The sequence below is a fragment of the Hyperoodon ampullatus genome, assembly GCF_949752795.1.
Source record: "Hyperoodon ampullatus genome assembly, chromosome: 5".
Classification (NCBI taxonomy): Eukaryota; Metazoa; Chordata; class Mammalia; order Artiodactyla; family Ziphiidae; genus Hyperoodon; species Hyperoodon ampullatus.
In genome coordinates, this window is record NC_136918.1 from 132704201 (window position 1) to 132992558 (window position 288358).

General features: G+C 41.8%; 1 protein-coding gene across 5 annotated transcripts; it reads right to left on the minus strand.

Moving 5' to 3' along the window:
* Positions 1 to 81134: 81134 nt before the first annotated feature.
* On the minus strand, positions 81135 to 219165 carry TIAM1 (TIAM Rac1 associated GEF 1; the record flags this gene model as incomplete). Of its 5 annotated transcripts, none has more annotated exons than XM_079705044.1 (25): positions 81135 to 81604; positions 85194 to 85366; positions 87576 to 87663; positions 90119 to 90221; positions 91123 to 91181; positions 95616 to 95724; positions 102336 to 102454; positions 102551 to 102730; positions 106622 to 106730; positions 112169 to 112294; positions 112607 to 112675; positions 114011 to 114115; positions 123726 to 123829; positions 138364 to 138588; positions 147018 to 147104; positions 152661 to 152742; positions 159908 to 160012; positions 166062 to 166232; positions 168909 to 168983; positions 171153 to 171299; positions 177014 to 177199; positions 179099 to 179323; positions 194896 to 195068; positions 201598 to 202045; positions 218200 to 219165. In XM_079705044.1, 25 exons carry the CDS (start codon positions 219163 to 219165, stop codon positions 81135 to 81137), a joined length of 4704 nt encoding a protein of 1567 aa, XP_079561170.1. The 5 variants fall into 5 exon arrangements, with proteins under 5 accessions (XP_079561170.1, XP_079561169.1, XP_079561171.1 ...); XM_079705043.1 differs by having other exon boundaries at positions 114011 to 114190; XM_079705045.1 differs by lacking the exon at positions 168909 to 168983 and having other exon boundaries at positions 114011 to 114190.
* Between the last annotated feature and the right edge of the window lie 69193 nt (positions 219166 to 288358).

Below are 288358 nucleotides of genomic sequence, written 5' to 3' on the forward strand. Positions count from 1 at the left end.
TCACTGTCTTAATATCTATAAATCCCCAGTAGCAGTCTGCTTATAAGCCTTCCAAAACCTGGATATAATTTGATGAGCTTCTAAATTTTATTTACTCTAAGCATGAGGACTGGCTTCATAACTTGGAGCACCTAGTAGAAAATGAACATATGGGGCTCCTTTTTAAAAAAATTATTATGACTTTCAAGATGGGGACAGCAGAGCACTAAACAAGTACAGGGCCTGGTGCTACTAGGCAGCTGGTAAGCCTATGAACCCAGCTTTTCTCAGCATCTATTAGCTGGTGGTGATTATAGGGGACAGGAAGGCTGGGATTAACAAGGTTTGATCAGTAGGGAATTTGGAAGTAAAGATGATTTATCCATGGGTCCTTCCTCAGAAAATAACTCCCTGCGTGAGACAGGAAAATGGTTGGCCAAATCAGGCTGCCATGTAGAGCTGGGTAGGTCTGCTCTGCATAGGTTGAGAGAGCTTTATTTAGTCTGTGTGATGTCACCCCCTTGTGTATGCAGTGCACGACCTGCACAACTACATGCAGTGAACCTGAGTAAAGATAAATGCCAATCAGAAACTTGTGGAACATGGCTGGGAAAAAATGCATGCACATCTCTGGTCAAGTTCTAGATCTATTGATTATTTAAACGAGTCCTTATTTATTTTTCACTGTACTAGATAATTAACTTAAGACTTCATTGAAAATGATTACTTCCCCTTTGAACTTGCTATTTTAAAATCTGACTAGATGTCTAACAGAAGCCTGGAAATTATGGGAATAGAGACATTAAGATGGAGACAAGATCTCCAAGTTCTTTAGGAAATTTTTGGAATCTAAGGAAGAGTCAGCCTAATGCTCAAGGTGTTTTGGAAAAGGTTTCTCTGCGAATAATAACAATTAACCTTCACAGGATACTTTCAGGGTGTTTTTCTCAGACACCAGTTTATTTAATTTTATCTGTATACCACTTTGTCATTATTTCCTTTTGGTAGATGAACAAATTGAGGCTCAAAGAGGTCAGAGTTTTTGTGTTTTTAATCTTATTGAAGTATAGTTGATTTACAATATTGTGTTAATTTCTGCTGTACAGCAAAGTGACTCAGTTATACACATATTTTTTTTCATATCCTTTTCCATTATGGTTTATCAGAGGATATTGAATATAGTTCCATGTGCTATACAGTAGGACCTTGTTGTTTATCCATCCTATGTATAATAGTTTGCATCTGCTAATCCTAAACTCCAGTACTTCCCTCTCCTACCCCTTCTCCCCCTTGGCAACCACAAGACTATTCTCTGTGAGTCTGTTTCTGTTTCATATATATGTTCATTTGTGTCACCGTTTAGATTTCACATATAGGGGATACCACATGGTATTTGTCTTTCTCTTTCTGACTTCCTTTACTTAGTATGAGAATCTCTAGGTCCATCCATATTGCTGAAAATGGCATTATTTCATTCTTTTTAATGGCTGAGTAATATTCCATTGTATATTACCATATCTTTTTTATCCAGTCATCTTTTGATGGACATTTAGGTCATTTCCATGTCTTGGCTATTGTAAGTAGTGCTGCTGTGAACATAGGGGTGGGTGTATCTTTTCAAATTATAGTTTTGTCTGGGTATATGCCCAGTAGTAAAGAGGTCAGAGTTTAAGCAGAGTTGGGATAGGACCTGAGACCCTCTGATACCAGATCCCACATTTCTTCAGAGATTCTAGGTTTCTCCTCAGCAAGGGCAGTTATCCAGTCCACCTTAAAGTATCAGATGAATCATAAGGAAATAGGACAGGACCTCAGGAGAAAATTTCTTGCCATAAAAAGAGTTTATTTAGATCCTATCCAGAATGGTAGATCTCAATGTTTACCAACTAATTTATCCTTATTTATGAGCTTCCTGGCATAATTCTCTCAGACTATATACAATTGTATCAGGGTCTTAGTCCATGTAGGCTGCTATAACAAAATACCATAGACCATGTGACTTAAACAACAGACACTTATTTCTAACAGTTCTGAAGGCTAGAAGTCCAAGATCAAGGTGCTGGCAGATATGGTGTCTAGTGAGAGATGTTTTCCTGGTTTGCAGATGACCATTTTCTCATTGTGTGCTCACATGGCCTTTGCTCAGTGTATATGTTCAAAGAGAGAGATTTCTCTGTCCTCTTCTGCTTATAAGGGCATTAATCCCATCATGAAGGCCCCACCCTCATGACATCATCTAAACCTAATTACCTCCCAATGACCCCACCTTCAAATACATCATATCAAGAGTTAGGGCTTCAACATATGAATTTTGGGGGGATACAAAACATTCAACCCATAACACTCAATTCATTTCTCTAATTCCAAAATTGCCTTATCTGCACCATTTTTGCTTACATTTACCAAGTCTAACTCTATACCAGATGTTTTTCTTAAGTACTTCATACACACAAGTCATTTACTCTCCATGACGATGCTATGAAGTACTTACCATTATTATCCCTTTTGTATGGATGAGAACACTGAGGCAAACAGATTAAGTGACTTGCCCAAAGTCATACAGCTTGTAAGGGGTTGAACCAAGATTGATACGGAGGCAGCTAAGTTTTAAAAACATATATTAAGTAAAGGAATCCAAAAAAGAATGGATCTATGTATATGTATAACTGATTCACTTTGCTGTACACCTGAAACTAACACAACATTGTAAAGCAACTATACTCCAATAAAATGTTTTTTAATTTAAAAAATAAATAAAAGCATATATATTAATACTATTTCTGGAATCATAGCTGATAAAGACAGTCTTTCAGCAGTTCAGATTTTAATTTTAAAGGACAGAAAGTGGTGATTTTCAACATCGGCTGCTCAAAATTATCTTGGTAGTTTTAAAAAATGCCTATGCTTGGGTCTTGCCTCAGATTAAATCAGAATCTCTAGTGTCTTAACCCTCATTTTTTAAAGTATGACATTTAAATAATTAGAATAGCTATTGGATTAATTGGATGTCTGCACACCTGACATTTCATGTCGCACCTCATCCCCTTTAATTGTACTTGGCCTGGTCACACAGTCATACGTAAGAAGAATATAAAAATCATCTGGAGGTACGTGCACTTCATTTCCTGGATCCTTCTAAGCTAGTGCATCTCTAACCTGAATATATATACATATATATATACAGATCACCTGGGTATTTCATTAAAATTCAGATTCTGATTAAGGAGATGTGGGATGGGACCTGGGATTCTACATTTCCTAGATGATTCTAATACTGTTGGAATCCATGGCAAACTTCTAACCAATTTTTGCTTTTCTACTCCTAGTTCTTGATTTCTGTGTTTCATCAGTTCTCCTGTTTCCCCCTTAGTTCGAATCCACACATTAACTTCCATTCTCCATCTATATTCTGTTTTTTGTTGAATATATTTAGATTTGCTATCCACACAATATTTTCATAGCACATACATTATAGTATAATACTCTGTTTCTAACACCTCACCAGGCATATTAGTCACCTCACCATATGGGCATCTTAGACACTGTTTAACTCCCAGCCAAGCCTGCTTTCAATCAAACCTCTCTAGTATGGGAGAAGGATGGCCCAGCCATAGCAAATGAACATACAGATATACTTCTTCAGGCTGGTGATAAGATTTTTGTATCTTAATCTTCATCAGTGTTATCGACGCTGGCTGCACATTTGAAAATCAACTGAGGAGCTTTTAAAAGTGACTGATGCCCAAGAACCACCACTAGAGATTCTGAAACAACTGGTCTGAAGTGAGGGCCTGGGTATTGGTTATTTTTAACAAGCTGTCCAGGCAATTCTACTGTACACTTAGAGTTGATAATCACTGATCTATGCAAAGGCTTAAGAAATTACTGAATGTTTTGGCTTATTGACAATGTATCAGTCAGCTATTGCTGTGTAACAGACAACCACAAAAATCCCTCAATAATAAGCCTTGTCTATTCATGCATCTCTGAGGGAGACTGGGCAGCCCTGATGATTCCAACATGATTGGCTGGGTGTGGCTTCAGACCATGGGTTTGGCTTATCTTGGGTTCATGTGACTCTCATTCTTTTGGGACCATCAGGCTACCTGGGGCATGTTCTTTTCATGGCAATGACAGAAGGAAAGTGAGTGGAAACATGGGATGTATCTTAAGGCCTAGGCTTGGTACATCACACTTTCACTTCTTCCCATGTTCCACAAGCCAAGTAAGTCACAGGGCCAAGCCCAACATCAACAAGTCTACAATTTAATGGTACTTTTAGGCTGCTTTCCTTGGCCTTGGCTCTCACTGGGGATATTTTGAGCAGAGGTACAACTGAGAATTACTATCTCATGCTACAATTCCCTCCCAGACTTAAAAGACTCCAGGAAGGTAATTATTATTTCCTCCATCTAGTGACCCTTGTAATTTAAAAATAATCCCCCACATCACCATCTTTCTACAGCCATGTATTTACCCTCCTTTTTTTTTTTTTTTTTTTTTTTTTTTTTTTTTGCGGTACATGGGCCTCTCAACTGCTGTGGTCTCTCCCGTTGCACAGGCTCCGGATGCGCAGGCTCAGCGGCCATGGCTCATGGGCCCAGCCGCTCCGCGGCATGTGGGATCCTCCCGGACCGGGACACGAACCCGCGTCCCCCGCATCTGCAGGCGGACTCCCAACCACTGTGCCACCAGGGAAGCCCCACCCTCCTTTTTTAAAGGAACACTTATGTTAACTCTCTGTTGGTGTTGTGCAAAGCCACAGTGAATCCTGAAGCAAAAGGAAAAAACAGTAACACTAATCCTGTTTTTATTTAACTTATGATATTTCATTTATCATGAACTTTTTGTATTAATTTTCATTTTTTAAAGTATTGCATTAAAATGTTATTTATTTTGATTCTGGAGTTTTGGGCTCCCTCTTAGTTCTGGCCCTGCTCTTCCTAAATATATGTCTAGATGAACTGTGACCTCCAGGGATCTGACCTTGATCCCCCCTCCAAAGGATGTCACTGGGTGTACCCAAGAGCTTTCTTTCTATCCCAGGTCTTTCTGTAAACTGCTTTTTTAGAACAAGACTCTGAGGTTTTTTCATTTGCCAAGTCAATATGCCCATGTGAGGCAGCCTCTATATCTGTGTTGAAATTAGACAGAATACCCCCCCTCATTCATTGCCAGGCTGACCTCCAGAAGTTCTGGTGTGAGCCTGCCCCTGTCTCCCCGCAGTGTTTGAACTCCGGGATCTAGAGAACTCAGCAGTCAGCTGAAAGGTTTCTTCATATGTTCCCTCCACAGGGCACTGTGGCGTATGGTAGGTACAAATTAAACACAGTAGCAACCTGGATATCTAATTATTCCCTGAGACAAATATGTAAATCAAGTGTGCTTATAACTGTGTTATATACTTCAACACTTTATTATTAATTTTAGGAAATATACATGGAGAAAAAGGCTTCATTTTAGTAACCCTTAGAAAGGTGACTCGGATAAATAAAGCCATGTGGTATAATGACACAACGTGGATTTTGGAGTCAGAAAGTCAAGGGTTTGTATCTTGGATCAATCAGATAGCAGATGTGTGACTTTGAGAAAATTTCTTAACCTCTCTGAATCTCAATTTAGTAAGGATAACGGTCTTTCTCTTTGAGGTAGAGGGATATATATATATAGCTCATGGCATATAACAGAGCTTAAGAAATGACAGGTAAGAGGTACCTGAGTTTCTGACCTAGAAAAAATGTCATTGATTTAAGCATCAGAGCTTTAAAAAAGTGCAACCCTTGGGCTTCCCTGGTGGCGCAGTGGTTGAGAGTCCGCCTGCCAATGCAGTGGACGCGGGTTCGTGCCCCAGTCCGGGAGGGTCCCAGGTGCCGCAGAGCGGCTGGGCCCGTGAGCCATGGCCGCTGAACCTGCACGTCCGGAGCCTGTGCTCCGCAACGGGAGAGGCCACAATAGTGAAAGGCCCGTGTACCACAAAAAAAAAAAAAAAAGTGTAACCCTTTATATAGAAATTCTTAAAAATTTACTGCACATTCACTTTTCTTCTTACCTAGAATAGACTGAGTTGACTTTATCTCAATGCACCAAGGCCAGTAATAGGCGCAGCTGTTCCTGGGCTCTGATGAAATGCAGAAGTGCCTCCGGACCTATTGATTCATGAAGGCCAGTTTGTCCTTGGGTACATCGTTTAAGGTTTCAGTGTGTTTATCTGCTTTTTTTAGGCTCTTTGGTTTTTTTCCATTGCTGTCACGAGTTTGCTGTCACTTGTCCTTGCTACCCTCCTTGCCTCTTTTTATCTGTGAGTCCTGACTTGTGGTAGGTTTATAAACCAGATGGCTTGCTTAATAAACATTGTGGGCACATAAAAAGTATTCCTAGTCTGTGAGTAAGGACCAAGGGAATCCTGTGTGTGTAGTGAATGCACTTTGTGGCATCTGTTTTATAATGAGTTTGCTTCTTGGCTAAGTCCTCAACAGACAAAGTTGTCAGGTATCTGGATTTTGGAGGCGTTAGGTGGACAACATTTTGTAATTTTTTGAATGAAGTGAAGGGCTTAAATATTTCCTCAGTGAGGAGAATGTTTGCTTCATGAGAGCTAGGACTCTGTTTTGTGTGACTTGATGTCTTTCACAACACCCAGCATATTTAGTATTCATAATAGTTGCTAAATAAATAGTTGCTGCATTTAATTGGATTCCATATAATATCCTTGGTTAGAAAAAAGTAAATGCCCCCAAATCACATTAACAGAGGGTTAATAAAAAAAATGTAAATGTTTGAAGGGGACTTGCTTCTCCTTCTGAAAAATTTCAAAATGGTTTAAGAGAAACTCTGTTTATGAAATGGCATTTAAGGATGCAGAGATGCCGTCTCTTAACCAAGGGGCTCAGTTTGCCACTGACTGTATTATTGATGTGGAAATGCCCCAGGCCCAGGAAATTTTAAGAGACAGCATCAGGTAGATCAAATATCCTGGCATTAAATTTCCTCCTATCTATATAGGTAAGTGTGAGTAAAAGTGAAGTGAACTGTTGAGTTACCTTGGAGTTCAGGTGAAGTTCTATGACTACGTATACATCTAGTATACTCTTACTCCTAGAAAAGATACATGGCTATGAATGTTCCCAAATGGAGACTACTTAAATGTCCACCAATGGTGGAATGAATAATGATGCTATATTCATGCAATGGAATGCTATTTAGTTATGAATATTGTCTATGACATGACTGACTTTCAAAATAAAATACTGAATAATCGCAGTAGTGGATATTCATCATGCTTACGTTTATAACAGACAGGCATATGGAATCCCTTTATATGCTCTAACGTAGAAGTTACTCAAGGCACGTAGTAGTACTAAAGAGTTTCTTGCTTTCTGTAAGTCATTTTCAAGCTTTCTGGTCAACCTCCTACCTCCTTACATTAAAGAGTAATTTAGAGTTGACCATGCAGCTATCATAAAACACTGCCTACATTTTTTAATTGTATTTTTTAAAATAAATTTATTTATTTTTGGCTGCATTGGGTCTTCGTTCCTGCGCATGGGTTTTCTCTAGTTGTGGCGAGGGGGCCCTACTCTTCGTTGCAGTGCACAGGCTTCCTATTGCAGTGGCTTCTCTTGTTACAGAGCATGGGCTCTAGGCGTGTGGGCTTCAGTAGCTGTGGCACGTGGGCTCAGTAGTTGTGGCTCACGGGCTCTAGAGCACAGGCTCAGTAGTTGTGGCAGACAGGCCCAGTTGCTCCGCGGCATGTGGGATCTTCCCAGACCACAGCTCAAACCCATGTCCCCTGCATTGGCAGGTGGATTCCTAACCACTGTACCACCAGGGAAGCCTTTTATACAAATAAAAATTGTACTTTATCTTTGATATCTACTCAGAAGATATGGAAAATGTCCTTTAAATTAATTTTTCCAGCCTGTGGGTCATGAGCAACGTGATTACATTGCAATCATTTTCTACTCATTGCCATTAATTATTTTTCCTTTTTTGATAGCTGTCGTAGCTCTGCTGCTCTTTTTCCTCTCCAGGCAGTGGAGTTGTACTGAAATATATGTATTAGTTGTCACACATATATCTTGCAGGTTGCTTAATCCTGTTTCCACTTCCATCCTGATTAAATTCAACATGAACTTCAGCCTTGGGTATAAAGAGAAGAAAATTTAGCAGTGTTCCTTGAATTTATGAGACTGAGACATAATTTATTGTGATTAGAGATAGGACACCACTCTGGAGAGCAGGACTGATGAAGGAAGACCTTTGCCTCTGATGTTGGCAATCACATGGGATTCACAGCCAGGAGTTGGCCGGGCTTCCTCTAAAGAGGCTGCATAATGTTCCTTGGACTCTGGAGGTTCTACTAATGTAGCATCTGTTCTTGGAGCTTTGAGACAAGAAGAAGAGAACCTACATTGCTTATCATCTATCACCAGTCTAGTCACCAAACTAATTGCTGGACAGTTTACCTCATTCAAACTGAACACAGTGAAGAGCTTTTATTAAGCCTGTTTTAGAGCTAAGGAAGCAGAAGCTCAGGGAAGCTAAATAGCATGGCCAAGACCACACAGCTGTAAGTAAAGAAGAACAGTGGGGTTTGGAACCCACAACTGTGATTTCAAAACACGGGTTATTTCTCTGCATATACCAAGAAGCCTAAAGAAGAGAAATGTGTTAATGAATTCGAGTTTGGAAAAAGGGCAGTGGTCCAGCTGGCAAAGATGTATCAGCAGTGAGGGGGTTCTCACAGCCAACCAGCAAGGTTATGAGATTTTCTTCAGTGTGTCTCAGAAACTACAGTCAGGACAGAGAAAGCAGATGATCCAATTGCTCAAGATTTGGGGTCTGCATCATAGGTGTGGCTGAAGTTTGCAAGGTGAGAAATCTGAGACAGAAATGAGGACATGATGTGTGCACACTGAGTCCCAAGCTGTGTGCAGAAGGGAGAGGGGACAGACTGGGACAGTGGGGAAGGGTCTGCAGTCTGAGGAATTGTCACTTGGGGGGAGTGAGGAGACAGGGAAAAGAATATCAGAAATACTCAAGGGAAAAAATAGATGATATTGTTAAAGAGGCCAGTTTCAGAGTTGGATATGGTTCAGACAGGGCCCAAAACAAATATTATTCCCCAACAAACTGCTCCACTCCTGTGGATAGGTCTAATGAGATAAGCTGCCATGGTTATCTGTACTTAAACAGGTCTTTCCAAAGCAAAGGTATTTGAAAGATAAAGATGCTTTAGTGATAGAATGGCAGGCTCTATAAATAGATGCTAAGGATTGTGAAAGCTAGATTTCCGGTTTAGGACAGCCCTCAGTACTTCCTTCAAATCTTACTACACGAGCAAGGCCTGATCTGCACCAGCTCTGCCTGAAGCTCATCCCTTGAATGGGTTTCATAAAAGGGTAATAGTCCCCAGTTTGGGGTACTCTTACACAGCCAACAGTTTGTGAGCACTCTCTCCTGCTTTTCTCTCCAACATCACTCTGTGCTACCAACCTGGGCTCAGTCGGTTCCTAGAACATTTCTTTCTTGCTGAAAGACCTCGCACTTGCCAAGAAGTTTCCTCTGTCTGGAAACCTCTTCCATCAACTTTTCAGGAGGCAGCTCCTTTTCATGGTTCAGGTCTCTGCCTAAACATCACCACCTTAAGAAACCATACCCAACCACCGACCTCAAACACATCCTGCACCGGCCCAGCTACAGTGCTTATCCCAGTGTGGAATTACTGTGTTTGTTACCTTCTGTTTCCCCTACAGGAAGGGAAGCCCCATGCAAACAAGGGTAATGCTGGTGCCTCCTCAAGATCTAGCATGCTGCCTCAGTACAGAATCGGGACCAGGTAAATGATGTTTGAATAAACGAATGAGTGATCAATAAGTAAGCATCTCAGAGGGGCAGCAGAGGGATGGAGGAGAAGAGGAAGTGGCTTCATCAGCTGCCATTTATTTCTTTCACAATGTACTTTTCAACTCTTCCCCCTTTGTCAATTCTAATCAAATTTCCCACTCTGAAAAGCTTGTATGGAAAGAGACAGAGGAAATTTATGATTTTCTTTGGGGTTCTCTGCATCCCAAGGATGGTCCTTGGTCCTACACAGCCCACAGCCCAACTCTGGCAGTATGAATATGGTTATATGCTGAATTGCAGTCCCCCAAATTCATAAGTTGAAGCCCTAATACACAGTATCTCAGAATGTGACTATATTTGGAGACAGGGCCTTAAAAAAAGTATTCAAAAATTATGTTCACTGCGGCTGTTAAGGTGGGCCCTAATCCAATCTGCCTAGTGCCCTTATAAGAGAGCAAATTTGGACACACAGAGAGACATCAGGGATGTCTGCACACAGAGGAAAGACCACATGAGGACACAGTGAGAGGAGGGCCCCCTGCAAACCAAAGAGAGAGAACTCAGAAGAAGCCAAATCTGCCGACACCTTGATCTTGGGCTTCCAGCTTCTAGAACAGTGCAAGAACAAATTTTTGCCATTTAAGCCACACAGTCTGTGGAGTTCTGTTATGGCAGCCTGAGAAGACTAATACAAACATAAATATAATAGTTTTATCACATCATGAATAACTTCAATAGACTACAGCAAGTTGCACTGAGCTGACCTCATGGTACAGGGAAACACTGTGCTGAGTGGAAAATACACAGGCTGTGCAATCACATCCCAACTGCACCACTTGTCACTTCAGGACATTTGCCTAACCTCTCTCTGAGTCCATATCCTCTTCTACAAAATGGCACTAGTGGAAGGATTACATGGGTTAAGGTTTATGAAATTACTTGTCATAGATCGTTTTTTTTTTAATTGAGGGGGTGACATGCAATTTTATTTTTTTAATTTATTTTTATTTTATATTGGAGTATAGTTGATTTACAACATTGTGTTAGTTTCAGGTGTACAGCAGAGTCATTCAGTTACACGTATACATATATCCATTTCTCAGATTATTTTGCCATATAGGTTATTACAGAGTATTGCATAGGGTTCCCTGTGCTATACAGTAGGTCCTTGCTGTTTATCTATTCTATATGTGGTAGCGTGTGAATGTTAATCCTAAGCTCCTATTTTATCCTTCCCCCCCAACTTTTCCCCATTGGTAGCTAAAAGTTTGTTTTTGAAGTCCATGAGTCTGTTTCTTTTTTTTTTTCTTTGGCTGCATTGGGTCTTCATTGCTGTGTGCAGGCTTTCTCTATTCGTGGCGAGTGGGAGCTACTCTTCGTTGCAGTGCATGGGCTTCTCCTTGCGGTGGCTTCCCTTGCTGTGGAGCATGGGCTGTAGGCACGTGGGCTTCAGTAGTTGTGGCACGCAGGCTCAGTAGTTGTGGCTTGCGGGCTCTAGAGCGCAGGCTCAGTAGTTGTGGCACATGGCTTAGTTGCTCTGCAGCATGTGGGATCTTCCTGGACCAGGAATCGAACCTGTGTCCCCTGTATTGACAGGCAGATTCTTATCCACTGTGCCACTGGGGAAAGTCCCATGAGTCTGTTTCTGTTTGTAAATAAGTTCATTTGTATCATTATTTTAGATTCCACATGTAAGTGATATCATATGATATTTGTCATTCTGTCTGACTTATGTCACTTAGTATGATAATCTCTTAGTCCATCCATCTTGCTGCAAATGGCATTATTTTGTTCTTTTTATGGCTGAGTAATATTCCATTGTATATATATGTACCACATTCTCTTTATCCATTCTTCAGTTGATGGACTTTGAAGTTGCTTTCATGTCTTGGCTATTGTAAATAGTGCTCCAATGAACATTTGGGGTGCATGTATCTTTTCGAATTATGGTTTTCTCTGGATATATGCCCAAGAATGAGATTGCTAGATCATATGGTAGTTCTATTTTTAGTTTTATAAGGAACCTCCATACTGTTCTCCATAGTGGCTTACACTTTACATGTGGCTTTACATTCCCACCAACAGTGCAAGAGGGTTCCCTTTTCCCTACACCCTGTCTAGCATTTGTTGTTTCTAGACTTTTTGATGAGGTCCATTCTAACCAGTGTGTGGGGATACTTCATTGTAGTTTTGATTTGCATTTCTCTAATAATTAGTGACATTGAGCATTTTTCATGTGATTTTTGGCCTCCTGTATGTCTTCTTTGGAGAAATGTCTATTTAGATCTTCTGCCCATTTTTTTGATTGGATTGTTTGCATATTTTGGAGAGTAATCCCTTGTCAGTGTCTTCTATTGTAAATATTTTCTGTTTCTATTTCAAATATTTTCTCATTCTGTAGGTTGTCTTTTTGTTTTGTTTTTGGTTTCCTTTTCTGTGCAAAAGCTTTTAAGCTTAACTAGGTCCCATTTGTATATTTTTGTTTTTATTATCATTACCCTAGGAGGTGGATCCAAAAAGATATTGCAGCAATTTATGTCAAAGAGTGTTCTGCCTATGTTTTCCTCTAAGAGTTTATAGCATCTGGTCTTACATTTAGGTCTTTAATCCATTTTGAGTTTATTTTTTGTACGGTTTTAGAGAATGTTCTAATTACATTCTTTTACATGTGGCTGTCCAGTTTTTCCAGAATCACTTATTGAAGAGACTGTATTTTCTCCATTGTATATTATTGCCTCCTTTGTTGTAGATTAATTGACCATGGGTGTGTGGGTTTATTTCTGGGCTTTCTATCCTGTTCCATTAAGATATGTTTCTGTTTTTGTGCCAATAGCATACTGGGTTTTTTTGTGTGTGCATTGTTTGTTTGTTTTGGCCACACCACGCAGCTTGCAGGATCTTAATTCCCCAACCAGGGATTGAACCCAGGCCCTGTCAGTGACAGTGCCAAGTCCTAATAGCTGGATCACCAGGGAATTCCCATTACCATACTGTTTTGATGACTCTAGATTTGTAGTATAGTCTTCAGTCAGGGAGCCTAATTCCTCCAGCAACATTTTTCTTTCTCATGATTGCTTTGGCTATTTGGGGGTCTTTTGTGTTTCCATACAAATTGTTCCTGATCTTAGAGGAAATGCTTTCAGCTTTTCACCATTGAGTATGATGTTAGCTGTTGGTTTGTCATATATTGACTTTATTATGTTGAGGTAGGTTCCCTCTATGCCACTTTCTGGAGAGTTTTTATCATAAACAGGTGTTGAATTTTTGAGAAAAGCATTTTCTGCATTAATTGAGATGATCACATGGTTTTTATTCAATTTGTTAATGTGGTTTATCACACTGATTGATTTGAAGATATTGAAAAATCCTTGCATCCTGTGATAAATCCCATTTGACCATGGTGTGTGATCTTTTAATGTATTGTTGGATTCAGTTTGCTAGTATTTTGTTGAGGGTTTTTGCATCTATGTTCATCAGTGATATTGGTCTATGATTTTCTTTTTTTATGGTATCTTTGGTTTTGGTATCAGGGTGTTGGTGGCCTCATAGTGTTGTGGTCAGAAAAGATGCTTGATATGATTTCAATTTCCTTAAATTTACCGAGGCTTGCTCTGTGGCCAAGCATGTAATCTATATCCTGGAGAATGTTCCTTGTGCACTTGAGAAGAATGTATATTTTTCCTTGTGCACTTGAGAAGAATGTGTATTCTGCTTCTTTTGGAATGTTCTACAAATATCAATTAAATTCATCTGGTCTAATATGTCATTTAAGGCCTGTGTTTCCTTATTGATTTTCTGTCTGGATGATCTGTCCATTGATGTAAATGGGGTGTTAAAGTCCCCCACTATTATTCTGTTACTGTCGGTTTCTCCTTTTATGGCTGTTAGTGTTTGCCTTATATATTGAGGTGTTCCTATGCTGGGTGCATATATGTTTACAATGTTTATAATATCTTCTTTGGATTGATCCCTTGATCAGTATGTAGTGTCCTTCTTTGTCTCTTGTAACAGTCTTTATTTTAAAATCTGTTTTGTCTGACATTAGTATTGCTACACCAGCTTTCTTTGATTTCCATTTGCATGGAATATCTTTTTCCATACCCTTACTTTCAGTCTCTATGTGTCCCTAGATCTGAAGTGGGTCTTTTGTAGACAGCATATATGTGGGTCATGTTTTTTTATCCATTCGGCCAGTCTATGTTTTTGGGTTGGAGCATTTAATCCATTTACATATAAGGTCATTATCAATATGTATGTTCTTATTGCCATTTTAATTGTTTTGGATTTCTTTTTGTAGTTCTTTTTTCTTCCCTTCCTCTTTTGTTCTCTTCTCTTGTGATTTGATGACTGTCTTTAGTGTTTTGTTTGGATTGCTTTTTCTTTTTTGTGTGTGTATCTATTATAGAGTTTCAGTTCACAATTACCATGAGGTTTTGATATATGTACAATATTAAGTCTGTATATGTACAATATTAAGTTGCTGGTCTCTTAATTTCAAATGTATTTCCAATATCCTGCATTTGTGCTCTCCTCTTCTCATGATTGCTAGTTTTGATATCATATTTTTTTGTGGATGATTTCCTACCTTTACCATATATTTGCCTTTACTGATGAACTTTCCCATTCATAATTTTCTTCTTTAGTTGCGGCCTTTTCTTTTCCACCTAGAGAAGTTCCTTTAGGATTTATTGTAAAGCTGGTCTGGTGGTGCTAAATTCTCTTGGCTTTTGCTTGTCTGTAAAGCTTTTGATTTCTCTGTCAAATCTGAATGAGAGCCTTGCTGGGTAGAGTACTCTTGGTTTTAGATTTTTCCCTTTCATCACTTTAAACATATAGTGACACTCCCTTCTGGCCTGCAGGGTTTCTGCTCAAAAATCAGCTGATAGCCTTATAGGGATTCCCTTTTATGTTATTTGTTGCTTTTCCCTTGTTGCTTTCAATATTTTCTTTTGTCTTTAATTTTTGTCAATGTGATTAATATATGTCTCAGCGTATTCCTCTTTGGGTTTATCCTATATGGGACTCTGCACTTCCTTGACTTGAGTGAGTGTTTCCTTTCTCATGTTAGGGAATTTTTCAGCTATTATCTCTTCAAATATTTTCTCAGGGCCTTTCTCTGTCTCTTCTCCTTCTGGGACCCCTATAATGTGAATGTTCATGCATTTAATGTTGCCTCAGAGGTCTCTTAAATTGTCCTCATTTCTTTCATTCTTCTTTATTCTGTTCCATGGCATGATTTCCACCAATCTGTCTTCCAGCTCACTTATTCATTCTTGTCTCATTTATTCTATTAATTCATTCTAGTGTGTTTTTTCATTTCAGTTATTGTATTGTTCATATCTGTTTGTTTTTTCTTTAAATCTAGCTCTTTGTTAAACATATCTTGTATCTTCTCAGTCTGTGCATCCATTCTTTTTCCAAGATCTATCATTACTCTGGATTCTTTTTCAGGCAGATTGCCTATCTCTATTTTATTTAGTTGTGCTTCTGGAGTTTGAAACATATTTGTCTTCCATCTCATTTTGTCTTTCTGTGTTTGTTTGTGGTGACCATTCTGCAGGATCATATTTCCACTTGCTTCTGGTGCCTGCCTCCTGGTGGGTGAGGTTGGTCCTGGGGCTTGTGCAGGTTTCCTGGGGGGAGGGACTGATGCCTGCCCACTGGTGGGTGGAGCTGGTTCTTGTCCCTCTGGTGGGCAGGGCCGTGTCAAGGGTGTGTTTAGAGGCAGCTGTGGGCTCAGGATGACTTTAGGCAGCCTGTGTGCTGGTGGGTGGTGCTGTGTTCTCACCCTGTTGGTTGTTTGGCCTGAGATGTCCCAGCACCGGAGCCTATGGGCTGTTGGGTGGGGTCCAATCTTCGTACCAAAACTGTGACTTCCAGGAGAGCTCACACCAATGAATAGTTCCTGGGGCCTCTGCCACCAGTATCCTTGCCCCAACAGTGAGCCACATCTGACCCCCACCTCCCCAGGAGACCCTCCAAAACCCTCAGGTAGGTCTGGCCCAGGCTCTTATGGAGTCACTGCTTTGCCCTGGGTCCCAGCACAGGTGAAATTTTGTGTGCACCCTCCAAGAGTGGAGTCTTTGTTTCCCCCAGTCCTGTGAAGCTTCTCCACTGGCCTTCAAAACCAAATGCTCTGGGTGCTCCTCCTCCCAATGCCAGACCCTCAGGCTAGGGAGCCTGATGTGGGGCTCAGAACCCTCACTCCTGTGGAAGAACCTCTGCCATATAATTACTTTCTAGTTTGTGGGTCACCCACCTAGTGAGCATGGGATTTGATTATATCATGAAAGCACCCCTCCTACCATCTCATTGTGGCTTCTTCTTTGTCTTTGGATGTAGAATGTCTTTTTTGGTAGGTTCCAGTCTTTTATTTATTTATTTTTTTACAATGGTTGTTCTGCAGGTAGTTGTTACTTTAATGTTTTCATGAGAGGAGGTGAACTCAAGTCCTTATACTCCTCTATCTTGTCTCCTCCCCACTTGTCATAGATCTCGAAGCTTGCTGCTCAATGAAAAGGTAAATTCTCCCCCTCCTCTTCCCATCCAACTCAGTTACACTGGAGCAGTAAGGCCTTTGTTCCAAGATACTGAAAACACAAAACAGGTCAGTAAACACTGTTGAGTGAAATAAATTCACATAAGTCTCAGTGTGTGCATAAATGCATCAGTGAGTGTCCCTAAGGATGGCACAGCAAGGCTGTTCTTCGGGCTGAGCCTACTCTTATTATTGGCACCCATTCTGATGACCAGGTTTCTGCTATAATAGTAGTTTGATTGTCTGAGTAACACTCCAGGCCATGGGTGACCATGGTGGCAGGAATATTTGGCCAAGAAAGCCAGAATTTGATGAGGTGTGTTCACCAGTTTCCCAATTGCTGAATAGAACCAAAATCAGATTATTGGCCATGTGAGGAGTCTACCTGAACTCTTGAGGAGAAGGGTCATTTAGGGCTCCCTGGTTTTCACCAGGTCTGTAAGAGACCTCCATCTAAAGAAGATATCCATGTTTTCCATGCAGATGTCTCCTAAATGGTTACTTCTAGGGAATGTGAAATTCTGAAGAAGAGACCTCATGAAGCCCCTTGGTTTGTGTCAAGCTGCCAGTTGTCAAAGTGGTAAGTTAAGACAATGAACCACATTAAAAATAACAACCAGACCCTTATTCACTTACTGCACAAGTAAAGCTAAGAGGCAAAGAAAAAGAACGGTGCTGGCTCCTGTTTGTTCCATTTTTCCCCTCAGGGGAGGGAAGAGGCTAAGTGCTAGGAGTTGAAAAGTAGAGTCAGAGTGTGAAGTGGAGAAGATCCTTTTAGTCAAGGCCCCCCCCCAGTGAGGAAAGTCTTGGTGGAGGTGCCTGGAAAAATGTCTCAGTTATGTCTCCAGAAAAGGAGACCCCCCCCCCAACTGGAGGTGTCTGGGCTGGGAATGCAGATAAATACAGATATATGAATGAGCTCGACCAGTGGGATGGAGATGGAGGAGTCAGAGAGGCCTGAGTCCTTGACTGGAACTCCCTTCAGGGACTTCAGTGCACTGACTATGCACTGAGGCTGGCATGGACACAGCAGCCTCCCTTGTAGAACCTGCCAGGAAAAGCTTTGCAATTGCCTGTGGTTAGACTTGAAGGATCACAGGTAGGATTTTGGCCATCATACACTGAGAAAAGAGGCAATAGGCATCCATACTAAAAACCACCCTCTCACCAAAAAAATATTAAACCATGCAGGCTACACAGAGACACTCCTATATAAAAATAGCCCTCCAAGACCACAGTAGATAATTGTTTCTCCTAAATACATAGAGGAAGAGAAATATAAGTAAAATGAAGAAGCAGAAAAACCACTCCCAATTAAAATATCAAGAGAATTCCCCTGAAAGAACAAACAAGGAAACAGATTTCTTCAGTCTAATAGACACAGAGTTCAAAAAATAGATAATAATAAAATTACTGAAGGAATTAAAAGCTATCAACAAAAATGCAGATAACTATACAAAGGAACTAGAGATTCTAAGGAGGATCCAAGAAAAATAAGAAAACTCATTTGCAGAGATGAAAGCTGGACTAAATGCTATGAATAGCAGGTGAATAATGCAGAAGAGTGAATAAGTGATCTGGAAGATAGAATAATGGAAATCACCCAATTAGAACAGCAGACAGAAACTAAAAAAAAAAAAGAAAGAAAGAAAGAAAGAAATATAAGAGAGCTATGGGATAATACAAAGCATGCCAATCTATGCATAATAGGGTCCCAGAAGGAGAAGAAAGAGAAAAGGGGATTGAAAATGTATTTGAAGAAATTATGGCTGAAAACTTCCCAAACCTAAAGAAGGAAACAGATATCCAGGTACAGGAAGCACAGAGGATCCCAAACAAGATAAATCCAAACCTACACTAAGACATTATAATTAAAATGGCAAAAGTTAAATTGAGGATTCTAAAGGAAGCAAGAGAAAAACAAAGAGTTAATTACAAGGGAACCCCATAAGGCTACCAGCTGATTTCTCCAAAGAAACACTGCAGGCCAGAAGGGAGTGGCCAGGTATATTCAAAGTCCTGAAAGGGAAGAATCTTCAACCTAGGATACTCTACACAGCAAGATTATCATTTATCATTTAATAGAAAGAGAGATAAAGAATTCCTTAGACAAGCAAAAACTAAAAGAATACAGCAATACTAAACCTATCCTAAAGGAATTATTGAAAGGTCTCCTCTAAATAGAAAAGAAGTAAGAAGCTACAGGAAAGAGAAAATCACAATTGGAAAGTAAATCATTTAAATAAGCCAGTACACAGATTTTAAAAATAATAATAAAAAATTCTGTGAAAGTGATGATAGTAACAATGAACAGCAAATTCATGAACATGAAGATGTAAAAGAGGACATCAAAATCATAAGGTGGGGGAGGAGAGTAAGAAAATGTACACTTTTTTTTCTAGAATGTGTTTGAATCTATATGACTACCAATCTAAAGCAAGTAGATACAGAAAGAGATTAACATACTTGAAAAACAGGGCAACCACAAATCAAAAACATACAGTACATTCACAAAAATCAAAAAGAAGAGAACGTAAACATAATACAAAAGAAAATTATCAAACCACAAAAGGGAAAAGAAAAGGGGGCATAGAAGAAATACAAAATCAATGGGAAAACAAAGTTTAAAATGGCAATAAATATATATCTATCAGTGGACTAAATGCTCCAATCAAAAGACACAGAATGGCAGATTGGATTTAAATATATATATATATATATATATATATATATATATATATATATATACACACACACACACACACACACACAAGAGCCTACAATAAGCTGCCTACAAGAGACATACTTTAGGTCAAAGGACACACATAGATTGAAAGTGAGGGGATGAAAACATGACAAGAAAGCAGGGTTTGAATACTCATATTGGGCAAAATAGACTTTAAAACAAATGCTATAGAAAGATAAAGGAGAACACTATATAATGATAAAAAGATCAATACAAAGAGAGGATTTTACACTCATCAACATATATGCACCCAATATAAGAGCACCCAAACACATAAAATGAACACTAACAGACCTAAAGGGAGAAATTGACAAGAATACAATAATAATAGATGACTTTAACACCCCACTCATATCAACACATAGATCTTTGAGACAGAAAAATCAATAAGGCAACGGAGATCCTAAATGATACAATAGAACAGTTAGATTTAATTGATATTTTCAGGACATTACATCCAAAAAAACAATCAGAATACACATTCTTTTCAAGTGCATGTGGAACATTCCCTAGGACTGACCACATACTAGGGCACAAAACAAACCTCAACAAATTTAAGAATATACAAATTATTTCAAGCAACTCTTCTGACCACAACAGCATGAAACTAGAAATCAACCACAGAAAAAGAAGAAAACAATTACACAGAGACTAAACAACATGCTACTAAAAAAACAATGAGTCAAGGAGGAAATCGAAGAAGAAATATTCAAATTCCTTGAGGCAAATGACAATGAAAACACAACCATACAAAATCTATGGGATGCAGTAAAAGCAGTTATTAGAAGCTCATAGCAATACAGGACTTCTTTATGAAACAAGAAAAATCTCAAACAACCTAATCCACCACCTAAAAGAGTTAGAAAAAGAACAAACAAAACCTAAAATCAGCAGAAGGAAGGAGATAATAAAGATTAGAGAGGAAATAGAGATTTTAAAAAACAAAACAATAGAAAAATCAATAAAACCAAGAGCTGATTGAAAGGGTAAACAAAATTGACAAATCTCTGGCCAGGCTCACCAAGAAGAAGAGAGAAGACCCAACTAAATGAAGTAAGAAACAAAAAAGGAGAAATCATAACTGATACCACAGAAATACAAAAAACCATAAGAGAAAACTATGAACAATTATATGCCAACAAATTTGACAACCTAGAAGAAAAGGACCACTTCCTGGAAACATACAGCCAACAAAAACTGAATCAAGAAGAAATAGATAACTTGAACAGGTTGATCACTAGAAGTGAAATAGAATCTGTAATAAAAAAATTTTTTTTTTTATCTCCCTGCAAACAAAAGTCCAGGACCAGATGGCATCAAACGTGAATTCTACCAAACATATAAAGAAGAACTTATACCAATCCTTCTCAAACTCATTCAAAAGACTGAAGAAGGAACACTCCCAAAGACATTCTATGAAGTCATCATCACCCTGATACCAAAACCAGACAAAGGCACTACCAACAAAGAAAATTAAAGGGCACTACCTTTGATAAATATAGATGTAAAAATTCTCAACAAAGTATTAGCAAACCGAATCCAACAACACATAAAAAAGGTCATATACAACAGGAGGACCTTCAAGATGGTGGAGAAGTAAGACGCAGAGATCACCTTCCTCTCCACAAATACAACAAAAATACCTCTACGTGTGGAACAACTCCTCCAGAACACCTACTGTCTTCCCAAAAGGTAAGAAACTCCCCACATAACTCGGTAGGGCAAAAGAAAAAAGAAGAAACAGAGACAAAAGAATAGGGACGGGACCTGCACCTCTGGGAAGGAGCTGTGAAGCAGGAAATGTTTTGACACACTAGGAAGCCCATTCACTTGCAGAGATGGTGGGGGGGAGTGGTGGGGGGAAGCTTTGGAGCCAGGGAGGAGAGCACAGCAACAGGGGTGCAGAGTACAAAGTGGAGAGATTCCTGCACAGAAGATCAGAGTCAACCAGCACTCACCAGCCTGAGAGGCTTGTCTGTTCACCCACCAGGGTGGGTGGGGACTGGGAGCTGAGGCTCAGGCTTCGGAGGTCAGATCCCAGGGCGAGGACTGGGGTTGGCTGTGTGAACCCAGCCTGAAGGGAGCTAGTGTGCCACAGCTAGCTGGGGGGGAGTCTGGGAAAAAGTCTGGACCTGGCTAAGAGTCAAGAGACCATTGTTTCGGGGTGCACGAGGAGAGGGGATTCAGAACACTGCCTAAACGAGCTTCAGAGACGGGTGTGAGCTGTGGCTATCAGTGCGGACACCAGAGACTGGCATGAAACTCTAAGGCTGCTACTGCAGCCACCAAGAAACCTATGTGCAAGCACAGGTAACTATCCACACCTCCCTTCCCAAGAAACTGTTCAGCCCGCCACTGCCAGGGTCCTGTGATCCAGGGGCAACTTCCCCAGGAGAACACACGGCATGCCTCAGGGTGTTGCAACATCATGCCGGTCTCTGCTGCTGCAGGCTCGGCCCACATAACATGCCCCACCCTCCCCCCAGCCTGAGTGATCCAGAAAATGCCCGAATCAGCAGCTTCTTTAACCGCCTCCTCTCTGGGTGAAGAACAGACACCAGAGGGTGACCTACATGCAGAGGCAAGGCCAAATCCAAAGATGAACCCCAGGAGCTGTGCAAACAAAGAAAAGAAAGGGAGAGTTCTCCATGCAGTCTCAGGAGCAGTGGATTAAATCTCCACAATCAACTTGATGTACCCTGCCTCCATGGAATACCTGAATAGACAATGAATCATCCCAAAATGGAGGCAGTGGACACTGGAAGCAACTGTAGACATGTGGAATGCTGTATGTGACTGACTAGTTTCTGATTTTTATGTTTATCCTAGTATAGTTTTTAGCGCCTGTTATCATTGGTGTATTTGTTTACTGGTTTGGTTGCTGTCTTAATTTTTTTATCACTTTTTTTGTTTTTTATTTTAATAGTTAAGATTTTTTATTTTAATAACTTTATTATATTTTTTCTTTTTTTTTTCTCCCTTTTCTTCTGAGACGTGTGGCTGACAGGGTCTTGGTGCTCCAGCCAGGTGTCAGGTCTGAGCCTCTGAGGTGGGAGACCCGAGTTGAGGACATGGCCCACCAGAGACCTCCCAGCCCCATGTAATATCAATCAGCAAGAGGTCTCCCAGAGATCTCCATCTCAACGCTAAGACCCAGCTCCACTCAATGACCAGCAAGCTCCAGTGCTGGACACCCCATGCCAAACAACTAGCAAGACAGGAACAAAACCCCACCCATTAGCAGAGAGGCTGCCTAAAATCATAGTAAGTTCACAGACACCCCAAAACACACCACTGGGCTCAGTCCTGTCCACCAGAAAGACAAGATACAGCCTCATCCACCAGAACACAGGCACCAGTCCCCTCCACCAGGAAGCCTACACAACCCATTGAACCAACCTTAGCCACTGGGGGAAGACACCAAAAACAATGGGAACTATGAATCTGCAGCCTGAGAAAAGCAGACTTCAAACGCAGTAAGTCAAGCAAAATGAGAAGACAGAGAAATATGCAGCAGATGACAGAGCAAGGTAAAAACCCACCAGACCTAACAAATAAAGAGGAAATAGGCAGTCTACCTGAAAAAGAATTCAGAGTAATGATAGTGAAGATGATCCAAAATCTTGGAAATAGAATGGAGAAAATACAAGAAACTTTAACAAGGACCTAGAAGAACTAAGGAGCAAATAAACAGTGATGAACAACACAATAAATGAAATTAAAAATTCTCTAGAAGGAATCAATAGCAGAATAACTCAGTCAGAAAAACGGATTCATGACCTGGAAGATAAAATCGGGAAAATAACTACTGCAGAGACGAATAGGGAAAAAAGAAAGAAAAGAATTAAAGACGGTCTCAGGACATCTGGGACAACATTAAATGCAACAACATTAGACTTATAAGCGTCCAAGAGGAAGAGAAAAAGAAAGGGACTGAGAAAATATTTCAAGAGATTATAATCGAAAACTTCCCTAATATGGGAAAGGAAATAGTCAATCAAGTCCAGGAAGCACAGAGAGTTCCATACAGGATATATCCAAGGAGAAACACACCAAGACACATATTAATCAAACTATCAAAAATTAAATACAAAGAAAAAATATTAAAAGCAGCAAGGGAAGAGCAACAATTACCATACACAGGAATCCCCATAAGGTTAACAGCTGACCTTTCAGGAGAAACTCTGCAAGCCAGAAGGGAGTAGCAGGACATATTTAAAGTGATGAAAGGGAAAACACTACAACCAAGATTACTCTACCCAGCAAGACCTCATTCAGATTCAATGGAGAAATTAAAACCATTACAAACAAGCAAAAGCTAAGAGAATTCAGCATACCAAACCAGCTTTACAACAAATGCTAAAGGAACTTCTCTAGGCAGGAAACACAAGAGAAGGAAAAGACCTACAATAACAAACCCAAAACAATTAAGAAAATGGTAATAGGAACATACATATCTATAATTGCCTTAAATGTAAATGGATTAAATGCTCCCAACAAAAGACACACACTGGCTGAATCGATACAAAAACAAGACCCATATATATGCTGTCTACAAGAGACCCACTTCAGACCTAGAGACACACACAGACTGAAAGTGAGGGGATAGAAAAAGATATTCCATGCAAATGGAAATCAAAAGGAAGCTGGAGTACCAATTCTCATATCAGACAAAATAGACTTTAAAATAAAAACTATTACAAGAGACAAAGAAGGACACTACATAATAATCGAGATCAATCCAAGAAGAAGATATAACAATTGTAAATATGTATGCACACAACATAGGAGCAACTCAATACATAAGGCAAATGCTAACAACCACAAAAGGGGAAATCAACAGTAACACAACCATAGTAAGGCACTTTAACACCCCATCCCAATAGACAGATCATCCAAAATGAAAATAATAAGAAAACACAAGCTTTAAATTGCACATTAAACATGATGGACTTATTTGACATGTATAGGACATTCCATCCAAAAACAACAGAATACACTTTCTTCTCAAGTGCTCATGGAACATTCTCCAGGATAGATCATATTTTGGGTCACAAATAAAGCCTTGGTAAACTTAAGAAAATTGAAATTGTATCAAGTATCTTTTCCAACCACAATGCTATGAGACTTGATATCAATTACAGGAAAGAAACTGTAGAGGGGGGAAGATGGCAGAAGAGAAAGACACGGAGATAAACTTCCTCCCCACAGATACATCAGAAATACATCTACATGTGGAACAACTCCTACAGAACACCTACTGAACGCTGGCAGAAGAACTCAGACCTCCCAAAAGGCAAGAAACTCCCCACATACTTGGGTAGGGCAAAAGAAAAAAGAAAAAACAGAGACAAAGAATAGGGACGGGACCTGCACCAGTGGAAGGGAGCTGTGAAGGAGGAAATGTTTCCACACACAAGGAGCCCCTTCATGGGCAGAGACTGCGGGTGGCGGCGGGGAAGCTTCGGAGCCACGGAGGAGAGCGCAGCCACAGGGGTGCGGAGGGCAAAGCGGAGAGATTCCCGCACAGAGGATCGGTGCCGACCGGCACTCACCAGCCCGAGAGGCTTGTCTGCTCTCCCGCCGGGGCGGGCGGGGCTGGGAGCTGAGGCTCGGGCTTTGGTCGAGCGCAGGTAGAAGACTGGGGTTGGTGGCGGGAACACAGCCTGCAGGGGATGAGTGCACCACGGCTAGCTGGGAGGGAGTCCGGGGAAAAGTCTGGACCTGCCAAACAGGCAAGAGACTTTTTCTTCCCTCTTTGTTTCCTGGTGAGCCAGGAGAGGGGATTCAGAGCGCTGCTTAAAGGAGCTCCAGAGACGGTCGCGAGCCGCAGCTAACAACGTGGACCCGAGACACGGGCATGAGACGCTAAGGCTGCTGCTGCTGCCGCCACCAAGAAGCCTCTGTGCAAGCACAGGTCACTCTCCACACCTCCCCTCCTGGGAGCCTCTGCAGCCCGCCAATGCCAGGTTCCCGTGATCCAGGGAAAACTTCCCTGGGAAAATGCACGGCCTGACTCAGGCTGGTGTAACGTCATGCCAGCCTCTGCCGCCTCAGGCTCGCCCCGCATCGTGCCCCTCCCTCCCCTTGGCCTGAGTGAGCCAGAGCCCCCGAATCAGCTGCTCCTTTAACCCTGTCCTGTCTGAGCGAAGAACAGATGCCCTCCGGCGACCTATAAGCAGAGGCAGGACCAAATCCAAAGCTGAGCCCCGGGAGCTGTGAGAAAAAGGAGAAGAAGGGAAATCTCTCCCAGCAGCCTCAGGAGCAGCAGATTAAATCTCCACAATCAAACTGATGTACCCTGCATCTGTGGAATACCGGAATAGACAACGAATCATCCCAAATTGAGGAGGTGGACTGTGAGAGCAAGATTTATTATTTTCTCCCCTTTTCCTCTTTTTGTGAGGGTGTATGTGTATGCTTCTGTGAGACATTTTGTCTGTATAGCTTTGCTTTCAACATTTGTCCTAGGGTTCTATCTGTCCGTTTTTTGTTTTGTTTTGTTTTTTACTTTAAAAAAATTTTTTTATCTTAATAATTACTTTTTATTTTAATAACTTTATTTTATCTCACTTTATTTTATCTTACTTTATTTTATTTTATCCCCTTTCTTTCTTTCTTTCTTTCCTTCCTTCCTTCTACTTTTTCTCCCTTTTATTCTGAGCCGTGTGGATGAAAGGCTCTCGGTGTTGCAGCCAGGAGTCAGTGCTGTACCTCTGAGGTGGGAGAGCCAAGTTCAGGACACTAGTCCACAAGAGACCTCCCAGCTCCACGTAACATCAAATGGCGAAAATATCCCAGAGATCTCTATCTCAACACCAACACCCAGGTTCACTCAACGACCAGCAAGCTACAGTGCTGGACACCCCATGCCAAAAAACTAGCAAGACAGGAACACAACCCCACCCATTAGCAGAGAGGCTGCCTAAAATCATAATAAGTCCACAGACACCCCAAAACACACCACCAGACGTGGATCTGCCCCCCAGAAAGACAAGATCCAGGCTCCTCCACCAGAACACAGGGACTACTCCCCGCCACCAGGAAGCCTACACAACCCACTGAACCAACGTTAGCCACTGGGGACAGACACCAAGAACAACAGGAAATATGAACCTGCAGCCTGTAAAAAGGAGACCCCAAACACAGTAAGATAAGCAAAATGAGAAGACAGAAAAACACACAGAAGGTGAAGGAGCAAGATAAAAACCCACTAGACCTAACAAATGAAGAGGAAATAGGCAGTCTACCAGAAAAAGAATTCAGAATAATAATGGTAAAGATGATCCAAAATCTTGGAAATAGAATAGAGAAAATGCAAGAAACATTTAACAAGGACCTAGAAGAACTAAAGAGGAAACAAGCAATAATAAACAACACAATAAATGAAATTAAAAATACTCTAGAAGGGATCTATAGCAGAATAACTGAGGCAGAAGAACGGATAAGTGACCTGGAAGATAAAATAGTGGAAATAACTACTGCAGAGCAGAAGAAAGAAAAAAGAATGAAAAGAACTGAGGACAGTCTCAGAGACTGCTGGGACAACATTAAACACACCAACATTCGAATTATAGGGGTGCAGGAAGAAGAGAAAAAGAAAGGGACTGAGAAAATATTTGAAGAGATTATACTTGAAAACTTCCCTAATATGGGAAAGGAAATAGTTAATCAAGTCCAGGAAGCACAGAGAGTCCCATACAGGATAAATCCAAGGAGAAACATGCCAAGACACATATTAATCAAACTGTCAAAAATTAAATACAAAGAAAACATATTAAAAGCAGCAAGGTAAAAACAACAAATAACACACAAGGGAATCCCCATAAGGTTAATAGCTGATTTTTCAGGAGAAACTCTGCAAGCCAGAAGGGACTGGCAGGACATATTTAAAGTGATGAAGGAGAAAAACCTGCAACCAAGATTATTCTACCCAGCAAGGATCTCATTCAGATTTCATGGAGAAATTAAAACCTTTACAGACAAGCAAAAGCTGAGAGAGTTCAGCACCACCAAACCAGCTTTACAGCAAATGCTAAAGGATCTTCTCTAGGCAAGAAACACAAGAGAAGGAAAAGACCTACAATAACAAACCCAAAACAATTCAGAAAATGGGAATAGGAATATAGATATCAATAATTACCTTAAATATAAATGGATTAAATGCTCCCACCAGAGGACACAAACTGGCTGAATGGATACAAAACGAAGACCCATATATATGCTGTCTACCAGAGACCCACTTCAGGCCTAGAGACACATACAGACTGAAAGTGAGGGGATGGAAAATGATATTCCATGCAAATGGAAACCAAAAGAAAGCTGGAGTAGCAATTCTCATATCAGACAAAATAGACGTTAAAATAAATACTATTACAAGAGACAAAGAAGGACACTACATAATGATCAAGGGATTGATCGAAGAAGATATAACAATTGTAAATATATATGGACCAAATATAGGAGCACCTCAATACCATAAGGCAAATACTAACAGCCATCAAAGGGGAAATCGACAGTAACACATTCATAGTAGGGGACTTTAACACCCCACTTTCACCAATGGACAGATCATAAAAAATGAAAATAAATAAGGAAACACAAGATTTAAATGATACATTAAACAAGATGGACTTAATTGATATTTATAGCACAGTCCATCCAAAAACACAATATACATTTTTCTCAAGTGGTCATGGAACATTCTCCAGGATAGATCATATCTTGGGTCACAAATCAAGCCTTGGTAAACTTAGGAAAACTGAAATTGTATAAAGTATCTTTTACGACCACAACTCTATGAGACTAGATATCAATTACAGGAAAAGATCTGTAAAAAATACAAACACATGGAGTCTAAACAATACACTACATAATAACAAAGTGATCACTGTAGAAATCAAAGAGGAAATCAAAAAATACCTAGAAACAAATGACAATGGAGGCACGACGACCCAAAACCTATGGGATGCAACAAAAGCAGTTCTAAGAGGGAAGTTTATAGCAATACAATCCTACCTTAAGAAACAGGAAACATCTCGAATAATCAACTTAACCTTGCACCTAAAGCAATTAGAGAATGAAGAACAAAAAAAACCCAAAGTTAGCAGAAGGAAAGAAATCATAAAGATCATATCAGAAATAAATGAAAAAGAAATGAAGGAAACAATAGCAGAGATCAATAGAACTAAAAGATGGTTCTTTGAGAAGGTAAACAAAATTGATAAACCATTAGCCAGACTCATCAAGAAAAAAAAGGGAGAAGACTCAAATCAATAGAATTAGAAATGAGAAAGGATAAGTAACAACTGACACTTCAGAAATACAAAAGATCATGACAGATTACTATAAGAAACTCTATGCCAATAAAATGGAAAACCTGGAAGAAATGGACAAATTCTTAGAAAAGCACAACCCTCCGAGACTGAACCAGGAAGAAATAGAAAATATAAACAGACCAATCACAAGCACTGAAATTGAAACTGTGATTAAAAATCTTCCAACAAACAAAAGCCCAGGACCAGATGGCTTCACAGACGAATTCTATCAAATATTTACAGAAGAGCTAACACCTATCCTTCTCAAACTCTTCCAAAATATAGCTGAGGGAGGAACACTCCCTAACACATTCTATGAGGCCACCATCACCCTGATACCAAAACCAGACAAAGATGTCACACAAAAAAAGAAAACTACAGGCCATTATCACTGATGAACATAGATGCAAAAATCCTCAACAAAATACTAGCAAACAGAATCCAACAACACATTAAAAGGATCATACACCATGATCAAGTGGGGTTTATCCCAGGAATGCAAGGATTCTTCAATATATGCAAATCAATCAATGTGACACACCATATTAACAAATTGAAGGAGAAAAACCACATGATCATCTCAATAGGTGCAGAGAAAGCTTTCGAAAAAATTCAACATCCATTTAGGATAAAAACCCTGCAGAAGGTAGGCATAGAGGGAACTTACCTCAACAAATAAAGGCCACATATGACAAACCCACAGCCAACATTGTCCTTAATGGTGGAAAAGTGAAACCGTTTCCACTAAGATCAGGAAGAAGACATGGATGGCCACTCTCACCACTATTATTCAACAGAGTTTTTGAAGTTTTGGCCATAGCAACCAGAGAAGAAAAAGAAATAAAAGGAATCCAAATCAGAAAAGAAGTAAAGCTGTCACTGTTTACAGATGACATGATCCTATATGTAGAGAATCCTAAAAATGTTACCAGAAAACTACTAGAGCTAATCAATGAATTTGGTAAAGTAGAAGGATACAAAATTAATGCACAGAAATCTCTGGCAGTCCTATACACTAATGAGGAAAAATCTGAAAGAGAAATTAAGGAAACATTCCCATTTACCACCGCAACAAGAAGAATAAAATACCGAGGAATAAACCTACCTAAGGAGACAAAAGATCTCTATGCAGAAAACTATAAGACACTTATGAAAGAAATTAATGATGATAAAAATAGATGGAGAGATATACCATGTTCTTGGATTGGAAGAATCAACATTGTGAAAATGACTCTACTACCCAAAGCAATCTACAGATTCAATGCAATCTCTATCAAACTACCACTGGCATTTTTCACAGAACTAGAACAAAAAAATTTCACAATTTGTATGGAAACACAAAGGACCACGAATAGCCAAAGCAATCTTGAGAATGAAAAACGGAGCTGGAGGAACCAGTGTCCCTGACTTCAGACTATACTACGAAGCTATAGTAATCAAGACAGTATGGTACTGGCACAAAAACAGAAAGATAGATCAATGGAAGAGGATAGAAAGTCCAGAGATAAACCCTTGCACATATGGTCACCTTATCTTTGATAAAGGAGGGAGGAATTTACAGTGGAGAAAGGAGAGCCTCTTCAATAAGTGGTGCTGGGAAAGCTGGGCAGGTACATGTAAAAGTATGAGATTAGAACACTCCCTAACACCATACACAAAAATAAGCTCAAAATGGATTAAAGACCTAAATGTATGGCCAGACACTATGAAACTCTTAGAGGAAAACATAGGCAGAACACTCTATTACATAAATTGCAGCAAGATCCTTTTTGACCCACCTCCTAGAGTAATGGAAATAAAAATAAACAAATGGGACTTAATTAAACTTCAAAGCTTTTGCACAGCAAAGGAAACCATAAACAAGACCAAAAGACAACCCTCAGAATGGGAGAAAATATTTGCAAATGAAGCCAGTGACAAAGGATTCATCTCCAAAATATACATCAGCTCATGCAGCTCAATATCAAAACAACAAACAACCAAATCCACAAATGGGCAGAAGACCTAAATAGACATTTCTCCAAAGAAGATACACCGATTGCCAAGAAACCCATGAAAGGATGCTCAACATCACCTATTATTAATGAGGTATCACCTCACACCTGTCAGAATGGCCATAATCAAAAAATCTACAAACAGAAACTGCTGGAGAGGGTGTGGAGAGCAGAGAACCCTCTTGCACTGTTGGTGGGAATGTAAATTGATACAGCCACTATGAAGAACAATATGAAAGTTCCTTAAGAAACTGAAAATAGAACTACCAGCAATCCCACTACTGGGCATATACCCTGAGAAAACCATAATTCAAAGAGTCATGTACCACAGTGTTCAATGCAGCACTATTTACAATAGCCAGGATATGGAAGCAACCTAAGTGTCCATCAAAAGATGAATGGATAAAGAAGATGGGGCACATATATACAATGGAATATTAGCCATAAAACAAAATGAAATTCAGTTATTTGTAGTGAGGTGGATGGACCTAGAGTCTGTCATTCAGAGTGAGGTAAGTCAGAAAGAGGAAAACAAATACTGTATGCTAACACATATATATGGAATCTAAAAAAAAGTTTTAAATGGCTCTGAAGAACCTCGGAACAGGACAGGAATAAAGACACATACGTAGAGAATGGACTTGAGGACACGGGGAGGGGGAAGCATAAGCTGGGATGAAGTGAGAGAATGGCATTGACAAATATACTACCAAATGTAAAATAGATAACTGTGGGAAGCAGCCGTATAGTACAGGGAGGTCAGCTCCCTGCTTTGTGACCACCAAGAGGGGAGGGATAGGGATGGTGGGAGGGTGATGCAAGAGGGAAGGGATATGACGATATATGTATACCTATAGCTGATTCACTTTGTTATACAGCAAAAACTAACACACCATTGTAAAGCAATTATACTCCAATAAAGAAAACCAAAAAAAAGATCATATACCTCACCAAGTTGGATTCATCCCAGGGTCTCAAGGATTGTTCACCATACACAAAATCAATTTGATATACCACATCAACAAAAGAAAAGACAATCACATGATCATCTTAATGATGCAGAAAAAACATTTGATAAAATTCACATCAACTTTATCAATCTGATAAAATTCAACATCCATTCATGATAAAAACCCTGTAAGTGTGTAGAGAGGGAATATCTCAACATAATAAAAGCTATTTATAGAACCCATATCCAATATAATATTCAACCATGAAAAGCTGAAAGCCTTCCCACTAAAAACTTGAACAATGATGCGCACTCTCACCACTTTTCTTCAACATAGTATTGGCAGTCCTAGCTATGGCAATCAGATAAGAAAAAGAAATAAAATGTATTGAAATTGGCAGGGAAGAGGTAAAATTGTCATTATATGCAGATGACATGATATTATACATAGGAAACCCTAAAGATTCCCTAAAAACTACTAGAACTGATAAATTCAGCAAGGTAGTAGGATACAAGATTAACATACAGAAATTGGTTGTGTTTCTTTACACTAACAATAAAATATCAGAAAGGGAATATAAGCAAAAAATCCCTTTTAAAAATTGCATCCAAAAAAAATAAAATACTTAGGAATAAACCTCACCAAGGAGGTGAAAGACTTATATGCTGATAACTACAAAACATTAATAAAGGAAACTGAAGACAATTCAAAGAAATGGAAAGATATCCCATGCTCTTAGATTAGAAGAAATAATATTGGTAAAATGGCCATACTACCCAAAGCAATTTATAGATTTAATGCAATCCCTGTCAAATTACCCATGACATTTTGCATAGAACTAGAACAAATAATCCTAAAATTATATGAACCCATAAAAGACCCAGAATTGCCAAAGCAATCCTGAGGAAAAAGAACAAAGCAGGAGGCATAACCCTCCCAGACTTCGGACAATACTACCAAGCTACAGTAATCAAAACAGCACAGTATTGGCAAAAAAAAAAAAAAACAGACATATGGATCAATGGAACAGAATAGAGAGCCCAGAAATAAACCCACACACCTATGGACAATTAACCTTCAACAAAGGAGGGAAGAATATACATGGGGAAAAGACAGTCTCTTCAGCAAGTGGTGTTGGGAAAGTTAGATAGCCACATGTAAATCAATGAAGTTAGAACACACCCTCACACCATACACAAAAATAAACTCAAAATGACTTAAAGACTTAAATATAAAACACCATAAAACTCCTAGAAGAGAACATAGGCAAAATATTCTCTGACATAAATTGTACCAATGTTTTCTTAGGTCTGTCTCCTAAGGCAATAGATATAAACAAATGGGACCTAATCAAACTTACAAGCTTTTGCACAGCAAAGGAAACCATAAACAAAACAAAAAGACAACTTATGGAGTGGGAGAAAATATTTGCAAATGATGCAACTGACACAGGCTTAATTTCCAAAATATACAAACAGCTCATACAATTCAATAACAAAGAAACAAACAACCCAATCAAAAAATGAGCAGAAGACCTAAGTATTTAGATATTTCTCCAAAGAAGACAAACAGGTGGCCAATAGCCACATGAAAAAACGCTCATCATCACTAATTATTAGAGAAATGCAAATGAAAACTACAGCAAGGTACCATGTCACATCAGTCAGAATGGCCATCATTAAAAAGTCTACAAATAATAAATGCTGGAAAGGGTATGGAGAAAGCAGAACACTCTTACACTGTTGGTGGGAATGTAAATTGATGGACCCACTATGGAAACTGGTATGGAGTTTCCTCAAAAAACTAAAAATAGAATTGCCATATGATCTAGCAATCCCACTCCTGGCATATACCCCAAAAATCTATAATTCAAAAAGGTACATGCGGGACTTCCCTGGGGCACAGTGGTTAAGAATCTGCCTGCCAGTGCACAGGACATGGGTCCGAGCCCTGGTCTGGGAAGATCCCACATGCCATGGAGCAGCTAAGCCCATGCGCCACAACTACTGAGCCTGTGCTCTGCAACAAGAGAAGCCACCACAATGAGAAGCCCGTGCACCACAATGAAGAGTAGCCCCCGCTCGCCACAACTAGAGAAAGCCTGTGCGCAGCAATGAAGACCCAAAGCAGCCAAAAATAATAAATTTATAATAATAAAAAAAGGTAAATGCACTCCTATGTTTGTAGCAGCACTATTTACAATAGTCAAGACATGGAAACATGTCTTGTATGTATATATATATATATATATATATATATATATATATATATATATATATACATACATATATATATATATACATACATATATATATATATAAACATGTATATATATATATACAGTGGAATATTACTCAGTCTTTAAAAAGAATGAAATAATGACATCTGCAGCAACATGGATGGACCTAGAGATTATCATACTAAGCAAAGTAAGTTAGAAAGAGAAAGACAGATACCATATAATATCACTTATATGTGGAATCTAAAATACGACACAAATGAACATGTCTATGAAACAGAAACAGACTCACAGACATAGAGAACAGACTTGTGGTTGCCAAGGGGGATGGGGGTATGGGGGAGGAATGGATTGGGAGTTTGGGGTTAGCAGATGCAAACTATTATATATAGGATGGATAAACAACAAGGTCCTACTGTATAGCACAGGGAACAATATTCAATATCCTCTGATACACCATAATGGAAAAAGTATAATATATATATATAACTGGGTCACTTTGCTGTACAGCAGAAATTAACACAACATTTATAAATCAACTATACTTCAATAAAATTTTTTTTAAAAAAGAAATCTTGGTCTAGAGTGAAATAGGTTGCTTTGCTGGGGACTTGTAGTGTGTATAGACCTGTGTGGTTCCACTGTGAGATGTAACAAGAGGATGAAGCCAGGTAAGGTGGCCAGTGACTGCAAAACCCATTGATGTCACCCAGATCCTCCCTTCACCTGGGATGTGGCTTTACCACTATGCCCACTTCTAAAGGTTATTACTGGTATCATCTGTCTGTGTGTGTGTGTGTGTGTGTGTGTGTGTGTGTGTGATTGCAAAACATCTGATTAAATAAATTTAACAAGGGAGCAAGCATACATAGTTTGTGGGACTCAACAAATGTTAAAGTTGGTCCTCAGTAATGGTATTTGTCTGCTCAGGCTGCCATAATATCATAGACTGGGTGGTTTAAACAACAGAAATTCATTTCTCACAATTTTGGAGGTTGGGAAGTGCAAGATCAAGATGCTGGCAAGGTAGGTTTCATTTGGAGGCCCTCTTCTCTTGGTTTGTAGATGGTTGTCTTTTTGCTGTGTTCTCACATGGCACAGAGAAAAAGAGACAGAGGTATGGTCTCTCTTCCTTTCTTATAAGGACACTAATCCTATCAAATTAGGATCCCATCCTTATAACACACTTAACCTTAATTACCTCCTGAAGACCCTATCTCCAAATACAGTTACATTGGGGGTTAGAGTTTCAACTTATCAATGTGACAGGGGGCACAACTTAGTCCATACAATAATATTTATATCAGCTCCTCTTTCTCAAATCTCAAAATGATTTTTCATGTTTAACTTGAGCACGGCTAACACTAAAATCTCCCTGCTCAGCTGGAGTTGAGCCAACCAAGAAACAACAGCAAACTACTTTCAGAAATACCCTCACATCCTTGGGGTGATTATGCCGAGCCTTAGCCCCTGAAAACTTAGATCTTACCTACTCTAAAAAATGCTTCTTTTTGCAAAGGAAGAATAAAATCTTTCCAGAGTTTTTACGGATTTTCTGGTGGGCTATATAACCACAAAACTACCCCTCACAGTGAGATTCAATTCTCACTCTACTTCATCAAGGATGCAAACCTTATCGAAAGTACAGTGACCATGCAGGGCAGGAACAAATGCCACATATTTCAACAAGCTCTCCTCTCACCCTGAAAGTAACTAATGCAGGGCTTGTAGCCACCATTGACCTTTCTTGCTCAAGGTAAGGTCTTGGTGAATCTGGAAAACTGCCAGGCCACTGCCCTTCTGTACTCAGGGCTTATGTCATCATTCCAAAAGCATTTACTAATTAAAGTATCTGAGCACTTCCATTTAATGAAATATTTACAAACATCAAGCACTCCTGGTTCTTGAACCCAGCTCAATGCAGCAAAGCTTTATCTTCCTTGGGAGTTAGAACAGAGTCAGTGCCTAGGTGTTCCTTGACCATACAGCTTTGTCTACTTTCTGGAAAATTTATGTCCTTCTTGTGCTTAAAATGCCACAGTTTACTGCATTTTTCCTGAAAGGTGACTTAAACATCCATAAGGAACTGTCAGGAGAGAGTAAACTAGTCCCATTTAGAAAAATAATAATGGATTTCATATGAGAAACTCAGGAATGAATGAATTAGGCTGAAAAAAACAATAAAAATAGAAGACCCTACTTTAGCTCGTTGGGTAAAATTTCTCTACTTCTATGTCATTAACTATCATGCTATGAATAATTTTACCTGTTAAATGTAGATCACCTAGCTGGGGCTTTACTATACCCTACATAAAGAGGTGTTTTTTTCATAAGTGAGGACTTGGTGTTGGAAATTCGTTAAATATTACCTAATGAAATTGTTCATTGATGCAAATAACTGAAATTATCAGAAAAATCAAATAAAGTATGTTCAAGTCCACTTTCTTAAACTTATAAAAGATTGCTAACAAAGTAATTTTTAAATTTCTGTCAGTGTTTTTCCAGATGCCATTCATCCTAAAATTAATGGAAAAAATCATCTTTCAGTCTACAAGTACAGGAATTACTTTCCACGGGTAATTTCATATTTCTAAATATCACTTCATATTAATCTTTGGAAACCTATAAATTTGATGTCTGGAGTTCCTCCCTGATACTTCAATTGAGCCCACATTACCACTGGTAGGTGGTATAGGACTTACTTTTACATTTATAGCCTTAAGTTGTTGAAGATTATTTGGCCGATGGAAAGAGAGAGAAAGAGTCTTTTAAATAACCCTGAGGGACTCTCCTGGTGGCACAGTGGATAAGACTCCACGCTCCCAATGCAGGGGACCTGGGTTCAATCCCCGGTCATGGAACTAGATCCCACATGCATGCTGCAACTAAGAGTTCACATGCCACAACAAAGGAGCCCACATGCCACAACTAAGGAGCCTGCCTGCTGCAACTAAGACCTGGTGCAACCAAATAAATAAATTAAATAAATAAATATTTTTAAAATCCCTGGGAAAAACTTAAATAACTAAGATCACCTTAAATCTTCAAGTTTACAAAATATGAAAATCCATGACATTAAAAAAACACTAAAAAAAATGAATGAAATTAAATTAAATAAATAAGTAACCCTGAGCATCTACAGTGGACCAGGTATGAGCAGTCTTTACCCAAGTGTAATGAGTAAACCATTCAGATAAGCAGAAACATGATTTCACTCATTTCTCTTTAACTGAATCATCTAGGCTCCTGAGAGCTCATTTCTCTTTGGCAGTTGAAACACCTAATCTTGCCACTCAAGGTAAACTCCATCACTGCCATTTTTAAATGTAGCAATTTAAGATTTAAAGTCTGTCATCACAAGCCTTTTCCCCAGCCCCTTTCTCCCTGGCAGTGGTTTCGAATAGTGGGTGGTTTACATTGTGCCTGTGTCAGTTGGAAGAGGCAACTATAGACAGCATCCACAGCTGACTTCCTCCGACCCAACTCCAAGTCTCTAGGTCCATTAGTTCTGTCCTAGAATGCCCCAGCCCACCTTGGATAGAGCCAGGGGACAGACACAAAAAGGCATTAGACAACTCTCAGTGGCTTTTTCCTGCTCCACACACACATGGAACTCTAGACTCTGGGGCTCTCTCAGCTCATCCCCTGGGCACCACAGCTGGCTAGCTCAGATGCAACGTTGGACATTCTTGGGATATGAGAAAGAAAATACAGTGAATAAGGCTGGAGAGAGGCATCTCCAACACCTACCAGCATCCAAATCATATATACTTTCTTGCTGAATCTCCACTTCACACCTGCTGGGTGAACTTTTATCTACTCCTTTTATTGAAATATAATTTACATATAGTACAACATAGAGTGTGTACAGTTTGATTAGTTTTAACAAATGCATACACCTGTGTAACGTGTATACTTGTCAACATATAGAATATTCTATCACCCAGAAATTCTTCTTATGCCCTTTGCAGTCAATCCCCACCCCCAGGCAGGCACTCGTGATTTCTATCATCAAAGATTAATTTTGTGTGTTCTAGAATTTCATGTAACTGAAAGCATGCAGTACATACTCTTTGGGGTCTGGCTTCATTTACTCAGCATCATGTTTTTGAGATTCATTCATGTTGTTTTGTCTGTCAGTAGTTTGTTCCATTTTATTGTTTTTTATGAATATTGTGCCATTTGTCAATCCAGCTACCGAATGAACATTTGGGTTATTTTCAGGGTGGGTTTTTTGTTGTTGTTGTTGTTATGAATAAAGCTGCCATGAACTTTCACATACAAGTCTTTTTTGGACATATATTTTCATTTCTCCTGGGGAAATACCCACCTGTAAAATTGCTGGATCATGGGGTAGATGTATGCTTCACTTAATTAGAAACTGCCAAATTAACTCAAAATGGATTAAAAATTAACCCAAAATGGATTAAATACTTAAATGTAAGACCTGAAGTCATAAAACTCCTAGGAAAAAAAGCTTCTTGACATCAGTCTTGGCACTGATTTTTATGGTTCTGACATTCAGAGTACAAGCCACAAAAGCAAAAATAAGCAAGTAGGACTACATCAAACTAAAAAGCTTCTACATAGCAAAAGAAACAATCAAAAAAATGAAAAGGCAACCTACAGAATGGGAGAAAATATACAAACCACATATTTGATAAGATGTTAATATCCAAAATATGTAAGAAATACATACAACTCAATAGAAGAAAAATAAATAATCCAATTAGAAAATGGGCAAAGGACTTGGACAGACATTTTTCCAAAAAATATTAAAATGGCAATGGTACTCAGCAACACTAATCAGGGAAATCAAAACCAGAATGAGATATCACCTCATACCTATTAGAATTGTTATTATCAAAAGTATAAGAAATAACAAGTGCTGGGGAGGATGTGGAGAAAAGAGAACCCTCGTGCACTGTTGGTGGGATTGTATACTGGTATGGGCCACTACAGAAAACAGTACGGAGGGTCCTCAAAAAACTGAAAAATAGAAAAAAAATTTTTATAGAAACACCATACGATCCATCATTTCCACTTCTGGTTATATATCCAAAGGAAATGAAATCACTATCTCAGAGAGATAAATGCACCCTCAATTTATTGCAGCATTATTTACAATAGCCAATTGAAACAACCTAAGTGTCCATCAATGGATGAAAGAATGAAGAAAATTTGATATACATATACAATGGAATATTACTCAGCCATGATAAAAGAAGGAAGTCTTGCCATTTGTGACACTATGGATGAACTTCAAGGGTATTATGCTAAGTGAAATAAGTCAGACAGAGGAAGACAAATAATGTATGATTTCACTCTTATGTGGAATCTAGAAAAACCAAACTCATAGAAACAGAAGAGACTGGTGGTTGCTGGGGGTGGGGGTGGAAATGAGTGAAGGTGGTGGAAGATAAATTCTAGGTTTGTAAAGTTCAGCATGGTGACTATAGTTAACAACACAGCACCGTATATTTGAAAGTTGCTAAGAGAGTAGATTTAAAAGTTCTTATCACACACACAAAAAATTGTAACTATGTGAGGTGATAGATGTGTTAACATTATTATGGTAATCCTTTTGCAATATAGACATATCAACTCATTACACTGTACATCTTAAACTTATACAAAGGTACATGTCAATTATATCTCAGTGACGCTAGGAAGGGAAAGCAACTGCCAAACAATTTTCCAAGTACTTATCCATGTACTTATGCTTTTTGGAGGGAATACTGCTCTTGGTCATCTCACATCTCCCCCTTTTCTATTGTTTATGATATAAACTCTACGTTCTCTGTCCTCCAGGCAATGGCTACTTTAAAGCCTCACATACTTTTCTCTATTAAGATGTCTGGGCATTACAAACTTATAATGCTGTGGCTTTCAGACTATGGACTCTACCAAGAATTTTTAAAGCCTGTGTTAGAACTAAAAGCCAAGAATTTGACTGTTTGTTCACATTGTGTTCTTTTGGGTCCTGCCTTAACGGACAGCCTACAGTTTGTGGATTAGTTTAAATGATAAAAGAACTTCATTGTCAAAAGGAGTAAAAAGAAGAAAAAAGACACGGGATCATATTTTTAAATGTTATCTAGTAATTTGGGGCATTCGACAATGCCCGATAAACCTGCCAAACTAGTTTATTCCAATGGTTTGATAACAGCCAATGGCCAGCAGAGAAAAAATACGTTGACTTTGGCTAGAGACATTTTATTTACCACTCCTGTGGTATCCAAACAAGGACATAAGAGAATGAATTCATCTTTTATTCGAGAGCTATCAATATCAGTGTATTTCTATAGCCTGATGTTAGGAGAAGCCCTGAATATTGTTTATATATATGTATGTTGTTTATATATATATATATATATATATATATATATATATATATATATATGTATGTATGTATATAGCCTCTGTCTATAAATTATAAGTTACAGAGCTATTAGGGTTTTATTTTACTAGGGTTTTATATGAACAATAAAATATTCTTTTAAAACATTTTGGTGGTATATATACTAGTCAGATACAGAAGTTTCCAAAGATGTATGCCTTCCAATATTCATGCCCTTGTGCAGTGCTTGCCCATTGAATTTATGCTGGGCCCAACTTGCTTAATAAGCACTAGAATACAGTGGTGGCAACACTATGCCAGTTCTGGGTCTAAGCTTTAAAAAGGCCTAGAACCTCTGCTTTTTTGCTATTAGAAGCCCTGAGAATTCATGTAAGAAATATAGCTATCCTACTGGAAGGAGATCCAGAGATGACACAAAGAGAGAGGGAGGCCATGGAGAAGAGCCCAGAAGTCTAGTTGACAGAACTGAGGCCCCAGATATATGATGAGAGTCAAGCCAGCCAAGCTGAGCCACCAGACCAGCGAGTGAAGAAGCCATATGGAATGGTCCAGCTCCAGCAGACATCACATGGAGAGAGATGAGCTGTCCCCACAGTGTCCTTTCTAAATTCCTGACTCTCAGAACAGCAAGCAAATAAAATTGTTGTTATTTGAAGCCACGAATCTTAGCAAGTGGTTAGCTATGTATTGATAGATATGATCTCATGGGGAGTTCCTAATAATCAGTTGATTGAGGAAGAAAACTTTTAGGCCTGATTTATACATGGTTCTGCAGGATATTCTGGCATTACCCCAAAATAGACAACTGCAGCACCACAGCCCCACTCTGGAGTGGCCCTAAAGGGCAACAGTGAAGTAAAATCCTCCCAGTAGACAGAATTTCAAGCAAGGACAGATGGCCAGACATAGAGATCTACACTGACTCACGGGCAGTAAGCTTATGGACAAAGACTTAGAAGGAACACAGGATTAGAAAAAAAAAGTAATCATAAAATAGGTCTTGGGAAGAGGTATATGGACTGAGCTCTCTGAATGGGCCCAGTGTGAAGATGTTTGGATTTTATGTGAATGTTCATTAAAGAGCCACCTGAACAGAGGAGGATAATCAGAGATACAAGATGACCTATTCTGTAGATGTCTATGTGGCTCTTTTCCAAGACACCCCAGCCCTTGCCCCAAAGCCTCTTTAACCAAATGGCCATGGTGACAGGGATGGAGATTATACACGGAGTGAGCAACACTGGCCTGACCCAGCCACTGCTGACTGTTCAATCTGCTGGCAGCAGAGCCCAACACTGAATCTCTGATACAGAATCATTCCCTGGGAGAACCATCCAGTCATCCAAAGGCATCATGGAAGGGGCAGTGCTCTTGCTCTACATATGAATTTGCCTTTTCTGCCCACGATGCTTCTGCCAAAAATCAATATTTATAGACCCAGAGAGTGCCTCATTATTTATCATAGTATTCCACAGAGCCTCGTTATCAACTTGGGAATTATATCACATCCAACAAAATGTGACAACAAGCTCATGTATATGGAAGTTACTAGTCACCCCGATCAGTCACTGGTCTGATAGAACAATTGAATGGCCTTTTGATAACTCAGTTATGGCACCAGCTGGAGGAAAAAACTTTATGAGCATGAAGTTATAACTAGCTGTATCATTGTTAAATAACTGTAACAACGAAAGAAAGTTTGGGTCATCCTACCAGGCAAAAACCATGACCAGCCAGAATGGGCAGAGGAAGAAGGAAATTAGAAACCAGGTAGGTCCACCTGAGTAGTTATAGAAGCAAGAACTGCAGTAATTTTGAGCATTGCTCTTCTTACTTTGGTATGAATATTTGTGCATATATTAACCAATTATTTTTCTTTTCTTCCTCCTCTCCCATCACCCTAATATCTATCCTCAGACATTTCAATAGTTGGTTAGCCTTTTATCTCAGTATTTAAGTTACAAGATACCAAAGGAAGAGCATGATGCAGCTTGAAAAGGAATAGCATCCCCTGGCGATGGATTAAGTGACCACTGAGACTTTGCATCTTTTGGGGGAAATAGGGGTAGCGTGTTTTAGGTTCTTTGAGGGATCGTTTCCTCATGTTAGAAAGTTAAATATGGGTTAAGAGGGTGTGTATTGATGCCAAGGTGATAAGGAGTGGAATGTGCTGCCTTTATACTACGTCAACTTGTCTACCGGCTTTAAGAGGCCCTGAATCCCCTCCCAGGAAATGTAAGATTTGGAAGACAAAGTGAACAGTATCCATTAGTCTTTGAAGATCACCATAATTAGATGCAATAAAGGATAGAGGCAGAAGTGCTGGCAGGTTCCAGCTTCTATCCCTGCTCCTCCCTCCTCTGTATCCAACTCTTCTTCTTAACGGCCAGCCCTGATGACTGTGATGGTGAATGTTATGTGTCACCCCAGAGGTTGCTTTTTTTTTGGATGTGATTAACATTTAAATCAGGGTAAAGCAGATTGCCTTCTAGAATGTGGGTGGGCCTCATCCAAACAGTTGAAGGCCTGAACAGAACAAAAAGACTGGCCTTCTGCAGCAAGAGGCAGTTCTCCAGCAGACTGTCTTGGGACCAGGACTGCACTATCAGCTCTCCTGAGTCACAAGCCTGCTGGCACACACTGCAGATTTTTGACTTCCCAGTCTCCAGAATCATGTGAGCCAATTCCTTATAATAAACCTTTCTATATATATACATATACATATATAGGTATACATACATGTGCATATGTAAATATTGTATATATTATATGTGTATATATAATAAATCTATATATAAATAAATACAAATATATATATATATATGTATTTACTCCTGCATTTACAAATATATATATATATATGTATTTACTCCTGCATTGGTTCTATTTCTTTGGAGAACCCTGACTACTACACTGACCCACTGACCAACAGCCATTCCAGACCAACAGCCAGGTGCAGATGTGACAGCCTTCCTTAGACTCCTCCACCAGGCCCCCTTCCCAGGCACCGTCCCTGCCTTCTCATATTCCTTGTGCACTGGTCCACTTGTGCTAGTGCTTCAGAAAGCCTGGTTAATGATGTTTCTCTGATCCTCCAACTCCTCTTTTCAAACCCTTACCTCTCCAGCTTCCTCCATAATTGTGTAAGGCCTTATTCCTATAGAATATTCTTATTCCTATAGAATATTCCTTATTCCTAAGAATAAATCGTATTCTATAAAACACATAATGACTCTACTTTCCTTATTTTACCATGAATGATACAATATAATGCAAAAGAAAATGTGCTAGCATTCTCAGCAGAGACAGTAAAGCATTAATACTGTTAAACAGTTCTCATTCCTTGTCTCATTTGCTCATTCATTCATTCCTTCATTCATTTAGGAAATCTTCAGTACAGGCCAGGTGCTGTTCTATGCGAGCAGACTTGAAATACACAGAGGGCTGAGATGCAGAGCCCCTCAGGATCTAGAACTCTGGCTGTCGAGGGAAAATTGCCAAGAGAAGCTTTCTGTTCAACACAGAGAACTTCCTGACAATTAAAGCTGCCTATAAATGGAACTGCCTCTCCATTCTAAGGTAGTGAGGGTCTAGGTATCACAGAAACTAACTAGCAATTTACTTAGCCAGGGATGCTTCAGAAGATATTAGCACATCAATCAGCAGTGTTTAAACTACATTTTCACCAGATTTACTTTCAAATTTTATATTCTATGATTCCGTTATAATATATTATATACCATTTGTAAGATTCTCTACGCTATCCATATTCTGAGGTGACTATGAGATATAATAGGATCACGATAGGCTCAGAATAATACCACGGGGGGAAAGAACTAGTGTTTATTGCATACTCTATATACTCAGGCAATTTTCATTGGTTATTTCATAATCTTCCCAAAACTCCAAGAGATAAGTTTTTGATCCCCACTGTGTGGATAAATACACTGAGATTCAGCAAGCTATAGTGACTTGCCAAACCTCTCGGTTCCCAAGCAGAAGAGATTGAAATCTGTCTGCTCCCAGAGTCCATATTTTCTCGTTCATGCTGTACAAGGTTCAGCATAAGTATGTGGAAATTAATAACATTATCAATTATAAACAAAGGCATAATTTTCAGGTATATTCTTAATGAATGAAAAATTTTATATCTTAGAACACATATTATTCAATGTATTAAACTAGTAACACGGCATCATTTATCGAATGTTTTGTATGTTCTGATCACTCCAAAGTCCTTTACCTTCTTATTTAATCCTCACAATAACCCTGCAGATGAAGTTATTATTTAGCCTCATTTGACAGATGAGAACAATGAAAATCATAGAGTCTGAGAAACGTGTCCAAAGTCAGTCAGCTACCAGGAAGAGGCAAGGCTGGATTTCAAATTCTATTCTGATGTTGAAGGCCATTCTCCATGTTCTGGGTTCCCTGGGTTAATTTCTCCCATGGGTTGCAGCCAATGGGTAAATTTTGTTTACTGTATTTTCCAAGATGACTTGTTCCTCCTCGTACATGTTCCAAAGTTATTTCCTTCACCCCCAGATGCCTCCCTAAACAGCTTCTTTTTTATTTCTATGCCAATATCTACTTTCAGCCTCATTTAAATATTTGGAAGACTCACCCCATCAAGGCATTTCAATATGAGGAATTGGTTGAACAAATAAAAAGAAATCTTTTACAATACTTAAATTGCAATGAATGACACAACTACAATTCAGTGCAATTTAGGTGTTTTAATACATTTCTTTTGCTTTGCCCAACCAAGCACTCATAACTAGATGATTTTCCTTCTAGGTATGATTCAAATCCACGGAGGATTTTGTTTTGCCTTTAAACTATAGCTGACGATTGCTATCTGAGATGTTTAAGACAACCACGTATATAAATAGCTTCATCTATAGTTAAGGAGAAAATGATTGTATGTTTGTAATACGGACCTTGGGATAGACACAGTCTAATCTGCTATTTGCACCACTTACCAACATCAGCTCCAAAGCAGAAAAATAAAATGGAAGAGAATTGCTTTTCAGCTCATTACAGGGAAAGGAAAACTACATTAGTACATATGATTCATATAAAGAGAAACATACACACAAACACACAGAGAAGGAAGCTAACATTTATTAAGGGCTTAATATATACCAAGAGCCTCACACATCTTACAAAAATCCCTATGAAATATTACTTCCTATTCCTAATTTCCTAATTTCATATTATAAAGAAGTCACCTCCCAAAAAAAAAACAAATAAACAAACTCAACTTGATAAATCCTTCCACCTCAGAAGTCCAGGCTTTTCTCAATAATACATTAACTCTGTGTACAAACTTCTCTTAGAAACTCGGAACTTGTTATACAAGATGTCATTTATCTTTTTGTGCTTCAGAATGAAAATAAGGTCATGAGTCAGAGTCATCACAGCCTCTTCTGAACGTCCCTCTGCTCTAGTGTTTATTACCCAGTTTATAAGCACCCTCATGTTTAAGCCTTGACAAATTTGTTCAGAAACCCTGAAGTCTACGATGAAAGTGTGTAGACAAAACTGTCCTCCCACTTGAAACATTAGAGAACTTCTAGCTGTCTCGAGATGATAGCTGTCATTGCTGGCAACCCAAACCTCATCTCACTGATTTGGAGAACAGTTCCTTGCCTTTCCTCCTCCCTCAGGATAGAGATCATCTAGGGCTGATGGTTTTGACAAAGCCGTTTATCATTCAAGGTGTCCTTCCCTCCTCTGACCAACGGAAGATAAACCAAGGCCAGGTTTTCCCTATTCCTACCCAAGATTCAGATTTTGTGCAGAGAGATTCAAAGAGAGAACACAACTGGAAAACAACTGGATTCATCCCAAAGATGGCCCACCGACACTACCTATCATTTCTCCAACTCTGTCCAGGTTCTTGTCCTGCTTATGGCTTATTTATTCATACTTTCCTTCAGTTCTATGGGCATCTCATATCCTTTCGATACATTTCTCTATTTTCCCTTTATTAGGTACAATGAGTTTCTGTCGCCAGCAACCTAAGTCCCTGGAATGATAAACCATAATATGTCCAAGCCTTGCCATATTATGCGGAGGCACAGTCACACATTCTCATGTCACTGCTAACATTGGGCTCCACGGGTCCTTCTCTCCTGGATGCCTGTGACTCCTTTCACATGTGTTTGCAGGATGTGCTCTTCCCTTATCAATTTGCCATCATCAGCTAATCCCACCTAAAATGGTCATGACTCACAATGGCTCAAATTGTATCATCTACTAGAAGAGATTTTAATTCAGTAGGAAACCCAAGAAAACTAGAAAATGTTGCAGACACAGAAAAGTGAGATTCTAATAGTGGGATCACACATACACTAAGTAAAATATCTACAGTAGATTGTTCCATAAAATTCTGTTCTAGCACAATCTATAACAACTACTGGGACTTCCCTGGTGGTCCAGTGGTAAAGGATCCACCCACCAAAACTAACACACCATTGTAAAGCAATTATACTCCAATAAAGATGTTAAAAAAATAATAAATAAATAAAAAAGAATCCACCTACCAATGCAGGGGACACGGGTTCCATCCCTGCTCGGGGAACTAAGATCTCACATGCCACGGGGCAACTAAGTCCATGCGCCACACCTACTGAGCTCACGCACCTCAGTGAGAGAGCCCGGGTGTCACAAACTACAGAGCCCACGCACCCTGGAGCCTGTGTGCCACAGCTAGAGAGAAGCCCATGCCTCAATGAAGAGCCCATGCACCACAGCGAAAGATCCCACATGCCTCAATGAAGATCTCACATACTGCAATTAAGACCCGACTCAGCCAATTTAATTAATTAATTAATTAATTTAAAAATAGTTTAAAAAACAATTACTGTTCTGTCATCTGAACAGTGTCATCCAGGACCTGTGCTCCAGAATATCTCCAGGGTTTATGAAATCTCGCACTTAGGGAATCTCTCTGTGTAGATTCTTAATTAACCAGTTACTGAATATTGTACCTAAGGCCATGACAATTTATACTCAGTCACTTCCACACTCAGATTTATTGGGGTTTAATTCAAATTTTTCAAAAGAAAAATCTAGGGCTTCCCTGGTGGCGCAGTGGTTGACAGTCTGCCTGCCAATGCAGGGGACACGGGTTAGAGCCCTGGTCTGGGAAGGTCTCACATGACACGGAGCAACTGGGCCCGTGAGCCACAACTACTGAGCCTGCGCTCTAGAGCCTGTGCTCTGCAGCAAAAGAGGCTGCGACAGTGAGAGGCCTGTGCACCGCGATGAAGAGTGGCCCCGCTCGCCACAACTAGAGAAAGCCCACGCACAGAAACGAAGACCCAACACAGCCAAAAATAAATAAATACATTTTAAAAAGAAAAATCTAATATGAAAAATATATACACCATGTACCCTCTCAGCACGAGGAGCAGGTGTTATTGCAGACTATTTATTCAGAGTGGATTCCTGAGATCTGGGTCCACCTGCATTACCTCCTGCTGCTGGTTTTTGTCTTTGCTCGCGAATAGTGAGATCACAGTAAACTACTGCAATCCTCACCACCTTGCAGATGTTTCATTATTCAATTAATATCCGTCCATTTAATCTGCAGGTGAATAAAGGGCCAGAGACAGCTGTATTTCTTCAGGGGCTTCCAATTCAAAAGGATTAAGAGCATATCCATGTCCTAAGCTTCCCCGATTTCTCAGCATAATCATTTTTTTACTCCATCTTAAGTACTTCAGCTATAGAACTATCCTATAAATAGTCATATTTACAGAAAGACTCAAATCAGACAAGAAGACTTGCATTTGCAGAGTCAGGTCAAAATAGTTTAGAATCAGGACCCTAAACACTACAGATTCTCGCTTTTCTGCCTGTGAACACACACATCCTCCTCTCTACTCAGTTATACTTTTCCATCCTTTGAGCACAGGTCATTCCCTTCCTCTGTGAAAAGTTCTGTGACCCACCCACCTCCTGATACATCCCCCTGCTGGGGTCCATTTATCCTCTGTAATTTCAGGAGTCTCTTGAGGCACTTAGCATAGCTGGCCATACACACCCTGACCTCTACGGGGAGCCCAAGTCTCCTCTCCTCCCATTTAGACCCTGGTAAGGTCCAAGGATGTAAGATCCATAACATCTTACAGAAAACCCAAACGAACTTTTTGGCCAACTCATAATAAAGCACTGAGGCACATTTGGGTCACAGAGCTGATTAGGGCACAGGAGGGAGATGTTTTGCTGGAGGAATAAAAATGAGGTGAATGGACTGCTTTTGTGTGTGTGTGTGTGTGGTACGCGGGCCTCTCACTGCTGTGGCCTCTCCCATTGCGGAGCACAGGCTCCAGACGCATAGGCTCAGCAGCCATGGCTCAGGGGCCCAGCCGCTCTGCAGCATGTGGGATCCTCCCGGACTGGGGCATGAACCCATGTCCCCCGCATTGGCAGGCGGACCCCCAACCACTGCACCACCAGGGAAGCCCAATGGACTGCTTTTAAAAGGATTTCCTTCCCGTGTTTGCAGTGGGAGCTAGTAAGCGTTCTGTGCAATCTTGACCTGCCTCTAGTCTTTGTCCACATTTGTAAGATACAGGGAGCTCTTGAGCACGTTCATTCCTGAGGCTCAGGGGGAAATCCTGTTTCCTTGCCTTTCCCAGCTCCTAGAAAGGTGGCCTGCATTTGTTGACTCATGGGCCCTTCTTCCATCTTCAAACCAGCAGAATAGCATCAACAAATCTCTCTGACTCTGATATTCCTGCTTCCCTCTCATAAGGACGTTTGTGATTGCATTTAGGGGCCACCTGAGTAATCCGAGATAATCTTCCCATCACAGGGCCCTCAACGTAATCACATCTACAAAGCCCCTCATGCCATGTAAGGTTACCTAGTCACAGGTTTCAGGGATTCAGACGTAGATATTTCAGGGGACCATTATTCTACTTACCAGCCCCACCCCCGCGCACGCGCGGGCGCGCACACACACACACACACACACACACGAGTGGCTACGTAGCCATGTCAGACATTTGTGAAGGACCCCAGTGCTGAGATGGAGGGTTTTTAGATCGAGTATTTAGCATTTCCCCCACTATAGAGGCAATGAGAGAGCAAAGGAAAGCCAGCACTACCCCCAACTTTCAGGGAAGAATAAGAAGAGTGGATCTGTCTTCATTTCAGAGCAGCAGCTCTCAGCAATGGCCAGCCTCCTCATGGCCTCTTATACTAGGATTACAACCGCAAAGTTCGTTGCCAACTGAAAGTGATGAATCAAATCATTATCTACATGTGATAGCAGTTTATGTGAACTGTTTGGTAAAGAAAATAATGACTCTCCCATTTAATCTTTTGGGCAAATATGAATATGAATGAATGTACATACAAGGGATTACTTAAAACTAAGTGCACCCACGTTTATTTTATTAAGATCAGCATCCTGAATCCCACTCAGAAAGCTACTGCCCCCATGATTCCTTAGGGCATTAGCCCCAAAGATGAAGAAGCATTGGGACTCCTCCCCCGAAAAACTACTCACTATGATCTTATTTGAAACAAAATAAAGGGATAGAGGAGAACAAAGGAGGCAAGAAGAACAGAGGAGAGGAGAGGCCAGGAGAGAAGAGAAAGATAACAGAATAACGTTTTCTTGGCAGGGTGCCCTAGGAAACAAACAGGCAAAATTTGCAGCCTGTTTACTTGGCGAGAGCAATGCGTTGGAAGCCAGAGTGAGGGGGAAAGGATAGTAGAGTAGAAAATATAGCAAATAGAAGGTGGACCCTTAGCCATAAAGTACATTCTGCCCACTCGCATGGACTGTCTCCAGATGCTGCCTGGAAACTGGGACCCAAGAACCAAATGGGGGAGGGAAGGAGAACAATTTATCTGCAGGCTCATTCCTGTCTCCTGCCTCTTGTTGGTCCAAGTTCACCCATTGTGTGACCTGGCCCCTCTGAGCAGCCACTAGGGAGCCAGTTCTCACACCCTAGTTATGGCCCTTCATCTCAGTTCTGAAGTGGTTGACTCAGAACAGAGTAGTGACCTATGAGTCTGGTCTTGGCCAGCTCCAAATCCAAAACCACTGACCCTCTGTCTCTAGAGCCACCTTTGCAGGCCAGACTTGGGTAGGGGCTTGGAACCTCAAACCTTCCTGGACTAACTCTTTAGTGACTGCATTGAGGGCCTCAGCAAATTATTTAAGACAACTCTCCCCCAGGAAAACTAGGCTGTACCTCCATCTTGTCTCTTCTTGGCCACAGGTCGTCTGTGCATCCCTTGAGCCCTGGACCTGCCCTGGCTCTTGCTTCCATGAGCACAATGGCAGTCACAATAGCCATGCTGCAGAGCCGCGGCCGAGGTGAGCCAGGGGTTTCGAGGCCAGCTAGCAGCTACCCAGAGAGCCCTTACCACAGAGGAAGTTGTAGTCTGTGACATATTGAAAAGAAAAAAATAAAGATATAACACAAGGGAATCTGAAGCTCAGCAAATCAGAAAGACATGTAAAATTGGACTCGATACAAACTCTAAATACATGATAATTTTTACATAATACCAAATTATGATGTGGAGACTGAGCACTTTGGGATTTCAGTGGAAGGAAAAATCCCTCAAGACCAAGGACTAGGAAAGGCATCAGAAAAGAAACAGTTCTCAGGCTGAGCCATGAAGGAGAGATTATAATAATAACAACCAGCATTCTGATATCCCATGAATGGGCCAGGCACCATCCTAGCCTCTTTCTATAAAATATTCCATTTAATCTACCACTGTGTCCAGGGGAGATAATCATTGTTACCTTATTACACAAGTAAGGAAGCCGACACACAGTTAGTGAAGGTCATTCAAAGTAGCAGAGGGCTTCCCTGGTGGCACAGTGGTTGAGAGTCCGCCTGCCGATGCAGGGGACACAGGTTCGTGCCCCGGTCCGAGAAGATCCCACATGCAGCAGAGCAGCTGGGCCCGTGAGCCATGGCCGCTGAGCCTGCGCGTCTGGAGCCTGTGCTCCGCAACAGGAGAGGCCCCAACAGTAAGAGACCCGCCTACCGCAAAAAAAAAGTAGCAGAAAGAGCCGAATCATATGAGAGAGGAGAGGGATCACTAAGGAGAAAAGAAAGATTTTTTTAAGAGGTAGGTAACTCCCAGACCTAGGAGGGTGTTCAGAGCCAGGCTGCAGAGTTGGGCTGTTATTTGGTAGCTTTGAGGCGAGCAGGGAGAGAGTTATCCGCTGAGGAATGACATATGTACACATTTCCAGAAGATAATCCTGCGACGGTAATGAGAAGGGAGGTGGAGACGAGAGAGAGACGGATTATGAGACTTCTGTAGTCCCTGTGGAAGGAGCACTGGCGGGTTTGATAACTTGAACTTAGGCAACAAGATGGTGGGAGGAGTGAACCACGACCCTGAGTTTCTTCTGGGAGCCCAGCACAGACGATGCCACTGAAGGGAAACTAATTCCTCATTCACCCGTCTGAGCTGACTGTGCACACACAGGACCATGCAAAGCTTTCACCATGGGACCTCACTCACCCAAATGCTGCAGACAAATGTGAAGCTTTCCATCCACCGTGACGAAGGGGCTGATTCCGAGTGATGGAGGGTGCGTGAGAGATCAGGATCAGCCCCGCCTTGTTATCCACCTTCCTTTCTAGTCGCAGAGTAACATCCCTTGGCGCTTCAATCTTTAAGGACCGCCTAGAGCTTTCCAGGTGCTCTTGCTAATTATCGCAGAACCCCTGGGAGCTGGGAGAAGCAGCGAGGGTGATGATGCCAAAGTCAGTGCAGGTGGGCTAAGCACTAAGTGGCTGAATGAAAATAAAATGCACGTGACCTGCTCCCCAGCAATATGGCCTTACATCCCCTGGTGTAAACACGTGAGCTGTGAATTATCTTTCATTCGGTGAAATGAGCAGTTCTCAGGAAATGGTGACCAGCCAGTGACGGGAGAAAATTAAATTTACTATAAATGAAACATGCAACTCTACATGCAGCAGATTTATGAGCTTTGCGTCCTTACAGGGACCTAAGTTTCCCTGGAGACACTGATGAGGTTATCATACAAGGTTTGTCATTGTCTGCCTGTAAGGGATACTATAAGGCAATTATCTGGCTTTCAATGCAATGCGTGACGGGATGGGGATCCTGAGAGCCATCTTGGGACTACAGAGGGACATGGGGCTGAGATCAACCAGCACAGAAAAGAGATGAGCTGGGATGAGAGAGAACTAGGTCAAGCCCTGAGACAACCGTGCAGCCCCTGAATCCAGCTTATCTACCCTTGAGCTTTCCAGTTAAGTGAGGTAAACATGTCCTTCTTTCATTAGTTTGAGTTCATTAACTTTCTTTCACTTACACCTAAAAAATTCTGGGCTCAAAACAACCTGGAACCCAAGAACATAAATGATAACTGATAAGTTTTCATGAGAACAGTCTGAAAGCCAATATTCATTTGGCTAATAATGCCTATCATTTTGTGGTTTTAAAATTAGACCAAGAAAAAGCGAGAGAACAAATCAAAACCTTCATTTTACTTGTGGTACAGTTTTCTATGACTTCACCCCATTTCTGACTACTAAGGCATTGAGTTATCCCATCTTTCTGGCTCGAAGTCGGTGATTAAATTTGATTCCTATCAGCATCTCTAAACCCTTCTTCTGGCCTTCAGGGAAATGTTGTACAAAATAATCGATTTGTTGACATGAAAGAGAGCAGAATGTACTGAACATGAGGTTAGCTAGGTAAGGACATTGCCTCATGTCCTGCTGGAAACAGTGGCCAATTCACATTCCTCTTCCCTGGAGGCAGCATCTGTAAAGGCTGCAGGCATGGGTACTAATGACGTTTGAGATTTACATAGCACTTTATTGTTTATAAATGCTTTTTCATCTACTTTCTCCATATCCCCAGTAGTAGGCTGGGACACAATGATACCCTGCCTCGTTACAGATGAGGAAACTGAGGCTCAGAAAAGTCAAAAGACCAAACAGCTCTTGTTCCAAATCAGGACTCAGTCCACTAAAACACAGCTGGTGAATCTGACAATTGCCTTTTTTGCCTCAATAGGAGAACAGTGAAGCTTTGCCTCTACTCTGCTAGCTCCCAAGTGGATTGAAAAAGGCCTGGGTAGCCTTCCCCTTTTTGGATGCGGTTGACTACAGGTGTGGATGACAAGGAAAACAGGCTAGGGTATGACTCCGGAGCTGGGAAAGTCCTCTGTCTCCGGCTCCCTCCATCCCAGAAACTGGATCAAGAGAGCTTTTGATTTCATAATTAGAGATTAACTTTTGTAAAAACTGGATAACTGGGTAACACCAGGCAGTAACTCGTGATGACCATGAAAGACCCTCACAGCCTCCTTTCCCCCACCTCCACACAGACTCCCCTGCAGCCCCCTGCCTCACTCCTCCATTCCCTCCTCCCACCTGCCCCCAGTTAAAACCTTCCTACGAGCAGATTTGCATGAGTGAGGAAGGGAATATCAACTGCAGGACCCCGGGGATTTGAAGTGTCTGAGCTATGGGTGAGGGTTGGCGAAAAGAAGGAATGAGCCGGGTACCCCGTACTGCACGGGCCGCCATCTAGCCACCATCTTATTTAATGCTGACTCAGTTTCTTAATGGAAGGCAGCCCTCCCTCACTTTGTAATGGAGGGCATCAAAGCCCTTAGATAAGGTAAAATAAATTACCCAAAGCCACACAACCAGGTTCCAACCCAGGTCTAACTTCAGAGCCCATGTTCAGTCTGCCAGACCATCCCTCACCTTACCGCAGGAACTGGGGAAAGGGTCAAGAGAGTTCCCAAATATAAATATCCCTTCTTCAGATTTGCTTCCTCCAGTCAGAAACTCAGTGATCGATTTGTATCCATTTCCAATCGCCCCAAAGCCAGAATCTCTAAATTATGATCCTTTAAGAAATGAACTCCAGCCGGTCCTTTCTGTTAGGTTGGGAGCCCTGTGAAATCTAACCCAATTCAAAGGAAAAGACAGAATACCTTAAATGTTACACCAGAAAGTAGCATGAAAAGGGTCATCTCTGGAAGAAATTAGTGTGTTTCAGCAACATCTTAGAGCTTTTGCATGTGCCTTGTCAGATGTACTTGACTTTTTAATTGAAGCACCTGTGTTCAGTCGCTTCCTCCAAAGCCTCAGGCTTTCGAGTGGAGTCATAAATCTTACATGGGCAGCATCCATCAGATGGAGGTCAGCCCACGGGCACTGCAGAGCCTCCTAGGTAAGGTGCCAAGAAAGAACACCATTTGCTTTCCAGGCAGGTTTGTGAAGCCTGGCTGAGGAGGAGAGGTTGACACTTTCAAGTTAATGAAAAATATTGTGATAACCAATGTTCTGGAGCTGTCTGAATGATGTCCCAAGTTCAAGTACAGCACCATTGGATAACAGGGATCTCTGAGTGGGACAGGAGGGCACAGAAGCACACTTAGAGATTGAAGAGCCACAAAATGGCATTTCAGCCTCATCCTAGGGGTGAAACTGGCAAAGGGAAAGGGGCTCTGAGCTGAGGGGCAGGTGGGAGTAAGGGTGGAAGGGGAAGGATCTTTCCTGAAGGGCACTGGTGAAAAGGAAGAAAGAACTCAGCATTGCAGAAGCCACTTGCCCAGAGACCACTGAAAACTGATCTGCAGCTCATAATCTTGTTTATGTAGACTTCTTTAATTTGCACTGAAAAATACTTCCATCACACAGAATAGAAAGAACGGCACACTGAATATCTGGGGACCAATCACCAGGTTGGTCAAATCCTAACCGTCTTCCATGCTTGTTCCTCATCTTTTTTTAAGAGACAAGTCATCAGGTTGAAGTCCCCCTCACTCTCTCCCTCCTTTCTCTCCTTCCCCAGAAATAACCAATATTCTGAAGAGTGATGGTCATTCCCATGCATGCTTTCAACTGTTATTACATGTAAATATAGTATTGCTTTGTTTTCAAACTCTATTTACAGCATTGCCATTGCTATTTCCCTAAACTTTAGGTTTCTGAGATTTATCCACTTTTCACTGCTGTATTCTATTGGATAATAGACAAATGTGTATTTATTCACTCATTTCTGGATAGTTAGATTGCTTTTTTACTTTTTTTTTTTTTTTTACAAATGATGTTGCAGTAAACATTCTTATACACTTCTCTTTCCATGTATTCACTGTGTAAAGTTTCTAGGGAATATTCCCAGAAGTAGGGCTGATATTTTGCATGTTTTTAGCAAGAAACATACACCCACTGGGTACAGGAAGCCTCCATTCTGATTGGAGAAGGTGCAAATCCTTACTGGTGGGTGCCTTGCCCTCTGGGATGTTAAGTATGTCAAATATCATCCATGCTTAGAAGTGAAGGGGCTTCCCTGGTGGCACAGTGGTTGAGGGTCCACCTGCCGATGCAAGGACATGGGTTCGTGCCCCGGTCTGGGAAGATCCCACATGCCGTGCAGCGGCTGGGCCCGTGAGCCATGGCCACTGAGCCTGCGCATCCGGAGCCTGTGCTCCGCAACGGGAGAGGCCACAGCAGTAAGAGGTCCGCGTACCACAAAAAAAAAAAAAAAAAAAAAAGTGGAATGGCTGAGTTGAGGACTACAGAAACTTTAAATTTTCTAAATAATGACAAATTTCCCTCTCAAGTTACTAGTGACACAATCCTACCAGTCATGACTGATAACTCCCATTTCTCCAGATCCTTGTCCACACGTGGTATTATCTGTCTTTATTTTTTGCTCAACTGATGGTGCAAAATATTATCTCACTGTGGAATTCACTTGTGTATCCCTCATTCCTAGTGAGGTCGAACATCCTTTCATGTTGACTAGACCTTTAACTTTCACATTTAGTGAATCACCAATTTGAAATGTCCATTTTTTATTTTGAGTTTTTCCTCTTATTGATTTGTAAATCACACATAATAATCCTTCATCAGATACATATAATATATATTATATAGTATAATATATGTATTATAATTATATACAGTATACTCTACATGTATAATTACCTTTTCCATCTTGTTGTGTGGTTTTCAGCCTATAATACCCAGTGCGTTGGTTCACCCCAGCTCTTCTTCACCCCGGCCATGACTGTTCTTGCTCTCTGAAGGGGTATCAGCAAAACAGCCACCATGGGAGACCCAAAAGTGTGACCTGTGACCTCTGAAACATACCTGCAGCAGCCTCCTCTTGGACTATTTGTTTAGAATTTACTAATATGTTGAGCTTACCTTTCAACTTGGTAGTGAATACCATGAGGGCAGGAACCGGGGCCCAGGACAGTGTTCTTCACAGAAAAGAATACCCCTCACTCTTGTTGATGGGTCATAAGTAGGAAGGAGGAAGCTGATCTCCTAAAAAGCATAGTTAAAAGTTGGCCAGAATAATCATTATTGTGGTGATAACGGTCACTTATTAAACACAAACATACACATTTAAATAATTTACTCTTCTCAACAATCCCACGAGGCAGGTGTTCTTTTTATCTGATTTTTTGAGATGAGAAAATGATGACAAAAAGAATTTTTAAAGCTTGACCACCTAGATCGTAAATGGAAGAATTGACACTGAAATCCAGGAAGTTGGGCTCCAAAGGTCTGTTCTTGTTCATTCATTTTATTTGTTCACCTTCCTTTTTCCCACTCCTGTCCAAATAAAGTCAGAGTACGGGCAAAAGGGTTTCCAGAACTAAGAGAAAAATAAACACAGATATTGTAATTACTGCTGGCCTGGGACCCATATCTTCTCACTCCAGCTTTGCTTCTTTATGGTTTTCTCCAAAGTCCCTTTTTCTGGCAGGACAGCAAGCCTGGGGAAGCTGTAGGTTCTAGGCATTGCTGGCCTGGTGCTGTTATCCCTTGGGATTCTATATATACAATTGGGATAGTAAATCAGAGTCAGATCATGGTGCCTCAGAGATTAAGACAGTAGGAATCCTAAAATTGCATTTGGAAAATCTAGCAGATAACATAATTCCACATGTACATTTGTGACTGGGACAGCTGAAACTTGGCAGAGTAAGAGACTGGCTCAAGATCACACAAGCAAAGGAAAATTCGGTTGAGACCCATCTGGTGGGCAGGCTCCCTTTGCTGGTTTAAACAGCCTGCGTGGGAAGGAAAAGCAGGGATAATATTGACGACAACAGGGGAAGATCGTCTCCCTCCTAACCCCTCGTCCCCAGGACATTTCAGGTCCTTAAAAACTATGGAGTCCAAGACACAAGGACCAAGTCCATTGAAGGTCTCACCAACCAAGTTGGGGATGCAGCACCTCTGCAGACAGGCAACATTTCTTTGGAGATCTAGGTCACCTCACACTTAAAGTAAATGATTAATTTTTCTCACGTCAAGGTAATTTAAAATAGAGGACATTTGTATTTGCAACACACCTTTCCCACCTTCCAACATACACACACACTGGCCCCCTTATTTCTTGTGCTCCAAAGTTCTTTTTATTTTAATATTTAATCAAATTTTTCTAATTGATAAAATCTGATTTTGATTGTTAAAACTCCCAACTGAAACCTTAAGTGGATACCTCTCTTGAATAACACAGGTGGAGATATGGAAGAGAAAAGAAGATAAAAACCGGGGTGAAAAAACTAAAAAAGAAATATTTTTTTCTAAAATAATTTACTCATGATCAGTTAAAAAAAAATAACCTAAATTTCCTGTGAATTAAGGTTTAACAAAAGAACTTCTGAAAAGCTAAACTCCAGGCAGAAAATGAGTTTTACCTATCAAGTGTCAGAATCTCAGGTTTCCCTGATTGGAAAATGGATTTTTCTAAACAACTCCCACCGTTGCCCTGTCTGGGGCCAGGACAATGAAAAAAAGGAACACTGAACCTTAGCTACATGGATGTTCAACTGTTTACACACAAAAATGAAAGCTAGTAAAGGGGAAGGTTAAATGTCTTTGCCATTTGGTCCATTTACTCGGGGAGTCTGCCATTAGGCAGTACTGTACTCAGTAGAAAAGAGGTTCAGGGAATGTGATGAGCAGAAACATCACTCTCCTGCTATCACATCTGATGCTGACTGATTAAAACAATGGGAGAGGGATTTTAAAAAGGTGGATGGAGGAAGGGAAGGAGGAAAGAACAGACAAAGAGAGAGAGAAAGAGAATAAAAGAATAATTTTTGGTCAGAGCAATATCCTTGAATTTGCCTTGGACCATAAAAATATTCATAGTGAAAAAGCGACCTCTTCTGGTCACATGAAGGAAATTCAAGAACTTCTCTCAACGAAGTTCAAACTTCAAAGATGCATGAATTACTATTGATACATTGAAAAAGAACTGCATTCACAGTTTAATAAATCTGCCATTGTGCACTGAAATAAACCCCATAAACTCAACTCGGAGTCAGTGCCAGAGGATGATGTTTCAACAAATCCAGTGAGAACGCAGACGTAGATATGATCTTGCTCACAATCTACCCTTCTTCAGAGTGATCTTCCCCCTGTTAAATTATGGAAAGCGAAGTCAAATGTATCCTCTTATGATAAAGGAACTTTTCCAAAATATAATTCAGGAGTAAAGACTACACTTACTGCTCCAAAGTAACAGAAGTGGCGGAACATCTGAGTTCTCCATGAGGCCACGATGGCTCACTTGGGCTCCGTTTGGAGCCAGTTAGGCTTAGATTTGAAAGCTGGGTTTATATAAATAGGTAACTTTGAGCCAAGGCTTAACAGTCTGTTTTCCCAACTGTAAAATGGGCAGAGTAACACCTATTCAGGGTTTGTTCTGATGACTCCATGAGAGAGTTTGTGAAGCACTAGGCAGGTAGGAAAGGCTTGGCAAGGCTGGACCAATTACTGGGTGGGTATCACTGAGTACAATACAGCTATAATTCATTAAATTGTGCAGCCAACATTTGCGTATTAGCTCTTCTGTTTTTACATTTAGTCTTTTAAAACACTGAAGATAAACATTTCTTTTATTGTGGTAAAGTATGGGTAACACAAATCATTTTAACGACTTTGAAGTAGCATTAATTACATTCCCAACTTTGTGTGACCACCACCGCTATCTATTCCCAAAACTTTTTCATCACCCTAAACAGAAACTGTGTACCCAACAAACAGTCACTCCCCATTTCCCTCACAGCTTCCCCCTCCGGCACCCCTGGTAACCTCCAATCTATTTTCTGTCTCTGTGAACTTGCCTATTCTAGATTTTTCATGTAAGTGGACTCATACAATATTTGACCTTTTGTGTCTGGCTTATTTCCCTTAGCATACTGTTTTCAAGGTTCACCCATTGTCATAGCATGTATTAAAACTGTTTTCCTTTACATGGGTGAATTATATTCCAGCCATAAATAATATTCTGGTAGGTACATTCTGTTTATACATTTATCTGTTGATGGACCCTTGGGCTTTTTCCACCTTTTGGCTATCGTGAATAATGCTGCAATGAAGAATGATGTACAAGCATCTGTTTGAGTCCCTGTTTTCAATTATTTCAATTATTATTTCAATTATTCAATACCTAAGGAGAAGAATTGCTGGGTCATGTGGTAATTCTATATTTAACTTTTTGAGAAACTGCCAAACTATTTTTCACAGCATCTGTACCATTTTACATTCTTACCCACAACATACAACTGTTTCAATCTACCCACATCCTTGCTTGTTATTTTCTGCTTTTTGATTATCACCATCGTAGCAGTTGTGAAGTAGTATCTTGTTATGATTCTGACTTGAATTTCCCAGATAACTAAAGATGTTTAGCATCTTTTCATGCACTAATTGGCCATTTGTATATCTTTTTTTTGAAAAATGTCTATTCAAGTCCTTTGTCCAGTTTTTAATTGGGTTGTTTGTCTTTTTGTTGTGAAGTTGTAGGTGTTTTTATATTCTGGATATTAAACACTTATCGTATGTATGATTTGCAAATATTTTCTCCCATTCTGTAGGTTGTCTTTTCACTTTCTTTTTTTTTGCGGTACGCGGGCCTCTCACTGCTGTGGCCTCTCCCATTGCAGAGCACAGGCTCCGATGCGCAGGCTCAGCAGCCATGGCTCACGGGCCCAGCCTCTCCGTGGCATGTGGGACCTTCCCGGACTGGGGCACGAACCCGTGTTCCCCGCATCGGCAGGCGGACTCTCAACCACTGCGCCACCAGGGAAGCCCTCACTTTCTTAATTTGCAAAAACAGTTGCTTTGTGTAGATCAAGCAAAGACTCCCAGTAGAACTGATGAGCTGGGAAGGCCGGCAGAGGAGTTTGGGAGCGTAGGTGCTGCTGACCTGTACAGATTCTGGGTGGAAACAGAGCCCCATATGGAAGACAAGGAAGCCGATGTAGGAAGTGGGAACTAAATAAGTAAACTGGTTATTTTTTCAAAATTCAAGAGACAGACTCAGTAATGGATTGGATGACAGAGACGTGACTAGTTGTCCAGCTTGATCAGTCCAATAGCAGGTGATGCCATCTACTGAGAGGAAACATAATGGAGGGAAACAAAGTGAAGCTGGAAATAATCAATTCAGTTTGAGGAATGGCCTGAGGGACTTGTAAGTCTATAGCTCAAAAAGTTTCCAGATTGTCAGGCTCAGTGAGTGCCACCAGGCATCACCTGGGGTCCTTGTGTGTGGCCCCCAGGAGCTGTCCTAACTCACCATCCCCAGCTGATTCTCATCTCCAAGACTTTTTCCTCAGAAACCTGAGTTGCTGTCTCCCATCCATGAACAATGCACCCCAGCTAAACCCCACTTAACCCAGTTACCATGTTGTGTGAGCCTGGGAAATCCACGTCACCACTCAGGGCCTCAGTTCCTAAGTTAGAAAAGATGACCTCCAAGGGTCCTTCTTAGTCCACTCAGCTCTGGTTCCAAAGAGAAATACACGGCACTTCATTGATCTATCACCAGGGGGAACCAGATGTTACCAAGTCCAAGCTGGTACTGCTTGCCACACAACAGGCCAATAAATCGAGAGAGATGAGTTGCCGGGGCAAGGAATAGAGGCTTAATTCGGAAGGCCAGCTAACTGAGAAGATGGTAGACTAGTGTCCCAAAGAACCATCTTTTTTTTAATTATTATTTATTTATTTATTTTTTGGCTGTGTTGGGTCTTCATTTCTTTGCGAGGGCTTTCTCTAGTTGTGGCAAACGGGGGCCACTCTTCATCGCGGTGTGCGGGCCTCTCACTATCACGGCCTCTCTTGTTGAGAAGCACAGGCTCCAGAAGCGCAGGCTCAGTAGTTGTGGCTCACCGGCCTAGTTGCTCCGCGGCATGTGGGATCTTCCCAGACCAGGGCTCGAACCCGTGTCCCCTGCATTGGCAGGCAGATTCTCAACCACTGCGCCACCAGGGAAGCCCAGAACCATCTTTTCTGAGTTAGAATTCAGACTCTAGTATACTAAAAGGGGAGAAGGTAAAGTCCTGGTTCTGGTCAGCCTCCAGAGGGCATGTGTTAATTATTTCCTGCAGTCATTCACAGGTGGATCTGGTCAGGGTGTTTGCTGTGAGCTAAACAAAGGTATTTTAGCTTAATGCTCATTACCTGGGAGGCAGGGTTCCCAGAGATGGGCCATTATGTATAATTAAAGCTTATAGGCAACATCCCTTTCATGATTAACTTGTAGCAAAAGCAAGCAAATACAAAGGTTAAAGGAACAGACCCAAAATGGAGTTAGGTTCGTTCTTCCCTTTTACACGGAGAGCTGCCCTCACGCAGGGCTGCAGTGGAAGGGCCCTCATCCAGCCAGAGGACCCACAGGATGCTGAGGTAAAATGAGATTTGGAACACAATCCTTCCACACCCTGATTACTCAGTCAAAGCCATAGATCTGAAAAAAAAAGCTCAATAAACAGCACTAGCAGCCGACTTTCTATTATCTTTATACACTTTATCACTTTATTAAGGTGAAAAGCACTGTCCAGCTCTTCACTGCCAGAGTTTGAGTCAGTTAGACATATGAATTTTCAAGATAAATTAGATACAATAATTTTCAATCCAATTATGTAACAGACAAGGAAAAAGGGACTAGGTTTCTTGTCTGAGGTTGACGTAGACCTGTAGCTCAAGGCTCTGCTGATACATCAGAATCACCAGGATGCTTTTAAATTTACTGATGACCAGGTCCCAACCCAGAGCAGCAGCAACCCCTTGCGAGGCCACAGCTCTCCCTTCAGCTGAAAGACGAACTTGGGACAGATCCCAGCTCCCCTGCTCTCCTCCCCCCACCTCACTCCCTCGAACTCACAGTCTCGTTGCTAAATCAAGTTCAGCTCCTCCCTGCGTCAACGGTGCAGAAGAAAAACTTGAGGCCATCTGGTAGGTCTCCAGCAGGGGGCAGTGGTGTACACATGGGACTTTCAAAGCTGCTTTGGTAAAGAGCTTTTAACGTGGCGGTTAATGTGGATTTAGTCCTATTATCATCCTTATTAACCAGATAAACCCATAAAGGAAATACCGTTGGAGGCTTTTAGAGGTCAGAACGTTCCATCTGTTCTTTTTCAAAGAAGGAAGAACAGCGTCCTGCTACCTATAATTCTAGCATTGTTATTACCGCCAATCAATGAATTTCTGGCTGGAATTGCGTGGATTTGCCAGTCTGTCCCTCTTACTGGGGGTCTAATCCTGGTCATTAACACTTAACAGAAAGGATGCTATGGTGCAAGTCACAATTTCTTTGAGACTTCTTTTCTCACCTCTAATTTAGCAACAAAGATATCTGCCCAATCCATCTCACAGGATTTTGTGAGGGTCACACCGAATAACATATAACAAGGTGCTTTGAAATCTATAAAAGGGATGCAAATGCCAGATGAAACTACTTTAGAGGTGAAGGTCACTTCACAATGTTTCATTTACAATTAGCCAAAAACATAAATAATCCAAACATCCAAAATTATCAAATTTGAGACCCTCATTTTTTTTTGAGACCCTCATTTTTGCAGCAAGTATTTGAGGGTGCATATGGTGTATCCACTCAAAAGAAATCTTTATAACCACTAAAAGGGATTGATATATACATACTACTATATATAAAATAGATAACTAATAAGGACCTACTGTATAGTACAGGGAAATCTATTCAATGCTCTGTAATGACCTATATGGGAATAGAACCTAAAAAAGGGTGGATATATGTGTATGTATAATGGACTCACTTTGCTGTACAAAAGAAACTAACACAACATTGTAAATCAACTATACTCCAATTTTAAAAAAAGTATATTAGAAGGAAGCTTAGTGACACTATTAATGATGCACGATAAATGAAAAAAAAAATTAGACCACAGTATAATAAGGTACAATATGACTCCCTTTAAATATGCGTGTATTTATATCTGTATATTAGCTAGATATACATATACATATAAAAATGGCAGTGTGGAGATGGAAGATGATACCCAAAATGGTAGCAATGGTTATGTCTGGGCAACTAGATCCATTGCATGTGCCTTCTTGTGTCATTTTTCAGACTAAAGAATAAGAAGCAGGATAATGGGACAACTAAGTGAGTTTCCCCCCATTTAAATTTATTATTAATTTATAGTAGTATAAGTAAACTGCATAAATTTGAACTTACATTCATTTACTACTTTTAAACATAAACACAAAAAAGAATGATTCAAGTCACTGTACTTCAATAAGTGCAAGGGATTTTATATTTCACACCTTTGAAAATCATCATGTTGCATTTTGCTTCCCCATTCCTACTTCAGATATCGATCTCCTTTGCAGGAAGTGCTGGGGAAGGAAGAGAAAACGGCCTTCCATGAATGAAGTGTCATACAGACATGCGTGTATCAGGGGCATTTATTTCATGCGTTCATTTTGCCAGATTGTGAGCTCCTTGGGGCAGGAATTATGCTTATCCATATTATGTCCCCAATCTCTTGTATATAATAGGTCTCAATAAATGCTAGTTAGATGTATGGTTTTTCAAATTACCAAGGTAAATTAAATCCAATAATTTTCAATCCAATTACAAGATAACAAGAAAAGGATTAGGTTTCTTGCCTGTGGTTGATACAGACCTGTAGTTTGGGGCTCTACTGATGCATTAGAATCACCTGGGTGCTTCTAAATAAACCAAAGTCAGTGCATGTAGCTCTACTCTGTTCTTTTTAACTGCTGGTAAAATTCTTTAGCATGAATCGTTAATTTAACTTCTGTCTCTCTCTTTCTCTGTCTCTCTCTCTATGTCATCTATTTATTTGCTGCTACTATAAATCCTATAATACTTGTACATGCCTCTTTGCTTAAGTGATAATATTAAACATTTATTTTCTAAAGTAAAGGTTAATGTAAAGAAACAAACTAGAAATAGGTTAGGGTCAATTAACTTATGACAAAACAGCCAAGAATATACAATGGGGAAAGGACAGTCTCTTCAATTAATGATGTTGGGAAAACTGGACCACTATATTGTACCATACACAAAAATTAACTCAAGGTGAATTAAAGATTTGAATGTTAGGCCTGAAACCATAAAAATCCTAGAAGAAAACACAGGAGACAATGATTTTTTTAGATTTGACACCAAAAGCAAAGGCAGCAAAAGCAAAAGTAAACAAGTGGGACCACATCAAAGTGAAAAGCTTCTGCACAGCAAAGGGTAACCATCAATAAAATGAAAAGACAGCCTATGGGATGGCAGAAAATATGTGCAAATTATATATCTGATAAGCAGTTAATATCCACAATATGTAAAGAACTCATACAACTCAATAGCAAAAAAAAAAAATCTGATTAAAAAATGGGCAGAGGATCTGAACAGACATTTTTCCAAGGAAGACATACATACAAATGGCCAACAGGTACATGAAAAAGGTGCTCAACATCACTAATCATCAGGGAAATGCAAATCAAAACCACAATGATATATCACCTCACACCTGTTAGACTGGCTATTATCAGAAAGACAAGAAAAAACAAGTGTTGGCAACGATGAAGATAAAAGGGAAACCTTGTGCACTCTCGGTGGTAATGTAAATTAGTACAACCACTATAGAAAACAAAAACAATATAGAGGTTCCTCAAGAAATTAAAAACAGAATTACCATGTGATCCAGCAATCCCCCTTCCGGGTATTTATCTGAAGGACAAATTTTTTTGGATTTGACACCAAAAACAAAGGCTACAAAAGCAAAAATAAACAAGTGGGACCACATCAAAGTGAAAAGCTAACTCGAAAACACATATGCACCCCCCATATTCATTGTAGCATTATTTACAATAGCTAAGATATGGAAGCAACCTAAGTGTCCAACAATAGATGAATGGATAAAGAAGATGTGGTATATACATATACAATGAAATATTACTCAACTTTATAAAAAAGAATGAATTTTGCCATTTGCGCCAACATGGATGGACTTGGAGGGAATTATGCTAAGTCAGAAAGAGAAAGACAAATAGTGTATGACCTCACTTATATGTGGAATCTAAAAAGCAAACAAACAAACAAACTCATGCATCCCAGAAAACAGATTGGTGGTTACCAGAGGAAGAGTGGCGAATTGAACGAAATGGGTGAAGGGGTTAAAAAGTACCAACTCCCATGTATAAAACAAGTAAGTCATGGGGATGTCATGTACAGCATGGGGACTATAGTTAATAATAGTGTATTATACATTTGACAGCTGCTAAGAGAATAAATCTTAAAAGTTTTCATCTCACACATACACACAAATTTGTAACTATGTGCAGTGGATGTTAACTGGACTTACTGTGGTGAGCATTTTACAGTATATACAAATTGGGAATCACTACGTTTTATATCTGAAACTAATATAATACAGCATGTCAATTATATCTAATATTTAAGAGGTCCAAAAGTACTGTACCTTGGAACCAAAGGAATTGAGTTGCTATCAACACAAATGGAAAAAATGCTTTTGTTGTTGTTGTTACAAGCATTTATTAAATGTTTATGAGCCAAGCTCTTGCAAAAGAAAGAGAGAGAGATAGAGAGGGGAAGGAAGGAGGGAAGGAAGGAGGGTAGGGAGGGAGGGAGGGAAGGAGGGAGGGAGAGAGGGAGGGAAGGAGGGAGGGAGAGAGGGAGGGAAGGAGGAACAGAGAGACAGAGAGAGGAAAGAAAGAAAAGAAAGAAAGAAAGAAAGAAAAAAGAAAGGAAGGAAGGAAGGAAGGAAGAAGGAAAAAAAGGGAGGAGGAAGAAAGAGAGGGAGAGAGAAAGAAAGAAAAAAGGAGAGAAAGAAAGAGGTTAGATATTATTACCTCTAGAATTAGTCCATAATAGGTATATAATAGTTAATGTTGGGCTCACTCTTTTATTTTTGCAACTGGATGTGAAATTTAATCTTGGGGTAGTAGGAGTCCAGTGAGTGATACTTTTCAATTCTCTTTGCCTAAAGGTAACTTACCTGGGTTCAACATTTTTTGATCTGGCTTTGAGGGTCTTCCAATTCTGCATGTCTCCTCTGCTCTTTGGCTTTTAGGAAGTTCTCCCTGGGGCTACAAGTGGATCGCCCTTCTTTTTTTTTTTAATAGTAAACACAGAAACAGAATCCCAAAAGTCAGATTCTGAGCTTCTTCATTTACTAATCTATCCCACCTTGCTATGGAGTTTAAATGACCGAACTGCATGGCTCCAGACTTTGCTATCACCAATGCCCTCCCTCCTGGTGTATTTTTTCTAACTGTGGACGCCTCAGAATTTTTTTTTTTTTTTTTTTTTTAAACTGTTTTTTTTTTTTTTTTTTTTTTTTTTTTGCTTTATCACAAATTTAATCAGTTATATGTATACATATGTTCCCATATCCCCTCCCTTTTGCGTCTCCCTCCCACCCTCCCTATCTCACCCCTCCAGGCGGTCACAAAGCACCGAGCTGATCTCCCTGTGCTATGCGGACGCCTCAGAATTTAAAGGATTTCCTTTTGGCTACCAAATCACACTTACTAATCATGCATTTAATTTTATAAGTATTTATCACAGATAGGGAAATATATCCATCATTCTGATCAGCATGAGTGTACAAGGGTGATTGCACTGAGTTTCTATGAGTCCAGTTCAAAGTGAAGAAATGTAATATTTGAGTTCATCTCAGATCCTTTTTGAAGGTTGATGTATCATTTCATTAAGCTTTTCCAAAGACTGAAAAAAAGCTCTGGGACTCTCTACTACTCATATAAAGCGAATAAAAGTGGGGATTTTACATAGCGTAGCATTTTAAAAAAATACACTGATGCACTGATCCCAACCCAGAGATTGTGATTCTCCTGGTCTGAGGTGAGTCCTGGCATCAGTATATTTTCTTTTTTTTTTTTTTTTTTTTGAATTTTTGAATTTTACTTTATTTTTTTATACAGCAGGTTCTTATTAGTTATCCATTTTATACATATTAGTGTATATATGTCAATCCCAATCTCCCAGTATATTTTCAAAGCTGCCTGGGGTTGGGTACCACAGATGGGTAAGATTTCCTGATTACATTTCTCCTGTTGCCACCAGAAGATGTCCGGCGTGCACATTGAGCTAACACGTGCTTCCTCTCTGGAGGAAGGGCTGGCTTCTTCCAGGAGTACAAGAAGCCCAGAGACACAGAGCAGCAGTGGGAGGTAGCCGGGAGGATGGGGGCGGCGCCTTCCACTTGCCTGGTCCCTTCACTGTCTGTCTGTGCATCACTCACTGCTGCTCCTTCGGAAAGACCCAGGGATTCTCCACGTGTCCCTCCTCTTCAGAGCTGCCACATCCCAAGTTCAGTTACCAGATATTAGCAGTGAGGATGCTGAGTCAGTATCGATGGAATGATTCCCCACTTTATTGCTGTCCCAAAAAATAAACCAGTATTTTTTAAATTTCAGTTGAAATTTCATTGAAGAAACAGGAAATAAAAATAACAAATATGGCAAGTTAAAAATCATGTATCACCTATAGGTGGAATTTTAAAAAATGACACAAATGAACTTATTTACAAAACAGAAATAGATTCAAAGACATAGAAGACAAATTTATGGTTACCAAAGGTGATGGGCAGGGAGATAAATTAGGATTATGGGATTAACATATATACACTACTATATATAAGACAGGTAAACAACAAGGACCTACCGTAGAGCACAGAGAACTCTACTCAATATCTTGAAATAACCTATAATGGAAAAGAATCTGAAAAAGAATATATATATATATATATATATATATATATATATATATATATATATATATATATATATATACTGAATCACTTTGCTGTACACCTGAAACTAACACAACATTGTAAATTAACTATAATTCAATTTTAAAAATTGGGTAATGGAAAAAAAATCATGAAACTTCCATTTTAAACCCCTGTCAAGGTTCTGTTTTGACATTTTCATAGATCCTAATCTTTCCCTTAGCCCGTCTGTGACTCCATCTGAAACAATCCTGGGGAATTTCCTCTAGTTCTTGTTCTGGGGAGCTAACCTTAACTGCACTTTATTTATTTATTTTTTTCAAATTGTGTACCATGGTTCCTTATATCAATTTTTAAAAACTTTTTATTAGAGTACAGTTGATTTATAATGTTGTGTTAGTTTCAGGTGTTGACTGCACTTTAAATAGGTCAAACTCTCCACACTTTATGCACCTGCCAGGATTGATGGAAACTCCAGGTCCTTTAGAACTGGGTTCCTAATGTGTAGTCTCCATCTAAGAAAGGATGGTGAAGAAGGTTCTTCAAAATCGGTTCCCTGTGTGGCTTTAGGATGACCTCTCTTGACCTTGGGGAGGTCACTCTCACCTTTCTCCAAAGTCCCCACGGCACTGATCCCTGAAAGCACCAGCCCTTTGCTGGCGCTTGAAACCCTCTCCCAAGTTCTCCATTTGGTTGCTAGGACTGGTCGGGCACACATGCAGCTCAGCATCCGTACCCATCCCTTCCCACTACAGCATCAGCTCCATGAGGTTAAGGATTTGGTTGTGTGCCTCCTTGACTCCTCCAGCACACAGAACAGTGCCTGGGCCTTCACACACAGAGGAGGTGCTCACGTGATCCAGCAATCCCACTCCTGGGCACATATCTGGAAAAGACAAAAACTCTAATTCAAAAAGACACATGCACCCCAGTGTTCATAGCAGCACTATTTACAACAGCCAAGACATGGAACCAACCTAAATGTCCATCGACAGAGGAATAGATAAAGAATATGTGAGATATATATATGGCTGAGTTATACTCCATTATATATATATATAATGGAATATAACTCAGCCATAAAAAGAATGAAATATTGCCATTTGCAGCAACATGGATGGATCTAGAGATTATCATACTAAGTGAAGTAAGTCAGGTAGAGAAAGACAAATGTTATATGATATCACTTATATGTGGAATCTAAAAATTAATACAAATGTATCTTTACAAAACAGAAACAGACTCACAGACTTAGAAAACAAACTATGGTTGCCAAAGGGGAAAGGGAGGAGGGAGGGATAAATTAGGAGTTTGGGATTAGCAGATACACACTCCTATAGATAAAACAGATAAACAACAAGGACCTACTATACAGCACAGGGAATTATATTCAATATCTTGTAATAACTATAATGGAAAATAATCTGAAAAAATATATATATATGTGAAACAAAATCACTTTGTTGTACTCCTGAAACTAACACAATATTTTAAATCCACTATACTTCAATTTCAAAAAAATCAATACATATTTGTTGAATAAATGAATTACTTGTCTGAGGCAAACAGTGGAGTCTGGTTCCATGAGTCACTTTGTAGCCTTGATGGTGGGTGTCATCCCTTCACTTGGGCAGCCTAAGACTCATCAACCAATGGATAGACAAACTTGGAGTTATTCATGCAATAAAATCTAGCAACAAATGTACAGAATGTGCTACTAGGACACACAGACGAATCTTACCAATTTCAGTTGAGTGAAGGAAGCCAGCCATAAGAGAGTGCACGCTATCTGTCCCCATTTATGTGAAGTTCAAAAGCAAGCAGAACTAATCAATTATGATGATCTTAGTAGTTAGTGTTTCTATAACAAAAGACCAGAGATTGGGTGGCTTAAACAATAGAAACTTATTTCTCACAGTTCTTGAGGCTAAGCCCAAGATCAAGGTGCCAGCAGATTCAGCTGGTGAAGGCCCCCTGCCCTGTTTGCAGAATGCTGCATTCTTGCTCTGTCTTCACGTGGTGGAAATGATCTCTTCCATGTCATTTGTAAGGGCACTAATCCCATTCATGAGGGCTCTGCGCTCATGACCTGATCATCTCCAGAGGCCCCACCTATTAATACCATCCAAATGGGGACTGGGACTTCAACATATGATTGGGGCTGGGGGGCAGGGGGACACAAACATTTAGTCCCCAGCAATGATGGAAGTCGTAATAGTGGTGACCCAAGGAAGGGGGCGGGTTTTGACTGGAAGAGATACAGGGAACTTTATGGGGTGCAGGAAATGTTCTATATCTTACTTTGAGTAGTGGTAACATGGGGTAAACATACAAAAGTCAAAGGTATTCATTTATGTTGTACACTTTGTATATCTGTTCTACCTCAAAAATTTTTTTTAAATTATTTATTTATTTACTTTTGGCTGCATTGGCTCTTCGTTGGGTTGCGCAGGCTTCTCATTGCAGTGGCTTCTCTTGTTGTGGAGCACGGGTTCTAGGCTCAAGGGCTTTAGTGGTTGTGGCTCTTGGCCTCTAGAGCACAGGCTCAGTTGTAGTACACGGGCTTAGTTGCTCCCTGGCATGTGGGATCTTCCTGGACCAGGGCTCGAACCCGTGTCCCCCGCATTGGCAGGTGGATTCTTAACCACTGTGCCAACAGAGAAGCCCTACCTCAATTTTAAAATTCACTTTTAAAAACATCCCTCTCCCTCTCAGAAACGCCCTGTAAGTCTGTGTCTCTTATCTAGTTCTCAGTTAATTAATAAAGCAGAACTGTTTGTCATTCTGAAGCCTAACAAAGGACCTGGCCTTTTCCAGCCTGACACACCAGCTTTCTTTCTACCTCCCTAAGGGAATTTTATTTTTATAATGTCAAGATTTCTTACACATAATGTCCACTAAGGTACAGTAGGGACATGTCCTTGAAGAAAGTCATTACCATTTATTTACTTATGAAAACAAGATCCAGGGCAGAGGCTCCCCCTCTTCAGCCCCACCACACAGTAGTGGCAGCCATGTGGTCCACTCCCAGGATTAGAGATATTGCTGGAGGGTGTAGGTCTTCAGAAGACAGCTCTCCATAAATAAAAACCAAACCAACTTCTTCAGGTTATTAAGAAAAATGAGCAGAAGAAAATAAGTCAATTGCAATTTTTAAAACAAATATCAACTAAAAAATAATAATTCCAAGAACCATCAACTGATTGAAGATTTTGAAAAAAAAATGATGGGGAAAGGAAGTATCAGTAAAACTATGGTAGGATTCCCAAATGTGTTCCTTATAAAAATTGAGTCAATGATGTGATTTTAACTGAGAGAAATTGCACGTGCCCTGGATAAGATTTAGTAAGAAAAAGAAGGGGACAAAAAAAGAAAAATAGCTTGTGGAATTCTATGCATATTTATGTTTTAGATTTCTTTATATATTTAGAGTCATCTGAGTAACATAAAAATCAAGCAGAAAAAAAGATTTTAGTAAATTTTTCCTATCCTAGCTAAGACAGATTGTGCAATGGGTTTTCATTCTTTTCTGATGTTAAAATTGGGATGCATCAGACTCAGCCACCCAACTATGAATTATTGAGTACTATGGTAAGTGACATAGGACACATCCACTAATTGCTATTTTGATCAAAGCTTCCAAGTTTGTTTTTAAAACCATGTACATAAATTAAATGCACTTGAAAGGCAGTTTTTCCATTTCTTTTAAGTTCTATATAAAAACTTTCTTATTCTAATCATTTATATCACTGCTCAGTCTAGATTTACTTTTGCATATTTAACGGGGTGATGAATAACTTTACAAGTGAATACAAATCCCTAATAAGACTATTTTCCAGATGTTTCCCAACAAAGACCATTTTTCACTTGAAGGTTCCAAAGCAAACTTGGTACCATGTTATTATCTCATTGATAAATTGAGATGTCTATGAGGTTGACTGAGGTCCTGGGTAGGGGGTAGGAGGAAGTAGAAAGTGACCATTAATTGAGTCACATGATAAAGTAGGTATTGTTAACCCACATCTGAGGAGAGGAAACAGACTCAGAAGGGTTTGATGCCTTGCCCAGGATCACACAGCTGGTAGACAAAATGTCAGGGTTCAGCACACAGGCATCCCGTGCCAAAGCCCATCACTTTCCATCCATTCAGCTTCCCTGATGCCCAATGGAGAGTGGAAAGTGAAAAAGTGTGGACTGCCCTCTAAAATAATCCCAATTTCTCAGGCAATAGTTTTCAATTTTTTCTCAGAAGCTCCCCAAAATACTTTTCTAAAACTGTGTACCCTCTCTCGTTAACATCTAAATGTTTTCCATTATTAATTTAAATCATTTCAAAGGATGTCATTTCTGGCTATGGTAGATTGTTGCAGTAATGGTCCCTAATGAGTCACACCTCCCTGGATCCATGCCTTTAGGTAGTTCTTTCCCAACCTGCCTCTGGGTTTGGTGACATAACTTGCTTTAGCCAATGGGACATAAGCAAACTTGAGTTAGGGAGAGGCTTGAAAATGGCATGTGCATTGGGGCTTGGTCCCCATGCTCTTTGGAACCCTGAGGCCATCATGTGTTACAGATTGAATGTTTGTGTTCCCCTCAGAATTTGTACGTTTAAGTCCTAACACCCAATGTTATGGTATTAGGAGGTGGGGCCTTTGAGAGGAGATAGGGTTTAGATTAGTTCATGAGGGTGGGACACTTATGAGGGGATTAGTGTCCCTTAATAGAAGAGAGAGAGATCTCTCTCCACACATGCTTGGAGGAAAGGCCATGTGAGGACACAGAGAGAAGGTAGCTGTCTACAAGCCAGGGCACGGGCTATCATCAGGAATTCAATCTGCTGGGAACTTGTATTTCCAGACTCAATAACTGTGAGAAATGAATGTCTGTTGTTTAAGCCACCCAGTCTATGATGTTTGTTACAGCAGCCTTAGCTGAATAAGACATTATGTAAAGAAGCCAATGCTAGCCACTGGTGGAAGAGAGGCCACATAGGACAAAAACAAACTATCTCATCTGAGGATCCCTAGACCCAGCAAGCTTCCAACTGACAGACATGAATGAGGCCATAGGATGTGAGACCATCCAGTCCCAGCTGAGCTGAGCCACCAGCTGACCTCAGAGTTCGACCAACCCAGTCAAGACCAGAACTGTCCGCTGACCCACAGAATCATGAACATCAGAAATATTTGCTGTATGAAGCCACTAAACTTTAGGGTGGTTTGTTACATAGCAACTGATTCACTCGGGTACTGTAAAATTTGATGTTTTAAAACAAACTATTATGTCACTTTTAATGTATGTAACATAATCTAAATACTGTGAAAATTTATGCCCATCATCCATTTAAAATATATATTTAAAAACTCAAAAATTTCACATCATTTCTTTTTCCTTTGAATTCAGTTTTTGAATCCCCTATTACCCTAACATACTACTTTACGATAAAAATATCTACATAAGTTTATTTGTTAAAAGTTCTGGCATTTTCCATGACCATAAACCTCCAACTATTAAAAAATCACTTTTGGATTGAGTTATGATTATAATTATTATTGGTACATAATTGATCAATATGAAAATATAAATTAAAAATTATTAAATGTAAAAGGTAAAATTTCACTGAAGATGATATCTTCACGGCACAGAAATGTTTGGGTTTTTTCTCCAATTAGTTCATGTATCCATGAATGGCTCTTACTTTTAGCTAGATACAGATAGAATTTGGCATCGATTGTGTTTCTACGTTTCATTTTTATAGATACGAGCACAGAGAAACCTTGTTGGGGAGTGAAAGGAGTTATATTACGGTGGTGCCGCTTGATTCCTTGACCTCTTGAATTATATACCAAAAATAAGAGATATCATCAATTATTTTTATTGATTTCTCACCTGACAACTTAAGTCCTCTTTCAAAGTGACTGAAAGCAAATTTGAAACCACCTGATTTATAAAAGGATTAGCATCCTGGTCAGTAGTCATTTCCTTTCTCAACATGCTATTTTTCTGTGTCTATTTGTTTGATGTCCCAGAGGTTTTCTCCCCCTATGTGTGATGTGGGAAAGATGAGAAGTCTCTTTCTTTTATAAAGTGGTAGAAATAAGACTGTGAAAGAGGAGGGAGAGAAGTTACACGTCCATCACATGCACATTCCTAGGTGGATAAATTTTAGGAGAGAATATTTGGGTGTGGATTCTCCTTAAACTACTGGCTCCCTTGAACCCCTTGGAAAGTCACATTTTGGTTCAAGGAAATCACTCCTCTGTTGCATCTATTCATCTTTCTCTCTCTAGTGGTGAGAAACTCCCCGAGACTTGAATGGCTTATCGAAAATCTACCAGTCATTGTCCCTTTCCCTGTTCTATAAAAAGCTTTCTTTTCCCATAATGGCTGTTAATAAGACATCATGATTTGTTGCAAGTGAACAAAAATTTCATCCAATCACCCATGCCTACCTTGATTTTCCATTCATTCCCCACACTAAGTAATCCTATTCTTGGAGATGTAACCACTTTCCCATCTGCTAGATTTTATTAATGAGTTGTTAGATTGTGGTCCACTTGAGCCAGAGCTTGATCCTGTGGCATCTCTGTTTCAACAATTAAGTCTTATTTAAATCTAAAAAGAAAGGTCTATAAATACTTATTTCTTTCAAAATGTCATTTCCTTTATTAGTATATGCTGGAAAGAACGGATTGCCCAAGCATGTCTGTGACATAAAATTGATTTTATCTCTACTATAAAAGCTCAACTTTCATTTAAATCTGGAGGCAAAACAAGAAGCAGCGTGAATGGGGTGAAGGATATTTAAAATCCCTGGAGTTTTGAAAGGGAGAATGCTTTGATGTTCAACTCGAATCACCATAAATACCCTATAGACCAACGGCCGAACATTCCAGTAAAACTGAATGTGGACTGAAGGAAGGAGGATGGACCAGAGAGGAGGCCCAGCTCACCAAGCATATCCAGCCCAAGAATCTAAATACAAGCTCAGGTGAAAAAGCTAGTTTCCCTCAGCAAAGCCACAGGCATTTCTGTGACAAAGTAAAGACACTAGATAGGAAATAGGATCTTGACCACTCACCAGAAGCCAAACAGCAGTATGGCAGCCTACAATTTAGAAATGTACATCAAAATCTTTAAAACGCATGTAAATGCACCCAAAGCTATTTCTATGACTGTACTCTAAGGACATAATTGGACCCCTGTACGAAGAGTATGCAACATGGACAGGATGTTCATAGTATTTTTTTATAATGATAAAAACTCGAATTCTTACTGTCCATCAGCAGGGAATTGGATATATAAATTATGGTAAACCACAGTCCATCCATTAACATGGATTACTATGGAGTTATGACTTAGAGTGATATAAGCCTATGTATACTGTCATAGGAAAATGTCCACAACTTGTATCATAAAAGCTAAAAATCAGGTGAATAAAATAGTATGAACTCATTGTGTGTGTTTGCACACATGCATGTATTCAAGAAACCAGTCAGGAGGACACAAACCAAAATGTTAACATCTTGATTGAAAGCAAAGGTGTAATAATTAACCAACCATTATTGTCTAAAGGTCAAGGTAATGACACCAGGCAGAAAACACCAGCACAGAGCACAACAGAATACAGGACATTCTAAGAGGAAGCCACCAAGATCAGAAACGAAGGAGCTTTTGGGAACAGCCCAGGAAACCCCAAATGGCTCTCAGATAAAGAGATTAAGCCCTGAAGCCAAAGAGGGTAGAGCTGGGGCTCAGAAAGGTGACAGCAACTCAGTTAGGGTCCCACTGGCTAAAAAACCCAACTTTGGTTTGGTCTGGGTGTGGAGCATATTGAAACAATAAGGAAAATAAGGGTTATGTTCTTTAGTGGTTCCTGATTTTTAAAATATTAAGGATCCTGCATTTAGGTTTAAAAAAAAATGTGTCATGCCTCCCCTATCTGAGAGTAACTGACTATACAGATAATGCTATGTGAATATGTGGATTATAATCCGAAATCACTGGACAACAGCAGAGGACCTAGAGCCCACCAGTAAGAAAGCACCATCTCACAGTTAAGAGTCTGCTGTTAAAAGCAGTTATGTGAGGACTTGTCTATCCATCACTTTACACTGAGCACATGGTGGAGGTAGTGGCCATGGGTGATGGTGACATTGCCTTACTTCAACAGGGTAATTTATAGGTTAAAATTTGCTTCATACTGTAGAAGCGGTGCAACAGACCAGAATAAACCATTACAGATGAGTGATATTTAGTATATAAGGCGTTCTATTGATATTAGCGGCAGAGGGTTTTAACAGGGAGGACAGTATAAACACAGTGATCCAGGGTTTTGTTTTGGGTTTCTACCTCTGCTTCAGTCAATCGAAGCTGGTAACTTACCAACAGCATCCATACTCATGTGGGGTTTACAGAACTCCACACATTCATGATTTGTGTTTTGAATATTCATTGTTCTTCCTTCAAACACTGGCATCTTTTAGAGAAGGCTGTGGAGAATGTGACACTGCAATTCTGATCTCATAGGCTTTATAAATAAGTGGCTGAATATTTTGAGTATTTAAAAAATTTTTCTCCCTGTATTTTCATTTCTCCCTCTTCCCTACCTGCCCGATACTTACCTCTAAGAAGGGACTGTCACAGGGATTCCCTACTCCGGGATAGGCTTGTAGCAAGATGAAAAGCAGAAATTGCCTGTAAGACTCGGGTAAAAACTTCGTATCAACAAAAAGTCTGAGAGAAAAGTAAGGGCTAGTCTACACTGCTTCCCACACTCTCATCCAACCCACCCACCCACAGAAAGACATATCCACTGCCTGGGGATGCAGGCAGGAGAGGGAGGTCTGAGGGGTGGAAGGGGCAAGATTGGGAAGGGCATCCTGGTAACATACCAGCGGGGGACACAGCATGCAACGGACCTGGTTGCAAAGGTGGGAAACCTGAGCTGGGCAAAAGGAAACACTGGAACGCACACCGGCCAACTTGCCAGAGCCTGTGGACATTGACCAGGACAATGGTCGTGGCTAGAGCTACCTCGGTGGATGAATGGATCCCAAGACTGGAGGGAGGACTCCACCCATATTACCTCCAAATCTTCACAACCAGGGAGAGAAAGGTGAACCGAGGGCATGTTCTGCCAGCCTGGTGGGGATGCGAGCCCAAAAAAGACATTCAGTTCAGGTAAAAAGGAATGGTTATTTCTGTATACTTGATTTCAAGCCCTCAATTTTTCCACACTGACAGACTCAGAAACTGGAAGGCAGCCCAAACTGCCTAATTCTCACTTATACCGAGTGCAAAGTGTTGGAATAATTTCATCAGGTGTCCTTCAGTTATCTTCCCAAAGAAATACAACGGGTACCGGAAGAAATCTTTTTGTATCTTAAAATGTATATATTGGTACAGCGGAGCGTGAATATACTTAAAAAGGTATGTGCTCCAGATCACGGCTCAACATCAAAAGGTTTAGAGACTGCCAAACCAACACTTCTCAAACTTGAACATGCATATGTATCACCTGGGTATCTTGTTAAAATGCAGGTTCCGCTTTAGTAGGTCTGGGTGCATTCTTAACAAGCTCCTAGGATCTGATGCTGATGCTGCTCGTCCAGGAACCGCTCACCTGTGGCTGTGAGAGGAACTCTTTTATTTTAGGGAAGGCAGGAAGAGAAAACCTACTCACCTGGAGGGGAGGGGTGGGTGAGGTCAACTTTGACGGGGAAGGTTCGTAAGGGATCGGGGAGGAGTAAGATCTGGGGCTCTGAAAGGGAAAGGTGAGGCAGCCCAAAACCACGTTTACTTTTTTCAGTGAGCCTGTGGAAGACTCGGGCAGCAAGACCCCCAGGGACAAAATGGAGGCAGATCTTGTGTTCAAGAGCTCACCCGCCCAGGTCAGTCTAAGCTCTGCACTTCACCCCAAGTCTTCCCCTGGCACCCCTCTCCCTGCTCGCACCAGGAGGGGGCAGGATACTGGAAAAGAGTGCTCAGCGTGGGTACAGATCCGTATCTGTGCTATTTCGTATTCTCCATTATCAGTAGACCAAGATGTCGAGGAACTGTAATGTCTTTTTGTCGTTGTGGTTCAAACTTCAAGCTCTACTGACAAATACATCACTCATATGCGGAATCTAATTTTAAAAAAATGATACAAATGAACTTATTTACAAAACAGAAACAGACACAGATTCTGAAAACAAACTTATGGTTACCAAAGGGGAAACGTGGGGGGAGGAATAAATTAGGAGCTTGGGATTAACATACACATGCTACTATATATAAAACAGATAACCAACAAGGACCTGCTGTACGGCACAGGGAACTCTACTCAGTAGTCTGTAATAACCTAGATGGGAAAGGAGTCTGAAAAAGAATGAATATACGTATATGTGTAACTGAATCACTTTGCTGTACACCTGAAACTAACACAACATTGTAAATCAACTATGCTCCAAAAAAAGTTAAAACAAGCTTCAAGCTCTACCGACAGCAAACGATAAACACCATTATCATCTCATTTATATGTGGAATCTAAAAAAGAAACAAAAAAACACAAATAAACCAAGCTCATGGATATAGAGAACAGACCGGTGGTTGCCTGAGGTGGGGTGGGGGGATGGGCAAAAAAGGTGAAGGACATCAAAAGGTACAAACTTCCTGTTACAAAATAAGTCATGGGGATATAATATACAGCATGGGGGCTATAGCGCATAACACTGTATTGCATATTTGAAAGTAGCTTAGGAGAGTGGATCTTGAAGGTTCTCATCACAGAAGAATATTTTTTTTAACTATGGATGATGGTGGATGTTAACTAGACTTTTTGTGGTGATCGTTTTGCAATATATACATTATGTTTAGTATCTGAAACTATCAGTGTTATATATCAATTATACCTCAATTAAAAAAATAAAAAAACTTCAAGCTCCACCAAATCACCTTTCCCTCGATGGTCACGATATTTATTTATCAAAAAGAAAGGCATCCTTAGGTATCTTCTCCCACATATTCTACAGTTCATATCCATCCTCCCACCCAAAAAGGCACAGGACTGTCCAGACACTTTTCAATATTTTTTATTGTTTGACAGGCATTTACAACGTTCCATTCATAGACCTAAAAACATAAAAATAGACCTTCTTTCAGCTTATAAAAGAAATATATAAGAACTTTTGACATAGACACATCATGACCTTATGTACAAGAGACAATGGCACCCTCTCCAAGCACCAGACTTTCCAGCATTTTCAGACAAACCCGTTGCACTGGGACTGGTAAATGGGACTATTAGAAGCCTCTGCTTCAGTTTTCCACCCAGACACAATCGAACTGGAGATGAAATGGAACAATGCAGTGATACGAAGGGTATAGAAATCATTCTAAAGCTCTTTAAGAAAATCAGAAGATATAGCAAAAATTTAATAGAATAAAACTCTCAAAAGATCAAGCTCAAAGCCCTGGAAACCCAAAAGGGGAGGGATACAGGGTGGGAAAGCAGGTAAAGCAAGCAGGGGCACAAGAGCATGATGTTCTGAATTCTCTATTGTCTGGAAATATAAAGTCATAACTGATTTTTATAAAATATAATTCCTAAAGCTACTATAAAATTCAGGTCTTTAAAGTACCTACTGATGTGTCAAACATCAAATAGATATTTTCCCCAAAAAGAAAGTTTTCATATTATTTAAACCTTTCTTAGGAAGTGGACATTGTGAAATGGGAAAAAAAAAAAAGCTATAAACCTTTTTTTAAAAAAAAAGAAAAAATTGAAAGTGCTTTAACTTGTTTTTGTTCTTCCTATTTGGAAATCTGTTTAGAACATTAGTTTGTATTAGCATGTTTACCCTGTTTTGTTGGCATGTAGAAGGTGTTAAACCCAAGACATGTTTTTGAAGAGGTGGTTTTGTTAAACGGTTTGGTTATGGACTGTCGGGGAAGGAGTAGGTAATCTATGGATGAAGATGCAACTATGATGGGAAAACCAATGATCACCATGGCAACCCCATGAGGAGGAGTCTCCCCTCCCCGGCCATGTGCAACAGACACACACATTGCCCATCCCGGTGTCATGTTTAATCCAACCAAGCTCCCATCTCAAGTAGAGATTCAAACATTTAAATTAAAAAACAAAACAAAAAAAAACCAAAGCTGCTTCTTGGGAAAAAAGTTTCTCCTAAGCATCTTGTTGGCCTTTCATATATAAATATAAAATCACCATGCCTCACTCTCTCTGTAAAAGGTAAAATCCTCATTTTTTTAAAACTCAGAGTTACACTAACACTGTGTAAAAGTCTCATCTGTTTGTGCCCCCCTGCATCTCAGGTAAAATACAAAAAATAGTGTTTTTTTTTTTCAAGTGATAAATTTGGATCTCTTTCCAAGGAGTTTGGCATCTTTATAATTCTATGCAAAACTAGAACTTCCGAACACCGACATCGAGTAAGACCAGCCATAGACCTAAACAGAAGAGAAAAAAAAAAAAGAAAAAAAAAGGCTCATGGAAACATAATCTCCACCTTCTCCTCACACATTCTTAAAATACACAGATATTCTCAGACATTTAAGAGGGAAAGGAGTAAGAACACTGCAAGCTGTACAGTTGCTTTGTTTCCCCAACTAGGAGATGGCTCCTGGATTGGTTTCAGATAGAATCTTTTATTATTTTTTCATGTGCTACCCTTTAAACTAATCTGTAGTACATACTTAACTCCTGGGGTAATTTGCTTTCCAGTGCTATAGAATTTTTTTTTTTTTAATCCTTTAGGCCCTGATTAATTGAGAATAAATAAAAGCCCTTGGTAATATAAGACTCTATATACCAAGGGTAATATATTACCCTTGGTAATATATAGAGAGAGGACTCAAGCTGATTTGGGATTCTTGAACAATTCTTTCCGATGTTGTTAGAAACGATAAAGTTGGGTGGCTACATGGCTTCAGAACAAAGTCAGCTGCCAAAACCGTGTGTGCAAGAGTGCGACTTAAAGGGAACATTCTCCCCCTCGCGAGTCCGGGAGGGGCGTGGGGTAGGGGTGGGGCAGGAGACGTATCTACAAGGACTGTCTCTACCGGGGCACGGGGCAGTCAGATCTCAGTGTTCAGCTTCCTGGAGGGGGCAAAGTCTTCACGCCTAACCCAAATGACCTCGTCGCTCGTGCTCTCCGGGCCTCCGTTGACGCCCGACAGGGCGGCTTGCTTCTTGAGCTGCGTCATGCGGGATGCGTGACTATCCAGGGCCTTCTGGCCTCTCTCCCGCTGACTGATGGAGGCGGCCTGAAGCCGCTCCTGCAGGTCTCGGTCCGCCGCGGCGCCCTTCAGGGACTCACAGAACTCATCATCGTCACTGAGGATGTCTGTCTCCTTGACGTCATCCTGCTCTTCGTACTGAGTAAGGTCAAACTGTTCCTCTACCCAGCGGTCAGTGTCCCCGCCCCCGGGGGGCTGCTGGGACTCTTTCTCCGGGCTGCTGGCGGAGATGGCATCAGAATCAATGGTAAACCTGTTTCGGGCCAGTCGCCGCCTCCTCCTCCCAAGAGACTTGCTTGGGGCGGACACTGCGCACACACACAAAAATATAAAAATAAAACGCCCACATGCTTTACGTGCGATGCAAATCCAGAAAGCAAATACAAGAAAAGGAAAGGAAAGCCTACACGATATGCATTCAGGACCTGGATGTCGTTTGGGGCTTAAAGTCCGGATTTCACCGGTCTGTCTCGGGGTCTTTACCTTGCACAGGTGTCTGGACTTGGAGGATGTTACAGCCAACGATGGAAGGGGAAGGGGGGGCCAGCTGGGGGCGGCATATGGGCGGGTTGTAGGTTATGGGGAAAAGGGGATTCAACTCCCTCTGAAATACTTTCTCTACCCTGTGCACCTGGGAGACAGCGAGTGCAGATTCTTGCTGCTGTCGAGGGCACCACTGATGCTGGGATTAATGAGTGCCCTCAGTTCCGACCACGGCCCATGTCACAGTGCTCTGGGAATCTCCCGGGGCTGTCCTAGAGTCATTTAGCTGGCATAAATCTTTAGTAAGGATGGGGGAGGCCTCCAGAGTTTCATTGTCTTTGTAGAAATCACCATGATATATCAAGGAGGGAAAAACACGGGTCCAAGTTATATTGCTTTCTGGAAAACTGAATGTAACAGTTCTCGAGGATCTGCAGGTACCTTAAGGGCACAGCCTTGTTTTTGGAGAAGCTACAGAAAGAGTGGGTCTCAGAGATATTAAGTCCTCTTTCTGACAAAGCCCCATGTGAAGTTGAGGCTAAAGCAAATGTGAGCCTTAGTCTCTCCTGTCTCTGTTTTGTGTATCCCCAATTTCTCTTCTACAAAGCAATTAAACTACCAGTGCCGGAGTGGAAGGAGAAATAAATAATACAACACCCAAGCAGCTGATTAACAAAGTGCTAGATAAAGTGACTAAGAGTTAAGAAAAACAAATCTTTGAATTCATTCTTTCACCCTATTGCCCTCTAGGAAGCCAGTATTTTTTAAAACAAACAAAAGACACCACCCAATCAAGCAAACAATCTCACACACACACACACACACACACACCCCCCAGACACATGGAAATGCTGCCACTTCTCCCTTGATATTGAAATGTACCATGGGCTTTCCAGTGGGAGGCAGGAGCCCAGACACCACTTAGGAGCTACTTTCCTGAAATCTAAGCCTGAAAAACCATTAAACTGCTTCAGTGCTGCTAGAAGGTGACTATTCACAATTACCGCCAAATGCAGCCTTGACTTCAAATACAGCAGGTACAAGGTCAGTGAGCTGGACAGTGGTCTAAACTGGCACCCGCTCTGACCATCCTCTGTCTCAGATCCCTGTGCTTCCATCATCATTCCTGAGTGTTCTATCATCTTAAAGCATGGAGGAAATAGACACCACTCTCACTCAAGGAGGGGAATGAAAATCATTTCCAGGAAAAATGGAAAAAAGAAAGAATTAAAAAAAAAAAACACTACTACTACTACTACTACTACTACTACTCTACTGGAAAGAAGCAGAAATTACTGTTCAATTTTGTCTCAGTACCACCAGAGTGGAGCCTGGCTCTCTCCAATCACTCTCTTAGAATTAACTCAATTCCAAATTGGGATATTGGAAATATTTGTCAAGGATGTGCAGGTTTAAGTATTTAGGAGTAAAGTATGCTAATGTCTATTCTAGAAATGTGTCAAAAGTAAGATGAGCAGATGGATGACAGATGAATAAATATGTGACAATGAAAATATAAAAAATATTACAGACAGTAGGTATGAATGTATACAGTTCTTTCATTTGTTCTATATGCCTGAAAATTTTCGTAAGAAAATGTTGGAAAAACAAAAAAATGTGTAGTTAGGTTACTGGCAGACATAAAGTGCTTTTAGACTAAGGGAGACTGGCTATTTGCCTTTACTGAGCAAAAAGAGAAATAAACTAGCTGGGTATTCAGGACAATGCATAATGAAGCGTAAGAATAACCCAGCCAGCCTTACGGGATTCCAGGAGACAATCTTTGATTTGAGTATTTCCACTGTTCACTATTAAGACTGACTAGCTAGTGCTGGGCTGACCCACTCCCACACCATTTTTAAATCATCGAATTTGAAGATCCTGACGACAGTGAGGCGCTTCAAAAGCAGAGTGATAAATCAAGACTTTCTTAGCCAAAACTGAGCCATCAGGCAAAAAATCTTCCTACTAGCCAAAGCCAACAGGCTCTGACATCAAGGCTCTCTCTCTTGATATTCAAGATGATGGGGTAGGTTGTAGCAACTTTGTTTTCTTCCCAGAGGGATCTCAGCAGGAAAACTTCTGAATGTCCTACAGACTAAAAATGCTTAGTTTCAAAGTGAAGGCAGCTCTGACTTTAGGTTCATCGATTAACAACAGAAACCTGACCAATGACAGGTGGGGTTTCCTGAGGTTGGCACACATATTCCTAATCCTAATTAAATATATGTGGCACAAGTAAAAGGAACAAATGAGACAATGCCAAGGTGAAATTCTCTGCTGTGAGCTCTAAAGGGATGAGAAAGCTTTTTACATGAGGGCTCCATGAGAAATTGTGGATAGAGAAGTATGCAAGACACTGGTGAGCCCAGAAGAGTACTGGGGGTTCACTATACCAGGTTTTCAGTAAACACTTATCAACTGATTGGAGAACAGATATGAGATAACTAGCCCCTTAACATTAGTTAAATTAAGGTACTTAAAGAGTATAATACACTTTGTCAGGGTTATGTCTATGAAAACCTTCAACCATTCACAGTACCATACCTGCCTCTTCAACACAATTGAGAAAAGGCGGAAAATCCTTTAGAAAAGAGATCAGAAGCCTTTCCGGCAAATGCAAAGGAAGCCTCTTTTATTGGAATCTTCCCTGCAAAATTCTGGACTGCCTCTTAAGAAAGGAGTGATAAAAAATGTTAATGTCTTGATGTCATTAATACCTAAGTGTTAGGAAAATATCTTTCTTCCTAGATAGACTTTAATGCCATTTACAGGGAGTCGTATTGATCTTTACTACTTCAAGGTGGTAGAATAAGTCCTAAAAGAATATTTACCCTGGGACCACTTGAACTCCAGATTCCTCTTTTCTAATAGCAGCTCAAGGCTTCCCCAAATGAACATGGAAGCTAAAAATAGTTGCAGGCCCAAGGTGAGGGTAAAAATCTGATGGGTCATCTGGTCTACCAAACATGGCCTCCTTACTGAGAACAGGCATGGCTGTGTTTCTCGAGGAGAAAGCCACCATGTTCTCAGAATGGTGGGCCGTGACTTTGCTGAGACATCACACACTGCTTTTTGCTGGACAAAGCTGGCTGTCATGCAAAGCAGCAACTCTCATTCGGCAAGCGGGCTAAGACAGCCCCTCCAGAAAGAGAATGTGCTCACTTCCCAGCTTGGCAAATGAGAGGGAAGCTCACCAGCCAGAAGGAGGAGGACAGCGAAGGGAAAGCTTGAGGGAGGGCAAGAGGCTTAAACCAAGGGAGGGAGGCAAGGGCCGGGAACCTCACACCAGGGAAGAACGTACTCCAGCGTTAGCCCCCGCAAGGCCACGTCTAAGTCTTGCTCAGTGAGGACGTCAGTTCTACAGTGGAGTGGGGATGACAGGGATCTTGAACGTCTGAATCCCCACAGTACCTGCCCTGCTCATGGCTGGCCTGGCCCCTTTCAGCGCACACAATCGTTTTCCTCCAAAAGGGACATATTGCTGGGAAGAGGGAAGGCTTTCGGTCTTCAGGAGCTGTCTTCTATGCTTATCACGCAGGATGGAATGCACAGCCTTCAAGAAATCCTTTCTGCTCTCTGGGGAGCTATGAAAAGAAGATTTACACCTGTTAGGGAAACAGCACTTAACACAGGATGTTATCAGGGGCAGCCAAACAAATATCCCTGAGGACCAAAGGTTAAAGACTGAGGCCACGACTCCAATTTCACTGCCGAGCAGCAGTGTTGCCGAGCAGCAGTGTTGCCGAGCAGCAGTGTTTTCATCGCTGGAGATAAAGAACACGTATTCCTTTCCCTTTATGTTTTGTGATTCATCTCCTGCAGCCAATTTGGGACCGAGCAGCCCATAAATGAATAGATTGACGGAGAGATGGATTTTGCGCCACAAAGTTGCCAGATTCTGCTCTTGGTACTTAAGGCAGAGCCTTTCATTCTAAAATATTTTACAGACAAAGGAACCACAAGATTCTTGCTGCTCTGCAGCACACTTGGAAACTGATGTCCCAACATCTTTAGTTTCCTCTGAGTTGGATATCAATGCCTGTTAAATATCAACACCTTCCATGACACACTTCAACATGTAAATATTAAAGTTACATTGTTAAGAACTGGAAAATCTTCCCAACTTCCAACTTGCACGATAAAAAAAGTGCTTCTTAGGTTATTTTTCTTGTTAAGTTCTTAATAGTTTTACCCAGGCAAGTTTTAGCTGGCATTCCTTATTAACAATGAATATGGCATCTCTACGGGCAGGCTCATTGGACCCTGTGGATTTATCAACAAAGTCGCAAGCAGGGGCTTCCCTGGTGGCACAGTGGTTGGGAGTCCGCCTGCCGATGCAGGGGACACGGGTTCGTGCCCCGGTCCAGGAAGATCCCACATGCCACGGAGCAGCTGGGCCCGTGAGCCATGGCCGCTGAGCCTGCGTGTCCGGAGCCTGTGCTCCGCAACGGGAGAGGCCACAACAGTGAGAGGCCCACGTACCGCCAAAAAAAAAAAAAAAAAAAAAAAAAAAAAAAAAAAGTCGCAAGCAGATTAGCCTAAATAGACTGTAAAGATGGTGCTAAACCACATGTAGATTATCTGAAAAAAATTTCAATTCTAGTTCCAACAGCTTCCTGGGATCTGCATTTGTTGATCCCTGTCACCCAACACCCAACAAAGAGGCAATGAAGAAACACAAGACATGGGCTTTGAAGTCAAACCCACTGAGTTTGAACTCAGTATTCATTTGCTATAAGGTTTTAGCAAAGTACCCTCTGTGAGCCTTGGCACCCCATTTGTCAAATGGAATAACAGTACCTCAGTCTGACTAAGTGAAATAATGCATGTAAGGTGCTCAGCATAGTTCCTGCTTGGTAAATGTGCCTTCTTACTGTATCAGCAGCCACGTTATAAAATATTACTAACAACCATAAAATATTGATTCCGTTGAGTTTTTATTGTGTCCGTGGGCAACCCATAGTATACTACATACGGTGTGGGGTACTGGGTAAGTACTGAATAAATTACTAAGCATCTATGATAAAATTAAAGCATCATGGAGTACAGATCATATTTAAAGTCAAATGTATCAGAATGCTGGCTGTTGGCACCATCCAGCCTGGTGTCTTTAGGCCAAAAATAAGAGAGAGAGAGAGAATTGGCTGCACTTGAGAAACGTACAGTTCTCAAATTCTTAATGACAGAGCCCAAAAAGGAGGAAGATGAGGAGGAGGAGAGGAGATGGTGACAGGAGGGAAAGAAGAAGTAAGTGGAAGCCCACATCATAAGTTCAGCTTCCCCTCCAGATCCGTAGGTGAACCTGAGTCACTTGAGCCAGCCTCCCTAGGTTGAAGTTTCCCTACACGACGAGGAATCCCAGCAACACTGCACACGCCCTCACCTCCTCCCGGGTGACTCTCCATCTGCTGTACCTCAGAGATGTTACAGTATAAATGATGCACCCAAACACCAAAACAAAACATGAGACAACCATGTCCTTCTAACCCACCAAATGTACGTATAGGAAGAAAGCCCTTGCTGGAATGTCAAATATATACGTGAAAATTCCGATTTCCTTTTAGAAAGATATTAACCAGGTTACTGTCTACATTCTGATAAAATTAGTTTAATTTATCCAATTACTGTTACTTGGTAAGTGTTAAATACTTTCTCAAGTGCACAAGAGAAAGAATGTAGCTTCTAGGGATGCACAGGCTGGTCTGCAGAACCCAGAGGGGTTGGGGACACCAAGCACTGTCACATCCCTTCCCTCTGGGTGGCACCTCCCACACTTCATGGCTCCAGGCTCACCTGCAGCACAGGTGGAAGACCCTCTCTGGCCTCCCTTCAGACTCCGATTTTACGTGGACAATTTCACACACAGCATTTGCTTCTGCATCTAGAGAAATTAAAACAAGGATGAATGAGAGTATGTTTCAAAGAGATTTATTTGCATTTTTACAAAAGCATTTCCCATGCTTTGGTGTAGGATTCAATAGAGCAGAGCCACATATGACCAAAGAAACTTCATTCCTTTCCCGTGATCTCAAGAGACAAAATGATTGAGAACTTAATGGGCATGAAGAAAAAGAATGCTTGGAAAATTACCAGTTGCTAAAATCTCCTTCTGGACGGTCTAAAAGGACAATCAGTCAATCATATTGATGGAAAAACTGACCCTTTTAGCTGCACAGCCCGTTTGGCTGAACTATTTTAATTAACTGATTAGTTGTTTTGGCAAGAGTTGGACTAGACAGAGCCCAAGATTCCAGTGCTGATTTCATCAGGCCAGTGATATAAAGAGGCAAGCCCCTGCCATCTGCAGCACAGCCTTCCCCCTGAGCGACTGGGACTAGTGCCCTGGACAAGCGTGTCCTGGGAACGAATGGGGTTCCTCTTTCTCAGCCTGCCCACAGCACCCAACCTGAAGGAAGCCAGAATGGTACACTGAGAAAGAGAGAAACAGTTATATTTAGAAACAACTTCTAAGTCTTTCAGTGCCTGAATATCGTATTATTTTGCCGGGTTATTCATTATTAGTGTTTATGAGAAAAACAATTCACTGCAGACCTCAAGACTGCACATTGTGAAGTCTCATCCTTACCTAATGGTTCAAAACCCTAGTTACAAACCCTCATCCTGCCCACATTATTTAACCAACCAGGACCCATATGCAGAGAGTTTCACGGGTTTTCCCAAACGAAGACGAAATCTAGAAATTTCCATCTTCTGATTCTCATATCCACTGGAATTTATTTCACAACAAGAGATGTGTTGGCTGGTCTTTGTAAGTCCATTAAAATAAACTTTTCTCTTGATTTTAAACTTGATTTGAATGAAAAACCGAGGGCGGGAACGGAATATCATCTTCACAAAGATGGCTTTGTTTTCCAAACTTAAATTCTTCATGTATTTAGTCCTCAATGAAGGCAAAATTCCTGGCTAAGGAGAGTTTGAGGTTTGTTATAAGCATACGCTTTCCTATTTATAAACCAGGCACAAGGAAACATATGAACTAGATAATTCACAATCTAAGACTGCAAAGTAAGACAGTGCTAGTGTTTAAGTGTCCAAACCTCGAAATATTATTATAGCTGTTTGTAGACCTATGATTTATAGGGGCCTGAAAATTCATGTGTAAATCAATTTTACAAATCAAATCAAAGCTAAAAAGGCACGAGGGTCCTCTGGGCCAGTAGGTTAGACAGAAACCTTCTTAAGGCAAATAATCATCCCCAATACATTTGCCAGACGTGGTTTCTGCATTTGAGTTTTCCTCCTGCAATGCATAACAACTGAGAAGGAAGTGGTATCTAGTTTAACTTGGGTGGATAACTGGAGGTTTCCCAAATACTGCAGGTTTTTCCTGCAGTATTCATGACACTGGACTAGGGAAGAGGTGGTTCTATAAGGATTAGAGCCAATTTTATGGCTCATGGAGGTGACAAGTGAAAATGGGGAGGAAATGAGTGACACCAACCGGACATGAAGAACTTATTGCTCATGCTAGATGCCAGAAACACAAAAGAGAAATACAGATCCACTGTGCACCTGCAGAGGTCCACTTCCATGGCCCCTCTTACAACCAGAAAGCTGTACCTGCTGTCCAAATGGGACGGCAATAGAGGGGTCCCGAGAGTTTCCACTTGACCCCAAAGCTGCTCCTTCTCAGGTGTGCCCGGGAGAACCACTGCTGATTGCTCCTCCATAAAACAGCCTCAAATTAAGCCCTGGATGGGGCCTCTGAGTCATAGCAATATTGCTATTCTTAGTCAATACCGTGCTGACATTCACTTCTCTTCTCATGCGCTAAAGCATCAACTAATCATCTTAGCAAGTACTTTCATCACTACCTAACAACTTGCTTCAAGGCTACTTGGGTCATAGAAAAAGAACTGACATTTCATGCTGATACAAAGATAAAGATATGTAATGCTTCAGGAAGAAAGAATGTATTCAATGGCTTTTTTTGTGCTTTGGGTGGTCTTTTTGGGTCTCCCAGTTAAAAGGCAAGTGAGTTATTTACATGGGTTTTGTCTGCTGATGGTCACAAAGATTCTTCCCAGAAGTACAAGACTCATTGCTACTTAGATGTGAGTCCCTGTAATGTTATTAATATATATAACAGAATGAATAGAATTCCTTGGAACAGTATTAAAGGCACTACCTCCATTCACTTAGCTCATTCATTTAATAAACAGCTGGGTAAATAAGAGGCAATGGAGAGACTGAGGGAAAGGAGACTTAAGCACAGAAGAAAAAAGATGGTAGGGTGGTTAGAACCAAGAGTGTGGATTCAGAAAAACAATTCATACATACACAGAAATATGTACCCAACCTGTTTCAGAGTTTACCTGCACTGGCCAAAGCTCGAACCTGCAACGCTTCGGTAGGAATCATGTGTCGAAATCGGAAGGGGTCCCAGTCCTCGTAAATTGAAAGCCTGTGAGATCCTACCTGCAGGAAGAGAAGGAACTAGGTGCATGAGAAGTCTGTGCTCAGCCCGGACCAGACCCGCACACACTTTCTAAACCAGTGATGCTGCAGACACAGAGAACAGACTTGTGGTTGCCGAGGGGGAGGGGGAGGGAGGAGGGAAGGACTGCGAACCTGGGGTTAGCAGATGTAAACTATTACACAGAGAATGGAGAAACAACAAGGTCCTACTGTAGAGCACAGGGAACTCTATTCAATATCCTGTGATAAACCATAATGGAATAGAATATAACAAAAGGAAAGTCTACATGTGTATAACTGAGTCACTTTGCTGTACAGCAGAGACTGGCACAACACTATAAATCAACTATACTTCAATAAAATAATAAAAGTTTAAAAATATGTCATTAAAACAAATAAATAAATTGTTTTAATTTTCAAAAAAAAAAAAAAACCAACAAGAACAACAAAGCAGTGATGCTGGAACCCCGGGTCACTCCCCCATGTGTACTTTTGTTCACCCAGCAGCAAGCCAGAGGCCATGTGACAAATCTGCTGAGGGTGCGCACATAAGCTTGCTAACCAAAGTCAGGCAAAAGAGAGACAAAGGAAGAAAGAGAAAAGGGATCCCAAAACAAGCACAGAGGGGCAGAAGAACAGGGAATGGATAAAAATAGTATTAGGAAGGTAGTAGGTTCTGGCCACGGTAGGCCCAATAGCTATTTACTTTCATGCTCTAAACGTGAGTCTGCCTGCAGGAAGGCAGGATGGGCAATTTCCTTAAGTCCTCAGCAACACTTAAAAAAAATCATAAAACACTCATGCCTGACAAAGGTGCAGAATTACAATTACGCAGATGCAACTGAGGAACAGATAGTAAGGGAGATACTTTGAAACTATGGGGTGAAATAAGAAGTCTTACAAGTTTCCTCTTCTGTTTGGAACCATCTTTATACACAAGGACCACAGCAGTTTTGAAGACTGGAAAAACATAAAATGAAGGCAGTTACGGCACATAAAGGGTTTGGTTTTCCCCTTCACTTCAACAATAACTTGTGGTAACAAACACTACCGTTATAAAGAGGACAGACAGTCCCCTTGAATGAGCTCCCATTCCACCCTCCACTCACTCAGCACATCTGAGAGACGCAAAAACCTGTTACGACAAAATTTTCCAGGTCCCAGATAAACAGAGAAAGCCTAAAGAGATGGAAATAAACCCTCCTGCCCCACTGGAAACTTTTGGGTAAAATATATTTTCATCATGGTATCAATTCAAGCTTAAAACTTCAGCTTATACACATTTAACAAAAATGTACTAGTTCAGCAGCTGAAGGAACAATACAAACATCAATAATAATAATGTTTCAGGTAATTTCTATTTATGCACATTAAGCTAATATTACACACACGCAGAGTGCTCCTAATTCAGGAAACGTAATTCATCTCTTTTGACCTCCATAAATAAAAATTAGTTTGTGAAGTAGAATGCAATTTTACTTTTTCCAAACAGGATGAATCACAATAAACGATTTAGAAGCAGGGAGTAGGTAGTTTTATTCTTATATTCTTTGGGGGTGGGGGAAGATACAATGGAATTATGCATAATCTTCCATAGAATTCCTTAAACAATGCCAAGCACGTTCAACACTCAGTGATTCTGACTCCCCCCCAGAGAGGAAAGAAGAACTGGTGTCCAGAATGACAAGGAAGGGTGACCCCAGCCCATCCTAGGCTCCCTGGATCAGGGTCTCCATCTCCCTTCACACTCTGACCCCAAGGCATAGCAGGGACCCCATTAGTCACATGGCAGCTGGAGGGGGCACACCCGGTGTACCAGACACACAATTACAGGGAATTCTCAGCGACAGGCTCCCCAGGCTCCCAGGCCCTCTGCAGACTAACCCAACGTGTCTGGTATATTTTTTTATCATTTTTTATCCTACTGACCCATCAGGCTCCCTTTGCGTAAGACTGCAGGAAAAAAAGCTTTCGGGTACAAAGAAGCAGACCCCAGCCACTGGGTCTGAGCTGTCACAGCACCTGACTTCGTAAAAATCCCAGAGGACAGACTGCGAGGTTCCCACTGACCCCAGGAGGCCACACCGGCTCTGCACGGAGGCTGCACAGTAGCACCCGAGGCGGCCCTTTGTCCTTAGCATGAAGCCTTCAGAAATCACAGTGTCCAGGACAGCAGGGCCCTTTAAAACGGAGGGAGCTCCACTGCAGGAGAGGGTGAGGTTGCCAGTGAACTTAGTCTCAGAAGACCCACCATCTCACCGGGACCAGAGCTCAATGAGGTCGTTGCCATGACTCTAAGAAGGCTACTGGTCTGCCTCGGTTCACCTGGACCATCTAGGATCACAGCAGTCGGGCCGGAGTGGACCCCAGTCTGGGCTCTGAGCATTTCCACCCTGATCCCTCCCTGATCCGCAGCCGACTGTCACTCAGGTGACTCCAAGTGTTGCCCATCCCTTCAGACGTGGCCTTGATGTCCAAAATGCCTGGCTGCCCTGACCAGCCTAAATCACTCTCTCGATATCCCAGAGGTGAACATCGAACACCCTTGAAGGCCAAAACCTAAACAAACTATTTCTTTCCTTCTTTTAAAGGTGGTGATCGTCAGCCCTGAGTACAAACTAGCCGTCCTGGGAGCCGTCAAGGTGCTGGGTGGGCAGCCGGTCAACTTTGTTTTCGGAAGAAAGCAGCACTATTTCCTGAGATCAGAGCAACGGAAACAAGACAACCACATTTTAACCCCAAAGCTGCCTGTTCAATGGTAATTAAGTTACTTCCCTCACAGCAACTCTTCCTTGTTTCAAAACACATTTCTAGGGCTTCCCTGGTGGCGCAGTGGCTGGGAGTCCGCCTGCCGATGGAGGGGACACGGGTTCGTGCCCCGGTCCGGGAAGATCCCACATGCCGCGGAGCGGCTGGGTCCGTGAGCCATGGCCGCTGAGCCTGCGCGTCCGGAGCCTGTGCTCCGCAACAGGAGAGGCCACAACAGTGAGAGGCCCGCGTACCGCAAAAAAAAACAAAAAAACCAAAAAACAAACCACATTTCTAAGGCTCTGTTAGTTCTGCTTGCTACTTAAAAATCACACCAAAACTGCCAAACATGTCACCTTTTAAGGACTGGGAATCCGTCAATAAGCTCATTACGATGACGACAGCCTGCCTTGAGCCAAACACACACATTGCCCCCCAAACCTCAAAACTGGCATTTTCCTGAACCCTTTCTATCACAGGTTGGCAAACTAGGGCCTGCCTGTTTCCGCACAACCCGCCAATACTAGTGCCCATTTGTTTACATACTGTCTACAGCTGCGTCTGGCTACTTATAGCCTCTTGGTCTGCGAAGCCTAAAATATTTACTATGTGGCCTTTTACAGAATAAGTTTGCCAACCTCCTACCTTGTCCCAAAGGATTTTCTTTTTCTAAATCTGTTTATTTCTAACAATAGGAAATATTAAAATTCAGGAGACAGGCATGAAAAATCCCTACGTTGAACTCTGAAACAGTTCATCAATAGCCCAGCATCAGAAAGAGGGAGAGAGATGATTTGGATTATTTCCTTCAGAATCCTACACCCCATAAATGACCTACTCAGAAGCATCAGAAAGCTCCCAGACCTCTCCAAGAAGAAACTGCCATGTAAGAAATGCAACTGTTAATGACGGGAAAAACAAAACAAAGCAAAACAAGTAGTATCCCTCCCCCTGCCAAAAAGACCCACTACTATCAAAAACCACCAGCATGTCAAAATACCCCACTACTCCTCTGTATATCATATTTAGTCACATGTTTTTCCTTCACATTTATATGCTCCTTAATTATTATTAATATTATTATTATTTTTTTTTTTTGCGGTACGCGGGCCTCTCACTGCTGTGGCCTCTCCCGCTGCGGAGCACAGGCTCCAGACGCGCAGGCTCAGCGGCCATGGCTCACGGGCCCAGCCACTCCGCAGCATGTGGGATCTTCCTGGACCGGGGCACGAACCCGTGTCCCCTGCATCGGCAGGCAGACTCTCAACCACTGCGCCACCAGGGAAGCCCTCCTTTATTATTTTTAATGAAATGGCATCAACAGCTACAGTGGCTCTTTGGAATCTTTAGGAATATCACTAAGGTTTTCAATGAAGGCTGAGTCATCTAATTAGGAAGTGCAATAAATCTTTGTATTAAATACTCTGATTTTAATATCACTAGGATGTTCCATTTGGGAATGTGCTGTTCACATCGTAAAAGAAAAAAAGAGTTCAGTTAAAGAAGCAGTAAGCAGCAACACCCTCCCTCTTCTGCCCCCAGAAAGATAAGGTAAGGAAGGACAATGGAAATACTAGACTTCCTTTATAATGTGTTCCTGCCCATGAATCTTCTAGTGAGAGGCTAGGAAAAGACACAACCTAAAACAAAAGCATGAACACTGGTCACTGATCACTGATCATGATTGATCGTTTTATACCCAGGAATAACACTGCATGCTGTACAAGCATTTACACACAATAAGTCATATTTCCTGAACATGTACAGTGCCCAGTAGACTACCCCATAGTTTTTCTCACTCAAAAAGCATTATTACGGGGCTTCCCTGGTGGCGCAGTGGTTGAGAGTCCGCCTGCCGATGCAGGGGACACGGGTTCGTGCCCCGGTCCGGGAAGATCCCACATGCCACGGAGCGGCTGGGCCCATGAGCCATGGCCACTAAGCCTGCACGTCCGGAGCCTGTGCTCCACAACGGGAGGGGCCACAACAGTGAGAGGCCCGCGTACCGCAAAAAAAAAAAGGCATTTTACAATACAACCACATGAGATTTCTAATTGCAGCAACTGCATCCATCTGAACTGGCTTATTGGAAAATTAATCATTCACAAACATCACTACTTTCGCTGCTATTAGCCACGATGCGATTGAGAAGCACCTCGTAACTGATCAAGGCATCCAGTGATGCCACAACAGGTGAGGTGAGAATCATGCCCTGAATCCTGGCATCACACAGAGCAACACAGAGTTGGGAAGAGAATAAAAGGACTGGGGAGCTCAGAAACAGAGACAGTTTTGTCTTGATTTTTCACTCGATTTTTCCTTGGTTTATTATTAATTCATTATTTTGAAAAGATATTCAGAGCAGCAGCTTAAAAAAAATCTTTTCCTGCCCATATGTCTATACCTGGGGGGAGACCTGAACAGCCATTCCCTCCCTCTTGGTAGCTGGGTGGCCACATTCGTCATACTTAGCTGGAAGGTTTAATTTAGTATCTGTGACATGTTGGTGGCCATAGCAGGAAGACAATGCAGGTAACTGTAATTAACTATATTTTAATAAATTGTGTCTTGGAAAAGAAATGTTAACTTACTGCGAAAAATAAGCCAGCCTCCCTCTTCCCCTCCAAACCTTCTCGTGACACGTACCAAAAGCTGCCAATTCGGGCTCCTTTTTCCACTTTCCCAGTGAGGCCGGCGGGTTTGGCCAGATCACAGTGGTGTGCAAAAGCAGGTCCCCCATGCTCAGATCTGCAACCTGAAATCCAGGGCAAAACTTACTGGGCGATGTTAAAAACACTCAGATATTCATGACATTTTAAAATACAACAGGCTGGTGTCAATTCAACTTCAAGAAAATAATGTCTCTAAATAATGTCTCTCATTTGGTCAACTTTTTTTCCCTTATCCTGTCTGCCTATCAGAATTTCAAGAATAAGGTGGCCAAAAGGTACAAATCGGGCCTCTGAAATTCACACGCAGTAAACCTGTCAAAATTGATGAGCAAAATTGGAGAGGGTTTGTGTTCAAATGGAGAGTTATCTAAGAAGAACAAATGGCTGTCAACCACAGAGATCCAGCCCAGGAAACGGCAGACATTGCCACCTGTGAGTTTAAATCCCTTTGGAGCCAGGGTCTTCTGGGAAGCAGTGGAATCAATTATTTCTTCTTCTTCCGACTCATTTTAAGGAAGATTTCATTTCACTTTGGAAGAGGGAAAAGAAGCCAACTGAGGAGTTGGGAGATTGTTCTTTAAGCTTGTGCAAATGTGAGCTCTGGAAACCATGAGGTCTAGTGCTGCGTCCTCGAAGGTCAAATGCTAAACCATCTCAGATGGACAAGTTCCTCTTCTCCTTGTAGAGACACGATGATCCTGAGATTCCACTGGTGTCTACACCTCACAATAGTCATGTGTGCCTTTTTCGCTGGAGTCTTTGGCCCACTTCCAAGTCTATCAAAATCCCATCCTCCCACCCACTCAGCATCCTAATCACAGGCGAAAGGATCATCTGGTCTCTCAATGTGCTCCCTGTGCAAACATGTCAGAGCACAAGGCTTTGCAGAAATCAGAGTCCACGGTCCATCCCACTGGGAAACACCATAACTTGTTAGGAGGGTCTCCCTCTAGTTCGCCTCCCTGAAGCACCCGCCCACCAGCCTCTCACTTCTGCTCTGCGTCCACAGAAACCAAGCCTGAGTCCTTCTTCCTCAGAGCAGCAATTTGAATATTGGAAAACTTGATGTTGAGCTTCAAGGACAAATGGCTCTGGGTTTTTTTTTTTTGCTGCTTTTGATCTGACTGGGTTTCTAGATACAACAGCTGCCGAGCAGGACTCCACAGACCATGGTGCCATTTGACACTGCCCTTCTCAAGCCACCAGGTCAGGCTACAGAATACAGTGGTATTGCTGCCACTATAATGATTGGGATCATTATAATAATTAATAATTACTCTAATTATTATTGAGCAATATTATTAGTAGTACTGTCAGTGGTTAAAGACATTAAGCAATTGTAGTACTTTGTACATATTAAGTAACGAGTCAACCAAACACCCAGGAGAGTATCCACTAAGGGAACTATATAGTCTCCACTACCCACGTCCCACACACCACAGTGGAGTGGTATATACATAAGTCAAATTCCTTGGTACCATTCTGGTCCATAGCCTTAGAGGGAATGTTTTTAAAAGTGATTAAATGCCATATGATCCAACAATCCCACTCCTGGGCATATATCCAGACAAAACTATAATTCAAAAAGATACATGCAACCCTATGTTCACTGCAGTGTTATTTATTAATACAATAGCCAGGACATAGAAACAACCTAAGTGTCCATCAACAGATGAATGGATAAAGAAGATGTGGTACATATATACAATGAAATACTACTCAGCCATAAAAAAAGAACAAAACAATGTCATTTGCAGTAGCATGGATGGAACTACAGATTATCATACTAACTAAAATAAGTCAGAAAGAGAAAGACAAATACCATATGATACCACCTATATGTGGAATCTAAAATATGACACAAATTAACTTATCTATGAAACAGAAACAGACTCACAGACATAGAGAACAGACTTGTAGTTGCCAAGGGGCGTGGGGAAATGGAGTGGGAGTTTGGGGTTAGAAGAAGCAAACTAGGATATATAGGATGGGTAAACAGCAAGGTCGTACTGTATAGCACAGGGAACTATATCCAATATCCTGTGATAAACCATAATGGAAAAGAATATTAAAAAAGAATGTATAACTGATTCCCTTTGCTGTATAGCAGAAATGAACACAACATTGTAAATCGACTATACTTCAATTTTTAAAAAGTGATTAAAGATCACTGGGGTAGATCATTGCCCAAACTCTACTTCCTCCCTTTATGTATTTGCACCTTCCACCATGTGATTTTCTAGTACTTCCCACTAGACTAGGCTGAGCCCCGAAGTTTTTGGGCTTGGCCATGAGTTGGGCCGTGGACTTGGTATCAGAAGTTTCCACCAGCCCTCATAAGCTTCTGCCTTCCAGCCATGGAAAGGACATGCTCAAGACAATCACTGCTGCTTCAGCCTGGATCCTGGAATGAAGAGACATGGAACACTCTGAGACCTAAGCTCTGAAGCTCACCAAGACAAGCCAAAGCCCAGGTGACCCACACCCTGGGAGTGAAATACAAGTATTTGCTGTAGTGAACACTAAGATTTTTAGTTCTTTGTTACCTGGTAAAAACAGGCTGATACAGTCCCAATGCACATGGTTCCTCTCTCTTGACACGTTTCCACACTGTAAATGTAATAAGGGGGTCAGGGCTGCTCCCTCTGACCAACAGCCTCTCCCCTGGCCTTCCATTGGTCCCCTTCCGAACATCTTATCAAAACTCTGAGACTGGGCTTCCCTGGTGGCGCAGGTTGAGAGTCCACCTGCCGATGCGGGGGATGCGGGTTCGTGCCCCAGTCTGGGAAGATCCCACATGCCGCGGAGCGGCTGGGCCCGTGAGGCATGGCTGCTGAGCCTGCGCGTCCGGAGCCTGTGCTCCGCAACGGGAGAGGCCACAACAGTGAGAGGCCTGCGTACCGCAAAAAAAAACCCCAAAACTCTGAGACTGAGTTCTGCTAAAAGGCCTCTACCCCAACAAGGACTGGGATGCCTTGCTGAGTCAGGTTTTCTGAGCCCTTCTTTTAAGGGGAAATGCCCTCCTTGGCCTTTTCTTCCTCTGACCTAAGCAAAAGGGATGCTTGCTCTGTGTGGTCCAGCCCAACGCCCTAGAGTTTACCATGGGGTAGGGACTGAAGGTCCAGCTTCATCATAAAATGTTTCTTTGTCCTCTGAGGATATCTGTCTTCAGGGACCTCCTGGGGACAGTTGGCTGGTGACAGCATCAGGTACTCTGTGTCCCTGGAATGTTACCATTTCAGTATACACCTACCATTCCCAGTAGATACTGATAAATATTCCTATTCCTGTTTACCAACTGTTCACAGTACCAGTCTAGGTTTTTTTCTGGTTATTGCCATTAAAAGGTTACTCAATGATCAGGAATCACCTTTGTGAAAACCAGGCCATAACTGGTAAATGTCTGCCTCTATAGGCTGTTTCCATGACTGTTCCAGTATACTGCTTGCTGTAAGTACTGTTGCAGAATTATAACTGATATTGGCACAGAGCATCCTATTTGCCCAGGACCATTCTCCCTGTGGTTTTATTTTTGTGGAATCAAGACCACTCTATCCTTTCCAGTTAGAAGATCATTCTCTTCTATGGAGAAAAAAAGAGATCAAGTAGATTTGAGTCATTTTCTTTGGATAATCAATTTGTCTTTGGCTACGATACCTTTGGCCCCTTTTAGGGGCCTATTTCTTTCTTATTCTTCCTATAGTGCTAAGACATAATCTTTCAGTGCTCTCTCTGGCATCTTCTCCAAGCCTTCATTTTTCTGGTCTTCAGACATCCTAATACTGATATAGGACTTTCCTACCCTGTAATACTGGTATATGGTCAGATGTTCCTCCTTCCATCTTTTGTACATTTTTTTTTTCCTAACAAAATCTCTGCTCACAAGAGACTGCTGTGTAGAACACTGTATCTCTTTGTTCCTCGTTGGAAAGATTTCTTACTTGGTTGACAGAATTTTATTTTAGAGGACAGGCAGTCTCACCAAAGCCATATCCCCTTTTAGAGTCTCTGACTTTTGAATCATATTCATCTTTTTTTCTAAAGTCTTCGCAATCTGCTATCCACATCACCTTCTAGTCTTTAGCATAATGGTCCTTTGCTCTCATTAAAATTCAGAAATCAATTCAGAATATAATGAAAAATATAATGAAATACACTGAAATTGTTCATTTCCACGACCCAAGAAAATTCACTCCTGTCAAAATGAAATAAACTAAAATACAGGATGGAAGAAGCCTATGATCTAAAACGTTTGCAGTATTATTCATAGTCATCAATAAATGAAGCCAAGCGAACTGCCTGACAATAGGAATTAAGTAAACCATTGTTCAATCACACAATAAAATATTCTACAGTAATTTCAAGGATTCTTTTGAGTCATTTAAAATAACATGAAAATTAAATAATTCTTTGTTCACTATAAAAAAATTCAAGGTACAAAATAACTTCCAAAATATTCAAGAATATATACGGAACTATATTTAATTATTCAAATATATAATATACATAATTTTTTAAAAATTAAAATAAACACCAAAACATCAAGAGGTTTTGCATTTTGAGATCATAGATAATTTTTCTCCTTGCCTTTCTCTGAGGTTTGCCCTTTTCTTTAATAAACATAGTATGTTTTTCTTACTATAATAGTTTTACAAGAAAATGGGAACTAAATCAAGAGTAGCAGTGTCCATCCTTTCTACACTCTGATAGATTAAATTATCTGCCTGGTAGACTGAGAACATGCTCATGCTCTGCCTGAAATATCATGTACAAAAAATAAACTGTATTTCAGTGGAAAACTATGCACACCCTCCTGGGCTATCAGAGTCCAACCCTGTATCTATGTGCCTCTGAACTCCTTTGCCACTCTTTGTAAGGTGTAGGTAACAGATAAATGTATAAATTCTCTCCAGTCTGGTAGCGACTTCCTCGTGCTGTAGAGAAACCAATTTGTCTCCATTCACAAATCATCTGGATATTTCTTCACTTCATACATATACCTGTGCTATTTTGACTGTCTGGTTCCCTCACATCGTCTGAGTAAAATAAATTCCTTCATACGTGTTCACTTGTACATTTCCATGAGATATCATGAATTTACCTTTTTCTGAAAAATCTTTCAATAGTCCAAAACCTTGTTTTGTTTCACTGACGACATAAACGTGAACCTAGATAATAACCCTTTATACCTCTGAAGTAAGGCTGTTTTCACATCTAGACTAAACAACCAAGTCTTATCCCCATTCTCTCCCCACCGCCCCACTGCCTTTCCTCCTCTTTCCAATCACAGCAAGAGAGTTTTTCTTCATAGTTCCCTCCCAGCTTGTCTCCTTTTTTGAGGCAGAAAGCAAAACGAGGACAATATTCCAATCAAATCATGAGGTACGGAGGCATTGATGAATATCATTACATATCATATCTGTAATGATATACTGATTCATTTTAGTATTATCAGCATTTTTATTCACATAAGCTCTTCTCAGTAACTCAAGCACAACTTAGAGTTCATGCTATGTTTTTCTCAAGTATATCTGTTCCTGTGACTATTTCTTCTAAGTAGATTTTCAGGCAGACTTAAAAAAAAGATTCATAGCCATTTGAAACTTTCATTCACTCAACAAGTATTTATTGAGTACCTACGACATGCCGGTTATTATTCTAATCTCTGGGGATATAGCCTCTGCCTTCATTGGTGTTTAGAGAAACAGCCCAAGTTACGGTCATGGAAATTCACTCTCACACTTAACACAGAACAAAACCAGAGGTCCTGAGGGTGAAGGGGTGGCATCAGGACATGTTTCCTATATTAAGAAATAATTCAGCTGAGAAAGAAAATTCACCATGTAGCCTTGCATAAAGGACAAAAGTTCCACCAACATGGGAATGTAAACTGGTGCAGCCACTATGGAAAACAGTATGGAGGTTTCTTAAAAAACTAAAAATAGAACTACCATATGATCCAGCAGTCCCACTCCTGGGCATATATCTGAAGAAAACTCTAAGTCGAAAAGATACATGCACCCCAGTGTTCACTGCAGCACTATTTACAATAGCCAAGACATGGAAGTAACCTACATATCCATTGACAGATGAATGGATAAAGAATATGTGGTATATATACACAATGGAATATTACTTAGCCATAAAAAAGAATGAAATAATGCTATTTGCAGCAACATGGATGGACCTAGAGGTTATCACACTAAGTGAAGTAAGTCTGACAGAGAAAGACAAATATCTTATGGTATCACTTATATATGGAATCTAAAAAATGATACAAATGAACTGATTTACAGAACAGAAACAGACTCAAAGACATGGAAAACAAACTTGTGGTTACCAGAGGGAAAGTAGGGGGGAGAGAGATAAATTAGGAGTTTGGGATTAGCAGATACAAACTACTAATATTTAAAATAGATAAATGACTAGGTCTTACTGTATAGCACAGGGAACTATATTCAATGTCCTGTAATAAACGACAATGGAAAAGAATCTGAAAAAGAAGCTGAATTACTTTGCTGTACACCAGAAACGAACACAACACTGTAAAGTAATTATACTTTAATTTAAAAAAAGGTTTCACCAACAAAAACACTATCCTTGTAACTATTTTACTTACAAATAGCACCTTAAAAAGAAACAAACAAACCCAGCTCTGTGGATAGGTGTGCTGGGAAGAAGTGGGGGTCCTTACCTCTTTTTTCTCACCAGTCTGTTCAGCAATCAGCTGGTCAAACACAGCCCCAAATTCTTCATGGATTTTCTGCATTTCATTGATATGACTTGCAACCTTATTCATAGTCTTGATAGCCACTAGAAGAAAACAGGTCATGAAATAAATGAAAAGGCTGTTTAAAGACTCTCATGGAGACATGAGCAAGGAGCAGATCTCAGGGGCCCATGACTCACAATCCAAGTGGTAGTGTTCCTCACTTTCCACGTCCGTCAGAGCAAAAAGCTCCTTCAGCAGAAGTGGGTACTTGAGGATCCTCTGGATGGGCTTGATGAGGTAAGACTCCAGAGTGGACGAGTGTTGCTGCTTTGGGTTCTGGGCATCCAGGAATGCCTTGAAAGCTGCGTCCATCTTGGCTGGAAGAGTTTAAATACAGGTTGTCTGGGCAGGATGTCGAAATGACTCCCTTCTCACGATTTCACTCACTAATTCCAAGGTGCCTTTTTACAGGACTGAGAGTACAGTGAGTTGTCAGAGGGGGGAAAGAAGGCTCAGAGGGACAACTGGAGGGGCCTGTCCGTCAGATTTATTTGTTTATTTGAGGGGCGGCCCAGTGAGTTAAGGGATAGCAGAGTTTGTAAATCTATACACATGGATTTTCAAGGGCTGCTGTTTATCGTCCTTGCATTAAGAATGTCTTCTTATTCTGATACTTTGACATCTGAGGCCTTACAGACCCTGGGGAAACTGCCCATCTCAGAGCTAGCCAATTCCTAGATGGTAAAGGACTCACCTGAAAGCATGCCTTTCACATGCAAGCCAACCAATCCAGAGCCACCTGCCTCCTTCCCTCTTCTATTAGGCTTTTACACTCGAGGCCACTATTTCCCCTGCCCTGATCACCCCAGAGCCTGCTGAGATTATTCAAATTACCCAATCCTAAACCTCTTTACCCTGCCTCACCCATTCCTTCCTGCAGAAACCACAATACAGGGTCTTGCCCATGTCTTCGCCCTCACTCATTCTGTCTCCTGGTGGGCTCTGGTGCTTCCCCTCATGGCCCTGCATGGCGTAACACTCCCCCTTCTCTTGGGAACCATGAGTAAGTAACAAACTATCTTTCTGATGGCAACTGTCTCCTGATCTGTTGGCCTCACCATATCTGAATAATATGAAAGCCTACTTTTTTTTTTTTTTTTTTTTTGCGGTACCTGGGCTTCTCACTGCTGCGGCCTCTCCCGTTGCGGAGCACAGGCTCCGCGGCCGTGGCTCACGGGCCCAGCCGCTCCGCGGCACGTGGGATCTTCCCGGACCGGGGCACGAATCCGTGTCCCCTGCATCGGCAGGCAGACTCTCAACCACTGCGCCACCAGGGAAGCCCAAAAGCCTACGTTTTAAAACACTCCTTACGCCAGCTTTTCTAGTCCTTCAAGCATTTCCTTGCTGCTAGAACCTCTTTTGAGAAAAGGCAGGAAAATAAAAAGCAGCAGCAGCACCTTGCAGCTCTGGTAAGTGGAGCAAGGCTGATACCCTGCAGTGAACGCCTTTTAAGATCTGTTCTATGTTAATTCAGTGCTACCAGCTATTAGGATTTATTTCAGAGGGAAACATACATCTGACCTAAGGTAACTCAGGCAGCACTTTCCTCACCAGCTGGGCTTTTATCTGTGTCCCAGCTGGGCTGAAAAGCAGCCCTGGGGAGTTGTGGGTCCCCAGACAATGACAAAGGTACCTGCCAGTGGATAATTAGGAAGACACGACTTATGCCTTCCAGGTGCAAAGAAATGGCGGAGAGAGAGGCTGAAGTGAGGGCAAAGAATGGGAAGAAGAAAGGACAATGTATCAGAGTGACTAACTGTAGGCATGTATTTTTTAAGCTTCTGATAAAAATATATTTCCATCTCCAGTAATTAGGAATGTGAGCTAAGAACAGAAGATGCTGTAAAAGGACACCATGAAACTGTAAAATGATTCTTCTCACTATCTTTATTCAACTAAGAAAAACAGCAATCATGTGGGGAAGGCCTTGTAAAGACTACAATCTTTTCATTTTGTTTAAGCCCCACTAAGAGGAATCAGACTCCATGGGTCCAGCCACCAAATCCTTGAAGACAAAGAAGACTGGGAATGAGGTGACTGAGGAGAAGCCCATGGCCTCGGAAGGGAGCCCAGGCCCAGAGCTGATGCATGCAGACGCAGCTTCCGTGGACATCCCAAGTCTTGGTCCATGCCCATAAGAGGCCTAGGAATTCCCCCAAAAGTCCTCATGCCCTAAAACACAGCCATGTGCGTTTCACCCATCAAGTGTATTTCACATCAGGGCAAAAGAGGGCACGGTTCTCAGCTCTTTGAGCGGTAAAGAGCATCACTCCCATGCAACCTAGATGGGAGTCTGTTAAGAATCATAGGCTTTTTGTCCTCAAAGAGTTCTCTTCAGGGCTTCCCTGGTGGTGCAGTGGTTGAGAGTCCGCCTGCCGATGCAGGGGACATGGGTTCGTGCCCCGGTCCGGGAAGATCCCACGTGCCACAGAGCGGCTGGGCCAGTGAGCCATGGCCGCTGAGCCTGCGCGTCCGGAGCCTGTGCTCCACAACGGGAGAGGCCACAAGAGTGAGAGGCCCGCATACCGAAAAAAAAAAAAAAAAAAAAAAAAGAGGTCTCTTCATCTTCTTGGCACATTTGGCCATTAGAAAAATGTGGGTCACACCTAATGTTTTAAAGGATGGTTTTGAAGGATTTTCTAATATTTTTCAGGTGCAAAAAATAATGGTTTTGAATTTTAAAAATGTATAGGGGCAGAATTTCATCTAATCAAATGATTAAAAATAACACAATTGCTTTAAGAACTCTCATGAATATGTAATCTTACCATAGAGCGAAGTGCTCTAAAACTGTTATGTTAAAAACTCTCAGAACATAGCATTCAGTTAAAGTTTAAAAAGACGCACACACACAGAACTATATGACCAATTCAGCATATGTAAAACCACAGACTAGGCCATACAGTGGGACAATTTCCTTGTCCTACAGCAGGACAAGGAAATCCCCCGGTTCCCTTTAAATTTCTGTGCTGAAGTAGAACTCTTTTGCCTAGACTATGGCTATCATTAAGTATGTCTCTCTGGGGCAGGATCTTTTGTTGTCCAGAGACCTGTGTTGTATTAATGTTTATTATAATACGTTTTGAGTTAAATCAAGCTAGTTCTCTTTGGCAACAAACATAAATATAAGTAAATTACTTACAAATTCAGCAGCTGTTTACATGGCAGCCACAGTAAAGTGTTAAAGAAGGCTGATTTCCAGAGATTCTTTGAAAGCGAACTTTCTATTGGTTCTACTGTTTACCAAGGACACGTTTCTCTAATCCTTTAACCTATCAACATTCACATGCAGAACTATGGAAGCGAAACAACTCTCTGGAGACTCTCAGAACACCCCATTATCTTCCTAGAACACTTAGGAACAGCAGCTTGCCAATCTAAAAATTCTATTCTTTTCCATGCAACATATAATTACAGCTGGAATGATTTTTGTAAATAATTGAAACAATTTTAGTAGTGATGGTGGTGACTATTATCACACCCCTGAGAACAAAAAGAGGTGAGGGAAAAATGAAATGCCACAAAAAGGTGTATGAAGTGTGGTAGGTTATAACAAAATTAATGAAAAATAGAAATAAAGCAGGGGAATTCTAAACTCCCTACGTTTCTGCATAATTGCAAAATGACTCATCAATTCTGGCCCCAAATAACTGAGTCAAAACGTTGATGGTAAGAAAATGGACAAAACTGTTAATTCAAGATATAATGCATTTCATTTCTCAGTACAGTCGGCCCCCGTATCTACAGGTTCTATCCACAGGTTCTGCATTGTGAATTCAACTCACCATGGATAGGATATAGCTGGAAAAAAAAATTCCAGAAAGTTCCAAAAAGCAAAACTTGAAATCGTTGCACACGGACAGCTATTTACATGGCACTTATATTTTATTAGGTATTATAAGTAATCTAGAGATGATTTAAAGTATACGGGAGGATGTGCATAGGTTATATGCACACACTACGCATTTTATATAACAGACTTGAGCATCCTCGAATTTTGGTATCCATGGGTGGGGGGCAGGGTCCTGGAACCAATCCCCCACAGATACCGAGGAACAACTGTACCCTTATTTGTGGCCTGTTGGAACATCCATCTGGCACAACAGTGACTCAGATTTCTGTCCAAAAGCCCCCAACCACAGTTGGCCACACAGATGTGAACTGACAATGAACAGGCCCACCTGCTACCCAGTCCTCCCAGGCCTTACCTTTCACCAGGACCTTGGGGACCTTCGTGTGGCTGGCACAGAAGGCACTGTAGAGCTTGAAGCGGTCAGCATAATACAGAAAGGATCCCCCCAGAGAGAACAGCACCTTCTGGATTTAACAAGAAACAATGCAGTTAGGTTATGGTCCTCCTCATCTGGAAATATCAGCAGGATATAGCAGGGAGCTCGCATCTGCCTGACTCTCCCCACAAATCAGCATCACTCACACCTGTCACAGCCTGTCTCAGCTCACTGATGGCCTATCGGAAAGTGTGTGGGCTTACATATTTGTGTAATAGATGCTGGATTTGGCTTTCTCAGTAATTACAGTCAAGATGTCACTAGTTTTCCAGGCTTGTGTCTTTCAGTGACCTATCTGGGATGTTTGAATGTTAAGGAGAAAGTAGATACGGCATTTTGGAAAAGACAGAAATCTCTTGAATTCTCTCATTAGTTCCTGTTGGGAGGTAGAAGTGACAAACAAAATAAAGGCAGGAAACGCATAAATCTCCCAAAATAGAAAACACATTTCCCTAATCACTAACTCCACCCTCTCCAATGCCATGCTCTCTTCTAGCAGGAATAGATAAGAACATAAGAAATAGACTCAACTAAGGAATTAGTACTGTCTCCCAGGCCATACCGTCTGCCCCCAACAGGATCAAAACTAGGTGGAGGCTTTCCCTATTAGGAATTTAATATGCCTGAGGTGGGATACTTTTTATCCTACACATTTTATATAAATATATGTAACAAGCCTCAGAAAAGTACCTTCTATGAGGTTTCACAATGATCTAGTCTAGTTCAGAAAGAGGTATTGCTTATTTAAATTTAGAATTTAAAACGTACGTTCAAAGCAAAAAAATAAGCTATACATATACACATATCCCCATATCTCCTCCCTCTTGTGTCTCCCTCCCACCCTCCCTATCCCACCCCTCTAGGTGGACACAAAGCACTGAGCTGATCTCCCTGAGCTATGCGGCTGCTTCCCACTAGCTATCTATTTTACATTTGGTAGTATATATATGTCCATGCCACTCTCTCACTTCGTCCCGGCTTACCCTTCCCCCTCCCCGTGTCCTCAAGTCCATTCTCTAAGTCTGAGTCTTTATTCCTGTCCTGCCCTTAGGTTCTTCAGAACCACTTTTTTTTTAGACTCCATGTATGTGTGTTTTGGATCTGAGTGATAAATTGGGTTCCACAAAGTGCACTTTATTGAATGGACAACGCAGAGAAATCTGATAGACTATTAAAAACAAAAAAGGTTTATTATGAACCACACATAACTGGTAATTAGAGGCCTAAATTCTTTTCCTACATGTTGTACTTTTCCTCCTTTACTTCTCAAGCCCCATCCCTCCCCAAACCTCACCCCCTTGACCGAGAGGGTTTCGGGAGGGGCAGTCTGACTCTGTAGGTACAGTCATCCTTTGAGTCATATTCAACAATCAAATGAGAAAAACTATAGAAGAAAAAGCTCTAATTGTAACGTCTTACTTTAGCCATATCAAGTCATTCATTTGTTTAACTTTATATTTACTAGGCACATACCATACAGCAAACACAGATAGAACATTAAGGTATTCATTTGTTCTTCCAGCCTTCAAAAATGATCTCAGAGCACAAAGTGTGCACAAACATGAGGGGTTTCTACACAAAGACTGCATTTCCCCTGTGTTTCTCTTCTGCAGGACTTCACAGAGCCTCTCACTGGCTGACGGACATTGCAAACTTCCAAGGGGAAATTTTATCAAAACTTATTTCACCTCAGAACCAATTTTTTTTTCTAATACTGTCTTAGGCAACACACTTTGAATATTTTAACAAGTTTTTATATTTTTGACAAATATATAATCAGGATTTAAATGAAGCAGCAATGGCAGAAACCAACAGCAACAGGTTTAAGAGTGAACACTGACTGTCCAGAAGCCAACTCAGAAGTGCCAGAGAGCAGCCCCAGGGCCAAGAATAGTGAACGTGCACCAGTTGTCATGTCTTACAGATGGAATGGAGAGGGTCAGATTAGGCACTAAATTAGTGAAATGAAGGTCGGGGAAGAAAGTTCCACTTAAATGGAATTTACACTGACTGCTTAGAGTGAACTTGCTAAAAGGATCACGCACCAACCCCTCCCTGGAATAACTCTGCTCATAACACAGTTATGTTCATATCACAGTTCTGATAATTAAACTCTCCTGAAGTGATCAACTGACTCTAAACGCAAAGAACTGGACTCACAGCAAAGGCCTGCTACATGAATATAATGAATGTTAGATATTTTAGATTAAAACCAAATGTTTTCGGGTCTGTCCGCATTTTTATTATGTTCCACATTAAGCAACTTTTTGATTAATTGACAAACTACTGGCCCTTATCATGGTGTCCTAATATCCTATCAATAAATTTATCAATGAACCAAACTGTACTTCAAGTGGACAGTATGACCAACTACCCTGAAGGGAAGAAAAATGAACTAACACAAGCAATTTCTGAACACACAAAAAATGAACTATATGCAGTAGTTAGGGTTAAAGGGATATTATGCCTGCAACTTACTCTTAAATGGTTCAGAGAAAACAATTATATTCAATATACAGAGACACACACACAGAGACACACATACACACACACACCCATAAAGGAAATAGGTAGGGAGAGAAAGGATAAAGCAAATGTGTTAACATTTGGAAGAAGGCTGGGAGAAGGCTATCTGGGAATTCTTTATACTATCCTTGCAACCTTTCTGTAAGTCTGAAATTACATTCAAATAAAAATAGAGAACTATACATGAATATATGTCCATATGCTTATGTATATGAATATGTGTGTGCATTCTAAATGACTCCTGTTGCAGAGAGGGACTGTAAGGAGATGACACACAAAAATATATGGAAGGGGTAGTCTTCATCTCATCCTACAAACCTGTATACATACTAACATTACACAGCCAGGTTTCTGCAAGTGTTAGAAGAGAGTCAAAGTGTATGGGGGTCCCCACCTATATGGACAACTGAACCCAAGTTCAACACAAGTGCAAAAGCAATTCAGTGGAAAAGGATTGAAGGATAGTCATTTCAAAAAATAGTGCTAGAAACATTAAATATTCATATGCAAAAAAATTGACTTTGATTCACATCAGATCAGAGACCTAAATATAAATCCCCAAATTATGAAACTTTTAGGAGAAACCATAGGAGAAAATCTTTATGACCCTGGTTTAGGCAAAGAGTTCATAGATAAGACAGCAAAAGTATGACCCAAACGAGAATAAATTAGAAAACTTGGATTTCATTAAAAAATAAAAACTTCTCAGGGGAGGGATAAATTAGGAGGTTGGGATTAACATATACATACTACCATATATAAAATATATAACCAACAAGGACCTAATGTATAGCACAGGGAACTACACTCAATATTTTGTAATAACCTATAAGGGAAAAGACTCTGAAAAAGAATAGACGTATATGTATGTATGTGTGTAACTGAATCACTCCGCTATACACCTGAAACTAACATAACATTGTAAATCAACTATACTCAATTAAAAAAAAAAGAAATCAAGTTAAAAAAAAAAAAACTTCTCTTTGGGAGATACTGTATGACAAGGAGAAAATATTTACAAATCATATATCGGTAAAGGGCTCATACACAAAATTTCCAAAGAACTTTCAAAACTCAATGAGAAGAAAAGAATCCAATATAACAAAGGGGCAAATGATTTGAAAAGACACTTCACCAAAGAGGATCTATTGAAAGCAAATTAGCACATAGAAAGATACTCATCATCATGTCATTAGAGAAACTAAAATTAAAGCCACAATGAAGTGCCACCACCTACCTGCTAAAATGGCTAAAATTACAAAGAGTGACCCGACCTTGTTTTAACAATGAGGAGGAACAGCTAGTGGGACTGTACACTGGAACCGGTTTGGAAAAGAGTTCCACTGTTTCTTAAAAAGTTAAACATACACTTACCATATGACTTAACCATTCCATTCCTAGGTATTTACCCAAGAGAAATGGAAGCATATATTCATACTGAAACTTGTACATGAATGTTCACAGCAGCTTTATGTGTAATCACCAAACACTGGAAAACACCCAAATGCCCAAGAAAGGGGAAAGGGTCACAAAGTGCAGTACATGCACACAATGGAATACTACTCAGCAATGAAAAAGCAATGAGTATGGGTACATGTAACCACAGGGATGGCACTCAATAGAATTATACAGTACAAGATACCACAGAAAAAAGTGTATATGCTATATGTTTCCATTTATATAAAATTCCAGAATGCTAACTAATCTGTAGTAACAGAAAGCAGAAAGCCTCTTGCCTGTGGCTAAGAGGCAGCCATAAGAGGAAGGAGAGAGGAATCACAAAAGAGCAGGAAAAACAACTAGGGGTGATATGATGTTCATTATCCTGATTGAAGTGATGGTTTCACAGGTGTACACGTATGTCAAAATTCATCAAACGGTACACTTTAAACATATGTAGTGTATTGTATATCAATTATACCTCAATTAATCTGTTTTTTAAAAGTACATGAGGGTTGCCACCACCGACACCATTAAGCCAACAAGCCAACAACATTGTGCACAAATCAGTGAACCTTTGTCAATCAGAAACACAGCACAGGAAATTTCTGCAATAAGAGAAAGCCGATCAAGGAGAAGGAGACAAGCTGTCAGCATCCTCACTGAGGTACTAGTCATAAATCCTCATTAAGGCTACAAGGACACGGCTTCCCTGGTGGTGTAGTGGTTAAGAATCCTCCTGCCAATGCAAGGGACACGGGCTCGAGCCCTGGTCTGGGAAGATCCCACATGCCATGGAGCAACTAAGCCCGTGCGCCGCAACTGCTGAGCCTGCGCACTGGAGCCCGGGAGCCACTACTGAGCCAGTACACCACAACTACTGATGCCTGTGCGCCTAGAGCCTGTGCTCCACCACAAGAGAAGCCACTGCAATGAGAAGCCTGTGCACTGCAATGAAGAGTAGCCCCCATTCACCGCAACTAGAGAAAAGCCCGCGCACAGCAACAAAGACCCAACGCAGCCAAAAATAAAATAAATTAAAAAAAAAAAAAAGGCTACAAGGACACTGTGTGCTGGAAGATTGTCTTCCTCCTAGATAACTGATAAGCACTTCCATTAACCAGTTTCCCAGAACAAGATAAGTTAATTTGTTTATTGGAAAACCAAGAGTTCTAGTCTAATTTGTTAATAGCAAGTATTAAAGGCCCCTACATAAACAGAACAAAAGGGAGGCACATCTTCCAAAGCAGAAGTCAGCAGATACACCAGTTTAATGCAAGTCCGTGGCACTGGTTCTACCTCAGCCAGAAAAGCAAGATGCAGTGCGTTCCCCTCTCAGACTCCCTTTAGGAAATGACTCCACTGGCAGTTCAGTGAAGACTCAAGACCACGGCAACAATGCCTCCTGCGATGTGTTATTAGGAGATTCGACTTGACCTACAGGATAGCCCACCCTTGACATTAAGAGGCAGCTTTACACTATTTGAGGATGAGACTTACCTTAAATTGATCAACTTTCTCAAGCTTTTCCAGATCAGGTACCAATCTCACTCCATCTTCTAGAGTTTTAAGGAATTCTACTTGAAACTCTACCATTTCAGTTAAATTTCCAAAGAGCACATCAAGCTGGAAAATGCAAAAGAATTTCATCAACCCCCTATTTCATTAGTGTGCAGAACCTTTATTTGCTTCTGATTTCAAAGTTTTTCTACCCATACTTATAAATTACGGTAATGCTCCCACCACCAGAAGGCGGGGCAGCTCCCTCCTTCCTCTCCAAGTGCACACCAAGAGCTCCGCAGGCAATAATTTGGTCTATTTATTACAATTAAATGAATTCAAAATGCTCTCAGTATTGTGTGTACTTCCCAGGCCTTCCTCTTCACCAAGTCAAGCCATCGTGTGACCCTCACAAAGTTCAGACAATTGCCACCATACCTCATCTTGGGTGAGAAAAGTTTCTTTTTGAAGAGGTTTTAGGTATCGCTCCATGAGGCAGTTTAAGTCCTAAGGGTTGAAAGAATATGTGATTAGCACAACTAAAAGTCTATAAAGAATCTAAAGAAAAAAAAATTATGTCCCAAATGCTAACATTTCAGTCTTTACGTCACTGAGGTCCACTGAGGCAGAAGTGAGCCAACCTTTTCTCAAAATATGTCAGACTTTGCAGGCCATATGGTCTCTGTTGCAACTATTTAACTCTGCTGCTGTACAGGAAAGCGGCATAAATAATACCTAAGTGAATGTGTGTGGCTGTGTTCCAATAAAACTTTATTTGTAAAAACAGGCAGAGAGCTGGATTTGGCCCAAGGACCATAACTTGCTGACCTCTGACTTAAAGACTAAAACAGATCATTAAAAACAGATGATACTATTGTAACATGGAACTGAACATAACTAAATTATACAGTTAGAGGAGTATATCATTATACAATTATCATAATTAGATGAATTATAGAGTTATAGGAATCTATTATAAATTATATAGTGTTGAAATAACTTTCTAGGCCCAAGATGGAGCCATTTCTGCCTGGGGTGTCGTGTCAGCAAACCTAAATTTAGATCATTTTTGTGTGCCTGTCAATACACCACTTGACCAGAATGTAGTATATCCACTCAGCCAATTTCCAAACGCCAGGCCAACTCTGGGCCTTCTCACCCCAACCAAGGTTGACTACGTGGCCCCAGCCAATCAAGTATTATCTATTTGTCTCTTCCTTGTTCTTTATTCTTTACCCTATGAAAGCTTCTTGCCTTCGGTCCCGTTTTGCAGTTCTACAAAAGGAGACTGTCCACTTCATGAATAAAGTTTTAAATAAAGTTTTTATCACTTTTAAATTATCTTCTTTAATCATTTTTAAACAATAGTTCTATGTATTATAAATTATATAGGAACAAATGATATAGTTTCAGGAATATAACTAAATGTCAGAACAAATGATAACACAAAACAGACCTGATATCTTTCTGCCTAGACCCAAAGTAGATTGTGAAGATACTACTTCTTGAATTTGTCAAAAACGAATTCAATTTTAGTATGAGCTCAACAACCTATTTAGAAAGGTCAGAAGGTTCGCTTAACATCCACTATCATCTCCTTTCGGAGTCAATCAATCAGTTATTTATATCAACAAAGTGCTATAAGAATAGATATGCTTCCCTAAAACACAAAAGGAGATCGTAACATTCAGAATCAAGGCCAAATTCCATAGGAGAGACCAAGATACCCTTCAAGACTGTGATGTGGCTTTGCTGTTAGTCAACACCAGTATAAACATAGAGCCTGCATCCTTCCGAAAGACGGGAGGAAGCATGCAGGAGGGAGGGCAGGAGAAGACGTACTTTCACATAGGTGCGCTCCGTCTCCAGGAGCTCACAGATGACCTTGCGCAGCTTATCGGCATCCGTGAGCTGTCTCATGGTGGCCAGCTGAGGCCCGGCAGAGTCCTGGGGGGACGGGCTCGGGTCAGAGGAGTTCATCTCGTGCAGACTGCGGCAAAATGCAGCCACCTGTTCTGTGCTCTTCAGAGCACAGTTGAAAAGGCAAGACAGACGAAGTTATCCCCCACTAGAGAGACTTGTCTGGCATCTGTCCCTCCTAAAGATGTTCTTCCTGGTTAATGAACTGCCACACACGAATCACATCTCTCATTTCCCCAAATTGCTCCACACATCTGAGAGCTCCCTGAATGCTCAAAACAACCATAATAACAACTGCTGACATATACTGAGTGATCACTGCATACCAGGCACGGGTCTGATTCATCTAATCCTCCCACTTGGTAAGTGAGGGCTATTAGCATTCCTATTTTACAGCTGAGACAACAAGAGGCCCAGAGAGGTTAAGTAACTCATCCAAGATTGCACAGCTTGGATCTGAACCAGGCAGCGTGGCTCAAAGCCTGTGTTCTTAATCACTCTGCAAGAAGCTCTCCAATGAGGAGAGGAAGATATGGACAAGTGCATTTCACCCAAAATACAACGGTAATTCATTATCAGACTCTCAGTTCACTGCCCTATACATATTTACCTTGCAAAGCTGGAAGATGATTTTATAAGCAAAGAGTCTTCTGTCTCTATTAAAAATTGACACGGAGGCAACTCTCTAGATAACAACAGATATATATATATATATATATATATATATATATATATATATTTTTTTTTAAGTTTCTGTCTCTCCAGCTTCTCCAAGGCAGAAAGATTCCACCACCACCAGCACCCATCACCTCCCCTCTCCTCCAACTAAAACTAAGGGGCATTGGCCCCTGAAAAAGACCTCAGTAGGAGAGCTCAATCCCCACCCAATCTCTGTCCAGGATGATTCAGGTGGAAGTTTGGGAATCTAGAATTCTAAAATTCCAACTTTTCAAATTATGCAAAACGGTTCTTCAAAGCAAGGGTTGAAGACGGACCACTGAAAATCCTGTGGAATCAGTAATTCCCCACCTTGGCTGCATGTAGGAATTACCTGGGGAGTTTTTAAACCTCCAAATGCCCAGTGCATCATCCAGATCAATTCGATCAGAATCTCTAGGATGGGATGCACAAGTGTTAGTATTTTTTTAAAGCTCTCTATGGTATTACTCCAAAGGCTATTTTGTAGCACAACATCCAGTTTATTAGTTTATTAGTATTTGTTCGAATGTACCACTCTACAAATGTCTCATGCATATCTCCTTGAAAGTAGTGGCTGCCTTCTTGGACTGCTCCTCCCTGTTTCTATTGTCCAATTCACCCCTAGGCACAAAGTATTTCCAATATAGACCTGCGCAGATAAAGAATTACTTTCAGGAGTGAGCAGGTGGGTATTCCACCTGCTCACTCTTGAAAGTGAACATCCTGAGAAGACCATCCTTCCAAAAACAACCATTGGTGCAAAGAGCTGAAGGTCAAGGCTGGCATTCTGTGGTAGGCAGAGGAACCAAACCAAGTGTATCCCATGGGGGCAATTCTTAAACACAGAGGAAGGTAGGTAACATTAGCATGCCTTCTCCTCATTAGCATATTACCTTTCCCTCATTAGCATAGCCCAAAGGGAAGGAAGCCCGGAATAAAGACAGGACAAGGACATGGGAAATCAGAACTTAACAAGGATACATTAGCAGCAATGTCATGACAGGAAAGAGCAGAGCCAGGACCCAAATCCACGTAATTATTGATCCAATTTTCTTATGGTTACACAGCTTATTTATTGCTAGCACAGATCCTGGTCTTGTATGCTGGGATGTATTAGTTACCTGTCAGTGGCACTGTTAAACGTTCCCTACGGAATCAGTGTGTCAGACAATGACAATCCCCACAAAGAATTCTCCCTTTGGTGACTGATGAAAAACTCACCAAAATGGGCTGAACTGTAAAGCATGTGACTTATAACCCAATAAGGCTGTTAAAAAAGAAAAACTACTTTTTTTTAAATCACAGCCTGTTTCAGTAGAAATAAACTAAACAGTTTGATTTAGTTATGTTAGGGTTTTACAAACTCAATGTCATCATTAAATATAAACAGTTAAATATGGCTTTGTCCTAATAATGAAAAAGGAACAAGTATGTCCATTTTAACAAAAATGTCCATACGCCTTTCAGATGATCTCATGATAACTGTAAAAGGCAACTGCAAAAAAAAAAAAAAAAAGGCAACTGCATTATAACATAGACATCATAGAAAGGGGGTTGTGCCTCACCAAATGAAAATCCCATGGAAAGACAGTGATAACAGCTGACAGCTTAAGTGCCCTGCCCTCCAGCTAATCCCAAACTCTCCTCTGTCACGTTGATTTGTCACTCGTCAAAACAACAAATGTATAATTGGCACCTTCGCTTACACAATGCTTTTCTAAATGTCCCAACAATAACCACAGCTGCCTGTTACTTACATGCAAATTAATAACATAGCTATTACTCATGATACGTAAATCCATTCACGTATTCCCATCAGAGACACAGGAGACCTTTCTGCAGTTTTATCATTTAGACAAGTTGCCATGAGAACTCCAATGTCCTCACAGATTACACCAAGGATGTCCCACACTTTAAGAAAAGGCAAGTTAGAACCTTGGGACTCTGACATATCAAAGGCAGGAAATTCAAAAGACATTTCCCTTTGTGCTCCCAATTTGCACCATCCTGACTTGTTGCCATTCTCAGCAATATCTGGCTCAAATAATGAAAGGCATGACATGGAGTTTCTGGGTTTTTGTTCCCTCCGTTTCACCATAAATACTTTAAGGTTTCCATTTTTAAGAGTGTGAGCAGGATTGCTGACTTTGCCTATGTCAAGTCCACCACCTCTAAGGTTCAGTATTCTGAGTTTTAAGCAGGCCCATCGGGAAAGCTCAGGTTAGTGAAACGTGGGCCAAGGCTCTAGTGCTCTAAACCTAGCCATCTCCTACCCAACCTCACGTCCAACAGCCAGGCTCCCCACCTTCTTCCTGGCACACCCCTCCTGAGCCAAGTCCTGGATTATATTAGGAAATACCTTTAGCATCCCAGGGGATACCTAAAAATATCCTTGAGTCCTCTTCTGAGAGTTCAGAGCCTTAGGCATCCCTTCCTTATAAGACAGAGTCTTCCTAAGCTAAGATAGATTTATCGGGGGGTGGGGGGGAAGCAGTTTCTCCACTGGCAAGCCCCTTGTCTGATTCAAGTTATAAACTCTCAGGTTTATCAAGGAACTGGGTCAATATGGACATAATCTTTTTACTGTCAATTCCATGTTATCTAAATAAATAATTAATAAATTTAATAAAATAAATAAAAAGACACAGAATAACAAGTTATATTGTATATATTGTCAAAGGTTGCTATTTATAAGGCTTTTAATGAAATTTTTGCTTGGAAACAACTTCAAAGGATATCATCAAGTTTGAGAATTTTGTTTTACTAAAATATTACCCCCCAAAAAATGAAATGCAGGTCATCTTTAGAATACCTCTAACCTAGAGATTTTACATGTTGTGGCCCAGTTTTTAAGTCCCCCTGCCCCCATACTGTGGCCAAACTTATTTGCATCAAAACCTATTAGGACCTGGGGTGTGGGAGGGATGAACTGGGAGATTGGAATTGACATACATACACTATTGATACTATGTATAAAATAGATAACTAATGAGAACCTAGTGTATAGCTCAGGGAACTCTACTCAATGCTCTGTGGTGACCTAAATGGGAAGGAAATCCAAAAAAGAGGGGATATATGGATTCGTATAGCTGATTCACTTTGCTGTACGGTAGAAACACAATATTGTAAAGCAACTATGCTCCAATAAAAATTAATTTCAAAAAACCTATTAGAACCTTCTCCATGTAGCCTGGCCAGGATATAGGATGTAGAAGGAGTTGAGTGCAGTGCTTTCCTCCCTCTACCACTGAGTGATACATGGCATCCTGGTCATTTACACATCAAGCACTGTAGCCCAGAAAGAGAGCTGCCATGAGAGGTCCTCAACATAACTCCTAAAAGCCAAGTTTCCTGGAATCGGTACAAGTAGCAAAGGATTGCTGGAAAGAAGAAGACAGACACAGTTTCTCCAAGTTCAAACCTCTCCCCGTTTGAGGACTGCCATCAGTCCCCAGGGACACGAAAAACACTTATGGGCATTTCAGAGCTGCCAGTTAAAACTGTTAAAGGGTAGCCGAGCTGTTCTACTGTCAGGATGAAGAGTTACCCACCCAACGTACAGAAATGAACATGACAACTGAAGGAGGAAACGGTCTAGTGTACTGAGGTCTGCGTGAAGTTCAGTGTTTATAATATCACTTTCTTCCTGTGGAAGATGAAAAGAAAGTACAAAAAGAGGGGGGGAGGCTTTCAAGTACACACTACCAACCCAAGCTACCCAGCTGTTAAAGCTCTTCCTGTTATGCAACCACGAAAGGCAATTTCTATCTCGGGATGAGTTCAGAGTTCTAAAACTGTCCTTTGAGTCTGACCGATTTAACACTTCCCACAGATTTAAAAGGGGCCAGAGTGGCCTGAAATCTTATAGCCTTTATTTAAGCTTTTTTGGGAAACAAACACCAAAGTAACATATTCCATAATTTCAGAGACCCTCATATACAATGATAACCCCTACAGTTCTCTGGCATCTTTTTGGTCTCCTTTTGAACAAACTTTGAAGAAGAAACATTCAATAAGCATAAAGGCTTGCTTGAGTAAATCAGGTGTACTCACTGTCCAAGTTCAATTTCATGAAGTGACACGAAATCTAATAGTCAACAGACTCTGATATTAATATTTAACTATTAAAAGGTTTAACGTGATTTTAAATTATTCCTCCCCCTTAACCCACTAAACATTTTTCTTATTAAAGAGGCAACAGTCACCGTAGGAATTGGCATACACAATGTAGGTCAGTTGACATTAAATCATTAATACATTCCCTGGGCCAACACTTGTAAATCCACCTGCTTCTCAAGTAAGCAGAAATGAAGTCAAAAGCACTTAAAACTTTATAGGAGGCAAGTTGAACATCCTTCTTCCAGAAATGCTTGCTGAATACTTAGGCTACCCGACTGGAGGTGGAGATGGGGAGACTTATCACACATATAACACAAACATGTTCAAAATCTCAACACCCAAAAGAAAGACGGAAACATTCAAATGACATTTACTTTTAAAAATAATAATAACAACCCCCCTTTCTGTCATTTAGAAATGAAAAAACAGATACGTGTAAAGATTCTTGGCAAACTCGACTTCACTCCAACTACTGATGTCCCCCACTCCCATGTTAAAATGTATATTCTCTATCAACAAGGGGATCTCAAGGGCAGAAGGCTGCAATATGGGGACATGGGACAAGCATATCACCATCATTTGAACTGGGAAACAAATCAGCTAGAAAGTCGTAACATAAACAAAAGGCTAGCAAGATAGAATTCAAACAGTGCTCACCAGGTGAAGCGTCCGATATACAGAATCACCGGACCTGCCACTGTTTTCAATCCTGGGCTTGCGCTTTATTTTCCACAAAGCAGACATCATCGGGAAGGTATTCTCATGATAATTCTACCTCCTGACACGTTCCACAAAGAAACAGAAGTTTCTTAAAATACTCGGAGAGCACCGAATGCCTTCTGGCTCCTGAGAGAGTATTCTCCCATCCAGACAGCCCATGCCGGCTGTGCCATGAAGACCTACGGCTGCATCTCTCCAGAGCGAGAACAGCGACAGCGCGACCCGACAGCAGCCCCCTCTGCCCGTCAGTGCCCTCTGGGAGGGCGTCAAAGGCTAACCGATAAACCAGAATTTATGCTTTGATTTCACCTGGCTAAACAGCAGAAGTTCCAGAAAGGGAGAGCCAAGAGGCAAGAAAACAATGCAAAAAAAAAAAAAAAACGCCTCCCAGGGATGTGAGCGTCTCTACCCTGCAGACTGAGATGAGCTGATTGGCCTGCATCCTGCACTGCACAGGAATATTAAACCCGCCCGGCTCAAACTTTGAAGACACCCCTCACAGAGTTGAGAGCAGACACTAAAAACTAAAACATTTTTTTAACAGTTCATATTTTCACAATGTCCCCCGAATGCTTTGTTACAAAAACCAAACATTTCCGAGACAACAACAATTTGGATTCAAAAGAAAAAAGAAGGCTTTCCAATTGGAAATGCTCTGAAAATGATTCTCATACACTGGCTAAGTGGAAAACAAAATCACAGCTGCCAGGGGGTCTGGAATGCATGATAGGACTGCCCGGAGCTAATTAGCATTCATTTCCAGAGACAAGAGTTTTCAATTAGAAGCAGGGAAACAAGTGGGTGGGGGGGGGGGGGGTGGTGAGGAGGTCCTTTGAGGTTGTCACCCACAGTCACCAGAGGAAGGAGGCGGCTTACAAAGAGAAAGGCCGCCAGACTGTCCCTGTGGTGTGGAAGTCCCACGCCCCAACCCCGTGGATGTGACAGTCCCGTGTCACCACGGCTCAGCAACAAACTCACAATTACCTACTTGCTCAACCCCAGAAGACCACGTGCCGCAAAAACTGCCATCTAAAAAAAATTTGTAACAACACACAAAACTCCAACACGCCTTCTCTTTATCCTGCCCACTGTTTCACAAAAGGATTCGTTTAGGAAGAGCAGCAAAAATATTAAACAAATAGACAAACAAAATCGACAGCCCTCATGTATTCAGCCAGAATAAAAAATGATTTCCTGTTTCATTTCATTTATTCATTTGTTTGTTTATCTATTTATCTAGTTTTCACATTCTACACCGAGCCTGGTGCATTCAAATTAAGGCTAAATCATCCTTCCACTTTTAGGCAGCTTACAACTTAAATATGAATGTTTGGTTTATCCTCAAGAAAAATGACACACTGATATAGGAGCCGCATCAAAAAATTTTGATCCTTAATCAAGAAACTTAAGATATACACTTGCTCTTACTTGAAATCATGAAAAAAGACACGAAGCTTAAGCGTTAGAAAAATATTTCACGAAGCTTAAGCATTAGAAAAATATTTAAGTGGCTCATGAGTATACAGTTGCCTCTTAAACAACTCGGGGGTTAGAGGTGTCGAATATCCTTGCAGTCAAAAATCCACGTATAACTTATACTCCTCCCCCCACCCCCATATACGTAGTTCTTCCATATCCACGTGGTTCGTCCGCATCCACGGTTCCGTATCCGTAGATTCAACCCACTGCAGGTCAGTAGTACTATTTACTATTGGAAAAAAAATCCACATATAAGTGGACCCTCGCAATTCAACCGCCATGTTGTTCAAGGTTCAACTGTATATCTAAACTGGCTTATACTATCACTAATTAATTACTTCCTTCCTTTTTTGAAACCTGGTATTTAATACCAGACCTTAACAATCTGGCCAGAAGGTCGTTTTAGCAAAGCAGTTAACAACAGAGGGCCTCGTTTTGTCATCTCAGAGCTGTGTGACCTTCAGTAAGTTGCTTAACCTCTCTGTTCCTATATCGTCATCTATAAAATAGGGGGAATAACAGTATCTATCTCTCAGTGGTATTGTGAGAATGAGATAGGTTAATATGGAACAGCACCCAATATATACAAGACACTACCTCAGTATTAGCTTTCATTTATTAGTAATAACAAAATCATTCAAATAAAGAAGATAAAAACTGAATCAAACCAACACCAAGAGTATTTTCAGGTACAGAATCACACAGTGCTCCGTACATCCAATCTATAAAAAAAGGACTGTGAACCTATGGTGTCACTGAGTCCACCTTATGATCTTTAAAAATACTCAGATCATTACCCAAACTTGTCAGTAACTTCAAAGATATTCTCCTTTATGAGAGCCTACCGTGAATTTCTACAGTGAAATCCAGGAACAGCATCGCCTGCTCCTATACTTGACCCTGGCTGTTCCAGGCACGTTTCAGGGTCTTGTTCTCAGGAGAAAGAACCATGAAATCAGAGAGGCACCTGGGATGAGTCAACAAAACCCTGGGGCCTCTTCCTTCCTCTCTGCTGCCAGAACCCAATATTATAGAGGACCCTGTTTGGGACTTCATGACTCACTATATTTAAAATGGAAACAATCTCTCAAAATCCACAGAGGGAGTGGAACACTGGGCTATTACAGTGAGGTAAAAATGATCCAAGTTAAAAAGTATTCAGAAATAAATGTCTTAGATACAGGAAAAATAACTGTACTCCCAAATCAAATTAGAAACTGAGAATTAACATTTTTAGTTTAATAATAGAACAATTTAATAAATAGCCTTCAAAATATCTTACCTCACACGGAAATAGCTGTTTCTCTTGAGGGCCACTCACCCTCCCCCACCTCCCCAAAAAAGTAGGTAAAAGGCCACAAAAATAAAAAGTAACTTTAAACAGCTTTTGTTTGTTTTTTTGGCCTTTAAATGAAACATGCATGTTTCCGTTTACTGGCTTTTTAATTAATAACCAACAACATAAAGCCTTTCAGTCTACAAATATTAAATTTATAAACATTAAAATTACTTTAAAATATTAAATTTTATACTGTGCTCAACTTAGACAGAGAATGATGGTCCTATGATGGCAAAAGAGAAACATATGGATAAAAGCAATGCTGAAGATAGTCTAACATATGCACTCAAGAAAGTCCTACAAAGATATATAAAGACAAAAAGAGACAGAAAAGTATACACAGAGAAATGTAGGTTTTTGAAATAATCATGCGGATTTGAAGGGTATATTTCCATTATCAATATCAGTTATATTTTTGACCCAGCCAATCATCCAATTACTGGACAAAGGCAAGAATCACCTGATATTGTAGATGAGAAAAACAAAGGTATAATTTAAAGTTGCGTGATTTGCTCAGGTTAAGTGACTGGTCAAGGTCAAGCAAAAGAATAGGAGACAGACAGGGGGACCAACATAAATATGTCAACAACATTCTGAAAACAGAAGACGAATAAATACAGACATAATCACATATCACTGTTTTTACTGCGGAGGGGTCTTTCAGATACAGGTAACAGAGTTGTCAAATTGTTATACTCTGGAGACTGTGATGAGAAGAGGTTATGGACACATAGAACTCTTTAGGAAGCGGAATAAAAGCATGATGAAGTATGGAAAACAAATTCACAGTTGCACCTAAGAGTCAGGATAAGAGCTTTGTCACAGTGCTCAACCGGGTGAGAAGCACTGTATTTTGGATTAACAAAGAGATTGTTTCTTCCCCTTTAATGAAAAAAAAGGTGCTCACCTTTCAAAACAGCTAAACAGAGATAATGCAAAGGGAGTTTGTCATAGAAACCATGAGTAGCAAGAAAGTATAACTGACCCAATTGTACACATTTTAGATGCTGTTTCATCATACATATATGGAAGCATAAGAAGGAAACAGGATGAAATGAGACTTTAATTCATTAAGAGTGAGCTCTGCCCTATATTCTCACATATGGGTTTGTTCTCAAGACTGTACTTTGGATTTCATATCCTATTTAGTGACATCTCAGAAGTAAAAACACTTTGGTCCCATGGAGGGGCCTTCTAACCACATACAGCTGCAGAGGTGACGTGTCAGCTGTGATTCTTTGGTGGTTCAAGACATGGGATGTGCAAATGGAAATCTCTCACCTTGCTGCTGTGATCAGTCTCATCGGAGGATTCCAAGTCTGGCCCTTCGGTCTCCTCCGGAGCCGTCTCAGCACTACTGCCCTGCTGGTTGCAGAGGCTGTGCCCTGCAAGGTGAAGTCAGAAGAACACATGGGTCAGCACGTATAGTCATTGCTATAAGCCATGCCAGTGCAAGGGAGTATGGGGTCAAGCTCATGACGTGTACATATATTGTTAGACACTCCCAAGTGTGGGCTCCATGATCTTGGTTCAATAAATGTTCGTTTTTGTTGTTTTTATTGTTACCACTATTATTATTATTCTATAACATAGTATATTTTTATTATTTATAATACATATTTTATAATATACAATAATTGCTGTGGACTGAATATTTATGTCCCCCCTCAATTCCATACGCTGAAGCCCTAATCCCTAATGGGTCTGTATGTGGAGGTGAGGCCTTTGGGAGCTAAGTAGGTCTAGATGAGGCCTTGAGGATGGGCCTCCACCAGAGCTCCCTTCCTCTCATGTAAGGACACAGAGAAAATGCAGCTGTCTGCAAGCCAGAAGAGAGCCCTCAGCAGGAACCCTGATCTTGAACTTGCCAGCCTCCAAAACTGTGAGAAATAAGTATCTGTTGTTGAAGCCACGCAGTCTGTCGTATTCTGTCACTGCAGCCCCAGCTGACTAAGACAATAATTTACTATCCATCTATCTGTGAAATAAAATTTAAATAAAATTATTTGATTGATTTATAATCAAATTAATTGCTGGATCAATGACTTCATTGCTAAAATAACTGAAGAAACCATTCTGAGAAGAACATTAAAACAAAAAATAACTTTCATATAGATTACCTGGCAAACTTCACCCACTCTTCCCACCATATTCTATGCAAAAGTGCAGACAACTTTCTTTCCTATTTTACCACGTCCCTACTACAGTGGTTGGCTATGGTAGCCCCCTGCACTGGGGAAGAGAACATTAAGATCTCTTTCCTCTGGGGGGATTCTCAAATTTAAAGAGCATCTGACTACCTGGGGGTTCATGTTATGCAGATTCAGATTTAATAGGTATATGGTTGGACCTATGACTCTGCATTTCTTACAAGCTCCAAGATGTTATCAGTCAAGAGGTCCATGGACCACACTTGGAATAACAAGTCTCTAGTATATTTACAAACCTCTAGCTAGTCTGATAAGACAGTGGTTTGATGACCATTATCTTAGAATATGCCAGGCACTGGGTCAGGGACTACAGCACCATCACTCTAACCCGATGAGAGAGAAGGGAAGAAAGAGGAGAAGAAAAGAAGGGAAGAAAGAGAAGACAAGAAAGAGAAGGGAAGAAAGAGGAGAAGAAGAGAAGGAGCCACTTTCTGACTCTTTGGATGAAAGCGTCAGTCTGCAAAGAGGCTGCCTTATTCCAATGACACGGTTACAGTCACAAGCTGTTTAGCATGACTTTCTGATCAAACTCTAGGTTGGTTGGGAAACTAAGGAAAGAAGCCAATCCCTGAGCAAACCTCGCTCCAAGGCTGCGTCCTGTGGTCCCCTTCCCCTCCTCTGGAATGAAGCACCAATGAAGCGAACGCCTACCTTCTATGGTTTGCAAGTTTCCCCTCGCCTCCCCGCACCCAGTCGTAGAGTTCTGGCTCTACGATTTTCTTGCACTTCTTTTAATTACTTCCTCACTCAATAACATGGTGGGAGCCATCAAAGAAAGAGGCCCACTTAACTTAGTGGATATCAACAATGTCACACCGTCACCACCAGAGGAAAAAAGAGTGACTGAATACTTTAAATGGGGGCAATGACCTAGATTCTGGGGCTAGAAAGAAGGGGAGGATTTGAACAGCGTTAAGCTCTGAGATGGCAGGAACCACGCTCCCTCAGCACTAAGCAGGGTGGCGAGGCTGTACACAAGGTCACCTTCACGCTGTAATCTGCATAATGGCGACCCCCAGACGGTACAGCCAAATACTGTGACCCTGCCTATCTCCACTGTATATCATAATGTCTGGGCTCTAGAGGTTGCTCCCAAAATAATGGGAAAAGGAATGAAAGGATTTTCATTGTTAACAATACCGTGGGCCAGGTATCCTAAAAAGGAAGCAAAAAACCCCTAATTCTACAAAACACTTAGAAATTCTAAGTATCAATAAAATAGAACAAAATTCTTTTTATATTTTTTTCTTTTCTTTTCTTTTTTTTTGGCTGCGCCGTGCAGCATGCGGATAGTTCTCTGACCAAGGACTGAACCCGTGCCCTCTGCAGTGGAAGCATAGCGTCTTAACCACTGGACCACCAGGGAAGTCTCCCCAAATCCTTTTTAAACATAAAGCTGAGCTCCAAGAAATCCCCAGAGCCCAAAGTGAAGAAGACAAAGGAAGCAGGAGGGGTGGGCCAGTCCCAAAGCCATGGCAGTGCTGAGTAATCCATCAGGCTCCAAACTCCAAACCCTAGAGCAGCGTTTCCCAAAGGGAGCGGGAACCTGTTGGTGTCAGGAGGGGAAAACGTTTAGGAGGAAAACTGTACACATGGCAGGTACACAGGGCACTAGCCCCCCTGGGCTCCTGGGTTCTAAGTACCTTGAGCACTCCCCAGCCACTGTGACAATCAAACACGCACCCCTACAGAGCCCAACAGCAGAACCATCCCAGCTTGGGAACCACAGCCCTGGAGCCTTTGGTGTCAACTGTGAAGCCGTGAGACAGAAAACAACTGTTGGGTCAGTACAAACTGGAGAGTTAGAATCAAATCTCCCACATTCATATGGTTCCTTTGAAGGGCTACACTTTTACCCCAAAAAGACTCAAACAGATTTTTTTTCAGAAGTACTCACTGGCAAAAGAGGAAAAAAAAAAAAGAAGGAAAAAGGAAGCTGATTTAACTCTGCCCATACTCTGGGATGAGTGGGGATGGAGGAAGAAGGGTTTCTTCTTGGAGATGACAACCACAGGCTGGCTGCACGGGTGTTTGAGATTCAAATTTACACTATGTCCTACATTCTGCAGACTCCAATGTCTTAGTCTGCTCAGGCTGCTGTAACTAGGACCGCAGACTGGGTCGCTTAAACAACAGACATTTATTTCTCTCAGTTCTGGAGGCTGGAAGTCAAAGATCAAGGTGCCAGCAGATTCTTTCCTTCGTGAGGCCCTTTCACTGGCTTGCAGATGGCCGCCACCTCACTGGGCACCTACATGACCGCTCTTTGCGGGTGCAAGGAGAGGGGGGTGAACCCTGGTCTCTCTTCCTCTTCCTACAAGGACACTAATCCAGCTCGTAACTTTGTCTAAACTTAATTACCTCCCAACGGCCCCTGACTCCTAATGACCCTCACATCAGGGGTTAGGACTTCAATACAGGAATTCAGTCCGTGATCCTCAAGATGAAAAATTGCCATAAAGTCGTTCTAAATTTGTATTCCAAGGGCATCTGGCAGAAGCCACAACAAGTCTGCTCTAGAGGGATTCATCCTTAATGATGGGATCATATTAATGGTCAGACATAAGCTGGGTCAAACAAGAACCTATAATCCATTATTATAAACACAGGAGAACCAAGTCCCCATGAGGGAGAAGCAACAGCCACAACAAGCAGCAGAATCAGACTCCCAAGAAATAATACCGCAATTATCAGATAGAGATTGTCAAACGAGTACGCTTTTAAAAAAGGGGGGCGGGGGACAAGAAAAGAGAGACTTTCAAAAAAGACCAGGTAAATTAGTAAATTTTTTAGAAATGAGAACTATAATCACTGAACTGAAACACTCAATGGATAAGAATAAGAGTTGAAGAAAGAAGCTAGGAAGGCCTATCTGAAGACATTATCTCACTAGAGCACAGAAATTCTCAAATGCTCAAACTATCAACACAATTGTATTTCAAGCTAAAATAGTATTCAAGAAGAAAAATATAATCAAAATCATTTGACAAAGAGTGAGAAAGTTTACTAATACAGAACCTCGCTAAAAAACAATTCTCTAAAGGATGTACTTCGGCTGGGAAAATATATATACACACACGCACGCATGTATAATCTGGTATACAAGGTTACCAGAGAGATAAATAGAGACCTGATATTCACACAGGCAAGTCGTAGTGTATGAAACAACACTCCACACACATCCAAAAAGGCATTTGGAGGTAAGACATACAAGATGAAACTAAAGCAATGGTGGGTGATTGTATTTAAACCATTTCATGGTCCTTTTATGCTTCAAGTGAGGAGTAAAAAGAATTTGGTCTTGTTTTGTTAGAAATCATGTTAAAATTTTAAGGGCAACCACTAAAAGAAAAGAATTAGACTGTATAAGTTGAAAGGGGAAAGTGGAGTTTAGAAATTCAGCCAAAAGAGAGTACAGGAAAGGGCAGGAAGAACAAACAAGATCAAGACAGCAAAATACGATGATAGAAACGAGACAAAATACATGGATCTTCTAAATAAATGTAACGTAGACTAAACTCAATATTTAAACCTCATGTTTAGATAAAAACCGAAATAATGTCATACAAAGCCCCACCTATATGCTTATACGCAAGAAACAGACCTAAACAAAAAGACACAGAAGACTGAAAGTATAGGGATGGAAAATATATTAGGCGAACGTAAAGAACGCTCTCCAAATGCCACACAAAATAGATTTAGTCAGACTATAGATGTAAACATCAAGAATTATTATGCTTGATCCATGAATTTTAAACCCTACTCACAAGGATTAGCAGTTTATGCAAAGAGCCCACATAGGAGGCCATAACACAAATCTCAACAAATGCCAAAGAATCTGAATTCAGACAGACCACACTGGCAGCATTATTTTTGGAACTAAATTTGTTATGAAAGCGCAAAAGGCTAGTAATACCAAAGACAGTTTTAGAGAAGAAAAATAAGACTGGGATACTTTCCCTACCAGATATCAAAATGTATTTAAAGTTACAATAATATAAGGCTGTGCAGAATTAGCAAGAAGACAGGCTAACAGAACAGAGAGTCCCAGAAACAGCCCCACCCGTGTATGGAAGTGTGATGTACAGCAGATGTGTCACTGCAGATCCAGGGGAAAAGAATGGAACATTTGATAATGTGGCTAGGACAGCAGATTACCCACATGGGAAAATAAAAAGCTGAACCCTAACTCACATCATTCATAAGAATCAGTACCAGGGAGGTATAAACCAGAAAGTGAACAGTCCAAACTATAAATCTTTCAGAAGGAAATATAGAAGAAAATGTTTGTTGCCCAGGGGAGAGAGAAGGATTTCTTAAACAAGATATAAAAAAGCACAAATTCTATGAGATAGAAAATCAGATTTTACTAAAATTAAAGACTTTTCTTTGTCAAAAGGCACCATAAAGGCAACAAGATACATTATAGACGGAGAAAAGTTATCTTCAACACATATAACTGGCAAAAAATATTAATATCTAGAATATAAAAGAAGTCCTATGAATCAATAACTGTGGGTCTATCTGATTCTAAAGCATATATTCTTTTTTTTTTTTTTGTGGTACATGGACCTCTCACTGCTGTGGCCTCTCCTGTTGCGGAGCACAGGCTCCGGACGTGCAGGCCCAGCGACCATGGCTCACGGGCCCAGCTGCTCCGTGGCACGTGGGATCCTCCCGGACCGGGGCACGAACCCGTGTCCCCTGCATCGGCAGGCGGACTCTCAACCACTGCACCACCAGGGAAGCCCTATATTCTTTTTTTACCCTATTAGCTATGCTTCTGCCCTTAACTGAAGATAAAAATTAATAAAATAGGAGAGAAAGAGAAAAGGCAATGCAATTGTGGTAGACAACTGGCAAAGATGACAGTGATGATTCCTCCCATCCCTTTAAGCACGGATCTTTGTGTCAATGACCCCACCCCATGAATTTGGGTTGGCCTTGTTTGTGACTTGTTTGGGCCAACAGAATGTGACATAAGTGGTGATATATGAAGCCTTCTGAGCTAAGGCTACAAGTGGCTTTGCAGGTTCTTGTCTGGTCCTCCAGGAACCCTGGACCCACCATACAATGAAACCCCCAAGCTAGCTTCTTGAGGATGAGAGACCTCAAGGAAAGAGGGGTCCAGCCAACCAATCACCATATATGTGAGTAAGGCCATCTTAAACCAGCCCCAGTCAAGCCCAGATGACAAAGTCACAAGAGTGACTGAGGCAAGGAGAGCAGAACAACCATCCAGCTGAGCCCGGCCCAAACTGCTGAGCACAGTGAGCAAATTAAATGGTTGTTTTGGGTGGTTTGTTACATAGCAGTAGATAGCCAACACATGGGTAGGGGGAACTTAGTCATCCAAGAGAGCCAGAGAGGCAGGAATTGACAGTGCTGCCCTTCAAGAATGCTGAAGAGAGGGCTTCCCTGGTGGCGCAGTGGTTGAGAATCCGCCTGCCGATGCAGGGGACACGGGTTCGGGCCCCGGTCTGGGAAGATCCCACATGCTGTGGAGCAGCTGGGCCCGTGAGCCATGGCCTCTGAGCCTGCGCGTCTGGAGCCTGTGCTCCGCAACGGGAGAGGCCACAACAGTGAGAGGCCCGTGTACCGCAAAAAAAAAAAAAAAAAAAGAATGCTGAAGAGAGACACTGGCATGGCAGGAACAGGGAATCCAAACCAGGAAAAAGTCCTGTTTTTGTTCCCACACTTCAAGGCCTTCTCTGAACACTTCCCGGCTGAAGAGGCTTATAGAACACCATTGTCGAGTTTCTATGCAACCCCATACAAACACAGATTTGCGACTTCCTCTTCCTTTACCACAAGAGACCTTCCTCTAAGAGCAGACCCTGAAGGGATTATTCCCTTTGTCGTGGAGGTAGCTGTCCCCATTTAATTACCAGTACACATGCAGAGGGCTCCAGAAAGCTGAAGACAAGGCTGAGAGCTGGTTGAGGAAGTAATCAAAGCAGGGAACTGCCTGTCCCACTTCACTCTATGCCCAGCACTTAGCACATCACCACCTGGCATAAAAGAAGCGCCAGTTAACACGTGGCAGCACAGAGAGGAAGCAGGGCCAAAACTAAAGAGACAAAGGATGAGCAGGGGTATACAGTGGAGAATTATTCAGCCATAAAAAGGAAGGAAATCGACTCTTTGCAAAAACATGGATGGACCTTGAGGGCATTATGCTTAAGGGAAATAAGTCAGTCAGAGCAAAGCAAATACTGTATGATCTCACTTATGTGTGGAATCTAAAACAAAACAAGCAAAACAAAAACAAAAACAAACAAAAAAACCCTCACAGATACAGAGAACAGATTGGGGGTGGTCAGAGGTAGGGGGCTGGGGGGCAGGTGGGTGAAATGGGTCAAAAGGTATAAATTTACAGCTATAATACATAAGTCATGGGGATGTCATGTACAGCATGACGACTATAGTTAATAATACTATATTATATATTTGAGATTTGCTAAGAAAATAGATCTCAAAAGTTCTCATCACGAGAAAAAAAATTATAACTATGTATCGTGATGGATGTTAACCAGACATTGTGGTGATCATTTTGCAATGTATACAAATATCAAATCATGATGTTGTACACCTGAAACTAATATAATGTTATATGTCAGTTCTACCCCAATTAAAAAAAAAAAAGATGAACAGTGGGTGGGCAGTCTCAGAGAATGAGGAAGCACAGGGCAGGGCTGAGGCCCAGCAGGACAGGATCTATAGGCTATCTCAAAAGCTGCCATAAATAACATTCATTGTTGTGAACAGGTGTGATCATTTCTCTGCTTCTTCAAATTATTTTCACATCATAATGTGATTGTTTTGTGACTGAGGAAACCTTTGCTGCTAGCACGTCCCACTCACCGTTAGCCGGATAGACAACAATGAGGTCAGAAGCAGTACAAACACATGAATGTAAGCTTACATTTTGATTTATCTTTGATTTACTTGGATGAGATGCATTCACTAAGGCTCCATTTAAGCCCATTAGGGACTTAAACTTAATGGAGGAAGGAAAAGAATCTTTGCCTTATGAGATATATGAACAATGTAAGTTAAACTAGTAGATTCTCCAACTCAAACATTTCCAAAGGCGAACCAATCATAACTGGTTATTGAGTGAAAGAAACGACTGAGGGGAAGGGAGCAAGAAAAGGTTAGACACGGCCAATAAAGACATTTAGCTGGAATCTAGTCTTTAAGCGATGATTTTATTTTGCTTTTCAGCCATTTTACTGTCATATAAGAATAAGAATTCCATAGACACACTCATAATATATAAGATCAGCATAAACACTTGACCCTCCCCCAAGCTAAGAAAACAAAACCAAAACAATTATAAAGGAAAAAAAAAAAAAACTGGGGAGAGCTAAATATACACTATGAAAAAAAAAGGAAAAACACTACAATTTTAACTTGGGAGACAAATAATAACTTCTTTCCAACCAAATTTCACAAAACCCCAGTGTCTGTTTCTCTCCAGAAAACATTTTTTTAATCCATAAATACTGTAGATATAGCCCTTCCCAATCCTATCAGCTTGTTCTGAAACTCAAATAATATATAATCTACTAACGTTCTTTAAAATGATACAAATGGAGGCTCTTAATCTCTGAAACAACATTTTTTTCCACACACAGGACTCAACGGGTGTCATTAATCAAATCCAGCTGGAAATCAGGACTAGGCGTTAGGGTTTCCCTAGCAGGGCCCACAGAAGCGGGCCATGTGCTGTTTGACAATAAGCATTGCACACAGACAGTTTACAAAACGCACATGGCTCCAAATTTTATCGACAAACAACTAGAAGGTCATGTGCTACTGGTATCTGTGAGACTTCAGTGAATCTGGAGAATGGGACCATATCTGTTTGTAGGAAGGTAAATCTGTGCAGTTCCTCTTTCTTTGATTCCCCTCCTGCTGTCTGGTTGTCTTCTGTTTGCAGAATGGAGCACCAGACAATCTGCATGGAACATCAGCCCAAAACAGAACCTTGCATTTCACAGGCACTGCAGGGAAGCAAGCACTGCCTGGCAAATCAAAGCCTGTTGAGTGCTTAACGAATCCTTGCTCTGACCAAGATGCCTTGGCTCTCCTGGCTGTCACAGAAGCCTTTCCTGTTACAGCAAAGGGTGCTTAATCTACTTCCTGCAGGAGGGCTATCTGTGCTCACTGCGGATTGCGATCTTTCACTCAGCGTCAGACAGAGTAAGATCAAGGGGGCTGACTCTCCAAACCCAAGGCTGGCCCTAATTGTCTTTAACGGGTAGAAGCCAGTGCTAAAGTCAAATGAATGTGAGCCTTAAGGACAGAACTTAAAGTGAGAGAGACAAACAGACATCTTGAAGCCTTGGAAAGATACCATGGATGCCCCTTGAATTATGATTCTTATAACTTGCATAAAATTGGGGGCTTTTGTTTTTCTGAAACTTATTATTAAAATAATTTTAGATCTAGATTTGCTTTCTTTCTTTTTTTTTTTTTTTTTTTTTTGCGGTACGCGGGCCTCTCACTGTTGTGGCCTCTCCCGCTGCGGAGCACAAGCTCTGGACGCACAGGCTCAGCGGCCATGGCTCACGGGCCCAGCCGCTCCGTGGCATGTGGGATCTTCCCGGACCGGGGCACGAACCCGTGTCCCCTGCATCGGCAGGGGGACTCTCAACCACTGTGCCACCAGGGAAGCCCTGCTTTCCTATATTGACGTTCACTGTAACAGTTCCCTAACTGGGGAGTGTAGGTATATACATTCTAATCAACCAGGCCAGTGCTTTCAACTGGAGACTTTGCCCCTGTGGGGACATTTAGCAATGTCTGAAGATTATTTTTGACACAACTTGCAGGGAGGGGGTTAAAAACGACTAGCTGAGAGTTGTTTGTAGGAATACTGCTAACATGAAGGCACAGGACAGCCCCCCACAACAAAGAATTATCTGGCCCCAAATGTCAGTAGCACCAGATGAGATCAGTATTCAAAATAAATCACACAGGAACATTACAGAGGCTTTTTGGAAAGCTCACAGAAACAGAGTTTTGCAACTTCCTAGGCCAACTTCCCCTTCACTTCAGGCTCTTTCTAAAATAATAGCCACCGAAGGAACTAGCTTTCTGCCTGGACCCCCTTCCCCCATTTTCTTACCAGTCTGTCCCTAAACCACTGTTGAAAAAAAAAAGAAAAAAGAAAAAAGATGAAGAGTAGCCCCAAGAAGATTTCTACAAGGACACATGGAATGGCCAATGGCCAAGAATGGAAACTGAGTCTTATTAGAGAGAACACTTAGGATGGAATCTATTCTCCAGCCCCTGGCTTTCCAAGCCAACATGGCAATCCAGTCACCACGTGTCCCTCCTATACTGAGGAAGAGGAGGATAAAGATTACCTACCAGGGTGTCATTACAGAAATCTCAATGAAGCAGACCACAGAATGTTATCCACAAACACCCCTATAGATGGTCTGCATGGGACCATAAGATTCCAATCATCTTACCATTCCACCCAGATGAAAAAAAGAAGATCAATAACCAAGAATAGTCGGTGACCTAAGGGAGTAGCCTCCAATCTTAGGTGCACGTTAGAATCACCTAAGGATTTTTAAGCAACCATCCAACACGTGCAAACCCAGCCCCGACCTCAGACCAAGGGAATCATGATCTCTGAAAAGGGGCCCAGGGGTCTCAGCCTTCTAGACTGCAGAATCTCCTTCTTTCTACCTGGGGAAGGAAACTACCTTAAGTATACTTCATAAACTTAGTTATCAGACAATCCACCTGGTGCAGATTGAAGTGGAAGAGAGGGCAGTGAGGAGATCAAAACCGAGCAGCCTCTGGTTACTAGCCAGAGAATCTTCCCATCCCCACAAGAGACTGTGCTTTGAATGCATAACATTTGAGTACCTCTTAGAACATATTCTAAACACCTCACTTTCATCACTCAATCATTCCTTACAACAACCGTGTTTGACAGTGGTGTGGTACGATCACCATTTTATGCACAAGGACACGGGGCACAGAGAGATTAAGCGTAATCTGTTCAAAGTCATGAAGCTAATAAACATATAAAAATAGGACTCATTCCCAAGGAACCTGGTTCCAGAGCCCACTCTTAGCCACTAGGTAGTGATATTTCTACCTCGAGGAAACAAACCTCTCCGTAAAAAAAGGCTTCACAAATAATCCAGCCCTGAAAGCTAACCACATATTTCAATCAGAATTCTCAGGGCAGGATCAAGGCCACGTCTGCATACTTGGACTTGTAAAATGGGGCAATCAACAGGCCCAGCCTCCTACAGACGGGCACCAGCCAGGGTGCCTGTGAACACGGCCAGGCCCTCCATCAAGGCAGCCTCACATCCACTATGACCACCCTAAGATGGTCCCTGGATCAAACCTCAAATCCGTCACTCAGGAGGCTTCTTATTTTTAGTTACTTCTATATTTAGATGAAGGCTATAGTCCAGCCTGCCCAATGTACACACTTTCTCAGTTGTTTTCTACTGTCACTGCAGCTGTCTGTGCACACTGCTTTATAAACTCTGCCTCATTATGGAACCACCTTTCAGGTTATTTTATCCTGTTTACTTGCCCCCTCTTTTATCTTGCACTGTTAGATAGGGACGAGGAAATGGCAGCAACCAGAAGGCAGACACGCCGAGACCCAGGTGGGGAGCCTGAGTGACTGCTTGCCTCCAGGCAGTCTGATGGGGCCGCCACTACTGAGAGCATTTGAGAATTCTTCTGGAATTTATTAATGTTGAAACCAACTTAGAAACTTTCCAGAAAACCCACACTGTGACTTTACTTTCATGCTGTATTCTAGAACCAAGCTGATTACCTAACTTGACCAAGCACACTGGCTCTGAAAGAGTTTTGATCCCTACAAAATATTAAAAGGTGAAGCAATTAAAAAACAAAGGACTACACTAAAATGTTAAGTATGAGGACAGAATCATGTAATAGTCATCATTGTAACTTTCAACATCCAGATTAATGTCTGGGGACAGAGCAAATACTTAAGAAATGTCAGTTCCAAGTTATGATCTGGAAACAAATAACTAAATCTACGGATGGTTCCAAAATAAAAGTTTGAATGTGGTTTAAACAACAGTAGGTTCAGTGGATGTAGCACGCAGATTACAAAGGTGTCTGGTCTGAAGGAGGATGTAAGGTCAGCTGCTGACAGGTTAGGGCTATATATACAAAATATACTCAAATATTCCCAAAACAGACACCTATGTACAAACACATTTTTAAATTAAAAAAATTTTTTTTTTTTTTTTTTTTTTCAGTATGCGGGCCTCTCACTGTTGTGGCCTCTCCCGTTGCGGAGCACAGGCTCCGGACGCGCAGGCTCAACGGCCATGGCTCACGGGCCCAGCCACTCCGCGGCATGTGGGATCTTCCCGGACCGGGGCACGAACCCGTGTCCCCTGCATCGGCAGGTGGACTCTCAACCACTGCGCCAACCACTGCACCACCAGGGAAGCCCTTAAAAAATTTTTTTAATAAAAGGTCTTAAAACTTGGCAAACTGTGTGCGCGTGCAAACGCGCGTACACGCACACAAATCTTTTGTCAAAAGAAAGAAATATATCAAAACTATGATTGTGTTTAAAGGAACAAATCATGAGCAATTTCAATCACACTTTATATCAGGGGTCTGTAAAGGGCCAGATAGTAAATATTTTCAGCCTTGCAGACCATGTGTCCTAGTCATTAACTACCCAACTCTGCCATTGCAATGGGAAAGCAGCCAGAGACAAAACATCAGTGAATGGGCGTGACTGTGTTCTAATAAAACTTTATTCACAAAAACAGGCCATAGTCTGGATTTGGCCAGTGGGTCTTAGTTTGCCAACACCTACTTTATATCCATAACCCACAGGAAGGGCTCAGACAGGAAAAAAAATCCAAAAATGGTTGAGTACACACTGTTGTTTGTAGTATGTACATCCAGACCTTATAAAGTCCTTTCAATAACCTAATCTAACACAACACACCTTACTCAGTCATTTTACAGAAACCACTGTGAAAGGAGTTTTACGGGATTGAGCCTGCCATCTTGTGGTCACATAAAAGAACAACCTTCATGGTATCCATTCCCTATCATTAAGGGTACACAGCTCCCTCTTAGATAAAGACAAATGCCATATGATATCACTTATATGTGGAATCTAAAATATGACACAAATGGACCTATCTGTGAAACAGAAACATTATCAGGGACATACAGAATAGACCGGTTGTTGTCAAGGGGAAGGGAGGCAGGGGAGGGATGGAGTGGGAGTTTGGGGTGAGCAGACGTAAGCTATTATATATAGAATGGATAAACAACAAGGTTCTATATTCAATATCCTGTGATAAACCATAAGAGGAAAGAATATGAAAAAGAATGTATATATATATATATATATATATATATATGTGTGTGTATAACTAAGTCACTTTGCTGTACAGCAGTAATTAACACAACATTGTAATTCAACTATACTTCAATAAAAAATTAAAAAATAATTTTTTAAAGGGTACACAGCTCCCTGGGGTCCTTTTCTAAAGGTGTAATTGGCGTGTTGGCACTGCAATGACAAAATGAGTCAGATGTCAACAGTAACTAAGTGTGATTGATTCTCTCGAGCCTCAACTTGTCAAATTCTCCTAGGGAACCACCCAATAAAAGGATGAACTGTCACAAGGCGTCCGCTTGTGATTTATTCTTACCAAGTCAAGCTTCAGAAGGGACTTCGAAAAATAAGAATACTCAGAATACCTACACTCAGAAGTGGAAAATGAAGACTTTTTTTAACCTGAGTTTTAAAGAGAAAATAAATCCCAAACCCCAGCTTACCAAATCAACCCCAACTCTAGAACCAGGTCATGGTAAGATAAGTGACAGCAGTATCTGTTCCCCTGTGGGCTTGCTCCCTGATTCTCCCGCTGAACAAGAATGGGCGCCTGTGTAGCAAAGTGAAGAAAACCTAAGCCTCGTACCAGGAAACAAACTCAGGAGAGAGATGCAAGCAAGTAAGAAGAGTATAACAGAGGCAGGGCTCATGTGAAAGATGTCTTTGCAGGGTCCTGGGGAGCTTGGTGGGGTGCCAGGAAGGCTCCCCGGGGCAGGCAGCATTCAAGCTGTTCCTTTCTGAATGAGTATAAGGTTGCCAGAAGAGCGGGAAGAAACGTGTAAATAGGACTAGTGGCAGATGGGATAGGGCAGGGGGTTCCACTGATGGGCTCTTGTCCAGACTCTAGGTCACAAGGGCCCAGGAGAAAAGTTGACCAAACACCAGTTCTGGGCATATTTCCGCTCTGGCTATCTCACCCCACATCTTCCTCTTCCACAGAAGAAAAAGCAGGGGTGGGTGACTTGGAGGATGGTGCCATGGAAGGCAGGGAAGAGCAGCACCAGAGCCCCAGCATCTTAAGTGACTCCTGGCACTCCTGTGTCTCCAACTCTCGTCCACAGCCAAGAGACAGTGGCCTCTACCCATTTAGCTTTCTCCCAAATGACAAACAACAGCAGCACCACAAAGCTTTCTATTGCAGCCAAACAGCAGTTCCACCAGCACAAGAGTTCCTGGCCCCTTTGAAATTTCGACAGGAAGCTCAGTAATCTGCTCATCTTACACATCTTAGATGACCTGCCAGATGCAGGAAATCCACAGAAATAAGCAAGCCGCATGGGCAGCCTCCGAGGGGCAGCCCGGTGCACAGCCATACCTGTGTTGCTGGTGAGAAAGGCGAGAGGGTTCTCGCTGAGGTCGGCGGGGCCGTCCAGCCGGAGGGGCGGGCTCCCCAGCAGCTCTGCTTCTCCCTCCAGCTCCGGGTAGGTCCTCACCAGGAGGCCCAGGGACAGCTGCGCAAGGAAATCTTTGAGCACAGAGGCATTCAGGGTGCCCGCAGCACGATTATTGATCTCAAGAATCTCATCTCCCGCTTTCAGGCCTGCCAACGCGAGACGGAAAATGTTTAATGTCACACACGCATAAACGCAGCTGCAACATCAAATCAGATCACAGCATCTTAGACGCCCTGTTTCGAAAGGGCACACCGAGCTCTCCTGTTATAGGTGTTGCTGCAAACAGGCTGTAGTGTGCAAAGGGGATCATCAGGTGATCACGTGGTCTTTGGGTGTGGAAGGTTCTAGACTGGGATGTCACAGCATGCCTATCCTGTCCTGAATACACCAGCTAAACAAATTTATTCCTTCTTGGATCTATGTGCTCTAAGCATCTGCCAGTTAGGCCTCGCAAATGCTAATTCTGGCTATCGTCCTAGCATTTTGAGGGGAAAAGATGGAAAGGCTCCCCGACTGCAGCAATTTCTATGCCTTCTTGTGCTACAGTGGACACGTGTGCACAGTCAGCTAAAGTCTATGAATCATTTCTACGGAACCAAAATGCAGGCACCTCCTTGGCTACAACCACTGAAGGTCATCTTATTCCAAACACATTGAGAGATGATAGTTTATGGAACCAAATGCAATCGTATTTTTCCCTCCCCCACCTTTTATTTGAAACTACATCAGGACCTTGGGGTGAATGGCCTTTTGGAGGTCCCCAAAGGTTCTGCTACTTTTGCAAAGCATGCTGGGGAGTTGCCGAAGCTTGGGACCCAGAGGAGCGGCCGTGAACCCGCTCAGCCTAGGAGAACAAGAACTTGTGACTGACCCGGGGCAGGTCCCCCTGACATTAAAAGAACATTCCGGCAGTTTGAGAGAGGGAGAGATGAGGGAAGAACAGGAGAGGAAATAAGGTTTCCCTTCGGTTAAGAAGAAGAAAGGAGTCTGATTCTTATTTTCTAAGAATATTTCTTATTTTCTAAGTTTGTTTGTGGAAAAACAAACTTGAAAAAGGGAGTGACTGAAAGGCAGAGACAAAGGATGAACTGCCAAACGCAAAGCCACACAGTCCCTCAGGCACCCGCAGTTCTCACTCGGATTCCACAGAAAAATAATTCCGCAGAGAAGTTCTCACTTCCCAACTTCACCAGGTCACACCTATCGGCCAGTTTTACTCAGGTTTCCAAAATACTTGAAATCAATTTTCTATCATATAGATAGTGGGAAGCAGCCGCATAGCACAGGGAGATCAGCTTGGTGCTTTGTGACCGCCTGGAGGGGTGGGATAGCGAGGGTGGGAGGGAGGGAGACGCAAGAGGGAAGGGATGTGGGAACAGATGTATATGTATGACTGATTCACTTTGTTATAAAGCAGAAACTAATAAAAAAATTTTTTTTAATAAATAAATAAATAAATAAATAATTTCTATCATAAAATACTCCAAGAAACATCGCAGGTGAGGAGGCAATGGGAGAGAAATGAGAAGGTTTTCCTCCACGTCAGAGGCAGAATTCTGGGAGACTAACCATTCCATTTTTTAGGTGAAAGATTTTGGCATCACAGCATTTGAAGTGAAAACACAAAATTTCCACATGTGAAAGGCAGTTATTGGTTTTTAAGTGTTCTCTTGGAGACAATTCTTTTCGTTAGATATTAGAGGAGGTAAAATAAGGAGAAAAAGAAGAAACAACTTAAAAACTAAAACCATCTGCAAGTTTTTTTGTTTTTTTAAAAGAATTTTTAGGTTTGCGGGAATTCCCTGGCGGTCCAGTGGTTAGGACTCTGGGCTCCAACTGCCTAGGGCCTGGGTTCAATCCCTGGTCAGGGAACTAAGAGCCCGCAAGCCACTCGGCCAAAAACTAACTAACTAACTAACTAACTAACTAACTAACTAACTAACTAAATAAATAAATAAATAAAAGAATTTCTAGGTTGCTGTGACTGGTTGAATAACAATGTGTAGGGGGTTGAAGGGTGGCCCTTATAAAGATATGTCCATGTCCCCAAACCTGGGAATGTGAGCTTATTTGGAAACAGGATCTCTGCACCTGTAATTCAGTAAAAGATCTTGAGATAAAATCATGCTGGATTATCTGATGGGTCCTAAACCCACTGAAAAGTGTCCTTGTAAAAGACACACAAAAGAGAGACACAGAGAGAAGAGGAGAAAGTTATGTGAAGACAGAGGATGAGATTGGAGCGATGCTGCCACACCTGGAGCCTCCAGATGAAGGAAGAAGCAAGAAAGGATTCTCCCCTAGAACCTCCCAGGGACCACAGCCCTGAACACACCTTGGTTTCAGACTCTGTCCTCCAGAACTGTGGGAGAATACAGTCCTGGGTTGTTTTTTTTTAACATCTTTATTGGAGTATAATTGCTTTACAATGGTGTGTTAATTTCTGCTTTATAACAAAGTGAATCAGCTGTATGTATACATATGTCCCCATATCTCCTCCCTCTTGCATCTCCCTCCCACCCTCCCAATCCCACCCCTCTAGGTGGTCACAAAGCACTGAGCTGATCTCCCTGTGCTTTGCGGCTGTTTCCCACTAGCTATCTATTTTACGTTTGGTAGTGTATATATGTCCATGCCACTCTCTCACTTTGTCCCAGCTTACACTTCCCCCTCCCCATGTCCTGAAGTCCATTCTCTATGTCTGCATCTTTATGCCTGTCCTGCCCCTAGGTTCTTCAGAGCCATTTTGTTTTTGTTTTTGTTTTTAGATTCCATATACATGTGTTAGCATACGGTATGTGTTTTTCTCTTTCTGACTTACTTCACTCTGTATGACAGACTCTAGATCCATCTACCTCACTACAAATAACTCAATTTCCTTTCTTTTTATGGCTGAGTAATATTTCATTGTATACATGTGTCACATATTCTTTATCCATTCATCTGTCAATGGACACTTAGGTTGCTTCCATGTCCTGGCTATTGTAAATAGAGCTGCAGTGAACACCATGGTACATGACTCTATTTGAATTATGGTTTTCTCAGGGTATATGCCCAGTAGTGGGATGGCAGGGTTGTATGGTAGTTCTATTTTTAGTTTTTGAAGGAACCTCCATACTGTTCTCCATAGTGGCTGTATCAATTTACATTCCCACCAACAGTGCAAGAGGGTTCCCTTTTCTCCACACCCTCTCCAGCATTTACTGTTTGTAGATTTTTTGATGATGGCCATTCTGACTGGTGTGAGGTGATACCTCATTGTAGTTTTGATTTTCATTTCTCTAATGATTAGTGATGTTGAGCATCCTTTCATGTGTGTGTTGGCAATCTCTGTATCTTCTCTGGAGAAATGTCTATTTAGGTCTTCTGCTCATTTTTGGATTGGGTTGTTTGTTTTTTTTGATATTGAGCTGCATGAGCTGCTTGTATATTTTGGGGATTAATCCTTTGTCACTTGCTTCATTAGCAAATATTTTCTCCCATTCTGAGGGTTGTCTTTTGGTCTTGTTTATGGTTTCCTTTTCTGTGCAAAAGCTTTGAAGTTTCATTAGGTCCCATTTGTTTATTTTTGTTTTTATTTCCATTTCTCCAGGAGGTGGGCCAAAAAGGATCTTGCTGTGATTTATGTCATGGAGTGTTCTGCCTATGTTTTCCTCTAAGAGTTTCATAGTGTCTGGCCTTACATTTAGGTCTTTAATCCATTTTGAGTTTATTTTTGTGTATGGTGTTAAGGAGTGTTCTAATTTCATTCTTTTAAATGTAGCTGTCCAGTTTTCCCAGCACCACTTATGAAGAGGCTGTCTTTTCTCCATTGTATATTCTAGCCTCCTTTATCAAAGAAAAGGTGACCATATGTGCATGGGTTTATCTCTGGGCTTTCTATTCTGTTCCATTGATCTATTTTTCTGTTTTTATGCCAGTACCATACTGTCTTGTTTGCTGTAGCTTTGTAGTAGAGTCTGAAGGCTGGGAGCCTGATTCCTCCAGCTCCGTTTTTCTTTCTCAAGATTGCTTTGGCCATTTGGGGTCTTTTGTGTTTCCATACAAATTGTGAAATTTTGTGCTCTAGTTCTGTGAAAAATGCCATTGGTAGATTGATAGGGATTGCACTGAATCTGTAGTTTGCTTTGGGTAGTATAGTCATTTTCACAATGTTGATTCTTCCAATCCAAGAACATGGTATATCTCTCCATCTGTTTGTATCATCTTTAATTTCTTTCATCAGTGTCTTATAGTTTTCTGCATACAGATATTTTGTCTCCTTAGGTAGGTTTATTCCTAGGTATTTTATTATTCTTGTTGCAGTGGTAAATGGGAGTGTTGCCTTAATTTCTCTTTCAGATTTTTCATCATTAGTGTATAGGAATGCAAGAGATTTCTGTGCATTAATTTTGTATCCTGCTACTTTACCAAATTCATTGATTAGCTCTAGTAGTTTTCTGGTAGCATCTTTAGGATTCTCTATGTATAGTATCATGTCATCTGCAAACAGTGACAGCTTTACTTCTTCTTTTCCGATTTAGGTTCCTTTTATTTCTTTTTCTTCTCTGATTGCTGTGGCTAAAACTTCCAAAAGTACGTTGAATAAGAGTGGTGAGAGTGGATAACCTTGTCTTGTTCCTGATCTTAGAGGAAATGTTTTCAGTTTTTCACCATTGAGAATGATGTTGCCTGTGGGTTTGTCATGTACAGCGTTTATTATGTTGAGGTAAGTTCCCTCTATGCCTACTTTCTGGAGGGTTTTTATCATAAATGGGTGTTGAATTTTGTCAAAAGCTTTATCTGAATCTATTGAGATGATCATATGGTTTTTCTCTTTCAATTTGTTAATATGGTGTATCGCATTGACTGATTTGTGTATATTGAAGAATCCTTGCATTCCTGGGATAAACCCCACTTGATCATGGTGTATGATCCTTTTAATGTGCTGTTGGATTCTGTTTGCTAGTATTTTGTTGAGGATTTTTGCATCTATGTTCATCAGTGATATTGGCCTGTAGTTTTCTTTCTTTGTGACATTTTTGTCTGGTTTTGGTATCAGGGTGATGGTGGCCTCGTAGAATGAGTTGGGGAGTATTCCTCCCTCTGTTATATTTTGGAAGAGTTTGAGAAGGATAGGTGTTAGCTCTTCTCTAAATGTTTGATAGAATTCGCCTGTGAAGCCATCTGGTCCTGGGCTTTTGTTTGTTGGAAGATTTTTAATCACAGTCTTAATTTCAGTGCTTGTGATTGGTCTGTTTATATTTTCTATTTCTTCCTAGTTCATTCTTGGCAGGTTGTGCATTTCTAAGAATTTGTCCATTTCTTCCAGGTTGTCCATTTTACTGGCATAGAGTTGCTTATAGCAGTCTCTCATGATCCTTTGTATTTCTGCAGTGTCAGTTGTTACTTCTTTTTCATTTCTAATTCTATTGATTTGAGTCTTCTTCCTTTTTTTGTTGATGAGTCTGGCTAATGGTTTATCAATTTGTTTATCTTCTCAAAGAACCAGCTTTTAGTTTTATCCAGTTCTGTTTCTTAAGCCACCCAATTTGTGGTAGTTTGTTATGGCAACCCTAGGAAACTAATGCAGAGCCTACCTGAGTGAGCTAGTCTCAGAATTAATAAGTGAGAGCAGGGGGCCCAGCAGTGATGGGCAATGAAGCACCTTGTCGGGGTCCTTCTGTCACAATCCCACTGTGTAACAGCTCTGTGCCCGTGGGCATGTTACTGAATCTCTCCCAGCCTCAGTTTCCTCATACGTAAAGAGGGGCATGGATTAAATGAGATTCAACAAAATAATCTATATAAAACTCTTTGCACAGCACTTGGCATGTGGAAGATATTCAAGACATGAACTCTCATTATTAATACTTCGTAGAACAAAGAGGAAAACTTTTTTTGGAATTTTTGAGCCTACTCAAAAATGATCCCCACCACCCACACTAAAAGTTGTGAAGCATCTAATCTATCTGTGTAGAAAAATACAGCACAGAGCTTTCTCTGTGTCCTGTGGAGCCATCTGGAAGACACTTAGATGACAGCAAAGAAGATGCCTGATCCCAACCTCAGATGATTCCAAGAGCAGAACAATGGGCCAAACAGGCCCAAGATGAACAGAGATAAGTGTAAACACAGTTTGGTTCCAAAAGTCAGCTCTACAAGTACAGCCAACGTGAGATCCAACACAGAGCAAGAGGCAGGCAAGAGAAAGCAGGAATATGGGAATTACCCATCAGCCCATCACAGGCCAAAAGCCCAAGGTGGCTAAGAAAAATAAATAAAGTGTAGGTTCAATTAATGCAAACAGAATATTCAGATCTAATTAGGCTGCGTGCCACCAGACGTCCCTTGGGTGCACCACATTCTGGTCATTTTAAGAAACACTAAAATCCAGACCGTCCTCTAGCAGAACCAGCATCTGGATAGTGTCCAGAGGGCAAGGACCAGAGTTGTATTCTACGTTCTAATGAATTGTTGAAAGATCTGGAAGTGTCAAATGTGGAAAAGACTTAACAGTTTTAGCATGAAGCACATCATGAACACCGATGGCTGGCTATAAACGAGGAGGCAAACGGTGAACGGAAGCTGAGGGAGGAGGATGTATTATAATCAGAGACGTCCACAAAGGGGCCGTATGGTCCACAGGGAGCTCTCCGTTATTGGGAGGTCTTCACATAGCGGTTACGTTTAACATCAAATATCTCTCCCGACACAGCCCTCTGCAGGTCGGATACTGGGAATAGTTTGCCACCCAGGTGGACAAATGGGCATCACTCTTGCATCTGCAGAGAACAGTGTTATATGGGGCAAGGGAGTTGCAGGAGACGACCATTTGTTTTTATCTAACACCAGTGTTCCTGGATTCAAAGGACTAAAACAGGATGTGACTAAAACCAGGGCAGCGTATTTCCCCACCCCCACACGCAAACCGGCACACTCACGCTGAAAGAGATAAAAATCAGATTGAGGTTTAAAGGGGAATAAACCCCGTCACCTCTGCTCTTAGCTGAGATACGCTTTGAAGGCGTCAAACTCTGGCCTCTGGACTGCCTTTGGCCTCGAAAATATGGAAGGAAAAATGAAGGAAAATCCTTGTCCACGGCCGTTAGCAGTGGATTAATTACTTGGACTTTGTTTCTGATTGGGCACACCTTTGCCATCTCTGTGCAGAGCCAAGTCTGCGGGTAGCACTTCTCCGGTGCTGACAGCACAGGGCAAAGTAAGCTGCACAGGAAGCTTGTAAGCCATGAACACCCAGACCTAAGCTGCCCCAGAACATGGGAGGAGGTGGGAGAGGTAGGCAGGCATTCCATCCTCTCCCAGCTGCTCCACCGTCCTCTAGCAGAACAGATACAGGTATCACATCCAAGTGTAACTGACCAAGACATGTTGGACTTTTATATTCAATGGGCATTATTTTGCCACTGCCTGGATGAAGCTAAAAATTCCACAGCAAGAAGAATGAAATGAAGGCGGATTTTAAGCCCTACCTACCTGCCCAGGTTCCCCCCAAAAGTCAAGTCCACCCAGAACATGACGTTATTTGGAAAGAGGTTCTTTGCAGATGTAATTAAGTCAGGATGAAGTCATACCAGAGTAGGGTGCGTCCTAAACCCAATGACCGGTGTTCTTATAAGAAGGCCATGTAAAGACAGAGAGACACACGGGAAAGAGGGCCATGTGAGGACAGAGGCAGAAATTAGAGTGATGCAGCTACAAGCCAAGGAAGCCATGGGCTACTAGCAGCCAGCAGAATCTGGAAAGAACCGTGAAACAGATTCTTCCTGCAGAGGCTCCAGAAGGAAACAAGCCTGCCAATACCTTGATTTCAAACTTCTGGCCTCCTGATGAGAATACATCAGGAGGCCAGAAGTTTGAAAGGCCTCTGTGTGAGAATACATTCTATTGTTTTGAATCACCCGGTTTGTGGTCATTTGCTACTGCAGCCCTAGGAAACTAACGTAGGAAGCAAAAAATCTAGGTTGAAGTGATTCTCTCAGAGTAGAAAAAGTATGGAGAGCTGGGGTTCCACAAGTAGCCTAGACAGACAACACTATGAGCCCTTGTAGGGCTGCAGGCAGGGTGTAGCAGAGAAGAGCTCTCTAAGGAGGGCAGGAAGTCAGGATCCTGAACCCCTAGGTGCTCAACTTCTACAAAGATTCCTCTATGAATGGCGGCAATAGAACATGAAGGACCTTTGCAAGCTCAGGCAAAGGCCAATGTCAGCTTCAACCAGTGCAGACCAAAGCACAGAGGGGTCTTCCCGAATAATCCGCTTCAAGAAGATCCCTGGGACCTCCATTCCATCCCAGATGGTAGGGAAGGACAACCACTTCTGAGTAGAAGGGCATTTCCCATCAACCCCATGGAGATGGGCTCAAAATCAGATTTAAAATCCAAGAAGGCAACATTCCTTGCACCCTTGAGCGGATGGAAATAATACTCGTATTCCCTGGAAGAGTTTTCGGTGAGACAACATTTCAATACTCTTCAGGGGTGAACCCTTTGGGCATATCCTTCTCATCCACCAACTAGAGAAACCCAAAAGGGAATTGAAGACAAACAAGTCAAGACAAGACACTTGATAACTTACCTTTCTTGGAAGCTAAGCCAGTTTCCTTTACGCTATTCACGTAGAGCCTTCGAACACCATCTTCTTCCACAGAAGAAAGTGAAAAGCCTAGGAAACACAGGGACAGCCAGGTAAGGCCCACACCCTCTGAGTGTTGAGCGAACAATAAGAAGAATCTGCTGTGAACTAGGTATGTTCATTGCTTGGGGTTATAGTTTTTTCTTGTTCGTATTGTTTCACAAAGCAGAAAAATGTATGCTTAGGTCACTCTAAAAGAAGTCACTGTAAAAATTAATATTACCAGGTACATCTATCTTCATACGACCTACCTATCAACTCAAATGGAAGAAAATGATTTTGTTTTACCCTGCTTGCTAATAAATGCCATAGTTTTGCTTTTTTTTTTCTTTTTTTCCACAGTTTCCTCCATAGCATAAAACAGAAACAATCAGCTTATCTCATCTGGGTCCCCTTGACTTTTTTTCAGCAAATCTATGTCCTAGGATGTGTCACAACAGAACAACTGTATGGTGTGTGTTCATCCATATATATTGCTGTGTGGACACTGCTTTAATTAGTAAAATTCTGCACACAGGGAGAAGTAGCAACAAACTTTAGAAATCCTTCTTCATATTGAAACTGATGGACTGCACATTCTCCTAGTGTCTGATCATAAGATTATCTTATACCTGTCTAGGCTTCCAGAGTTCAAAGCCCATTCGTTAATTAATCTTGGGTTTTGCTACATCCTTCGGAAAATAAGGCAGATCAAGTCCCTGAGGTTCTAAGTGCTCCCAGTCCTATGGCTACAAGACTTGGTCACGTCTGTTTCTAGACAGTCTCATGTAAAACTCTTTCTGATCGATCAATGGAATGTCCACAACCAACACCGACTTTCCCTCAGGATAAAATACTTTGGTAGATAATCTTAAAAGGGCAATGGAAATTAATACAATTGTAAAGATATGACATGAATGATTTCAGCTCTGGGAGAAAAATAAGGCTTAGGCAAAGGAAAAAACAGTGGTTTAAAAAAAACAAACAGGCAACTAACAACAAAATAGAATAATTAATTAAAAGACTGGGGCCCAGGGATTCACTGAGACTTCTCGGTTCATGTCATAATGAACACATGTTTTTTTGTACCATTCACAGGACCAGGAAATAGATACGCACACGTAGGCAAAACTGCCAAATGCCATCACCCACTAGGGTACCGCAACTCCCTCGGATAGGGAACTATATGGGCCCACCCCCTGAGGACTTTCCAAAGTCTTTATTTTATTCTCTTATTTTAAATTCCATTCTTACAGCAACTTCTAACTTTCAGATTACTCTTCAAGAAGTCCCACTGAAATAAAAATAATTTTAGACAGGAGCCACTTAAATGACATTAGCCTTAACACAGGTGTGTTTATCTGCATCGCAGCAGAGATTTTCTTTTTCTTTTATCTGTTAGAATAGATACAGAATCAAGGACTACATCAGGGAGAGGATGAATAGAATTCATTAAAATACAGGCATTTCCTTTCTAAAATGCTACCATTTTATAAAGTTCTGAGACCAAATTTTTAAATTATATTTTTAATTCAAATTTTATTCTATTAAAAATAAAATGAACACATTGTCAGGAGAGGTGATGTGTTGAGAGCCTACTGCAAGTCACCTTAAACCAAAGTCAGTGGAGATAGGTATTCATCTGCTGCCTTCCTTCCTTACCACTAAGGATGTCAAGGGTCCCAAGGAACAGCCTCCATTTCAAGATGCCAATAATTTGCACAGTGGAGGGAAGGTGGGGATTATAACCATCTCCTACAGTAACAAATATGTACTCATTTGTATTATTTTTTAGATTCCATATGTAAGTGATATCATACAGTATTCGTCTTTCTCTGTCTGACTTATTTCACTAAAGCTGTGAAATAATATTCTCTGGGCACATCCATATTGCTACAAATGGCAATGTTCCATTCTTTTCTTTGGCTGAATAATATTCCACTGTATCCATGTCCAGGCTATTGTAAATAGTGCTGCTATGAACTTTGGGATGCATGTATCTTTTTGAATTAGTTTTCGTTTTTTCCGGATATATATCCAGGAGCGGGATTGCTGGATCATATGGTAGTTCTATTTTTAGTTTTTTAAGGAACCTCTTTACTGTTTTCCATAGAGACTGCACTAATTTACACTCCCACCAACAGTGTAGAAAGGTTCCCTTTTCTCCACATCCTCGCCAAAATTTGTGATTTGTAGACTTTTTGATGTCAGCCGCACAAGTCAGAATATTTTTTTTCTTTTAAATAGGATAGCAACAATCTAATTCCCAGCAGACAAACGTAATATGGTCCAAAATGACTGCCAACAGAAGACAGAGGGAGTTATTCAGTATAAACCCAATATGTCCACCCATCAGAAGGCTTAGAATTACAAAGACCAGGAGGCACCATGAATGGCATATGATCTTGAGAATGAAGGAAGTGATTAAAACTGAGTGAAGAAACGAAGAAGACAGACTCATATGTTGAATAACCAGAAGTTTCCTCATACTGAAATTCATGAGCAAAGAAAAATCAGGACAACAAAGTAAACAAAATAGAAGTACTCAGAACCAGAGTCCAGGATACAGTGAAAGAGAGAAAGTGAGAAAAGTGCAGACACCTCTGACATAGAGGGGACACAAGACCAAAAGTCTAATAGTCTAACCAGTCCCCAGAGAAGAAGGAATACTCAGTTGCTAAAATGATGCATTCATCCACTTCAAGGCGGCCTAGGGGATCATGCTTAGTCTATTACAAAACTATTTGAACTAATTTCAACAACAAGTCTGAGAGAGTCCTGAGGGCTGAGGTAGAGGGAGGGGCAAGAGAGAGAAATTAGGCAAGTGTTAAATCTTTCCATTTGTTTAGTCAGTGGAATTATTAAGTCATAATTTCCTCCCTAAAGCGTTCTACAATAGAAAGCAGCATCTGGTTTATAGTTAGATCTTGTATGTGTGCTGATGTGTGCTAGTAACTTACAATATACTGAAATTGACGTACAGCAGGAAGCTGCACTTAGGTGCTAATGTCAGAGAGAGGTGGGCTGAATTTAGAATCCTTGGTAGATTCTGAGGGCAGAGACAACCAGGTCTTCTTAGGACTCGGGGACTCTTTAGCTACTTGTGGGAATGCCTTCTGCCAACATCGAACTGGGCACTGAGAATAAATGATTTTACCTAAGGTTATTAGCCATGCATGGTGGCCTTCCAAGGTGAAGTCCAGGAACCACTACAGATAGGCTACAGCTGACAGCGATGTAAGGACAGAAAGCAAGACTAAGTAAGCACTGCGAACCTCATCGTCTGACACTGCCACAACCTCTAAGCAAGGGATTTTGTAGTTTACAAAAGCAGGGGTGCTCCATGACAGATCAGAAATGAAAACAAAACCCCAAAGCCCTGCTTCTTTATGTCAGGTCATGTGAGAAGCATGGCCAGCAGTACCCTCTGGGTTGATGTCTGATGCCCTGTACCAGCTTCAGCATGGAAATGTAAACAGGTTCTGTGAGTACTTCAGCCACTTTAATAAAAAAAAAAAAGTATAAAAAATACAGCGGTTCTATGCCCAGTTTCTATTTGTGAGTCCCAAAACCAAACCATCTTTTTTTTTCCTTGGCTGCGCTGCACGGCACATGGGACCTTAGTTCCCCACCCAGGGATGGAACCCACGCCCCCTGCAGTGGAAGCGCAGACTCTTAACCACTGGACCGCCAGGGAAGTCCCCCAAACCAGTCCACCTTGGCATTTGATCCCAAGAGCTGTGAGATCCAGCCCTCTCTTGCTTCTTGCTACATTTTCCCCTTACGCAAGACAAATTAACCAAACCAAAGATAAAAGAGTAAGGGATATGGTACATTTCAGTTTGGAGGACCCAGATGCTTATTTGTAGCACTGCTACCAACTACTGCTTTAATTACTGAGGTCACGCTTCCGCTGCATAATAAGCCTTCAGACACATTTATCCCTTGCCATCAAAAACGTCCTCTGGCATTATGCTGTCTTTAGTTTTAAGGTCAAGTAAACAGTGTGAGGGTGTAACGCAAGTGGCCAGGGACTGGAAATTAGGTTCTCGTCATTAGGCCAAAGCACTCCCGTGAGGGCTCTGAGAGGTGGACTGGCTGCCTGCGGGAGAGGCTTCGGCAGGAATACTGAAGATGCTGCTGCCCAGTAAAGGGTTTGAAGACTTTCAAATGTTAAAAAGCCTAATAAGTTCATTCAGAGAGAAATACGCAGTAAGCAAGCATAGGCAGTGCCCTTTATATATCTTTCCACCAGGTCTTCTAGTTCTCCTTTTTTCCGGTACATAGTAGGACTACACTCTTCTGCCCACCTACCCATCCCCCACCTCCAGTCACTTGCTTTGACAAGTGAATTGGGAGTGAGCCAGCACCCAAATCACCACCTTCCCTCTTTCCCCTTTGCCAAGAGACAGACAATGTCCCAGGTGGCAGGCGCTGCAGGCCCAGGTCCTAGAGTGAGGACAACATACAGAAAGGGTCCCAGCCAACCCCCAGAGGATGCACGGTGAACAGGAGAAAGAATTTCAATGTTTGGAGCCACTGGGCTTTGGTGACTGTCATTGCTTCAGCGAACCTCGCCCTCCTGACTGATCTAGCCCTGATAGAGCATATGGGTTTCCCTATGTATTTCACTCAAGCACCAACTTCACTACTATCCAAGTCATAAAGTGTAATGCTAAGAAGACCAGTCTTAAATCTATGGAAAGGATTACATACTTCACTACACCAGAAGGTAGACAATAGGAAAGCCTTAACATAGCAAGCCTGACTGCTATTCTTTGAATGGCCTGCTTATCAGGTTGGCTTCTGGCTGGCATCTGGGAACTTGGATTTGGGGAGGATTCCCAACACCCTAATGTAGCCCACTGTGTCTAAAATCTGTACAAACAACGTGGTTTGTGCTGAACACCTGCTTTCCTCCTGGGAGGCTGGAATTTTGGTATATGCTGGGCAGAGGGTGCCTCCCTGACCAGCCTCTCAATAAAAATCCTGGGCACTGAGTCACTAACAAACTTCCTACCAGACAACAGTTCACACGCATTGTCACAGCTTGTTGCTGGGGGAATTATGGACTTCTCTTCACCCCATGGGCCTCTCCCTTTTACTGATGCTATTTTGTATAGTTTTGCTGTAATAAACTGTGGTCATGAATAAGCTGAGTCCAGTGGGTCCTCTTAGTGAACCCCAAAACCCAGAGGTGGTCTTGGGGACCCCAACTCCCACCAAGACAAGTTCCTTTAACATCCTTTGTGAGGGAAAGGAGAATAATACATATATTTGGTGGATAGAGGTACAAAAGGATAATTTCTTCATTACTAGGGTATATCATAAGATAAAACAATCTCCTCCCAACGGATCCATTTCTTTTCTATGACAGGCAAACCCCGATGATTAAAGTTAAGAAATTTAAAGCTAAAACCTTTGTCCTACCCAGGGTACATATCTTTTCCCCCTTATTTTGGCTGCTGGGCAGAGCACAGAAGCCAGATGGGCTATCTGTTTTAAATAGGCCCCAAAGGCATTTTATTGAATTGTAAATAAGTGCGTGTTTACACAGGAATTGTTTTAACTTGAAGAACACCAAAGACCAAAGAAAAAGAAACATACCATAATTATCACCGGCTGTATCTGACTTCTCAATCTGGATGTTCTGAGTGATTTTTGGACAAATTTCAATTTCTTTGTACAGCTGAAAATGACAAAGAGAAGCATAATTAAGACTTCATTAAAAATAACTTAGAAATAGTCATCAATTTGTAAATCTATTTTTTCAGAATTTGAAATCAAATTCTCATCACATCCTAGTATTTTTGTTGAACTGACCCCATTAAAGACTCAAAGTGGAAACTTAAAATGCACATTCCCAGATTTAGCTCCAGTTCCAGTTTCTAAATAATTCCTTGACATCACTCTGTATGTCTTTTCCCACACTATTATCTATCACACACCTGAAAAATAATGCTAAAGTCATCAAAAATCTTCAGTACTGGGGAAAAAATTATTAACATCAAGAAGAGGTTATGAAGATCTTGATATGGGATCCATAGAAATAGGAGAAATCTCTGTGCTGCCATTCTCTTCTGTTCATATACCATTTTGGCTCAAAAAGTCCACAATAGTACAAATATGCAGAGAAGAATTACAGCATTAAAACAGATGACAGATTACATAAATGACAATATTCTCTTTTAGCCATTAGATTATACCAAATTACTGAAAACACTGAAGTACATAAATCAATCATCTCTCTCAAAAACCCAAGAAAACATGGGAAAAAAAATAAGAGAAACTGGCAGTTCACAGAGAAACTTTATTTCAATTAATTTAATTTATACTTCATGCTTAGATGTCTGGACCTAGCATCATCATGGACGGTAACTTATGAAGGTTTTACCATGTGTTCTTGCCCCTCACATGCTCTCTATGAGACAAATGTGATCCCCATTTTACAAATGAAGAGAAAAAGGCTACAGAGAAAGTACTTTCCTAACGTCAAAAAGCCAGCCTGGGCAGAGCTGGGATTTGAACCCAGGTCTCACTGGCTCCAGCACTGAAGTTCTCCCCATTACACTATAATGCCTCCCAACTATTTCCTGGTGGGACTCAGGGGTACCATAGTAAAGGGTACCAAACCTTACTTCTTCAGTATGTAAGCCAAAGGCCGCTTCCAGAATTTATGATAGTAATTCCAAAACATATTGATGTGTCAAACGCTCATATAGAACTTAAAATTTGTCAAATTAATTTCAAAATGAAAATCATCTCTGGAAAATTCCAAAATGAAAATCCTTTAGCATTAAAGAGAAGTCTTCGTGATTATTTAAACTTGCCCCCCTCTCAGTCATTTGTCCGGAAATAATTTTGTTCAGACAAGTATGAAAAAAATGGTTTCTTTCTCTTCACTTTCTTAGGGCAGTTGACAGGTGGGAGAGGTGAACAGAATGCTTAGGATTCAGGAGTCTGGAAAACAGGCTGCTGTAATACTAGAAAGCCAAGGGGTGGGGCAGGGGCTGGAACACTGACCCAACGGCCTAGATCCTCTAGAACACCCTCATTTAATGCAACTTCCACCAAATGCATAACTTCATGTTGAGGACATAACTTAATGTGGTTTTCTTTCTATACTTCAGAATAAGTTTCAAACCAATGCATTCTGAAGTTAGAAGAAATTGGTTCTATTAGATCTACTGATCTTTAGTTCAGAAAATTACAGTCACCAAAACTATACATACCAAATATAATCAATTTTATGATTATTTTGTAATGTCATGGAATGCTCAATAAAATGTTATGAAATGTATTCACTTTGACTTATTTTGAACCTTAGTTTTATTTTTTCAATTTCCTTGAGAGCCAAACTCTCCCCCTAGGTGGCAGTATATCACCGTGTGTTCTAACCATCTCTGGAAAATTCCAAATGGTTGTCCATAGATCCCGTGGGAATTTAGCTTTGTAAATAAGCTTTCCTATTCTTTTATAATATTACCTCCTCTCTTCTTTGTAATTGGTGTGAAAGTCTTTGTGTTTTTTACCAGTTTCAGACAATAACTTAGTATAATATAGACAGGGCCCTTGACCACGGTCCTTAGGCTGGCTGGACTAAAATTAGGTTTGGTAAAAAGCTCTAACTCTAAAACATGTAAAATTTCAAGAAGGAGCTGGACTTTAAAATATATTTTCGATGCAGTCATAATATCTGAAACCAGAAATTTTGAAATTTCATAGTTTTAAACGTATCTTTAGCAAAGAAGTATCACACACATTCCATTTATTTATTAAATTTATTTATTAAATTTATTTATTTATTTGTTTGTTTATTTATTTATTTATGGCTGTGTTGGGTCTTCATTGCTGCATGCAGGCTTTCTCTAGTTGCGGCGAGCGGGGGCTACTCTTTGCTGCAGTGTGCGGGCTTCTCATTGCGGTGGCTTCCCCTGTTGCGGAACACGGGCTCTAGGCGCGTGGGGGGCTCAGTAGTCGTGGCTCGCCGGCTCTAGAGCGCAGGCTCAGTAGTTGTAGTGCCCGGGCTTAGTTGCTCTGCGGCATGTGGGATCTTCCCGGACCAGGGCTCGAACCCGTGTCCCCTGCATTGGCAGGTGGATTCTTAACCACTTCGCCACCAGGGAAACCCCCCTTTATTTTTATTAAATCAGTGATGCTGCATGTTTTCGCTCTTTTCAAAAAGCAGATTAAACACCATCAGACGTTAAGAAACAATCTGATTACCCTGGCACTTGAATTATCACGAAATCACATTCATTTCCTACCAGGTCTCCTTGGCGTGCCTGGTCCAAGCGACCATCACCCATGGCCTGAACGACAGCTCACTGGCCTCCTGCCTGCTCTCCCAGCTGTTTCCCTAAGGCCCTAAGGTTCATGGGCCACACAGTAGCCACAGCGAGCCTACGAAGACAGAAGTCAAATAATGCCCTTCCTCTCTGGGGATTTCCCTTCTCACTTGGGCCCTAGAAGCCCTCCTGCTCGCTCTCCTGCATCCATACCCCTCCCCACCCCACCTTCCCTCTCCCCACCACTCGCTCACTTACCCTCCTCAAACATGAGTAAACTACCTCTACTATCACCCCCCTCGCCTTGCCAGGCCTTACCCAGCTTTGTTTCCTAAGCCTAGAACACTTTCCTCCAAAATACCTCTATGACTCACCTTCTCACCTCACTCACCACGATGTTCACACATCACATCTAAAGGAGCAGCTCGATCGCTTTTATATGTCTATCTTTCTCTATCTGTTTGCCCTTTTTCTTTCCCCGCTCTTAACATCCCGGGAGATATTACACATTTACTTGTTTTTGTTAAAAATATTTACATGTTTTTATATCTGTCTCCACCAACTTGAATGTATTTTCCATGAACAGTAGAGATTTTTCTGTGTATCTCAGTGCCTAGAACAGCTAGCATGGTGCCAGGCACACAATAAACACTAAATAAATATTTGCTGGATGAATGAATCAATCGATCAATCAGTGTTTCTGCAAACTCTTTATTCCCACCTGTCACTTTAAGAAAAACATATTTAATATGGGTTTTCAAAAAACCCAGTGCCTCCATATTCATTATCATTCTACAGATTGGACCCAATAACCAACTAATCATGAAAATGTAGTCAAACGGGTATTACTTATATTAGCAAAGCAGATAAATAGAAAACTAACTATTCATGGTCTTTCATAAGCAAAAGAATACCCAGCCCCACCAAATAAATGCACTAGACCCTCCAAAAAGATCTTTAAAATGTAGTACACACTTTCGCTAATAACTATTGACCTCACTACTCAAGAATACTTGACAAAACAGTAGCAGAGAACAAAATGTTTTGGGACAGTCATCTATGAAGGAGTCATTTTTTCAGGACAGGACTTCAAACGTGTGAGCTTTGCTAGTCCATCAAAAATGAAATGGAGGTGGGTTATGGAAACCAATTAGCCATAAGTGGCCCAATACCTGTTCTGTAAGGGACAATAAATCAACTATCTGTAAAATCTCAAAAGGCATCCAAGAACACTGGGTGTTCAGAAACCCCCTGCCCTGGAAGGACATTTCATACCAGCTTAATGGCCAAAAGCATGGATTGGAAACCATGGATGTATGGATAGAATTCAAGGGGTCTGTGAACTGGGATGGTGAAAAAGCCTGAAATTTTTAGTTTCACTAACCTGTAACTGAAACTTAGCATTTCCTTCAATTATAAATGAATGGAGGCAACAAACACGGCAATATGAGCAATGCCTATGACCTTGTCAGAAACAGAAATCACAGTTATTTTTATTTTATTTATTTATTTATTTTCCGGTACACGGGCCTCTCACTGTTGTGGCCTCTCCCATTGCGGAGCACAGGCTCTGGACGCGCAGGCTCAGCGGCCATGGCTCACGGGCCTAGCCGCTCCGCGGCATGTGGGATCTTCCTGGACAGGGGCACGAACCCGTGTCTCCTGCATGGCAGGCGGACTTTCAACCACTGCGCCACCAGGGAAGCCCCACAGTTATTTTTATACCACATTCTAGTTGCTGTTAGTATCTCAAAATACCAGTTATGCTCATCACTACTTCAAAACAGTGGCAGGTGTTAGACCTATGCTGGGTCTTGTTATTTAATGAGCTATTAAGTAAGCACGTATATTATCTATAATTAAAAAAATATTTTTGATAACTATTTCAACACAAGTAGGCCATAGGTAATCCTATGTATTCTATATATTTCATGCAATTGAAAACATTATTCTGATATGGGACCTAGAGGCTTTACCAGGCTGCCAAAGATATCCTAAGAACAAAAAGGTTTAAAATCTTGGTAAAAACAGAGGTGCCCATGAGCAATCTCAACAGTAAAGTGAGTAAGACTATGGCATTTACTTCCTCAGGAATCTCAGAGCTGGAGACCTTCTGTAACAGGGCAAGAAAGAATACCATAATCTCTCTGTATTTTGGATTCTTTTTTTAAATAATTGTAATTATAATATGTATATAGCAGTGTAGATACAAAGTAAGTGTGGCACACCTTAGTCTCGTCTACTGGATGAGACCGCACAATGGCCAAGACTTAAAAATAATAAAGAAGTCAACATAATTTCAAAAGGTATGTCTTCAGCATGTACTGTGTGTAAGATATGAAGGACATGGAAGTTGCTTAGGAATGATCCCTGTCATTTAGGACACAAAAGATTCATTAACTCTGAAATGCAAAATATATGCTCTAATAGCTGTTCCAGTGTTACCAGCAAAGCACTTTCCTTTCTTAAGTAAGAAAAAGGGTTTTCTCTCCTCTACTCACAGAGCACAAAGTCAGGGCTTTCCCCATGTCAGAGAAAAAAATAAATCAGCCACTGTTAAAAGTACCCTCCTCTGTGTTAAACTTAGTGATTTAAGTGATGGTTGAAAATGGTCATTTTGTTCTTCTATTTCGTGACATATTAAGAGTGTTATAAAAGCACACCCTCTCCTATATTTCATTAAAAACACTTAGAGGGACATGAGGGAAGTTTTTAAGATGATAGAAATGTTCTAAATCAGGGGTCCCCAACCCCCGGGCCACGGAACAGGAGCAGTCCATGGCCTGTTACGAACCGGGCCACACAGCAGGAGGTGAACAGCAGGCGAGTGAGCAAAGCTTCATCTGTATTTAGAGCGACTCCCCATCACACTCGCATTACCGCCTGAACTCTGCCTCCTGTCAGGTCAGCGGTGGCATTAGATCCTCATAGGAGTGTGAACCCTACTGTGAACTGCACATGCGAGGATCTAGGATGCGCACTCCTTATGAGAATCTAATGCCTGATGATCTGAGGTGGAGCTGAGGAGGTGATGCTAGCGCTGGGGAGCGGCTGCAGATGCAGATTATCACTAGCAGAGAGGTTTGACTGCACAGAGACCATAATAAATCAAATGCTTGCAGACTCACATCAAAACCCCATCAGTGAGTGGAAAGTGACAATCAAGCTGCATCTTATGGAGTAGACTGGACATAAGCAACACACTTCAGGTGTCACTGTCTCCCATCACCCCCAGATGGGACCATCTAGTTGCAGGAAAACAAGCTCAGGGCTCCCACTGATGCTGCATTATGGTGAGTTGTATAATTACTTCATTATATACTACAATGTAATAATAATAAAGTGCACAATAAATGTAATATGCTTGAATCATCCTGAAACCATCCCCCACCCCCGGTCTCTGGAAAAACTGTCTTCCACGAAACAATTGTCCCTGGTGCCAAAAAGGTTGGGGACCACAGTTCTAAATTATGACTGTAATGCTGGAAACACAACTGTCTGTATACATTTGCCAAAACTCATCGAATTGTGTGCTCAAAATTGATGTTTTATTGTAGAGAAAGTAAACCTCAAAAAAATTGATTAGAAACAAAATTCCCTACTAAATATACTAAATTTTAAATTATGCTTCCCCTTTTCAAAAAGAGACTATTCGGGTTTCAATTTTCAGTTCTGTTTTCTGTGGTGAAAGCCTGTCTGAAGTCATACTGTTATCATTCACAGATCCATGGCAAGAAGCTCGGTGGCCCCCAGAGGAATGACTAAGTGCAGAGAAAGAAGAACAAACTCCAAGAGAGGGGGCCTTGCTCCCAAAATGTTTCTTTCCTGGAACCGAAAAAAGCACCCTTTGGCTAACAAAAAAGGAACTTGTCATTATTTTACCATGTTACCATGACAACCATTTATTGAACATCTACTATGTGAACCATTATCTCTAATCTTTGCGAAATTCTAGAAAGTATTATCACCTCATTTTTTTTTTGCCAAGACCACATAATTAGTAAGCAACAGAGTCAATATAAAAATCCAGATCCAGTTCAGAACCCAAGTCTCATAATGAAACTCAAACCCACATAAGTGTGCCCAAGAATCTATATAATAAATACAATTCCAAAAGGCCAGGACACATAATTAGATGGCAGCTTTTTCACCCAACAGGATTTGACCCATCAATTTCAACATGCAGGGAGAATCATACAAAATTGGAGTTAGTACTTTTTATCTGACAACAGCCAGTTCACCTTTGAGTCACCCATTTAAAACATAAGACTGTCAAAGCTACAAGGAAAGCTAGGCATAATAACTAAAATTCTATCTGAGAGTCAGTTCTGGATTTCAATTTTTCATGATAGCACAGCATCGTTCCCTGCATAAACTAAGATGGCATTTTCACTCTGCAAAAATATTGTGATATGTAAGGCCATCTCCACAAACTTAAGAGCGCTGAATGAGGCTCATTTATTTTAGAATTTGTTCCACTCCACCAACCACAATTAGCATGAGCACACATATAATTTAAAAATAATCTCCTACAGAATGTACTTGGACAACAGACATAAACATTACCAGCTCATAAATGTCCTCCTCGGGCTTTGGCACGTAGTGTTGCATTTTGTTTTCTATTAGAAATTTCAGGCGCAGGTAATGAGCAGAATGATCCAGTCTATGTGCCTGGGACCAAAACAAAAAAAAAAGAGAAGAGAAAATGTCTTTTCAATAGTAAATAGACATAGTTAGTTTTCCACTGATATATTGTCATCTATTCCTGAGAATAATGGTGATTTGCTACTGAAGCCAGTTGTAAAATTTCTATACTTCTTAAAAGGTTTACACCCAAAACCAAACTTTACTTTTCATTGAATATATTAATAATATCCCATGGGTATCTTATGATCAATGGAAACAAAAAAGTCACATCCTCACTTCTGCTTATCTAATCCATTACACTCTTTAACACTGGGTTTGCAAGAAAACCTATCAGCCCCAAAAGGCCTTTAAACATAATTTCCAACACACATAGGTGACTGGGGAAGAAAAGTGACAAGAAAGGCAAGGATGGATTTACAGTGACAGAAGAAAGCTGTGCCCAGGCAAACTTATTTTTTTAACCACATGGGGACACTGGGACAGTTGTTCACAGTTCGTTTGCAAGTGAGTTGGTGTATAGACAAGGCATTTGGATTTCAGTCTTATTTATATACACCCCGAGTGAGACTCCCTCCGGGGGCAGCGAAGACAGGCATGTGTCCAACTTTGGAAACACCATAAATGACTTGCCCAAAGAAAACAATTCTGAAGCAGTTAAGGGTTGAAATTTCCAAGCCTTCTCCACTGGTCAGGATGGGTCAAATGATTTTTTCTATCTAGAAAGTCATTCGTGAATTAACTTTGTGGAAAAGGCAACAGTGGAAACATGGTTTTATAACTCACATCCTCAATTCACGTTCAAGAAGATGCAAGGGAAAAGGAAAAAAACGCTCTTCAAAAGTTACGTGGCAACATGAAAATGTACTGCCGGAGAGAAAATGTTTCCATCAAGTCTTTTCTTAAAGCAACCTTATCTTTTAGAGATTTATCCTGAAGTACTAGTAAAGATATGATGTCTGGAATCTGCTTCCAAAATCATTCAGAGCAGGGGGTGGGAGTGACTTAGTAAATGGGTGAAACATAATTTGATATTATAGAACCTTGGTGATGGTGACACAGAAGTTTATTACATTATTGCCTACTCTTTGTAAATTTGAAATTGTTCATAAATATAAAATCTCTTCACACCAAAAGCTCAACTGATGAGAATTATTTCCAAATAAGTGAAGTTAATTTTTCGCTGGTTTAATGCTCTTTCTGTTTACCTTCTTTCCCCCCGGCCCCCAATTTTAAAGCCAAACTAAGAACATTCTAATAATTATTCCAATAATAGTCATTCAATTACACCTAACAAATTCTGAAGTGTGCCAGATACTGTGTGAAGCAATCTTCAGGAGTGTGGGAAGGGGCCTGCAGAACATGGGAGTTGGGGACAGTGATGACTTTGCCTCGTAATTAAACACACATGCAAGGCAGGGATCCTGCATTAGAGAAAAGCACAGTTATGGAAAGTGGAAGTGAGTTTGTTCTAAATGCCTAGCAGAATGATGAAGAAGTTTTCCATAGTGATTCTCGGGAACCTCCAACGTGTATCCTTTTCTGAGTAATGTGATAGTCTGAAGCCCACCGTCCGCACACAGGCGCCATTGAGGCAGCAACTTCCTTGCACCTGGCTTTCAGGTTTTCGCTGTCGGTACTGAAAACCAAATGCTCAGTGTCTGCCAGACCCAGATCATTGATGTCAAATACCCAGGGTGGATGGGTAAGCCAGGGAAGCAAAAGCAGGGAAGTTTCAAAGTGTGCTACCTACTGCTTGTCAAAGAGCCGCTGAGACAACCAAAAAAATAATAATACTTAAGGTGCTACGATAAGCAAGAAAAGTTTCCCTCACAGAGATAAAAGCTGCAAATGCTTCCCACCAACCTAGACCCCCACTGAAATCTTTAATTAGAAGCAAAATATTTTGCTTCACCATCTGTTTCCAACCGAGGTGGGAGGGAAAGAGAAATGAAACTTCATGGGGTCTTGGTTAACAGGAACAAATCCACCTGGAAACTTTATCGTCATCTTAATCAACACTTTGTAGACACTCCCAATGGGGCTGCCACTTAGACAGTCTTCTGGAAACCAGACCGAAATAGCCACCTCACCTAAGAAGCTTCGGGCTCCTGAAACCTCAGTGTGAAAGAGAGATGTTTTGTGCCACTGGCAGGCACCAAATGTCTTAAGGTGGTCCTGATGGAGACATCATCCCTTAAATGCTACCATGCTGAAAACATTTATACAGATGCACAGAGAACGCCAAACAATGGCCGACACCTTGAAGTGCTTAACAAAGCAAAGAGAACAGAGCAACAGGAATGAGGGTGGTTCTGGCCGTCCTCCCCTCCACCACCGTATTTTTCAAACTTCCTTAAGTTACAATAATGTCTTGATAACTTTGAAAAATAAAAATGAGCACATGTAACAAACATAAAAATTATAATGATCTTATTTGTAACCCAAGAGCCCGTGGTTTGGTCAGTAAATAGTTACCTTAAAAATGGGACTTTGGATCAATACACCCATGTGTCTTATCATTTTGGTAAATGTTTCTCAATTATGAGCCCCCATTAGTCATGGCTGGTCTAACATAAAGGGAAAATCCTAATGAATTAACTAAATCAGATCATCAGAACTCTCAAGAATTTCATGCTCCTCCAATATTTACAAGTCAGTATTAAGGCAGGTTGAACAACTTACCATGTTCACAATACATCTATGTGCAAAAAAAATTCCAAATATTAATGACTATTTTAAGATAGTAACTCTAACGATTTGGCCTGCTTTACACTTGTAAAATGTTCAATTACAACGTAAGAGAAAGTCAGCTGGGAAAACAACTTAAATGGTCCAAATTTGTTTTCCAATGTTCATTTACTTAAGTTACGTAGAAAGCATTTGATTCATTTTGAGACAATGCAGTCCCAAATCATACCATAAGACAAATATTATTTGTTTAGTTGACATGTTTTTAAAATTTTTCTTCTTCCTATGACTCCTTCGAAGGATGAAACAACAAAACATAATGTAGGTCTTTTCAATAAATAGTTTGAGTCCATTAAAACAGAGAATAACACGATCTTGAAATCCACCAATGTTTTGCTCTTCCATTTCTCCTCATATTCTTCTATTTCAATCAAACTTCTTCAGGAAACATAAACGCATGCAGTTAGGACATCCAGAGATCCACGTGTGCGCGCGCACACACACACACACACACACACACACACACACAAAGTGCTACTGCAGAATTTCCGAAGATACTTATCCTCCCCTTCGAGGTGATTTTTATTGTTTTTAATGTCCATGGTTCTTAGAATATCCAAAGCCATAGGTCTACAGAGTGAAGCCATGAAATAAATGCCCATGGTCATATGTGAATAATAACAAGTATGAATAAATGAATTTCTTTGCAATTATTTTAGTAATTGCAATGATCAGAATATGTCCACAACCCATAGGCCAACACGGTTACCTGCTATATTTAGCAACAATCACTTTCATAACACTCATAACATGAATTGCACATGAAATGTAGATCTTGAAACAGTTACTATACCAGAACTTGACTGGTGCTCGGATGGCAGATGACAAATTGATGTGAAATGATGTGGATCAGACAGAATAGGAAAGAGAATGGCTGAATGCAAGAGACAGAAGAAAAAGATCGATTATTAAATATTAGAGAAAGCACCCATCACCAAAGTTGAGAATGACAATAAAGAAATAAAAGACAGACATTCTGACAATCACCGTTGTTTTCAGTCCCTCCTCCAAGAGAAAAAAAAAATCACTCAACATTAATCAGATCATTAATAACATGTGGCACTGTTTTCCCCATTATCTCTTTCCCTCTGAAGAATAAAATCGGCTCCACTAATTACAATAAAGTGTTTTCCAAAGAAGCAGCAAGCTTTAGAAGGTACCTGGCTCCAAGCACACTATATAATTTATCCTACACAGGTGCTTTTCTGGAGACCATCAATTTCTTAAAGTGCACACAAAATTTTTCTGTTTTTAAACTCAAGAGATGTAAGCTTGTTCCACACCTTATTTTTTTTTTTTTTTTTGTCTTTATTTCTATGTTTTGGGGAAAAGAACCTGAGGATTCAGGAAAAACTGAGTGGGATGACCTTTTCTTGTTAGAGAAAGGGATGTGTGTCGTAACGATGCCATTAAAAGCCCTGTCAAGTGACAGAAATAAACCCTTTATAGGGGAACTGGTCTAACTCATTATCTAAAGATGGTCTCTAAGTTGCCACGACAGTATTATTCCTCCCTGATTCCCTTAGTTTCTATCAAAGCAAAAGCTTGAAAAATACCTAAAATCACTATTTTCCCCACTCACTATTCAATTTTGCACCAATCAATGTTTATTGCTAAACTCTGACCTACCCTCTGATATCTGATGGAGTCTAAAGCCAATGTACACAGGAGGCTCCAAAGCAATGCAACTCCTTGGAAGGACCCTCCAGAGTTTGGCTTATACAAAAAGCCCAGAGTCCTACTTCTGACACCTTCAGCTGCAGTTCTGAGAATACTGCCCACAGCTCTGCAGAATATTAATGGGTCTCTAAAGAATCGTGCTAATCTATAAATAAAAGAATGCAGAAATCCTCAATAGACCAATTTTGTTAAGTAATTAAAATGAAAAATGTGAACAGAAATACCATTATCTTTAAAAAGCTAGAATTCGTGTGCATGAAGGAGTCAAAGCATGCAAGAGTGCATCATTTATTTTTAACACCCATGTGGGAGCTGATTGTAGCTTGTCCTGAAACAAATGGTCCTTCTACTTTTCCTCCACAGAAGACGATCCAACAGGCTTATCTGAGCCAGAGTGTTCCATTTCTCCTTCATGTGAAGCCATATTTTTCCTTTATCAAAGCCCTAGTGATTTATTTTTTTAAGTACAAAAATTGCTGATTGCAGAATTATAGAACTGAGGTAGTGAACGTTATTCCACATTTATAAACCACTGTGTTGAATGAGGAGGTCCAAAAATATCACTGTATTCATCCAGCTTCTTCCAGGATAAAATGATGACAGAAAAGGTTTCCACTTTCCCTTTAGTGGCCTCAGAGAAGACCATTTCACTCCCCTAAGAATATATTCTAGATTCTTCCACCCCTTACGGACCATCCTTCCTGACGACTGACAGTTCTTGTGACCATCCACTTGGCACAAAGGGATACATCTAAGTTTGGAGCAGCCAGATATGGATTCAAAACCTCCTTTGCAAGCGATTATGACTGTGATGTGAACTCAGGCAAGGAACTAAGGCTCTCTGAGCCTTGCCTTCTCCATCTGTACAATGGGGACATATCGTTCTTGCTCAGACTTGATATGACTACTAAATAAGACTATTAATGCTATTAATTATGTAAAAGAAAAACAGACATGTTGGGAAAGCTCCTTTCTTTCCTCTTTCCCTTCCCTCACTCAAGGCAATCCAATTCATCCAGCTGTCCTCCAGGGGGAAAAAAAAAAAAAGAAACAGGGATTACCTTGAAAAAGATTAAGAAGTTTCTACAGCGTAAGGTAAAAACAGAGGAAGTGAGCTCAATCATTTGTCTCTAGAAAACAAAAGAGGCTAATTGTGTGTTCATAGGAAGAGGAATTTCTCATCATGGAGGTCAAATTTATATTTCTTATTTCCGTTTTTCCCTACCCTAAAGATGCCCAGGTATGAGTTACTGTCAAAAGAGGTTACAAATAGTGCACATAATATGATGCCAAAATGTTCACTGAGGTGATTTCTGAATTGTAAAGTAAGGGTGCCTTAATTTTCTGCTTTGTTCTTTACCTGAATTCTCTAAAACTTGTGCAATGAGCATGTACTATGCTTATCACAAATCTATCAAGTACACATGTTGAAAGAGGCTACTTAAAAGAATCCCTATCCTCCCAGCGCTGAAGAAGTTCACTTCCATTTATTATGCATATTATCACAAAGAAATCCAAAGCTGCTCTGAAATGAAATGGAGATGTTCTTTCAAGTACCCTCCCCTGCCACACGCTTCTGAGGGTTCATGGATTCCTCCACTGCATTCTGTTCTTCTCAAGAAAACAACCCCAAGCGGCCTCATACCTTGCAGATCAGCTCCAGGGCGTCCCGGGCCGTGTCCCCTGGCCGGACGACTGTCAGGACTGGCTTATTATTTGGCAGACAGAACCAGGACGGAGTGAAGTACTCGTGGACCCAGATGTCACAGTCAGGGCTGTGCTGGTGGACGCTGGGTAAGACCAGTTCTTTCTCCCTCTGCGATAAGAAATAAAGTTAGCAGAGCAGCAAGTTAGTCTCTCAAGATCTAGATCCCCAGATGGCACACAGGAATGATCCACTCCAATGGAAAGGGCCCAGGGCAGAAGTGGTGGCAGTGGTGAAGGATAGAGAGCTCCTCCGAGAAAAGAAGAAATTACAGAGAAAGGAGCTTCCTGGAGGTGGGAAAGATGTCTCACAAAAGAGACAGACCTCGCACCTGATCCACGGCATCCACGGGTGGGCATTGCATGATGGAGTGGGTTTCAAAATTGGAAGAAAGAAAGAAATGGAAAAAAAAAAAAAAAAGAAGAAAGAAATGGGCTCTCCATTCGGTTCGGCTTTATTGCTATGATTTCTTCCACAAACCCATTTAAAGTTAGAGCTGAGATTCCTCCAGCAAAGCCTATCTACCATGTGAGCTATATGTTTCAAAGGCAACCATGAGGCTCCAAAGAAATTTTTAAAGAAAAGGTGACGTTCTAGCATTACCTATTGACAAGCAGCATCATTTTTGTGCCCACATGTGACATCTGGTGTAACTCTGGGAGAGAGACGGCCTCATTTCCCAGATGAGGGTCAGAGAACTTCAGAGATGAGCTTTCTGGCCTTCTTAGGCTGTTGCCTTCACTCCATCCTCTACATCAGGGACTAGCACCAAGTTTCTAAGGGGTGGGAGGAGCCGTGTCCTACGTATACACTTCAGCAGCTGGGTTATATCTAAGCCAGCTAAACAGCTAAAGCTAAAAACACTCCATAGATTGATGAACTATTAGGAGCCTAATCTCTCTGAAATAAGCAGAGAAATCATTCCATTAGATTTTAGCAGTGTAAAAATAATACTGATGCTCAAAATGTGGTTTACATCCAGGCCACGGATTGGTAAATACATATCTATAGATTTACTGAAAATGTGGTGCGATCAGCAAATTATATGAAGAAACAAGTTTCCAAACGAAGGCTGAGAAGTAGTAACGTAACAACTTCCATATGTAAAAGGAACAGATCCCAGAATGGGGAAAATATTTCTGTAAAGGCTACTAAACTAAATTCAATTGAGAAGACAAATTCAGCTCTGCCTTTGAATGGTGTGGCTTTCACAGATAAACTGAACCCCAGGGAAGGAATTGTCAGAACGCAATCAACTTGCCCAAATCCCATTACCTATCATTGGAATCTTCCCATGCTGTCCCCACATGCCACCTTCAATAACTGCCCTTAGCGCTACATCAGCCCAAGTTTTGCATCTAACCTGCTGTTTGAGAACAAGGCATTCCAGCCAAGGAGGAGGATAAAGGGGTATTCTTGGAAAAACAAAAAAGCGACACAGAAATCCAATGGAACAACTTTTGCAGTTTCCAGGATCTGTGTGCCTGGGGAAAATTAAAAGTGCAGTAATAATGGTATGCAAGATGAATTAGCTAACTTCAGAAATGACTGCATGAACATCAAAAACATCTATGCTTGGATTGCACATAAGAACAGCAATTTAATTTCATCAGAAACAGACAGAGGCTCAAAGAGAGTGCTATGGATGGTTATTTCCAAGGACAGCAGCCTTTATAGCCACGATGACATAATCCAGGAGTAGTTTAGGTATCCAAGGGAGAAAAGGCCTGTCCACGGCCACTCTTATCTCCCCTCCCTCCAACAGCCAGAACTCCCCTATTACACTCTGATGTTGGAGGCTCAGCTCCATCTAGAACGAGGGGCAAGCCATTGCTTGGCTGCATGGCAGCCAAGAGCTGAAATCTGTCATACTGATTCTGAGTCCAAGAACCAGAGGATCATACCAAGCTCACATTATCATCACCAGAATCCCCCCACTGCCCCCAGCAAAGAGGCCGCTTGTATCATCATTAGGGTCTTTAAAACGAGGAATGTCCATTTATTTAGAGGCTGAAAAAAGGTGGCCTAGAAAAAAAAATCAATATTCTTTATGGGCTTTCAATCAGAGCAGTTTGAAAGACCCTTTTAAATCCAAGCACAAGGTTGAATCAAGTCTGGGGATCTTTAATCGAATGCTTGTCTTGGGAGGCAAAAGCATTTTTTTTTTAAAGAATATACTATCAGAACAGTTCTTTGAAATTAATTGAAGCAAAAAAGCAGCATGTGTGGGTAGAGAGGGAGGACAGTAAGAACTCACCTCTTGAGAAGAAAGTTGCATATGAGAGGCATTAACAATGGCATAAAATATTCTGCTACCCAGTACCCCACAATTTCCTCTTATATTCTAGATGGAAACTTCAACATTCAAATGATAGTTACTGAAAATGTTATGTCAGCAGGAGAATATTCTTACTGTTATCAAGTTTTCCATCTCTTCTCGACCTGTTACATAATTTTTTTTTTTTTTTTTGCGGTGTGTGGGCCTCTCCCGTTGCAGAGCACAGGCTCCAGATGCGCAGGCTCAGTGGCCACGGTCCATGGGCCCAGCCGCTCCGCGGCATGTGGGATCTTCCCGGACCGGGGCGCGAACCCGTGTCCCCTGCATCGGCAGGTGGACTCTCAACCACTGTGCCACCAGGGAAGCCCTGTTACATAATTTTAAAGGACCGATCATTTCAGTCTTTAATACTGAGTATACTTAATTTTAGGATCCCAAGAAGCCACTGCATTGTGTAATGTTGATGTATTTGTGGTACTTTTAGAAAAGGAACGTGTGTTTATTTTTACCTTGCCATCTGGAACAGTGTCATCAAATATTCCCTCTAAAGATTTCTTTACAGCCTCGGTTCCCTCACCGAACACCTGCATACACAAAAGTATCATCTTAAAAAGAAATTTGGGCAAAAGGGCTTTAGATCTGGATAATTCATCTAAATTTAAAGAAAATAAACCTGCAAATGCAATGAACCAGATTCATTCACAGTGAAGAATTACAGCTACAGCATCACATACCTAATCAGAAATTTATCAATAATAATTAGTTTACTTTTTACCTCAGAACCTGAGAACATGTTTATAATTATATTACCATAACATCAAGGAAAAGTTTCATATTTAAAAAATAGAAACTTGTCTATCCTTTGAAATTTAATGAATCCTGCTAACTTAAAGATATGACTAAAATCACATCAGGGTACCAATGCCTCTAGGTAGTCAAAACCTAAACACATGGGAAAATTTCATATATTTGCTCTCAACCTATTGTGTATGGTTGGTATAATATACATGGTTAAGAAAAAGTCTTTGGCCCAATGCAAAAGATATATAGAAACATACAATTTTTATCCATTTCAAAGTACTAAATTAACAAGTAACTTTCTATTGGTATACTTATGGATAAGTAAGAGGTTTTTTTAAACTCTTACTGTAAGAGAGAATAACAAGAATTGTTTGTAAGATATTACATGGTCCTTTGATTAAAAGAAAAAGTGAAAACATTCTCTTGGATTCATTTAAATTCAGGCATATGTTTCAGCAGCAATGGACTGTAACATAAGTGGGCGCCCATAAAGTAGAAGCACACAAATGAACTAAGGCTTTTAATAGAAGAGAAATTCAACCCAAACTTCCAGCTGCGAACCCTGACATATATTTACAGTGTTGGTCTGAGTCACCTGCAATGCCAGATGATGCACACAAAATGACACCACCACCTCCTGAAACAAGGGGGGACATGCTGATTGTTAATGCCACCCTTTTGCAGGTTTAATCAAGAGCCATCGAGTCTCTTGTGCGATTTTTCTGAAGAAATATTGACTTTCCTCCAAACAGTTTCTTCTTCGCACTTACACAGAAGCAAAACCCCAGGTAGCAAACTTGATGATGCTCTACTTTCCCCAAAGACCAGAGAGCAAACTGCATGACTGCCCAGGCTCTTTCCATTCGCTCTTCTGGTCCCCTGCAAGTTCCACCAAGGGTCCAGACACTCCAGGTGAAAACAATGAGTGTGGTGGTCAGCTAAGGACGTAATACATCCGCTTTCACGATTCATTTATTTTTTAAGTGTCAGTTCTTAAGTAAACTAATGGCTGAACTGGCCGAACAAATAACGAGATCTTTTTTATTGAGTCAATCAATGGAATTCTCACTTTGCCTACAGGCTCAGAGTAAATAGGTCAAATTGGCAATCCTAGTCATGACCTCAAAATGCTCAGTGCCTCTACAGCTCATGGATTGGACATTCTCCTTCTCCTGAAAGACAAATACCTATGTTCTTCCAGTCCTTAAAATCTGAAGCAGCTCTGGAGCCACTTGTTTTTCAAAGCCAAAGAAGGCGGATGACAATGACAATGGAAAGAGAGTTTCCCAGAAGTAACTCCAGCAGGAAAGTGGACTTAGCTAGTAAGAAAGTCAAAGTAATGAGGCCAGAGCATTTGGTTATCAGAGGCCCAATGATGCAGCACCCTAGGTGGTGCCACTCAGGAGGCACTGAGGTAGGTCCCCTTCAAGCCCTGGCACCTGGGTAGTAGAAGGGAGTCACAGCGGTGAGTGAGCGCTCTCGGATTCCTGGTTCCTGATGTAAGTAGGCAGAAGAACTGCCCATTTAATGTCAACCCCCAAGAGTCAAGGGCAAAGAAACAATCAGATTTCCCTGGAGGCTGCCTTTGATCCAGCGCCAGAGGCAGCTTAAAAGACTGCTCAGGTGCCCACTTGGCTTCATCATCAAGCCCTACTTTTCTTCTGAAAACTCAGGAAGAAGTGCACTTTCAGTACGTCTGTAATTACCCAGGGTTTGGAAAGGTTGCAGGTGGGAGACTGGAGCTTGGTGATAGACTAGTAGCAGAGTTCAATGTTATGGGTATACGTTATCTATTTAAAGCATCTAGCACAACTAACTTCTTTGCGTCAGCTAGTTGATGGGATATAACACTCAGTATCAATCAAGGAACAATGCACACACATGGCACACCCCAAAGTGAGGTGTCCGTGGAAGCAATCTATGCTTGCTTTCTCATCCACCCTGGAACCTACCTGATTGATGCTTGGGCGTCCCTGCTTCTTTTTGGAGGTAGTGTCCAGACCCCAAAGAGAAGAAAACCTGCTCCTTCTCTTGCTGGCAGATCTGGACATGGCCTGAGTACGTCTTCTGACTCCAGTTTCACCAGTGCGAGCAGCCACCTGAGGAACGGCAAGAGGGGACGTCAACAAGACATGTGTCAAGACCACTCACCTGTTCCCCAAGCCCCCCTCTAAGTCCCACCCTCCAAAAGCCCCTTTCCCCTCATGCCAGCCAACCCTGACCCCACCACCCAAAGCATTTCATCCATGACTTACACATATAGGGACTTTGAGGGCCCTTCCTAGATTCAAAATATAAACGAAAGGTTGGCAAACTCAATCACTGTCTGAATACATCAGTAAAAAATACGTAAAATAGTAATAGAATGTATGCTAGGTTTCCAAGAATTAGATATCCTTCTGGTCATGTTCCTAAACTCCAGCATCAAGTTAAACTAACCATACTTTCTTGAGATTCTCTCCAAATGGTACAGAGTTGTTTCTTCACTCTAACAAAAAATGATGGCTGAGTGTCAGCAAAAATAGTGAAGACGGCACATTTTGGTTCCTGTGATTCCATATTGAATCTAAATTTACCAATCTCTTCTATTTAGTTTTCTCAGAATTACATAAAATCACTCTCCTTATTAGGCAAGTGATAGCTATCCCCCAATATCAATGTCCCTTCTGCCTTAGTCAGAGAAACCCCAAATATAGCTGAGCATCTGGCTGCCCGAAGTGGACTTACTTTCCTTGTAGCAGGGCATGGGCTTGTGAGGATGTTCTGGTCAAGGGGAAGTAGAAGGGTTACACTAAGTCCCCTATATATGAACCTTCAAGTTGCGAACTTTCAAAGATGTGAACGTGCATCTGGTTCCAGTGAGGAACCAGAACCTGTGTCATCAATGTCAGGCGTGAGTGAAAGTGCAGCCCTCCGTCTCCTGTTGCTGACGATCCTTCAGCTCTACCACCTCCCACCTGCTCTTCCTCCTCCAGTTGTAACTCTTCTTGCCTGTTCACTCGATGCCAGCCACTGTATGCCAGCTGTTGCACTGTACTACTATATTTTTCGGGGTACTGTACCGTAAGATTACAAATGTTTTCTTTATTTTCTGTGTTTGTTTTTTATGTATTATTTGTGTGGAAAGTATTATAAACCTATTACTGTACAGTGCTATACAGCCAATCGTGTTAGTTGGGTACCTAGGCTAACTTTGTTGGACTTCCAAACAAATTGGACTTACGAATGCACTCCTGGAACAGAAGTCGTTTGTATGTAGGGGACTTACTGTATTTGTAACTCCCAGAAATGGTCCTCGAAAGGAGGGGGTTTTCCATTATCCTTCACTTTCCTCCTTCCCCGAAACATGAAAACTACCACTACTAATTTTTTTGCTTACATCCTTCCAGACTTTATTTCCAAGCAAATATCTATATAATCTTTTTACAAAAATGGGAATGTACTAAACGTATTTGGCAATTCTGTCATTTTCACTTAAAATACGGTATGCATCTTTTTATTAAAACAAATTTTAATTTTGGGGAAAAAAATGTATTTTTTTTAAAAAGGAAGCTAAACTCTGTTGAGATATTTGCAAGGTGCCAGTGACCCAGACAAATAGTTCAGTATTGCAGAAGGGAACATGCCAAATCTAAATCTGCCACCGTGATCGCCACTCAGGCATATGCAGGATCTCTATGAGGACTCCACATCGTCTTGCCAGGCAATCCTTCAGGCTTGAACTTTATACTACAGGTTGTAAGCAAAGTCCCAGGAACTTGAGGGAACTTCTGCTAGGAGGTCTCAATAGGCCACGCATGGGCTCTCCTTTCAAAAGAGGGAGTGTCAGGAGGTACAGCGAGTTGGACTTGAAACTTCCCCACCTGCTCTTTGTCACTGGAGGTATATATCTCGGAACCTACTTGTCATAGATTCCCACACGGTCAACTCCCAATGTGATGGCTGCCAACTGGCAGCATTCTCAGGGATGAATACTGTTGGGTAACACAGGGGACCCCCCCCAGCAGTCAACACGTTGGTTACAAGGCACACCCTTCTGGGGTTTTCAGTATTGACAGGGTAAACACCCTGGAAGCCCCATGAGTAGATTGGCAAAGACCCCCCCACGTCTATCAAAACCAGGAATCAAAACAGTTTCTCTATGAGGGTATTAGGGGGAAAGTTTTGGTCCCAATCAAAAAAGAGGAGGGAGCTGAGAGGTCTTCTATTTTCTCAGCTTAGCACATAAGAAAACCCAGATCAGGGTATGTGAAAATGTAGTACTCAAGACAATGGTGGGAAAGCGCTCCCAGAAAGAGTTCTAACCCACTATTACACTCAAGGTGTTGTAGGGAACAAAATCAACAAAGGGCACATGTTTACGTTAAATATGTAAACATTTTCTCTTCTCTATTTTCATCACGTTCTAAGCTAAAGGTAAACAAAGGTTATAAAAGGAATAAATGATAATGTGCTGACATACATAGATGTTTACATAACTACGTCAATATCAGTTAAGCTTATCGTCACAAAATGATGCTAAGAACCACTGTATAAATGGTATTAAAGCTAAAAATTCTAGAAAAAAAATATACATGCGGTCTCATATTTATAAATAGATACATATACACATACATGTAGGCAGATACACACACATACCCAAACACACACCCACATTTGTCCCTCAGTATCCATGGGGAATTGGTTCCAGGACCCCTAAAGATACCAAAATCCTCCCATCCTCAAGTCCCTTATATATAATGGCATAGCACTTACATATAACCTACATAACAATCTCCTGTGCACTTTAAATCATCTCTAGATTACTTATAATACATAATACCATGTAAATCTATGTAAATAGTTGTAAGGACAATGTAAATATTATGTAAATAGTTTGGCAAATTCAAGTTTTGCTTTTTAGAACTTTTTGTAATTTATTTTTTTGAATATTTTCAATCCATGGTTGGTTGAATCCCCAGATGCAGAACCTGTGGAAACAAAGGGTTGACTCTGTGTGTGTGTGTGTGTGTGTGTGTGTGTGTGTGATAGCACACATCAATATCTGAGCTTCTTGTGTTTGCCTGATTGTTTACTTCTTTATTATCATCTCTCCCACAAGAATATAGGCTCCAATAGGACAAGAACTCTGGAGTCGTTGGCTGCTATAGCCCTAATCAGAGGACAGTAACTGACATACGCCAGGCACTCACATTTATTTGTTGACTGAATGAATAAATCAACAAACACCGAAAAGCAGAAGCAGAGATCCTACATACCACAGTCACAACAATTAAACAGTAACTCTTTCGTGTATGATTTTAGAAAAACACAGTCCCGAAGAGAAACGCAAACAACCACAAATACTCTCAGTTACCAGCTGACCAGTTAGTTTAGTCTGTTTAACAAATGGACTGTTTATTTAAGGTTCTTATAGTAACTACTCTAACTGTTGGGGGCCTTGTAAACTGCACAAGTTACTACTGCTCCCAAGACAATAATGACTCAAAATGAGCAAAGGGATTTAGAAGAAAAGGAAAAAAAGAACTGGCAAAAGAACTGCTGGACAAGAGCTCAAGAGTTTCTCAATGATCTTGGCCCAGACAGTGCCTCTCTTTGTGGCCGGAACCTGATTACTCTATCATTCTGCTCATCTGTGCAAACAAGAACAATGATTACCTTCTTTCAAAGAGTACAGCGGGGACCCTTCAGTTAATTACTGAAAATCACTGAGCATGATGGGAAGCCCTCCTGGTGAATGGTACTTCAAGTGTAGCTCAAATCTCCTTCTCTAGCCCTGTTGCCCTCACACCTCCTCCTCCCATGCTCCTCACTTAATAGAAGAAAAAAAAAAAAAGTCTGGACAAAGGCTAAATTGAAGAATGTTTCAACCCCAAGGAGAAAAAAATTCTCTGGGGTCAAATGACAAGGAGAGAAGGAAAAAATAAGTAACCAATAAATCAGACAGTAAAAATTCCCTGCCCAGGATCTTCTATAGGAGAGAGAGCAACAAACAGGAAGAGATACCCAACAGGCTTGCTTAACTTGTTCTGATTGAAACGTCTCATGGAAAAGAGAAGTTTCCAAGGACATATACACACTCAGAACCACTGCTGCAGCTAGCAAAAAAAAAAAAAAAAAGAACAAAGGAACAGAGAGTGGCACATATGGAATTAAATATTCTCCTTCAAAATCACTGACCAAATAAACTTAAAAGAGTTACTAACCCTCCCACCCCCATCGTCTGCTGGTCAGATTGTAATAGCCTGTCCATCAAAAGAAAAGTACATGCAAATCATAGATATTGAGACAGAGGAAATTAGAAGGTCTGGAGATAAATTATGGAAGGGTAATTCAGTCGCTTCTACTTCCCCGTCTCTGAGAGGTTAGCTCCAATGGCTTTGAAGAAAATAATAAAGGCACAGAAGTTTTAGGTTGACAGCAAAATTATTTTCTCCAAAGTCTACCAAGCCCAGGAGAAGGAAAGAGCCTTCTGGATAGCTTGGGATTTAGTATTAATACTGATGCCACATCATGGGTATCATAAGCTTCCTTAATAAAAATGCTCCCTCAATTTACGACATTCTCACAGTGTGGTAAACAAGATTTTTTATCCCAATATTTTTGCAGAACAGGCAAACTGAGATTTGGCTAAGTTACAAAGTGGTGTCCAGGTCTCACAGAAACAGACCGAGAGCCACAAACTGAAAACTGTTTGCCAGATTTATTCATCACAGCACTTTGATCCATCCCTACTAAAAAACAGGACTTAATAGCTATATGGAGAGGTGGTAGCCAGGGAGACCAAGAGCTGAGCTGTAATTAGTAGAACAAATCAGGATGCCAGTTTTAATAACTCCAGAAATTTGTTTAAGACTTCTTTAAAAATGTAAATCTACCCTAATTATCTGAATGATGACGCTAATCTATTTATAAAGAATACAAACGGCTCTGACTGAATTACAGCTCTGAATTCAATGGAAGGGTACAGCTGACACGGCAAGCCAAGAGCAGCACAGCTAAGGCTCTTCAAGGCGGTTTCTGGAACCTAGGACTTAATATTTAATTTCACAGCAAATGTGCTAAGGTGCAGTACATTTTAAGTGGGTGTTGATTTGGATGGGCTAAAAGCATGTTACTCGCATAGCAATTTTTGAGAAAAAAGGGGCCCAAAGTACATAAAGCTGTTCGCAATTTAGCAAGTACATGAAATTACAGACTGCAGACATACAGCTACACAACCTGCCGCTCTGGAGGTCAGATGAAAATTCTCTTCCCCAAGCAACTACATATGTTGGGCTGATAAGAAGGTCATGGCCTTCTTCAAATGCATCAGGTATTTATGGTCACCAAAACCATGGTAAAAAATAAAGTGAAAAGGAAGATTTCCAAAGAGATCTATGTTCAATATATGGTGTATGTGTTTCCACGTGGGCAAGTGAGAGAGAGGAAAAACACATTTACGCATGAGAGAACAAGCTTTCCACTTACCATTTCCATGAGGTAAATATGAAAAGTATGTATTGGGGTTAAAAACATGACACTGCCTAAAAATGACATGAGTTATCCACAAGCACCACATGCAAAGATCTCTTAAGGTAATACCTTTCATATTTTCTTTGCACAATAATTAAGGGCCCATCGAGAGAGGCTTAAGTAATAAATGTCAGAATAGATTCAAGTGAAGATTTGCATCCATGACCCAGGGAGGACATATCAGAAGTCCACACAGAGCAGTAAACTAGAAAACTACTTCAGAGACTCTTGTCAACTCGGGCTCAGGATTAATAGTCAAGATGAATATTTTTTCAAAAATTCATCAGCTTTTACTCACCAGCGCATGAAAAGATGATACAGAAAAGATTCCAAGGCGGCCCATTGCCACTTTCGTTGGACGGCTTGCAAAGGCAAGTAGCCTTTTAGGGTTGGGGAGCTCCCCACCTTGGAGGCTGGCTAAATAACAGCGGTAGCGAAACAGGTCCATTTGGAACTGTTCAAGATTCTGCTCCCAAACAAAGATCTACAGTGGTGAAAATATGGGAAAAGAGTGGGGAGAAAGAGGGAAAACAAGCGTTAATTTTATCCCACACAAATGTACAAATTTCTGTTATAAAGGTATTAATTTTAGTCCTAAGGGGTAAATACCAGGTACCCTAAATTTCTTAGGTAATAGGTCAAGTATTACTGTTTCCATAGCTTACATGCTTTTCTGCAAACATCTATAGACATAAATTCAGTATGATAAATAGAAGAGATATCCTTAGTTGCTCTCTTCCCTCCCATCATAGATTTCACATTTGCGGCCATGATATGTCCATTAGCTCCAGGCTCTGGACCACAAATCCAAGGGAGAAGACGTAAAAAAATGGAGGATTTCCAGCACTGGAGAATTATATGACTTACCAAGAGGTGGATTTTCATAGGAAGACAATGAAGAAGAAAAGCGAGGTGATTTCAAAATCAGAGGCAAATAAGCCAAGAGCTTTGGGGAAGAGGTGGGTGGTAGAGAGTACAGGGTGGGACAGTGGAAAACTAGATGGTATAGACCCAGACTCTGGAATACATAGTTCCAACCAGAGGATATATCCAAGATATTTCCACGTTTTTCAAAATGGCAAAATAATACCTACCTCCTGAGGCTGATGTGATGGTTGAATAAGATAATGCAACAATAAGAGTGGGACCAGGGTCTGGCATATAGTGAAGGCTCAGAGATGTTAGCTATGATGTGGATATTGATTAATGGTTGATATCTACCTTTTTACTTCAACTTAAAATACAGTGTTAGTGTAAACACATATCCATAGCACTATTCACAACAGTCAAATAATGGAAACAGCCCAAATGTCTATCAACAGATGAATGGGTAAACAAATTGTGGCATATACATACAATGGAATAATATTCAGCCTAAAAGGAATGAAGTATACATACTGAAATGTGGATCAATCTCCAAAACATTATGCTAACTGAAAGATGTCAGACACAAAAGGTCACATATTATGCAAGTGCATTTTTATGAAACATCCGAAATGGGTAAATCCATAGAGGCAGAATGCCAGGGCAGAGGGGAACAACAGCTTAAAAGGTATGGGTTTCCTTTTGAGGTAGATGACAATGTGTTGGAACTAGACAGAGGTTGTGGTTACTCAACATTGTAAATGTACTAAATGCCACTGAATTGTATGCTTTAAAGTGGTTAATTTAGTGTTATGTGAATTTTACCTGTTTAAAAAAAATACAGTACCGGGTAATAGAGGGAAAGAATAGACAGAGAGAAATATGGAAGATCACATGCTGGTCAATTACTTAAATAGTGTTTATTCACATAATTATTTCCCAACATATTAGGCAAAGTTTCAAAGTGTTACTAGGTGGCTATCACTGACTTTAAAACAACTAAATTGAAGGCAAAAATGTCCTCTCTTATCTCACGAAATCTTTCCCTTTCAGCATGAAATATACTTGTGCACATATACAGCAATTATACATATATTTTTAAAACACACTCTACCTTTCCCCAAATTTAGAAGTCTAAATTTATTGAGGAGTCAGGAATGAATCCCCATCACAGTTAAGCACCAAGTTAACCTGATAACGTGGGGAATGAAATTGCAGACTTTCCAGTTACACAGATCCCCAAGAACAGCATGCCATTGGTAGGAGCGGGTGGGCTCTGTTATTAGATTTCTGTCTTTCATTCAATTTAATATTGTTCCCTTTAGTTCATAACAATCAACTGTGAACCTAAGTTCACTGTGAACGGGTGAGGAAAACTGACAGTCACAATAAAGAATTTAGCAGTCAGGATGACAAGCTGACAGCGAGATAACCGATCATGTTTCTTGATTCCAAGGCAGCAGAAAAACTTTCAAGACCTAAGGATTTTGCCCACGTCTAAACACGGAAGAACAATTACCTGATCCAATATAGTTTTCTTCTTCTTTGAATCAGTGACTGAAGACAGCTGCATTTCGCCCATTTTCTTCATCTTTTCATCCATATCAATCTTCTGTTCCAGTTTTTTGATTTCCGACTTCAGCAGTTGGAGCGTGTCTTCTTTGTGATGGTGCCTTGCGACAGCGGCTGCACAGGCAGAATGGATGGCAGTGATCCAGTTCTCCAGCTCCGTCTGGCTGGTGGTCTGTGATGGGGGAGGTAGGGGCCAAGAAGAAACAGCCACCTCTTAGGTTATCATAGACAAACCAGTGCATTTCCAGACAAGCCATGGCTGGGAGTCAAGGAGGCAGGTCTAGACACCCCATGAGGAAGGCTAACCTTTCTGAACTCCTCCTTCAGAGAACACCTAAAAGAAGTTAGTCTTAGGTCAGACACCAACCCCCCCACCCCACCCCCAGCCCCCAACAGCTGATGGGAATGAGGCCACCATGTCTGCTCACCCAATGTACTTACTGAACTCACTTGTTGCAGTGGACCGAACATGTGTCCCCCACCCCCAATTCAAACACTGAAATCATAACCCTCAGTGTGATGGTATTAGGAGGTGGAGCCTTTGGGAGGTAATTAGGTCATGAGGGTGGAGTCTTCATACAGGGGATTAGTGACCTTCTAAGAAAGAGGCCAAAGAGCTAGCTAGCTCCCTTCTACCATGTGAGGACACAACAAGAAGACAGCCATCTATGAATCACAGAATGGGCCTGACCAGAACCCAACCATGCTTCCACCCTGATCTCAGACTTCCAGCCTCCAGAATGTTTCTAAGCCACCCAGTCTACGGTAGTTTGCACTAAAATACTTGTATATGTGATAATCCTATACAGACAGCTTAGTTTCCAGTTAAGTGGGTTGCTATGAAGCAAAGGTCAGTTTCCAGAGAGGACTGGTCAGTTCCATGGTAAGAGTGAGGCCGAGGGATATTATTGGCCAAGGAAGATGCAACAAACCTTCCCCCAGTGAACCACAGTGACCCCAGTCCACAGGTCCCCTGCCAGAGCCAAGCAGCCATGACAAAACTAGGGCTGGGAAGGTAGTTCAAGGAGTGAGAAGCAATACCGTCTTAGGGAAGTGTCTAGGAATAGCAACCACTCAGCAGGATCCCAGCCACTAAGAATGACCAGGTCAAAAGGGATTTAAAGACAATGCTGGCTAACACCCACCAATGGGCAGGTAACCTCAAAGTGGGCTTGCTGTGACTCACAGCGTTCTGAAAGGCAAAAGTTGGGGGGATAGCTCATGTGTAACAATGTGCCAGATTAATTCTTTAGGAACTCAATCAATGAGTATCGCCTCAAACCTAGAGAAGTTTAGTAAATGCTCAGAAGTCAGCTCATCTGAACGAAGGGTCTTTTTGGCTACTTCAATATTAAAGTAGCTGACGGCATCATTTTTCACGCACAAAACACTGTTATTTCTTTTTCCCCCTCTGATGCATCTTCTTAGTTTCCTGACTCATTTGAGCCATGGTTTGCAAACAAAATGCTATTAACAGGACCCCACCCACATGACTGAAATTTAAGTGAAGGCACCACCGCAGGTGTCTATATTATTTCTGAATCTCATCATATTCCACAAAAGAAACTGCATCAAATGTTACAAATGGTGTCTGCCAGCAGAGACACCACACACTGGACAAACCTAGACAATCTGTCAGTTGTTATGTTTACAACAAAATATTTGCCTGTATCTAAAGGAGACTTCAGTAGCTAGGCATTCTCCTAAAGAAACAGCAGAAGTACCACCTGATAAAGCAAACGGAATCATTTTGTGAGGACTGAGTGGGAAAAGAAGAAGAGAAAAAGACATTGGAAGTCAAAGGTAAACACTTGTAGGTAGAGAAAGTTAGGAAAAAAGGCAATGTGTGTATATGAGATTCATCTTTTTTTTCACTACACACCTAGGACTTAATCATCTTATAATTGGAAGCTTAGAACTGACTAAGCTTAGAACTGACTACCTTTATCCATTTCACCCCCCATTCCTCCCTTTAATTCTTTGAGAGTTAAAAACTCCACTTCGAATTCTTAATATTTAATCTCCTCTTGGAAAGTAACTACGTTACATTTTGTTTTTGTGTATCACTTTAAAGTTATTCAAGAAAAACACAGACTTTAAGATCCCCCAACATATAAAACCACTATGCTTCCTCCTGCCTAGTGCAACTAAAACATTTGCTGTCTCTCCATGCCTCAGCATCAGTGGGTATTTTGCCAGATGGGGTTATTCACCGCCCCCTTCCCCCCACTTTCTAAAATTTATTAGAGAAGGAATCAGTTCAGATGGGAAAACAATCACGTAAGGATTCTTTTCTGAAAGAAAAACTTCCAAGAAGAAAATACCAAGTGCTGGTGAAGATATGGAGCAACCAGAGTTCTTATGAGCTGCTGGAGAGTAAACTGGTATAACTGGTTTGGAAAACTATTTGGTACTACCTCCTAAAGTGGAATATATGCACACCTTGTGACGCCCGAAATGCACTTGTGGGTATATTCTCAACAGAAATGCATTCCTGTGCTCACGAAAATATATGTCCCAAAATGTTCACAGCAGTACCGCTTGCAATGGACAAAACTAGAAACTATCCCAACACCTGTCTACAGGAGACTGAATGAATAATGTGTATAATCACACAGTGCCACACTACACAGCAACGAGAATGAAAGACCAGGAACTACCCACTACAATATGGATAAATCTCACACACGTAACATCGAGGAAAAGAAGCCAGACACGGAAGAATATAGACTATAAGACTCTATTTATATAAAGTACAAACACAGGCAAAACTAATGTACACTGTTAGAAGTCAGAAGAGTTGTTTGACGGGAATTGTGGGGAGAGGGGTAGCATCTGGAAGGAAGCATAGGGAGGTCTCTGGGGTGCTGGCCACATTGTACTTCTGGATCTGGGTGCTGGTTATGTGAGTGTTATGTCACGGGTGTGCCCAGCTTGTGAAACATCATCAAGATGTGTACTTTTCTGTGTATATGGCATCCTTTAATAGACAGTTTAAAAAAGATCCTTCCAAGATATATTACCCTAATATTTAAGCATACTTTTTCTATAACTATCTTAAAAAATATTACCCTTCAGAGTCTATTTTTCAGGAAAAATTGTCACTGCAAGGTTGTAATGGAAGTTCCCAACAGCATGACCTTTTCCAGCATCACTTCTTTGTCCTCTAAAGTGCCTGGCAGCATCTGATAAACAGCTAGTCCCCTGAGCCAAAATATGCTTTTCCCCTTTGTATGCACAGCTCCATGGAAACAAGGAGCTTTTAGATGTGAAGGGAGCTGGTGTTTTCACCCATGTGAAAAGGATACTGGGGGGTGTTTCAGATGGAATCCATGCAGAGGTAGCATGTCACTAATGAAGAGAGGATGTGTCTCCAGTAAAAACAGCTGGTGCATCAGTGCTCAGTGAGAGGTCAGTATCTATTCCCCCAAGACGATCCTCACTCATCTCTGCCTCCCCTCCCCGTCCTCCACCCCCAGCCCAGGGGAAGAAAAGTAAATACCTACAACCCTGACATAATATCTGAGGAATAGTTAGAAAGAGCTTAAAACTCCTGATACAAACTCTGCTAAATACAAGTTATAAACTTAACATTTTAAATAAATATATTCATCTAGAAGGGGTCCAGGTGACGATTTTACAGATGAAGAAACTAAAGCCCAGTAAAATTAGAGATGACCCAGTCCTTTATTATAAACCCTGATCTCCTTCAATCCTGTTCTTTAAAAAAAATTTTTTTAATATACTACACACACCACTCCAGAGCCCCGCCCCCCAGCTCTCACCAATTGCTCTAAAAACCTAGCTGTGGGGTTTTTAGCGTTGCCCACTCCTTTTGAGCTCTCCCTAGGGACACAGAGGGATGGAATTTTCCTGGTCCCTGTGAAGTTAGGTGTGGCTATGCCATTTGCCTGGGGCCAATGAATCTGAGTAGAAGCACCATGTGTTACTAGTAAACAAAAGCCTGATTCACCCTATTCTTGTCCTTTTGCTTGCAGTCCTGGAATTGTGGGGCAAGATGGAGCTTCTGTCAGCCTGGGTCCCTAAGTGTCTAGGATGAGAAGAGCTTCATAGACAATGTCCTACAGACACATAGCCAGAATGAAAAGGTATGTTAAGCCATGGAGATGTGAGGGTTGTTCCTTACTGCAGCATAATCTAACCCATCCTGACTGATACACTAGCAAAGTAAGAATTCCATTTCAAAATAAGTAATGTTTTTTAAATAAGAGTCTGTATAATACACTGTTACCCTCCAAGAGGAGCCACAAGCTGATAGGTTCTGCAGAACAACAGCTTTTTGGTCTCTTCACTTAATGTAAAGAGAGCTCCTTCTTCCTTCTGCCTGTGAGATTCTCCTCAAACTCAGCCAGGGGCAACACACCCCATTCTCATGTCAGAGAGTTTATGTTTGCCTCCCACTTAAGAGGTGGAAATGAAGGAAACTGATACTAGTTGATGAAGCTCAACATCCTTTGAAAGGTGTAGCTATCCTGGAATTTATTTATTCAAGAGAAAGGAAGATGGTGGTTGCCAGTGGTTAGGGGAAGAGGAAAATGGGGAGTTCGATGGGTACAGAGTTTCAGTTCTACAAGATGAAAAGATCTCTGGAGATGGATGGTGGTGATGGGTACACAACAATGTGAATGCGCTTAATGCCGCTGAACTGTGCCCTTGGACACAGTTAAGATGGTATGTTATGTATATTTTAGCACAACTTAAAATTTTTTAAATAAGATAAAATAAAAAGGAGAAAAAACATACCAAGTCTCACAACCTAGAGAAAGATGTTTAGAAAAGTATGATCACAGCGTTATGAAAAATATAGCCATCAGCCTTTTAACCATTAAGTACGCTCAAGTCTCCAACTGCTTTTAAAACCTGTCAGAGGCTGAAGGCAATTCCATTAGAGAGAATTTTTGCTCCTACTGTCCTGCCTAAATAAAACAGCAGTCTCTTCCATTCTCTACCATTAGGACACATCAATTTCCAAGGACAATTCACTAAATGAGCTTTTCAGCAGAGTCTGTCCTTTGGCAGCGGCCTACACGGGCTACGTGTGACTGAGAGGGTGGGAAAGACGGCGCTGACTGCTGTCAGCAGCAGGTTAAGTAGAGACAACTCTTGAAACAGTTCCTAGCCGTTTGCAGGCTTAACACTTCTGAGCTGATCAGAGCAGACCACTAACTTGATACCGTGTTCTCCAGTGTGGCCACGCCAGGATTTCAACTCTGATGTGCTAGAAAAAGCTTTTCAAAGCCGCCAACTGTGCATCACCTTCTCGAACCAGGCAAGTTTAATTAGGGATACCAGGTCCACTCCAGCGCCCTCCATCAGAATCCAGTGGTCAGAAAGGCAGGAAGGAGAGACCACCAAGTGGTACCGTCTCAACTTCTTCCACATGCATCACTTTCCACTAAACAAACGGCAGCAGACAGGTAGAGAGAGTGAATTGTGTGCTTCTTCCTTTTTGCCTGCTGGGGATGCCATAAATACTGTATAAAGTTCAGGGAAGGGAATAAGCAAAGTTCTTGCTGACAGAGGAATATAATCAGCAAAAAGTGCATTTTGCATAAGAGCCCCTTTGAGCGCAGAGTTAAGATGAAGCACAGGGCTTCATTATGTATTTAAATAGATCCAGCTTCAATTACCCAACTGAATGGAGGATACTTCGTGATTCCAGATAATCAATGGTTTACGTGAGTCGCAGGAAAGGGAAATTCATTTTAAACAAGAGAGGTACTAGAGAATATATGCCAGATCCAGGAAACTAAAATGTCAGATAATTTGAGTTTATAGAAGCACAAGAATAATTGTAAAGTAGGTTGAACTTTTTTCCACTTTAAAAAAACAAAAAGGAGAATAAAGTTATGCATTAATTTTAAGAGGCTAGGTGGGAATGAAGTTCCTGTGTGAGTTCCTGAAAAGTCTTTTTTCTCATTGGTTCTCTGCTTAACACATTTTAGAGTTTTATTTATACAAGACTTAATTAAACCATCAGTGTTAATACCTATAAAGAAAATGACAGATATGACCCCATAATTGTAATCTGGGGCTCCTCTCATCCACTGGGGAAAGTCATGTAACTGGGCACCACTCCCACCCTTACCTCCCACCTCTCACCCACCCCAGGTGAACTCTTTCAAGAATAAGAGAGGCGGGCTTCCCTGGTGGCGCAGTGGTTGGGAGTCCGTCTGCCGATGCAGGGGACGCGGGTTCGTGCCCCGGTCCGGGAGGATCCCACATGCCGCGGAGCGGCTGGGCCCGTGAGCCATGGCCGCTGAGCCTGCGCGTCCGGAGCCTGTGCTCCGCGGCGGGAGAGGCCACAACAGTGAGAGGCCCGCGTACCACAAAAAAAATAAATAAATAAAATAAAAAGAATAAGAAAGGCTCCAGGCTCCAGGAAGCCAGACACAAAAAAAGGAACTGTTTACTGCAAACAAAGGAACACATGGAAACCTGACCCAGTGAGTGGCCATGGCAAAGCTGAGTAGCCCCCAGAAAAGGCCAACAAATATTATCAACTGGATCCCCTCCACAAAAGGCCTCCCAATCTGTTCATGCTGTCATAGCCACCAGTAGACGACAATGTGCACTGATGAGATCCAAGCACTTCTTTGGTATCTCATACTTAAATGTGGTCAGACAACTAAGGATCACCAGACATGTGATGAAAAGCCTCCAGCATAAAAGGCAGACACCAGAGCATATGGATGAGTTAACACGGTGACTGCTATGCATGAGGTCTAGAGAGAGACAAGATTGAAGCGGGAGGATAAAGGGCCAGGGGAGGGCAGGCTCCAGGGGGAAAAAACAGTACTAATCAACTATTTAATGAATTGGAGATTTAGAAAATATTGTGAAGTAACCAGAAATAAGCAAATTAAGCAGGAAAAAAAAAAGATAATCATTAACTATGGGCAAAAAACAAAATGTTGTTCAAGAAAGGAAATAAAATGATAGTACACTATTTGGCTCAGCAGCTGATACTATTTATATGGTCATACAGCAAGGTGACATCAAAACAGCGTAACAGGGCTTCCCTGGTGGCGCAGTGGTTGAGAGTCCACCTGCCAATGCAGGGGACATGGGTTTGTGCCCCGGTCCGGGAGGATCCCACATGCCGCGGAGCGGCTGGGCCCGTGAGCCATGGCCGCTGAGCCTGCGTGTTGGAGCCTGTGCTCCGCAACGGGAGAGGCCACAACAGTGAGAGGCCCGAATACCGCAAAAAAACAAAAAAAAAAAACAAAAAAAAACAGCGTAACAGGGACTACCAATTTAACCCCAAATTTCATGTAACCATATAGAAAATGAGGAAAGGAGAATGTGTACATAATATAGCTAGATATTCATCTCTCACAACAGAAAATCAGTAGTTAATGTCTAAGGTCAGTTAAGACATAGTATTGAGACAGGCTGGGACCTGGGACCCTTTGCTGCATTACTTGCACCTGGACAAACATCTCCACCAGCAATAGAATACAAAGTAACTATAAGGGACTAAAAATAACTGCATACATGTGCAGTTGGAGCAAATTATGAACAATAAGATACAAAAAGACCAAAAACCCAACTGCCACTTTTGAGGTGTCAGGAGCACAAGCAGGGTACTGTGCATGATCCCTGTGCATAGCACCACCAAGGGGGTGGGCAAACCACCCCTCCTGCCCGACCCACCAATCCATCCCCACCCTCACCCCATTGAAGGGTCAAGCTTGCCCCCCTTCAGAGAGTGAGCAAGGGAAACTGTTACTTGTTTCTCTCCCTCATGTTGCAGCTCCAGTCCCAGTAAAGCCTTGCCAGAACTTCTCATCTCCCCTCTTACCAATTTCTACTGATTAAGGAGTCCAAGAATCCTGGTCAGTAACAGTATAAGCATATTGATGAGAAATGAGGGTAAATGCAAGAAAAAGCAAACAAACAAAACAAAACAACAACAACAAAAAAACCAGTTAAAATAGTGGAGTACAGTTGCTTAAGGGAATGAGGATTGGAAGAGAGGGTAAGGAAGTATGGGAAGAGAATTTCACTTTAATTCTTTTAACGTTAATTGAATTATTTAAAACTATGTGTTCAAAACAGAAACCAACTCACAGACATAGAAAACAAACTCATGGTTATCAAAGGGGAAAGGCAGCAGGGGGTAGGGAGATAAATTAGGAGTTTGGGATTAGCAGATACAAACTATTACATATAAATTAGATAAACAACCAGGTTCTACTGTGTAGCACAGGGAACTACATTCGACATCTTGTAATAAACTATAATGGAAAAGAATCTGAAAAAGGTATATATATAAAACTGAATCACTTTGCCGTACACTTGAAACAAATACAACATTGTAAATCAACTATACTTCAATTACATAAATAAATAAATAAATAAATAAAGCTATCTGTTCATATTGACTTAAATACAAATTTAAAATATTGTAAAAAGGAAGAGGAATACTGTTAGTAACATTATTTGGATGATACATAACAGTATACAAATTATATGCAAAAATCTAACTCGGCCACAATTACATCTCTGCACTGTACTTTTTTTTTTAAAGTTGAGATAGTAAGCGGCAGAGCTAGGACTAGAACTCGGGGGTTTTTTTGTTTTTATTTATTTTTTTTATTTATTTAGAAGATGTTGGGGGTAGGAGTTTAATAATTTATTTATTTATTTTTGCTGTGTTGGGTCTTCATTTCTGTGCGAGGGCTTTCTCTAGTTGTGGCAAGCGGGGGCCACTCTTCATCAAGGTGCACGGGCCTCTCACTATCGTGGCCTCTCTTGTTGCGGAGCACAGGCTCCAGACACACAGGCTCAGTAGTTGTGGCTCACGGGCCTAGTTGCTCCACGGCATGTGGGATCTTCCCAGACCAGGGCGCGAACCTGCGTCCCCTGCATTAGCAGGCAGATTCTCAACCACTGTGCCACCAGGGAAGCCCCTGTGCACTGTACTTTTAACATATGTGGAGAAACCTCTGAACACATTAATAGCAGGGCATGCACTGCAAACAATTACAAGCCCTGTGCATCATTTTGCACTTCAACATCCATACTCTCCCACAATACTCACCTTAGAGCAGGGCCAATGGCACCTCATCCTTTGCAAAGGCCCCCTCTGGTACTGGGAATGGGCTGGGTCCAGGAGGGACCCCATTCACTTTCTCCCCTTCAGGGAGCTCTCTGATCCTCTATCCCAAATGAGGCATTCATAGGATGCCCTAAGGAGCTCTTGAACTTGAGTCTATGGCTCGTGGGTCATATCTGCTATTTCTTTCACCAGATGGCATGAGATTGAGCCACCAGAATGGTGCTGACAAGATGATCTGGGTTGAGTCCAATTCTTTACAGAGATTAAAAAATTTGGCCTGGAGTTCCACACATGCCATCGGTGACCCTTCTTCACAACCAACTTATGCCAAAACCAAAGGTAAATATTTCTAAGTGGCTGGCGAGAGGCAGGGAAATGATCTACAGTGATGAGAAAACAGGACTTAGCTAGAGACCAAGTCAACACTTAACAATGAGAATACAGACCAAACATTGAATTTGTCATATCTCTAGATACCTCCAAGTTAGGAGGGATATAAACATCAGGGAAGATCAAATTAAGATCCTAGATGATTTCATTAGACAGACGAAAACCACAAAGGTAAAATTTCAAAGAGGTAAATCTAAGTTCTGCATTTGGACTTTTCAAAAAATCTATTAAAATAAGATGGAGAAGACCTTGATGCTGAGGGTTGGAGAGACCACAAGCTGGGTATGAGTCATCCGTTTGTTGTGGTTTCTAATAAATTAAGGAATTGACACCAGCATCATGGAGGAAATGAGAGGAACAGGAACCAAAATGCAGGCGGCACAGGGCAGAACCTGACAGGGTGTCAGGTTCTGGAACACGAGAGAGAACGTCAAGGAGAAGAACTGAATCATTGGGAGACTGGCTCGGAAACCTCAAGCAGGGAGACCTAAACAGGAGACATGGTGGAGGGAAATGAGAGCTGTTTTCAAGTATTTAGAAGGTTATGAGAAAGAATAAGCAGGAAAGGCTTACTTTAAACTCTGGGGGAGAATATGGAAGCAAAGGGAAATGGCAAAAGTCACCGGAAAGAACGTATTATCTCAACATGGCGAAGAACTTTCTAGAACTTGGAGCCAACTAACAAAGGAGATGGTTAAAGAGCTGGGAGCTTCCCAGGGATGGAAGTTGTCCAGATGTCCAGGCTGACCAGCTGTGGGGGGCCTTGCAGAGATGGTGCCTACCTTACGAGGGAGGCTGGATGTTAATCTACTCAAGTCCAAGATACTAAATCCTTTCTAAAGTCTTTTCTACCAAGTCCACGTGATGCTCCTTGTGAAAGAGGATTTCCATATTTCTTCTTAATCTGGCTGCCCTTGTCCAGGGCATATGCCAATGACCTTCATCGAGTCTGATACGTACAACCAGATGTGGCACTTGAAGATAATTCCCCAGAACGTGATAAAACTCAAAGCCTTAGACTTTTCACACAGAAGCCACACTCAACTTCTGTAAAGATACTTGGGGAACTAGTCTCATTTTCTTATAATTAAAATGCTAACTATAACATTTATTGAGCATTTGCTATCAGATACCTGACCTGCATTATCACATCCAATCCCCAACTCAACATAAAGATACAAATACTATTCTTCTTTTAAAAGGGTCTTTTTTAAAATATGCATGCTATAAAAATTAGGAGTTGGGGATCAGCAATATATATATATTTACTTATTTATATACATATATGCATGCTGTAGCCTCATACAAGTGACATTCCTAATGATAAGAAACATTCTATGGAAAGGCAGTGACCCCTTAGAGATAATATTTTCTACACTTCTTTAGATATATAATTGCATACGATTTTCTACCCAATCAGGCATCATTCTTACTCTGCCTGCTAACTATGTTCCCAAGGCATTTAATATAGGAATTTAAAACTAATATTAGGATACGTTACCATAAAAGTCACTGAGCTTTTTGGAATTTTAACATCCTCCCATAATGGATGAAGAGAGGGCCAAGAGGAAACGGTACTTTGTAGGTGATGGGTGCTATTTCTGGCTTCTAGTTGGAGGGAAGAACGCTAATTAAAATAGTTTAAATTCAGGAGCTATAGCCTCCCTTTGCAGACAGGGTAGCACTTCTTCTATATAAGCTGCTCTAACATTCATGCCCATTCCCACCCCCATCTGGCACACAAAACCCCTTTTCTACTTCTGCTGGTAACATGAATCTCCTTTCCATGGGCGAATCTGAATAACAGCATCAGATCAGAAGCATACGAGCTCCGGAAACTGTGTGCGCTGAACTGAGCCCTGGGGCTGGAATAACCTACAAATTATTTCCATAATCGTGCTTGATCTCCCTCGCTTTAGCCTCAGCCCCTACACACACAGGTTCCTTTCAAATTCAGCCCCTCCAGAGTCATGTGGATTACAATAAGTAGAAGGTAGAAAATGCCCTCATGGACCCTAAAGAGCAGTAATTTCCTCTGAAAAGGTTCATTTTGTGCTCTATCCCACGTAAGTAGCATAAAAATTTCACCAAAACAAGAGGACACAGAGGTTTTCATGAATAAGGTCCTATGTTGCCACAAAAGAATTTTATTCAATGTGACCTAATGGGTATTCAGATTCTATTAGCAATTTTATGGCCAGGAAAGTCCTTTCAAAAGGAATTCACATCATGGGTGTGTAGGTAAAAAAGAGAGTATCCTGAAATCAATGAGATTATCATCTAACCTGTATAATGAAGCAAGAATGGCCAAAATCAAGTTAGTTTTGAAATATTCCCAGTGAGTGGCTTAATTCTAAGAATGAGAAAAAGTCACGTTTTACTGTAATCACTGATTCTTGCCCATGTTCTTCTTAGGGTAAGTAGTAATAGTAATGGGATAAATAATATACTTAGACAATAAGGGGCTTTGGCGAAAGAGAGGCTTGGTTTGAATCCAGCCCCAACACTCAGTAACTGTGACTTGACATCGAATCATTAGCCTCTGTAAGCCTTAGCTTCACAAAAGGCGGTACACAATCCACATCGATTAGTCAAAATATGGATACACAATCTAATTCACTGATTTCTGGAAGAATTAAGTGGATTCACATTGTAAAACACTTTCAAGGCAGTGGCACACAATAAGGGCACAGTAAAAGATAACTGCTGGTATCATAATAATGTTATTATTGTTGTTATTGTTAAAGTAGTTAGGCATTTCCTCATTTGCAAGATATCCCATTAATTAATAAAAAGCTATGCTAGATTTGGAAACACAATGGTTTATAAGTTATATAGAAGAATATTTTCAGGAAACAGAGCATGTATATTTTTTTAATAGGATACACAAAGCACTACCCATTAGGGAAGACTTGAGAAATGAGACTACATTAAAATCTAAAAGTTTTGGTATAACAAAGAATAACTTTAAGAGAGTTGAAGGCTAACCACCTAATGGAAAAGGATATCTTCAATGCATATAGTCAACAAAGAGATGATATACAAAATATGTAAAAAACTGCTATGAATCATCAAGAGAAGAAAGATGACTAAATGGAAAAAGAGGCAGGAGACTGAAATAGAAACTTCACAAAAGATGATATTGAAATAGTCATTAAACCCATAAAAATGTGCTCAACTTCATACTAATAGTTTTTAAAAAAAGATCTGACAATAATATGTGTGGACAAGGATGAGGAAGAACTGGAATTCTCCTAGGCTGCTGATGGGAGCATAAATTATTTCAATAATTTTGGAAACTGACAGTAGCTAGGAGACTTGAATGTGTGCATATATCCCATGACCCAGCAATGGCAGTCCTAGGTATGTACCAAAAGAAATGTGGACAAATGTATCCTGAACATAGATAGAAGAATGAATACTCATAGCAATACTGCTCAGGATCCCTACAAACTGGGGTCAACTCAAATGTACATATGGAAAGGTTGTCATACATCTCAGTTAGCCTAGGACTATTGAAACTTATGCCTATTATCCTGGCGTAACTGTTAATAGTGCTGCTATAACTCTTAAAATTGTCTAGTCTCTAAAGTGTCCTCATGAGTCCATCAGAAGCAATGGGAAAATAAGAACCTCAAAAAGATGACCCTCCATAAAAGCAATAACAACACTGGCAAAAATTGTCAAGATGGACTTTTTCAGAACTCTGGAAATTAAGTCTTGCGACTTAATTGAGGTGCATTTATTGAAAAAAAAAAAAGGCTGAATCTCAGTAACAATATTAAGTATAAGGGTATCTTACTGCACTGTTCTCGTCATCTCTCTATCTCCACATTCATGTGAAAACCAGCAGTCAAACCAGCAGCCACTGAAGGGGGCAGAATGGGTTTGGAGCTCCCCCAAAACACCATTCTCAGAAAAGTCATTATCTGACCTGTTTAATACTGCATAAGAAATCCCCATTCACAGGGCTTGTAGCTATTTGACTTGACTCAGAACTCATTCATGTACACAACCCTTTACTCCAGGTCGGTTTGTAAAAAGCAATCAGTGACAACTGTTCAATATCACAGTTGCCTGAGGTTGTGGTAACAGCTGGGGCAAAACAGAGTTGACTGAGAAACTTTAGGAAAAGCTGGGGAGTAAGATATCCATAGTCCTCAGAATTTAGAAGGTCACATACATGCACAGAACTGTACACATGCTCAGAAAACCCTGAGAAGGCCCTGTGCTCACCCCTCAGGCTGATCTCGAGGCTCTGTGCAAACAGAGGTGAAGACTACGGCAGAGCTGTAAACTAACTGCCTAAGTGTTGAAGAGGTACATACAGAGGTCCTTGGGAAAGAGTAAGAGATTTATTACTTCTGGGCACTTAAGGTAATCTCTCCAATCATTAGAGAATATCAGTAGTGAAATAAAAATTATTCTCTTTTAAAAAGAACCAAATACAAATTCTAAAGTTAAAATGTAGAATAAATGAAGTGAAAAATTCAACAGAGGGGCTCAAGAGCAGATTTGAACTGGCAAAAAAAGAAAAGAATCAGTGAACTTGAAGTAGGTCAACTGAGACTATCCAGTCTAAGCAACAAAACAAAAAAAGAATACAGAAAGATGCACAGAGTCTCAGAGATCTATGAGACACAATCAAGCATACTAACTTAAACATAATAGGTGTCCCAGAAGGAGAAGAGAGAAGAGACATGAGCAGGAAGATTATTTGAAAAAATAACAGCTGAAAACTTTCCAAATGTGATTCAAACACGTATATACATCAGTACATCCAAGAAACTCAAAGAATTCCAGGTATAATAAACTGAAAGAAATCAATATTTAAACATATCATAATCAAACTGTTTAAAGACAAATATAAAATCCCCAAAGTAGCAAGAACAAAGCAACTTATCTATAAAAGGTATCCTCTTAAGATTAACAGGTGATTTCTCATTAGAATCTATGAGGGCCAGATGGCAATACAGTGACATTTTCAAAGCATTGAAATAAGACTGTCAATCAAGAATTCTATATCCAGCAAAACTATCTTCAAACATGGAGGAGAAATGAAGACATTCCCAGATGAACAAAAGTGTTCTGGCTTAGATAATATAATACATGTTCACTCTATTCAACCAGTAAGCTGCATATATTCATGTAACGTTGTAGGGTGCTAGAACCTTCTGTTTCTTGTCCTGGGTGGTGGTTACTTTGTGACACTTCATTGAGCAATAAATTCATGTTTGTGCACTCCTCCTTATGTGTGTTTTACATCATAGATTGAAAGAAAGAAAAAATACATGCTTTTTGATTGTTCACAAAAAAAATTACTACTTTATATTTCTTACTTTAATTGCCCAAATGGAAATAACTATAGGGGACAAACCCAGAAACATGGTGAAATAACCTATTACTCTCTGCCATGCCTTTATTCCAACTCTCTCTGTGGCATGGAATATCCTCACTGTCAATTTCACTCAGTTCATCCCTACTCTTCCTTTACCATTCACTGTCAAGGTTTACCACATCATAAAGATCAATTCATTCCAACGTCTGTCTTCCATATTATATGTGAACACTTTCAAGTGTAGAAACTGTATCAAAATATCTTCTTGGTATTCTCAATATCACTATGCATAGCATATAGGAAGCATGGAATAAAGGCTTGAGGAATTCCTGTATTATGGGAATAAATGAAGAAAGCCTAACTAACACCACAAAAAGTATATCACAACTGACCAAACTCAAAGGATTCCCTATAGAAGCAAATGTTAACCCTGAAGTGATAAGCAGGTTGGTATGTTTTAATACAATTAACCATCAACCTTCAAGAACTTTCAGTACGAAGTTCTGAAAAGATGAGGAAGAGAAACTGGCTGGGTATAGCTAGTCATTTCTGCTATGTCATGATTTTACTTTATGAGTTATATTAGAAGAGAACATATTATGATGAAAACTTTTGACAGCACAAATCATGTCTAAATTAAGGAATTCATGATCCCTTCTCTAAAGTGCTACACAAATGATATCGAGACTACAGTGAAAAATCCTTCAACCCACACCCCTCCTCGGGCTTCACTGTGGAGGCCTCTGGGTGAGTTCAATCATTCCTGGAACTCAGTATAGACATTTATTTTGTCATTCATCATTTTTGTTCCTATAATGTGCAAAAGATAGAACTCACCACTCAAAGGAAAACAGGGTGAGGTACATGGGCAGGAGACGAAGGTATCTGGTAAGAGATCTGAAATGCTCTGCAAAGGAGGAGCCCAACAAACCTGAAAAAGGAAGGCATCACCCAGGGAATTGCTGAGGCAGAAGACGAAGTCCTTCTTGGGGTGCTCAGGCACGGCCTGCACGATGCTGTTCTCCACCCAGACGGCATGCTTGGGGATGCTGTTGTGGTCTATTCCAGACCTACCATCGCCCTCGTAGAAAAAGAGCGTGCACCCTGAGGAAACAGAATGAGGGTCCGCGTGAGTATTTGGGGCTCATGCAACCAAAAAGTCTGTAGTGGAAACTGTTGTTTGTGCCCTGTTACCAGGAAAGGGCTGGAAATGAGTGTGAAACCTAGGAAGTAAAGAGAATGGGGCTATGCTTGTACTAAGTCTTGGACGGGCTTGGACAGAGACTTTTTTTTTTTAAATTGAAGTATAGTTGATTTACAATGTTGTGTAAAGACTCTTAAATCACAGTTTCATCATTCATGCCCTCAAGTTCTTTAAGATCTTACTTCCTGTTTTAGAAAGTGACAGATATCCTCACAGGCATATGGGGGTCTGATGGCTCCTCTGGCCAGTGGTGGCTGTACATTCAGCTCCTCAGGCCTGAACAGCAAGCACCGCTGAGGGAGGACCGGCACCAGTTCTGCCCCACTGGAGTCTCTCTCAATATGTCTCACAGGATATGCAACCAGAGAACACAATTTATTGGGGTTTTTGATTATGCCCTTGGAGAAAACAAAATATAACACTGGCTTTAGGTGCTTTCAGGATAAGGAAAGAAATGACAGACTTTCAGTCTCAGATCTTTTCTATAAAATGTTTTTCTAGAGATCAGCCATGTCCTTGTCCCTCCTGGAAGAGGAAATGCATGGCACACATATGAAGGCCTGGGGGAGGCCAGAGGCCTGGTCCACTTAATTATACTGTGAAACTAAATGAGACAGGAGCAATAGAAACCTCTCCTACATTTGTGGCAAGGTGGGTTCCATAGATACCCTCCGTCATGGCCTACACGTGAGGCGCACTTTATTAGTAATTACTCACTGAGCACTTGCTCTCAAGTCATCATTTCAGGGGAAACCTGGGCCCAGCTTTCTGACTCTTTAACGTCAGCATAAGCCACTTGGCCCGTCTTCAGCACCTTTCTTACCACAAACAAGGGCCACCCTTTATGTGAATCACAAAGACTTCCAAGTACCATCTACGCGCCTGCAGTATGAACTTCTGTAAAGCAAATTCATAACTGACAACGTAGAACGATGGGGATCAATGGAAAAGTCACATGAGTGCAAAGGCGATTTTTCCTAGCCCGTAATATTTCACAGGAGCATGTAACAGCTGCTGGATGCAATGTCCCCCAGCACAGCCGCATGCAGCACGCTGGCACGCGAGGCCCACTCGTTTCACAGTGTTTGCCTTGGTACAGCCTGACCGTGAGCTCTGCCTAAATGTCTACTGCACGGAGTTCCCGAATTTCATGGTTTTATAACTATTGTCCTTGTCTCCATAATTCAGGAGTTTCAATTCTTCCTCTAATCCATTCAAGTTATAGTCACTTTTTTTTCTTCAGGCTGTACGTTTTCTGTGATATTTCTTGTTGGAAATTAGGAATGTTATGAGAGTAATTTTAGTAGGGTTTTGTTTTCTATTTTTTTAAGTTTTGTAGTAATAAGTTGCTTACCTATAATTTAATTATATACTTACGGAGTGTTCTGGTCCAACCCTATTTTTCTTATAATTCCTGTTATTTTGAAGATCTCAAGTTTTTACAGGAACACAGAGGTCACATTCGGAATCATCTATACCTCTCTTTCCATGTCTTAAGCTAACATAGATTCAGAGACACAAAAAGAAAAGAAATGGAAAGGGGAGGCCCTTTTCCTCCAAATCTGAGGTTCCTAAGGTGGGGCAGTCTTGCTGAATGAGGGACATTTGGTGAAGTCGGGAGACATTTTTGGCTGTCACAACTTGGGGGTGGGGAACAGAAGGAGGTGAGTAGCGGACAGGGATGCTGCTAAACATCCTACAATGCCCAGGACAGGCCTCATGACAAAGAATTATCCAGAAAATGTCACTAGGCCTTCTGTTGAGAAACCTTGCTCTAAATAATCCTTAGGACTAATATTACACTAATGATGAACAGATCTGTAAAAGAAAAGGAGCAACACAGCTTTACCATAGTTTGAGAACAGACACTGAAGCCTATAGATAATGGATACGGGGCATCCACACATTGAACATCTTATGTCTTCCCAAATTGCTGTTTTCATAATTTTTCAACGTTGGTTTACAATCGCCCGTGACAGTGGGTGGTTAAAAATCAGCTTGTACTCAATTATCTACATGCTCCAATTTTAAGACTAATGAGAAGCAGCAAATTTGGGAACCACGTGGTCCCTGGTAACAGGTCCATTTACCTTCATCTTCACTTGAACATAATCTGTATGCTTTTCAGTTGTGGATGGAGACACTCCAGAGATTAATTCTAAATAAAACCTTTTTTTTTTGTAAAATTAATTATTCTGTCAAAAGTGAAAGAAACTTTGGCGAATTTTCTAGCCTACGGTTCCCAGGTACTCTGCTTTTTATTTCTCCATAGCCAAGCCCAAGTCAGCAGCAAGCCCTGCCTTTGAATGGCAAGGACAAGCCCCAAGTTTCTCAATATATAATGGGACCTGTCAGGAGTAAGAAGCAAAGGACTCGGCAGCTCTGTGCTCTGGGCCTGGATCCTGACAGATTGTGTCACTCAGATCTGGGTCACCAAGAAAGTGAAGCCTCCCTCCTCTAATAGGTGTGTGGGCTGAGCACCCACACCTTGCCTGCCTTGATCATTTATTCTCTAAAGAACAGCAGAAACAAAACAGCCCCCGCTTCCACGTCCCAAGTAAAAAACCACCTAATTATTTTTATTCTACACCACTAACAGTGCTATTCTCATACTTAGTGTAAGAATCACCTGGGAAGCCTGTTTAAACCACAAATTCCGGGCCTGTCATGGGCTGAATTATATGCCCCCAAGTTCCTATGCCGAAGTCCTAACCCAGGGCCTCCGAATATGGCTGTATTTGGAGATAAGGTCTTTACAGAGGTAATTAAAATTAAACGAGGTCATAAGGGTGGGCCCTAATCCAATATGACTGCTGTCCTTATAAGAAGAAGGGATTTGGGGGCTTCCCTGGTGGCGCAGTGGTTGAGAGTCCACCTGCTGATGCAGGGGACATGGGTTCGCGCCCCGGTCCGGGAAGATCCCACATGCCGCAGAGCGGCTAGGCCCGTGAGCCATGGCCGCTGAGCCTGCGTGTCTGGAGCCTGTGCTCCGCAACGGGAGAGGCCACAACAGTGAGAGGCCAGTGTACCGCAAAAAAACAAAAACAAAAACAAAAAAAACCAAGAGGGGATTTGGACATAGACAGGTACAGAGGGAGGACGTGAAGATACTAGAAGAAGACGGCCATTTGCAAGCCCAGGAGCGAGGCCTCAGAAAACACCAAACCTGATGACACCTTGATCTGAGACTTCTAGGGTCCAAGACTGTGAGAAAATAAAGTTCTTTTGTTTAAGCCACCCAGTCTGTGGTACTCTGTTATAGCAGCTCCAGTACAGGGACTAATACAGGGCCCCACCTCCAAACTGTTGAGATTTGGCAGGTATGGATATAACCCAGGAAGCATCTCAGGTGACCGTGACTGCCGGTGGTCTTCTAATCATGTTGTTAAAAACTCAGCATTGGGGCTTCCCTGGTGGCGCAGTGGTTGAGAGTCCGCCTGCCGATGCAGGGGACGTGGGTTCGTGCCCCGGTCTGGGAGGGTCCCGCGTGCCGCGGAGCGGCTGGGCCCATGGGCCATGGCTGCTGGGCCTGCGCGTCTGGAGCCTGTGCTCCGCAACGGAAGAGGCCACAGCAGTGAGAGGCCCACGTACAAAAAAAAAAACAAAAAAACTCAGCATTAGTTAACAAAATGAACAATAAGGTGGGCTGCTAAAGGGAACAGAGGCTGCAGCGTCCAGTGGTGTGGACATTTAGGGGAGGAGCAGAGAGCAGGGCCCCTCAGACACGACCTTGTAGTGCCTCTAAATTAAGCCAAGGCAGGTCCCATGTGAGAAAGAACAGTAGCAGTTCTCCAAAATGCTCCCAAAGAACGAACATCTGTGTTTCACAAGCAGAACCATGACATCAAATACACTTTTCCCGGGCTTCCCTGGTGGCGCAGTGGTTGAGAGTCCGCCTGCCGATGCAGGGGACACAGGTTCGTGCCCCGGTCCGGGAAGATCCCACATGCCGCGGAGCGGCTGGTCCCGTGAGCCATGGCCGCTGAGCCTGTGCATCCGGAGCCTGTGCTCCGCAACGGGAGAGGCTGCAACAGTGAGAGGCCCGCGTACCGCAAAAAAAAAAAAAAAAAAAAAAACACTTTTCCCAATTCACAATGGAAAACTAAAAGCAAAGTGTGCTGTGCGTATGTGTAAACTGATAGAATGTGCTCAAATTCAATGTTCTTATTTCACGTGTGTGTTCAAAATGTCATACACACTTTATACAGACTATATTATGGTATTTGATTTAGCATAGAAAATAAAATTTAAAGTTTAATATCAGTAATTCCTGTGATTTTCCACAGAAGATACCATGGCTGCCAGAATTCCACATCTATTCAAACTTTGAAACCACTAAGGTAGACTTTCCGAAAGAGAAAAGGACATGAGAAAGAACCTGACTCTACCTAAGACATCCTTGGAAGTGGAGCAACAAGATGAAATAACCCACCAAGTTTTAAAAACTAGACATGAAGAAAAGACAGCATCTCACCCTAAACACGCAGCAACATTAGACACACAGGCCCTTGGCAGTAGGGGAAGCTACCCTGCACCGGCTGTCAAGAGGAAAGACTCCTCTATGGGACAGTTGGTTGTTGCCTAAAACACACAACCCCCTTTCTTCTGCAGTAATAGAAACCCCAGTGCTCAGCTGGGCCCATCCCTGCCTCCCTTGCAGCTAGGCTGGACTCATTTCTGGCCAATGCAATGGAAGCAAAAGAGATGCAGGCAACTTCTAGGTTGTACCCTCAGTGCAGAGGGATACACCCTCCACTTCCCCCATTTTTCTGCTGGAACCTGGACCCGCTGGTGAGCTATCCTAATCATTCAGACTAACACAATGCTCTAGGGACAGTTAAGCAACGACAAAAGGAATGCTGGCTTCTGGATGACTTAACAGCAAAGAGTCAGCCCATCACTCTTAGATGCCCCACCTCTGCTAGGTGGAAGGGAAATAAACTTCTGTCTTGCTTGAGGCACTGTCATTGTGGGTCTCAGTGACATGCAGCAAGACCTAGAGTCTAATTAACATGCTCCCTTTCTGTTTCACCAGGTACTGAAGCAACAGCTGGCAGCATTAGTAATGGGGCCCACCCAAACCCTGCTTGTCCCTGGGGGGGTTTACACCACTGCACAGAGCTCTAGGCTGTTCCATGCCTCTAGGATTGGTTGTTCCATACCAGCCACAGTTGGTGAAATCCAGTATCAGATGGAGTCATGGGTGCACCACACCAGCTGAGCCCAGGCTTCTTCCTTCTGGACCCATCCTTCATGCTTATTAACCTGTCTAACCTATCCTGCCATGTACTAACCCTGCTTCAAATCCAGCTTGTGTCAAAGATTCTAAGCGGGGGCTTCCCTGGTGGCACAGTGGTTGAGAGTCCACTTGCTGATGCAGGGGACGCGGGTTCGTGCCCAGGTCTGGGAAGACCCCACATGCCGCAGAGCGGCTGGGCCCGTGAGCCATGGCCGCTGAGCCTGCGCGTCCAGAGCCTGTGCTCCTCAACGGGAGAGGCCGCAGCAGTGAGAGGCCCGCGTATAGCAAAAAAAAAAAAGATTCTAAGCGGTCTTGAGAAGTGTTTTTCTTTTTAAGACACAAAGCTCACAAATGTGTTACAATTTCTACACCAGCAAGATATATGCAGACCTGCAAAAATACATATACATACTTCTAAAGTGTGTGTAAAGCGATAATGAATAGCAAGACATGAATGTATTATGCTTACTAATGAAAAGAAAGACAATTGCATATAGATATACCATTGTATATGGATATATATACATGTATATAGATATGTATCTATATATATACACACATACTCAAATATTCAAAGTCTGACCATAAAACAGTGACTTTTTCACAAACATAGATGGCTCAGACATTCCACTAAGCACTGGGTTGAACCCTATGAAATTAGCAATATTCCATCATGTTTTACCCCCAAAATGACAATTTCATAAGATTCAAACCAGTGATTTTTCCCTCCAAAACAGTCACTTCGGGAGGCACATGTTTTGGAATGATTCCAAAAACATATTCTTTTGGAACTCAAGCCTTTCAAACTGTCAGGAGAACCAGCTGTATATATGAGAAAACTAGACGAGAGGCTCCAATAGCTTAGCGGTGAAACAGTAAAGAAAATAAAACACTGGTGGAAAAGGAAAATGGGGAGTGACTAATCAAGGGACATAAAGTTTCAGCTCGATAAAATGATTGCATTCTAGGTGTGCTGTACGACTGAGTGCCTTAGTCAACAATACCGGAACGTACACCCAAAACTATGCTAAGAAGGTAGATCTCACGTTAAGTATTCTTACCACCACAAAATACGTTTTGAAATTAGCATGAAATAGAAGTTCCATGTAATTGAAAAACATCATTTGCACAGGTCCCCCACGGAGCACAGGATGTACCCAGCACCGCAGGAAGGATGTTCCCCCTCTCACCTTTCAAGGACACCCAGTAGTGCTTCCACTTCCTCCGGGTGGCCGACTCCACCTTCTTGTTCTTCTTGTGCACCAGGAAGTTCTTGACTGCCAGGGCTCCGGCCTTACGCACTGTGCCCTGCGCGGCCGTGAGCAGGATGTCGGACTGGCCCGGGGAGCTCAGGGTACCGCTGCTCTGCTCGTCGCTGTGCGCCGAGCCGGCCTCCTCCAGGCTCTCGCTGTTGGTGGTGCTCATCTCCAGCTCCCGTCGGAAATTCTCGTACACCCCCTGGCGGGCTGCGTCCCCGGTGGAGCTGCTGCCGCTGTCGCTGCCCACAAAGGCGCGGCCGGTGGGGGGTGAGTAGCTGGAGTTGGTGGCATTGGATCGCCTGGACAGGAGGTCCGTGTCGGTGGTGGCTCCTTCGATCCCACTGTCGGCAAACTCGCTACCTTCGCCCGCATTAACATCCTTGGGAGCCGAAAGGGAGAAAAAAGAAGACGTGTGTCATGCAGAGAAGTAACCCAGGGGCTCCTGTCGGTCCAGCCAGGGGCTGTGTAGCTGCAGGCAACCCACAGGGCATCGCTGCTCCCAGCCTCTCCCGGACCAATTATTCCTCACTCCCCTGACCCGCACAAACCCAACTTGCCTGCAGAGAGCAGCTCAGGAAAACCACGAAGCTTCCCCGGTATGAATGTCAACAATTTGGAATGTTCAAGAAACATTTTTAAAAAGCAAGCACGATTTCAGAAAACTTATCAATTATCTGACTTAGGTAATTAGGTAATTGGCAAATCAGCTATTGAGATGCTCCCACTGCCCTGCTGAGTGAGCTCGGCACCCTCACCCTCATCAGCCTGCCTGGAGTTCCAGAAAATTCTGCTGGCTGATGAGTTATTCCAGAGGTAGGGGGTTCCAAGGGATAATGAAGTCTTTACTGATAACTTTTTTTTTTTTTAACAAAGGGCCTAGTTAGGGGTCTATTCTATAATCTGGTGACTAAAAAGATAACTAATGTGCTACCTCACCCACTCACCCAGCAAGGACCCACAGCCCAGGAGCAGGGAAGAGTCCTCAGGCTCCAATCAGCTTCGCTTCCTGAAAACAAGCAGCTTCTCACTCCACATTGAGCTAAAAAAAGTCTGTGGGGCTCACAGCTCCAATGCAGGCTCTCCGATTACCTTGCCCTTTCAAAGGTGGGATGCTAGGAGCCCGAAGCAAGCTACTCACCGCCCCTGGGCCAAGTGACAGCTTGGGGCACTGCCAAGATGTGGCGGGTATCCATTCCCAGTTTAAAAACATTTGGAACTTCCAAAGCACTGCCCCTGCTCGCATGAACATTTCCGGGACAGGCAGATCTGTTCTTAAATCAGAATCTTAATTGCTCTGAAGTGCTAAAGGCATATCCATAAACAATGATTAAATAATGGTAGTCATCAAGGGAAGATAATGACAGCAGTACTGGACAGCACAGCTCGACAGGCTCATGGATAAGAAATTAGACTGGTTTTACTCAAAGGGAGAGAATCGGAATGTGAGTCTGAAATAGGAAGCGATGGCAAATTAATATGTGGTTTGGGGGCTTAACCACTTGTTAAGCCTTTAGTCTCATAAATAGTTAATTACGGTTTGAAAATGTTAAAACGAACGGGCTATTGTGATTGCCATATAAATCAATGCTTTGTATTCAAATCTTTTTTTTTTTTTTTTTTTTTTGCGGTACGCGGGCCTCTCACTGTTGTGGCCTCTTCCGTTGCGTAGCACAGGCTCTGGACACACAGGCTCAGCGGCCATGGCTCACGGGCCCAGCCGCTCCGCAGCATGTGGGATCCTCCCGGACCGGGGCACGAACCCGTGTCCCCTGCATCGGCAGGCGGACTCTCAACCACTGCACCACCAGGGAAGCCCTGCGTTCAAATTTTTGATGAGAAGCAATGGCGGGGTAGGCAGAACGAACCAAGCCACATACTAATAGCATCCTGCACGAGGCCCAGACAGGTCTTGTGCCCATGTCTCCGCACATCTCACCTGGTCAATTCTAAGTTAGGGCCCTCAGAGTTCACTTGCATCATGAATAGATCTTAAGTGAGCAACTTAAAATGGGCCAGACATGAAAACAAGCCAAGGAGACACAGACAAATACTGTATGATTGACTTGTATGCGGAATGTAAAAATGTAAAACTCACAGAACCAGAGGGTAGAATGGTGGTTGCCAGAGGCTGAGGGCCCGGGGAAATGGGGAGACATTGGTTAAGGTTGGTTAAGGTTACAAACTTTTAGTTATTATAATAAGTTCTGGGGATCTGATATACAGCCTGATGACTCTAGTTAATGATACCATGTTGTATCCTTGAAATTTGCTAGGAAAGTAAATTGTAAGTGCTCTCACCACAAAAGAAAGAAAGAGAGAGAGAGATAAAGGAAGGAAGGAAGGAAGGGGTAATTATGTGAGTGATGGATATGTTAATTAACTTGATTTTGGTAATCATTTCACAGTATATACATATATTAAATCATCACATTGTACACCTTCAAAAAACACAGAAACACACAACAAGGAGTACAGTGTGCAAAGGGTAGAAATTTGACAGTGGAAAAACATGGCAAATACCACCTCGGCCAAGAGCTCAAGGTTAACTGAGTGCGTGGTATATGGGAACCCTTTCTACTATCTTTGCAATGTTTATGTAATTCTAAAGCTGTTCTAAAATAAAAAGTTTATTTTAAAAGAAGAAAAGAAGGGGCTTCCCTGGCGGCGCAGTGGTTGAGAGTCTGCCTGCTAATGCAGGGGACACGGGTTCGAGCCCTGGTCTGGGAAGATCCCACATGCCGTGGAGCAACTGGGCCCGTGAGCCACAACTACTGAGCCTACGGGTCTGGAGCCTGTGCTCCACAACAAGAGAGGCCGCGACGGTGAGAGGCCTGCACACCGCAATGAAGAGTGGCCCCCGCTTGCCACAACTAGAGAAAGCCCTCGCACAGAAACGAAGACCTAACACAGCCAAAAATAAGTAAATTAATTAATTAATTAAAAAACTTTTTTTGAAAAAAAAAGAAAGAAAAGAAAAAACAAAGAGGAGGTAAGAAGGGACATAGTAGCAGGAAGTGGTTAAGCGAGTTTCTAAGGACCAATGACATTTGCAATGGAGTTTAGGTCCCTGGGATGTAGAGGGACTCAAGAGTGTCAAAGAAACCATGGATGCGGCTCAGACGCAGACCCTGTGACTGTTGGTTCTGCCACTTGGCCATCTGCTGTCCTGCCTGTTACCCGGCACCAACGGTCATCAAGGACCCAGATCTAGTAGGTCAAAGTTCTCTATACAAACAGGAGAGTGCTGTTACCAACGCACATTTCTCTCTGGCAAGGACATTTACCATACATATTCCTTTTGATCTAATAAGTAAATCTGGCCATCACTGACTATTCAAGATAACCATGGGTGGTGGGAGATGCGGAGTTTGTGTGATTCTCACCAACATCTGGATTCATTTTCACAGGCCTCAGTCCTTCTCTGGAGGAAGTGACAAAATCAGCTATAAACTCGCCTCAAAAATGAAAAAAGATGAGCTGCTCCTCTGTAAGACAGGTAAAGATCAGCTACACAGGTATCCTCTCTAGGTCATAAGAGAAAGACTTCAGAACAAAAAGGAGAAATTAATTCCAGGCATCTTGTAATTCCCAGAGCTCTGGAACAGGAAGGAACCTTGCCAAACCATCCCCCTGGTGAATGCATGGAGATGCTGAGGCTCAGAAAGTCACAAGTCTGGCAGGTGGTAGACTGGAGGTTGGAGCCCATGCCTCCAACGACCTTCTCCACTCTGACAAGATGGCCCCATGGCTCAGCCGCAGGGAGCACCTGACTGGATCCTGTCTCAAAAGTCAACTCCATGCCTTCCCCTCTGTTTTGCAACAGTGCCCCTTCTAGGTTTTCCCAACACAACTGAGTGACTGTGCATCTATATGCCTTGACTTTCCCGGCAAAGAGCTCAGACTCAAAAGTGGACGGAAGGAGAAAGAGAAGATGAAAAAGAAGATGAGGGAAACAGAGGCAGACACTGGACAGGCATGTCTCTTAACAGTCTACTACATCCCCACAAACCATGAACTCCTACAGAATGCCTTGATGTCTCTACCGAAACTAAGAGTTGAGGCCTCAATAGACACTCACCTCTTTGTCAGACTTGAACACGTGCTCATGCCAACTGACACTGCAACCTTGCAATGGCCCAGGCTGCGTGTATTCAACTCTGGGATGACCATTAAACCGAGCAAAGAAGTGATTACTCCAGGTAAGAGACCTACTGGCCCCAGCTGAGCTGGCACACTTTGGGAGCGTAACCACTGGAGAATGCTCCCGATCTGTGATCCAAGCCAGCTCCACCTTGTTTCCACGGTGGTTAAGCAGGCTAAGTGGTACACATCCTCCCACTGATATTGGACCCAGCCTGTCCAGAAACAGATGGTGGCTGCCCAGCTCCGGCCTCTATTTGGTCATGAAGCTTGGGATGTGCCAAATACCCAGAAACCCTTGCTCCAGCATCGGGGGAAATGATGTCCACCCAGCCAGAGGCATTGCTCAACACCTGAATGGTCAACGGGATTCCACATCCCCCTACACCTTGAGTGTGGGAGACAGTCATCTACAGCAGGGCTCCAGATGCCTAAGTGCCACACGAGAATTACAAGTTTATAGGTCTCAGAATCTCTAGAACAAACCAAAGACAGATACACTGATGTAGAGGCACTAGGTTTACACACTGAAAGAGTGCTCCAAGGCTGCATCCTAAATGCCCATCCTTCTCAAATGGCAGGATGCATGCCACTGTGATACGGCTTCCAATAGCTCAGAAGAAAGACAGCATCATTGTGATGCAAACATTCCTGGTGCATCTTTCCAAAGGGTTCCTCCTCCTCCCGACCTCCATCTCAAGGACACTTCACACTTGAGAAACCTGACTCTCCCCACACTTAAAAGCCCCTGTCGGGCTTCCCTGGTGGTGCAGTGGTTGAGAGTCCACCTGCCGATGCAGGGGACACGGGTTTGTGCCCCAGTCTGGGAAGATCCACATGCCGCGGAGCGGCTGGGCCCGTGAGCCATGGCCGCTGAGCCTGCATGTCCGGAGCCTGTGCTCCACAATGGGAGAGGCCACAACAGTGAGAGGCCCGCATACAGCAAAAAAAAAAAAAAAAAAAAAAAAAAAAAAAAAAAAGCCCCTGTCAACCACCCCACTCTTCCAACAGCAAGAAATCCAGATGATCAACCCCAGGGAAAATTCCCACAGAAGCCCAGCAGTCTTTATGGCAAATGCAAGGCATGTTCCTTCTTCTCTAGATAGATGTCTTAGCATACGATCAGTCCTAGAATATTTAACCAAATACCGAAATTTAAAGCAGAAGTCAGAGGAGGTCAAGGGAAATGGTAAGACCCTAGCTAGACAAAGAAAGAACCCCCAACATGGTGCATGATCCAGCCAAAGATTTCCTAAAAATAGCTCAAAATAAACTCCCCATGTTAGAACCACTCCACTGAAGAGGTTTCCAATTATAAACAACATTCATGGAATACAGAAGCTCTTAAATCCCTCTCTCCCTGGGCAAGTCCTCCCAAGCCAGATTCTTCGAGCACTCGCCGATTTCCATTCCATTGGCAGTCTCCCAGCATGAATGCATGCACTTCCCCACTGGATGCACAAGTGGCCAGCTGTTGCCCAAAACATTCGACAGCTGCCAGGCAAGAGTTTTCTTTGTCATTTTAGCCAGGCAGCAAATGTTTAAATGAGCTCTGGTACTAAAGTGGAGGCAGCAAGAGGTAAATTCAAAGCCTGTTTTCACTGCCTTGAAAACTGGAGGGTCACCCAGCATGAACATAGGCTAAAGACACATTGTGGCAGAGGCTCAAGTTGTTTCCACCGGGGAATTTAGAAAGACTCTGAGGGACAGGTTTGCTGTACTAAAGATGTGTGAACACAATTTTGAAGAGCTAATTAGCCACAAAGTTCAAGGGCCCTGGGATAAGTCAGGGACCAGGAGGGTCAATTGGCAAATTGTAGTTACAAGTCGAATGCAATTAGAAACTGGTATGTTGGTCACTTTGTTTAATTTCCCCGTTGAATCCAGCTTTGCTTCAATACACCCGTATAGAGAAGGTAAATACAGAAGAGAAGAGTTCACAGAATTTCAATGGGGGGGAGGAGATTTTTTTTTTTTTTTGGCCATGCCACGAGGCATGCAGGATCTTAATTCCCCAACCAGGGATAGAACCCGCGCCCCCTGCAGTGGACGTATGGATTCTTAACCACTGGGCCACCTGGGACGTCCCTGGGGGAGGAGATTTTGACCTGCAGAAGCCTTGAATTAGAACAATTTCTGCCTCATTAAATTCTAAAATATTCCCCCTCTGGCTTATCATCTTCATCTTATCCCCAAAATCTAAAGGCTCCCCTCTGCCACACATGCACACACGTAAGCACTGTCTTTGGTTTCCAACATTCTCTCCTTGGTACGCTCAGTACTATACTATACTATACTCTTAGTATACCCTCCCGTGGTAATCTCAATACAGCAAATGTCATGTCTGGGCAAGTTATTTTGAACCAATCCATGCCTCAGTTTCCTCACCTGTATAATGGGAAGAGCAACAATATTTACTTTGTAAGACACTTTGTAGGATGTGAGATTGAGGTAACACAAGTTTCTAGAACGGTGCCCAGCACACAGTACCTGCACAAGAGTGTTAACTCTAATTACTGTCACGTCCATCCTCAGCCTTACTTACATCTCAGCCCAAGGAGAGATGCTGCCTGACCTCACTTACTAGCTTCCTGCACTAACATGAAAGAATGGGCGTTGCTGAGGAACTTGGGAAAAACAAGGCCTCATGGGAAAAATACACAGGCCCACCAACGCTGGTGCCAGCCAATGTAATCCCCTTGAATTATTTTCACATTCGCAAAACTGCACAATAAACTAAGAAAATGATGTTTCCTATGCTGTAAGTAACTGCTAGGCTCTGCTACCGATAATTGCCATTCTTGATTTACAGAAATATTGCAGTATCCATTTGCCATCACTGTAAGGTTTTTTTCTTTCCTCTCTCTACACAAATAGCCAGGGCCATTCTGAATTTGATTCTGAAGTTTGTAAACTGTACCTCTTGACCTCCCACTCTTAGCCTCTTTACATGTGTCCCAGCTCCCTTTGAGACTTTTTTTTTTTTTTTTTTTTTTTTGCGGTATGCGGGCCTCTCACCGCTGTGGCCTCTCCCGTTGTGGAGCGCAGGCTCCGGACGCGCAGGCTCAGCGGCCATGGCTCACAGGCCCAGCCGCTCCGCGCATGTGGGATCTTCCCAGACCGGGGCACGAGCCCATGTCTCCTGCATCGGCAGGCGGACTCTCAACCACTGCGCCACCAGGGAAGCCCCCTTTGAGACATTTCTAAAACCCTGTTTCTATTTCCTTCCTCTTTCCTTCCTAAGGCACAATCTCCACACCCTTTTAAGTTTCCAGCACTCAGTCCCATCCTCTCTAATGATTCACAATGGAGTGACTCAAAATTTCTCTCAATTACAACTGCTGAAATTCTTACTGCTGCCCCAAAGAGTCTCAGAAGTAAGTTGGCAAATGCTTGAAATGTTGCTTCAGGTAACTCCAGATTGGAGACAGCTCTATGTCTAAGTCCGTGCATCATCTTCTCTCCTTTCATCTGTTTTTTTATGTGCATGTCTCAAACCCTGTCCCCTCCTCACCACCTCAGGGTATATCACATCCCTAGTCCCTTTTCTTCTTTTCCTAGTGCCACATCCCTGGTTCAGCCACAGACTCTCTGTTCTAACTACCTTCCTCCCGTCAATCCATCCTGCATGCCATGGCTGGGTAAGTCTCCCAGGAGCAAGGTGAGGGCTCCCAAGGCTGTCCATCCAGGCCCTCCACCGATGTCCAGACTTAGCACTGGACCTTCGGATGCACCCAGCCACCAGTGAAACTGAAGAACTCATGCCGGTGTATGCTCCCAACTTTTCTTGCGTCCAGGAATTCCAGGAATACTGGTCCTTCAAGGTTCAGCTCAAAGTCCCTCTTCCCACAGCTGGAAGCCTTCTCTTTCCCTCCTCCAATCCCCGTGCAGCTTCTCTGCAGCATCCCCTTCCCCCTGCGCCACCGTCCCCAACTCTGTTCCATCCACATTGGCCTCTTTGTTCTTCCTCAGAGGTGCAGGGCACACTCCCACCTTCCAAATCAATGGCCAATTCCCATCTCGCTTCCAAATCCCTACCCAAGTCTGCCCATCCCGAGGGGCGGGGCCCGACCCAACCACCTGATCCGGAATTGCTGCGCATTCCCCACTGCCCGCTCTTCCTCACCTTGCTCTCTTTTTCCCATAGCATGTCATGTACTTATTATGCTAACTGTTCGCTGCAGACGCACCTCCACTTCACCCCAACTAACTTCGTGAGCTCAGGGATCTCTTCTTGATGCATCCCAAGCACCAAGAATAGCGCCTGGCATGGCGTAGGCACTTCCAAAAAAAAACCACAAACACTGTTGAACAACTTAACTGCTGTTCATCTTCCACCCTCCTCTCCAACCAAGAAAAGCGTTTCTCATGGAACACATTTTAGTTTGATTTAAAGGTCTAGTCATTTCCAGGCTCAACTCACGCTCAACTCCAGTTGAAGTCACAAATGAGCCCCAAGTGGAAAGCTTGACTTCGACATCTTCCAGCCATCCGGGTTTATTACGTCTTTTATGGAGACAACCAGAGCTCCCTTACATGTTTTTTCTTTCATCTTTTTAAAAGGAGAGAAAGTGAGAAAGACATATTGGGCTGTTTTATGGCCCAAACTAGATATTCTGTCAACAGGAAGTTCAAAGCACCCTGGGCCCCAACACAGAGAGAAAAGCTGGTGGGCGTTTCCGAAGTTCTGGCCCTGCGGATCCGTGGAGACGCTCCCAGGGCTGCACAGCAGGCTGGCTGGGAGGCCTCCAAGCTCCCGCTCCCAGCCCTTTATCCTCCTCAGTTATGCTGGGAAACCAGCAATGACATATTACGGTGGGACACGACTTACACTGAGGGACACAGAGGCTCCTCTCCTCACGGACTAAACTAAGAATGTGATTTTCAAAGGCTTGGACCTCCCCAACCTATATTAGCATAAATACACAGCTCTCCAAGTGAGGACCAGGGATCCTTAAATAATTTCAGGGGGTCCCTAAGGTCCTCCCTTTACCACCTATCTGTTCGAAGCCAGGCTTTCCTCATACAGTCCAACCAAAACAGCATGTCGCAAGAGAGTGAATGCAGAAGCAGATATGAGACTCTAGTGTCTTCTGATAAGCCAGAAATTGTAGAGTTGCAAAAATACAAAACAATGCCCTTCTCCTGGCTTTTTTTTTTAATTTTAGAAAATAAAATTTTAAAAATAAAGTTACTTATGTGAACATGTAATGGTTTATTGCTGCTATTTTAAGATGAATTAACAAGAATTTTTTTACATTTCTGTTTCAATTCCTAATGTGATAAATATTTATAGATATAACCAACATGAACAGAAGCCCTTTGGAGTCTGTAACACTTTTTAAGAGTACAAAGGAGTCTGAGAACTGCTGATATAAGCCATCTCTCAGCTACCTTCTCACCCTCCCACTCCTCAAAAGAATATCTTGGCAAAGAAGAGGGATATTCTTGTTGAAATGGATGGGCTGTTGTTCAAAATAAATATCTCATTGCTTAACTTACGTGGCAGAAAAAGAAAAATCAAAAGGAAGGCAAAAAAGAAGCATCAAACAGGAGCAGTGAAAGAAGAGAGGTTTTTTTTTTAAATGGACTTTATATGAAAATATTTTGTTTCACAAAGAATTAACCTAAGGTTCTTCAAATGTATGGATACCAAGGGGGAAGGGAATGGGGTGGGAGGAATTGGGAGATTGGGATCGATACATATACACTATTGACACTATGTATAAAATAGACAACTGAGGGGAACACACACATATACACTATTGATACTATGTATAAAATAGACAACTGAGGTGAACACACATAACATCCCCTCCCTTTTGGATTTCCCTCCCGTTTAGGACACCACAGTGCATTAAGTGGAGTTAATGCACTTAATGCACTGTGGTGTCCTAAACGGGAGGGAAATCCAAAAGGGAGGGGATGTTTTGTATATGTATGGCTGATTCATTTTGCTGTGCAAATAGAAGCTAACACAACATTGTAAAGCAACTATACTCCAATAAAAATTAGTTTAAAAAAAGAATTAACCTGAGGTTCTTAACCAGAAGCTTCTCGATGGACCTTGGAGGACCCATGGATCCCCTGAAATGATATACAAAAGGGTGGTCTCTTGTGTTGATCCCAAAAGATCCAAATTTTTCATCTGATTCACAAAGGAATCTGTGACCAAAGGTTAGGAATCTCTTGGATGGTGATGTCAGTTCTCAGCTCAGGGAACATATTTATCCCTGAACCATTTAAACTAAGTGTAAAACAAAACAAAATTTTAAAAATCAACAAACTTTTATAGGAACTCAAGATCTTCTGATCATGCTGCACCCTTTATCTTGCTGAAATCACCAACCCTATTAACTTGCTTATCCAAGCAAGAAAGTCATCAGGGATAGAGCCTTCTAAAGTCATCTTTGGCATTTCTCCAAAAAAGACATACAGATGGCCACCAGGCACATGAAAAGATGCTCAACATCGCTAATTATTAGAGAAATGCAAATCAAAACTGCGATGAGGTATATCACCTCACACCAGTCAGAATGGCCATCATTAAAATGTCTACAAGTAACGAATGCCAGAGAGGGTGTGGTGAAAAGGGAACGCTAATACACTGTTGGTGGGAATGTAAGTGGTGCGGCCACTGTGGAAAACAGTATGAAAGTTCCTCAAAAAACTAAAAATAGAGCTACCATATGATCCAGCAATCCAACTCCTGGGCATATATATGCAGACAAAACTATAATTCAAAAAGATACATGCACCCCTATGTTCACAGCAGCACTATTCACAATAGCCAAGACATGGAAACAACCTAAATGTCCATCGACAGATGAATGGATAAAGAAGACGTGGTACATATATACAATGGAATACTACTCAGCCATAAAAAAAATAATAATAATAATGCCATTTGCAGCAACATAGATGGAACTAGAGATTATCATACCAAGTGAAGTAAGTCAGACAAAGACAATACCATACGATATCACTTACGTGTGGAATCTAAAATATGACACAAATGAACTTATCTATGGAACAGAAATAGACTCAGACGTAGAGAACAGACTTGTTGCCGAGGGGAAGGTGGCGGGGAGATGGAGTGGGAGGTTGGGATTAGCAGACGCAAATTATTATACATAGAATGAATAGACAACAAGGTCCTACTGTGTGGCATAGGGAACTACATTCGATATCCTGTGATAAACCATAATGGAAAAGAACGTGAAAAATAATGTATATATATGTATAACTGAATCAGTTTGCTGTACAGCAGCAGAAGTTAACACAACATTGTAAATCAACGATACTTCAATTAAAAAAATACAAATAAAAAATAAAGTCGCCTTTGGTCATCTCTCTCAGGGACCTCTGTTTCGGGCCATGGTAGTGGACAGTTACTATTTTCTTTTCAGCCCACCACCCTGTTTGGCTTCTGAACCAGAACTGGGGCGTTTTGATGTTAAAATCTGAGGGCACGTGAGCTGAAACCTGTTTGAACATGGGGAGCCAGTGTGGTGTGGGTTTGCTTCTGAAGAAAGGACCCTGGTCTGTGGGTCAGAAGACCTGGACTTCAATCCAGTCGTGAGACCCTGTCACCTAATCTCCTTAGGTTGACTTCCTCCCCTGAAAAGCGATGGGAGAGTTTGCAACTCGCAATCAGGCTGAAATGAACCCCTGCAGAGGTGCTCAGGGGCCAGGAGCTCTGTCTTCTGTCGATCCCACTCCATATACCACGGCGTGAAGAGGGTGTCAGAAGCTGGACCAGCACACAAACCTTAGCACCAGTGCCACGTCCCCGCGAGGAGCTCTGAGGGGGGTCCCCCTGCTCCCTCCCAAGGTGGCGGCCCCCTGAGACATCCTCAGCACAGCTGTTCACATTCTTTCATCTCCCAAGTGGATGAATGAAGCCCTCCTCAGGCGACATGCAGGACAGCTCCAAGCCAAAGCTTCCCTTTCAAACACAGAACCTGGCTCAAGGACACTCCATCGAATGGCAGTTTCCTCTCTCCACCTCACCCGCTGATAGTCTTAGAGACACAAGAGAGCTGAACTCTACACAATTAAACCAAACTTTACCATCATAACTCATAACCACTATTTATGGAGCATCTAATACATGCAAGATATTGTGCCAGGAGTTTTACATTCATTCCCGCGTGGAACCCTCATTCAAGAGACACTGAGATCCTTCTAGGTTACACAGCCAACAGGTAACAGGGTTCAAACTTACAAGCTCAGACCTGCTGGACTCCAGAACCTCTTCTTTGCCTGACACCAGGCTGCCCCTTCCTCTGTCCATTAACCATGGAAACGCTGAGAGTCAAGTTCAGGCCAAAATACCAATGAGGCATTCACTGAATCAAGGGGCAAGCTACTTGGGATTTTACAGAAGTCAGTACAAATAAACTCCACTTTCAGTAGCCTGGGTAAATCCTCCCAACAAATGAGTAGCAGACTGACTCACAAGATAAAACTTGTATGCAGGAGGTACACGACACGTACTCAAGTATATTGAATTGGACAAATATAATTTCTCAGCACTTACTGTGTGGCAGACACATTTTTTGATCATTTTCAAATAAAAAGATGTTGTTCATGTTAGTTCAGATAAAACATATTGTCTCTCAGGCTCAGCGGCCATGACCTTGGCCAAATGCCTGCCAGGAGCTCTTTTCTGGAGAGTAAAACTGCTGACAAGACTATTACAGATTCAAGCACATCACCAGAGCAGATGAGGAGGCTTTAATATCTACGATCCAAACTTGCTGGAGAGGGCCCCTGGGCCAGAAACTTTTACCAACAAAAAAAAAAGAAAAAAAAGAATTCTTTTCAAGGAAGCCTCCACACCCACTGCCTCTTAAAATACACTGTTTGGAACATAGTGGGTTCTCAAGAAATTGCGCTGGATGAACATGCCAAACTTAGACTAGGAAGTGTGGGTGGATGGACAGTGTTGTGCATAATTCTGGGGTTTGTTTCAAGTCATTAAAGATCCTCACTCAACACGTAAAGTCGATACAAAAATAAGACTTCCGTTCACTTTATACACTCTGCAAAAGGCTTCCATGCATGGAATCCCACTTGGTTCTCCTAATGGCCCTGTCAGAGGCTGGTGTCGCTCACCCCGGTCAGAGAAGGAGCCAGGGATGGAGTGACTTGCCCAAGGTCACCGTTTAGTTAGGAGTGAGCCGGGATGCAATGTCCTTCTTAGGATTCCTAGTCCGTTGCACTTTGCGTTACATTAAGCTACCACAGTGCTTTATGAGACGCCACATTGAGATGATCTCACTTTCATACACTAACAATTTTAGAAGGCGACAAGCCAAAGAATGGAAATGTCGTACAACAGTTACACATGAGAACTGTCAGTGATACCGTCTCTGCCCCTTTCCTGGGGGTGGCCATGACTCAAAGGCTCACAGCCCCATCAGCGGGGAATAGGGGGAAGCAGAGGTCCGACTGTCCCCCCGTGTTGGAGACCTGGAGATAGGGAGCCAGAATACCACCTGGCACCCCGTCAAATCTTACACAGAATGTGTGCTAACTTAGCATTGTTCCAGGTAAAAGTGACAGTCACAGGTGAAGTTCCTTTTAACTGCTGAGGGCCAGGAGACCATTTCTTCCAATCAGGTCTGCAGTGCCAATCTGGCGATGCCTTCAGGACAGAGCCTGCAGTGCCTTTCAGGTGACCCTTTAATAGGGCACCCATCTCACCTGCGTCCCAACTTGTCAAGTTGCCAGTGTAGGAAGAGCCCGGCCAGGGTAGCCAGAGGGACCACAGCGGGGTAATTCAGTCGTTTCTATCATCATAATCTCGCTTCAGAAGAGAGATGGATAAAAATTCAAGGAGTGCATCTAGATGCAACATTCACATTCACCTTCTCAAACCTCAGAATCAGCCTTTTTAATAATTTTGTTTCTAACACAAAGTTTGATATAAACGCAAAACTACCTTGAGTCCTCAACACTAATAATAATGAAAATTACAACAACTTACAGATTGTCCCTTATGGGTAGCTTCTAAAGTACCAAGCGCTGGCCTTCACATTCCATTTTCTCAGAAACTTTATTATTATTCCCATTTGACAGATGAAGAAATTAAGGCTTCCAGAGACTTAAAAATTGTGCCCAGGGCTTCCCTGGTTGCGCAGTGGTTGAGAATCTGCCTGCCAATGCAGGGGATATGGGTCCGAGCCCTGGTCTGGGAAGATCCCACATGCCACGGAGCAACTAGGCCCGTGAGCCACAACTGCTGAGCCTGCGCGTCTGGAGCCTGTACTCCGCAACAACAAAGGCCTCAACAGTGAGAGGCCCGCGCACCGCGATGAAGAGTGGCCCCCGCTTGCCACAACTAGAGAAAGCCCTCGCACAGAAACGAAGAACCAACACAGCCATAAATAAATAAATTAATTTAAAAAAAATTGTGCCCAAAGTTACTCAGGTAAGAAGAGGTGAAGCCAGGATACCTCGCTTGGACACCATCAACAAAACTTGTCCTTCAGTGGATGAGTGGGGGCTGTGGGGGGAGTGTCATATACATACAGTGAAATATTATTCAGCCTTAAAAAGGAAGGAGCTTCTGACACATGCTACAACGTGTGAACCTTGAGGATATCAACCTAAGTGAAATAAGCCTGTCACAAAAGACAAATACTACATGATTCCACTCTTACAAGGTCTCTAGAGCCAAATTCACTGAGACAGAAAGTAGAACGGTGGTTGCCAGGGGCTGGAGAAAGGGGGAAACAGAGAACTATTGTTTAATGGGGACAGAATTGCCAGTTCTACAAGATGAAAAGAGTTCTGAAGATGAAGGGCACACAACAGCGTGAATGTACTTAATACCCCTCAACCATACACTTAAAAATGCCAAGGTGGTAAATGTGATGTGTACTTTTACCACAATTTAAAATATCTTTTAAAAAAGAAGAGGAAAAGGTCAAACACAGACTCCTTTAACCTACATCAACCCAGAGGAAGATATAGTAAATTTCAATTATTCTAATATAGAAATCTACAGTGGTTAAAAAAACAAAAACAAAAAAACTGTATCCACAGACGACTTGTATACGGGGATTTAAAATTCCAAAATAGAATTTGAAACCTGAGATTTTGAATACTTAAAAACAAAACAAAACAAAACAGAACAAAAAAACCTGCTCTTGGGCAGGAACACAGACAATCTAGTGCCAATTTCCTTTGCCCTCCTCCCCAGGTTCCCCACCATCTGCCCATTATATTTAGACACCCTTCCCAAGAGAACTGAGCCTCAAAATAACCCTCGAAATAACTTTGACTTGCACTGAAGCAAGACCAGAAGGTGAGCACCATCCGATGCTGGCCAGGTCAGAGCACACCTGCTGTTTTCCAGCTGACCTCAGTGGTATTCGCTGGTCACCCTGGTGGCCAATACACCTTTCAAGGCAAATGGGCCCAATCTGGATTCCGGATCTGAAGCACCATCCTGCAAACTACCAACCCATCCTCAACACAAGCCAGGACTCCCAGCACTCCACTACAGGGAACTGCAGGACCAGGAAAGGATGGAGGCATGCAGGATTACCTGACACGTTATTATCTCCACGTTAATTATCATTCCTAATTAAGGTAACGGGTCTTCCTTTCATAAGTAACATGTTTTCAATCTTTGAAGAATGTTTTCACACCCACTCTTTCATGCCCTGGACCCCCGAAGCAGGTGAGTCGGGCATCTTTACCCCACTGTTCAGAAGAGCAACTAGAAGTCAGGGTTTGCCCAGGGTCAAAAACGAGTTGGCTGCAGCGTAGAACTGGAACCCACCCATGTTATTCCTTCTGCAACACCTCCCTCCAGAGAGAGGGCTGGCTAGCCTTGCAAGGAACAGGAAATTGAAATGGCTCCTGGTAAGGCAGTCAGCCTGCCAACCTCTGAGAGAAGCTGACAAATGACCAGAGCCCGCCCTGAATTAAAAACACCTCCTCCAACGAGCGGCCGACTAACCTCTTCCCACCTGCGGCGCTGAAGAAATAAGTTCCCAGAGTCCACACCCTAGCATCCCCATCTGTCCACGGATAGAACCACGTTAGGAAGGAAGCTCGGAAGAAGTGAGATGCTGTTGAAGAGCTCAGTTGGAGAGGCAGCTTCCCAATGTGAACTTAGCAGCTTTATTCCCACTCTCATCACATCCCCGACACACATCTACGCTTACTCCTTAATCCCCACCCCTTCACCACAGAACTGCAAGAGGGGCGAAGCAGAAGAGTGCTGCATCTCCAGAGAAACGGCATCGCCTGCAGCACCCACCAGGCAAACATGGTAAAACCCGGCTAAAAGATGGGAATCGTGTAAGAGCAAAATCATGCACTTAAAGTCATGCATCATTTCCAAAATATTGAAACAGATTCCAGTCACTTTACCTGAGTTGTTTTTGCTCTTCTGCCTTGCATGCTGTTGTTATGGCTCATTTGTGGGTTGGTGGCACCTTCAGAAAGACAGTGAGATTTCCTACAGGGAAGTGTGTTATAATTACTGTACGGAAGAGCCTCTTCGGCAGCAGCGGGTGGCATCTTATGGTTAGCGAGATCAGGAATATCAGACACCAAATTCCGACAGTAGCCTGCAAATCTGCCCCTCCGCCCCCCGTCTGCCGTCACCCCAGAGGTTTTCTGGGGAGCGTACAAGTCCCCCAGTGAATTGGCACGTTGACAGGTACTGAGCTGCCGTGGACTCGCCGGGGCTTCCATCCCCCGAGTCTCCTCGCAATCTTTCTCTTCAGCAGAACCCAAGATCTCTTCGTTGCTTGTTAAATGTTCTTGGCTCAGATCAGAGAGTGAGAATTCCAGGCTGTCCTCCCGCCAGATGTCTGCAGATTTGGAGCGTTTCTTCTTAAAGCTCGCCGTCTCCGTGAAAGTGGGCCCATCGGATGTATAGGGATGCTGCCTCCTGCCTCCCTCCGCCAAGTACGTAGCGTCATCCCCGTAAAGCCTGCTCTCCTCCGAGTCTGGCATGCTCTGCACAGAGGCTGCTGCGAGGACAATGCTGCTGCCTACACTGGGGCTGACGGAAGAATCCGTGTAAGACACGGGTCTCAAGCCCATATCCACTCGGTCCACCCAAATGGGGCTCCCGAAGTCCTCCAGGGTGCCTTCTTGGGAGAAGGGCTCCAAGCCATTTTCGGCCAGGGACTGGGGGATACTGGGAGTGCTGCTGGATCGGGTGGTCACTTCAGAGGTCCTGTGGATCACCTTCCCCGAGGAGGCGTGCCTGGTCCGCCGCGCCTTGTGCGACAGGCGCAGGGAGCGCGACGTGTGTTTGCGCCCCAGGCTCGCATGCTTTTCTCCATAAAACTCATGCACTACATTTTGACTTTCTGCGTTTCCCATGGCTTTATGGTCTGTAGCAAAGAAAAAAAAAAAAAAGGAGGGGATCATTGAGTCATCCAATGGGTATAGGCAGTTAACAGGAAGAGTTCAGCACACAGGGAGGGCAGCCAGCTTGGCAGATAACAGCACACCTATGTGCACCTGGCAGGTACTTGGACTCTTACGTGGTAGCAGGTGAGAACTAACATCATGTACTGAGATTACTCCTGCGGAGATATGAAATAAGAACATAAATAAGATCATTAGAGAATTACACTTGTCTCTGCCCGCAGGGTAGCTGCCCACCGGGCACAGCACAGGGTCGCTTTCATAGAGCTGGCAACCGTTTTCTTCTACTTAAACTCTACAGGTGTATATTTAAAGCTCTATGCCTATCCACAAACTAAAAACTCTGAAAAGTACAAACCAAGGTGTCTGCCAAATGAGTAACTTTCTGTTTGAAATTACACATTTCAAAAAACCAAGCAAAACTCAGAGGTGCGTTGGATAACCTCCCTCTCTCTCAATGGTTTTCTGTTTCATTCTGACTCCATCTACACTTCAAAATCAATCAAAAATGGAAAAGCTCAAGATGTAAAGTCCAGTCAACTCTTCCTAATAAATCCAAGTCAAGAAGGAAAAAGGTTTTTACCTTAATTCCACAGCATTCTGAAAACCCTGATGGGGAGGTTCGGGTAGGGGCTGTGAAGTGGGATAGGGAGAGGGAGATGGGCAAAATGAAATAGGAACCCCACTCTCTGCTTAGCAGCCAACTAATGGGTTTATTTCTGGGAGCAAATCCAACCTGAGAACATTAATCTGGTACAGAGTGCCCTGCAAACAGAAATTCACATGATGAAATCACTAAATATCATTCAGCCTTTTGGGGCTACCCAGGTTAATTCAACTCCTTCCTTAACATTTTTCCAGTCTCTCTCATTGGTCTGAGGACTGTTACCCAGAGTGGAAAATAGAAAAATCCTCAAAGTTCAACAAGTGTGACTCTATTTCGCCTTATTCTCCTTGCTCAGCAATGAGGTTTCTCTAGACTAGTTAAGTTGTATACACTTAAGATACACACATGAAAATGGCCAGAAAGGAAAGAAGAAAAATAAAGTAGCTGGGCACATCTCTGAGCTGATTCTTCCAATCATCTACATAGTCGTTCATTCAGAAAATATATACTGAGCACCTACCACATTCTAGAAGCCAGAGATACAGCAGACAACAAAAGGGACACATTCCCCCCCCCCCCCCCCCCCCCCCCCGCGCTCATGAAACTTACATTCTAGCCAGGGAAGGGATACAATAAACAAAAAAGTGAAAGGTACCAGAGGAAAACAGGAACAAATTTATTGTAACCATTACAGTTTGAAACACCCTGAGACATAATATACATTCACATTGATCCAGAACCACTCTATAATCCCACTGTTCAGTCTCAAAGGTTGCTTAAACTCCTATAAGCACATCTTCACTGAAATGAAATTTGTGGCAACAGGAAGGGAAAAACCTCCATTGAATGTTCAGAGGCGTTCAGAGGTAATTCATACAGACACCAGATGTGAAGCTATTCCCATACTGGAATATTCCCTACCAGGTCACACATCCTATGATTCTGAGAGCGAAGTTTCCGAGAAAGAGAATCTTCCTTTTACTAGTAGCAAGCATACTTCAAAGCAATAAGTTCACACCTCCCTGGCTGACGTCTTTAAGCCAAGAAAAAACACAGAAATGCAACTTGGTGTAGGGAAAATGAAAAGATGCACTGTCCATGCATACCTTGTGTTACCTACATTCCTAAGAATATCATGTACTACATTTTTGCAAGTAAAATAAATAAGCATCTAAAGTAATGCTAAAGGCCATGGCCAATTTCTCAGGGTTCTTGATTTTTTTTTAAGCGTACATTAAGATACCTGGATGTGTCTATGTATCTATATGTTTTGCCAATAAGTAATTAAAAGCTTAGAACAGGCGTTAGCCACAGTCCCATTTTAAGAATCACATAGATTTAAAGTTAAAAGAAGGAAAAAATGATAGTGACAGAAACTGAGGTATAGAAAGGCAAAACTGTCACCTCAAATGTGCTAGGAGGTACCCTCCTCTACTGTATACATCAAAAGTTTGCAAATATAAATTCACAGGCATATTCTCAACAACAAATTTCTGGTTAGGCTTGTTTCTGCCAACAGAAAACTAATCAAGTTAAAAGCCTCAGGAGAGGTTTCCTAAAGGAAATGGCCCCAACCTTCAAGAATTACAGCACTCCCTGCATTGCTCCGATGGGTCTGTTATATTAATAGCATTTTTAGTAGCAAGATTCTTTTCAGCCAGCCAAGGTAGGAAAGAAGCCATTTTTATCTTTAGAACTAGAGTTTTAGAGATGAATGCCAAATCTCTTAAATCCTACCGAGAAGAAATTCTCAGGGGATGATCTAAGCAGAGTCAGCAGGAAGTCTGAAGCAACTCAACTTAGCAGAAAAATGTTTCTAGGGACTGCTGAAACACCCCTTCATTTAAAAGCTTTTCCTGAAAGGTCAGTAGGAACCACGAAGGCCCACGTGGGGGACCCTGAAATAACATAAGCATGAAAAATTAAAATTGCTTATTGCATACAACAGACACAATCTTCTCTTTCAGGGACAACCCCCATCCCACGGGCAATCCCCAGAACACTGGTGAATTGAAAATCCTAACCCTTTTCACACACAAATGTAAAATGCCAGCTACTTTCAGCATCTTCATTTCTTCCTGCCCTCTCCTACTTAACCCTTATTTATTTTTATTACAAACAAAAAACGTGGTTTATATTTTACATTTGCACAGGCTTTGTTTGTTCCTGTGAGTCTGGAAGCAACTCTGGGCAGAAAGTGGCTTTCACTTTTTTTGTAGCCTCTAGAGAGACTACAAGTGTTCCACGCATGATGAGTCAATAAATGTTCATGCATTTTAGTAACAAAAGCAAAAAGTAGTGATCAGTACTTTACCAAGATAATCAACACACAGTCACTAGGTAAGAGGGGAAAGATTAAGGGGGAGGAGAACGGGCTGAAATGCAAAAACTGGGCTAGAAATAGAAAAGCAGAGCATCAGAATAAAGGTACTCCATTGCAAGCTGGAAAATGTTACCATTTTTTAACTCCTTACACTCGTTATTGATTTCCTTATGTAGAATGTTAGTGGCCCCAAATAACTTGCACTTTCTGGGGGTAGTTAGTGGGAGGGATATTAAGCAGGAAGTAGTGCGCAAGACTGTAACATAGGAACAGTTCTCCGAATTCAAACCTCAAGTCTTACACTTTCTTTCCAACGGTCTAAGGTCTGGCTTCCTGGCCTGCCCCAGGGCCTTTGCTCATGCTCTTTCCTCTGCCTGCAACCGTCCAGTTTTCAGGAATCTACATCTGGCTCACTCTTTCCAGTTTGTTCCGATCTTGACTCAAATATCACCTTCTCAGAAAGGCCTTTCCTGGCGTCTCTAACAAAATGACAACCCTCAGAACTCAACATTTCTTATCCCTCTTCTTTGATTTTCCCCCCCTCCTTAGCATTTATCATAATTGTAACAAAAAATGTGTTTCACTTACTTACCTTTTTTTTTTTTTTTGGAGTATATTTGCTTTACAATGTTGTGTTAGTTTCTGCTGTACAACAAAGTGAATCCGCTCTATGTTATATTTATATCCCCTCTTGAGCCTCCCTCCCACCCACCCCCATCCCACCCCTCCAGGTCATAAAAGAGCACCGAGCTGAGCTCCCTGTGCTATACAACCGCTTCCCACTAGCTATCTGTTTTACACATGGTAGTGTATGTATGTCAGTGCTACTCTCTCAGTTCGTCAAACTCTCCCCCCTTCACCCTCTGTGTCCACAAGTCCCTTCTCTTCATCTGTGTGTGGTACACATATACAATGGAATATTACTCAGCCATAAAAAGGAATGCAATTGGGTGACTTGCAGTGATGTGGATGAACCTAGAGTCTGTCATACAGAGTGAAGTAAGTCAGAAAGAGAAAAACAAATATCGTATATTAACTCATATATATGGAATCTAGAAAAATGATACTGATGAACCTATCTGCAGGACAGGAAAAGAGATACTTATCTTTTTTATTCTCTACCCTCCCCCACTAGAAACTAAGCCTCAGGGGTAGGACTGAAAGTTTGCTTATCTTGTTTATTGCTGTATCCGCAGTGCCTAGAACATTGCCTGATAGACAGTAGGTGCTCAGTGGAAAAATACTGAATGAATGAATGAATGACAAAATAAACTTTAATCTAGAATGTAAAAATCCAAACTCATACAACTACAACAGAAAATAGATGAGAATGTTAGTACAATGTGAACTAGAGAAAACACACATTGGCCTTAAATATGCCAGCTCTTCTACATCAAAGTGCCTAGACAACACGCCGGTTTCCAGTCTGTGTGCTGTTCTCTGGGTGCCTTCCACCTACAGACCGGTGCAGGTTCCTCACTCCAGGCCACTGGGTTTGGGATCACCCTGATCCATGAACTGAGAGTAGGGCTTCAGCTTGCCCTGTTTCACTGTACTCCCCAAACTTCAATTACCTGGGCAGCGAATTAAGGCCTTGCTCCTGTCTCATTTCACTTAATTCCCACATTCTTCCTCTTTTTGGAGCTATTCCCTCAGAGGTTTAGGAAAGGGGTTCAGAATCGAGAGGATACGTCTCCTCGTTGTCAGGGTAGACAGTGCAGAACTGCTCAGCCCGAGATGATCCAGAGAAAATGGGGGCAAAGGAGACATAGTGACATGATGGGAAAGGGGTCATCTGAAAGTAGATGATGTCAGAAAATCAAGAGATTCTCGGGGCCAGAGACCAAGGACACTAGAGGGTGACTTTCCCATTCTTCCCAACACCATGATCTTTCTCTTTAAGTGAGGAGCTAAACTTTTCAAGTAATCATAGAAACCTCCTTTAAATCCCATCAAATTAAATACTACTATATAGCCGATTATGTTAGTTGTGTACCTAGGCTAACTTTGTTGGACTTACAAACAAACCAGACTTACGAGTGCGCTCTCAGAACGGAACTCGTTCATATGTAAGGGGCTTACTGTACTCAGTGAAATAGTTAAAACGTACCTTAAGGAACTTGATCAATAAGTACAGGCAGCACTATGTACAACAGCCAAGACACAGAAGCAGCCTAAATGTCCATTCACAGATGAATGGATAAAGAAGATGTATCTTTATTTATCTATCTATCTATCTATACACACAAACACACACACATAATATGGAATATTACTCAGCCATAAAGAAGAATGAAATAATGCCACTTGCAGCAACATGAATGGACCTAGAGAATATCATACTAAGTGAAGTAAATCAGACAGAGAAAGACAAATATCATATGATATCACTTAGGAATCTGAAAAAAAAGACACAAATGAACTTATTTACAAAATAGAAATAGACCCACAGACATAGAAAACAAACTTATGGTTACCAAAAGGGGAAAGGAAGGGGAGGGATAAATCAGGAGTTTGGGATTAACACATACATGCTACTATATATAAAATAGATAACCAATAAGGACCAACTGTAAAGCACAAGGAACTATCCTCAGTATTTTGTAATAACCTATAACAGAAAAGAATGTGAAAAACAATAGATATATATATGTATGTATAACTGGATCACTGTGCTGTACACCCAAAACTAACACAACATTGTAAATCAACTATATACTTCAATTTAAAAAAAAGAAAAAAAAAAGGTACACTCATTAGAATGGTTCATACATACATCTGGTAGGTGGTCCTTTCTCAGGGACAGCTTTTATAAATTTATTAGCCTACTAAGCCTTATGTGATAAAATGATATAGAACTATTCACACACACTGAAAAAAATGTCACATTCCTGGCTTTGGTAGTTTACTGCAATTATGTACGATGCAACCATTAGGGGAAACTAGGTTAAGGGTATACTTATTGTGTACGATATCTATAATTATTTAAAAATAAAAAGTTAAAGCCTTAACTAACTGGTATATTCTGGTTAAATGAAATTTTTGTTTAAAAGTGAGGATTCTTCAACATGAAATGTTTTTGAATCCTCTTTTTCAACAAGTTAGACAATAAAAAATAAGCATGTATTGAGCATTATCTAGTATAATATTATCAAGAAATACAAAGTAAACACAAAACAATGGTCTATAGTGAGATTAAATAGAGAAGTAGAGTTGATTAACTAGGGATTGGGCTTCTGTCTCTAACACAGTATGAACAAAACTGAAATGCTAATATTGGTACCAGCTAAGATGAAGTTAAGACACCACAGCTGATCTTTCTCCCAATGATAAATACTAAAAACTCTGGACCAAAGGAAAAACCAACTACCCGAGGAATTCCAAAGAATAAGCAAAAGCAGGTGGATTGGGGATGGGAGTCAAAACCTGAAGAAGCCACTCTAACAGGAGCGAGTTTCCCATTTTTGTTTTTATTACTTTACTCTTCCAGCCTTGCATGGAGGGTGAGCCCACAGTCTAGCTGTGGCACAGGCAGCAAAAACTCCCGAGACATACCCTGTCATTCTAGCCAAAGAAACTAAGAATAATGATCCCTGCAAGTCAAAGAGTGAGAGGGATCTCAGAGAAAAAAAGAGCTGGAGGAAACAAATCATCTAATGCTATGTACATCTATACAAGTCCCAGGCTCACCCCTCAAGTGCACATACCTGGGACTGACCCAAAGCAAGACAGAAAAGGCTTTGAGAACTGAATTATGATATAAACCACAGCCCACCTCCCAGTCTAGCTCCCAAGTGGCACCTGTGTGGAATAAACCTACAGCCTCAGAGCAAAGCCTTTGAAAACTGAACTGACATGAGAGCCACCACCCACAGGAGGTCAGACAGAATTTGCCATCTGAACCTAGCCAGGTTGATTACCTGCTAAAAAAGCAAAAAAGAAAATTCAACATTCTCTAGATGATTTTCACAGGACCTAGATTCTCCCAACATAATACTCAAAATGTCCACAATGCATTCCAAAGAACCAGGAAAATCTAACCAGTTCTCAGGGGAAAGGACAGTCAATAGATGCCAACCCCAAGGTGACCCACAGGTTGGAATTATCAAACTTTTAAAGCAACTTGTATAACTGTGTTCTCTGAGTAAAGGTAAACACTCTTGAAATAAATGAAAAATTTAATTGCTTGCAACATCTATGCAAGATCACTGTGAACATCAATTATTGTACATGAGTGGAGAAGTAGAACATAAATTAAAAAGAAAGGTAAAACCTGTATGATCCAAGATATAAGATGTAAGCTGAATTTTTCAATCATACCAATGTGAGGTTTTCTTAGTACTGCATGAGAAAACATTCCAATTAATAGAAAGACACCCATGGTCAAAGTCTCTGGGCAGAGAGAACAAAGAAAAATACTCCTGTACTAGTTTTAGTCGGAGGGAAAAAAGGGAGAGAAAGAAGAAGACACAAGGGAGACAAGAAATAACCTCATCACCTTGAGATCTAAGGAGGTTATAATAATATTTTTATGGTTTAGGATGTCTAATTCCCTAGATGAGACCAGAAGTTCAAGCAGTACTCCAAACAGACAGCAGAATGCCCCACCCTTTAGCTGAAGAACAGGAATGTTCCACATGATCAAAGCCTAGCCTTGTGGGTCAGCCTGCCAGGGCTTGCCCTGTTCAGGAGTAGATAATCAAAAAGATAATTCTACTATTAGGGTCAAACATCTCTGGAGCAAAACTCTTCTTATTCTCAGCAAGTCAAAGCTTACATTTGAGATGCACATCCAAGATATTGGCTTTGAGGAGATTAAAAATTTAAGATGTTAACAATATTTTACTTTCTCTCTCTCCCTCTCCCCGCCACCACACACACAGGAAGATGGGAGGGAAAGGAAGAGGAAGAGAGAGAGAGAGAGATAGAGAGAGGAATATACAGACATATAAAATATTTTTAAGTTACTATCCTAGATAGAGTGATTATGGGCAATTTTAATTTTCAAAATTATACTTTGTTTATTGTATTTTCCAAAGTTACTACACTAAACCTGCAATTCATTTTAAGGAAAGAAAAAAATAAATAAATGCTTTAAGTCCCTAGGTTTCTTGGATAATTGAAGAGAGTAAGGATGGGGGCACCACACTGACAGCTACAATTAAACAGCACCAAACCCAAACTTAAAACAGATGGCTCCAGAAAATTACCTAAGATAAAGAAAATACTAGGGAGCTGGAATTTAATCACTCTTTCTCTATGTTCCAATGGCACTTTGCTCGACCTCCTCACATCGTGTCTGTGGCATGGTTATTTGTACACTGACACACTTGTCTTGCTTTGTACAGAGACCCCTCACATTTTATTATAATTTCCCAATGGCAGGGACCATGCCTTACTTGTTATTACATTGGCCATTTAAATAAATTAAAGTTTTCGTATAGCTCCACTCAACGGGAATGCTCATCACTCAGATTGCCTATAATAAGGGTATTCCAAAAATATAAAATATTAGAGCCCATTAGTGGGCGCAAGATGACCCAACTTATATTCAAGTCAAAAGTTAACTATTAAAGCAAGGTTTCTCTTGCTGATAAGGGCATTGTGAAATCCAAGCATAAGGCATCTAATGATGTATATAAATTATGATAACTATTAATAAAATTTTTCACCCCTCCCGAGGTATTTAAAAACTTATTAAAATAAACGTAATGATTACCCTTCTATGACTTGAAAACAGACCTCCAAAATTGCAAGAGAAAGGATGAAATGTATTTATTTCAAAGTTAAATTTGAAGCAAAAATCACAGGACAACAGATTGCAAATTTAAAATTAGATTCTAGTGGGAGGGCTTGGTTTCAAGCCTGTTTTTTTCCTACTGGAGGCTGAGCCTGAAGACAGGATAGGGGGGTTGGGGGGAAAGAGCTAAGATTAAACTGACACAAAGTTCTGAAAGTTTTTGCTAAATCTTTACAAACCCATGAAAAGCGTTTTGCCAAGTCACACACAAATACCCCTAACACAGGAGACTAAACAGGAAAGTTTTGCAACAAATAAAAGATGATCTTTGATTTAGAAAGATTATTATTTTGACTGTATTTATTTTGCTTTTTAAAAGATTATCCAAACTAGAAACAAAATATATCATTGTTTTGAAGTAAGATTTTGAAGCTGGGATTGCCTTTTTCAAACATAATCCCATCTAAAAATGGCAAAGCTCAGGAATACATTTAACAGATTCTGAGGGCAATTCACAGGGGGAAAAAGAGAGGTACCTGCTTTTTCTTTTTTCTTTTTTTTAGTTTTAATGCTAATACTTTTGACTTGTTAGATGGGTGTAACCTTAATCCAAAAAAGTGACTCCAAATTATTTTTTCCACAAGCTACATACAACACAGCAATGCCAATTCTGCTAAAATGTATCTGTCTCACCACCTCTGAGGCATCACCATTAATTCATGGGGATATACACAGGCTCAAATACACATACACAAACTTACCTTACAAGGCAACAGTGGTTCCCAGCCCAACTTGCCCCAAGAGCACTGTGGCATTTAGATACTGAGATTGGAAATGATGTCAGGATGAACAGTGACTGGGGCTGGGAAACGTATCAGCACTGGCCCCTCGGGGTGGCCATCACAGTCTCATCTGAGTCTATGAGAATGTCCCCAAAACCTGGAGAGCACAGAAAAAGAGAAAGCAAATGGTTAGCCAGAACACAGGAAATAGGAATTTTCCATCGAGCCCATTTACGTAAAGTCTCCAACATCCATTTTGTGTGAAATACCACACCTCAAATTGAACAATGCCACATTTAGCTACAGCTATAAAATAACAGGCATAATCAGGTAAATCAATAAACACAAGCATATTTACATTCACGGTAATAAAGAGCCTGACAAACTCAGTTATTTTATCATTTTAACCTAACTCTAAAGATGAAGGTATCGCATAACAGAAACAGGTTACTGGGAAATGGTGTCCATGGTTCCCTCTTAATATTTAAAAAGTCTCAACAGAGGTGAAAGAAAGGAAACAAGGGCATCTCAGTTATTCTCAAAGTAGAGCTATATTTACCAGAGAAGTTGAAGAAAATGCTAAAAGACAGTTAAACAAAAGACCAAATTCAGTACATAGACCTTCTCATCATATACATGTTTTCAAAATAAGCTCCACAAACAAGCAGTATTAATGGTCTTTTTTTCCTAAAGCCTGCCTTCTGAGGTGAGACTGCAGATACTAAAGACAGGAGAAAGCCCCGAGGGCTTCCTTGGGGTGGCTGCCCTCATTCCTCTCCTACGGACCATTCCTCTGTGGGGCTGCCCACAGTTGGCACCTATTGCTGGTGGCTTCATCAAGGTGGGAACCCGAGGACTTCCCTGGTGACGCAGTGGTTAAGAATCCGCCTGCCGATGCAGGGGACATGGGTTCGAGCCCTGGTACGGGAAGATCCCACATGCCGCGGAGCAACTAATAAGCCCGTGCGCCACAATTACTGAGCCTGCACTCTAGAGCCCGCAAGCCACAGCTACTGAACCCACGTGCCACAACTACTGAAGCCCGCGTGCCTAGAGCCCGTGCTCCGCAACAAGAGAAGCCACTGCAATGAGAAGCCCGCGCACCGCAACAAAGAGCAGCCCCCGCTCGTCGCAACTAGAGAAAGCCCACGGGCAGCAAGGAAGACCCAAGGCAGCCAAAAATAAATAAAGAAATAGAGGTGGGAACCCGAGATGACAAACAGCTTGCACAGGACCACGGAGAAAATTGCCTCCTGGTGTAGGAGGCAGCCACACCAAGACAGTAAATAAATAAATATATACATCCATAGAGAACAGCACAATAAGTGAAGTTACAGTTCTCTCTATCTTGGAAAACGTGCTATTTCACCGTGAACTTGCTGACTCACGCTTGCCAGGAGAGGAGCAAGAGTTCTCAGCAATACCCCACTATTACCCTACAATACATGTCCTTTCCATAATTCTCCCACTGCTCTCCTGTTCGCTCTCTTTCCCCAGGCATCCTCCTTAAGCTGATCTCTGCAAAGTTTTAAATTTTCAAAGTGGTTCCTGAATTGCTTAGGAACTGGCAGAAATTAATAAGCAACAGCCCATTTATATTGAAATGGACTCATTACAGTACCAGCTGCCAATAATTTGCAAGGCTGGTTTCTTGCTGGCAAACCGGGCCTGCAGGCGGCTGTCCTCCACCTGCACAACGGAGGCTGATAATGCATTTTTTTATACTTAAAAAAAAAAAAAAAGTACATAGTCTACTACCAGAATTAAAATGTTTCTCTATTATATTCTTCTAACCCCTGAGCAGAAAAACTACATGGGGAAGAAAGTGAAAGTTACCAGGCATGATTTATAAAACATGCAGGAAAACAAAACTCAGTTTATTTGGTTTATACCAAATAATACCAAATGATTTTGGTGGGGAAAAAAATTTTTACCTGTGAGCCTGGCTGTGGAACTGACCCCTGATACAGATGGATGAAGAGACACATAGTTGTTCTTTGCAATCAGCAAATATACTTAGGTTGCAGTGTGTCATCAAGCACTCAGTATGTATCGAGTACTCACAGTGGGTTAACTCCTCCGTGGCCTTGTGAAGGTATACCATGGCAACCCGAGAACCACCAGGACTCCAGGTTTTCTTGAAGAGCTGCAAAGAATTCAACTTCAACGGGAGGCAGCTAAGCACCAAACTCAGTGTTGGAAGTTCAAGCCTGGAGTCCCACTACAGGCATCAGGTCAAAACACAGCCTTGCCACTTACTTCCAAGGTGATTTGAGGAAAACTCTAAATATCAATTTATTCCTCTACAAATGGGGATAAGAGTTCCTAAGCCATTCTGTTGATATAAGCATTAAATGAGATCATCTATGTTACATAATTAGCTTAGTGCCTACCCCTTGGTCAATTCTCAATAAGTATCAGCGATGATTTCCACTATTATTCAAAATTTGTAAATGATAAGGAGGATGCTACAGAAGGGCCACTATTACGGGGGCTTCCTTAAAACATGGTACCTAACTCACTGAAACTGGGTCTATGTTCTAAGTTGAAACTGGTCGCCTTAAATGTGTTGTGAGACAATAGGGGAAGTCATTAATCCAGCTGGAAGATGTGATTGACTCAATTAGCCACAGCTCACGCACACACACAAACCACGCTGACAAAATCTGGCAGGACCAGGATGGCCTGCGTTACGTTAAGATGACCCCTAGTAAAGTGAACAATAAATGTGCTGCGTTTTACAGTCTCACTCAGCTTCATCTCAACCCGTAGAGTCAATTTCTGTGTCAGGTGTCAAATAACCAGTTTTCACAGGGAAGTGTATGAGCTGGAGGAGGGGAAGGAATCACCAAAACTAATCCCAGACTTCACAGGTACCTCAAAAATAGACAGGGCTCAGAAGTCCCATCTCTCCAACCCGACAGTCTCATGCGAGATGAAAATATGACAACTGTCAGAAATACGGTGTCCATGGCAGTTAATCCATGGCTTTTCCTACTATGTCTGCCACACCAGAACTTTCTTTTTCACCTTTAGAAAACAGTCATAAGAGGCATCCTGTCACTTTTAAGTGTTTGCAAGTTCCAGGAATCAAAGTGTATAGAGAAAAGGATATTGTACTTGACCTCAAAATACCTAAGTTCATACACCAGGCTCTATTACTTACTAACTTATGTGACCTTGGGTAAGTAAACTACCCATTCTGACACTCAGCAGGAAAAATAACGATGTGTAATATTATCTACTGTACTTAACACCTACCTGAAAAGGTTGTTATAAGACAGAAGTTAGAGAATCAAAACAAAACACTATAAACTATAAAGGACTACAAAAGCATGTTAATTCTTAACGCTGTTCATCATGATTTAGTGCCCAAAAGTGTTTCATATTACTGAATGAATGAGAATCAGAAAGTTTCCCCCTTACCCTGAACCTTAAAGTGGGCTGGGAGTAGTAGTGTTAGCTCTAAATCCTGAAGAAGTCAGAACTCCTTAATATTTCGTATATGCAACAAGCATCAGAAGAATTTAGATTTTAGTATTCATATTTAGTCCAAAAATCAGCCTTGGATGAACAGACAGATGGATTAATCTAGGACACTGGAAATTTTTTAATGGTTCAGAAATTAAGGGTAAAGAAAAATTCATCAGTCATTTTCTTTACTTATGATTTTAACCATTATTATATTCAATAAAGGACTCAGGGGACTTCCCTGGTGGCAGAGCAGTTGGGAATCCGCCTGCCAATGCAGGAGAAACGGGTTCAATCCCTGGTCTGGGAAGATCCCACATGCTGCTGAGCAACTAAGTCCGCGTGCCACAACTACTGAACCCCGTGCGTCCTAGAGCCTGTGTGCCACAACTACTGAGCCTACATGCCACAACTACTGAAGCCCACATGCTGCAACTACTGAAGCCCGCACACCTAGAGCCCATGCTCTGCAACAAGAGAAGCCAATGCAATGAGGAGCCCGTGGACCGCAACAAAGAGTAGTCCCTGTTCACCACAACTAGCGAAAGCCCGTGCGCAGCAATGAAGACCCAATGCAGCCAAAAAAAAATAAATAAAAAGGACTCAGGAGTGACTTCCAAAGATACATTATCTAAAATAGAATAGGAGAAATTATTACTGGAATAATAAAAGGAATCCAAAGGTTAAGACAAGGTGAAGGGGGGCAGAATCAAGGTAACAATGCAGACCCTATCAATCTACCCAGCTGGCTCAGTTTGACAGCAAGCTTTTGTTACAGCCAACTCAGATAGGGAAAACAGGGCAGCTGTCAAATTCACAATGTCCTAATCAATTGCTCAGAAGAAGGACAAACGTTCTAGGTACGAAGATCAGACAGAAATTTCCACCAGTGGTCCTTTGAGGCCACTGTGATACAACGAGCCACGTTTTTTGAACCACATCCTTTCACATGGGCTCAGCGACAAGTTTCCTATGGCTGATTCTTGTCTTCATAATTGATTAAAGAAAAAAAGTCACAGTTCAGGGACAGAAGTTCTGAAGAGGTATGATCCTGAGTGGTAGAGAGGCTGCTTACCCTCCAGGAAAATCTCTTTAAATACTTGCTTGCTCTCCAAAGAGTGTTGGGCTGAGGGGTGGTAAGCTTGAGTGAGATGGAGCTCTCGGGCTCGATGCCCAAGGGTAGCTGGGTTGTGCTACCAGATGGCCATACCTCACCTGGCATAAAGGGACAGTTCCATCAGGGGTGAGCTTGTCTGGCTTGTGTAAAAACTGAGACTGTGACAAGGACTCCTGCACAGAGAAGAGGTACCCACCTTCTCTCTCAGGTAAACCTGGTTTTAGCCCAACCACGTTTTTCAAGGCAAGTAAAAACAGACACCCAAATCAGCCAAACAAAATTCCTGAAAGCTTCCCTATCCAAAGACTGCCCTGATTTTGAGCAATGCAACTTCTTAGCATATCCAAATGCATCCCAAGGTAATTAAGTGAGGAAACATTCATAGAATCAATATTCTTAAGCTAGCTAAATAAGTCGAGAAATTTCTACTAAAATGATACCTTTAATTTTAGAACAGTGAATCTTTGGCAATAATTAACCAAGGTTCAGCTGGAACAGACATGACTGTATTTCACAGGAGTCAAGTCAGTGCATTTCAAAGTGAAGTAATATATTCTTCCCCCCACTCAGGGAGATCTACCATTTAAGGAATGCTTACTATCTGACTGGCATCATGTAAGTGGCTTTAGACCAAAATACTACTCTTTAGTTTCCCCAGGTTCTTGGTGTTTATTGTCTTGCAACTATACTTGGACACTGACAAATGCCAATGCATACAACTCAACTCCAGCATTGCATCATTCACTACGAAGCATTTGGAAACCACCAGTCCCAAAAGGCAGTGTTACAGAGCTGCCATCAGATCTCCCAAATACCCCCCACCGCTTGGCTCTAAAAAGGGCTCAAAGGAGGCCCCAGCTTACTGAAATGGATTTAATGGGGTTTTTTTCAGGACAGACCATGAGAATCATGTAATTTTTCAAAATTCTAAGCAGCATCACTCCTACTCAGAAGCCATGAAGCTACTGAACTCTTGAGAATTCCACCCACCATTCCAAGCGTAGTGACCATACGATGTGAGAGGTCAGCTCTGGGCTCCCGGATCAATTTCAAGTCTGAGTCACATCGAAAACGCAAGCCCATGGCATTGTAAGAGAGAATGGAACAACTGATCTCAAAAGAAAATGGAAATGGAGCTGATTGCAATTAACTTCTGGTGCTGAAGTCTGTTGTGGCTTAAGTTAACAGAGTTCCTAGTGAGAGAACTAGGGTATCCAGGTGCCCACAGAGGACAGCGGGAGGGGACAGTACTCTGCTGCAGCTGCTTCCATAACTCCTGTGAAACACAAGAGAGTGTATAATCTTTCAACTGCACTTCAGAATAATCTTCTTGAAAATATAACAATGCCTTAGTGTAGAAGAAATTTCAAAACACGATCACATGACCCAACAGCAACTTTTCCAGACTCGAGTCGCCCAGGTGCCTTCCCTTCAGCAGACCTGCTTCCCATCCCCACATCAGCTGCAGGAGCCTCAGTGGGCTCAGGAAGAGCCTCATTTCCTGAGACACCACACGGAGTGGAGGAGGGCAGCTCCTCTTTCACCGTCAAAGACCGAAGCTCAAGGAAAGGAATTTGGTTCTCATTTCCTCTGGCTATCCAAGATGAGGCTGAACCTGGAAGGCAGACAGGGGAGTCTCCATTCTAAAGGACACGGCCTTGGCCTTGCGTGAGCCCTGGAGAGGAAGGGTCCCATAAGAGAAGGGATGCTCAGACCCGGCAGCCGCTGCCTGCCTCTAAGACCTCCTCCGGGCTCGCCCATGTGACCCAAAAGTATGAAACGGCAGCTTGCAATTTCCATGATGGTCTCCAGCCCCTGCAACTTGGCCTTTCCCTTCACCTGTTCTCTCATCATGCAGCCAAGAAGGAAGCCCTTCAGCCCAAAATACAGTCAGGATGTCAAGGAGTCCTTTTCCCTCACAGGGAAACAAGCACGACTTGGTCATCCTGGCAATTTCATTCTTTCGCCACCGCACGAGGCACAGCTCCCTGGCCCGGAGCTGCCTTTCCCACTCAGAAAGGGAGGGTCACTCTGTGAATCAGACAAGAGCTCCCTGGACTGAGGCCATGCATGCAGGTGGCCGATGTGGCAACTCTGCCTGCCAGCAAGGAGGGTGGACACTGCCTTTGTCATAGAGGACAGAGGAGACATCACAAGTCCCTCTGGAGGGGCCACCAGGCTGGGGTGCACTGAATGCACGCTGTTGGTCCTTTATGCTCTGAGGCTAAAGGGCCCATCAGACGGAATCACTCCCCCTGGGCACCGGGTACATCCTCCTTGGTTCTGTTCCCACCACTGTGGTACTTGTGTTGGTGGAAGGTGTGTACAAGATGGCAAACGTCTCTAGGAGAAAATGGTTTAAGAGAGAACTGGGTAATCCAGATACCAAGGATGAAGAGGAAGGAAGAAAAGCTAGAAATGTTGTTAAGAAATACAGGCTGCATTGCATGTACCAAAAATTTGAAAAGTTGACCATACATCCATTGGAAAACTTATTAAATATCCTCATTGTGTCAATTTAAATTAAATCTTAATCATGTCACAGTATACATAAATCAAACCATCATGCTGTAGGCCTTACACTTATACAGTGATGTTTGTCAATTATTTCTCAGTAAAATGGGAAAAAAATCTTAAATGGAAATAGTATGCTATATAGGAATGTATTAGACAGTGAAAAACAAAACAAAAGACCATTATTTTTTTAAAATATAGATTACTGAACCAATCATTAAGAAAAGCTAGAAATATTAAGTTTCTACCTACATGTGAATATCTGATTAGCAAGTTGATTTAATAACCACAAGTCAATGAGCAAATATGACAGGTGGAAAACACAGCTGTCCAACCTAAAAAGTGAAGCTGTAATGGGGTCCCATGTAACACCATTGCTAGGGGGACGTTAATCTTGATATGTGTTTAGGTGAGTAGATAGGATTTTAATCAAATTTCAGTGCAGCAAAGAATATTCAAAGTCAAATAAAATATTTTTTACAAAAATTTTAAAGGAATTCCTTCCAAGGATTTTCAAAATAGGAGTGATTCTTTACCTGCAAGTCTTCATCTTTTCAAAGAAAAAGACTAAGGCTCAGTCATAAGACAGAGTGACAAAACACTATTTCCCAAGTCAAGCCCTGGGTACTTAGCCTAAAATGCTCCTTTTCTCTCCTCATTTTAAAGTGGAAAAACCTTTTTAAATGACTTAAATTTCGTACTTGCAAATCAATTCAAATTGTTTTGCAGTTATATATTTAAGACTACAAGCTCTAACAGGTAAAAGACAATTCCTTATTTCATTAACTCTAAAAAACAGATTTGTCATGTTGAAGGTCTCTGAAGTTGAATATACTATCTCACAATCACAATGGTGTGATAAAGATCGGCACCATTTTCTTTCTTGCTTGGTGGTGTGTAAAAGAGGGGTGTGTCTTACAATGGTTAGCATGTTATGAAAGAGGGGATATAAAAATAGATTTTTAAATAGTTATGACTACCTAAAAACTGCTTGTGAATTATTTGGGTAAAGCAGAGTGTCTACATAAGAACTTTACTGATTGTTACCAATTCAGTTCAACTCAACCAATATTTATTGAGCACCTATTTTATGTCTGCGATGAGGAAATAGACCGTTTCCTTACGGCACCCGCAGCCTAAGAAAATGATGGGACACTTATCCACTCTGAGACAGGGCTGTAAAGGCTAATCTGGCCTTATTAATAGTGAATGATGGGGGGACAGGGAGGGATAAATTGGGAATTTGGGATGAATGGATACACATTCCTATATATAAAATAAACAACAAGGATCTACTGTATAGTACAGGGAAATATATTCACTATCTTCTAATAACCAATAATGGGAAAGAATCTGAAAAAAATTATACATATATGTATAACTGGCTCACTTCGCTATATACCTGAAATATTGTAAATCAACTATACTTCAATTAAAAACTTAATTAATTTTTTAAAAATAGTGGATGACAGGAAAAAAACAGACTAATTCTGCCAGGGGAAACTATCAGTCAAATCTGGTCCTGGGGGCTTCCCTGGCGGCGCAGTGGTTGAGAGTCTGCCTGCCGATGCAGGGGACAAGGGTTCGTGCCCCGGTCCGGGAAGATCCCACATGCCGCGGAGCGGCTGGGACCGTGAGCCATGGCCGCTGAGCCTGCGCGTCCGGAGCCTGTGCTCTGCAACGGGAGAGGCCACAGCAGTGAGAGGCCCGTGTACCGCAAAAAAAAAAAAAAAAAAAAAAAAAAAAAATCTGGTCCTGAAGGGTTCATCAGATTTGGCTTGGCTTGGCTTGTGAGGATGGGAGGAAATGAACAGGGCTAAGAGGGAGTTTGCAAAAAAGAAGGGCAGAGCATTCCAGGAAAAGAGAAAAGCCTCTGAGGAATGAAAGCATCAGTCCAACGTTGTAGAGAAGTAAGTGCATGGAAAAGAGCTGGAAGTGATGAGGCCTTTAAAGAGATGGGTTGGGGTTATGGATGCTATACAGAGAAATTAGACGTGATTATGTGCAATGGAGTCTGTGATGGGATTTGATTAGGGGAGTTACATGATTGAACATTTTCTCTCCCCCATCCCTCCACATCCCCTGGGGCAACGTGAAAGAGACGGTGGAGGCTTGTTGCAACCAACCCATCAGGCAGTGCCTGGAGGAGATGAGGTGGCCTTCACTTGGACAGTGAGAGCCTTGGGTTAATAAGGCTGTCCTGTGTCCCACTGTTCCGTCACTCTGTTCTCTGAGTGAGCAGACAGAGTCACCAGAACTTGGTGGCCACACATATACCTGTGAGAAATAAGGAGGAAAGGAGAAAAAGAAGGGAGAGACACCTCTGGTAGTTCCAGTTTGATAACTGACAAAACAGAAGGTGATAATAACACCTTCCACTGTGATGTCAAACGGAGCATCCAATTCAAAAGTCTTATACCTGAGAGGCCAAAATTCACTAGCAGCGATCCTACTGGAAATTTGGCGTCCATTCTGCTCAAGGCCTCAGCACAAAGGAAGGAAGGAAGGAAGGGAGGAAGGGAGGGAGGGAGGATGGCCTCCCAAAATGCTTAGATCAGGAAGGATATCAAAATGGAGACACAGGGCTTCCCTGGTGGCGCAGTGGTTGAGAGTCCACCTGCCGATGCAAGGGACACGGGTTCGTGCCCCGGTCCAGGAAGATCTCACATGCCGCGGAGCGGCTGGGCCCGTGAGCCATGGCCGCTGAGCCTGCACGTCCGGAGCCTGTGCTCCGCAACGGGAGAGGCCACAACAGTGAGAGGCCCGCGTACCACAAAAAAAAAGAAAAAAAATCTCCCAGAATCTTCAAGAAGGGAATATCACCATTCAGAAGACCAGGTCGGTAGACACATGCTGAAAACCTAAGGCTGCTCTGAAATTATCTGCTGACAGTACTAGCTCTAGAGGGGCCATTAAATTGTGTTTTTGCAATCAAGGCAGTAATCAATACTCCTTCACCAGTCGTTAATAAAACCATGCCATATGCAGAAAAAGAAAATGATATACAAAGGAAGGACTCTTTGCAACTTCCTCATCCCCAACCACTGGACGACAATACAATGACTGGCCAAGAAGCAGTAAGCAGGGCTTCCCTGGTGGCGCAGTGGTTGAGAGTCCACCTGCCGATGCAAGGGACACGGGTTCGTGCCCCGGTCCGGGAAGATCTCACATGCCGCGGAGCAGCTGGGCCCGTAAGCCATGGCCGCTGAGCCTGCACGTCCGGAGCCTGTGCTCCGCAACGGGAGAGGCCACAACAGTGAGAGGCCTGCGTACCGCAAAAAAAAGAAAACAAAAAAGAAGAAGCAGTAAGCAAAAACACGTTTCCAAACATCGCTGCCTTGTTCAGTGTGGGTTATCTCAGACACAGCCAGGATAAGCAGTCAAGAAATTTCAGTTACATAGTCTGGAAAAACAAAGGCTAACAGTAACACAGAGAGAAAAATCATTGAACAAAAGATTTTTGAACAAAATTTTGATCCTCATAGGTGGGAAAAAACAGTTTCCTCTTCTGGAAGAAATCCTCTCTCTCTCTCTCTCTCTCTCTCTCTCTTTCTCTCTCTCTCTCTCTCTCTCTACCCCCCACCACTCCCCTCTCTCTCCAGCTTCCAATCCAGGTGACAAAAGGACCTCTCACTAGGGGCCTCCCATCAGCATCTGACCCGGCTGATCTGCCCCCACTCCAAAAAAAATGCTCCCTCCCCTTGGATTCCATCCATGCCCTTATACTTCTCAACTGCATCTCTCACCCCAACTGTAGTTTCTGCCACCTAGCTCTCCAGATGGAGTACTTTTCTCTTTAACAAACTTATTTACTTCCTTCCACACTGTCATCTACCTAAATCTCGGTCTTCAGCAGAAACCCCTCTTTCTAAGCTCCTCTGGACACCTACATATGGCTACCCCACTGATGGCTCAAATTTGACACACCATTCAGGCTCAAAACTTTCCACACTTATGATCCCTCCCAGAAGGCAGCCAGATTTATAAATGCAACAGGGAGTCTGGATGCAGTCAGAGCTGGTCTTCATCTGCCATTCAATGTCCCCGTGACCTTGAGTGAGTCACTTACCGTCCCTAGGGATCACTTTCTCCATCTGCAAAATAGGAAATCCCCCTTGTAGATTTGTGCTGGAGATGAAGGGAGACAGCGTGTGTGAAGACATCCTTCATTGGTATTTAGTTAGGGTTTCATAAATGTTCATTTCTTTCTTTCCATATTCTCCTCTTCTTCCCCTTTTCTTTCTCCAAGGTCCCTAAAGTATCTTCTATATCTACCCTGTCCCCTTCTGGTTTTTTTTTTCGGTACACGGGCATCTCACTGTTGCGGCCTCTCCTGTTGCGGAGCACAGGCTCCGGATGCGCAGGCTCAGCGGCCATGGCTCACGGGCCCAGCCACTCTGCGGCATGTGGGATCTTCCCGGACCGGGGCACGAACCCACGTCCCCTGCATCAGCAGGTGGACTCTCAACCACTGCGCCACCAGGGAAGCCCCTTAATCCTTTTAATGCAAGTCTTTTTGCCTTTAATCGCCATCACTAATATCCATCTTTTCTGCCCAAACCACTCAATGTATACATCACTGCAAAACCAGACTAATGCACATTCAAGATGCATTCAGTGTCCTTCAAGAACGCCTCCACATCAACCCCTGCACTACTAGATGATGTACAAACACCCCTGGCACACCCAGCAGAGACAAGAGCCACGGGACTAAAGGAACAACTTTCAGAAGAGTCAGTTTTACTCAAAGATTTACTCAGAAGGTTAAGGAGAGCAGGGGTGTTGGTGCAGATTGATAATGGAACAAAATTTTAAATGTATATGATTTTCTAAGATGAAATACCAATCTTCCCCCCAAAATAAAGTGGCACATGGAGTGGTTAGAGATTGATTCCCTTTTTATGGAGTGTTTTATTGAAAAATTTTACAAAGCTCTGCTCTTCCAAGATATTCTTCATCACTTTTCTCTTCTGAATTCCCGCAGTTATCCGTTATTTGAATACCTGTCTTAATCCATCTCTTCTTGTAGGGTCACAAGTTCCATGAAAGAAGGGACCACAGCTCATTACTTTTTATCGCATGGTTCCATGGCACATGGCCCCTGTATTAGTCAAGGTTCTCCAGAGAAACTAAACCAACAGGATATGGATGCATGGATGGATGGATAAGTATTTTAAGGCATTGGCTCATGAGACTGTAAGGTCTGGCAAATCCATAATCTGCAGGGCAGACCAGCAGACTGGAGACTCAAGGAAGAGTTGATGTTGCTCTCTTGAGTTCAAAGTCATCTGGAGTAGAATCGCTTCCTTCTAGAGGACCTTAGTCTACTTTTAAGGCCTTCAAGTGATTGAATGAGGCCCATTCACATTATGGGGGGATAATCTGCTTTACTCAATGTCTGATTTAAATGCTAAATCACATCTAAAAAATATAGGGAGGGAGGGAGGGAGGAAGGAGGGACAGACCATATGATCCAGCAATCCCAGTCCTGGGCATATATCTGAAGAAAACCATGATTCGAAAAGATACCGTCACCCCAGTGTTCACTGCAGCACTATTTACAATAACCAAGACATGGAAGCAACCTAAGTGTCCATCGACAGAGGAGTGGATAAAGATGTCGTACATATATACAGTGGAATATTACTCAGTCATAAAAAAGAACAAAATAATGCCATTTGCAGCAACATGGATGCAACTAGAGACTGTCAGACTGAGTGACGTAAGTCAGAGAAAGACAAATATCATATGATATCACTTATATGAGGAATCTAAAAAAAAAAAGGTACAAATGAACTTATTTACAAAACAGAAATAGAGCCACAGATGTAGAAAACAAAACTATGGTTACTGGGGGCAAAGCAGGGGAGAGATAAATTGGGAGATTGGGATTGACATATACACACTACTATACCTAAAATAGATAACTAATAAGGACCTACTGTATAGCACGCACAGGGAACTCAACTCTACTCAGTACTCTGTAATGGCTTATACGGGAAAAGAATCTAAAAGAGTGGATACATGTATATGTATAACTAATTCACTTTGCTGTACAGCAGAAAGTAAATCAACCATACTCCAATAAAAATTATAAAAAAAAAAAAGTACATGAAGAGTGCCTGACATACGAAAAACAAAACAAAACAGGAAAACCCCACAGCCACCTCTAGACTAGTATTTAACCAAATTACTGGGCACCACAGCCTAGTCAAGTTAACATATAATATTAACCATCCGATGTCCCAGTAGACTTTTTCTCCAGTACCTAGTAATGGCGTCAATATCAGCCAAAGGAACAAAGAGAATAAAATGTATTTCCATACAGAATGTTTACAACTGAAGAGCCAGCAGGTGTTCTAGACTGAATACCAGCCCACAAGTCCACCTGACTTGAACTCTGAAGAAAGGTCTACTTGGGGTGTCCCTGGTCACCCCAGGCTTCAGGGCATGAAGGGGTCACTGAGAGAGTGGCCTGACTTTCATGATGTCATCTTTGCCATATATTTCTAGACAAAAGCGTCCCTCCAAGCTTAAGTCTCCTAGTAGCCAACATCATTCAGAGTTGTGGCTCTCTTTTACTTCAACATGGAGAACAGCATCAAAATATATTTGCAGGGCTTCCCTGGTGGCGCAGTGGTTGAGAGTCCGCCTGCCGATGCAGGGGACACGGGTTTGTGCCCTGGTCCGTGAAGATGCCACATGCCGCAGAGCGGCTGGGCCTGTGAGCCATGGCCGCTGAGCCTGCGCGTCCGGAGCCTGTGCTCCGCAACGGGAGAGGCCACAGCAGTGAGAGGCCCGCGTACCGGAAAAAAAAAATTGACCCCCCAGCAGGGGGGTGGGGGGAGGGGTGTCTGGGTGTCTGATTGTTCACCACCTCCTACACTCTGCTCGTGACTAATGCATCACGCTGGGGAAGCAATTCCTCCCAGCTAGTTGGAAGCAACAATCCCGCATGTAAACCAAACCACCCCTCGGAAGCCTTGGGTGTGAGCACAGCCCTCCCAAGCCCTAAGTGTACCCCTCTCTGAAAATATTCCCCTTGACAGAAAACAAGCAGAGAGATTTGGCTTAGGAGTTCTAATTCTGCTTCTCTCCAGGGCAGGGAACTTGAATTTTCAAGGACCAAACCAAAGAACACGCCCGGTGGGGAGGCCATAGGTATTCCTCTTGGAGCACCAGGAAAACTTGTTAACTTGGGACGAATCATTTCATTTCTCTATGGCTTCAGATACTTCCTCAGTAAAATTCAGCACCTAGTCAGCACTTTCAAAATGTGGAATAAGGAGGCAAAGTTGGGTGTGGTATGGAACAGGGAGAAAAAAGGTACCGGGTGCATCATCAGTGTAGGGATTTGTTTCTCCAGTAGTGATTTTCCATTCAAAATAGCATCCAGGAGAAGGAGGGGGACTAATCAAGTGTATTCACTAAATAAAGCTCGGTGATCAAAATAACACCAGCCTTCTGGTCCTGCCGATGCCTCACTCACACAAGCACGGGGAAGTGCGGCCCAAACTAATGTTGGCACCAGGGTGCCAGCTCTAAAGCCACCTGTTTCATTCTGTTTCTCTCACTCCATCCCCACACTCACAGGAACAGGCTGCCATCTGTGCTGTACCAGCTCGGCGTGGTTCTCCATAAAGGTAAATAAGATCCTGACGTTTTTCATCTAAAAAAAAAAAAATCCCTTCAATTTTTGCTTCCAGACCTAAATCTCAATTCAACTCAACCCAATTCAATTTCAGTGTGTGCTGAGAATCTTCTCTGTGGCTGGCTCAGTCCAAGATTCCATGGGGATGCTAAGATAGGGAAGGTTCAAGGCACCTTAAAGAGTCTTAAGGATCTCGGGGGTGGGGAGGTAAGATGAGACAAGGACCCAAAAAATGCAGGAAAAGACTTAAGAGCAATCAGGTTGTCTACGATGAGCTCAGAGTGCTATGAAAAATGAATACTAAAATTTAGCATTTTAGTATTTTAATGAAAATTGTAATGCTAAAGCATGCTGATGCTGCTGTTTACAATGAAAAAATATGCTCTTAAGTGGGCAAAGGTAAAAACATACATTTGATTACAAGAATATGCACAATAGGACAAGATGTCAGTTTAATTTGACTGTGATTTTTTTAAGTGATGTGTTATGATTACTTAGGAAAAAAATATGATGATCATTTTAGCACCATTTAATCTATAATCAGAATATTGAAAATCCTTAGAAAAGGAAACATTTCTAATAATGGGGATTAATAATGGGTATTTGAAAATAATTTTGCTATAAAATCATGGTATAGAGGAGAATATTCATTCTAAAACACACACACACACACACACACTCCAAAGGCTTTAATAAATAAGAACAGGTCATTTCAAATTTTAGGCTATTTAATTTTGAAATGGATGATTTTTTTCATCCTAAAAGTCATAGAGAATTTCCCCAAAAGAGCCCCATATCAAGAAATACCATTTTAAGACAGGTAAAAATGATGAAATATAAAATTTAAAAAATCTTGTGCATAAAGCATCTAGATAATAAAGAATACTTAGGGGTTGAAAGTCATGTCTCTACTATTTCAAACACTGATTCAAGAAGAAACGAAGTATGTCTGCTTGTCAGGGAGAGCTCTGGGTCACTTTAGTTCTAATTTGAGGATGCACTAGATTCTTCTTTTTTTTATTTTTTAAAATGCATTTTTCTTACAATTTTATTAAGATATAATTGACATAGAGCACTGTGTAAGTTCCAGGTGTACAGCAAAGTGATTTGACTTACATACATCATGAAACGATCACAGTAAGTTTAGTGACCATCCATCATCTCGTATAGGTACAAAATTAAAGAAACAGAAAAAAATGTTTCCTTGTGATAAGAACTCTGAGGATTTACCTTCTTAACAACTTTCCTATATAATGTGCAGCAGAGATAAATATATACATCATGGAGTACATTCTTTCCTTAGTACTTATAACTGGAAATTTGTACCTTTTGATTCTTTCAAGGATGGACTAGATTCTTGATCAGCTTTTCTCAAAGGCACATCCATAAAAGCTCCTCTCCTAAAATTGTGGGTACTGCCTATTCAGGGCTATTCTAGAGGAACACTAGGAATACGTGCGCTCTCTGTCACTGTGCTATGTGTTAAAAGAATGGCACCAGGGGTGAGTGAATTAAGAAAATAAATTAAAATCCCACATCATAAAAAATCAGAGGATATACTTGAAGATATTATTCCGAGTGAAATAGGACAAATACTGTACAATTCCACTTATATGAGGTACCTAGAATAGTCATTGAGAGAGAAAGTAGCATGGTGGTTGCCAGAGGGTGGGGGAAAGGAGGAGTCAGTGTTTAACGGGTATAGAGTTTCAGGTTGGGAAGAAATAAAAGTTCTGGAGATGGACGGTGGCAATGGTTGCAAAACAATGTGAATATGTTTAATGCCATTGAACTGTACACCTAAAAATGGTTAAAATGGTAAATTTTATGTTACGTCTATAATACCACAATTTAAAAAGTGGAGGGTTTATTAATAACTAATGTTTTCAGAGTGCTTCAAAATTTGCAAAGCATCTCTCTATATATTAGATCATTTAATGATCACAGCAACTTGGAGGAAAGGCATATGTATAAACTCTCACACTTGTTTCTTTCTAAATGACATGTCTATTGCTGAGTGGGTGGAAGAGTGTACTCATACATGTACTCAATTCTCAACCCCACACTCTCTTCCAACATTTGTACACATTCTGGAGATACACAGGCAATGTCTATAGATACTTTAAGGAATATGCATTCTGTAATCAGAGTTGGGAATTCCAACTCCTGCAGTCAAGGAATGGATTTCACTTTATTTAACCCAGTGTTTTCCAAACTTTCTTAATTGTGCAACTTTATTTTGCAGAGTATCTGTGAACAACCTGTGAGAAAGTATTTGATGGGTTACTACCATATGAACTCATCTCATGAAAGGTACTCATTTATATAGATTCAGCCTCCTTGCAGAAGAAAGAGCCAAGTAATCAAGCTGTTTAATTAATTGGCAACTCCAAGTATCAATATCATGACCAGCACTATCCTCCTCTGGTAATCTTCCCTCTCCAGTTTTCTAGATCTTCACTCATCCAGATCTTTCCATCAACCATAAAAGTACAACACAGACCATGAGAAAGATAATAATGACTAACCTGGCATCATCCTTGGCTCTCAGAATTCTTACTCACTAGACATGGATCAAATCAGATCCATTTAGGGTTCATGTATATGTGTGTGAGGGGTGGTGTGTATACGCATACATATCTATATCTATGTGTATATGTGACTACTGGAATACAAGCTTTAAAAAAATAAAAAGCATAATGGTATACATGCCCCCGAAACCTTTTTTATAAATTCTGGTATAAATGAGTCAGAGAAAGAAACAAAGATTTTACTATGTATTAAACAAATATATCAGAAGAAGGACGTGCAGGGTGAAAAGGAATACAGGTTTTACAGGTGATTTTATACAGCAACAATACTTCAATTTGGAGTTTAATGTATCCCAGTAATGGCTTCTTCCCAGTCATTAAAACAAAAACATCAACAGCCACGAAATGGAATTTCTAATCATAGGTTTGTTGTTTTTATATTGTGTTTTTAACACAGTGTATCCCCAAACCTTTAAGACATAGCAATGAACTGTTCAAAATTAACTTGTAATATGTTATGCATATTTAATTCTCAGAAAGACCTCGATATCTCCCTCTGGGATGTAATCAAAACTAAATCTTCTCCATGCCTTTCAGAATGAAGGAAAACACAGCCCTGGCTTTCCAGGAGTAAACCTGGCCATGTGACTAACCCAACACCCTCCCCTGCTTCTATGATATTTCTGAGAATGCAATTAACTGCTGACATTGGCCCAGGCTTCAGTGGAGCAAACACTAAGCCTGCCAACTGTTAGTTCTTGTTGGGGCTTGTGCTGTTTGTTTGTTACATATGTTCAATTTCTAATGGGAGTTTGTCAGCTTCTTTTGTTTGAACTTGACACAATGGGAAAAGCCTTTAAGGGTTAATTAATTAATCTCAAAATGAAATCTGAAACAGATAATGAACAGGGCTTGAGCAACTGTGAAAGACACCCAACAGCATCAGCCAAAATAAGGGCTGTTCCCAGACCACAGTCATCTCAAACTCAGCTGCATTTCATTGTCACTAGCCATCAAGTGGTCAGGACTAAGAGATTAGTGCTCAGAGAATGGATGGTGGAGCCTGACAGAATTGGGTAGAAATTTTCCTTCTGCTACTTAATACCCAAATCACTGGGAACATTACTTCACATCATGAAGACTCAGTTTCCTCACTGGTAGAATGGGAATAATATGGGTAAACAGGACAATCCATTGGAAATCACCCAGGCCACTGTCTGAGCCATGGAAGTAATCAATAAATGATATCCTGGAGGACAGACTTCAGACTATACTACACAGCTACAGTAATCAAAACAGCATGGTATTGGCACAAAAACAGAAATATGGATCAATGGAATAGAGAGCCCAGAAATAAACCCACAATCTACATTCAATTAATCTTCAACAAAGGAGGCAAGAATACACAATGGAGAAAAGACAGTCTCTTTGGCAAGTGGTGCTGGGAAAGCTGGACAGCCACATGTAAATCGATGAAGTTAGAACACTCCCTCACACCATACACAAAAATAAACTCAAAATGGCTTAAAGGCTTAAACATAAGAATGACACCATAAATGATACCCTGCGGGGGGCGGAATATGCAATCTTTCATTACATCTAAATATTGATTAGTAACCAGAATCTCCAGGCTCTTGTACCACAATTAGAAGCTTTCCCAAAAAAGCAAGTAAGAAAAATAAAATTAGTGAAATCAGTGCCTGAATTTATGAAATCTTTTTCCTTACTGATTACAGTGAAAAAAAAAACACATGAAGCCTTCAAATGGAGTAGGGAGGCACGGCACCTAACAGTAGTCACTAGGGGTATCTGGTATCCCTCTTCAATAATGAAGCACAAAGGTGAGAAAGGACAACCCAAAAGACCATTGCCTTGTAAAATAATACACCCATTCTCTCGCTCTTGTATGCCTTTGCAAGCTTTTTGAAAAGATTATTGCTATCCAAATTAAAGTCACAGCAAATGCATCTTCTAAATATAAGTAACCATGTTGATTGAAGATAACCAGAGACAAAAATTTCAATATCTTGGAAAGAATATTGCCAGTGGCAAAACATTATTTATTTTTTTGTCCCAGAACTTGTCAGGAATGCACAAAGCAAATCAGACTTACTAAATATAAATAAACTAAAAATAAAATATAGATATACTATTTAGGTTTAAAAGGTCATAGTTTTGAGGGATAAAAACCAAATACCTGCTATCTCATGGTAGGAGGTGCCAATAATAAAATGTGTTGTCTGTTAAATTGACTCAGAAAAGCCAGCACCAAAAATATGACTCATATGTTTGAGTAGAAACCCCCAGTTACGGATGGAAGAGGCAGAAAGGTCAGATCTGAATTGTGAATTTTGGAGCAGAATTCCTCTACAGAGTGTGATTACATGACGTGATCACTTTTTGTTATCAAGCGTATAAACAACAGCTATTACAGCTGAGACACAGTGCTTAGTGCTTAAGGTTGGGAAGAGGTCGAGGTGTCCCATCAACTCTGACCCCACAAGCCCAGGCCTGGAGACGAGTGGCCTGTTCCTACAGGGCCTCAAGAGCTAGATTAATAGAGAGGAATTTAAAACTATACAATAAAAACCCCGGGTTCCATTTCTTATTCTTCTCTAGACTCTTATTATACAACCCTTATAACTATGGAATACAGACAAGGGCATTAAATCAGGACACAGTTAGAACTGAGAAGCATAAAGAGGAAGCTCAGATAGGAATTATCCTCTAGGTAAGTTCATCAAAGTATGCCAGACATATGCAGTTGATCTGACCCTGTTATCCAGGTGGGATATAAGACTCAGAGAATAAAAACAGTGTTATTCAACATATAGCTGAGATGTCAAATATCTTGCAAAACTCTCCCAATACTATCCACAGTCAATTTTACGTAACTTCTGGATTATAGAGCGGCATGGCACTGCCTTCCCAGTTATTAGCATCAAAATGATTTATAATTGTCAAAACAAAAAAGACCTTTAAAAAAACACTCTTTGGGGAAGAATGACTAAGATAAAGCCAAAAGCAAATGATATAGTGAATACGTATGAAACTCTATCCCAAGGTATGGCTCACCAAAAGCAATAAAATGTAAGACACTTGCTTGGTGGGGTTCCTGAGAGTTTTGGCCTCTATTCGGCTGTGAAAGCTACAGATATGTTCATATACTCTATTTACTCCTAAAGCAAAGAAAAGGTCCTTTTTTCAATTTCCTCACAAACTCCAAGCCAACCTAAAGGTTTCCTAAGTTGGTATCAGAGGTATGAAAAATGATAAACAGCAACCACAGAAATAATAGCAGACTGTGGAGTGAAGAAAAACAGAGAGGACGGGAAAAAAGAAAGGAAATCTTGGAAGCTTAGGGCCCAAAAGGAATCAGGTATATACCGATTAAATCCCAATCTTAAGTTTCAAATGCTCTTTGTTTCTGGGAAGCCATCAAGAGAATCTATTTTTAAGAAATCTAGCCTACCAGCCTCAAAATTGGGGGTCCAGTTCAATTCAGTCAAACACTTACCATGTGTTAAAGGTAACAGTGATGTGCTAACATGAGAATATGGGAAAGATTTTTTTTAACGTGGGTGTGGTTACTGAAAGTTCAAGACAACAAAAAGATTTTTACAGCCCTAGTAAATGTTAATAACAGGCTGGAATATTATATCCTTGACATGTTTTGAATTTCAAGATTTACCCAACCCCTGTCTCAGATAACTATCTTTCATCACACTGGGGTATGTGTGTGTGTGTGTGTGTGTGTGTGTATGTGTGAGAGAGAGAGAGAGAGAGAGAGAGAGAGAGAGAGAGAGAAAGAGAGAGAGAGAGAGAGAGAGAGAGAGAGAGAGAGAGAAAGAGAGAGAGAGAGAGAGAGAGAGAGAGAGAGAGAGAGCGAGCGAGCAGGAGAGAGAGAGAACGGGGCAGGGAAGACATTTATAAAGTAAATAGTATAAATTTTATTTTTTTTAATTATTTATTTTTAAACACAGTTTTCTTTTTCACTATTAATGTTTCTTCTAACAGACTGATCAGTTGTTGAGAAGGGTTTTTCTTTATTTATTTTTTTGGCCACGTGGCTTGCCGGATCTTAGTTCCCGGACCAGGGATCCAACCCACGCCCCGTGCATTGGGAGCTTGGAGTCTTAACCACTGGACCGCCAGGGAAGTCCCAACAGTATACATTTTATATTTTTTTCTTAACAAGGATGTGCCACGGCACGTGTTCACTATGATCATCGTTTCACTAAAATCTTGCTTTAAAAAAAAGAAAAATCTACCTATAAACAAATTTTTAAAAGGGCCAAGAATTTTAGTTGATTCTGAGAGTGGCAAATCTGAGTCAGTCATAGAGAAAAGTAAGTGGTAATGAATGAGCATTTGGGGCACAGGATTGGGCAGCTTGGATGAGGACGGGAAAGAAGAGGAAAGGGGAGGAAGGAGAGACGAGCACAGACAATTAAAAAAAAAAAAGTGGTCCTCGCCTCTTCCCCTGCCTTCCAGAACCACAGGGTACAGTTAAAAAGTAATCCTCGCAGGTTCCTCTGTGAGCCACCCTTCCAACCAACCCAACTCTCCTTGAGAAGATGCCCTGCTATCACCTTGCAAATCTTTTCTTCTCCACAACCCAGGTGTGGAGAAGAAAGTGATGACAACAGTTTCAAACCTTGGGTTTTTCACATGACTGCACTTCTCCTAAGTGTTTTAATAATTTGTGTAAGAATGTGCCTGGAGCACAGAAGCTCCCCTCCACACAAGCTACAAATTCTAAACAGGCTTCGTTGGGGGTTTTTTTCAGTGGAGGAACAAAACCAGTTCTCCCCTAAAACCTTCATTTTTTTTAACATCTTTATTGGAGTATAATTGCTTTACAATAGTGTGTTAGTTTCTGCTGTATAACAAAGTGAATCAGCCATACATATACATATATCCCCATATCTCAACCCTCTTGCATCTCCCTCCCTCCCACCCTCCCTATCCCACCCCTCTAGGTGGTCACAAAGCACCAAGCTGATCTCCCTGTGCTATGCGGCTGCTTCCCACTAGCTATGTATTTTACGTTTGGTAGTGTATATATGTCCATGCCACTCTCTCACTTCGTCCCAGCTTACCCTTCCCCCTCCCCGTGTCCTCAAGCCCATTCTCTAGTAGGTCTGTGGCTTTATTCCCATCCTGCCCAGAGGTTCTTCATGACCTTTTTTTTTTGATTCCATGTATATGTTAGCATACAGTATTTGTTTTTCTCTTTCTGACTTACTTCACTCCGTATGACAGACTCTAGGTCCATCCACCTCACTACAAATAACTCAATTTCCTTTCTATTTATGGCTGAGTAATATTCCATTGTATATATGTGCCACACCTTCTTTATCCATTCATCCGTCCGATGATGGACACTTAGGTTGCTTCCATGTCCTGGCTATTGCAAATAAGAGCTGTAGTGAACACTGTGGTACATGACTTTTTGAATTACGGTTTTCTCAGGGTATATGCCCAGTAGTGGGATTGCTAGATCATATGGTAGTTCTATTTGTGTTTTTTTTTTTATGCGGTACACGGGCCTCTCACTGTTGTGGCCTCTCCCATTGCGGAGCACAGGCTCCAGACGCGCAGGCTCAGTGGCCATGGCTCATGGGCCCAGACGCTCCACGGCATGTGGGATCTTCCCGGACCGGGGCACGAACCCGTGTCCCCTGCATCGGCAGGCAGATTCTCAACCAATGCGCCACCAGGGAAGCCCTATTTGTAGTTTTTTAAGAAACCTCCATACTGTTCTCCATAGTGGTTGTATCAATTTACATTCCCACCAACAGTGTGAGAGGGTTCACTTTTCTCCACACCCTCTCCAGCATTTATTGTTTCTAGATTTTTTGATGATGGCCATTCTGACCGGTGTGAGATGATATCTCATTGTAGTTTTGATTTGCATTTCTCTAATGATTAATGATGTTGAGCATTCTTTCAAGTGTTTGTTGGCAATCTTAAAACCTTCATTAATATGTCTATAGTATATTGACCACAAGATAAGCTGAAATATACTTTCTTTTAAATTTTATTGAAGTATAGTTGATTTACAATGTTGTGTTAATTTCTGCTGTAAAGCAGAGTGACTCAGTTATACATATATACATATATACAGTCTTTTTCATATTCTTTTCCATTATGGTTTATCACAGAATATTGAATATAGTTCCCTGTGCTGTACAGCAGGACCCTGTTGTTTATCCATCCTCTACATAATAGTTTGCACCTGCTAACCCCAAACTCCCAATCCATCCCTAACCCCCACCCCCTTGGCAATCACAAGTCTATTCTCTATGTCTGAGAGTCTGTTTCTGTTTTATAGATAAGTTCATTTGTATCCTTTTTTAGATTCCATATATAAGCAGTATCATATATGTCTTTCTCTTTCTGACTTACCACAGTTAGTATGATGATCTCTAGGTCCATCCACGTTGCTACAAATGGCATTATTTCATTCTTTTTAATGACTAATATTCCATTGTATATCTATGTATATATATATATTACCACATCTTCTTTATCCATTCATCTGTCGATGGGCATTTAGATCATTTCCATGTCTTGGCTACTGTGAATAGTGCTGCTATGAACATAGGGGTGCATGTATCTTTTTGAATTATAGTTTTGTCTGGGTATATGCCCAGGAGTGGGATTGCTGGATCATCTGGCAACTCTATTTTTAGGTTTTTGAGGAACCTCCATACTGTTCTCCATAGTGGCTGTACCAATTTACATTCCCACCAACAGTGTAGGAGGGTTTCCTTTTCTCCACACCCTCTCCAGAAATATGCATTTAAAAAAAAAAAAAAAGCATGAGTTTTTTAAAAACTACAGTGGGGAGGGTATCCACTCATGGGAGTGGCCTGGCACAGGCATGTCAGAGCCCAAGCAGGGTAGGGGTGGCACCCACAAAGGGGAGCATCCAGGGTTAATCAGAGTCCAGCCAGAGTGAGGAATGGTGGACAGAAGAGCACAGAGGAGCCCTCCTGAAGGGACCCCCACAGGTCCAATCAGGGAAGACCTGAGTTATCAAAATAAATACTACCACTAACACAGTATAACCACTGACTAAAATAGGAAACCAAGAGTCCATATAGCTATAAATAAGTAAACTCGAAGTTTGTTGAGAAATAGGGGATCGACACCGTTTCAAAGTCTCTCTCTATAAAACGTTTACTAATTACAAAGGGGAAAAGAATAACTTCCTAGCAGGGAAGGCTGGCAGATGCCATCTTAACTGAGAGACCAAGGTGAGTGACTATCATCAGAAGTGGGGTGGGTCCACATTGGGAGTTCCCAGGGAAGACACAGTGGGAAGGACACACCATCACCATTTAGTGTGTCCGCCAATGATGTGGAATGTGGATCTGATCTCGAGAAAGCCTCAAGCAAAGCCAAACCGACGGACATGCAACAAAATAACTGGCCTGGGCTCTTCAACAGAGTCAAAGGCATGAGCACCAAGACAGGGGAGCTGTTCCTGACTGAAGGCATCTAAAGACACGTGACAACTCAAGGCATCACATGCTGCTAACTGGAAACATCTGTTACTTGAAATGGCGCTCGGGACAAATGACAAGAGTGGAAGAGGGTGGGATGTGGAGCTGACGGTAATGTATCAGCTCATTTCATGATTTTGAGCCCTTGTAGGGAGGTTGTGTAGTAGAGTGCCCTTGCTTATAGGAAAAAAACACTCATGCCTGGGGGTAATAGCAATTTACTCTCAAATGACTGAGAGAAAACCACATTCTCTATACGATAGTGCCAACTTTTCCCAAAGTTTGTGACAATTTCAAATTAAAAACAAAATTTGAAGCCTGATTGTTTATTGATTCTAAGTTACATACACAGGTACAGAACGGTTATGGATCATTTGTACAAGGAGACATAATTTAGCAAGTGATTTGTTACATTAAATATGAGAAGGAATGAAAGGATGTATAAAATTCGCTAGTTTCATCTTAGGAAAAAGTCAAACAACATCCCTTTAGCCACACGTGTTCATGTTCCCTTCTGTCCTCACCAGAATATCTGAACCCTCAGTCAGCAGGCTGGTGTAAACTCAGGGCCCTGCTCTGTCTTTTCATGCCAAGCCACTCCTACAACTGTTGTTATCACTCCAAGTACATGTTAAGTGCATGGTACACTCAGGAACACCTCCCGCCAGCCAGAACACTGCCAGGAACTAAGGAACCAGACCAAAATAACTGCCGAGTATTCTGCTTTCAAAGTCCACATTGCCACAGACTCGGAAAACAACGGTACTAGTCCCAGATCCTCCCAGACAGCTCTGTGATGCCACCACACTGAGCCTCGGTTTTGTCATCTGGAAAATGGGAAGCTGGCATGATAATCTCTAATGCTGATCAATTCCACCAGCGTTTAACAAAGGCCTCCCCAGCCCTGGCCCTGTCCTCAAGGCACTCCAGTCTAGCAGAGATGGGGGCTTGAGAATAGATGGAATGTGTAATGATCTCATTTCTGAGCACAGATTTGATTCTGTTCAGGAAAGAGACAGTATGAGAAGAGGGGCAAGTTATAGGAAGATGTTGAGTCTCCACTGAATTTTGAGCCTAGAAATAAGGGGCTCCCCCAAGTAGAATAAAGGACTGGGGAGGAAAATTCACCCATGGGAGTCTAGCTACTTCAGATAGTCAGCACTACACAATGGGTTGCTCTGGTGCCCCCTAGCTGTGTGACCTTGGGCAAGTTATGTAACCTCTGCATTTCCTTTCCCCATTTGTAAAAGGGAGAGGATAACATTACCCAGCCCGTCCTTGATATGGTTAAACGCTTTAATGTATTCCACACGCACCTATATAGGTAACATTTAATCTATACTTAATTATTAAATTATAAATATGTGATATGTAATAGTATATATTAATAACATAATATTGAACTATTTTAAATATTTGAGAATTTGATCTACATTTAATATATTCTAAATGCCTTGGTCTCTGGGAAGGTTTAATGCTTCAATATATTCTACAAAAGACCCTGGCACATAGTAAATACTCAATTAACATACATTGATATTTATTACCATATATGGTTTATGGGGATTAAAACTTGGTGTGGCTCAGAAAGAGGGTGCAGTGTGTGTGTGATGAGCGTGGGTTTGCTGCAACTTGTGCAACCAGCCAGGACCAGATTAGCCAGCTGCCAAAGGCTGTAGACCACGAGACGAGGAGTCTGAACTTGACTCTGTCAGTAGTGGGAGTCTCTCTGTTGTAAGTCCTCATTTAGAACCTATTGATTCTCGATTTCACACACTGAGTTACCTGGTGTGACAGCCAACAGTAAACCAAAGGCAGAGAGTTCAAGGGACCAGTGGCTGATGGGGAGGAGGAAGAAGGGATGAAATACCACACCAGATGTGACAGGAGGAAATGAAGCAACCATGAGAAGAACAGTGCAATTAGCTCCATGGCCCCACCTTTCTGGGCCTTCCAACCTCAGTCACTTCTACTTGACCAAATCTCAGCTTGAGAGAAAAAAAGACAAAACTGACTACAGATTAAATTATGCTCCACATACTCTGCTGAAGATGACTGAGAAAGTATGAAGTGTTTTAAATGCTTCCAAAATTATTATTAAAGATGAAAAGCTTTGGAATTTATAGGGGAAAACATCTCTCAAGCTGAAAAAAATCCCACGGCTGGAATTCCACACTCCTGGATAGGAAAGTCTGGCTGGGGTCCTCCTGAAAGTCAAGAGAGCTGCTGCCCAAACGAGGAAACTCGATGACGTGAACTTCTAACCCTGAAACTCAGGGCAAAGTGAGGTACAAAGACAGACATCAGGGAATAATCTCTGAAGTTAGCACAGATCCACAGAGGACCCATCTGAAAAACCCAAATCTGATTATAACTAGAATGCATCATGCATGACCAGACATTAATTCTGGATCTTTAAGCAGGTTATAAATACATCATCAGGCAAAAAAGCAAAGTCCCCAGTGCAGTACCTTAAAAAAAAAAAAAAAATCTCTTCTTCCTCATTCGTGGGAAGCTCATGAACACCTAAGGTAAAAATAAATCCGGAATTCAGATCAAATAACTAGCTACCAAGTCAATCCCCTGTCAAGGTCTTCCTAATAGACACACCTCACCTTCAGAAATGCTTAAGATTAAGTTTATAACATGAAACTGTGACGTTAAATTTATTCCTTTTTCACCTGGGAAGTGAGGAAATGTAGCTTCCCAGCCCAGTCAAACCTATGCGGGGGCCACCTGCTGTCACGGCCAATGGAATACAAACTCATATAATGTTGGCCACTTCCAGAATCTACCCCTGACACCTTCCCTGAGACCCTCCGGGGGGCGACTCTTCTCTTCCCTACACACACATCAAATGCACAGAAGCCAGAAGCCAAGCAGGTGGAACAGCCTTGGGTCCCTGAATGACCTTGTGAAGAAAGAGAACCCGCAATAGATTGAAATGGGCAATCATAAACCTCCGAGTATACAAAGCCACTGAAATCTGGGGTTGTATATTAAAGGGGTCAGCCTACCTAGACAAAAAACTGCCTTGGGTTAAAGAACTTTGCTGAGAATCTTCTGGGTGGTCACAAAGCTACTAGCTCCAAAAAAATCCTTGGAAATTTACCATCATGGAAGTTAACTTAATTTCACAGACGTACAACTGAGACATACTGGATTCCTGAAAACCCAGACTTACTAGTTACCTTTCAGAAGTAGAAATTAACCACTCCCACGTGGAAACTCCCAGCGACTGTGTTCTCACCTAACAATTTAGTGACACCAAAATAACAAAGCCAACTAAGATGATCTCATGATCACAGCCAGCAACCCTAAAGGAAGGGCTACCCGACAACGTGGGATGTGAGAAGGAAGGAAGACGATATTCACTGAAAGAAAACCTATTAAAGGCAGTATGGCAAAATGTTTATTTCTATAGCACAGTGTAATCTGTATTTTTATACACTGACATGGAGCTCGGTGACTAGCAAAGCATGATCTCTATGACAAAGGACTGCATCTCAACCTTCCCTTAGAGAAAGGAGAGTCAACATGTCTTCACAAGTCAGCAACACCTGCATCGGCTTGGCAGGACTCACGATATGTAAATAATGAGCCACCATACGCTGGTGCTGGAACCAAGGAGGAAAACCTGGATTCCCTTGCCCAGTGTCTTCACTGTCAGGAAATGTTTTCCGACACTGCTTTGTTGATGCACAGAGAGGAACAGCGTCAAAAACTGCTCACTCTGGGGAATTAATATCCTCCAAAGCGAGACAGGAGGCCCTGAATTGAGCTGCCAGTTTTCTAAAAAGGGGAAGGACCCCACCTAGGGAACAGCTGATATTACTAAGAAAGTGTTTTCTCTTTAATGATGCCACCCAGTGAAAGACAGAAGCTTTAAACATTGAAGTGAAATCACTCCAAAAATGTCCACCAAGGGGGCTTCCCTGGTGGCGCAGTGGTTGAGAGTCCGCCTGCCGATGCAGGGGACATGGGTTCGTGCCCCGGTCTGGGAGGATCCCACATGCCGTGGAGCGGTGGGGCCCGTGAACCATGGCCGCTGAGCCTGCGTGTCCGGAGCCTGTGCCCCGCAATGGGAGAGGCCACAACAGTGAGAGGCCCGCGTACCGCAAAAAAAAAAAAAAAAAAAAATGTCCACCAAGGTTCCCGGTAACTTGGGATACAGATTTGGGCCCAAACAGCCATGGGAGGTGGTTTATCATTATGTTTGAGTCAACTTAGTAATTTCCTAAAAGACTCATCCTCCCACACCTGGGTCTATGGATCAGTTTCAGAACAGGTCCATTTCCTCCGTGTTGGAGTGTAGCAGTGCACAAAGGGCAGTTCTTGGACTGGGGAGACAGGGGTGGGGGGTGGGGGGTGGGGGGTGGGGGGTGGGGGTGGGGGCGATGGATGGGACACCCTATTTTTGACTCAGCAGTCTAATTATCTCTGTCTACCTCTTCACAGGGAAAGAGAGGATTGAACAGTGACTGAGAAATTAGCCTCGAGGGCCAGGAAGACTACGGGGTGAGTCTCTCAACATCACTAAACTTCAATTTCTCATCTGTAAATGGTAAGAAATCAGTTCTAGTGATTGTTCCTAGTAACACCGTACCACCCCCATCCCACCCCCAAGTGACCAATGACAATTAAATGTAATAATATGCAAAAGCACATACTTGACTTGGAACGTAAAAGATGGATCAATAAAAGTTATTATCATTAGCACCTATCACTCAGCATGTAATGTCAGAGCCCTTGCAAACAGTAGCAAAACAGAAATGAAGAGATTTCAGGGGTTCTAAGAAGACCCCCCCTTGTTCACAAAATACATTCCCTACCCAGCTGAATAATAACCAAAAAATCCACTGTTAATGTTGATTTTTAATTATTTCTTGAGAAACACATACCTTTCAGAGAAGTAAACTTGCGCCTTATCAGTATGAAGCATTCACTGAATCCACAGATAATAAGAGGCCCCTTTTACAAACAACAAACTGAAGCTCAGAGAGGTCAATGATGTTGCCCAAATTCTTAGAGGTAGCTGAGTGGGAATTCCAACGTTGGTCCATTGGACAATAGATAGATGGCCTTTTCCTATAGAATTCTGCCAGATACTAGTAACTGCATTCCTTCTGAGGGGAAAGTTTTTATAGCTAGAGAGAGTGAAAGGAAGAAAACAGAATATGAAAACATTATGTAGATGGAAGGAATGAACGGGCAGGGCATGGAACAGAAAGGAGTGTCAGGAAGCACTTTAATGAAGGTAGGGCTGCCCCACGAGAGAGAGCTCAGCAACCTTCTCAAACTCACATCACACACAACCTTTAAATTATAGCAGCTACTGGAGCAAAAAATAATATTTATGTGCATAAAGTACATCCTATATATTATAAGCTACAATGAGCTTTAACTTAAATCTTCTCGCAATACACTGAGTGGTAGAGAAGCAAGATTTTCATGCATAAATTATCTCTTCTAAGAATTTGACGACTTCCCTCGTGGTGCAGTGGTTAAGAATCCGCCTGCCAATGCAGGGGACACAGGTTCGAGCCCTGGTCCACGAAGATCCCACATGTCACGGAGCAACTAAGCCCGTGCGCCACAACTACTGAGCCTGCGCTCTAGAGCCTATGAGCCACAACTACTGAGCCTGCGTGCCACAACTACTGAAGCCTGCGCACCTAGAGCCTGTGCTCCGCAACAAGAGAAGCCACCGCAATGAGAAGCCCACACACCGCAACGAAGAGTAGCCCCTGCTCACCACATCTAGAGAAATCCCGCGCACAACGAAGACCCAACACAGCCAAAAATAAATAATAAATAAATAAATTTATAAGAATTTGAATACATTGATTTGGGGGAAATATTTGCTTTGAGTATTGTTGATAACTCTGGAAATTCAATAAACTCCTTTTCTTAAAGATTGACACAGTACCTACAAAAAGTACTTCTAAGGGGGAAAAACACCAGCAAAGTCACTTAACTCTCTTTGAGAATTTTTTTTTTTTACCACATTTACTTTAATAACAGATCCTGGCACTTGAGTTTTAATGATATTCTGAGTCTTTGTGGAGACTCCCATCTGGGTTCCAAAAATCAACATTTGCAACGTTTGTAAGTGAACAGAATGTTGGTTCACAATCCAAAGAGAGGAAAGAGAGACTGTTCTTTTAATGTCATTTATGACGTGCGGGGGCAAAATAATTTATACCAAAAAAATTAGGAGTTAAATAGAGTACATTAAAAAAAAAATGATTAGGCAGATGCTTTTTTTTTTTTTTTTTTTGCGGTACGCGGGCCTCTCACTGTTGTGGCCTCTCCCGCTGCGCAGCACAGGCTCCGAACGCGCAGGCTCAGCGGCCATGGCTCACGGGCCCAGCCGCTCCGCAGCATGTGGGATCCTCCCGGACCGGGGCACGAACCCGTGTCCCCTGCATCGGCAGGCGGACGCTCAACCACTGCGCCACCAGGGAAGCCCTAGGCAGATGCTTTTAAAACAAGAACATTACCGGAGTGCTCATCTCCTTGGTAAATGCAGCCCAAATGGATGGATTCTGAGAAGTTCTAAAGGAAGTATAAAATGCGATTCCCCGGGCTTCCCTGGTGGCGCAGGGGTTAAGAATCCGCCTGCCAGTGCAGGGCACGCGGGTTCCAGCCCTGGTCCGGGAAGGTTCCACATGTCGCGGAGCAACTAAGCCCGTGCGCCACAACTACTGAGCCTGCACTCTAGAGCCCGTGAGCCACAACTACTGAAGCCTGCGCTCTAGAGCCCATGAGCCACAACTACTGAAGCCTGCATGCCTAGAGCCCACGCTCGGCAACAAGAGAAGTGACTGCAATGAGAAGCCCGCGCACTGCAACAAAGAGTGGCCCCCGCTCGCCGCAACTAGAGAAAGCCCGTGCGCAGCAACAAAGACCCAATGCAGTCAAAAGTAAATAAATTAAATAAAATTTATTTTTAAAAAATGCAATTCCCTTATGGTATACAAACAATTCAACCACTACTAGGAATACTGATTAATGCTTACTGAGGATTTATGCTATGCATTCTACATGTGTACACTCATTATCTTCCCAATACTCCTGGGAGAAGGAAATTATCATTATCAGGATCATTTTACAGATGAGGAAACTGAGTCTAGGAACATTAAGTCTCTTATCTAAAAGTACTTAAGTGGTGGCCTGGTGGGGATCACACTGATCTTTACTTAGCTGGAGAGGAGGAAAAAAAGACTGAATATAAAGAAAAATCAGGAGATTTTTCTTCAAGAGTAGGATTTAAGCTTATTTTCACAACTGTGGATAAGTGATGACTTGGTATAGGCTGTCAAGATATTAAAATGTTAGTGGAACCAGTGGACTCTTGGACCTTTTTTATAAGGAAGAAAAGGGGCCAACACAGTCAAAACAGATCATGAAAAGGAAGCATGAATTTCTTTAAATTGTTCCCACTGCCCTAAATATATTTAGTAAAACAAGCGGAGCAGACATCAGGCTTCTCAAACCGGGGCCCATATTTTTCATCTCAACTCAATATATAGATGTATAGCCTGGTTTCTTTTCTATTATGTTCCATTACCTTATTTTGGTAATGTTGGCCCCAAACCACTAACATTATTTAATAAACCCCAAAAGGGTCTCAACCCTCAGTTAAAAATCACTGCCCAGATGGAAATTACAAGTCTCCACATGAAGCTATTTGTATTTCTTTTAAACATTCATGCTTTTAAAGGGCAGGGGTCACATAACCTTGCTCACTTTAGCAATTCTGCATAGCTCTTGGGAGTTGACGCTAAAACAAAGGTTCTCAGCATAGGATCCCTGGAGAACTTTCAAAGGCCTTTGAACCTTCTGGAATTGGAGACAAAATTATGTACATAGGCATATCTGCATTTGTAAAAAGAGCACTTCCATGGCTTTTACCAGCTTTTCAAATGAGTGGAACCCACAGAAGTTTTGTGTATGAATGTATTTATCTCATGAGGGTCACCAAACCTGGCAACCAAACCACATAAAGCTTCCCCTATATATAAATAAAATTAACATGCCAGGAGAGCAGGTCATCCCAACCAAGATGGCCATGAAATTATGTCACAAAAGAAAGAGTAGCAATAGAGCAGAATATATACAGCATTCATTCATTTATTCTACAAATGGAGTGCCTACCAAGGAAGATTGACCATATTAAGGTTCTGGGTGTTAAATTAGGAGAGGGGTTAAACTAGAGGGTCCCTGATGCCCCTTGTGGTGTCCTAGCGCTAGGACACTAGGATTCTGAAATCTGCAGACCTGAAGACTGTCACCTACCTACATTTCCTGTCCAACAGAGAACTGACAGAATGTTAAGCTAATTACTTTCAAAATCATTGCTTCATCACTGCTTATTCCTAATTAAACAGCCAAAATATTTCAAGAAAATGTTTCACTTCACTGATTTGGACAATCGTGAAGCGCAGCCACCCTCGGATGAAAAGGGGTGCCCGCATTTCACAAAGGGGAGCATTTTATGGGGAGTAAACACCTGAAAGTCTATTAAGACAAAAACGTGGGACTTCCCTGGTGGCTCGGTGGTTAAGAATCCACCTGCCAATGCAGGGGACACGGGTTCGAGCCCTGGTCTGGGAAGATCCCACATGCCGCGGAGCAAGTAAGCCCATGCACCACAACTAGAGAGCCCGTGAGCCACAACTAGTGAGCCCGTGAGCCACAACTAGTGAGCCCGCACGCCACAACTACTGAATTCCGTGCACCTAGAGCCCGTGCTCCGCAACGAGAAGCCACTGCAATGAGAAGCCCGTGCACCGCAACGAAAAGTAGCCCCCTTCACCGCAACTAGAGAAAGCCTTCATGCAGCAACGAAGACCAAATGCAGCCAAAAATAAGTAAATTTATTTTAAAAAACACACACACAAACGTGGCCTTCTCCTCACCCTATGGTTGGGGCAGAATCAGCCCTCTCACTGAAAATGAATCATCTCTAAGTGGTTAGCTTTTATCAGATCAAAGGTGATAAAATAATTGCGTTTTGGAACTATGATAGCATTCATCCTGATGGAACATGTGTGCCATGTCCCCAGGCCTGAGGTTTCCTTCCCTGGGGAAGATCCATGTACAGTAAAGCACAGAAAACTCCCTGGCTTCACTGCTTGGACTGCTGGGGGGGATGGGTGGGCAGGGTCACTCACCTAGTTTGGGAAAATGACCCCCGCAGGCCTAGCTCAAGCCTGTCTCTTCCCCCTTACTTTGGGATCTCCCAGGCCCACGGAGAACCCAAGGTCTGACCCGCTCTGGATCATGTGGCAGGTGAGTTGAGAAGGTAATTTTAGTAGGGGGGCCACCTACTATTGTCCAGGGCTAGGTCTGCATAGGTGGGCAAGTCCATTTAACTCTTCCAGGTAAGGATTTCTAGAATCTTACTGTTGCCCTACTTCTAAGCCACAACCTCCAATCCCACATCTATCAATAACGAAGCTGACCTTTTGGTCTCCACCTGCTGACTCCTCTGTCTTTCCTAGTTGGTTCAGAACTTGGGCAGGGAGAAGAGCTTCTCAAATCCCACTGGCTCGATCTTCTCCACATTCTGGATTTCAAGTGGGTTGACAGCACTTGAAAGACTGTGCTTGAACAACCCATAGAATGGGAAAAAAAATACCTGTAAATCACGTACCTAATAAGGGACAACCCAAATGTCCATCAACTGATGGATGGATAAACAAAATGAGGTATATCCATATATTGACATATTATTCATCAATAAAAAGGAATGAAATTAGGCTACATACTACAACATGGGCAAACATTATGCTAAATGAGAGAAGCCAGTTACAAAAGACCACATATTATATGATTCCATTTGTATAAAATATCCAGGATAGGAAAATCCATAGAAAAAAAAATAGAGTAAATTAATGATGTCTTAGAGCTGGAGTGAGGGGGTAAGGGTGGGGAGAACAGGGAATGACAATTGATGGGTACGTGGGTTTTGGGGGGATGGGGGTAATTTAAACACTCTAAAAGTTGATTGTGTTGATTATTGCACAATTCTGTGAATATATTAAAAATCAATGAATTTAAAAGAAAAAAAAAAAAGACTGTGCTTGATTCGGCTGTTACTTTGTAATTTTAGGACAGACTACCTGTGCCAACTTAATCAGACAACTATATTACATATTCCCATTCTTAAGCAGCTCCCACCCAGCAGAGAAACTAAAACAAGTAACTACTGACCCAGCCCAAAAGAGGATTTCAGAAAAAAGGTATCTTTCTTTTTTTTTTTTTTTTAATAAATTTATTTATTTATTTTTGGTTGTGTTGGGTCTTCGTTTCTGTGCGAGGGTTTCTGTGCGAGGGCTCTCTCTTGTTGCGGAGTACAGGCTCCAGACGCACAGGCTCAGTAGTTGTGGCTCACGGGCCTAGTTGCTCCACGGCATGTGGGATCTTCCCAGACTAGGGCTCGAACCCGTGTCCCCTGCATTGGCAGGCAGATCCTCAACCACTGCGCCACCAGGGAAGCCCAAAAGATATCTTTCTTTAGGTGAATGCCCAGTCACAGAACTAATGGCAGAGCTTCAGGGTGGAGTTAACAACACTTGGGGCAGTTACAGCTCCCAGATCTTTGCAGAGAGAGTATTTCATTCTATAATTCAAAGTGAATTTCCAGAATAACAAGTATTCAAGTGTGAATAACTTGATACACCCCCTAAGGCTTTAAGTTCAGGATAAATTATCAATGGTTAATAGGTGGTCAAGAGACTCAGCTCTGCAGACACGGAATAACTACCTAAGAATTCAAATGTTCTAAGTAGATTTTTCTATTCCCAACTCTGATTAGCAAGACCTGCCAATTTCATCATGGCACAACCAAGAAAATTTAATACTTGGGAAACAAATCTTTGGGGCTCTGAGACTAGAAGAAAAAAGTTCTGTAGATAAATCTTCTTGACATTATTTTATCCTTATCTTGACAATGTTATTAGACAGAAGAAATCTGATTCAGCCTGGATTCTCCTTCAAAACGTTCCCTTTGTGTCTTGACATTACAAGCTGGCCTCCATGGCTGAACCAAACTTTTTGTGTCTCTAGGGCTTCAGTTTCAACTAAAGTGGCTTTGTATTGTGTAGGTGGGTTTTTTTTCTGGAGCTCTAATTTCTGCTGCTCTACATGCTAAATGCCCAGATGGCAACATAAGTAAATCATCTTTAGGAAAGATGAATTGATAAACAATAATAATAATGCACATTCAAAATTAGCTCAGTTGGTATACAAGTATCTGTTTGAGTCCCTGTTTTCAATTCTTTGGGGCACATACCTAGGAGTGGAATCGCTGAGTCATACGGTAATTTTATGCTTAACAATTTGAGGAACCATCAAAATCTTTTCCACAGTAGCTGCACCATTTTGCATTATCAACAGCAATGTACAAGGGTTCCAATTTCTCCACATGTTCACCAACACTTGGTATTTTCCTTTTTTTTATTATAGCTATTCCAGTGGGTGGGCAGTGATCTCACTGTGGTTTTGATATGCATTTCCCTAATGACTAATGATGCTGACCATCTTTTCATGTGCTTATTGGTCACATGTATATCTTCTTTGGAGAAATGTCTATTTGTCCATTTTTCAAATTGGGTTGTTTTTTTTGTTGTTGTTCTCATTGAGTTCTATGACGAATGCTCATAGCTACACTATTCACAATAGCCAAAAGGTGGAAACATAAATGTCCACTGGAAGATGAATGGATAAACAAAATGTAGTATGTATATGTAATGAAATACTATTCAGTCAACGAAAAGAAATGAATTTCTGATACATGCTAAGACAGGAATGAACCTTGAAAGCATTATGCTAAGTAAAATAGACCAGTCACAAAAGAACAAGTATTCCCCTTATGTGAAGAATTGTCTATCTGGAATAAGCAAACTTGTAGAGACAGAATGTAAAATAGAAGTTGGAGGTGGGGATGTTATTGCTTAATGGGTACAGAGTTTCTGTTTGGGATGAGGAAAAGCTCTGGGAAAAGGATAGCGGTAAAGGTTGCACAACGTCATGAATATACTTAAGTTGGCTGAATTGTTCATTTAAAAATGTTTAAAATGGTAAATCTTTTGTTATATATATTTTACCACAAAAAAATCAGCTCAATTTTGTTCACTGCATGCTTCCAAATATAACTCGTCAAAAAAAATATTCACAACATAAAAGAGGGGCAAAGATGGTTGAGTCAGGGGGCCCTGAGGCAGCTGTGAAGAGGAACCGGCATTCAGGTTAGGTGGTATCAAGCTCTACGCTGATTCATGTGCTATGGTGGGCGCATCCTTCAACCTCTCAAAGCTTCCTTAGTTACAGGATCAAAAAGGGGGTGGGGGGGTGGGAATTAACCTCAAATGGTTACTGTAGGGATACAGGAAGTCACCTGCCTGAAAAGCCCAACACAGGGACAGACCTAAGGGGACACTCAGTAAGTTTAGTCGGCCTTCACCTCCCCCTTCCTAAGACTGCAGTCTTCTCCACATGGTTTGAGCCCGATCTAGACACTGGCCTCTCCATGCTCTCCTGTGTTTTTGAAATATTTCGTGACAGAATTTTAGAAGCAAGTAAAAATTGCTCTTTATATAACACATTGATGTAACCAAATGGATGGAATTAAGTGTAAGAAAACATTAACCCTCCCTGACATCTTTCAAAATCCAACTCAGCGGAGAAGGAAGAAAGAAGAAGTCTAGAAGGAAATATGCTACATGTTAATAGTGGGTACCTCTGGAAGCAGGCCAAGGGGTAGTTTTGATTGTTCTCTTTTTTTTTTTTTTTTTTTTGCGGTACACGGGCCTCTCACTGTTGTGGCCTCTCCCGTTGTGGAGCGCAGGCTCCAGACGCACAGGCTCAGCGGCCATGGCTCACGGGCCCAGCCGCTCCGCGGCATGTGGGATCTTCCCGGACTGGGGCATGAACCCGTGTCCACTGCATTGGCAGGCGGACTCTCAACCACTGCACCACCAGGGAAGCCCTGATTGTTCTCTTTTTGCTTGTCTATATATTCTGACTTTTCTATAATGAAGGTGCATGATCACTTTAAACTATTATACACAAAAGAGAAAGAAGAGGCTAGCCTGGAGTTCAACTTCTCTCAAATCTTCCTTGCTTCCTCTTCCCCTCCCCGACCAGAGTCCATCACTCACACCCACGTATTCCATCTGCCTCGTCATGATGTAGAGGACAGTTCTAGCTCACACTTACTGGAGGTGTGCCAGTGCTGGGCACTTCTCTAAATCCTGACACATGTTAACCCATTGACTATATGCAGTAACTTGATGAGGTGGGTACCCCTGTCCCCCATCTTACAGGGGAAGGAACAGAAGCCCCGAGAGGACTGTAATTTGCCCACAGTCACTCTAGTGATCTGTGACAGAGCTGGTCCCCCACCCAGGCAGTACAGCTCCTGAATCCGCATTCTTAGCCTCAACACCCTGCCCTCTCCTAGATGTACTTCTATCGCTGTCACTGCCTTTCTCTTTGTCACTATGCAACGACATTCCTGTCACCTCTGCCACACTGAGACAGGAGCTGCCCCCGATGAATCTCCACCTGCAATATCCATCCCATACTAGGTTCTCTAGTCCAGCTACTGAACTGGTCACACTGTTCAGTTGTATGTCCCAAACCAAATGAATTTTTTAAATTACTTGTATATAACATGTACGCCTCTATTTCTATTTCCATGACAGTGGTAAGCAGTCACTGATAATTAGAGCAAAGTGTGGCTCATGGATCCTCCCACATAGCTCAGGCATGAGCCCCTCAGCCAGGAAGCTGTTAGCCAAATTTTTCTTCAGGAAACGGGTTCGCTGGTGAAGTTCATGGGAAATTTCTAGGTGCACTTCTGACCTTCACAGCCAAAGTTAAGAAACACAGACTAGTCATACAGAAGCCATGAAAAGTAGTGCTATAGACACATCAGGAGAGGAAACAGAAAACAGGGGCCGGATAATCATGTCAATCAATCATTTCACGATGTCCACCTACTGCAGTTAATGGAGCTCCACAGGCAGGAAACTGAGAGAACTGGCTTAGAACTGGTTAAATCCAACAAAGGTTTAGTAGGAGAAAAAAACAGAAATCTTTAAAAAACCCCAGTATCACTCATTTGACTCCAGCCTAAGAGCAGAGAAATGATGACAACAACAATAAAGTTGACAGTTTGGCAGGGGGGGACCGACCATAACTCAGACACTGGAGAAATACATTAATCTTCTTAACAGTTCTAGAAGGAAAATACTTACCCACAATTTATAAATGAAGAATCCAACACACAGAGCGCTTAAGTGACTTATCCAAGGTCACACAGCTAGTAAGTGGTAGAACTATCATTTTTATTCTGCCAGCTGCTCTTAGCCTTTTTTTCTGTCTCTACCTTTTGGATAGCTACCTCAGAATTCTAGGATTCCATCTACAGGGCTCTTGACATGGCCATGAGCAAACATGAGCTACCCAGCTTGAAAGTCTGACATTCATGCTGAAGGCAAAGATGTTTGCTTGTTTTGGCTTCCAAACAACCAAGTGGATTTCTAGGTCATTTCTTTGCAGAAATTATTTATGTATTTAAGGAACAGTCCAGTAACGTCCTCACCAACTAGAGCTCCCAGAGCACAAGGAAATCCGACCACATTAGAACAGATGATCTTTCCACTACTGTTCCACCAAGGTAAACAAACACACCAACACTACAACAATTAAGGAAAGAACACAAGTATTTTTGACAGTTCGACAGTGCTCGTTGACAGCCATGGAAACACACGTTCTGACGGTGTGCTTTTGGAATTGACTCAGAAGGGCCTTCATCTAAAATAATACACACGTTTATCTTTTACCTGTGGAAATATGGATATCTTTCTACCTTTTAGATCATAAAGATGGAAGGAAACCAGGAATCAATGGGTTGGAGGTGCCACATGGAGGAGACCTTCAAAGAATCCATACTTCTCAACATTTTTTCCATTATATTGTTTATTTCCACATGCAACTCTAAATAAGGCAATATTACATTATAAAATCAGTAACATACTTTATAGTGGCATTTGGGAATTTCTAAAAATAGAGCTGAAGACTCTATTTAAAATAAAGAAGTCCAATATATCCAGACAAAACTCTAATCCAAAAAGATACATGCACCCCTATGTTCATAGCAGCACTATTTACAGTAGCCAAGACATGGAAACAACCTAAATGTCCACTGACAGAGGAATGGGTAAAGAAGATGTGGTACATATACACAACGGAATAGTACTCGGCCATAAAAAGAACGAAATAATGCCATTTGCAGCAACATAGATGGAACTAGAGATGATCATACTAAATGAAGTCAGAAAGAGAAAGACAAATACCATATGATACCACTCATATGTGGGATGTAAAATATGGCACAAATGAACCTATCTACAAAATAGAAACAGACTCACAGACATAGAGAAGAGACTGGTGGTTGCCAAGGGGGAGGGGGTTGGGAGGCTGGGGTGAGCAGATGTAAGCTATTATATATGGAATGGAGAAACAACAAGGTCCTACTGTACAGCACAGAAAACTATATTCAGTATCCTATGAAAAACCATAATGGAAAAGAATATTTTTACAAAACGAAAGCATATAAATATATATATATATATATATAAAACTGAATGACTGCTGTACAGCAGAAATTAATACAACATTGTAAATTGAATATAATTCAATTTTTAAAAAATAAAAATAAAATAAAGAAGCCCATCTCTCTGCAAACTGTGTATCTCACACCATTCCCATGTGCTGCCAACGTTTGCCTTTCCCAGCTGCCATGCAGCGTCCCCTTGTGGAATGACCCCTGGCTCTGGCTACAGAAGGACTGCGGCTGTGCCTATAAACATCTGATCCTGGAAAGAGCCAGATCCTTCACTTCTCTCCCACAGGTTAGCAGGTGAATTCTCCATCCATCAATGACATGACCATAACATCTTCCCATTTGTATTTTTTGGTTCTGTTCCATTTTTTAAACCAATGCCCTCATTTATCAGGAATGAACTCAAGCAGCTTCTTCTGGAGAAAGACATGGCTCTCTCCTGCCTTTCTGTTGACCCAATTCACTTGGGAAACTTTCTGGAGAAACAGGGTTGAGGTGAGGGAGACGTCACAGGCCCCTACATGAGAATTATCCATTACCAACTTGAAACACAGCTGACATTGAAGAAGGAACTCCCTACCTATTGGAATACCAAACCAAAAAGATGGAAAGAAAATCAAACAACCTTATCAGTCAACTCTACCATGCTTCAGTCCACACTATGAGATTCCAGACAATCCATAATAAGCCATAAGGACGCATGAACTAGGAAAAAAATGTCCTCTGAAATGACAGTACTGAAAAACTAGGGCAAGTCCCTATAGCCCTCTCCCTGTAGATGTGCATGATAATACACTACCCACCAGGTAATACTTGCCAAGGATTTAAGATGCTAGATGAAAGGCATTCGTGAAATGCAAAATGCCTCTTATTGTGTTGGGCCCAGAGGCTGTCCCTCTAAGTTCTCTGCAGTGGTGATTAAAGCCAGCCCCTTCCATCCCTTCCCTACCTTCCACTGATGTGAGGTTTAATTAATGTGCTTGGGGTTTGAGATCCCTAGATGAAAAGGGGACCAGATGTGAAAGTTATTATTATTCTGTTCAAAGGACACTGGTAAACTAACATCTGTGGACAAGTTTACCACATGCCACTTAAAATGGGCTAACGAGGGTCAAATACCAAAATATTTAGGAAGGGATTTTTGAAAGGCTCAGATATCCTCCAGCTATGTTCAGGCCATCATGAGAAGGTAACACATATGACAAATGGTTCACTTTTCCAAGAACCAAAACATGATCAGACTGAACCAAAATGGGGTGTGTGAAGTGGAAAAGAGAGTCGAACCTGATTACAGACAAGAAAGGGGCCCTCAGAGCAAAAACAAAGAGGAGGATTTTTCTGTTTTGAAGGTAAATGAAGCATCTGACTGCAGAGAAGCCTGAATGATCTTGGAGCATTTCTCGAGCACTCTTGAACTCCGTATGGAACTCATCAGCTACCTACCCTGGCATGAGGAAAGTCCTTTTCCTCATCAGCTATAAAGAAAGAGATGTGCACCTAGAGAAGTCAAAAACAAACAAACAAACAAAAAACTTACTAATAGAAACCCAACAGCACCAGTGGGCTCAGGGCTGCATGAGCCATAACAAAGTCGAATCACTGCTCAGACATGAGGATTACTGGCCACGAGGGTGAGAAGGAGAAGGCTGTCTGGCTTACTCTCAACACTGCAGGCAGAAGGACCCTACTAAAACCTCAGTCAGATCATGTCTCCCACCCACCATCCTCCAAAGACCTCCATACTACTGCCCCCTCCCCTGACCACACTCATCTCCTGGAGTCTCTCCCTTGCTGTCTCCAGCCAGGTCCCAGTGGCCTCCAACATGCCAGGCCCAACCTCAGCCCCTCTACCTGGATCACTCCCCATCTGTTAACAAAAGATCTCACTCCCTTAACCCCTTGCCATCTTTGTTTCGAAGTCACCCATGCAATCCCCTAACCCCCTTGTTTATAAGTTCAAACTCCCAGCACTTCCTAGCTCCCTGGTTCTCCACCACAATGATCACCTTCCAACACACTCCACGTTTTAACTACTTCATCACTGCCTATCTTCCGCCCCCAGAATGTCTACACACGCGTGCAGAGATTCTTCTGGGTCTTGCTCACTCCTATACCCTCACAACCTGGAAGTGCACATGGCCCTAAGTGAGGGGCTCAATAAATATTTGTTGAAGACGTGAACGATGACTTCAAAACAGTAAAAGGCAACCTGCAAGGAGAAACGCTGAGGTAAACTTCTGGAAAAATCTTTGAACTCACTCAGTTCCATGTTAATGTGCCCTGTGCATATAGCGACCCCTGGCAGAAAGGTAACAGGATCAAGGCAGGATTGGGTCATTTCCGGTCCCCAGACTACAGCACTTTCAAATACTATCAAGCCCAGCTCCTCCCTCACCATGTCCCACGCAGGGAAGACTGGCTCACATGGAATCTACCCAAGGAATCAGTTCATCAAAAACTGCATCCTTAAGGACTTCCCTGGTGGTGCAGTGGTTGAGAATCCGCCTGCCAATGCAGGGGACATGGGTTCAAGCCCTGGTCTGGGAAGATCCCACATGCCACGGAGCAGCTAAGCCCATGAGCCACAACTACAGAACTTGCACTCTAGAGCCCATGAGCCACAACTACTAAGCCCCTGTGCCACAACTACTGAGCTCGCACTCCACAACAAGAGAAGCCACCGCAATGAGCCCACGCACCGCAACAAACGGTAGCCCCCACTTGCTGCAACTAGAGAAAGCCCACGCGCAGCAATGGAAGACCCAATGCAGCCATAAATCAATAAATTAAATTAAAAAGAAAAAATCCTGTGCTCCGCCTATTCATCCTTGCCCCCCACCCCCCATAGTTTTGCCTTTTCCAGCATGTCATATGGTTGGAGTCATGCAGTACATAACTTTCTTAGATTAGCTTCTTTCACTTGGTAACATGCATTTAAGTTTCCTCCATGTCTTTTCATGGCTTGAAAGATAGTTTTTAGCCTTGAATAATATTCCATTGTCTGGATGTTCCACAGTTTATTTATCCATTCACCTACTGAAGGACATCTTGGTTGCTTCCAAGTTCTAGCAACTATGAATAAAGCTGCTACAGACATCCGTGTGCAGGGTTTTTGTGTGGATGCTTGTACGTTTTTAATAGCATCTTAGGGAGAGAGAGAGAAATGTAAAGCACAACCTTAGTGAGTTAAAGACAAAATAGGCTTCACACTCTCGAAGAAAGTCCCTCTTTCTAAGAATATTTTTGAGAAGTTAAATTTGTCAAAGAAGTCTGGTTTTAGTTTTATACACACAGGAATTCATTTCCAACACTATGGTTTTTTCAAGCACTTCAAATGGATTATAAACTCTGAAACGTCATACAGGTTTTGAACATTTTCTTTTGTCCCTATTAATAGCGCCTCTCTGTGGGACTTCCTTGTCAATTCCATTACACTTAGTCCATGTTCCCCAACTGGTACCACCAGCTCCTGAGTCCTGTTGCGGGATCCACCATACCTGACATATCCATCCATGCCTGAATTCCATGAGCCTCTCACTAAGTAAGGCACACAGTAGGTGCTAAAAACAACTGCTAACTGGTAAATGCATCTGAACATTCCACCAAGTATTCAACCAAAATTATGCAAATTTCCAGACAAAGATTCATAAAAGTCCCTGGACACAGGTATAGAAACAAATTAGAAAAGCACGCATTCAATCAACTATGTCAACATCCACAGACTAGCTATTAAACAAAAACCAGAGAAAGGTAGGCATCTCAAGTCAGAGAGATCCATCTCTTTAGAAGAGAGCAGCTTACCACCTCCAAACACAGACTGCAGGCCATAAGGCCCTCACGGCTCAAAGGACTACCAGCCACAGCACCTCTCGGGGGAAATGTGAGCAAAGATGGTATCCAAGAGCCCAAACGTGTAGGACATGAAACACCAGTAGAAACCACTTCTCAACGATTTCTAAAGTCAAAATTCATTCTCGGGCTTCCCTGGTGGCGCAGTGGTTGAGAGTCCGCCTGCCGATGCAGGGGACACGGGTTCGTGTCCCGGTCCGGGAAGATCCCACATGTCGTGGAGCGGCTGGGCCCCTGAGCCATGGCCGCTGAGGCTGCGCGTCCGGAGCCTGTGCTCCGCAACGGGAGAGGCCACAACAGCGAGAGGCCCGCGTACAGCAAAAACAAAACAAAACAAAAAAAAAACAAATTCATTCTCAATTTCTAAAAATCAAAATGAATCCCCACGCAACCATACTACTCAGGACTGAAATCCTCGACCGTACCACACCAGCTTTAAAAACTCAAATCGGGGGGCTTCCCTGGTGGCGCAGTGGTTGAGAATCTGCCTGCTAATGCAGGGGACACGGGTTCGAACCCTGGTCTGGGAGGATCCCACATGCCACGGAGCTACTAGGCCCGTGAGCCACGACTACTGAGCCTGAGCGTCTGGAGCCTGTGTTCCGCAACGAGAAAGGCCGCGACAGTGAGAGGCCCGCACACCGTGATGAAGAGTGGCCCCCACTTGCCACAACTAGAGAAAGCCCTCGCACAGAAACGAAGATGCAACACAGCAAAAATAAATTAATTAATTAATTTTAAAAAACTCCTACCCCCAACATCTTCTTTAAAAAAAACACAACTCAAATCGAATCACAAGGCAGTTCAGAGGGCCTTCCATTTTACATTTGTAAATGTAGACATTTACAAAATGTCTACTCAAGGCTGACATTTTGCAGACAAATTTCCCACATCCTGTATCTACCACATTCAAAGTATTCCTGGGCTTTCACACCCACTCCCATTTGTGAGTTAAAAAAAAAGACCAGAGAGGAGGCCAGGTGGATAAACTGACAGGGGTCACCTGAACTAATGCCCCCACTTGCAGGATTTCAATCTGATTTCAAATTGTAGAAATAAAAGGCAGGCAATCCGAGTTTAAAGGCCAACTTGATGTGTTCTTGAAAAGACGGAAATATTTAATATTCAGATCTGCTTTTTGCTTTCTTTTAAACCATAAAGTCCCAATGAAAAAGTAATCCATGTACAATGTATCTGATTACTCGGAGAAAGCAAGTATGCACTCCTATGTTCCCTTTATCTAGCAACAAAATGGTGTGTTTCCCCATTTTGGTTAATTTCTCCACTGCTGAAAATTACTTCCAGGTCCAATCTCTTCTTTAGTTTCCATTTCCATCCTACATGAAATCCCCTACTCCTGGAAAAAGAAAGAAAAGAAAGGAAAAGAAAGAAAGAGAGAGAGAGAGGGGGAGAGAGAGAGGGAGGGAGGGAGGGAGGGAGGAAGGAAGGAAGGAAGAAAAGAAACCACAACCAGAAGATAACACAATATTTTAAATACAACACCAAAAACAAAATCCAGCTGCAGCAGCCGGGTCTAAAACTACATGTTTAAATAAACAACGCAGTAATATCAAGCTAAAAGTTGAGTCTTGATACATAATACCCCTATTACAGGCTTACCATATAGAGAGAAACTTCTGTACGTCACAAGGACCCCAAGGATATAATTTCCTGACCCAAGCAACTGGCTCACCAAATGTCCAAGGGTTAGGAAGAGCTCAAGTCAAGAAAACTTGGGTCTCTTCACTTGTAGCCCAGTGTTCTTTTCGTACTTTATTGAATAAACACTAGCAAATAATGATAATCATTTTGTTTCAACACAAATGACTGAGTTTATTTACCTCCCTCACCTATTTTTTAAAAAAATAAAATGATCATTCGCCATTTGCCAAAAGAGAAAACTCACTGTGCCCTAGCAGGAGATAATTCCTAGCAGTATCAACACTGACAATGGAACCACCACCAAGGAACTGAGTAATAAAACTCCCATGTTCATAGTCAAGCTATTTATATGATAATTAAAATCACCCTCCAAGGATCTAAAAAGTCAGTAGATTAGATCTTTTCATGACTGAATGGCCCATCAAGCATCCACACAAACTAGATTCCTCTAAATACTGAAAACAGTGGAGCAGAAACTAAGCGCCCATATTGGTTGCTTGCTGCTGACTCTTAGACAGAAAGAAACACTGAAGATGTACTGACGGTCCCAGCAACACAGGAAAATCAGAATTGGGAAGAACCACAGAGGCCTGGGGGCACTGGGCGTGCAAACTGCCCACGTGTCTACCTGGACTTAACTGTGCACAGCTGTGTCACCCTTATGTCTCTCTCTCTCTCTCTCTCTCTCTCTCTCTCTCTCTGCCTCACTTTCCTCACCTGTAAAGCTGTAATGATAATAATAGTTCATTGGGTTATTAGGAAGATTAAATGTGTTTAGTCCATGTTAAGCATTTAAAACTGTGCCAGGCAGACAGCAAATACTTAATAAACAAGAGAAATTAGCAATAATATTATTAATGATTTTCCCAGTCATTTCACCACTGAATGACAAGTGTCCTGACCCTTCAAATGTACCAAAATTCTAGATGATATCTCTCCTATTTGCCCCCCTACTAACTTTCCCATGGAATTATCTTTTCTCCCCTTCTGCACTATAAGCTCCTTGAGGGCATGTGAGCTGTGCTCACACCTCACTGAATCACCCGAGGACACCTCCAAGGACAATACCCATAGCTACCCAATGAGTGACTTGTGGAATGAACTAACCCTCCTCCTCACTCCCAATCAGTAGGAAGCCTAGTAACTAGACGTCAATCTGTTAACTTGAATACATTATCTCAGTTTGGTTTGTAAATGCATTAGAGAAATAAATAGCAACAGTTATTACCCAGAGGCCGGACTAGGAAAAGCTTTCAATCAACCCTTGTGGCTTTTGCCTTTTCCACTTGGATGGAACTCCATGCTTGGTTTGCATGCAGGCAATTGCAATTACCTCCAGTGTTCCTTCTAAAGCTAAAACCACAAACTATTTGATTGTCACAGACTGTCAGCCCTTGAGTCTTCTTCCAGGCGTGATTCTGCTGCCTCATGCCCTCCCTGTCTGGGGGTTCTTCATTACCACGTTTCCCATTTCCCTCAAAGCCTTCGGTCCCCATTACACAGATGGATGCTGTTGGACCAGCAGAGGGGCCCACTGATAACAGGGTCCCCACTGCTCTATCTCAACTCTCCTGGGATTTCAGACACGTTCACCTGCACCTCCAGCAAAGATAACCCAAGCCTCTGGAATGAATTTTTTTTTTTCTAGCTCTGAAAGTAATTATCCGCAGTCCCATCTCTCTCTTCCCCACCCCAGTCCATTCACATTCTCATAATAAAACCGAACTCCACGGAGCATCAATTAGGAGCAGAGGGAAAAGCCTGTGCTTTGCGCTGACTGGCTTCTTCCCAAGCTAAACACACTTATGTAAACCTGACTCTGTTGCAGCCCAGCCCGCACACGTATCAGGGCACCCAGCTCCTCCGGAGTTAAGCTTTTGTTTACCCACTGTCAAGTGGGTATTTCCCAGTCAGCCTCTCCTCTCACGGAGACTGGCGGCAACCACGCCTACCCCCTACCCAGGCAACCAAATGTGACATCAAAGGAGCCCCCGGAGTGGCCATCTGTCCCTGCCATGCCAATGTTTATGCAATGTGGGCAGGAGAGGGACAGGACGACCAAAGAATCCAGGGCATCCTGCTGCATCATACCCAAGACAAGGACACCCCAGGCTGCATGTGCTACAGAGTAAGTGACAAGAAAGTGCTCAGTCTGGCTGGAGAGGTTCCTTCTTCTTAGAAAGAAGGCTGAAACTATTTAACTTTCCTGAGGGTGTGCAAGGAACGGGCTTGATATGTTTCACCTGTGGGTAGGCATCTAAAAATAAAATCAGCTCCCTAATTTTGCAGTAATTTTGTAATATTTTTCAAATATTACACAACTCAGCCCCAAAAAGTCCTACCTAAACATGGCACTTCGGGCAATACTGACTTTACCAAATTCATGAACGGTGAAGTGCTAAGAGGAATTGGCTAAGGTAGAAAAGGTAGAGATCAGAAACAAACCCAGGAGACTCAGAATTCTAGAATCCTCACCTAAACACCTCTGTCTATATCTAGAATGGCAGGTCAAGATGCATGAGAGTGGTCATGGATATAAAAGTCACATAAACCACAGTTCAAATCCAGGGGCACTGCATCGGTGTGAGTTTGGTGAAGTCACGTGGGTTCCATAAGCTGGACTTGGGAAGGACAGCACGTCCAAGGTGGTGGTGAGGTTCGATCACAGACTCTGTCAACAGCACTGAGCAGAATCCCAGGCACACAGTAGGTGCTCAATGTATGTGGTCTCTTCTCCTCTACATCTTTGGTTCTAGCCCAGCCCTCCTTCCAGGACCTCACGATGGGGGCACACCCAGTTGGCCAAAGAGGAGAAGTCTCTGTGGACGGTGAGGCTGACCACCAGCTCAAATTCAACACACAAACTCTACTAAGGGACATCATGGTTATTTTTCAAATGGGGGGAAGAAAAGACACTTAAGATGCTTCACCTACCATTTTCATAAAGTTTGTCAAACCACATCCCAAGAAGTGGAAGCGAATCTACATTATTCATCACATAAATCTGCTTAAATTCCCTCAGGGGGAAGACGGCTAGCCACCGTGCTTGAAGCCAAAAGATGATCCATCCACCCTGTGATTCAGCTTGAACAGCTGCAGCGTGAAGACGCACACATGGGCTTACCCAAAAATGGTCTAACAATTTTTAGATTTGCCGCCTCGCTTATTTCATTTTTTCAATTTTGTCCCTTGACCTTATGATGGGAATGAAGGGAACTTCATTCACAGAACCCGGAAACAACCGTGGCATTTGTTTGGACAGCTTGGACAGGGTTTTGATTAATCCCCAAAGAATCAAATCACCAAACGCTTACTGTGTGGTTCTGGGCACCATCGCAGCACTCAAGGATTTACAGTCGGGTTGGGAGGAGAGAAGATAGAAAAGGCAACATCTGACAAATAATACTGGTTCGAGGGGAAAAAAATGACTGTGGGCTGCAACAGGCTGGAAAGGCAGCAAGGAGGAGGTGGGCTTGCACTGACTCTGAAAGACAGCTGGGGAAAGGCCACTCCAGGAGGAGAGCCAGTGGACACCTGCCCAGTGACAGGACTCAGTAAGGCTGTTTGGGGACAGTGCAAAGGTCAGCCGGGTCATTCAGCCACTCATCAAGGAAGCATTTACAAAACACCCCATGGCAGTCATTATAATCCACGATGAGGCAAACATACAGAAAAGGATGAGTAGTCCTGCCTTGGAGAGACACACGGAAGCGTTCTGGTTGAGAGCGCAGCCCCTGGAGTCAGGCGACCGGGGTTCAAATCCTAGCTCCTACCTCCCCTGCTTCTAACGCTGTTACTTGGAACAATTTACTTAAGCCACAGATGAGAACTCGTGTTTAAGTTAATTATTAGAAGCATCTCCAGAGAAAACCAGTTTGGAGAGCAGGAGAAGGAAGCCACAGGGGTTCTTTGGAGACAGGACAGGGGAAACCTCAGAGCTGTCCTGAAATACCTGTGCCCTCCTGATGGTCAGCCCTAGCTAAGGACTGCCCCAGGGGTACAAGGATTCCAGGCAAAGGGGAATCAAACCCTGAGGCCAGCTGGCCAACAAAGAGAAGGGGCTGCTGGCTGGTGGGGTGAAAGCACGACGGGGAAGCTTATATGCACGAAAGATAACATGGATCTGAAAGGATGGGTACAGAGCACAGACGGCATGTGCTCTAGGGGTTAATCGTTGTTTTTATCATTATTGTATTATTATCCTTTATATTATTTTTACCCCTTAAAAAAAAGCCAATACCCCAATTATGACAATACAATGGGATGTAAAATAGAGCGAGAGGTCTCCAGGCTGCCATGAGCAGACAGAGAAAGGTGTGGCTAAAGCTGCCAGTCTGGATTCAGGCAGCCAGGAGAACAGGTAAGACAGGAAGAACAGGTCACCAAGACCCGCAAAGCAGGCCTGCGATGCTGGTGGGAAACTACATACTACAGGGATTAGAATGCAAAAGCGAGCAGCCGTCACAGAAGAAAGTTAAAAATAGAACTACCATATGATCCAGCAATCCCACATCTGGGTATTTACCCAAAAGAAAGAAAAGCAGGATCTCAAAAAGATATTAGCACTGTTCATTGCAGCATTATTCACAGTAGTCAAAATGGGGAAACCACCTAATGTCCATCGATGGAGGAATGAGGGGAAAAATGGCGGTATACACGTGTGCACACATGCACATGCGTGCACACACACACTCCAGAATATTATTCAGCCTTCAAAAAGAAGGATATTCTGCCACATGTGACAGAACGGATGAACCCTAAGTACATTATGCTGTGTGAAATAAGCCAGTCTCAGAAAGACAAATGTTGCGTGATTCCACTTATATGAGGTAACTAAAATAGTCAAATTCAGGAAAGCAAAGGACAGAATGGTGGTTGCCAGGGGCTGGAGGGATGGGGAATGGGGAGGTGCTAATCAACAGGTATTAAATTTCAGTTACACCAGATGGGTGGTTTCTAGAGACTCGCTGTAAGATACTGTACCTGTTGCTAAAACTGTACTGTACATTTAAAAATCTGATCAGACGGTAGATCGCATGGTGAGTTCTTAATATAGTTTAAAAAAACTTTTTTTTTTTTTAAATTGCAGGGCTCATGCCTCAGGAAGCATCTGTGATTCACCCTCTCCATCCAATCGGTAGTCACATCTTTTGTTCAAATCCTGGATCAACTAGCATAGGACCAAAATCTGATACATGTTAAGTAATACAGCATTATGTACCTACTAACAAGGCTTGAGTGGCTTTGTTCACGGGAGGAAGGCAAACTTGAAAAGAATAAGTACAACTCTGTGTAGTTATAAAGCCCCTTTTGGTCTAAATCATTCTCTCCCAGTGAAGTAGAGGGGGGTTGCTCAGGGCACACGTCACGGTCCCCACGTGGCAGAAGGAACTGAAGAGCACAAGTGCCTTTTTGCTGGACTTCCCTAGAAGAGCCTCATGCCACACACAAGAAGTAGGAAAGGGGTCTCTGGAGCATTTTTCTTTTCTCCGAGTGCCCATAGATCATGCTCCTTTACCACTGGATCCTTCCAGCGGGAAGCCCCTTGCCTCTCATGCAGCGATGACATCCCATCTGAGCACAGCAGTGACGCCCACGTGAAATATTCCACTGTAACCACACCCACTTCCCAGTTTAGACGAAGTTTAGATGGAGGCTCACCCTCTCTGTTAAGAGTAACATGATCTCATGTCCAACAGCCCAGAAGAAGCCCGTTCCGATACCAAGCTTCCCCTGCTGCTGTCCAAATGGATTCCTTTTCTGGTGTCCTGAGGGCAGGCAAAGGAAAAGCCAGGAAGACAAAGGTAGGAAGGTTACCCTGGAAAGTCTCTAAAATAATAGAATCTGAGAATCAACGGGAGTCTCCTTCCTCACGACTCAAGGCGTAAGGAATCAGTGCACAGGGGTGAAGGGTCACAAGGGGCAGACCCACCCAGCTCACGGTGGCCCTGACTGGGGGTGCATCCCTACCCCCTCGTCATCAAGCCCGAAAGACTGGCCTGTCCATGCGAATGGGACCCCGCATCAGAAGGTTCCCAGGAAATCAATTTCAAAGCCTCAGATTCTGACTGGGTAGAATCAGAACCCCTCTTCCCAACAAAACAACAGTCACAAATAATGAACCTCCTGTCGTCCTGAACAAGGAGGATTTGGGCAGGATCGTAAGACAAGAAGGTCTTTAAAGGCCTTGACTCTTCACGTCCCAGCCTTCAGCAAACACCCCACTTACCCCATCCCAAACAGAAGAGGCTTCTCAAGATCTCCAGACGTGCCATCCACAGGGGCAGCTCACATTCTAGGTGAGAGGCTAGGATTCAGAGCATCACCCCCCATGGTGCCAACCCTCCTCCCCTCCTCCTGGCCTTCGGGTCTAGAAAGGTGGGCCTCAGTCCATTGTGGTTCTACCTACAAGAGCAGACACAGGTAAAGAATGGGTTTTGTGCTCATTTTTTATATTTCTCTAGAGGCTGCAAGTTCCTCCTCTGAAACCTGAATGAGATAATACAGGAAAAGTACCTCATATGTTGTAGACACTAAATAAATCAGTATTTAGTATTCATATTTTAATAGTCAAAGAAGCATTTACCAGGCCCTTATTCCACTAAGGCTTTGTAGAAAGCACTTTGGCCATGCTTATTTTTGCCCACCCAAATCTCATAATTTATGAAAGTCAGAATTCTCAAACACTAAAGCGTATGATTCCAAGGTATCACATGAGGCTCTATGATCTAGTCCAAGATCTCACGAATCCATCCCGAACCATTAAAAAGTACAGCTTTCCAGAAGTGATGACCTCTCCCCCAAAAGTTTTACCAATGAACACCACGCTCATACTTTGTGTTCAAGCAAGAGAATCAAAATAAACTGGGGAAGCGGTGCTGTAAAACACTAAGGAAGACTGTGGGCCCTCTTGTTCTCCATCCTCATAAAAACACCAGCTAAAACAAACAGCAGCTCCGGTGCTGTTAGTCAGTGCTCAGGGTCACGGCGGACAGGCCAGACCAAGGGTAGTTAGTTAATCAATCTGCTGTCTTGGAAAGTAACTCCATGGCAGAGGCCAATTCACTCCACAAAATGTAAACCAAGACTCACTCCTTGGGCAGAACAGCAAATGATGTTGGCACCGCACCATAAAGCCTTTTCCCAGTTCACAATCCCTTCCTGTGCCCTGTTCAGCACTTTGCAACACTGGATGCCTAAATAAATATTAACTAATTATGCCGTATATTCCCCAGGATCTTTTTAGTGGAGAAACTCCACGGAGCAAACAGCTAAAGTTTGGTGACTTCAATAACGCTATAATCCTTTGTGCAGGAATATTAACCAGCCAACCTCCTCCGCCCTGTGTTCTTCCTTTCCCTTCTTGGTTATGAGATCAACCGTAGCATCCAACAATCCACACTTACCCAAAGTACAGGGGAATTGCAAGCTCAGGAAAAATAGTCTAGGAAAATGCAGCGGCAATACAAAATTGATATGGTGATCACCAGCCCCGTCTAACCTCCCAGTTAAGTTCTGGAGTAACTAAACAAACTTTGCCTTTAAAGAAGCAACCCCACTAACTTACAAACCAGTTTCTGCCAAGTTTTGAGCTTTGTGCCTATTTCATTTGTACCCTAAAGACAGCAAAAAAAAAAAAAAAAAAAAAAAAAAGGAGAGGAAGGAAGGAAGGAAGGAAGAAAGGAAGGGAGGGAGGGAATAAGAACAGAGAAGTGAGACCCTCAAGGAGGTGAGATGAACTGAAGGAAGAAATAACAATGATCCCAGGAAGATAAGATTAAAAGTGGAGGGGAAAAAATATACAGCCAGTTTACCACCAATCAACTAGGATAAGATGAAAAGACTGAAAATGTGGAAAGTGCCCCTGGTAATTCCATCTCCCCATAATGAAGAAAAAACAAATGATAGAAGTGGTATTGTTTTATACTGTTGCCATAACCTTGAAGGAAGGCACTGAGAGAACTGCAGTATTGGAAAAGGGTAGGAGAGGAAAATACTCAGGGTACTACAATTTAACAAGTGTCTACTTTGTGCCAAACCACGAGACAGGTACCTTACATGATAACTCACATAGAAATCTCACAGCAGCCCCCCCACAAAGCAGTTTTCATTATTTCCATCTCACAGCAGGGGAAATGCAGGCTCAGAGAGGTTAGGTAATTTTCCCGGGGCCACTCAGCTAAAAGTGACAGAGCAGGAATTCAAACCCAGCTCCTTCTGACTCCAAAGTTCTTGTTCTTTTTTTTTTTTTTTTTTTTGCGGTATGCGAGACTCTCACTGTTGTGGCCTCTCCCGTTGCGGAGCAGGCTCAGCGGCCATGGCTCACGGGCCCAGCCGCTCCGCGGCATGTGGGATCTTCCCGGACAGGGGCACGAACCCGTGTCCCCTGCATCGGCAGGCGGACTCTCAACCACTGCGCCACCAGGGAAGCCCCAAAGTTCTTGTTCTTATACTGCCACATACTCAGAAAGATTTTCTGAGAAAACCAAAATGCCAAGGCTCATGCATTAAATATGAACCAAAATGAAACATTCTTCCTCAGTCATGACAGCAAATTTGCTGTGCCTCGGTACAAAGTTAACCTGTATTGTTAAGCGGGTTGAAAGCACCTCCGATTCACATTAAATTACCAATAAGTCTTGTGTAAGTTCTAGTTAGATGTTTCTAAAACAATTTCGCAGGGTGTGTCCCAGTGAATATACAAAACCCACCTTACAACAACTTGATCCAACGTGTGTAATACTCAAGAATACAAGGTATGTTTTCATAAAACTAAAAAACATTATGTCAAAGACACATAAAGATAAATACATAATGTCTTCATACAACTAGTAGACTCAGTTACTTAGTTTTAAAGGATCTTAAAATCTTTTTTGACAGAGTTCCACAGGGCAGAATCTTTTAAATGCATGTAAATTTAAAAGAAGTAGTGTTTGTTTATGCTTCATTTAAAATGCAAACAAAACCAAAGTTCGGTCTTTCAAAAGACCAACAAAACTGATGATACTTTAGCAAGGCTGATCAAGAAGACAAGAGAAAAGGCACAAATAACCAATGCCAGAAATGAAAAAGGAAACATTTCTACAGATGCTATAGTCTTTAAAAATATTATGAAAGAATATTATGTGTAACTTTATACCAATAAATTTTTAAATGAAATGGGAAAATTCCCATTTAAAAATAAAACTAGCTACTAAACCAAGATCGTCTCAATGGTCCTATTTCTATTGAACAAATTGAACCTGCAATAAATTAAAAAAAAAAATTCAAATAGCCAGAGCCAAACCAGGTTATTTATGGGAGAGGTAAAGGAACCATAAGAAAAAAAAAAATGATACAGAAGTTATAACACCTGCAAGGTCATAGAGTAGAATTAACCGAATTTCAAATGTCTGTGTGATGATGTTCCCCAGCAGTCCCACGTGACAGTGTCTAGAAACCTTTATGAATAATATATTCCCCTTTCTCCAGCGGAGGATTACTGTTCCATAAAACTCCACCAACAAGGGTCTATTAGTCAGTTTCACCAGAACTATCACCAGATCCAGTCTGGTTGTCTTTCCTGTTGGGTGAGTTGCTAAAGGTTCCTTGGGAGGTAGGAGGAATCAACAGCGAGTTCATATCTACCTGCATATTCTTTTTGAGCCCATAGCAAGCTAGAAAGCAGGGCTCCAGCAGCTGTGCCAGCCTGGACCATGCAACCTGTTGTTCCTCCCTGGGACATGTCTAGAGTGGTTGAAAAGTAATTTCATTTTACTTCTGTATCATAAACTTCAGGGAAGCTGGAGGGTGAAAGCAAACTATGTAAAACTGTGGCCACAGCGAACTGTCCCCTGAGCCCCGAAGTTCAAGTGGAAGGTGGGCTGGGAAAGCCAGGTTCTTCCATTCTGGTATTAGAAGAATGAGAGAATCAGCTACTAACATCCTACTAATTGCACCCACCCCAGAACTGGGAGAAACATTTGTAAAATAAAATTTGGTTTTCTACAAATATAGTGAGATCCACACGTTTATTAACCTTCTTTTCTGGCCCTAAAAGTAAGACAATTCTCTAAAAATTCTTGCAAAGCATTAGCTTACAAAACACACACACACACAGCTCGCACTGCTCTGTACTGACCTGCGAATCAGATATGAAATAGATGACACAGATAACAGTTAACCCTAAAGCCTCCATCTTACTCCCTCTACAGTGAGTAAACACCACACACGTCAAATGAGAGCTCCTGAGGGCCTCGAAATAAAACCTAAAGAATGTTTGCACTTGGCCAAGCTCATCGTTTGCTGAGACATATGAAGTGTCTCTTGCAATCATCCCAACCCCAGTACCACACTCCACCCAAACTTCCTCTCCCCTTCCCAACCGAAATTGACTTAGGCAATCAATCTAAAGATAAACCAGCTGCCACAGAAGCACTAACATTTAAAAAAAAAATCCACATAAACAGATAACACCTCAATAGCCAGGAAGCCTTGAGCTGAACTCACTTAAATCAGACACAAAATTAACGAGAAAGCGAGACTTCCGATGGATGCCTCACTCCAGAACTCCCATTCAGGAGCCTGCTGGGTGCCACAGCTTCAGACATTCCTTTGGAAGTTTTTGTCACTTAAATCCCAAGACTTTCACGGGGTTCATTTTCAAAGACACTGAGCTGTAATTACTAAATGCGCAGCAGGACCTTTGGGGACAGGGCGCATCCCACAGTCTCCTTCCCAATCCCAGACTCTGTTCGCGGTCCCTGGTTACAGAAGGCAAGGGAAGCGCTTTCGAAGCCCCAGCCCCTTTTCCCTGAAGCTAAAACTTACATGGGTGGCGTCGCTGGGCAGCCCCAGGGCAGCGTGGAGTCGCGGCTCGCCGGCCCCGGGCGTGGGGCTCGGGGCGCACAGGTCCCCGCGCGGCAGCTGCAGAACCCGGGGCTCTCATCCCGCCTCTCCTAGCCCAAGAGCCACCCTCCGAGGCTGGCCCACACCACCCAATACAAAGAAATTTGCCGGTGAAAAGAAAGGGTTTTTAAATTCAGGCTCACCACTGCTCAGCAAGGCGCACATGCTTCTCGCGTCTTGCTTCCCATCTCTCAAACTTCCAGGAACACAAATGAGGAAGCAGCAGCCTTCCCCCGGCTTCTGGCAGTGGGAGTGGGCGTAACTTGTGAAGTTTCGTGCTATGATGAATCTGGTCATTTGGGTGTGTTGGGGAGGGTTTGTGGCTCCTCCCCGCCCACCGTCACCTCCCTGCTCTCCGCCTCCTCCAGTTTAATTCTCCCCTTTGGAGCTGGCAACGCCCGCAAACTCCCCTGCGCTCAGCTCCTCCCATCCTTAGGGGAAATTAATTCCTAACAGGTTTTAACCATTTTACAGATGAACCTGGTCGCCCTGCAGAAAGCCTAAGTTCTTGTCAAATTATGTTTCGATAGCACATGGCAAGAAAGCAGTGCCCCTTACCGGATTTAAGAGGCTATAAATCTTCAATAACTGCTCAGCACCCGCTCTTCCCCTGCAGCAATGTGGGCGCTTCAGCAAGTGGAGACCTAATTCCTGAACATCTAGTTTAAAATAGTGGAGGACAGGGAAAAAAAGAAAACAAACAAAAAAACACCTTTCAGGGCTTCCCTGGTGACGCAGTGGTTGAGAATCCACCTGCCAGTGAAGGGGACACGGGTTCGAGCCCTGGTCCGGGAAGATCCCACATGCCGCGGAGCAACTAAGCCGGTGCGCCACAACTACTGAGCCTGCGCTCTAGAGCCCGTGAGCCACAACTACTGAGCCCACGTGCCACAACTTCTGAAGCTCACATGCCTAGAGCCCGTGCTCCACAACAAGAGAAGCGACCACAATGAGAAGCCTGCGCACCGAAAAGAAGAGTAGCCCCCGCTCGCCACAACCAGAGAAAGCCCACATGCAGCAACGATGACCCAATGCAGCCAGAAACAATAAATAAATAAAATAATAAAATAAATTTATTTTTAAAAAGCACCTTTCAGATGGCTGTCTTTCCTTTAAAGCTTATTACAAAATATTTCAGATATACAAAAATATATTTGAAAATAATATAATGAACCATGCAACATAAAAAATTAAAATTATCAATCTTGTTGAAGCCATCTGTAAACACCTCCCTGAAATGCATCCCCGTTTTCCTCCTCTTTGAAATATAACTGCTATAAATTTGATTTCCCATGAGCAATTTTTATATCGGTTTCTAAAAATTCTAAAGGACACATGCTAACAAAGTTCACCCGAAAGCAATCCAATGAGTATCTTTCAGCTGGGCTTGCTCTTATTTCCCAAACAGAAGTTAAGTAAAACTTAAAAGGACTACACATTAAGTCAAGCCTCAGGTGGCTGGTTAAAGAGAATGAAAGAAATCACAGTATAAGAAAATAGGATATCTGGAATGACAAGCAAGAGGCCGTATCTGAAAGAGTTGAAGCATTCATGGACAAAATTGATAGATTAATACAGCATTATCGTTTTACAAGGTTAATAGCTGTGTCAAAAGCCAAGGATACTGACCCGCATTGCAAGGGGCTTTTTTTTTTTCAAACAAACAGCCTACAGAAATAGAAACACAGCATTCATCATTAAAGAAGTCCTAATTGCTCAAGTGCCTGCCAGAGTTATTACAGGCTGGGAGCAATACTCAGAAAAGGGAACCTTCAAGGTAATCATGATAAAAATCAAAATGGTAAAAACCATGATCCGTTCAAAACTGATTCAAAATTGAATAAGAATTAGATGCCTAGTTCATCTTTATATTCCCAGTACCTTGCAGAGAGGCTAGCATAAGTAGAAATTTAATAACTATTTGATAGATGAATGAAGCAAACGAACAAAAGAATGCTCATGAAGACTTTTGAAGGAGCAGAATGAAAAAAGAAGAGAGTGTTTGGATAGAGCAGTGCTCCTTACAGGAGGTGACTTTGCCCCCAGGGAATATGTAGCAGTATCTGGAGACATTCTTGGTTGTCACGACTTGGGGGTGCTATTAGCATCTAATCGGTAAAAGCCAGGGATGCTGCTAACCATCTTAAAAAGCACAGGAAAGCCTCCTACAGCAAAGAGCTATCTAGCCTAAGATGCCAATGCTGCTAGTGAGAAACTCTCACATAGAGGTTTCACTATCAACTGTCGATTAATTGACTTATTCCATCTATGACCATCAACATTATAGGGAGACTCTCCTGGGACTTATGAAAATATAGCATAGCGTTTCTCCTTCATTTCCACTGTGCAGCATTTGATGGCTGAGGACCATCTATGTAGGCTCAGGAGAAACTGGGCACTGGGGTCAGAATCAGTAAAGCAGTTTACTGGCTTGGGGCACAGCCTCAGGTCCATGCAGCTCATTAAGCCAACAACTTGTGTTGAATTTGGATGATGATATTCAAGAAGGGGCTGGGAGGAAGGGGATGGAAAGCCAGAGTATCAGCTTTAGAATCACTGCATGGTTGGGGAAGGAGGCATGGTGTGCAAAGTGAAGGAGATGTGAAAGATACACAGGGTCAGGCTTATCCCAGACACATCAGTCATTTCTCTATTGCCAGTCATTAGCAGGAGACACTCCTCCACTGAGAACAGGAAGGACATTTAATCTCATTACAGCTTATGGAAAAGCAAGTTACAAATCACTTACAGGAAAAAGAATGCAAGCATCACAAAGTTTACCGGTCAGGGTGAAGGACTTACAAAGTGGAGACATCTTTTCTACAGGTTTTTCTGGTCTTATCATTACCTAATGATA